The sequence below is a fragment of the Rhinatrema bivittatum genome, chromosome 4 (genome assembly GCF_901001135.1).
Source record: "Rhinatrema bivittatum chromosome 4, aRhiBiv1.1, whole genome shotgun sequence".
Lineage (NCBI taxonomy): Eukaryota > Metazoa > Chordata > Amphibia > Gymnophiona > Rhinatrematidae > Rhinatrema > Rhinatrema bivittatum.
In genome coordinates, this window is record NC_042618.1 from 451,934,742 (window position 1) to 452,192,124 (window position 257,383).

A 257,383-nucleotide genomic window follows, 5' to 3' on the forward strand; every position below is an offset into this window, starting at 1 on the left:
TTAAAGGGTCGGGTGTTTTTTTTTTTGGTTTTTTTTAGCGGTGCAAAAAAAATTTAGCGATGTGAATTGGAATCTGAAACGATTCCAATTCACATATCTTAATGATCAGATTTCCCGCCCCCCCCCCAGCCGAATCTGATCGTTAAAACGATCTGGCACACGATTCACATCTCTACATAGCACCTCCATGGCTGTGCCTTTAATTTGCTGGTAATGCACACCTTAAATCAAAGCATAGTAGTTTCTAATTTCTTTATACAATACTTTTTCATATTTTTCAGTTATTCTTGAGTCTGCTGATCACCAAGTGAATTTTCTAAAGCTTTTGTCGGTTACAGTGAGCCCCCTTGAAAAAGCCTATGTGGTGAAACATGGTCTATGTAGGTGAGCTGTAGGTCAAGAAGGCCTCTCTAAAAGATACGCTGCTGTCACATTTCTTGTGTTATGCATATATTTTAGAAAGCAGATTGGTTTCACTCATTTTCACAAAAAAAAAAAAATGATATGAAAAACGGACAAATTATTATTTTGAAATGTATAGGGGTAAATTTTAAAACTTGCACAAGTGCGTCCATGTGCGCGCGTGTGCTACCCGGCGCACGCATATGGACACATGATTTTATAACATGTGCACGCAGGCGAGCGCATGATATAAAACCGGGGGTTGGGTGCGCAAGGGGGTGCACAGTTGTGCATCTTGGGGAAGATTTTAAAAGGTGCGTGCGGGAGTAGATTTGTTCATGCAACCCAGCGTGAACAAATCTACTCCCGATTTTATAACATGCGCGCTGCTGCGCGCATGTTATAAAATACAGGGTCGGCGCGCGCAAGGCTGCGCAAAATCGGCAGCCTGCGCGCAGCCTCGGAGGGAACTTTCCTTCCGGCCCCCCCACCTTCCCCTCCCTATCTAACCCACCCCAGCCCTAACTAATTCCCCCCCCTACCTTTATTTTACAAGTTACGCCTGCCTGAGGAAGGCGTAACTTGCGGGCACCAGCCAGCTGCCGGCGCACCATGTTCCAGTCCGGGGGCTGGTCCGGAGGCCACGGCCCCATACCCAGAACGCCCCCCGATGATGCGCCGGCCGTGACACGCCCCCGACACAAGCCCCGGGACTTAGGCGCATCCCGGGGCTTGTGCACACTGCCCAGCCTATGCAAGATAGGCTCGGCGCGCGCAGGGGGTGGAAGGGGCAGCTTTTTGGGGGTTACGCGCTAACCCTTTGAAAATCTGCCCCCTTGTGCGCGCTGAGCCCGTGCTGAGTCACACGGCCTTTCCCCGTTTCCTCCCAGGCGCTCTGAAATTGGAGCAGCCTTGGAGGGAACTTCTCTACCCCCCCACCCCACCTTCCCTTATCTCCCTTGCCCTTTCCCCCCTACCTTTTTGCCGAATTTTCTTTTATTTCAAAACTTACTTCAGCCCTGGGGCTGAAGTAAGTTGCGGGTGCCGGCTAAGTGCCGGAGCGTGATCCCTATCACAGCAGCAAATGGCCGCTGTGCCGGGAGCCTCCAGTCCCGCCCCGTCCCAGGACCACCCAGCCCTGCCCCCTCCCCTTTTTGCAAGCCCCGGGACTTACACACGTCCCAGGGCTTTAGGCTGGCATTCGTAACCTTTTGAAAATCTGCCCCATTATTTTTTAGTACTGATAAAAACAAACTATATGCTATAGTATATAATAACAAGCCGTTAAGCCCGTCACAACGGGCTACATTACATTTTTGTTTTCGGTCCATTTTCGAAAACAGCACCCTCCTACACTTTTTCTCCCTCATTCCCCCTTCCCCTCAGTCACTCACCCCCTTCCCACCCCTCAGTCTTACTCACTCTCTGTCTCCCACTGCCTCCTTCCCCTCACTCTCATCTCCCTCCCCTTCCCTCAGTCACTCCCACCTCTCTCCCCTTCCCTCAGTCACTCCCCACCCTGTCTCAATCCCATCCCCTCTCCCTCAGCCCTCCTCCACTCCCTTTTTCTCTGCTCCACAACTTCTTACCCTTCCACTTACTCACATCCCTGTCTCTCACCTCTCCCTCATTCTCCCTCTCCCCTCACTCTTCCCCACCCCCTCCCTCACTCAGTCCCACCCCCCTCCCTCCCTCACTCAGTCCCTCCCCCTCCTCAGTCCCTCCATCCCTCTCACTCAATCCCTCCCTCCCCCTCCCTCAGTCCCTCCCCCTCCCTCCCTCCCTCAGTCCCTCCCCCTCCCTCCCTCAGTCCCTCCCTCCCACTCAGTCCCTCCCTCCCACTCACTCAGTCCCTCCCTCCCCCTCACTCAGTCCGTCCCTCCCTCTCTCTCTCTGCCACCTGACGCCGCCATCGCTGCTGCCGCTGCCACCCGACGCCGCCATGTTTTGGTTTTTTTTACGCTGGCTAAGACCGACGTCCTTGCCCGCACATGCGCAGTAGAGCTGTGCTCTACTGCACATTTGCGGGCCGTTGGTCATGGCCCATTTATAAGGTAGATTGTAAATGAAGACTTGATGGAAAAAAATGGTGGGTTGGAGTTACAGGCGATCTATGAACACACATTTTCACTTGTATTTAATTGTTGATTTTTGAAAGTTTTGATGTATTTTGTATTGTCACAAACTGATGCAATAGTTGCCACAGCAGTTATAAATTTATAATCCAGTGAAGTGCATTAGCTTTTTTTTTACCTCTGGAGGGTGAATAGAGCCACAAACTGTGCCTAGGACTGTTCTACTGGTTTTAGCTGTTCTACCAAAAGAGAAAATTCTCATCAAGACCTGAAAAAATAATCTGGAGCTTTCAGGCAGAGCAGCCATCATGCATGGTCTATTAATATCCTTAATTCAGACCCCAGGCCTGCCTGCAAACATCTATTCACCCAAATGCATCTATGCCTTTTCTTCACCTTCTGGAGCCCTCCAACCTTAGAGATACAAGGCTGGGGTCTCCTTGCACACTGGCTGCAGTGGGGAAAAGAAAGGAATTTCCTGGAGTTCAAAAATGTTGCTGGCCAATGTCCTGGTGTGATCAGCACTCAAGTATATTTACTCATGCTTCAGGTTGACCTAAATTTATATTACTTCATATGTTGTTTTATTTGCTGCACACCACATCACGGTTTTTAATATATGCTGTACACCCCTTTAGGTGACTTTTTTTTCCCAAGAGGGCAAAAGAGAAGCTAACTTAACTAAATAAATAGATAAAGAAGTCCCGGTTCCAATGCTGCTATGATCGCACAACTCCTCTTACTTTCTCTGATGCCTTTAAAATATATTTACTCTTTGTGAAAGACAGGAGACTTGGAATAAACCCTCTTCTGAGCAGCTGAAACAAGATCTGATGAACCGTATATGTTATGGCTAGCATCAGACTCGAGCAAGTACTCGAGGCTTGGTATGCCAAGGCTCTCTAGGTGGAAGAGAAATGAGGTGTGCCCTTGCAGTGGTGAAGATGGTCCAAGTCCCGGCCACTCTACCTACTTACACGCCCCGGGAAACCACACTATTATGGTGGTCTCTGAACAGTCCTCTGACCATTCCGAGCCCTTTCTGACCTGCTGTAGGGAGCAGCAGAGGCGGCAGGCCAGACGGAGGTCAGGTTGGCACAGGACTGAAGCGGAGAAAACAAGGCCTTGGAACTTGGAGTAAAGCACAGAGGAGTTCAGGACGAAGACAGGAAGAAGAGGAATGAGCAGGACCCTCAGGCGCCCTACCAATCCATTGCCAACAGGTGGCCCCAATGGACGGTCGCAGACCACACTGTCTCTTTCGTGCCCTACACAGCCAAGAGGCTGGTTGCGGACCACGAGAAGAGCGGGAGAAGCTCGGGAAGTCACTCAGCACAGGGTAGTGGAAACCCCTCGGGTCCTCCAGAGTTGGAACTAGGAATCAGAAGCAAGAGTCTAGGAACTTGGATCAGAAGCAGGAACTCTCAGAGGCATGGGTCCCACATCCTGGAGCATCAGGACCTGAACATCAGCAGCAACCAGGAACATCAGGACTGGAACATCAGGAGCAAGCAGGAACATCAGGAAGTCCAAGGGAGACACAGCCTAGGTAGACTAGCACCATTGCCGAAGCAAGGACTGAGTGAAGAGGAAGTCCCTTTATAGGATAGAAACAAGCAACTCCCTGGGAGGAGTTCAGATGGGCCACACCTGGCTGGCCCTATAACTGGAGAGAAGAGCTGCAGGCCGACCCCTAGGGAGAAGGGTATGGCCCAAACCAGAAGTCCAGGCGAAGTCTGAAGCAGGCCTCAGGCAGGCCCCAAGGACGACGAAGGCCTCCCAGGCCATGGAGCAAAACCTGGGCAATCAGATCAGGCGAGGCCCCGGCTTCGGAGCGGCCTCCAGAGAAAGGTGAGATGCCTCCCATAGCTCCAACTATGGGAGGAATCGTAACAGTATATGTGCAGTCCTAGTATTATCTGTTTGTTTGGTTTTTTTTTCAAATGCAGGCAGAGTCATCATTTAGAATTTATCTCTTGCTGTTCTTTTAAGAGGTTTTGTGGAAATGTGTTGTGAATTCACCTTGAGCAATTTGAATGTAAAGGCATGTAATAAATAAAACTGAAGATGGATGAGGATGATGACTAACCAGAGATTTTCAATCTGTTAATAAATATTTATTCTTAAATGTTAATTAGCATAGTTGGTTAGCTAATAAAAGTCAGTCATAAATAGTAGAGACATCTGGCTTTAGTTTCTTTGAAACATTTCCTGAAGTTTTGAGTAGAAGAACAAAATGTCTGATTTTTTTTACAAGGCCATTTTTAGCTTATTCTTTTAACTACTTTTGCTTCTAGTGAAAGAAATTAAAATATACTTGTTATAGGCGTGGACCCCTGGACCGAGGTAGAGTTGGTGCACCCTGCAGGGAGGAGCCCTGCTGATTCCTACTATCAGAAGGCAGATCGGGATGGGGCAGAGCCCCAACTGGAGCTTTGCCTTTACCAGCCCTCGCTCCCCTTGGTTGAGCCTTTGGGTGCAGAGGCAGATCTTAGATAATGGAGATTGCAGACTAGGACCAGATGTATCTTCTGTCAGACTGGATCAGAGGCAGGCAGCATACAGAACATCCAGAAATCAGGCAGAAGTCAAATTACCAAGTATCCGACCGTGCGAAAGGTGGGAGAGAGATGCAGGGCAGGAGGACTAGGAGAAGCACAGGAGGCAAGGCACACTGAAGAACTGAAGAGGGACCATAGGAACAGATGGGCAACATGAGGACCACAAGAACTGAAGAACCAAGAACTTGGACTGAAGACAAGAGTGAAGACAAGCTACAACTGAGGAACAAAGACAAGCTGGAACTGAAGAGCGAGACACTGGCAACTCATACTACCAAACGAAGCAGACTGACCTATTGTGGAAGCGAGGACTGTAGGAAAGGACATTTTATAGGCCAGAGCTGTGATGTCATCTTCAGGGGCCATGGGGCTCTCCCCACTGTGGTCCCTTTAAGTTCCAGCATGTTGTGCGTGTGCATGCCTAGTAGCAGCATGGTGAAGTGCGGTAGTGCCCGCAACTGCTGCGTGTTGGCTGCATCTTGCCACGTTACAGAGTGGGACCAGCCTAAAGGAAAGAGCAACGGTCCATGGTTCAACCCACCTATCATAACAATACTGTGAGTCTGAACCCTAACAATATTTTCATACTTATTTTTAAAATAAATATATAGGAATCAGTGTATTGTTGTTGTTAGGGAAAATTGACTATCCCTAAATTTCCACCTGACAATTTTGTTTCAGATCTTTTATTGTAATTAAAATAGAAAGCATAAGGCAAGAAATGAGCATATGGCCATGTGACCGCTACAGGCAACATTCCAGTACAGTAGTTTGGCAGCAAATTCACGCTGCCAGATGAAATAGTATTCAGAACCAGACGTGGGGAAGCATATGTCATGTTCTCAAAGTTCAGAAGATATATTTCAACAGCACACTTCCTGAGGTTTGTATAAATGTTAACACCGTTCTCTGAGTAGTAAGCTATGTATGAGGGCTGTGATAGTGGGATACTGCATGCCTCGTCTTCCTTTTCTGCCCACTTCATGATCATTCTGCATAGTCGACAGATGCTAGCAAGGAAAATATTGTAGAAGCTTGTGGAAATTAATAGTAGAGTTTGATTAAAAAGTTATTTGACTGGAGAGCTGCTTAAGTTTTGCAACTGCAAATTTCCCAGGTGAACTCTGTAAATGATGACTGCCATTGACCTATTAAAATGGTGTGTGTGTGTGTGTGTGTGTGTGTGTGTGGGTGTGTAGGGGGGTTTATTAGCATAGGGTGGCAGTTGCTATCTTTAATAGAGGATGCTGGGGGGGGGAGGAATGGTGATAACCTATCCAAGCAATTTGATGGGCAGACTGGATGGACCATTTGAATCTATATCTTCCATCATTTACTATGTTACAATGAATGCAAAGTGGAAGGAAAATTATTTGTATAACACTGTTGGCTGTCAAATCAAAAAACAACAAAAATAGCATAACTGTGACCTATGCTATATACACTACAGATTTAAATTCTGTATAGGCAATTTGATTTAATGATGGTTGAAACTGCATGGATTGTAGTAACTTTTCTAGCCAATTTAAAGGCAGGCAGAAGTGTTGTGGAAATGGGTGTGATGTGTAGAAATGTTCACCTCCATACCTATCCCCCCCCCCCCTTCCTCCACCACATACTTATGTCTCCAGATGTCAATGGATACTGGTTCAGAAGCAGATGTGTCTGCTCAGAACGCTCAGCTAAAATGGCAGGCATTTAATGGGTAATATTGTATTCCCAAGTGCAGTGCTATTTAAGCTTTGTGAAATTATTGTGGGATACTTCTAAACAAAAGAACATTATTAGGAGCCTGGAAGTCAAAGGGTTATATTGAATGTCCAATGCAGAGTGTATATAATTAATTTCTTTTTATTTATGTATGTTTTTATATTTTCTGATAGGGATGTGAATCGGGCTTCGGACGATTGAAAATAGCGGACGATATTTTCAAAATCGTCAGAAATCGGAGGCTCCCCCAAAACGATAGGAAAACCCCACGATATTGATTGTGGGGGTTCTCTTATCGTTTTGGGGGAGGGCGGGAAAAACGGCACACAAAAATAACCCCTAAACCCACTCTGAACCTTTAAAACTAATCCCTTAGCTTCCCCCACCCTCCCAACCCCCCAAAAAACTTTTTACAGGTACCTGGTGGTCCAGTGGATGTCCCTGGAGCGATCTCCCACTCTCAGGCCGTTGGCTGCCACTAATCAAAATGGCGCCGATGGCCGTTTGCCCTTACCATGTGACAGGGTATCCATGCCATTGGCCAGACCCTGTCACATGGTAGGAGCACTGGATGGCCGGTGCCATCTTGTGCTCCTACCATGTGACAAACGCTGACCAATGGCACTGGTAGCCCCTGTGAAATAGTAAGGGCAAAGGCTATCGGTGCCATTTTGAATACTGGCAGCCGACGGTCCGAGTGCAGGAGATCGCTCCCGGACCCCCGCTGGTCTTTTGGCAAGTCTTGTGGGGGCCAGGAGGGTCCCTCAAGACTTGCCAAAAGCCCCTGGTGGTCCAGTGGGGGTCCGGGAGCGATCTCCTGCACTCGGGCCATCAGCTGCCAGTAATCAAAATGGTGCCGATAGCCTTTGCCCTTACTATGTCACAGGGGCTACCGGTGCCATTGGTCAGTACATGTCACATTTAAGGAGCACAAGATGGCGCGGGCCATCCAGTGCTCCTACCATGTGACAGGGTCCAGCCAATGGCATGGACACCCTGTCACATGGTAAGGGCAAAGGGCCATCGGCACCATTTTGATTAGTGGCAGCTGACGGCCCAGGAGCGGGAGATCTCTCCAGGGACCCCCACTGGACCACCAGGTACCTGTAAAAAGTTTTTTGGGGGGTCAGGAGGGTGGGGGAAGCTAAGGGATTAGTTTTAAAGGGTTGGGTGGGTTTTTTGTTTATCAGCTCGGGCGCAGCCGATAAACAAAACTGCGATCGGGCCTGATGAAAAAAAACCCACATGTGAATTGGAACCGGAATCCGAACCGATTCTGGTTCCAATTCACATCTCTATTTTCTGATTATGTGCATTTTAGTTTGTGAGCCACCTCAGGTTTCCCCCCTGTAGAGTGCGGTATAGAAAAACTTTCAAATAAATAAATATCTATACTGAAAAACCATCAAGAAAATCAAATGAGGAGTAACTTAACGTAATCACTTCTAGGTCCCACCTTTTGGAATAAACTCCCCTGATGGATAGAATGGTAGGTGCTATCTCTCTTTCTACCTTCAGGTCTAAACTTAAAACCTATCTATTTTACCTCACCTATCCTGACTTGTATCACTTTGACTCTGTTTCAGGGTGGTAAATTCATTTTGAAATGACATAAAAAATGCAACAAAACAAGCTGATTGTTCCATGTTGTTTCCATAGGAAACAAAAATAAAGTCAACAACATTAATTGGTTTTCTTTTGTTTTCATATTTTCTGAGCTGTATTCACAAATCACGTGTGTGAAATGCAGAATGTATGCAACATGAATGTTGTGCATGCTGTTTGCAAATTACATGCACAAAAACAGAAAATAAAATGAATGAAATGGGAAAAAAACCCTAGAACCCCTCCAAAATGAAACAATACAAAAATAATTAGTGTGTACACTCCTACTTTATTTTCAAATTAACATATAACTTTGTAGCATTTTATACTTCATGAGGTTCATATTCAGTAAAATGGTGATCAGATAAGTTACCTGGCTAAAGCCAGGTAACTTCTCTTGGATATACATCAGGAGCTCTGTCAATTAAACGTTCCACTGAATCTGCCCAGATGAAGTCCGAGTTTGCTGAACAACTTTACCTGGCTAGTTCTAGGACTGATCTCCCGCAGTCCTAAAGTTAGCTGGATGAATTAGTTGGTTAACTTATTTGACTAGAATACCTTCACACCTAAATGCCTCCAAGTTATTGGGATAAGTTTGACAGCTAACTACTTATTTATTTCTTAGCCAGGTAAACAGGTGAAGTCAAGCATGGGAAATTTGAAAGCCCGCTCTTTGACCAAGTCCCAAACTGAGCCAGATAAATCATTTGAATAGTAACTCCCCCCATGTTGTCAGTAATGTGAGGCACCCTGTATAAAAGCTGAGGGGTAGATTTTGAAACATGCGCACACATGGACACGCCGATTTTATAACAAGTGCACGTCACTGCGCACATGTGCGCCAGATTTTGTATCGGCTAGCACGGTGTGTGTGTGTGTGTAGGTGACCGCTCGCGCACGCAGGGTGGGGAAATTTTTTTTTAAACTTACGCACATTGAAGCGATCGGATCTTTGGCCAGTTCCCTCCCAGTCCACTCCAACTAAGGAGCTGGGAAGGAACTTCCGTATCACCTAACTCACCTTCCTCCCTTTTCCCCTCTCCACCCCGACCCCTAAACCCACCCTAACTATTCTATTTTTTTGTTACAAAACTTACCTGGTCTTTTGGGTAGAAGTAAGTTGCATGCGCTGGCCAGTTGCCAGTACGCACGTCACCAGGACAGCGTAAAACGGTGCTGTCTCAGCTGGCCTCTGCCCCCCCCCCCCCCCCGGGGCTCTTCCCTTTTCAAAACCCCGGATCTTCTGTGCATAATTGCAGATTCGCGCATGGCTGGACCATTTTGAAAATGCGCTTGGCGCCTGCTCATCCTGGCCACATGCATTATCTGCTGCGATTTCCATGCACCGGGCTTTGAAAATCCCCCTGTGAGCAATTTAGGTTACACGGTCTAAGGGAAGGGCAGTTAACCATAGAAGAAAATGCTATGATAAATCCTGGTGAGTTTGCTCACCTTTAAGGGGGTAAAAGTTCATCCCAACCCCAATACCGCATTTGGTGCCCCTTTGGTGCTCCTTCTTGTACCACTGTGTAACATATAAAATTCCCACACAGGTAAGGGGCATACAAATGCTTTACTCCAACTGTAGGCCACTGCTTCCTGTGGAATAATTACTTTTTAAAGCTACCGTAAATCCTTTAACTGAGTGGCATGGCGTATCCTCCAAAGACAAAAAACTGGCATGTTTTTAGAGCTCTTTAGTCCACTCTTCACTTGAGGTTGGTCACATTCGATTGGAAAACAAGCTTCTAATTAAGAAAAACGCACACAATTAGTGCAGCATGTCAGACTGTCTTGTTAGTTTCTGAACATCACTATTTAGATTTCTGGCGATGTTAATAGACCTAGGCAGGGTACATTCATGCTTCCCTGACCCTCTCTCGGAGCAGGGAAATATGAATGTACCCCGCACCGTAAAGTCTCATTTGACCTTCTCCACAAGTGTAAGTGAAGTGTAAGTTTCAAACCTTTCTAAAGTGTATCCATGGTGAAAGGTAATCCATGTTTCATATTTTAAATTAACTTTGATTGTTTATTTCAAATTGAAGGGGGCCTGTGCACTTTTGTGTCTACTTTGGAGTATCAAACATAAAAAAATACTTCTGAGAAGCTTAGAAAATGTACACAACGCCTATTAAATTCCCCAAACAAGTCAATGCTCACCTGCAGATTGCAAATTCTAGATTTCTAGTCCCATAATAATTAGATTACAACATCAGTAGCAGCAAATAAATAGTACCTACTAAAACAGTAACTGAGTGATGACAAAGTCATGGGATACAAGGAGATACATTCCATATTAGTGAAAACTTTATACACTCCAAGCTGTTGTCACAGGATTTGATTCACTCAAACACTTTTAGGCCTCTCTAGGTTAACCAGTGTAAAAAAAAAAAAAAACAAAACAAAACCCAATAACAGCAATCATTAATGTAGTCAAGAAAAGAAAATATGTGTCCTTGAATAAAAAGAAAATCAGGTTTAGTGCAAGCAGAAGGCAGTGAAATCAGAGATGGTAAATTAATGCCCACCATCATGTCCCACAGATGATCCCTTAAATACCCATTCACTCAAATACATATGCACCTTTTATTTGCCTCCAGCAGCATAAAGGCTCAAATATTAGGAGAACCAAGCCCTTAGACCCTCAACATTGCCCGGTTCGAAGCTAACCTGGTGCTGAGTGGGGAGGGGGATTGTCCCAGGTCGTCCCCCCGCCACACTTACCCGAAGTTCAGGGCATGAGGGAAGAGGTCCCCGGTCACGCACGTATTGGTGGCGAACTTCCACATCTCGCGGGAGTTCAGCCGATAAGCTGACCGCGTCACCAATGTGGCCATGCACGCGTCGCACGTGCGACGTGTGCGTCATTAGGAAGGCAACCACGGGTACCTCGATATAATGTACTGGGCCTGATTTGTAGGCCCAGTCGTCATCCGAGGCGCCATTTTCGACGCACAGAGGCACAGCATAGCTCTCAGTGGGCCTGGACATTTGCAAGATCTCGTCGGCCCTGGTCTGCAATTCAGTCCAGCACCAAGGACCGTGGTGATGGAACAATGTGAGTGAAGATTAAAAAAAAAATATATATATGTAAAACAGGCTAAGAATTGGCGAGAGAAGGGGGCAGTGAGGAGAAGCCAAGAAGTAGGCTTATAAAAAACTCACTGTATCTAGTGCACAGACACCCCCCCCCCCTCCTCCCCGAAGACAAGAAAGGACTGATGGGCTAAGCAGCAGGCTGCGATTCAAGACCCTTGTGGCTCCTTTCCAAGGATTTTGTAGCAAGAACAATTGATTGAGAGATTACACCAGGGAGAAGGTGCCACACTATATAAAATGGTCCAGCCAAGTGGAAGATGAGCCGTCCAGGAGTGAATGACCACATCGACTCAGGCAGAGAGTGAAGCTGGACCAGGGAGTCGCAGATCAAAGTAGTTCCATCCAGAAAGGGGGTGAACAGCACCTAGAGATCATCATGGCAGGCCGGCATGAGCACAGCAGACGGACGAAGTTTCACAGCATCGCACATTCAGCGGTCACCCAAATGTCTCCAGAAGATGTTCACCCCCCCAGTAGGAGCCGTGACTGCAGTGGCAGCACAGGAACCCCAAACACCTGAGCAAGATGGTCATTGTCGTACCGCGGCTGCCGGATGCAGCTTTTGGACAGGGCCAGCATACGGAGGAGTGCTTTCCTCCAGCTTCGGAGGACTCATTTGTCCGCCAAGTTTACTGTGGCCCAGTCACCAACAGATGCAGCCATGGACCCAGGGCCAAGTACCCAACCGAGCAGTGCGCAGATAGCTGCTGCGATTCTGGCAGCATAGTGGTCACACGGCCACCCGGGATACCCATGGGCATATCCTTACATGCCACCATTCTGGTCATCGTACCCTAACACAGCTCCGTCAGCAGGATCGACTGAGCAGGTTGCTCTAGTGCCAGTGGGTGGCATAGGACTCGAGGCAACACAGCAAATCCAGAGCGAGGAGATACCGAGGGCCCCAGAGGCACAGCAGCAAGTGGACATGCCCAGAGGAGGATCCGATGCAACAGACAGGCTTCGTGGAGCAGAACGACTGGATGAAGTGGACAGCACATCTTCTCAGACAGCGACCAGCTCAGACCCGCCGAGCGGAGTATCCTCAGCAGTTGGTACAGGTAAAAGCTTACCCAGCGATTGTTCCAGCAGTTCTGTGCCCACGGCTAGCAATTCCCTAGGTGGCGACGTTGGTGAGGCCAGGAAAGGACCTGAAGGTGATGCCAAGCCAGTGACAGAAGCTCAGAACAAGAAGCACAACAAGAAGCGGGCTTCACGAACGTGTCTACTCCAGTGATTCCTCTGATTCATCCAGCACGGAGATACGTCGGACGATGAGGGCACGGCTAGGCCTTCCTCTGACCCAAGCGAAGCGAACAGGGACCCACCTGCCTTTACCACATTATCCCAGTTGTGGAAGAGCATACCTAGGGCGCTGAGAAGAAAGATAAAAAAAGCGCATTTGTGTTGATATTTTTACTGTGTTGGAGGGAAGGAGGAGAAAAAGGCGATAGGCAGAGGGATAAGCGAAAGGATGCTGCAGGTGAGTCCTCTAACAGGGTTCCCAGGAACATTGTTAATTGGACCAGGGCTTTTTTAAGAATGGCTAGCGTAGTGGGACAGAACAATCCGAGTCAGTATGGTCCTATGCTCAGTTATGCAGACACAATACTCAAGGCCTATAGGGAGTGCAAGGGATGGGCATGGTTGAACTATGATGAGCGTTATCGGGACAATATGAAAGAAAATAGGGTCATGACATGGGGCACCCAGGACGTGGGATTTTGGCTCAGGCATATGAATAACAAGGTGCAGGACGCGGGCGTGAGGGGAGCGCCAGCTCAGAGGCACATCAGTCAGAGTGTTCACCCATCGGTGCCTGGCAATAGTAAGGTATGCTAGCGTTTTAACAAGTCTCTTTGCAGCTTGCAGGACTGCAAGCATAAACATGCCTATTCAGTATGCACAGGGTCCCATTTAGCAGTTCGATGTAGCAAGAAGCTCAGTTTCGTAAGTTCTACCAAATCCAAATGAGTGTGGTTTGCACCAGAAGGCAGCAACATGGGTAAAACTCGAAAACATGAGAGCATGGCTCAACATATACCCAAAATGCTGCACAGTGTTTGGATATGGCAGGGATTTCGCTGGAGGTTTAAAATTCCTTTCTGAGGAAGGGTTCCCAAGGTTTCGGCCACCAAAGCAAACTCTACAGCCAGGCACGAGGAAACAGTGCAGCAAAAGATCTGCGATGAGATAGCCCTGGGTAAGATGGCCGGCCCCTTCATGGACCCACCATTCACGGAGATGATCTGTTCTCCCTTGACAGTGGTTCCAAAAAAGGATCCATGGAAATTTAGATTAATATAGAATCTTTCCTACCCTCTTGGGAGGTCCATTAATGATCATTTTCCTCGGGACAAGTGTTCTGTGCAAAACGCATCTTTTGACAGTGCCCTCATTTTGTTGAGGGCATGTGGAAAAGGTGCATTAATGGCCAAAACTGATATTGAATCAGCATTTAGGTTATTACCTGTACATCCAGTTTCCCTCTACTCAGTTTCCATTTCAAAGGGCAGTACTACTACGACCAATGTATGCCAATGGGGTGCGCTTTGTCATGTGCATCTTTTGAAATGTTTAGTTCCTTCCTGCATTGGGTTCTTGAACAGCGGGCTGGCATCCCAAATGTCATGCATTACTTGGACGACTTCCTCTTCGTTGGTCCAGTGGGGTCCATCACTTGTCCAGCATTTCTATGTGAGTTTCAGGACATGGCTGCAGAGTTTGGAGTTCCGATAGCCAGGGATAAGACCGAGGGCCCCACTACGTCACTGTCCTTCTTGGGTACTGAGTTAGATTCCTCAGGGAATGATATCCAGGTTACCCAACAACAAACTAGCAAAGAAGTTAACATTAGCAAGCATGCAGTCACTCATTGGCAGTCTGTTTCGCGTGCCGGGTCATCCCCATGGAAAGGGTATTTATTTGTAGATTATCTTTAGCTACCATGGGAATTAGCAGGCCCCCATCACTTTATTCGGGTGTCCTTGGCCATCAGGAAGGACTTGGATGTATGGACCAACTTTTTAGAGGAATACAATGGGACATCAATATGGCAGGATCCACCCCCCCCCCCCATCTCCAATCGCGATCTGGGCATTTATTCTGATGCTTCAGGCAGTTGGGGATTTGGCTTATACTTCCAGGGTTCATGGTGCGCCGAGCCCTAGCCAATATCCTGGAAGGAAAGGGGCTTGACACAGAACATAACTTTCCTTGAGTTGTTCCCTATACGGTTGGCCCTGGTGATTTGGGGCGAGTAGCTAGATAACAGGAGAATAAGATTTTGCTGCGATAACCGAGCTATAGTCGACGTTCTTAATAGGTATTCAGCAAAATGCTTCCTTGTAGGCGAGTTGTCCAGGGAAATAGCTCTGCAGTGTAAATGGGATTCATTTTGTACGCAGGTTCCAACTGTGGCAAGGAAGCCACAAGATTCCCAGAGTGCCTATGGACCACTGGGACGTGGAAACCAGGGAATTGGTGCACAGTACTGAAGCTCCTGCCACTTGGGCCTCTTGTTCTCGTGGATATGAGAATGTACAAGCATTTTTGAAAGGCTTGGGTTGGGATCCAGGTCCGGCCCCTGCCAGCATGATAGTGCAATACATTGCAAGAGCCAAGAAAGCAGGGGTCTCCAGAGTTATGGTAGCTAGTCACCTCACCAGTTTCACATTTTTCACCAAGGTGCAGGAGTGAGGCGACACAACCAGAGACTTCTTAGTAAAGAAAATGTTGGCTAGGTGGAGTCAGGGGGCAGGGCAAGTGAAAGCTATCAGAAAGCCTATCACACACGAGTTATTCATGCAGTTATGAACATAAGAAAATGCCATACTGGGTCAGACTAAGGGTCCATCAAACCCAGCATCCTGTTTCCAACAGTGGCCAATCCAGGCCATAAGAACCTGGCAAGTACCCAAAAACTATACTTTGCCTGTAGTTTGTAGTTCAGCTTTTGAGATTCGCCTTTTCAGAGCCGCCTTCTCCCTTGCTTTCTTCGGGTTCTTCGGGGCATTCGGGGTCAGTGAATTGGTAGTGGCTTCCAAAGTGGACACAGGGCACAATGGTTTACTAATTGGAAACATTTTTATCAGGCACGGAGCGGTGACAATTGTTTTACCTCGCTTGAAAACCAATTAGGAGAGCAGGGGAGTGGCGCTATGCCTGAGAAGGGTCGAGTCACAGGTCACTTGTCCAGTAAGCAATCTAGAACACTATTTGGCATGCAGAGCGGTGGGCAGGAATCAACTGTTGATAAACGCTGACTGGGCACAGCTCACTAGGTTCCAATTCATGGCAGTGTTCAAAATGTTTTTAACCCATTTAGGTTTAAAGCCATCAGACTTTGGTACTCACTCCTTCTGGATCAGCACAACTACTAGCATGGCAAGGGTGGGCTTAAGCCTGGAGACAATACAGAGGATAGGGAGATGGAAGTCAGCGGCAGTTAACCTATATGTTAGAACTGAGGGTGAAGAAAAATAAACATATCGTTATTTATGTTGCAGGGGAGCCCAACGGGTGAAGGACTGTCTGGATCATCAGGCACTCCGTTCATTGGACAGTCAAGTGGGGCACCATATGGGGAATATATAGAATGGATAGAATGAACACATAGAATGGATCAGTCTTCAGGGTATGGCATGGGAACAATTGATCCCATTAATGCGGAATCGTGCAGTAGCTTTCACTCAGCCACAGGTCATTGTTATTCATTTGGACAGCAATGACTTGGGTAGGGTACCCACCCGGCAACTGTTGAAGGCCATTAGAGAAGACCTCAAGTTATTAGCTGTGCTATTTAGGCATACTTGCTTGGTATGGTCTGATATCATACCGCAGAGAAATGGAGCAATTCTAAACTAAGGAACAGGGGCCTCCGGAAGCTGAATCGGCAGATAGGTGCCTGCGCACAGAGTTTAGGTGGCTGTTAGATACAGCACAAGTGGTCGGATATACAATGCAAAGGGCTGTATCAAGACTATTTCATTCACGTATCTGGTATAAGGCAGGACTTATTTAACAACTCCTACAGGAAGAGTTGGAGGCATGCCTGGGCATCTGAGTCTTCATGGCCACAGCTTTGGTTTTGGAGGGGGCATGAAGCAAGTCAAAGACTGCCTGATGCCGTTGGCGGGGGATACCCACGCCGGGGTGGTATGGCAATTTTATGCCGGAATTGCCAACTAGGAAAACTGTGATTTAAGTCCAGTTAATGACAAATACCAATGGGTCGATGGGGTGCGAAGGCGTCCTGAGGTGCAGTCCCCCTTGCTCGATGTGGTAGTGGTGGTGGTGGTGGTGGTGGGGGCTGAGTGCAGCAAGCTGTCTTGCTTGAATGCGGCGGACGGCCAGTTATGGGTAGCGCGGAGATACCGCATCGTCTACACCCAGCTCGGGTACATTAAATGTTATTATGTTTCGATTAATAAAGCTGCGGCCTTTTGTTACCCACCACGTGAGTCCCTTGTCTTATTAAAGTGGAGAAAAGGAATATTGGGATGTTGGGTGGTAAGGTGGTGAGTGGCAAGCAGGGGATAAGCGAAAGGGGGGAGGGGGGGGAATAGACCATCCAGGCTGCCAGAATTAATTTTCCTTGTGTTTTAGACTAGTACACATCCAAGCTGGAGCACTGCTACAACCACTCCTCTTCTGTTACTTCTATCAGAACAATTTTGACAATTCTTAACTTTTATTTTTTGAAAAATATAAATTTGGTTGAAGCCAACTTCTTTTCACACTTATCAAATAACATCATACATAAAATTATAGCAACCTTTCCTTATGTTAAAAGCATAACTACATTTGATTTCCTGTGGCCACCGCTACTTCTCCTACTAAGATTCCAGTTCCAGGAATACTACAACTGTGCATTACAACACAGAGATAAAAGGATTCCCTCAACCAAATAGTTCAGTTTTCTCTGTTGCTGTTTTTTTTATCCATTTCCCATATTGATTCATATAAAGTTGTGTGTACATTTATTTATACAAATATCTAAAGTGCCTGAGCAAATTTACAATTTTTATTAAATAAATGTGAATAGACACAATTAATCTTTACTATGTCACAATTGTGCACAAGTTTTTTTTAATGTTTTATTGTTTATGTGCATAATTGTGACATAGTAAAGATTAATTGTGTCTATTCACATTTATTTAATAAAAATTGTAAATTTGCTCAGGCACTTTAGATATTTGTATAGTTACATGTTGTTAGTGTCTGCTTATTGAACCTTCCAGATTTAATTACTGTGATGGAGTACATTTTTTTAGCCATTCAAATAAGGAAGTGTGGTGATTGAAGAAAACTAAAATGTGTGAGCAAGAGTTTTTTTTAAAATGCCCTCAGTATGAGCAAAGATCATAGTAAAAGATGCTTGCTTCACTTTCTCTTTCCAATTCGGGATATTAGTGACATCTGGAGAGTGATTCTGTCTATCTTGAAAGGGATAATTTGGTTCTTGCATATAATAATAAAGGTGATAACAAAAAATGGCTTATATAAATCTGGGATGGGACCAGCTGAAAAACCTGTACAAAAGGGAGGTTATTTGGTTTTCCCAAGAGAAACAGAGTTTCCGAGCTGCTTTGGTTGACATCATACTTTCTGTGAGATGTACAAACAGCACAATATACCTTGGTGAAGATTTTACATCATTTGGAGTGAGGAAAGTCTCACAAAGATGAAATTTTGTACTACGTTATCTCACCCTAATAGATGGTACCCTGGCCTGTTATAGAGTCCATCAAGTTAGTGTGAGAGAACATAGTAGAAATGGCATCTTTGTGCAACTTTCCTTACTCTAAATGATGTCAAACCTTCACCAAGGTTTACTGTGCTGTTCATATGTCTCACTCTACATGAGAAACTGGCCTCTAAACCCTAAACCACCACCAACACCTCACCTCGACCTATTAGATGGCCCTCCTAGTGAGATATAATAGTTGCACACCATGAGGGCCCCTCTCTCTCTCAAGCCCAAAAATGGGTGAAATAGAATTCTAAAAATGTATCGCAATACGGCCATTTTGGGCATATCGCACAGCTTAACACCTGGAAAAAAGGTATAGTTATTTCCGGCATTAAAGCTATGTGATATTGCCCATCATTTTCATAAATCCTGCCCAAAATCCTCCCTAATCCTACCCCTTCCAAAAATGTGCATTTGCATCCGCGCCATGTGCCACCATTATCGCAAGCATTAACTCATTTTGATGAATGGCCCTGTAAGTAAGTTAGCTGGATAAGGCTTATCTTGCTAACTTACAAGGGATATTCAGTAGCATGGATGCTGTGCTGCTGAATATCCCTGAAAAAATATTGCTAGTTAGCCAAATAATTCTTGGGATCCTGCTAGATACTTGTGACCTCGATTGGCCACTGTTAGAAACAGGAAACTGGGCTTGGTAGACCTTTGATCTGACCCAGTATGTCAAATGTTATGTTCTTAACTTTAGGCCTATTGAGCAGTTCTACTTTATCCAGTTAACTGAAATGGATAAGTCCAAAATTCAACACTTATCTGGCTAACTTAACCAGATAAATAATTTCTCCTTGAAATTCCCACCATTTAGCCAGATAAGTACTTATCTGATTAAGTACTTATCCAAATAAGTGGTGGCTGCTGAATGCAGTCAGGTATTCAGCCAGATAAATCCTTACTTATCTGGCTAAGTGGTACTGAAAATCAACCTCCTTAGGTTCAATTGCTCTTTGGAATCCGAGTGCCTAGGGTCTTATTTTTACAAAAGGGATAGCAAGAGGATTTGACAGAACTTTAGCAAATATCAAGACAGCAATTGTTAGTTCTTGTATAAAAAGTACACATGATGATCAAGGATTCAGGGTCTATTGATTTTATGGCATGAGTGTATAAAAAGTCAGTACAAACTAGATGAATCATGGATAAAGACTGTGATATTTTGGTCACAAATCCAAAACTGTATAATTATATTTCATAAACATCACAAACATAATCATTAAAAATTACATATCGAAGGTCTAAAACATAAGCAGACAAGACGTGTTTTTCAGCAAAATATCACTGTCTAACATAAGAATTGCCCTGATGGGTCAGATCAAGGTCCATCGAGCCCATCATTCTGTCTCTGAAACTGGCCAGTCTGGGTCACAAGTACCTATCAGATCCCAAAGAGTTGATCTATTTCCTGTATCACATTCCCCAAGTTAAGCACTGGCTTTCACATGGTTACCTGGCTAATAACTGCTTATGGACTTTTCCTTCAGGAACTTATCCAATCCTCATTTCAACCCCACTATGTTAGTTGCCTTGACCATGTCCTCTGGCAACAGATGCCATAGCTTGATTGTGTGCTGAGTGAAAAAAATACTTCTTATGATTTGTTTTACATCTGCCAATTGCTAGTTTCATGAGTGTCTTTTAGTACAGTGGTTTCTACCATATAGGAAATCGGATGATTCTCCGTAACACTGTCCCAGGGCAAGAGATAGCCAGAAACTAAAATACTAATGATAGCATTGGGGAAATGATTGCCCTTGATGACCAACTCCTGCAGATAGTGGAGAATGTGGACTTTAGGCATCTGCCGCATGTGTTAACCCCCCAAATATAAGATCCCCTCCAAGACTACATTCAGTTGGAAGATCATCCCTTGGATAAGGCAGAGGGGAGTAGCAAACTTTTCACCAGTGAGGCATTATGACATTTTCCGTTATATTTGCATGTTATAAAATAGGGGGTCGGCACGCGTACAAGGGGCACCATTGTGCACCTTGCATGCGCCGAGCCACACTGCCTTCCCCCGTTCCCTTCCCCCTAGTCTGACCTTCTCACCCCTTCCCCTAACCTTTCCCCCCCCCCCCCCCCCCAGCTCTACTAACCCCTCCCCTAACCTTTGTCTTACCTTTTGCACCTGCCTCCGGGCACGCAATCTTTCTACACAGCGGCAATGGCCGCTCTGGTCGGAGGCCTCTGGCCCCGCCCCACCCTCGGATTGCCCCTTTAGTAAAGCCCCGGGACTTTTAAAAATAGGCCCGGTGCGTGTAACCCCCTCTACGCGGGTAAATCCGGCCCATATAGTGTATGTGTGCTGTTCTACATCCACGCAGAAAAAAACCTGTTATTCTCTAACAGATAAAAAAAAAGATTGGAAGCATGGTAAGGCTCTTCTCTTTAATGTGTGAGCTCACCTCACTTGTGTCCAGACAAAACGAGATTAAAAAAAAACAAAACCCACTAGCACTAGCCACAACTGCAATCTGTCTCCTACTCTGATCCTCCCCTACTGAAGAGCTAAATCAAAATCAGTAACAGTACACCATAATCTCTTTCTGGCACAATGAGTTTGCAGCACAGAGAAAGTCAGAAATAGCCCTATACAACTACTAAATCCCAAAGTTTGTATGCTTTTTTTTAAAAAAAAACTCTGTGAGAACTTCTAATAGCATGTCCTTCTTCACCATTAGCTAGAAAGAAGCTACAGAGTTTATTGGATATACTCAGATTTTTCACTGAAGGCAGGTCAGCATCACTTCATCCATATATAGTTACTATAGGCTAGTTAAAAAGATGCAGCCCTGTGGTTTTCCTCTGGTTGGTCTCCTTGCCAACTTGTCCTACCATGGCTCTGACAAAGCAATGAGGCCACACAGGCAAGAGCTGATTGCTTTTTTTTTTTTTTTTATCTGCAGAGCACAGCCTTAGATTTCAATAGGCCATAGAAATGAATGGTAACATAAACAAATGGGACAAAGAATATTTGATTCATTTCTGGAACCCTTCCATTCATTTGGGGGTGGGGGGGGTGGGGGGTGAATGAAACAAATATGGGCACATTCATTATATTTTATCCATTTACTTTAAATTTCTAAAACAAAAAATAGGAAAAACAACACAAAGAGGTAGATTTTAATATATGCACGCGTGTGTCCATGTATGCACGCTTCCCGATCCGCGCATGTGCATGCAGCATGCATGGGGGGGGGGTGGAATTAAGCAAAGTTTGCTTGGCGACGCATCCTAGGCTTCCCCAGTTCCCTGCCAGAGTGGGAGGAAACTTCCCTACCCCCTACCCTATCCTCCCTTCCCCTTTCCTCTCTTCCCCACCCCCTAAACCCTTTCTCCTACCTTTATATTTTTTGTTTTGTTGCTTACTGCTCCAACGGAGCAATAGGAACTTGTACGTGCCGGCATTCCCTTCCCCAGTGCAGCGGGAAATGGTCGCTGTACCGACCGTCTCCAGCTCGGCCCCTCCTTGCCCCTCGAATCGCTCCTTTATCTGGGCCCGGCCCTTTGGCACTTAACAGGGGTTGCAAGCGTGGCCGGCTCCCTTTGAAGATGCGCATGGCGTGTGCAAGGCCCGGACACACACGTGGCCTCCATTTTTTTTAACACGTGCAACTTTTTGAAGATCTATCCGAAAATGTTGTGTTTTTTTCCTATCGTTTGTTTTTTTGTTTCGTTTTTTAATTCTGAAAAAACAAAAATTGAAAATATCATTGCTATTACTTATGTCATTTCAAACAACTGCCCACCTCTAATGAGCAGAGTTGCACCACCTTGCTTTGGATTTGCAGTGCACCTCTATCTGTATTAAATAATGAAAGAGTTTAGCCAACAACCTATATCCATATTATATTAATTGATATGATTATGCAAAGCAGTTAGCCACAGATCGACTGGGTTCTACAGTACTTCACTAGAAATGATACTGGACTTACAAAATATGAACTCATGGTCCTTATCTGCCATTATATTCTATGAGGTCCAAATTCAAAAGCATTTAGCCACATAACTCAGTAGTTATCCAGTAATTGAAGATTTAGGATTTATCTGGCTACATTTTAGCAAGATAATAAGTTAGCCAGCTAGAATGTAGCCAGATTAGTTAGGGGTGTTCCGAGGGGTATAACTGGGAGGAGCTGAGTAACCTGGCTAACCTCCCAGTTATACCCTCCTCTCAGTTATCTGGTTAACCAGTAGACCTGTTCTAAAGTCTAAAGTTAGCTGAACCACTGAATATGGACCTCTGTGTTTCTCTTTGTCTATGATTATTGGCTTTTGTTGCATGCTTTAAAAGATAAGGCAGATAATTTAGGTCAGCTAACCCAGGAATCATACATATTGTGAAATCCTTTGATTGCTACTTGCTTGCCAACCATGTGAATACATGAAGTATCACATGTGTTACATAGAAAGTGATTTGCAGCCTCTGGAGATGGCGTGAAGTGGAGAAGTCATATTTTATGGTATGGAGTTCCACTACCATAACCAGACCAAGAAATGTGCCTTTGGTGCCATGCCAAAGAGCCAACATTATTAACCAGCAACTGGGTTAATTCTGTTTACTTATGTATCCAATCACATTAGCCTAAGCTCTTTATTACTGCGCTTACCCTGTCCAACATAACTAATGACTTGTGCCTTACAAAGCTCCTATTTCCTACTGCCTATCATCACATCCTTGAAAATCAGCACTATTCTCCTTTAGATGTATTAGTCATTCATGAATAATGACATTAAAGCTTAGTGATGTTCTCGAAAAAGAGTCTTTTATTATACTTTTCCAGCAACCATTAATATCTGTAGCACTCAGCATTTCTGTAATTTACTTTTATGAAAAGGATGATCTGTAAGTACATGGCAAATAAAAAAAAAAAAAAATGAGCAGGGCTCAGAATTACCACCAGTCTCATTAATGGAAAAATTGAAAGAAGGTGAACAATGCATTTCATTCTTGTCAGGTAAGAATGCTTCTCATATGTCACCTTTGCAAATTATAAATACCAATTAGACAAATTTCTAGTCTGAAAGATCAGGTTTTTCTACACCTACATTTCTTAAGACAATTGTTCCAGGCTAAATCTGAAAATGCATGTTGATTTTTGGCCAGTATTTTCTTATTAACATAGAATCCACAAGCCTTTTAGATAGTACTGATTCCAGAGGATTAGCACCAATTCAAGTAAGATGTTTGTATTGCCCACAATTATCGAATATTTCAGTTTAACAATTGTAGACTATTTGCAAGCAAGTATGTGACTGAAACAAATATGTTGATGCTTCCAGTTAAATGACCTCTGCTCCATGTATGGTCTGGTAATTTGAATGCTTGCTAGAACCATGAGAATAATAAATTCATCCTTTTATTACTTTATTAAAATCTTTTTTTCCTCGATGAGTGGAGTAGCACAGTTGCCGTGTTAGTGTACTTTAATGCATAGAAATAAAGATCAATAACTAAAAAAAAACCCCCAAAAAAAACTACAAGGTAATACCTTTGTATCAAAGTCAGTAAATCAAGGTTAATAAACAAATGTAGTTCTTTTTATAGGACTAACTGAATACATATCTTAACTAACCTTTGAAGGAGGTTAAGACATCTATTCAGTTAGTCTAATACAAATGCATCGTTTATAAGTATTTGTTTATTGACCTTTATTTCTACACATTCTGGATAAATAGGAAATTAGTTCAAAAATTCTTATAAAAGACATATTTCAGTGGAAGGTGCTAGTAGTCAACAACACTTCCTTTAGTAAAAAAAACAAAACAAAAAACCCAAGAAATGAAAATTCTAAGAAAGTTTGATTTTCTACAATTAAGATGTTTATCCTGAAACTGACCTTGATTCCAAGCTTCTTGTTGTCTAATAGCTAAACTCAAGGAAAAACATTAACCTCTTGTAAACTGCAGCTTTCCTAAAAATGGAAACCTTTTCCCAAGCTCAAAGGGTATGTTATGTGGTAGGATGATATTCATTTTGATGCATTAGAAATTATTTTCCACTGGAAATATAGACGGGCAGTGAGGATATAGGGACTGATAATTTCTTACCTCTCAATAATAATGTGACCTTCTCAGTGTCTTCCTCCCACACTCCCACCTCCAATAACATGCAATGCACACAGTAATATCCAGGCTGCAGTTTAATATTAACAACCCGAGCCCAATATACAAAGTCCAACACAATTTCCCCATCTGCCACACCCCATGTATGGGGTATTCTATGAACTCGTTATCGTTACAGCGGTATATCACCAACAACTACCCAGGTGTTTGAATCCATTCCAGCAGTCATTCCCATATGCCAAGCCCAAGGCAGATGTTTGGACAAAAGACTCACTGGTCTAAGCTGATTGCATAAATCGCAAAGTTTGGTGGTAGCATAGAGCAGTAGTTACAATGCAGGAAGGTAACTTTTAAACCAGTGTGCGAGTGCACATGTGAATGCGTTTGTTGGCCTGTACCCAGAGACAAGGACATTTTATAACGTATGCGTGTATATGCGTGCAAATTCTACTTCTACCACAGAACTGAGGAATTTTAAAAGTGACGCGTACCAACGCTACTGATAGTTTTCCAAGTTCATTCCCAGTTCGCTCAGTTAAGGGATAGGACTTCCAAATTCCCCTAGTTTAATAGCCTCCCTTCCCCGCTTTTAGCCCCACTGATCTGTGTAGTCATTTTTTTTTTTATTACTTACATGTCATCCATAGCAGGGGACCCCAGTGCACGTAAGTATGTACGTGCAAATTTCATGGTAAAAGCCCAGAATGTCCATGCCAACCCAGCCCATGCCCACACCCTGCCTCTTTTTGGAAACTTTTTATTTGTGTGTACAGCGGCATTTAAGCGTATATCCCAGCAATTTTTAAAATCCACTCGATGCACGCTGGCTCGACATATTTGTGCAACCAGTAATTGATGTGCACTTTGGACTTTTAAAAATTCACCTTTAACAGTGCTCCATAGGGTTTCCAAAAGGAGATACCATAGTTAAAACACAAACTTTAATGAAAATGGGGAGGTCAGATGTTTTTGTGTGGCCTCATTGATTTTAGTAGTTTTCAGGACTACTATAAAATTTAGTAATAAGACATTTAAGGAGACCTGGGTGCTGGATTAAGTAGTGGTCTTGAAAGAATCATGTTGAAGATGACACATCCTAAAATGGTTTACAATGGAGATGTTGAAGTCCAGCATGTTGAACAGATTTTGGGTATGCTTGGGACAGAAATAAAAAAAGAAGGGAGCGCGCCGCGACCACCACACCGAGCCGGCCACCCAACACGGTAGGCCCAGATGCGACCCGCGCTCCTCCCCGCCATGACCTCACGGTCATGGCGGGGAGGTCATGGCGCCAATGACCGGACCCACCTCCATGGCAGGCCCGGTCTGACCTACCTCCAAGCCAGGCCACACCAGCAAGCCAGCCCCCGGCCTACCGGAGGAAGGCCCAACCCCGCAGATCCCGCCCCTCGATGCACTCTAGGCGGCGCCGAGTGACCAGGATAAAAAAGAAGGGAGCAAGCCTCTGGCGCCGCACGCCTAAGGAGCGCGACAAAGGGGCATGCCCCTTGGCACACCCCTTAGCGCATCCCTTTTGAATCACAATCAAGAAAAGCGGATCCAAACAAATTAAGCCATACACAACTTTCAGAAATAATTCTTCACACCAGATATACCACCACACATCTCAAACCACACAAACAAAACAATTCTTCAAATCAGAGACACGAAGAAAACCTGAACATCCAACTCAAATCCAAAACAAAAATGGCCGTTTTACCCAACACAAATTCTCATGAGAGACACAGACATCTGATAAACATCCTCCTCAACAAATCTTTAAAACACATGATCTTCCTAACATTCTTCCTCATAAATGCCCAATCACTAACCAAAAAATTCATGCTAATCTCTGATATTATTCAAGAATAAAAACCCAGACTTCTTCCCCATAACCGAAACATGGTTCAAAAATACAGATCATATAATCACTAACCAACTAAACACTTCAGACTACGACCTATTCTCAATACCCTGAAAATCACGCAGAGGAGGTGGTTTACTTCTAATCATAAAAAAAGTTCGCAATGAAACCTATCCCACACATACTCCCAAAACAATATGAGGTCAACATCTTTGACTCAGATAACCTTCAAATTTGCTTTGTATACTGCCCACCCAAACTCCTGTACAATGACCTATCCCCCCCTACTAGAATTCCTCATAACAAACATCAGCCTAAAGAAACCAACAATCATACTTGGAGATTTCAACCTCCACCCAGATATCATCCCACATTCCCAAACATGCCAAACCTTGCTCGACGCTCTAGCCTCCCTAAAACTCACTCAACAAGTAACAAAACCAACACACAAAGCTGGTCACACCTTGGATCTGATATTCACCAATGAATTCCTATCAAACACAAAAATATCTTATACACCAGTCCCTTGGTCTGATCACTACCTCCTTCAATGTGAAACTCAAGCTACCGGTACTAACACCAGCAAAACAAAAGAATCATACTACTTTAACTACTGACTCCCCTTCCAACCTGACATCCTTCAACAAGAACTCGGAAAAAACCTATCCACTCTGGATCTATCCAACATAAACAATGCCACTCAATCATGGCACCAACTCACACTGGAAACTGCCAACAACATAAACCCGGAAAGAACAAAACAGATCAACAACAAAAGAGAAAAAACAAACCCATGGTTCAACACCCAATTAAGAAACACCAAATCCACCCTAAGAAAAAAAGAAAAGGAATGGAGAAAAAACAAATGCACACTAACACTCGAAAGGTACCACACACAATATACAAAAAAATGATTACCACCACCAAACGTGACTTCTACAGTAAAAAAAATCAAAAACTCCCCTAACAACGCTAAATCACTCTTCAACATAGTAAGCAATCTGATTGCAAGCAACAACAGCAGTACAACGCCCCAATCCAAAAACCTTAGCCAAGATCTTGCATTGTTCTTCAAAAACAAAATCAACAAAATTACAAGAAACCTCAACAGAACCACAAGCATCGATGACCTACCAACCATCAACAACATCTCACACTAGTCCACCTTCGAACCCATATCAACAACCAAAACTGAAAAACTCCTCAGAAAACTAAACCCAACTCGCCATGAACTTGACACAATCCCAATTAGCACCCTAAAGGAAATAGCTCATATCATCACTCCACCTATCGCTGCAATAATAAATAAATCACTCGAGGAAGGTGAACTCCCTGATAAACTAAAAGTGGCAACAATTAAACCCATATTAAAAAAAAGCCACCTCAGCTCAGACGATCTAAACAACACCTCTCCTCACCAAACTGACAGAGAAAGCCGCACTCAAACAGCTCAACGATCACCTTGAAAGCAACATCCTTCACCCCGCCCAACACGGCTTCAGAAAACATTGTAGCACAGAAACCTTACTCCTCAATCTAACACAATAATAAGAGGTTTCGACAATGGACAAAAATGCATCCTAATCCTCCTCAACCTCTCTGCAGCATTTGACACAGTAGATCACAAAACCCGAATCTCAAGACTAGCTGACATCGGTCTATCCGGTAAAACTCTCGACTGGTTCACATCATTCCTTAAAAATAGATACTTCAAAGTAAACATTAACAACCACTGCTCTGATGCCATACCCCTTGAAACCGGAGTACCGCAAGAATCAGCACTATCTGCCACCTTGTTCAATTTTTTTTCCTTCTCCCAGTTAAAGCAACCTTGTTATAATGTAACTTTTATGCTCCCTCTAAACGTCTCTTGTTGAATTGTTGGTTATAGTTCTGCTTAGTTCGATGTAAACCGAGTTGATTTGATCTGTATCAAGAAAGTCGGTATAAAAAAGCCTTAAATAAATAAATATACCTTATACCACTCTGCATGCTTCTCTCAAGTCTCAGCATTACATACTACATGTATGCCGACGACATCCAACTAATCATACCCATAACTAACACAATCGAAAACGCAATGAAAACCTCAGCCACTTACCTCGACAAAATCAGAAATTTGCTAAACCACATTAAGCTATACCTAAACATGGATAAAATGGAGTGTATACTACTCCAGAAAAAACAAACAATCCAGGATCAACATGAACCACACCGTACAAATCAACAACTCACAGATCAAACTACAGGACAAAGTGAAAGACCTCAGAATATGGATAGACCCAGAACTTAACTTCAAAAAACATCTCCCAGAAAATCAAAGAAGGCTTCCATAAGTTACTAATCCTCAAACACCTTAAACCTCTACTTTATCAACCCGACTTCAGAACCATTCTTCAATCTCTCATATTCACAAGTTTCGAACATTGCAACTCACAGGCCTACCAAAATCCACCATTTGACCTCTCCAACTACTTCAGAATGCAGCAGCCAGAATCCTCACTGGGGGCAAAAGATCATACCACATCACCCCAGTCCTAAAAGAACTACACTGGTTACCCGTGGATAGGAGAATCGAATATAAGACTCTGACCATTATACACAGCGCAATTCACAACATGGAAAACACAGGTCTAAATAACATCATCCAGAGACATATCTCTCAACGTAATACGAGAACAACTAACAAGTTAAAACTCAACATCCCAACAATTTCAATTGCCAAACATACTACTGTCAGAAACAGAGCCATCTCAATAGCAGGCCCTCACATCTGGAACTCACTTCCAGAGCAACTAAGACTACAAAATAACACTAAAACCTTTAAAAAAGAACTCAAGACCTGGCTCTTCAGACAAACTTTCAAAGACGGGATTGGTTAAACCACCCAGCATAACCAACACTCCTTAACCCTACAGACACTTCATACTTTTTTACTTATCACTAAACCATTCCATTACAGTTATTTAATCCATATAATGATATTCCCAATATACCGCTAGGAAACCTGATAACACACATCCTTTCCCATCCGCTTTCACAACCAGATTCACTACTTGCCCCCTGCTATTATTTATTCTAAATTGTGAGCTACCAACTACCTTGTTATAGTATTATATCTCGTTTTACTGTTTTAGCTCGCTCTATCATTTTATCCTAAATGTTATATTACCATTCTTATCGTTAAATGTATTTTTCGATTCGAACAGTTTATTGTAATGACTTTCATGGTTTCTACACATGTATTTCATTGTTTCAAATGTAAACCAGAGTGAAGGCCTCTAGCTAAACTTCGGTATATGAAAACGATTAAATAAAATAAAGAAACAAAATAAAGAAATGGAGGGTAGTGCTAGGGAAAAGGTTGAGTGGGGTATGGGGAGGGAGAGCGAAGTTGATGTTGAGTTGCATTTGGGAATGTATCTGTTCATTTTCCCAAAGTGGAAGAATCCTAATTGAGCAGATTGGATGGACCAATTTGGTATTTATCTTCGTGCATGTACTATGTTAAAATAAATATACCTATTCATCTATATAAAGACCAATCATAAATATATGCATGGACCATAGTGTAAGAAATCACATTGTACCTGATTTTTCAAGGTCCAAACAGTTTTAGAGTCATAGCACGTCATAATATTGTTTGGGAAGAAATTTCTTATGGAAGTAACAATGGCCATGCAACAAAACAACAAAAAAGCTACAGAACTTAATTTACTCTGTGTGAAAAATTCCAAATCCAGACCAAGCAGCGTTTCAACAGTCAGGATCCTGGGGATGTAATGTTTGATTTGGTGAATGCCAGCTTGCTGGAAGACCTTGCACTGTAATGCAAACTAAGACCTTCAGTAGTGGCAACATGTTACTGTACTTCAGTCTGAGATTGGCAGAAGCAAACCGAGAGACTTAATGGTTAGGAAATGAAAGACAACATGATAGAGAAATACAGCAGTCTCTGCAGTGTCATCTCCGAGATGTGAGATAACAGGAATCCAGTTCTGTCTTGAATGGATCCTTTGATGTGAAAAGGATTAATATTGTAGAGACAATCAAGAAAGCAAGGAGACAGTAAAACAATATCACACTGGTATTCCATATTTAAAAGACAGGGTCAGAGCTTGGTCTTTAAGAATGGGCCCTGTCTTTGGCACTTTTGACGTGTAATGTATTTCCCACAGTAGACAATATGTTGTATAGTATTTTGTATCATATTTTTCTTATATTTTAATCATGATATTTGTATTGCCTAGTGCAAGTAACATTACTGGCTATAAAATCATTTTTTTTGTTTATTTTATTGTTGGAATCTAGCACATCGTTATTTTCTCATGAATGTCTTATTGCACAGTTTGTTAAAATATGCAGAAATCATTAAATCGTAGCCTACATTTTATAAGCATTTTCTGGAAAAGGGTTCCTAAATTTTCTCAAGAGCTGAAATGGAATGTCCCTTTAATTTTAAATTCTGTAGGCTTTAACTTTCATGTGTAGGTGCAGGTTTAATGCCTGGGATCAAAAGTGCTGTGTATTCAAAGATTCAATATGGAAGTACTTTTTAATTCAGACAGCTGCTCTCTCCAGGGGTGTAGTTAAAATATACTGTCACCTGCTGATTAACACAAATCGTTCTAACTCATATTTATTATTTATGAGCTGCTAGGAGGCCCATATTCAAACATATGCTGAATGGATAAGTTATTTAGATAATTTATCCGGATATTCAGCGTAACTTAACCATATAAGTGTTCTGCTGAATATCCTGGTAAAATTAGCCGGATCGTTATTGCTGTGGACCAAATATCTACCCAATTTAAACAGAGAGACCTCAATATGGTGCAATCCAGCAAGATATGTTAGCCTGCCCTCATCACTCTTCCAGCCCTGCCCCTTATTGTCAGCTAACTTTGACCACACAAAACTTTTACCTGGACAAAGAAGGGATACATTTAAGCACCAGAAAAATGTGAGTAAATGTTGATTATATCTGCACAAACCTTTTGAATACAGAGCTAACCACATGGCATTTCATGCTACACAGATCGCTTACATCTGTGTTGCATTAGTCTGTGCTAAGTCTCATTTATCATGAAGCAGTTGAATGAATAATACGTTAGAAGGAAAGAAGGAAAAATTTCCAAGTCAAGCTCCAAGACACATTCCCCTTATTCTTCATTAGAAGGCAAATTTTAAAAGCTTGTATTCTTTATTTTATAAATGCTGCAAGTACGCTTGTATATTCATTTTCACACAGGAATATATGCTTGTAAAAAAAAAGGGACTGTCTAGGGGCATTCTGGGTTCGGGCCAATATGTGCGCATGCAAATTGCTATTTTAAAAGACACCTGCGCGCGTACCTTTTCCAAGCCACTCACGTATTTTTACACCTGATAATTATCTGGCATACGTGATAATAAACAAATTTAGGGGCAGATTTTCAAAGGGTTACGCGTGTAAGATACGCATGTAACCCCCGAAAAGCTGCCCCTTTCACCCCCTGAACACGCCAAGCCTATTTTGCATAGGCTCAGCGGCGCGTGTAAGTCCCAGGGCTTTCCTGGGGGGGAGGGGGGGCGTGTCGTGGCCAGCACATCATCGGGGGTGTTCCGGGGCGGGGCCGTGGCCTCCGGACCGGAACATGGGGCGCCGGCAGCTGGCCGGCGCACGCAAGTTACGCTTGCCGAACCTGTATTTTATAACATGCGTGCAGCAGCGAGCGCATGTTATAAAATCGGGAATAGATTTCTTCGCGCCGGGTTGCGCGAACAAATCTACTCCCGTGCGCACCTTTTAAAATCTACCCCTCATTGTGTAGTACTGATTGAGTGGCAGATCAGGCTGAAGAACCAGGAAGGTCTCAATGGCCTGGAGAAGGACTGGGCAACCAGTGTACTAATTGGTAAAACTGGTCATTTCCATGACATGCATGTTATAAAACTGGTCATGTTACATGTGCAAATCGGGACCTACGTAAATCCTCATTTACTTTCACGCTTAAATTATATGTGCATATATGTTTAAAATAGGTGGGTAAAGTATGCTTGTTCAATACATAGTTTCAATGCATTGTACATATTTGCTCGCAGGCCTACAAATGCATGCATGTATGTGAGCAAACATACATGTATTTTATAATATGCACATATATGAAACACACGTTATAAAATACTATAGTAAAATTGTGCATGCCCATTTACATGCATATAAGTATACACGCATGCTTGGTTCCAGTTATCCTCCCAATCAGGACCCAAGGATTTCAAGCATATCACACTCAAAGGTCCAGATTTTAGTACCTACGCGCGGGCGTAGATTTGTGCATGCAACCCGGCGCGCACAAATCTACGCCCGATTTTATAATTACACGTGCATAGCCGTGCGCATGTTATAAATTCCAGGGTTGGCATGCGCAAGGGGTGCACACTTGTGCACCTTGCGCGCGCCAAGCCCTAGGGGAACCCTGATGGCTTTCCCTATTCCCTCCGAGGCCGCTCTGAAATTGGAGTGGCCTCGGAGGGAACTTTCCTTCCATCCCTCCACCTTCCTCTCCCTTCCCCTACCTAACCTGCCCCCCAGCCCTACCCAAAAACCTCCCCATACCTTTGTTATGCAAGTTGCGCCTGCCTCTGGGCAGACGTAGGTTGCACGCGCCAGCCAAGTGCCGGCATGCGATCCCCCGGCCTAGAGGCCTTACGGAGGCCTCTGGCCACACCCCCGCCCTGCCCCAGACCGCCCACGCCCCACCCCTTTTTTCAAGCCCCGGGACATACGCGCGTCCCAGACCTATGCAAAATAGGCTCGGCGCACATAGGGCTTTTAAAATCTGCCCTAAAATGTTCTAGATTTAAGATTAGTTTGTATAGCTTTTCCTTGTTCCCTTCAGACATAGATGTTTACAAATTCAATGCACTAATTATTGAAAATTAGATGGGGGAGTCCTGTTTTTGTATTTCATGTCTTCTTCCACATCTCTGACCTTAAAAATCCAACAAGCTTGATTTAGTTGTCTTTGCCTATTAAAGTGGGTGTTTAACACCTGTATAGGCTACAGCATCGCGAATCACAGTTGTTGCACTGGTCCATTCCTATCTCAGGAACAATATATGGATTGATTAGTTCATACTTCTATTTCCAGGAAATCAGTCTGTTGACATTTCAGTTCTTTGGAACTGAAAAATATTATATTGCCTGCAGTATGTTCACTTGAGTTGCCTGTCATTTATGTGAGCCATAGTGTTTTGTGTAAATTACACATTAAATAACACTTTACATTAAATTATACTACTTATCAGCCTCCCAAACTATTGTTTTGACATATCCATTTTTATGTTGATAGACCATTCAGTCACAGAAGCACAACTGCAAAATATAAAGAAATTGGTTAATGTGGTGACAATCTTGTGGTCTGGCATACTGAGGTGTGTGGGTTTTTCAAAAATCATTAATTTGTTGTTTGTGCTAACATTTGCAATTACTATGATAACTACCATACTATACAGTGCACATGCAATTCTTTAAATATTGATTTAGTCAAGCTTATAAAGAGCCGTTTACTACAGGATTGTTCTCAACAGGAGGAATGCTTTGTAATTTAAAAAAAAAAAAAAATCATTCCCATGAACTGTTTTTGGTTATAAAAATGAATATTATATTAACCATCTTTCATTCATCCTGTTCTCATTGTTAACACATTTAGCAGGAATGCTGCTGAAAGATGCAGTTTTGATTTACAAGTTACATACTAAACAGTAAGTGACCAAACAAAGCATGTGTTTTGCACGCTTATCAGAGTGGGTCTCCTGTTCTGCCAACAAAATAACTACATTTCCCAAACTGGAATGCTGTTAATAATAAAGAAGACCATTTGCTTGTTCCAGAAGCTCTTCCTTTATAGACTAACAAAAACCATGTGTAATAAAGAGGCAGTCATGCAAAATGCATTACATTGTTCCAATGATGGGATCCTTCTACTGAAAAAAAAAACCATTTTTTTTAAATTTAATCTTACATATAACCATCATTAGCATGGAAAATTTCACAAGGCTGGCAAAGCTGAAAATGTTTTGAAGCCCTTGAAAAGGTTATAAATAGCTAGCCATTAAAAGATAATGTGCCTTCACTCCTTAAAACACTGTTAATGGGAAAATGTTCAGTTGTATCATCATTTACATTTGAGCCTCTTATTACCTAGCTTTTTTTGCACATCCATTTGAAAATAGTAGCTGTAAATAGCATAATTCCTTATGCGAAATGCATTTTCAGGTAATCAGCTGAAAACATCTGGCATTCAGTCCTTTACTTAACAAGGAGCCAGCGTCTTTCACCAGCAGACTAAATAGGAGTTTTTTTTATTGTAAATTGTAGTTTTACTGCACATGTGAACTGCATTGCATCTTGGCAGTGTATGCACTCTGTGGTTACTTGACAGGCAGCAGGCTGCTTAAATAAAATGTAAATAATTTAATTTCCTTCAGTTTATTATTTAATATTACACAATTCCTTGTAACATCAAAGTGGTGTATATGGGTTGACCTTGTTGTCTATTGCATTCTGTGGTTCTTAATGGATTATTAAACAATTGTAATGGTGGAACTTGAGACTTTTGCAAACTGGCTCTTAGTTGAACATGAAAAACAAAAAGGGTGAAGTGTTAAAAATTTGCCTTATGGCAGAGGTTTCTTCCTCAGTCTGTTGAAAGCAATCTCTGTTATCATTTTAGTTCAAAATAATATGTCACTAGATGACAAAAGAGACCAATAAGGTTGCTTGTTTCATGGAATCCTTGGGACAATGATTTGGTTAAAATCATTCTCTCATCCAGTAATGGCAGTTTGAGAGCAAAATAGGGAGAAATAAAATAGCTTGTATGGTCCCACACCCTACAGAACTTGTCAGGGAAGGGTAGCCAATAATAAAGCTCCTCTCATCCAACAACTGATTGTCTATGGAATTTGCCAATGAAACTTGTAGGCAGTTCTCCGAGGATGAACCAATGAAAAGTGTTTGTTCATGGAGAAATATTGAAGGCTTTTTCTATGTTCCTGTTAGTTCTTTGACATTTGTGTTTTTGAAATATTGGAATTTAGAAGCTCATGTTTTTGCATTGTGTGTGATATATCTTTCAACTGGATTTAAACTGACAGCACATTGATTATATGTGGACTGGAACTGGGGAGCCTGCAGCAGCATTTCTGAAAGTGACACACACAGTAAAGGTGAAATCTGGGAGAAACAAAGGAATGGTGACTATAAAGACAAATAACCATATGACCCATCTAGTCCTAGCAATTTGCTAGGTTGTCAGATATGCTATGACAACTTTCCAGCCTTTGTAACCTGTTTCTGAATCTTGTATTCAATTTGTGTCAGTGATGAACTCCTCAAACAGGGCCCCCAATCCTCAGATACACAAGCAACCCAGCTGGGGGACCTGACAGTGCTCTACCCAATTTCCTTCCTATTGCAATACTATAGAGGAAGATTGCACTTGGCTGTCCCTTCACTCCTAGCTATCAGGTGGGAACATATGTCAGTCCTGTCTGCTGTAACTAATACTCCTTGCAGAAGCTTGTCTAAACTGGAGGGCATTTTTTTTTTTGTGAGCTAGTAACATGTTTCCACTATTCCCAATCTCTCTTGCATAATACCTTACTTAAAAAACAAACAAACAAAAAACAGCCTGGTTGAAAGTATCAGTAAACCACCGAGATTATATATATATATGTATATATATATGGCAGAGGTAACTCATCGAGATAAGGTAGGGGGGGGGGGATTGTGTGTGTGTGTGTATATATATATATATATTTTTTTTTAAATTTATTTATTTATTTCAAATTTTTATATACCGGCATTCGAGACAGCAGTCACATCATGCTGGTTCACATAAAACAGGGGTGCATAGTAAACATAACTATAACAAAGGTGCTGAAAAGGCAGTTACATATAACAGGGTGATGAGAACTTGGATGAGAAGGAAGAGAAAGGATAGGTTATTAATTTACATATGTAAAACAATAGAATGGATAACCAAGTTGTAGTTGGAGATTAGTTGACTATGTTGGCGTCCGGGAAGGCTTGTAAGAATATCCAGGTCTTTAGTCTTTTTTTGAAGGTTGAGATGCAAGGTTCTGTTCTGAGATTTGAGGGGATGGAGTTCCATATATATATATTAGGGATGTGCAGAGCAAAATTTTATGTTCATATTTTTTATGTCCGAAAGGGGGTCCCACTTGCGGCCAATATGGACATAAAAAAAATCCAATGAGTTGGGTATATGTACATATGTGCAAAAAAAAAAATTAAACCCCCTCACCCTCCTTAATCCCCCCCCCAGACTTACCACAACTCCCTGGTGATCGAGCGAGGAGTGAGGACGTCATTTCTGCAATCCTTGGCGAGAAGCATGTGACGTCGGTGGCACGTCGAGTGACGCGGCGTCACGTGATTCCCGGCTCGTTCGTGCCGGACGGCTCGTTCGGCCCAAAAAGAACTTTTGGCCAGCTTGGGGGGGCCTCCTGACCCCCCCAAGCTGGCCAAAAGTTCTTTTTGGGCCGAACGAGCCGTCCGGTGCGAACGAGCCGGGAATCACGTGGCGCCGCGTCACTCAGACGCGACGTCACGTGATTCCCGGCAAGTTCGCGCCGGACGGCTCGTTCGGCCCAAAAAGAACTTTTGGCCAGCTTGGGGGGGCCTCCTGACCCCCTCAAGCTGGCCAAAAGTTCTTTTTGGGCCGAACGAGCCGTCCGGCGCGAACTTGCCGGGAATCACGTGACGTCGGCGTCACGTGATTCCCGGCTTGTTCGCGCCGAACGAGCCGTCCGGCGCGAACTTGCCGGGAATCACGTGACGTCGCGTCTGAGTGACGCGGCGCCACGTGATTCCCGGCTCGTTCGCGCCGGACGGCTCATTCGGCCCAAAAAGAACTTTTGGCCAGCTTGGGGGGGTCAGGAGGCCCCCCCAAGCTAGCCAAAAGTTCTTTTTGGGCCGAACGAGCCGTCCGGCGCGAACGAGCCGGGAATCACGTGACGCCGCGTCACTCGACGTGCCACCGACGTCACATGCTTCTCGCCAAGGATTGCAGAAATGACGTCCTCACTCCTCGCTCGATCACCAGGGAGTTGTGGTAAGTCGGGGGGGGGGGGGAGTAAGGAGGGTGAGGGGGTTTATATTTTTATTTTGGCTCAACAATCGCGATTTCCCACATATCGAACATATCTATGTTCGATATGTGGGAAATCCGATCGTTTATGTCGAATCAATTTTTTAAGTAAAAAAAAAATATGAGTTGCGTTTTACTAATGCGGTCAATCCGAATGCACATCCCTAATATATATATATACATACATACACACACACACACACTTCCTGACTCTGATCCTCAACCTAACCGCTTGCAGCTTCATGTTATGATCCCCTGTGCTACAGTCGTCGTCCCCCCCCCCCATCAATGAGACGAAACAGTCAAGTGAATAAATAAAATAGTTACTGATAACAATAAAATGCTTCAAAGTATCCCCCTATAAGGACCAGGTTTCACTGGAGCTGCATTTGGAGAGAAAAATGCCTGCAGTTCAATAAATACATCAAAAAATAGGCAGATTTAGCATCTCTAGGGGTATTGATGGGCAGATGTTAAATCTGAATATGTTTTAATGTATTCCTTGTATTGCAGGTATTTGTCCCTCCCGACGCAGCTCTAGCAAAACTCGGTCTGTGTCGGGGGATTCCACAACTTATCAAAGTTTTGAAGCATTTATTGTTATCAGTAAATCTTTAATTTTTCATTTGACTTATACATGGACAGTCTGTTTCTTCTCATCCACACCTCTTCTTTCTTTTAAATTCATTTGACTTGGGGATAGATTTTCAAAGGGTTACGAGTGTAAGATACATGCGTAACCCCCGAAAACCTACCCCTGCATACGCTGAGCCTATTTTGCATAGGCTTGGCGGTGTGCACAAGCCCTGGGACACGCGTATGTCCTGGGGCAGAGCCTAGTGCTCTGACACAACGGCCTGTGTCGGGGCATGGCATGGTGCGCCAGCAGGGTGCCAGAGGCAGGTGTAACTCATCAAGATAAGGTAGGGGGGGATTGTAAAAAAAAAAAAAAAAAAAAAAAAAAAAAAATTCTCTCCAAGGCTGCTCCAATTTCGGAGCGGACTTGGAGGGAACGGGGAAAAGCCATCGGGGCTCCCCTTGGGCTCAGCACGTGCAAGGTGCATAAGTGCACACCCCCTTGCGCACGCTGACCCCAGACGTTTTAACATGCGCGCGGCAGGTGTACATTTGTGCGTGCCGGGTAGTGAGCACAAATGTACCCCGCCCCTTAAATTTTAAAATCAGCCCCTATGTGTGTGCTCCTCCATCCCTAAGTATTGCACCTCGTATTATCCTTAAAGTTATATTTTTATAATAATCCCTTAAATATTAGTACTCGTGCTCACTGAATTATTGCCATCTGATTTAATTTGGGGTTTAATGCAAGGTACCTAGATCATATTAACATAGCCTTTATCTATTTCCCTCTTAAAGGAAAGTGGAATGACAGAATACAATAGATCCTTCAATCAGCTTTGCCAGTTTGTCTTTATCTGTCATGATTCGTCAATGGATAGAGGCGCAGTCTTGGGAGTCTCAATTCAACGCTTAAGAAGCTTCTAAACATTAGGCTCTGAAAAAATGTAGTCCTTTAGAACCTGCAATTAACTCAACAATTGCTTTTAAGGATTAAAGTATAGGAAATGAATTTCAAAATACATAGTTAATATTTTGTTAGAAGACAGACTGCTTTGGAAAATGACTTTAGTAATCCCATAAGCGTGTACCCATCCATATGTCATGTCTAACCAGCTACATTGTTTGGTTTATTTCAATAATGTTATTATATTGTTTCTTTTCCTGATGCTGTCCCTTCTACTGTGAACATTTTGCAGGACTTCAATCATAATATTTCAGATAAAGCCGACATAAATGTCAATCCAATTAGCTTATGGCAAAATTCTATCTTCTATTGATTAAATAAGTAATGGCCCAGATCTCAAATTGATGGATTGGTTATTGCAGGCCATCTAAAAGATGTAAAATGTTACAGTTTGCATGGATAGTAATTTCTGCTAAGATGAATGAAAGATGTATTCACCAAACGAATAAAATGCTAACAGCAGGCTGTGATAGGAAAGAGATGCATGCAAACTAAAAAAAACTGCCATAAAATAACTACAGAGTGAGTGTCACTTCTGACGTGAATAAAAGTCATAGCACCAGGGAAAAATATACTTCAGGCAGACACAGCATCTTACCAGAATAGAGCTCTTTTTCCAAGACCTCCCTCCTTCCAAACACACACTTGTTAAGCATATCTTACCTGGAAGCTTTTAACATTAGTTGTTTAGAACAAAGACACCTGAGGTTAATGTTGAAAGGGAGCTAGCAGAGTAGCTACCAAGTTAACTGGTGAGGGCCTCCGGAGTGAAAAACGTACCCCTCCAAGCAGCTAAACAGACATGTGTACATTCAGGGACGATAACATTCAAAGTGGCAAGCGGGCGCATGTTGGCGTATGTGGATCGGCATGTGCCCAGGGATGTGGTAATTTTATAACCTGTATGTATATTAAAAAATAGCCTCAGAATATGCACGTCTACCTAATTTAAAGGTTGGCACGCACCTAGGTGCATAAATTCTGTTCCTACTAGGGATGTGCATTTGTTTGAGACGAAATAGGAAATAGAGACGATATTTCCTATTTCGTTGCATTTTGGGAGGGCGACTAAATGATAAGAAAACCCATGAAATCTCGTATGGTTTTCTTATCAAATTTAAGGGGGGGGGAGAAAGGGCACATTAAAAAAAAACCCCTAAACCCACCCCAATCCTTAAAATGTAATTAATTGCAAAACACCCCCTCCCCCCAAGACTTACCGAAAGTCCCTGGTGGTCCAGCGGGGTCCTGGGAGCGATCTTGGCTGCCACTAATAAAAATGGTGCTGATGGCCCTTTGCCCTTACCATGTGTCGGGCTATCTGTGCCATTGGTTGGCCCCTGTCACATGGTAGTAGGAATGACAGCAGACAGCGTGAGTGCAGATTTGGCAAGTCTTGGGGGGAGACTCCTGACCTCCCCAAGACTTGCAAAAAGTCTTGGGGAGGTCATGCTCATCTCTTTGCCACATCCCAAAATGCCCATGTCCAAACCCTGCCCACACCATGCCCCTTTTTGAAATCAAGAGAAATGTACACACAGTGGAAGATATGTGCGCATCTGGGCGACTTATAAAATTCAGTGAGTGATGGACGCAGTCAAGATGGCCACGTGAGTGGATGCACTCACCACTGCTCCACGTTCTTTTGTTTCTTTCCTGCTATGCCTTCTAAGAGGAAGGGTCAAATTTTGGATGTCTCTCTCTGAGCCCTCCTCAGCCTTAAGACAGCATATCAACCCGGAGTGCGTCCTTTCATTTCCAGTTAATGAAGTGGATCTAAGCCCTATTATCTATCCGTGTGGAAGCTAGCCCAGTTTGACCAGGGATGAGGCATCTTTGAGTCCATTGGATAGTCGTCTGCTACTGGCTGAACGAGAGTGGGACAATGCTGCAACCGCAGAGATGCAGAGTGTCGATGTCACCAGAGGCGTCTCGATGGAGGGAGCAGTCAACTTCAGCGTTCTGTCCCCGATAGTGATTGAAGCTTCCCAAGGGTCTGTTTTCACAAGCCAGGTCTTTTGGAGGAAGTGATTTCCCCTCCATAAGCTGCATCTGAAGTGACAGTGGAAAATGCGCAGAGGCAGACTTCTGGAGTCCTTGTGGCAGGTGAGTTTGTTGCTCAAAGTGCTTTGCTCTTCCAACGAATCCAGCTGTAGTGACTCTAGACTCACTGTGGGATCTCAGTTCCATCTCCTGATCTTGGTGCATGCCGGGCTTTTAAAATCTACCTGAGTGTGTAGGCCTTTAGTCTCATTAAAAAGAAAAGTGTTTTGTGAGGGGGAGGGGATGGGAAAAGGGAGTGTTTAGGTCAGAGAAATACATGCATATAAAATGTTACTTTTAAACGTAGGCATGTAGGTTTGCCCCCATTTCTCCACCTACACCAGTAGCAGATGCAAAGTGAAAGGGTATTTTTGTACTCATGTAAGCATTAAGTAAATTTTCAAAGAGAAACTACTCAGAGTTTCTTTTTTAAAATTCACTGCAAATTACATGTGGGCCGATACAGTACAGTCCGCTCCGATGGAGCGCTCTGTTAACCCGCCATTGGACGAGCGTTTTCCCTTACCCCTTACTCAGTAAGGGGCCAAAAACGCGCATCCAACCTGCCGAACCTAATAGCGCCCTCAACATGCAAATGCATGTTGATGGCCCTATTAAGTATTCCTGCGCGATTCAGAAAACAAAATGTGCAGCCAAGCCACACATTTTGCTTTCAGAAATTAGTGCCTACACAAAGGTAGGTGCTAATTTCTTCGGGCACCGGGAAAGTGCACAGAAAAGCAGTAAAAACTGCTTTTCTGTGCACCCTCCAACTTAATATCATGGCGATATTAAGTCGGAGGTCCCAAAGGATAAAAAAAGAAAAAAACAATTTGAAGTCAGCCTGCGGCTGTCGGGTCGAAAACCGGACGCTCAATTTTGCCAGCATCCGGTTTCCGAGTCCATGGCTGTCAGCGGGCTCGGGAACAGACGCCGGCAAAATTGAGCGTCGGCTGTCAAACCCGCTGACAGCCGCCGTTCGGGACGCGCTAGTGTCCCTAGCGCCTCCTTTTGCCTGTTTCTACCGCCGGGCCTCATTTAAGTACTGAATCGGCGCACAGGAAAGTGGCCTGTGCGCACGCCGGGAGAGCGGGCATTCGCCCGCTCTCCCGCGGACTTTACTGAATCAGCCCGATGGTTACTGAAAGATAGATAGATATTATTTTTCTCTATAAGGCCAATGCACTAATCTATGCTAACATCAACCATTAATGTGTGTTAAATTAACTCATGTTAATGTCCCATGCAAATGAGTTTTGCATGAATTTGCTATTGTTAAAAGTATCACGTTAACCTGGACATTTTTGCAGAAAACTTAAAAATATACTGTGTCTACCCAACGTGTAGTGTGGGATTTTTGCATTAATGGACCCAAGCTCATGTTTGCGTGTTTTAACACACATTATTTTTCTATGCCGTAATAGCTAATGAGCTGTTTTGCATAGATATTTTTTTTATCTCATTATGTCATTATCATGGGTTTTTGCATTAAAGCTCACATAAGCCATTTAATGCATGTTAAAAGCACCGTGAATGCTCAAAAATTAGAATGCAGGTGCTGAGTGCTTTTATCATGCATTAAGCCTTGCAAAAGCATTAGTGTATTTTAGTACACTGGCCTTTATATTGCTCCATCTCTCTCTGTATATAGCTGTCCTAATGATGGGATAAAATAATGCAAACAAATTATGGATATGTATACGTGTGGGTGTATGTATTTATACATAAAATTTGTTTGCATCTGTCCCACACTTTGGAAAGCTATTGAGTTGAAGGTTCTGGGCTGTAATTTAAGCATTTCTTATCCTCTCAGAAGACAATGAGAAGGCACATATTAACATCTGGCAGAAGAGATGTTGGCATGCATTCTATGAAACAATTGGCAACTCAAATAAATATATGATTTGCATTCTGTAGTGCCATTTCTTAAAATGGAATAGGGCTGAAATACTGCTCTCTTTGCTGTTAAATATGACTACAGGAAAGAATTGCTCTGCCTCATGATGTATTGTATCCGTCAGAGCTTAAAATTAGCTAATCAATCCATCCACTTTTAGAGGGATGGTAATTTTCTGTTTCCCCGTATTTTCAAAGCAGACATGCATTTAAGTGCACTTTGAAAATTCATAGGTACTGCCGGTGTGAGCAGTGCACATAAGCATGGGATATTACACCTGCTCCTGAACAGATGTATCTTACTGCATAAGACATTTGCATGCATGCTTGTGAAAATTGCAAGTATGTGTATAAATTTCCCCATCCTGATTCTGCCTCCCAGAATGACTCTTGCTAGTGTGTGGAAAAGTACATGGGAAATAGTGTTTCATGTGTACTTTTCTCAGATTACTTTCTGAAACAGATTTACCATAATAAACCAGGGTTTACCCATGTAAACTCATTTGAAAATTATACCAGAAAAATATTCTTGGTATACAAATTTATTTTGTTAACTGAAGTTGGGCATCTCAGATCATCATCATGTGGCCTGAGTCCGATCCCCCGGATCTTACCCCAGTCATACGGCTGGGATAAGCTGAGCTTGGCACCATTTTGGAAAATGACACTGACAGGATGCGTGTGAGGGTGACCCTTCCCTGCCGTGGGACCATATAGAAGGTAAGGGGGTCTCTGGGAGGGAGCGGCAGAGGATATGTTGGTGAGACTGCTCTTGGGGGGGGTCAGGAGGGAGAGGGGACTTGGTTATTGTGAATCTGGGGGCAAGGGGTAGGGTCATTGTGTGTTAGGGGTGGGGGGAAAAAAAAAAATCGCTGCACTGTGCACATACTTTTACCTTTATTTGTATTTTTGGGGAGTCAGGGCCATCTTGACTGGTAGCCAGTGATGACCCACGCTCAACCTCCTCATTTGGCTGCAGTTTTTTTTCCCCCTGCCACTTTAAATGTACGACAGGAGCCTCAGGACCCAAGTTAGGCTCCCATTCCCCCCGCCGCACATCTAATGCTTACCAGGGTGTAGTTATTTCATCACAGCTGACCACCTTTTTGGTCAGCTGCAACACATTATTAGCATAAAATTGCCTAGTAATGACTTTCTTTGCATGTATTTGCATTATCAATGCATGCAAATAAGGTCATTGTAATAGGGGAGGATATCTGCGAGGGGACAAGCAACATATCACACATATTGTGCGAAATAATGTGCATTAGAGCCTTTTATCGTGCGTTGACGCATGACCCTGTATGTTAGGGACGTGCAAAGTCAAAAAATGTGTTTTGGATTATCAATTCATTTTGTAGATTACAGTCATCAGGTTCATTTGAAAAGAAAAAAAAAACATTTTCTTTCATTTGTTTTTGTTGTTTTCTATTAAGTCAATCAGGGAAGGCCCCATTGACTTCAATGAAAAATAAAAAATAAGCCAAAGCCACAACCTAACACTGGGCTCAGGCCTGAAGATGGGTCCCATTGCTCAGGCCTAGGCCTTGTCCAGGGCTGCTGCTAGCTTTTTTGCTGCCCAGTGTGAACAAGTAGTGTGCTCACACCCATACACTCCCGCAGTTCATTCATCTCCCTCCAGTAATCTCAACGTTATCATAGGACATTCCTCTTTACCCAGGTATACCCCCCCCCCTCCTCTGGAACTCATGGCCAATGCAAGAGTATTAGATGTCCTAGCACCCCCTCCTCCATTCTTGCGTTCTACAAACACTCAATTACAAATTATGCATTTATAATAACAGAATTTGCATTAAAATAACATTCAGAGTACAGTCTTCTGAGGTGAAAATATCCTTATAACAACCTGTATATTATATTTACATGCACTGCTGTGGTGCCAACCCAGAAAACCAAGTAAAAATACCCATATGTCATTAGACCAATTTAATGCATGTTGAATGTGGGCTTGACCTTCTGAAAGCCATGAGTAAACAATTGCAATATAGCAAACCTTCCATGCCAAAACAGCACTAACTGCCAGCACTCAAACAATAACAATCTTGCCTATGAAAAATTAGTACTGCAAATATAAACACCAGCTCCTAAAATACCAATATACCTCTGATTAGGAAAAACAGAACAAGCCAGGCTGCTATACAAACCTACACAGAAGCTGCACACTAGCAGAATATCTCACATTGGTCACGATGCAGAAGACCGACAGACCCTCACCAAATACAGAATAAAGAGACCATAAAGTAGAAATAGAAATGTGCAGACAAAAACTGAATTGGACATCACAACAAGCCAGACTTTGTTTACAGTGCAAAAACATCACCATTCCTCAAAATATCAAATAATAAAATCAAGAAACATAAATCAAGAATTATAGTAAAAATATATTAATAATGAAAAGAAATATTTCAATAAGGCTGAAGAATATTCAATATTTAAAAACTCATTTATATTGGGTTTTTTTAAATTTCCCCAAACACCAGTAAAATATTTCAAAACAGCAGACACCTCAAACACCCAATAATTAAAACTAATAAGGATTAAAAAAATATATATTCCCACTTTCCATACCTGCAGATTACTGATGGAGGGAGGGCATCAAACTTTCTCCTTTCTCTCCATTATGGTTTTGGGCTGATGCTCGGGGTGGTGAACACCATCTTCAGGAGTGACACAGGACAGAAGGAAGGGAACAATTGCGGGTGATCTGGTGAGGCTGGGTAGAGTCTGTGGAGCTGGGTGCAGGCTAAGAAGGGTAAACTTCAGGAAACACTGGAAGAGAATGTGGGTATGCGTGGATGTGAATGCAGGTAAGAGTGAACTGTTACACTGGAACTGGGTGAAATCAGAATACAGGAACAGCGTGCAGGTAAGCGTGATTCTGGATGCAGGCAAGAGTGAAGTGTTACACTGGAACTGGGTGAAATCAGAATACAGGAACAGCGTGCAGGTAAGCGTGATTCTGGATGCAGGCAAGAGTGAAGTGGAGGAGGGGGAACTAGAGCAAGGAAGACAGACAGACAATGACAGGCCTGGACAAACCAGGAGAAGGACAACACTGAACATGAAATACAGAGGCAGCAAGGCAAAGAAGTCCAAGGAGAAGCAGGGGCAGGCAGAAGAGAAATAGCACAGCTACAAGAGGGTTCAGGGAGAGAGGGGACAAGAAGGCAAGCAAGAACTAGAATGCCTGTAGAGCACAATCAGCAAAGAACCAGGAGGCCCATAGACAAAAGAGCAAGGCAAGGCAGGAAACCAGGGTGCCAGAAGGCAGGCAAGGAACAGATGGCTAAAGCAGGGAGCCCAAAGGAACTCAATGCCAAAGCACAGAGGCATGGACTAGACGAGGTTAAATAGTGAGTTCTGGATATGGGACAGGAAAGTAAGGAAGGCCAGGCCAGCCAGGGGATAGTGCTCATGGGCGGCCTCTGGTGGTGAGGAGGCTGCACATCAGCCAGAATCATAACAGTACCCCCCATTTAAGACCTCCTCCTCCTCCTCCTGGATCCCATCTCTGCAGGGGGTACTGGCTGAAGGAGGATGCTATGGGTTGGCATGGACGGATTTTTTTCGTTAAATAGACTTGTTGGAAGCAGGTGCCTTTTGCAGGTTGAAGTTGTCTAGACTTCCTCTGGGGGTGGTGCAACTGGTTTAAGCCCGTGCTGGGGCCACAGAGTCTGGGTCAAGCCCCTGCTGGAACTGCTGGGGCCGCTAAGAGACAAGCTCAGACCTCTCTTGGGGTAGCGAGGCAAACTCAGACCCCTCCTCTGGGTCGAGCCCCTGCTGGAACTCCTGGGGCCTCTGAAAGGCAAGTTCAGACCCCTCCTGGGGTTAAATGGTGCAACTGGGCAGATGTCCCTTTCAGGACTGGCTGGCAGCAAATGTTGTCTGCTGGAAGAATTTTCTGAATGCAGGTGCCTCCTGCTGGTCATGGTGCCAGTTTGCGGGCATCTCGTGCAAGATCAACTGGCTGGATGTAGGAGCCTGCTGCTAAATGGTCAGAAGGTGTAGGATTTTTCCATGACCGAACTCACCATGCTTGACTGAGAAGAGTGTATAGACCTGGCTCCAGAGCAATTGGTGGGTAGAGGCAAGCTGCCCATCCTCTGATCACTGGTTCTGATGTGTGGGGTTGCAGATTAGTAAAAGCACAGGCAGGTCTGGAACGTCTTGGGAAGCAGCTCGTCAGCCGTGACTGACCTGCAGCTGTGCAAGGCAGAGCTCTGCTTGGCTTAATTAGTGTTCCCAGCCCGAGAGAGCCTCGTTTCTGAGGACAGAGCACAGACGGGTGGTACAGGAACATTACTGACCAGGTGAGGGCCAGCCTTTTCTGAGAGGTTTTCTCTAAGGTGCCATGAGAAAGTGTGCTGGAAGTTTTTACCAAGGCAGTGCCAGCTGTAGTTACATAGTTTGCCTGGCTAGACACAGAATGCAGGTTAATTAAACAGGCTGCTGTTTCTTGTGGTACAGCCGGTCTGGTAGCTGTGCAATGGGGGCAAGCTTTGTCTGGGGGTAGTAGGCTAGGGATACTGGGACATTTCCACCATCCTGGCTTTGGAGTGTTACAGTTCAAGCATTCTTGGTATACTGAAACATGTTTCTTCTCACACCTACTGCATGCCCTGATCTGAAAACTGACAGGCTAGACAGTCTTCATAATGTGGATAATTCAAGCTTTGACAATGAGTACAGGTAAAATATCGCTGAGTATCAGAAATGTTGTGCAGAGCAGAACAAAAAAAAAGTTGACTCACTGAACTGGTGCAGATTCCTGTCCCTACATCTGGAGGTGGATGGCTTCGGCATGGGGTTAAGGTTTTGGGCTGTAGCCTGGTGTGGTGAACACCACCTTCAGGAGGGACCCAGGACAGGAACAATTGCAGGTGATCTGGTGAGGCTGGGTAGAGTCTGTGGAGCTGGGTGTGTGGTGGTAAGGGTGAACTTCAGGAAACACTGGAAGAGAATGTGGGTATGCGTGGATGTGAATGCAGGTAAGCGTGAACTGTTACACTGGAACTGGGTGAAATCAGAATACAGGAACAGCGTGCAGGTAAGCGTGATTCTGGATGCAGGCAAGAGTGAAGTGTTACACTGGAACTGGGTGAAATCAGAATACAGGAACAGCGTGCAGGTACGCATGGACTGGGGGAGGGGAACCAGAGCAAGGAAGACAGACAAAGACAGGACTGTACAAACCAGGACAAGGACTACACTGAACATGAAATACAAAATGCAGCAAGGCAAAGAAGTCCAAGGAGAAGCAGGGGCAGGCAGAAGAGAAATAGCACAGCTACAAGAGGGTTCAGGGAGAGAGGGGACAAGAAGGCAAGCAAGAACTAGAATGCCTGTAGAGCTCAATCAGCAAAGAACCAGGAGGCCCATAGACAAAAGAGCAAGGCAGGGAACCCAAAGTAACTCAATGCCAAAGCACCGAGGCATGGACTAGACGAGGTTAAATAGTGAGTTCTGGATATGGGACAGGAAGGCCGGGCCAGCCAGGGGAGACTGCTCATGGGGGGGCCTCTCTTGAGAGGGCTGCATAGCAACCAGAATCGTAACACTCTCTCTCTCACACACATGCACACACACTTTCTTTCTCTCACACATACCTATGCTCACTCTTGCTTCCTCTCTGATACACATACTCCCTCTCTCCTACATGCACACACACTCCCTCACATGCTGTGTCCACACACACACACACACACACATATACATGTTTTCTCACATACACAGGCTTCACCTTCTTTTCTTCTAATTGCTTCCCTGGGAGCTCCGGGCCTGTCTATTCACTTTGGTCTCTATCAGGTCAGGATCACAAGGTGACCTCAGCTGCTGATGGGATGCGAGCCGCTGGTAGCCCAACGCTTCTTCTCTACTTAGGCCATCGGAGGACAGGATGGGGTCCACCAGGCGGACCGTGGCCTCATTATCTCAGCACTTTCCTTTACTTCTCACCCCCTTACCTCACCACCTCAGCTCTTCCTCCTATTTCCCTCACTATCTTTCCTCTTTCCCCCACTTCCCCCCCCTTCTCTCCCTCCAGAGGCTCTTCCCTCCCTCCCCTTCCCACACTACCTCAAGTTCTTCCCCCATTCCTGTCCCTCTAGAGATTCTTCTCCCTCTTCTCACCCCTTACTATCTCAGCTGATTCCCCTTTCTCAACTTATTTCCTCATTCCTCAGCTTTTTTACCCTTTCCCCCTCTCCCTCCCTCCTTCCATCCCTTGCTCTTTCCTCTCCTTCCGATGCTTTCATCACTTTCTTCCTCCTTCTCCTCCATGCTCTTTCCCCCACCTTCTCACCCAGTCACTCTCAGGCTCTTCCTCCTCTGATTCCAAGTGCAGGGACTCCTTAGTGCAGCTTATTACAGTCAGGCTTCTCCCTTATTGCGCACAACCCGGCAGTAGGAGCAGCATTTGAGCGATGTCCTCTCCTACTGATGCAGAGCCAGCCTCGCGGTAGGTGCTGTGAAATCTCGCTGCTCCTCTCACGAGACTGACCCTGCAGTAACAAAAGGACATCACTCAAATGCTGCTCCTGCTGCTGGCTCAGGCAGGAGATGTGCTTTTTTTTTTTTTTTCCCTTACATCGGATCAGGCAGGGGTTTGCCAAGCCTCCTATGCTGTGTGTGAACCGCAGCTTTTTCTTTACTTTGGCTGCCCACAGCGTAGAGTCCTCTGGGTGGCCCTGCAGCCTCTGCTCCATTTTGGCCACTGCTGGCCCCAGGCCACCACTTCCTCGAAGCTGCAGCCATGTGCAAGTGCACAGGTTGCACAGTGCATTGCAGCAAACTTGTCCTTGTCCAATGCCAGAACCAAGCCCAAGGCTGAGTCCCATTGCCAAGACCCATGTCTAGGCCCAAGGCTTAGGCCCAGGTCTAATAATGGAGCTTACCTGGGCCTGTCCTGAGTCTGGATCCCATCATTGAGGCCCAGACCTAGCTGCAAGGCCTAGGCTTGGGTCCAATACCTCGGCATGGCCTGAATGGATACAATTGCCGAGGCCCTGCCTAATGACACCAGGTCCAGGCCTTTGTGATGAGAATTTGTCTTGGCTGGGCCCCAATATTAGGCCAGGCCTAGATTTGGGTGTTGGCAAAGGGAGTAGGCTAAGGTCGGTTCCTGCCAGAGGCTCTGTTTTTGTTTTTTTTAAATGCACAAATTCAAAAATACCTGAAAATTTTCAGGATATTTTCCTCTAAGGTGAATTTTCAATTCATAACATTTGTGTGAACCAAAAATCACCTCGTTCATTGTTTTTGCCCATTTAAAATGAATGCACATCCCTATTATGCATGGAGATTTCAAAATGAAATCACCATGTGTATTTCCCCCTTCCTTGATCTAATCCTGCCTCATTTTTACTGTGGATAAAAGACCACTGCTTGTAAAACCGAATGCATCCTTTCACACACTCTGAATGTCTGTGTTTGGTGTGGAGGGAGGGTGGTGGCAATTTTCAAAACATTTTTGTCATTAATAACATGATTTTACCCATGTGAAGAAAACTTTGAAAATTGCACTCCTCGTGTTTTCAAAGTAAGGTTTATTTTTAAAAAAGGAACATAATTAGACTTCTAAAATACATTTTTATAAACAGATTTTTGAATAACATGGGCACAGGCATCTCATCCAGCTTCTACCTCCCCCACCAGAACAAGTCCCAGTCACCAAACTAGCAAAGGGGGATCACCCCTTGTCCCCGCACTCCAGTTAGGCACATTTTACAGTCATTGTTGTCACTTCAGTAGGAAACGTTATCCTCTTGGCAGCCTGCCTGTACCTAAACATACTGAAACACATTCCTTTTTAAGTTTTATGCTTAACTTTATTGAAAACACAGGAATAAGCACACAAGAATAGCCACACAAGTATACGAGTAACTAGGACAGTTGTGACACCCTGGTTGGCTGCCTTCCATTTGATACATGTAACAGAAATGAATTGGCCTTTGGGTATTAATGGCCACAGCTATTTAATGAATACCTGACAAGGAAATCTAATTATGGTGCTCATTCCTGACTACATCTATCCTGTAGTCTGGGAGGTACCATTGGATAATTTTGCAGCAGCTTCCTGCCAGTCACCCAAAGCCTCTGCCTTCTACTACCATGGAGCTTTGCCTGATCAATGCTGTCAGGGAGGGTAGCTCAACCGAACAAGCCACCACGCGGCAAGTCGGCTGTCCTCCCCTCCTGTTGATGGTAAGCATACCCATCGAGTGTTTTCTTGACCTCACTCCCTCCAAAGGTAGTATCAATTCATCAATGGAGGACTGTCTACCATGTATTCATCACAGGGCAGTCTAGTTGGTACAGGTCATGGGAAGGTCTGACCAAGTGTACTACTTTCAAGATGAATAAGTCTGGATGATGCATGTATGCCCAATCATGGCAAAGAAGGAGACACCCACCACCCGATGGCATACTACCTTGCCAGCTGTGTGTTCACCCTTACCTAGTACCTCCCCTCCCCTTAATCCCAGCTATCCAAAATGCGATATGCATTAGCCGATGCAAGTAACCGGCCACTTTGTGGATAGCTTTGCATCTAGTCAAATCCTATTATAACTTCAATTCTCACAGAACTCTTATCCAGGTTTGAGAAAAACTTCTCTGTTCCCAAAAATGCATTTCTAGTACAGAAAACCACTTCAGTTCAATGGAAGCAGGAGCACTGGGTCTCCCAGCCAATTCAGAACAAGGTATCTACCTTTATTTATTTATTTATGGTTTTTATATACTGATCTTCTTACATTATATGCAAATCAAATCTGTTTACAGAGAACAGTTGAAAAACTTGCTTGGGGGCAATTACATATAACGAAGAACTTTATAAATAACATTTAACATAAGAAAAATATATATGACAAAAAATGTCTTATATGTCTAAAAGTCTTTCTATCCTCACACAATCTCCTACCAGCTGAGCCCTGTCTCTATCCATTCCAGCCTCCTCTTCATCCTGAAAATGTTTATCAATACTAGAGATGTGAATCGTGTCCTCGATCGTCTTAACGATCGATTTCGGCTGGGAGGGGGAGGGAATCGTATTGTTGCCGTTTGGGGGGGTAAAATATCGTGAAAAATCGAAAAATCGTAAAATCGCAAAACCGGCACATTAAAACCCCCTAAAACCCACCCCGACCCTTTAAATTAAATCTCCCACCCTCCCGAACCCCCCCCCCCAAATGACTTAAATAACCTGGGGGTCCAGCGGCGGTCCGGAACGGCAGCGGTCCGGAACGGGCTCCTGCTACTGAATCTTGTTGTCTTCAGCCGGCGCCATTTTCCAAAATGGCGCCGAAAAATGGCGGTGGCCATAGACGAACACGATTGGACGGCAGGAGGTCCTTCCGGACCCCCGCTGGACTTTTGGCAAGTCTTGTGGGGGTCAGGAGGCCCCCCCCAAGCTGGCCAAAAGTTCCTGGAGGTCCAGCGGGGGTCAGGGAGCGATTTCCCGCCGCAAATCGTTTTCCGTACGGAAAATGGCGCCGGCAGGAGATCGACTGCAGGAGGTCGTTCAGCGAGGCGCCGGAACCCTCGCTGAACGACCTCCTGCAGTCGATCTCCTGCCGGCGCCATTTTCCGTACGGAAAACGATTCGCGGCGGGAAATCGCTCCCTGACCCCCGCTGGACCTCCAGGAACTTTTGGCCAGCTTGGGGGGGGGCCTCCTGACCCCCACAAGACTTGCCAAAAGTCCAGCGGGGGTCCGGAAGGACCTCCTGCCGTCCAATCGTGTTCGTCTATGGCCGCCGCCATTTTTCGGCGCCATTTTGGAAAATGGCACCGGCTGAAGACAACAAGATTCAGTAGCAGGAGCCCGTTCCGGACCGCTGCCGTTCCGGACCGCCGCTGGACCCCCAGGTTATTTAAGTCATTTGGGGGGGGGTTCAGGAGGGTGGGAGATTTAATTTAAAGGGTCGGGGGTGGGTTTTAGGGGGTTTTAGTGTGCCGGCTCACGATTCTAACGATTTATAACGATAAATCGTTAGAATCTCTATTGTATTGTGTTCCATAACGGTTTAAGACGATATTAAAATTATCGGACGATAATTTTAATCATCCTAAAACGATTCACATCCCTAATCAATACGTCTGTACCAAAATTCAAGAGATGAATTTCATTTCTATGGAAGGTTAACTAGTCATGATGCTGTGCCAGTCCCCCATTTTCTGTGATGGACTTCCCAATTTATCTACCTCCTAGTTCTATCTAGGGTTCTGTGATCACATGCATGCCTCCAAACCAGAAAATCATCATAGCCCTTGTGAAAAAGGAATCCCAGTCATTCCATGATTGCAGGTTTCCAGAAGAAGCCCTGGTGCACGGACTCCAGCTAAGAACTGCCTCTGCAATAATTAAGCTAAGGAGTCTATTTTAAAAGGAGAGTTCACGCGTCCATGTGAGCATGGTTCCCGGTGCATGCACATGGACGCACAGACTTGATAACATGTGCGCCCTGGCATGTTATAAAATCTCATGGCCGCGCGTAGATGCGTTCCGGATTTTATAATCCGTGCAGGTGGCATGTGCAGGGGGTCCTAATTTTCCGTAAATATGTGCAACGATGCACTCGGGCCTCCCCCAGTTCCTTCCCAGTTCACTCCAAATAAGGAGCGGGCCAGGAGGGAACTCCCTATCAATCTGCCTAACTTTCCTTCCCTTTCCCCTGTCCCCCTACCTATCTAACCCATTTTTTTAAATTTTTCTATTTATTGCTCCTCTGGAGCATAAGCAAGTTACGCACTCTAGCCGGCTACCGGTGTGTGCTTCCCTGGGACAGCGGCTAATGGCCGCTGTCCCGGCCAGCCTCTGTCCCGCCCTGCTCCACCCCTCCCCGCTGAGACCATGCCCCCCCTAGCCCGCTCCTTTCTCATGGCCCGGCACTCGTGCACATCCTGGGGTTTACACGCGTGGCCGGGCCCATTATAAAATGCGCACTGTGGGGTAGATTTTAAGACCTGCACGCGGGCGTACATGTGCTCGCGCTACCCGGTGCATACACATGTACGCCTGATTTTATAATATGCACGCGCAGGTCAGCGCGAGCATGGGGGTGCACAATTATGCACTTTGCCCGCACCAGGACGCGCTGCCTTTCCCCTCCCTTTCCCCCCACTACCTTTTTTTGTTGTTTCTCTTGTTCTAAAACTTACTTCAGCCCTGGGCCTGAAGTAAGTTGCTCGTGCTGGCCGACTGCCGGCGCGCGATCCCCGGCACAGCTGCAAATGGCCGCTGTGCTGGGAGCCTCTGGCCCTAACCCCTACCCACCCCGGACCACTCCTTTTTGCAAGTCCCGGGACTTACATGCATCCCGGGGCTTTATGTGCGTCGCAGGGCCTTTTGAAAATAGGTCCGGCAGGCGTATGACCGGTTACGCGTGTAACCTTTTGAAAATCCACCCTGCATGCATAAGGCCTGGCCGTACGTGTAAACCCAAGTTTTTACGTGTGTAAGCCTTTGAAAATTTGGCCATTTGTGTGTTGCGAGGGATATCAAATGGGAGAAAAATCCCACAGGAGTTGTGAGTGAAGGCTTTTGGTGCACAAAATGATGGAAGAATCTGCTGGGCAACTCCCCTCCTAAAAAAAATGCACTATTGAATAGTATTAATAAATTAATTTACTTTCATTTTTATTAGTAATCTACATTCTTCTTTTGATGTTTCATTGTACCATTTTGGACATCAATATCAACCCAACAATGACTTTTATTGCCATAGTCTGCAAGGACACTAGGTAGCCTTTCTCTTCTTCCTAAATAGATTGAAGTCTGTAGTACAACATCTAACTCCTTTGGCCCCAGCAAAAAGGCTTAGTTAAAATATTAATTTCCATGATTAGCTGAGTCATTATATCAGTAGAGACATTCATTGTACTAGATGCTCAGTTATATATTATTCTTACCACAGAATGCTAAAGTGGTAGCTTGAACTTGTTGACCTAGCTCCAGAAAGTAACAGACCAGTATTAATCATGGGCCATTCAAATCTTCTAGTGAAAACTGCAAGCTCGCATCTTGTTCTGTTTTTAGCACGGTGCTCATTTTAATAAGAAATGTATCTTAAAAAAAAACAAAGCAAAAAATATGGGGGTGATTTTGAGTAGCGTGCTTAGTTGCAAAGTATGCTCATATTTTAATATGCGTATTTTTTAGATCATTTTTATAGAGAAAGAGGAACCCAAACTGCTGGTAGCCCTTTGAAAATGAGAGATGCACAGGGAAAAAAAAATTGTTTTGGTTTGGTTGTCCTTTCGGAGGTGAGGAGGATTATTCAGGCTTTTGTTTGTTTAAAGTTTATTTCTATTTGATTCATTTACTGAATCAAAAATTAATATTAAATTGAAAGAACAAATCAAAAGAAACTGTCTCCCCAACTTCTCTACCATTTTATACCCCATCCATAGGGATACCTGATGTAGAAAGGAGCAGGAGTGATCCCATCACGCCCATTGTGCCGACTTTGGTTTGAAAATGGCTCTGTTTTGTTGTACGGACATACAGCATATTGCCATATAACAACAGGTCACTGCCTCAGGCCCTTGAGGCCGAAACTATGTTGTTTGTTAAAGTAAATTTATATTTCTATTAGCAAGCTGAAGTCAGAGAGCTACAGTTGCCACATCATCCATAACTCAGCTCCCTCTTGGATTGTCATGTCATCACAGTGACACCCTTATGTGATGTACAGATGGTGGTTGGATAGCTACATTTTCTGACTTTTGTTCACTGTAGCATAATTTTAATGCTGTTTTGCAGCTGAGTATTATCTCACTGTACAATAAATGAAGGAACAGCTGGGTCCCTTGTTTAACTGTGTGTTGACTTTGTCTTACAGTTGCTTCACTATAGAATGTCATCTGAGTGAAGGCAGTTTATCAGTGATGAGCAAGAATGTAAACTGTAGATTTATCATTTAGGATAGAAATACTATGAGAAAAAATTGCTCCCTTAAGGTTGCATTTGTGGATATGGCCGAATTATTAAAAGACACATTTATTTAACTTGTTCAATACTTGAGACAGCTAAAAAGAAAACTACTTTTTAACTCTAACATAAATGCCAGAATAAAGTATGTGTCTAATAAAAATTGCACATTAAAACAATGAATGCATTTAATTAAATCTTTACAGTATAAGAATTTGTAGAGTAGCTATTTTTGATTCTAAACTGGCATGTGGTGTTTATGACCTTTTTTGCAAAAAGATATAGATTTTTCCTTTTCTATACTGCCATCTCCCTAATGGCCATGAGCTATACTTTGGTTCTTTATCCACAGCATCATCGCTAAAAGTTATAGTACTTATATACTGCTTACCTCCAAAAATAGGCACCCAAAGCCATTTACAGCATCAAAATGAATATACAGTACATCCAAACAAACAGGCCGCTACAGTAAGGACGCGTAAGAAAGAGTGCGGTAGTGCCGGGCGCACCCTCGTTTGCCTCGCGCACAGTTTGGATCACATACCGCTCAATCTAGTATTCAAATGAGAAGCAAATGCAAGCCGCGTCCAAAGCGGGTCCATGAAGCGGTAGGCGTGCGCAATCCATTTTAGTGTATAGAGCGCTACACAGCGCCTATACAGTATCCTGGGGGCGCTGGTACTTGTCATTTCAAATGTCATTCCACCAGGAAAGTGGATGGTCTTCCTACAGACCCCACTGCCTTGAGCGCCCGGTGCCAGCAAGCCCCAGCAGCCGGCGATCGGCAGCAGGGAGCGCAACAAAGCACGTGTGCGCGCAGCTCCGATTTTTACGCCTCCTTCGGATGGGCAAGAGAGAGCCGAAATTTCACGGGCAAACTTTCCCCCAGCCCTCACTCACCTGCCCTGGCCGCGGCCACGCAAGCCCCCAGCAGCAGCAGCAGCAGAAGGGCGTCCATGGGTGCCGGTCTCCCACTAAGAGCTCCGGAGCAGCCTCAGTCCTCTCTCCCCTCCTCCCGAGGCGCGCACCGTGGCTCCCCTGCCTCCCGGGGGAAGCCGGCGGCGAGAGCGGCTTCAGCAGTCCGAGGCGGATCGGGCGCTCCCCATGCGAGGTGGCTTCCAGCAGCCTTGCCCACGCGTGGGTACAGGCCCTCGGCCGCCGAGCTGTGCACCTTGGAGATGAAGGCCGACTGGCTGCCTGCGTCCTGTGACGAGGAGGCGGCGGCGGTCACCCCACCGCCTGCTGCGTTGGAGAAGAGGCCGCCGTAGTCGCTGCTGACGTCCAGCTGGGCGCTCAGGTCATGGCGTGCATTCATGCGCCTTTGCTGCCTTGAGCGCCCAAATTTGGGCGCTCCCGCCTGTACGCCCAATTTGTTTTTGGTTTTTTTTTTGCACCTTCACTTTCAGAAGGTACTTTTACTGAAGATGCAAAACTATGGGGTAGATTTTACAAATTTATGCACACGCGTACTTTTGTACGCGTACCAGGCGCAAACAAGACTACGCGGGATTTTAATAGATACGCGCATAGCCGTGCATATCTGTTAAAATCTGGGATCGGCGCACGCAAGGCTGAGCAAAATCTGCAGCGTGCGTGTGCCGAGCCGCGCAGCCGGCCTCGGAGGGAACTTTCTTTTCCGCCTTCCCCTACCTAACCCACCCCCCCTACCTTTATTCCAGAAGTTACGCCTGCTCAAGGCAGGCATAACTTGTGCGCGTGGGCCGGCTGCCGGCGCACCATGTTCCGGTCCGGAGGCCGCGGCCACGCCCCGGGACCTTTGCGCGTCCTGTGGTTTGCATGCACTGCCGAGCCTATGCAAGATAGGCTCGGCGCGCACGCAGGGGGGGATTTGGGGTAGGTTTTCGGGGGTTACGCGCGTAACCCTTTGAAAATCTACCCCTATATGCATTGTTGAATTCCCCATCCTAAACCTGATGCCAGGAATGCCTATACTTACTCGGTGCTGGTTCAGAGTGTCTCCATTGTGGAACAGTGCATGTGCTTTCATCCAGGTAAGGAGTGGACAATTTTCAAACAACCAACTCACCCATGTAAATGGCTTTTGGAAATTGTCCTCTCTGTGAATAGTAATGTGAAGTGACCTTTTTCATTTGCTAACTCACAGAAAAAGCCTTTTATAGATAAATAAGGTACAAAATTAAAGATTTGGACATAGATTTTCTGGAATCTGATTTACTCTCATAGGGTGGTCTTTGAACTGACTGTTCAACTGCTCTTATGGGTTGATTGATTGCATTTGGAGGAACACTTCAGTAATGTAAGTTGGGTTTTACTGCATCAGGTTTGGTGAGGAAAACGCAGAAAAGATCTCAGTTTTCAGGACACAGCTGGGAGAAAGGAGCCAGCTCCACCTAATGTCATATTGTGAGCAATATTCTCACTGCTTAGCTGTCATTATTACAAAGCAAAATGTGACGTTTGGGGGTAATTTTCAAAGGGACCTCTGCACGTAAAGCAGTTTTCCATGCAGAAATGACTTTTTATAAATTACCCTGTCAATATGCAGGTAAACATATATGTTCATGTGCAAATCTACTTGGACTGAGTGTAGGTCCCATTGGGGAGAGGGTTTGGATTTACCCTCATACTTTATAAAATTCATCAGCAGGTGCATACATTTTTAGCAAAAAATTGTACCAGATAGCAGCTATAACTACTAGTACAGGGTGGTTTCCTGGGATAATTTGCAAAACAAACTTATGTGTACAAGCATGCTTTGAAAATTTGTGCAACTCATTTTTGCCATCTTCGTTATGTGGGCTGGTTAAAAATTACCCTCCCTATTATGTTTACTGATTGAGACTTGATATCAGCGTGCTATTTAACCTACCTGAAAACACTATCTGTGAATTTCACGTGCCCCCCATCTAGTAAGGTTAATCCTGCAATCACTAATAATCAAAACTGGATTTACCTTAGTTTCCTGAAATAGTAATTCCCTTTCTTTTTTCTTTTATTAGTCATCAGCTCCTTTTCTGTTGGGTTGCCCCCAATATTTCAGGTGAATTTCGATCCAATCTATGTGTTAAAAATTATTTCCTTATTTTATTGCTTGCAATTTCCGTATTATTGTAACGATCTGTTGTTCTTATTTCAATAAATGTACTTGAATAGTTATTTTTGAAACTATAAAAATAGAGTTTAAAAAAATATTCCCATATCTGTAATCTTGAGTCTATGGACTAGAATGATGTGTTTGCAGGAATTACTGTATGTTCAAAGCCCTAACTTCCTATTTTCAGTACATTTTTCTTGTACTCTAAGAACCTTTTAATTTGGTGCCAAATGTATTACCATTAGACTGATCCATTCTGCATGAAGTCTCTCTCTCTCTCTCCCAGAAGAGAATGAAGCCACTCATGAGACGAATGGCAGCAGCCAAGGTTAAAAGTGCCTTCTCCATCGTATTAGATTCTGCTATTTACATTTCATTGTGGAGTGTTCTCAGAAACTGAATAGGAGATAATCTCCACTGCCTATGAGAATTACTTAAAAGAAGTACAAGCAAAATGATTGTTCTGCTCATATGATTAATAGGCACTTAAGCAACACTGTGCAGTAGCAGCCCATAGCTATCCAAGCAATGCCATAAAACTCTGACTGACAACTTTTATAATAATAATCACCTTCAGTGGAATCCAGCTCAAAACTGATAGCATGCCATACAGTACCTAATAGTACCAATATGCTTTAAACCACAAGCAGCTATCATTATCATTCTATGTGATTGCAGAAGCATTTAATAGATACTTTTTATTCTGCCTGTCTCTTATATTGAATTTAGTTAATGTAGCATGCCTTGATGATTTTAGATTTTTAAAGAATGAAAGCATTGAAAAGTAATTGTGGGTGAATGATTGTAACTACATATGATTAAACTTTTCTGTAAGGTATATTTTTTTTATTGTAAAACTTTCTTTCAGATTTACTTTTCACCAAGAAAATTCAAGTAAATTGTATCTCTGAAGTATGCATCCTTTCTTCCATTTTTCTTCCTTAGAGCCCTATGTCTAAACATTGTCCCCATAAACGTGGGGACTGAAATTTTCAAGCTATTCACATGGGTAAATAGTGACTTACCCAAGTAAAATGGTTTGGATAAAAATGTGTTCAGAGCATTGAAAAGTAAATGTGGATTTTCACAGAATGTATACTTTTAGCCACAAGAAAAAGAGGCATTCCAGTGGGTGTATTTAGATTGGAGGAAGTAAACAGCATGCGTACATTTGATTTTCATATTTAAAAATTGTGTGCATGTGCACATATTTATCAGAGAGGGACTGGTGCCCATTTCTGCTTCTGCGTTGGCCCACGCCCAGGGACGCGGTTATTTTATAACTCGTCATAAAACAGCTTGGCTGCATACACGTGTGCCAAATTTTAAGTTGGTACATGCATGGACGCACAAATCCTGCCTGTACCACGTAAGTCGGGAATTTTAAAAGGAGCCCATGCCGTTCCCAGTTTACTAGTTCATCCACCAGTTTGCCCAGTTAACAGCTAGATCCTCCAACCTCCCCCCCCCTCCCAGTTTGATAGCCTACACTCCCCCAAGTTAGCCCAGACCTTTCAAATCCCTCAGAAATGGCTCGATCCTTTTATTTTATAACTTACACGTAATCCATAGCAGAAGTAAGGTTATGCGGCAGAGGACCTCAGCACGCATTGCGGCGTGTAAGTATTTACATGCACATCTCTTTGCCAGGCCCCAAAATGCTCACATCTCTTGGCCTCCCGGACCACGCCCATGCCCCGCCCTTTCTGGAAACTTTTGCGATATGTGCACCATGGCATATATGGTAAAATATAGTCGGCAATTGCGAGCCTGACTTCTTCACACACCCCCTAATTTCGGCGTGTGCCGGGCTTTTAAAATTTATCTGAGTACAAAAGCATCACTTCATTATGGTGTCTTTACCTTCCTTGAAACATCTAGAATGCAGCTAAATGTATTGCTGTACATTTTGAAAAGGTAAGGAATAATGGAGATGTTGGTTTAACCAGTAAGATCATGTGACTGCTTTGACGGATTTGCTATTCCACAAATACAATACATTTGTATTTAGCAGTCACATATGCCTGTTATACCTTTTAAAGCAATGGTTAAGCAGTAAATAGCGGTCAGAAGTATCTCTTATGATATACATTTCACTTTTATTAAGCAAGTTTCTTAACTAACATATTTTTAGATTTCTGTATTGTTGTTTTAATTTCTTTTATTTTTTGATATTTTTTTGCATTCTTTCAATTGTACACAGTCTAGATTGTCTACAGATTGATGGTATAATAAATAAACATACATTTAAATGGAATATTTTTATTTATTTTGCACATCATTTTCAGTTTTACCCTCCCACTTGCCTGAATAAATATTATGCTTATTTAAGTGTGCATGACCTCTCAATTTATTAGAACACAAATAATTTGAAAATGGCTGAATGTCACATATTTGTTTTCTTTTTCTTATTAGGCTTAAAAGCTAAAATCCTAAACTTTTGTTAGTTCTGAGTGTGATTTCTAAAAGTAAATAACTCTAATTCCCCTTCCTTCTTGGGAAGCCATATTATGCTTCAGTAATAGGCAGCTGCTTGGTGTACCACAGTTACATCTTGGGTTACAACGAAGATCCTGAATCTTAAAAAAGAAGCAGCTCTATTCAGGCAGTAACTGTAGCCCTGAGCAACTGTATACAAACATTTTAATTTTATAGACATGCATATATGATTATGTATGGATATATTTTCTTTATAAAAAGAACAATCCTGCCTCATCCTGTCATTCCAGTTGATTGATCATAGGATATGCACACTATTGTGCCAAACAATTCATGCCATTTCTTCAAACAGTAGGCGCTACTTGGCAAAGCTAAAGGGTGAGGTAAGAGTTTACAGACTTGGATGGCTGTCTTGCCACCTTATTGCCACTAATAAATTATATAAAATTATATAGTAGATATAAAAATACTATTGTTTAAACCATAAAAATGAAATCTTTGAATTGAATAAGAAATTGGCATAAAATACTGGCACTGCTGATCACAACCTAGGGCATTAATTAATAGGGATGTGCAATCATTTGAATGAAATAGACAATGACAGTGTCCATTTCATTTCATCAGGGTTGCAAAACAAAAGAAGAATCACAAATTTTGTGTTTTGAATTTCATGTTATTGCCTACTAATAAAACTGTGTACGCTAGAGATGTGCTTCGTTTTAAGCTTTTGGGCTGGACTTCGGGTTGGCGCTTTGTCATAAAATTCATTTTCCTGCGGGTCATTTTTTTTTTTCGGCACATTTTTCAAACACCCCCCACCACCACCACCACCACCTCAACCCTTCAAATGTACTTAATTACAACTCCCCCCACCATCCTGATTTCCCCCCTCCCCAAAGACTTACTAAAAGCCCTGGTGGGCCAGCGGGGTCCCAGAAGCAATCTCTCCCTCTTGGGCCATCGGCTACCACTAATCAAAATGGTGCCGGTGGCCCTTTGCACTTACCAAGTGACAGGGGCTACCAGTGCCATTGGTCGGCCCCTGTCACATGGAAGGAGCAATGGATGGCCCACACCATTTTCAAAGATGGCACCGGCCGTCCATTGCTCCTACCATGTCACAGGGGCCGACCAATGGCACCGGTAGCCCCTGTCACATGGTAAGTGCAAAGGGCCACCAGCGCCATTTTGATTCCTGGCAAGCCCGACAGCCCGAGAGCGGAAGATCACTGGAGCAGTTCATTAGCTAGAGGTATGGTTTTGTATTCCCATTGGCTGTCTCTTTAGTTACTTGTTTGTGTTGCCAAGATTGCAAGGTGTTATATGTAGGGAAATGGTGCTACCTACCTGGTAACAAGTAATAATAGCATTAAGTTCTAGTCAGCATAAACATGCAATGCAAGTCTATATTTTGAATTGCCAATCAATGTGATTTTTGGGAAAGGGGCCTTGGTATTTTGGGGTATGCACACTGGGGTAGATTTTTAAAAAGTGCGCTTTCGCGTACTTTTGTTCGCACACCAGTCGCAAACAAAAGTACGCTGGATTTTAGTAGATACGCGCCTATCTGCTAAAATCCAGGATCGGCGCGCGCAAGGCTGCCGAATTTGGGCAGCCGGCACGCGCTGAGCCGCGCAGCCTGCCTCCGTTCCCTCCGAGGCCGCTCCGAAATCGGAGCGGCTTCAGAGGGAACCCTCTTTCGCCCTCCCCTCACCTTCCCCTCCCTTCCTCTACCTAACCCCCCCCCCCACCTTTGTCGGGGGATTTACGCCTCCCGGAGGGAGAAGTAAATCCCTGCGCGCCAGCGGGCCGTTAGTGCGCCGAGACGCGACCCGGGGGCGGTTCCGGAGGGCACGGCCACGCCCCTGGACTGCCCCAGGCTGAAACCACGCCCCCGGGCCCACCCCCGAAACGCCGCATCCCGCCCCCGAAACGCTGAGTCGATCGGCCCCGCCCCCGACATGCCCCTGACAAAAAACCCCGGGACTTATGCGAGTCCCGGGGCTCTGCGCGCGCCGGCAGGCCTATGGAAAATAGGCGCGCCGACGCGCAAGGCCCTGCTCGCGTAAATCCGCCCGGATTTACGCGAGCAGGGCTTTTAAAATCCGCCCCACTGTGAATCCCCCAATCATGCTTCATTTTTAAAGAGATACATGGTAATTGTTAAACATGTATTTTGAATCAGCCAATTATGTGGTTGGTTGTTTTTGTTTTTTTTCTTAATTTGACTCAGTAGGAGATATAATAAGGAGGCGGGGGTCCTCTGGTTATCTGCGGCTTTTCTTCTGTGTGGGACTTGAACAAAGAGCTGCTGTCTCCTCATTTGTGAGTGACTTCCTTGAGATGACAAATTAAACCTCCATCATTGTTAGCTGCAAGTGGTGATTGATATTGATTTAGTGTCAGTTTTGGGAGGCAGCAAGGCAGGCATTATAATTGTAAGTTAGGGTCCGTTGTAGGCTCTTTGCTTATGAAACAAAGTAGCAGCTATCAGTGGGATCTTACACTAAGTGACTGACTATTGCTTTATTATCTGTCTCACTGGCTGCTTTGCCCTTAGTGTGAAACTGTAATATATTTTCTGCTTTGAGGTTATTGTGTCTCTGTTTGCTGCCTAGCCTTTTTCCTCTTGCCTCTGTAGCCCCTGGCCCACTGACCTCAGTGCCAATTCTTATTTCTAAATTTATTAAAGAGCAGCACTCCTTGTATATCATACATACAGTGATTGCAGTGGCACACTAGTGGCACTGCCTGGCATACTTGCAGGCAGTCAGTGAGTGCCAATTACACTCACTGTGTGTGCAAGCATTGCCCTTAGTGTCTCTGTACAGTGAACTCTGTGTCCTGCTGACTACCATGAGTAAGTGCTGCAGTTAATATCTAAGTCCATTGTAATGTACAGTGCTGGGAGTATTTCTATAAATTTAACAGCTGAACTCCTTCTGCATACATACAAAAGAAACAACGGTAGCATTGGTGCACTTGTTGCACAAGTACTCAGCCACAGCCAGCAGCCACTTAGTGTGTGTGTGTGTGCGCTGCATTGCCCTTAGTGTCTCTGTGTGCACTGTAGTGCACTGTAAATTAAATTCTGATTTGCTGTCAATCATTGTTTAATTGGAAGGAGTATCAAACCATAGGCTTGATTTACTAAGGCTTTTCTTGCATTCTGAATTGATAGGACACATGCTTAGTAAATGAGGCCCTATATATGTTTGTTAATTAATGTGTGTGTTTGTCCTCTGTTGTGTGGTCTAGCCCCTGCAATCTGGTGAGTGGCCAGGCCCACTGACCTCAGTGAGTGATCCACTTTCTAATATCACAGTTGTAGTGCTAGTGGTGGGTTCACATATAGCTTAGCTCTACACCACACAGATCACCGAGATCAGTGCCAGTTTGCATTTCTAAATTAATACTAAGAGCAGAGCATGAGCAGCATGCTGAGCTGAGAATTCTCCTTACATATACGTAGTGAATAAATGTGCACTGGTGAAAGGCAGTCAGCCACTTACTGCTGCTTTTTTCTTTCTCCTATTATATATACCCATCCAAGAGACAGGTACCAATGGATATCTTACGTCAGAAATCAAATAGTTTATAATGATTCAATTGTTACCGATTTATTAATGGCACATTCTTTGTAAAGTTTTTGCTATTTTTTTAATATTCGTGCCCTATTGTAAACCGTTATGATGGTAAATTGACTTAATGACGGTATAGAAAAATATTTAAATAAAATAAATATATGGTAAAGTAAGTAATACTGGTCTAGCAGTAATGGTGTTGTGAATTTGGTTTTAGTGAAAAAATTATTTTTACTGTCATTGATTGTCTGATTATTGCATTCGTTCTAGTGCTGCTGCTAGATGGTTTAGAGTTACTGGTAGCTAAGGGTGTAACTGTGTATGTGTTTGTTCTTTGTGTGTCCTTTGGCCAGTGACTCACTGATGTGAGTGTGTGCACCAGTTTAAACTTTTATCTCCATTGTACCTCTGGTAGTGTTATTTCATTTTCAATCATTGTCAGACCTTTTGGCTCTGCTGCTGAGTGAGTGCAGGCTCAGTAAAGGTTCTTCACACTATTTCAGAGAGATCCTGTGGGTCTACTTCCTTTTAGGGTTTTTTTTTGTTACAATATTACTCACTTTTCTGTGTTATTCCAAGCCCTGAAGCTTTAGGCTAAACTCCTAGAACTCACCTTAGTGCTGCAATGTACTTATAGTGCTTTTGTTATTATAACTGTGTTCTACAAATCCTTAAAACATAGCAGCTTGTTATTTTGTAGTTGCACACTACTATTTTGGATTTTTCTTTCCATTTTATTTCGTTTAAAAAGTGTTTCCTTTCTTACTCTTCCTGTGTTTGCCCCCTCCTGCATGCCTTGCCTTTGCACACCGTATCAGTAAGTAAGTATAACCAAATCAATACATTGCCATTTGAAAGGAAACATGGTACTGGCTGGCAGGTGTTAAACTATGGTAGCAGCAAGAGTACTGGTACTGGTGGTAGCAGTAGTAAAGCAGCAACTAGCAACAGTGGTATTAGTGGCACCAGGAAGAATGGCCCCCTGGCCCTAGCAAGAAACAGTTATTATTTGGGAAGGGAAAGAGTGATAATCCTAATAGTTCTGGGGATGTCGATCAAGGCTGCTTACAGGCTCAGTTCAGCAGCAAGAAAGGAGGAGAAATGCTTGAACAACATGAGGTGTAGCCAAAGGCCAAAGCTGCACTTTATTCTTTGATCAAAGATCAGTGCTAGATAAGATCTTGCTTGCAGGTTATTGTGATGTTGTCGACTATGTGGATGAAGATATCTAAATCTTGGGTGAATTTTCTGCTGGCAAGGTAACTGAGGAAGGCTTTGAGGGTTTAACTGCTAGTCAGATATCCGAGGAGGAAGAGACCAATGGTAATGTAATTGTAGTTTAAAACCCATGTGCCACACCCCTATACCACATGATCATCAGCTAATAACTACTAGTTCTACAACTGCAACTGCTACTACTACTACTACTACTACTACTACTAGTTAGGGATGTGCATTGGGTGCTCAATCGTTTGGGCTTTCGGGTTCATTTGGCCATGGGGAAAATCTCGTTTTCCCATGGATCATCATTTTTTTTTTTTTTTTAGTAAAAAATCGTTTTTCGGCTTAGTGCACACTAACAGGTGTTAGTGTGCAGTAACAAAAAGTAACAAATAATAAATGGTTTTTTGCATGCTAATGGTTTTCATGAAAATTCAGGGGAAAAAGTGTTCATTTCACGATTTACCCGATTATATAACGAATTAAGAAATATCATATGATATTTCAATTCGTTATAAAAATGATTCACACCCCTACTACTAGTACCACTAATGCTAGCACTAGTAGTAGTTAGTAAAAAGGATAAAGACTCCCCTACAGTAATGAAGCAGTATAGGTGTACTAGAAAGAAATCTCAGATTTGGAGTCACTTTCATGCTCTGGCTGATCAGAAGTTTGTTGAATGTATCCATTGTAAAAAGACTGAGAGCAGGGAAAAGATAATTGAGCACCTGTCTAGCAGCAACATGAATTATCACATGGAACAGCAACCTAGAGCATTGTTGCTTGCAGAACAGGTTGGTACAGTGGCTGCCCATGCATCAACTACAGCAGTAGAAAAGTCACAGGAGCAAAAGGGGAGATTGACTACAATCTTGTTATCCCCCAGCTCTCACCCTCCTCATCCCTGGAAGCAGCAGCAAGCTATCATGGAGCAGATGGAGTGGTGTCCTACTGCACTATCATAGTGCAGGAAGCAGGCAGCATCCAAAGTGATTACATAACATATTGGTGAAATGATTGCTTTGGATGATCAGCCACTGCAGGTGATGGAGAATTTGGGGTTTAAGCAGCTGCTCCACTTCTTTGTCCCTATTGCAAATTTTCTTTCAGAAGTACATTTAGCCATCATGTTATTCCTCTCCTATACACACAGTGCTGTGCTTAAAGGCAGACTTGGCTGGCAAAGGATAGGATTATCCATCTCACCAATGACATTTGGACTATTTTGAATGCAAAGCATGCATAATTGACCCTCACAGCTCACTGGTAGCAGCTAGATGAGGCATTAGCTGAAAGCAGCTCTAAAAGCCAGATACCAGTGGGGTGTGCAACACTCTAAGTGCTAGACAAGAGCCGTACCTCAGAAAATATCTTGTAGATATTCCAAGGGATGATGGAATGATCGCATGGGCTAGTTAGAAGCAATGAAATAGATCTGAATGGATTTTTCATTACTGACAATGGTACCAATATTATTAAAGCACTGGCTGATGGTGGACTCAAGTGCATCCAATGCTTTGCACATACAATGTACCTGGTAGTAAGGGAGGCTTTGGGGTTTGGATGCAAGGAAGGTGGCAGTCAATCCCTGAAGTGCTTGATTGAGAAGTCTCCCAAAATAGCCAGCTATTTCAATTGGAGTGTGAAGAGTGGGGTCTGCTCAAAGAGAAAGAAGTACTAGTCAGGGCAACTTAGCACAAGCTTGTCCAGGATGTAGCTACCAGAAGGAATTCCACTTATCTTATGCTGCAGAGGTTGTCTGAACAGCAGACAACACTTCATGGATTGGAATGTCCTTTTGGATGTCAGGACTGGCCACACATTGCACAGATGGTGCATGTCCTCAAGCCTTTTAAAGAATATACTGATGCACTGAGTTTAGCCATGGACAATGTGGGTGGTGTCATCTCTGTAGTAAACTATTTGGAGTAAGTTCTAGAGGAACTTCTGATTCAGCTAGATTTGATAAAGGAAGTGTTAGTTAAAAAGTTAAAACCTCTACCCAGCTGTGTTGTTATATGTTAGCTCCTATGTGTGACCAATGTGTGAAAGGTAGTATCACACTCAAGTACAAAGCTCTTACATACTGGAAAAATAAGTTGTTTACAGTGATTGAAAGGGTATTGTCAAAGAGTCAGTGGCAGTGAAAAAGAGGTAGGTTCCTCATCCAGCTCTAGACGTATCAGATGCTCCCCATTAGTTGCATCCTCATCCCCTCCCTTGAGACACCAATCTAGTTGAATTGGTTCCCATGTCAAAGGCAAAAGCATCAGCAGTTGAAGGCAGAAGTGTAAGTGAACATCATCCTCAGGAAAAGCTTTCAAAAATGTCAGTCAAATATTACCAGTCTGAGTCAATTGAGAACATGGCCACAGATCCCTTGGTATATTAGGTACATACGGCTTTAGTCTGGCCTGACCTTGCCAAAGTAACATAGCACTTTATTCCCTGCCCACCAACCAGTGTGCCTAGCATAAGGGTATTTTCTATAACAGGTAATGTCATGAGTCCACACTGCTCATGTTTGTCTCCAGAGTTGGTTGACTAATTGGTTTTCACCAAAATAAACCTTTCTTTACTTGGTTCCCAGAAATTCCCTTTGATTGGCAAGAGAATTGAATTTGAGAATAAGTTCACCAAAAGGGGCAGAGGACAGACACAATTCCTGATATTGAAAGACCTCTCCCCTACAGCATGTTTCCTTCCAAGACTTGAATATCTCTACCAAAGTTCCTGGTATAGAAATCTCTGCCTCACATCTGTCCTCTCTGGGTGGAACTCCTACTCTGTGATACCTGAATTGCCTCATCTAAGCTTCTTTGGGGTAGAACTCCCCTCTCTATTACAACTAAAATGCCTTTGAGCTTCTCTATGGTGGAACACCCTGTCTGTGACACCTGAAATGTCTGTGAGACTTTCTATAGTGGAACTCCCTCTCTGTGACAACTGAAATGCTGTTTGATAGTCTCTCTGGGGTGGAACCCCCTCTCTATGGCAACTGATATGCCACATCTATGCACCTGTTGCTTTCTTATGATTTCTATGAGTCTATTGATTATAAGGGCTTATAGAAATTATTCTATTTCAAATGAATGAAACAAATAGGATTAATTTAATTCAGGGTACACTCTTAATTTCTTTTTGGCTCCCTAGAAAGAAACAAATTAGCCCCTATTCATTTCATTTTTTAATTTTGTTTGAAACTAATGCACATGCCTAGTCATAATGCCTCTGTATTGCTCCATGAAGAGGCCCCATCTGAAGTACTGTGTGCAGTTCTGGTCACTACAGCTCAAAAAATATGTAGTTGATTTGGAAAAGTTATAGAGAATGGTGACCAAAATGGTAAAGGGAATGGAATGGCTCCTTTATGAGGAAAGGCTAAAGAGGTTAGGTAGTAGAGATGTGAATCGTGTGATCAATCGTCTTAACGATCGATTTCGGCTGGGAGGGGGAGGGAATCAGATCGTCGCAGTTTGGGTTTTTTAAATATCGTGTAAATCGTGTAAATCGAAAACCGGCACACTAAAACATCCCTAAAACCCACCCCGACCCTTTAAAATAAATCCCCCACCCTCCCAAACCCCCTCAAAATGCCTTAAATTACCTGGGGTCCAGAGGAAGGGTCCCGGTGTGATCTTTTACTCTCGGACCTCCGTTGCATTGTAGAAATGGCGCCGGCGCTACCTTTGCCTTGTCATATGACAGGTCAAAGGTAGCGCCGGCGCCATTTTGTTTTTTGTCTCCCGACGTCAGGAGCGTAGGAGATCGCTCCCAGACCCCCGCTGGACCCCCAGGGACTTTTGGCCAGCTTGGGGGGGCCTCCTGACCCCCACAAGACTTGCCAAAAGTCCAGCGGGGGTATGGGAACGACTTCCTGTACGCAAATCGTTTTTCCGTACGGAAAATGGCGCCGGCCATACGGCGTACGGGCGGCGCCATTTTGCGCAAAATGGGGCCGGCCGTACGGCAACACGATTCGACTGCAGGAGGTCGTTCCAGACCCCTGCTGGACTTTTGGCAAGTCTTGTGGGGGTCAGGAGGCCCCCCCAAGCTGGCCAAAAGTCTCTGGGGGTCCAGCGGAGGTCCGGGAGTGATCTCCTATGCTCCTGACGTTGGGGGACAAAAAACAAAATGGCGCCGGCGCTACCTTTGACCTGTCATATGACAAGGCAAAGGTAGCGCCGGCGCCATTTCTATAACGCAACGGAAGTCCGAGAGTAAAAGATCACACCGGGACCCTTCCTCTGGACCCCAGGTAATTTAAGGCATTTTGGGGGGGTTCGGGAGGGTGGGGGATTTATTTTAAAGGGTCGGGGTGGGTTTTAGGGTTGTTTTAGTGTGCCGGTTTTCCCGCCCTCCCCCTTCCCCTCCCCCCGATTTATGATTTTTTGACGATAAATCGGGGGAATTGTTATTGTATCGCGGCTCTAACTATTTTTGACGATTTAAAATATATCGGATGTTATTTTAAATTGTCAAAAAACGATTCACATCCCTATTAGGTAGGGCTGTTCAGCTTGGAGAAGAGGCAGCCGAGGAGGGGGGGGGGGGGGGGAGAGATATTATAGAGGTCTATAAAATCTTGAGAGAAATAGAACATGAATATATAACTCAGTTAGTTATTTGCTCGTTCAAAAAATGCAAAGACTAGGGGACACTGCATGAAATTACATTCAAAACAAAAGCAGAAAATTATTTTTCATTCAAACAATTAAGCTTTGGAATTCATTACTGGAGAATGTGTAGGGACCTCTATTTTTGTTTGATAAAATTCCGGAGAAAAAAAATAGTGTTTATTACAACAAGAACAAGAATGATGTCTACCTGTAAAAATGAACGTCATTGTTTCCATTCATTTCTCCCAGTTTTGTTCTTGTTTTAATAAATACTGATAAACTCCCAAGTGAAATAAAATAAACACTGAAAATGAAGGTCTCTAAGAATATGGTTAAGGCAGTTAGTGTAGCTAGATTTAAAAAAGGTTAGGACAAGTTCCTGGAGAAGTCCATAAACTGTTATCAACCAAGTATACAGAGACGGTAACTTTTAAACCAGTGCACATGTGCATGCATTTGTCAGCCCATGCCCAGGGATGTGACCATTTCATAACATACGTACACGTATGTGCAAGTTTAAGTAGACGTGCATCTAGGCCAGTGGCGTAGCCAGAATTGATTTTTTGGGTGGGCACAAGGTTAACATGGGTGGGCTGTAGGCATGCAGGTCTACTAGTTGTTTTTTTTTACTGATAAATAATGTCAAATTATGCAGCATAGCATTCACATCTACGCCTTAGTATGAGGTTTACTTAATGATACAAACATAATTCACGGTGATTTGTGGCACTTTAGCCTTCTTATTATTACGATTTTATACACGGCTCCTACCTGTCCATAAATTTTGAGAGAGCGGTTGTGTTGCTTATATTTAAATTGCTAACATCTCAAAATATAGATATATATTTTTACCTTTGTTGTCTGATCTTTGTATTTTTCTAATCAGTTGGTCCTGGTCTCTTTTTTCCCATTTTTTCCCTTATAGCTCATTTCCTAATTCCTTTTCAGTGTCTTTCTTCTATTACTGTCTTCTTCCCTTCCACCCACACACACACACACACACACACGCTTTCTCTCACAGACTCCCTCTCACACACTCAAGCTGTCACTCTCATATGCTCTCCCTCCCCCCCCCCCCCCCACAAGCTCACATTCTCTGCAGACACACATACAAGTTCTCACTTTCTCACCCCTCCCCAGGCTTATATTCTTATGCACACACAGATGCACATCCAGGCACCCATTCTCACCCACACACATAAACCCAGACTCCCATTCTCACCCACAAACCCATGCTCCCAGTCTCACCCACACATATTCAAGCTCCCATTCTCATCCATACATATACACATTCAAGCACCCATTCTTATCCACATATTCAAGCTTCCATTCTCACCCACCCACACAAACCCAGGCTCTCATTCTCACCCATATATACACACATTCAAGCACCCATTCTCACCCACCCACAAACCCAGGCTCCCATTCTCAACCACACATACACACATTCAAGCTCCCATTCACCCACATATTCAAGCTTCCATTCTCACCCACATACACACCCAGGCTCCAGTTTTCACCCACACACACTCCCATTCTCATCCACACATACACATTCAAGCACGTGCACAGCTTCCGCTTTCTCCCCCAGAGCAGGAAGATCAGCTGCCTCTCCTGCTGCCACCGGACTCCTGCTATCTTCGGGCGTCGGGCCGTACAGCCCGCCGAACTTCCTGTCGGGGGGGGGGGGGGGAGCGGAAGCGAAGTGCAGCGCACAACGTCCGCTCCCCCCCCCCCCCCAGCAGGAAGATCAGCCCGACGCCCGAAGATAGCAGGAGAACGGGTGGCAGCAGGCGAGGCAGCTGATCTTCTTGCATTGGGGGGAGAAAGCGGAAGCTGTGCGCGGCACTTCCACTCCCCCCCGCCCCCCAAGCAGGAAGATCGGCGGGCAGTACGGCCCGACGCCCGAAGATAGCAGGAGAACGGGTGGCAGCAGGAGAGGCAGCTGATCTTCCTGCATTGGGGGGAGAAAGCGGAAGCTGTGCGCGGCGCTTCACTCCCCCAAACAGGAAGTTCGGCAGGCCGTTTGGTCCGAAGATAGCAGAACGGGTGGCAGCAGGAGAGGCAGCTGATCTTCCTGCATTGGGGGGGGAGGAAGCTGAAGCTGCGCGCGGCGCTTCCGCTCCCCCCCCCCCTCGAACAGGAAGACCGGTTGGCCATACGGCCGCAGCAGCGCTTCCCCATGTGTGCGGTGATGGCGCGCGAGGCGTGGGTTCTCTTGTTCACTGTCGCGGGATGGGATCCCGCGACAGCCTTGCAGTTCCGGTGCCAGTTGGATGGGCCTGGGTCTAAGTTGGGTGGGCACCTGCCCACCCAGGCCCACCCGTGGCTACGCCACTGATCTAGGCACGCAAATGCTGCTTCTACTGTGTAAGTAGGGAGATTTTAGAAGACAGGCATGCTGACACCATCGCGTTTTCCCAGTTCATTCATATTTCATACAGGTAAGGGATAGGGCTTCCAAAACACCCTAGTTTAATATCCTTCCTTCTGCTGTTAGACCCAACCCTTAAAACCCCATTGATCAGTCTAGAATTTTTTGTTTTATAAGTTACATGTTATCCATAGCTGAAATAAAGTTCATGGCAGAGAACCCCACAAGCGCCAGTACGTGTAAGTATTTACATGCAAATTTCAAGTTTTTAAATCTAGGAACATCCATACCCCACCCAGGCAAGCCCATTCCCCACCCATTTTCTTGAACCTTTCGTTTGTGATTGAAGCAGCAAGTACGCGCATATTATCCGGGCGGCTTTTAAAATGCAGTCAGCATGCTCTGGCCGAATATATTTGTGTATCCCCTAATTTTGGCACACACCAGACTTTTAAAATTCATCCTTTAGAGAATAGCCACTACCCATCACTGTGTGGATAGCAGCATGGGATCTATATACTGTCTGGGATCTTGCCAGGAACTTGTGACCTGGATTGGCCACAGATGGAAACAGGATGCTGGGATTGATGGACTCTCGGTCAGACCCAGCATGGCAATTCTTATGTTCTTATGCTCTTAAGGCCAGATTTTAAGAGGTATGCGCGGGCGTACATTTGTGCGCATAAATGTACGCCCGATTTTATAACATGCGCGTGCAGTCACGCACATGTTTATAAAATCCGGGGTTGGTGCACACAAGGGGGTGCACACTTGTGCATCTTGCGCACACCAAGCCCTAGGGGAGACCCGATGGCCTTCCCCATTCCCTCTGAGGCCACTCAGAAATTGGAGCGGCCTCGAAGGGAACTTTCCCTCTACCCCCCCCCCCCCCCCTCTCACCTTTGTTTTACAAGTTGTGCCTGCCTCCAGGCAGGTGTAGGTTGTGCATGCAGGCCTAGCAGCCCCACAAAGGCCTCTGGCCCCGCCCTGCCCCTTTTTTCAAGCCCCGGGACATACGTGCGTGTTGCCGGGCCTATGCAAAATAGGCTTGGCGCGCGTAGAGCTTTTAAAATCTGCCCCACAATATATTTGAAGGAATATATTGAAATAGTGTCACTGATTAGATGTTAAACGTTTAACAGTGTGGGCAGCAATGTTTTCATAATCTTTGACATTTATTTACCATAGGCATATTTTATGCTGCTTTTTAGGGGAAGGAAGGAAAAGTGGGGGTTGCATATGGCTGGGGTTTAAGGAGGAAATTCATGGACATTGCAGTCTTGAAAATAAAATAAAACAAAACAAAAAAAGGCTGCTACTGTGAAAAGAAAGCTAAGAAGATATTATTGGAAGAGACATTGAATACACACAAATGACAGAAGGTCAAAATTAGCATTTGTTGTCTGGGGAATGGAAAGTTCAGAGTGAGGAAATTTTGAAAGCATAGAAATATCATTTGTAGGTGGGTGAACATGTTATTTTTCTGTTTTGTTTTTTTTTTAATGAAAATAACATTATTGTGAAGAAATTAACAACAATCAGCTGAATAGGGCAGATGAGGGAGAGAAGCTGGAAATCAATGACCATAAATGCCCGCAGTCTGAGCGATAAAATCCCAGACCTGCAGGATCTAATGGTGGAAATAGACGTGGACATTGTTGCTGTTACAGAGACATGGTTTACAGAGTTTCATGATTGGGATATGGACAACCTTGGCTATAACTTATTAAGGAAGGTCAGAGAGGACAGGAAAGGGGGAGGAGTAGTGCTTTATGTCAAAAAGCAGATGAAATGCAAAGGATGTGAGATAGGGAAAAAGCATTATGGCCTGTCTTTAAAAAAAAAAAAAAAAGTGCTTCCATTTACATCGGTATGGACTACAGACCTCCAGTTTAGACAGAAGAGCTAGAAAGAGATCCAATTCAAGAGATCAGATGTGAAAAAGAAAGGAGAAGTGTTGTTCGTTGGAGATTTTAATCTGCTGGATGTAGACTAGAGTACCCCTTTTGCAGAATCTACAAGAACTAGAGATTTACTGGATGCCCTTCAAGGGACTCTGCTCAAACAAATGGTAATGGAACCCACAAGGGAGGGTGTAATACTTGATCTGGTGCTCACAAATGGGGATAATGTCTTTTAAGTGCAAGTAGGTGCCCATCTGAGCACCAGTGACCATCAGACAGTATGGATTGATATAACAAATAATATACAGAGAAGTTGCACAAAGTCCCAAATTTTGAATTTCAGAAATATGGACTTTGTCAAAATGGGGCTATTCCTAGAGGAAGTAATAGAAGACTGAGAGAAAATGGGTGAGGTGGAACAGCAGTGGGCCAAATTAAAGGAAGCTATTTCAAAGGCAACAAATCTACATGCTAGAAAAGTAAACAATTGGCATCTCAGAGACATGGTGGAAGGAGGATAACCAATGGAGAAATTACTTACCTGATAATTTTGTTTTCCTTAGTGTAGACAGATGGACTCAGGACCAATGGGCATAGTATACTCCTGATAGCAGTTGGAGATGGATCAGATTTCAATCTGACGTCAGCCCCTAGTACATATACCCCTGCAGGAAGTGCAGCTCTTCAGTATTCTCCTCGAAGCATTCTGGATATATGTGTGACTGACTAATTTGATTAACTTGAATAACTTCGTAACTTGGTTAAACTTTATAACTTGATTAACTTGAACTGGTTGAGATGACTATAGCTGGAGACTGCCAGTGTACTCAACCGGAAAGCATCGACACCCGGTAGGGTGGGTGCCCTAGGTGAATAAAAACATGGCTTACCCTTGAATCATTCGAAGTTCCATGCGTAACGGCAGGCAAGGGTGGGATGCTAAGGAAATGAAATTATCAGGTAAGTAATTTCTCCATTTCCTAGCATGTAGCAGATAGACTCAGGACCAATGGGATATATAAAAGCTACTCTCAAACTGGGTGGGGGGCTGCCCGTGACCCACTTAGTACTGCCCTTGCAAATGCCGTGTCCTCCCAAGCCTGAACATCCAGACGGTAGAATCTGAAGAAGGTGTGGATGGAGGACCATGTCGCCGCCCTGCAGATCTCAGCGGGTGACAGCATTCTGGTTTCTGCCCAGGATACTGCCTGGGCTCTGGTAGAATGGGCCTTGTCCTGTAGAGGTAGAGGCTTGCCTGCTTCTATGTAGGCCGCCTTGATGACTTCCTTGATCCAGCAGGCTATGGTTGCCCGTGAGACTGCTTCCCCTTGTCTCTTCTCGCTGTGAAGGACAAAAAGGTGGTCTGTTTTTCGTACTGGTTCCGACATTTCCAGGTATCTGGACAGGAGTCTGCCTATATTGAGGTGGCGTAGACTATGAGCTTCTTCCGAATTCTTCAAGTCATCCGGCGATGGTAGCAAGATGGTTTGGTTAAGATGGAAGTGTGATACCACCTTGGGAAGAAACAAAGGGACTGTGCGTAACTGGATGGATCCTGGGGTGAGCCTGAGGAACAGCTCATGGCAGGACAGTGCTTGTAGTTCTGAAATGCGGTGGGCTGAGCAAATTGCCAGCAGAAAGGCTGTCTTTAAAGTTAACAGACAGAGGGACAGACCTCGGAGGGGTCTGAAGGAGGTTCCTGCTAGGAAATCCAGTACCAGGTTGAGATTCCTCAGCGGTACCAGCCACTTTAGTGGTGGGCAGATGTGTTTGACTCCTTTCAGGAAAGGTGACACATCTGGGTGAGAAGCTATGCTGTTGCCCCCGCTCTTGGGGCCGTAGCATGATAATGTGGCCACCTGTACCTTGATAGAGTTGAGGGACAGCCCCTTCTGTAGCCCGTTCTGTAAGAATTCCAGTATTACGGGAACTTTAGTTGAGTGTGGCTTGATGTCGTGGTCTTCGCAGCAGGCTTCAAAAACTCTCCAAATCCTTATGTACGTTACAGATGTGGAGAACTTGCGTGCTCGGAGCAGGGTGTCGATTACAGCCCCCTAGTATCTGCTCTTTCTCAGGCGAGCCCTCTCAATGGCCAGGCCGTAAGAGAAAATGGAGCTGGATCCTCGTGGAGGATCGGTCCTTGTTGGAGCAGATCTCTGTGTGGAGGCAGTGGTAGGGGGTTCCCTGCCAGTAGTCTTCTCATGTCGCTGTACCACGGTCTTCTTGGCCAGTCCAGGGCCACCAGAATAACTAGTCCCCTGTGCAGCTGTATCTTGTGAATGACTGCGCCCAGTAGGGGCCACGGTGGGAAAGTGTATAATAGGGTCCCCTGTGGCCAGGTCTGTACCAGGGCATCGATCCCCTGGGACTGAGGTTCCTGCCTGCGGCTGAAGTACCTGGGTACTTGGGCGGTGGACCGGTTTGCCAGAAGGTCCATGTCTGGTGTCCCCCACCGGTTCACTATCATTTGGAACGCTGCGGAAGACAGCTTCCATTCTCCTGAGTCTAGACTTTCCCTGCTGAGGTAGTCCGCCGTGATGTCTTTCCTGGTGATGTGGACAGCTGAGATCTCTTGGAGGTTTACCTCCGCCCATGTCATTAGGGGGTCTATTTTCAGAGACACCTGTTGGCTTCTGGTTCCTCCCTGAAGGTTGATGTAGATCGCTTTGTCTAGGAGTCTGTGGTGAAAGCGTAGGCAGGCTAGTCTGACTGCCCGCGCTTCTAGGCGGTTGATGTTCCATCCTGCCTCTTCTGCGTTCCACTGCCCTTGGGCGGTTAATTCCTCACAGTGAGCTCCCCATCCTTGTAGACTGGCATCTGTGGTGAGCAGGGTCCAGGTTGGGGAGGATAATCTTGTTCCCTGGATCAGGTGGCTGGCCAGTAGCTACCACTGTTGCTGGGTCCGAACCCTGCCCGGGAGTAATAGACGTACGGCAGAGTTCTGAGACAGTAGATTCCATCATGATAGAAGTGAGCGCTGCAGGGGTCTCATGTGAGCTCGCACCCATGGCACTACTTCCAGTGTGGATGCCATCAGACCGAGGACTTGTAGGTAATCCCATGCTGTTGGTCGAGGTTCGCTCAACAGGCTTTGTAACTGGTTCCACAGTTTTGATCTCCTTGTGGGAGTCAGGCTGACCTTGTCGTCTTTGGTGTCGAATCAGACTCCTAGGTACTCTAGAGACTGTGAGGGCTGCAGACAACTTTTGTTTGTGTTGACCACCCATCCTAGGCTCTCCAGTAGAGTTTTGACTCTGTTGGTTGCTTGGTGGCTTTCCTCTTGGGATTTCGCCCTGATCAGCCAATCGTCTAGGTAAGGATGTATGAGGATTCCTTCCTTCCTCAATGTTGCCGCCGCCACCACCACTATGATCTTGGTGAACGTCCGGGGTGCTGTGGATAACCCTGAAGGGTAGTGCCCGGAACTGGTACTGACGGTCCAGGATTTTGAAGCATAGATAGCGCTGGTGTTCCTGATGAATTGGGATGTGTAGGTAGGCCTCCAAAAGATCCAGGGATGTGAGAAACTCTCCCTTATTACGGAGCGTAGGGTTTCCATGTGGAAGCGGGTAATCCTCAGGTGGCGGTTGATTGACTTGAGGTCCAGGATGGGCCTGAACATCCCCTCTTTCTTGGGGACGATAAAATAAATGGAATAATGCCCAGTATTTATTTCTTGTGGAGGCACTGGGGTTATGGCCTCGAGGGCCAGTAATCTGGTTAGTGTAGCTTCCACTGCTACCCTCTTGGCGAGGTCGTGGCAGGAGGACTCCATGAACTTATCTGGAGGGGTTCATAGAAAATCCAGATAGTACCCCTCCCGAATGATGTCTTTGACCCACTTGTCCGAAGTTATCTCGACCCATCTGTGGTAGAATAGGGCTAGTCTGCCCCCTATGGCTTCTTCCCTTGGACGGGTCGGCTGAATCTCATTGTGGGGTACGGTTGGGGCCTGTACCCGAGCTGGTTCCCATCTTGTTTGCTTGGTCCGAAAGGACTGGTTCTTGCCCGTAGGGCGGGGCGCTTGATAGTTGCTTCTGTATGGACTAGCTGTTAAGCCCGTAACAACGGGCTACATTAATTTTTTGTTCAGTCCATTTTCGAACACAGCACCCTTCTATGCTTTTTCTCCCTCATCCCCCCTTCCCCTCTGTCACTCACCCCCTTCCCTCCCCTCAGTCTTACCCTCTGTCTCCCACTGCCTCCCTCCCCTCACTCTCGTCCCCTCCAATCCCCTTTCAGCTCATCCACAACCCCTTCCCTCTCCCTCATCCCTCCCCCATTCCCTTTTTCTCTGCTCCACAACTTCTTACCCTTCCACTTACTTACATCCCTCTGTCTCTCATTCTCCCACCCTCACTCTCTCCTCCTACTTCCCCTCACTCTCACCTCCTACCTTCCCTCCCTCCCCTCACTCTCACTTCCTCCCTCCCTCACCACCGGGTTCACTGCTCCTCGCCACCACCGCCATGTTTTCAAAGAGCTGACACTCTGCTCTGACCGATGTGCTCGCCCGCACATGCGCAGTAGAGCTACTCTCTACTGCGCATTTGCAGCACTTCGGTCAAGCCTCATTTATCTAGTAGATTGAAGTGCTGTGAACCTCTGCCCCTGGAGGGCCAGGGGAAGAGTCGCTGGTACCTCTTCGTCCTGTCCTCCGGTAGGCACGGCAATGGGGACTCACCCCATTTGTTGGCCAGTTTCTCTAGCTCACTGCCGAACAGGAGGGATCCTTTGAAGGGCATCCTTGTGAGGCGAGTTTTGGAAGATGCATCGGCCAACCAGCTTCGGAGCCAGAGTTGCCTCCTGGCAGCCACCACAGATGACACTCCTCTGGCAGCCGTGCGCACCAGATTGGAAGCAGCGTCCACAAGGAATGACACTGCTGGTTTCATGACCTCCAGGGGTGTTGCTCCTGGTCTGAGATAAGCAGGCACGTGTCACTATGGTGCAGCAGGCCACTATTTGTAGGGACATAGCGGCTACGTCAAAAGACTGTTTAAGGATGGATTCCAGATGCCGGTCATGTGCATCTTTGAGCGCTGCTCCTCCCTCCACTGGGATAGTAGTGCGCTTCGAGACCGCGCAGACCATGGCATCGACTCTTGGGCATGTGAGAAGATCTTTGGTCACTGGGTCCAGGGGGTACATGGCTGCCATAGCTCGTCCCCCTTTGAATGTGGACTCTGGAGCGCTGCATTCCAGGTAAATTAGCTGATGGATGGCTTGTAACAGTGGGAAATGGTGGGAGGTCTGGCGGAGGCCGTCCAGTAGGGGATTCGGCTTGGGGCCCCCCGAAGCATCTGGGTCCGGAATAGCGAGCTCCCTCAGGCTGTGGGTGACCAGGTCAGGGAGCTCTTCCTTGGTGAAAAAGCATCTCATGGTTCGGTGAGGCTCTGTCCCCGGGGGGAATTCCCCCTCTTCTAGGAGCTCTGCTTCCTCTTCAGAGTTGTCCGGGTCCCCATAGATGGGGCTCCTGGGTGGTGGAAACCTTTATCTAGGCCTCGAGGGGCCCATGGCATAAAGGTCCTCTGGCGGAGGATGTGACTGGTCAGCCAGGGGTTCTGTTTGTATATGAACAAAGGTGTGTAGCCCTTTGAAGAACTCACCCATGAGATAGATGCTGGATCCAAGCTGAGGGGCATTGGGTCCCTGGGGGTCCCCGTTTGTGGGGGTGTCCCGCTGGGATTTGCAAGGTCTGGGGTACCCACTGAGGAGCTATTACTTGGCCCTGAGTGGGACTGGCCCTGGGCTGGATCTCCCAGGGCCTCCTCGCACTGAGCGCACAGGGCGTTGGCCTCCTCAATTTGTACGGCTCTGATGTGGCATGCTGGGCAGAGACCTTGAGCCTTTTATCTCCGTTTCTGATGGTGCCATGGTTATCAGCGTGTAAACCTTTATGTGCTCCGGTGCTTCTAGATGAGCGTGTGGGTTGTGCGCACAGTTGTGCACCCAAGTCGTGGTTATGCGCTTAGCCCAGTGGGCGCGCATATATCTTGTGCATGCGGCCCTTGTGCGTGTAACTTTATGCGCACATGTAATTTCTGCGCCTAAGTAAACTTGTGCGCCCGGCCCGAGACTATGAGCGGAGCGGCGAATAGGGCCAAGATGGCAACGGCGACCACGCGGGCAATATGGCGACTACCTCAGAGGGTCTCCACGTGGGTAGACTCTTGGATCTAACTGGGGCCTGGCCCTGCTAGGGCGGATCAACCCGGTGGCAATGGTCCCGGTCGGCGACCTGTGTGACTCCTCGAACCTCGGAGACCGGAGTTGACGCTGAAGATTTCTACCTTACCTCGTCTTCGGCGCTTCCTGGTTTTGTTCCAGGTGGTCTCCGGCTGCGGAGGGAGAGGGCAAATACCTTCACCGCCGCGCTCAAGGGGGCACCCACTGCCTCTCACCTGCACCAGGGATCGGGGTCTAGGTCCTCGCCATGATTCGGCTGCCGGACCGAGGCTCACCTCCGAGGGACCATGGAAATCACCTCGGGAAATCTCAACTGGGGGAAGGACCAGAGGGTATCACTGTAGGAGAGCAGGGCTCGTCTTAAGAGGTAAGTTTTCATCTTCAAATTTGGGTTTTCTTGAATTGGTTCTAACGCTGTGAGAGTGAGCAGATAGTCCCTAACTGCTATGGAGACAGAAAATACTGAAGAGCAGCACTTCCTGCAGGGGTATATGTGCTAGGGGCTGAAGTCAGATTGAAATCTGATCCGTCTCCAACTGCTATCAGGAGTACACTATACCCATTGGTCCTGAGTCCATCTGCTACATGCTAGGAAATGGGACAGTGCTATACCAGAGTACAAATTATATCACAATGACAGAGAGGAGCACCTGAGAAGCGGTGTGGCACTTTATGTCGGGGGTAGCATAGAGTCCAACAGGATAAACACCCTGCATGAGACTAAATGCACAATTGAATCTTTATGGATAGAAATCCCTTGTGTGTCGGGGAAGACTATAGTGATAGGAGAATACTACCGTCCACCTGGTCAAGATGGTGAGACTGACAGTGAAATGCTAAGAGAAATTAGAGAAGCTAACCAAATTGGTAGTGTGGTAATAATGGGAGATTTCAATTACCCCAGTATTGACTGGGTAAATGTATCATCGGTACATGCTAGAGATATAAAGTTCCTAGATGGAATAAATGACTGCTTCATGGAGCAATTGGTTCAGGAACCGACAAGAGAGGGAGAAATTTTAGATCTAATTCTCAGTGGAGCACAGGATTTGGTGAGAGAGGTAATGGTGATGGGGCCGCTTGGCAATAGTGATCATAATATGATCAAATATGAATTAATGACTGGAAGAGGGGCAGCAAACAAATCCACGGCTCTGCTAAACTTTCAAAAGGGAAACTTTGATAAAATGAGAAAAATTGTTAGAAAAAAACTGAAAGGAGCAGCTACAAATGTAAAGTGTGCAAGAGGTGTGGTCATTGTTAAAAAAAAAAAAAAAAAATAGATGCACAGTCCAGATTTATTCCACACATTAAAAAAGATGGAAAGAAGGCAAACGATTACCAGCATGGTTAAAAGGGGAGGTGAAAGAAGCTATTTTAGCCAAAAGATCTTCATTCAAAAATTGGAAGAAGGATCCAACAGAAGAAAATAGGATAATGCATAAGCGTTGGCAAGTTAAATGTAAGACATTGATAAGACAGGCTAAAAGAGAATTTGAAAAGAAGTTGGCCATAGAGGCAAAAACTCACAGTAAAAACGTTTTAAAATATATCCGAAGCCGAAAGCCTGTGAGGAAGTCAGTTGGACAGTTAGATGATTGAGGGGTTAAAGGGGCACTTAGAGAAGATAAGGCCATCGTGGAAAGATTAAATGATTTCTTTGCTTCAGTGTTTACTGAAGAGGATGTTGGGGAGGTACCCATAGTGGAGAAGGTTTTCATGGGTAATGATTCAGATGGACTGAACCAAATCACTGTGAATCTAGAAGATGTGGTAGGCCTGTTCCATTCCCCTTATCATTTTGGTAGCCCTTCGCTGTACCTTCTCCATCTCAATTATATTTTTTTGAGATGCGGTGACCAGAATCGTACACAGTATTCAAGGTGCGGTCTCACCATGGAGCGATACAGAGGCATTATGACATTTTCCGTTTTATTCACCATTCCCTTTCTAATAATTCCCAAGATTCTGTTTGCTTTTTTGACTGCCGCAGCACACTGAACCGACGATGTCAATGTGTTATCCACTATGACACCTAGATATTTCTTGGGTTGTAGCACCTAATATGGAATCCAACATTGTGTAATTATAGCATGGGTTATTTTTCCCTATATGCATCTCCTTGCACTTACCCCTGTCACATGGTAGGAACAATGGATGGCCAACGCCATCTTGTGCTCCTACCATGTGACAGGGGCTAACCAATGGCACTGGTAGCCCCTGTGACATAGTGAGGGCAAAGGCTATCGGCGCCATTTTGAATACCGGCAGCTGAGGGTGGGAGTGCAGGAGATGGCTCCCGGACCCCAAGCTGGACCACCAGGGAGTTTTGGTAAGTCTTGGGGGGGGGCCATCTAAAGGAGCCAATAAATTGGCTCCTTTAGATGGCCGAATAATTTGGCTAAGATTCGTTGTATTCGTGGGGAATCGCGATACGTTTTGCTTCCCCACAAATACAACGAATATGGCCCTATACGTTGCGGATTACGAATACGTAGGAAATGAATGCACATCCCTAGATGCTACTATAGATTGAATTAAAGGTGATTTTTTTCATGAACCATTTAAACATCAAATATAGATCATATGAGTGCTAGATTCTTCTTTCAAATAATATAATATTTTATGAAACTGGAGCCATAGATATCCTTGCCTGTAGACCTGTTGGTTGCACTCTGTCATTAATCTTATTCAGTAATGTGATTAGCATGACGACACTTCTATAATAAATGATTTATAGAACATGATTGTTGTTTAATCCTAAATTGCCAGTGGAAAATATACAGTATGTACAGATGGGATAATTTGGAATTTGTGACATTTTTTCTTGGACCAAAAGACAAAAACGTATTGAGAAATGTTACTGTACCCAAACTTTGTTGCTTTACGTATCCCTAACTAAAATGGTTTATAAGGTTGAGAGAGCATGCAACTGACAAGACAGGTATCCTGCCCTTTTACAGATTTTTTTTTGTCCCTTCATTATTCTAGGACATTAATGGAGTTTTAATTTGCTCTTAAACCAAAGTTTTACACTTCATTATTTTCCTGTGCCAATAATTATGGCCTCTATTGATTTCCTGTCTTTCTAGGTATTGTCAAGACCTCTTTGGAGGTTGTCCTCCCTGGGATTGTTTTTCTCACATTGAGAAGCCTTTGTTAATCTTTCCTAAGAGAAGAATAAATCATTTAAGCTTTCTATTGTTCTTCAACTTCTTCACCGTTTCACAGCTAATTAGGTGAGTTCCCATCAATTTATTTCTAGAGCATGACTGGTGGAGGTATCAAATATATGATTTGGATCTCATGTGTTACATAGGATTAATTGATCTTTCCATTACTTTTGTGTCCAAGATCTATTTAAAAATATATATTTATATTTTATAAGGGTGCACTTTCAGCAAAACTATACAGGTACTTTTAAGCCTGCGCATGACAAGGTGATTTACAAAAATGAGATACACTTGTACATTGTTCCTGTATATAGTATTGTTACAGGCCGATGCAATACCACATGCTCAGGCTAGCGCACCACTTAACAAGCAATTGAATGCGTGTTCTGGATACGTTTAAAATAACTCCCAATGCTATATGGGGATTAGTGTGTCCAAAATGCATGTCCAAACCAGGGTGTAGCTAATAGCGCTCATCACATGTAAATTGTATGTAGATGAGACTATTAGCTGTTACCCTGCAGTTCAAAAAATTCCCGCGTGGCCAACGCATTTATTGCAATGAAGCAAGTTTTAGGTATGCCACACTAAAAGGGCTCAACCACTAAAACAAAAATCCTGCTTTCTGTGGTTTCTCTTAATAGTATCATTGTTATACTGAGTAGAAGAAACTATAGAAAGCATCATCATGCAAAAATAAAAAAGTCTTGGAAAAAAAATTTCTGTGTGTGGTGTCTGGTGGGGTGGGCAGCTCAGTGGCCACCCTGCTGTTCAGATGGAGAGGTGAGCACTATCCTCTGGCTGGCCAAGGTTAATCGGTTGGCGTGGCGCTTGGTGGCTCTGGTGACTCACAGAGGGAAGGTGCCTACACTTAAAAATGAATTTATTCACTCCATTGCAGTGTCGATTGGTCCATTTACTGTCACATGTCGGTGAAAGGACCAATCAGGAACAGCCCTTCCGGGGGTGGGGAGGGAGCTCTGGCCAGGTCAGCTGCTCGCGACCAGTGCTGTTCTGGGCAAAAAGCCACGTCTCCTGGGTGCCTGATGTTTGCACGCTAGAGAGACACAAGTTTTACATAGTGTGTCTGTTCTAGCACAGCAGCTCATTAACATATTGCATTGCATGCCAAGGAGAGTTGGATGTGTATGCATTGAAAAAAATGTGTTTCCAGTTTGGATGCACATTTTTACATGCATGATCTTGCATCGGCCTGCAAATGTGCTAACAATACACATGCACTCTTACACTTTGCAAAATGATGCCATAAAGCATGTATGCTAGCAACATGCCTACAATGTATATGCTTGTTTTGAAAATTAAATGTATGTTTCTGATTTAGAAACATGTCTCTGAAATGGCTGCTCCTCCCTCCCCCAGAGCACTTCTTTTCAATGTGACCAAAAGTACATGCCTATGCTCAGGCAGCCAAAAATCTACTTACTAGGATTTGCCAACTTAGGAGTGTTTGCTCTTTTACCTAAATAAAAATTGGCCAATCCTTTGATAATTTACCCCTAAATTAACCCAGCATTGCTTGAAATTTATGATAAAATCATATGCATAATTTTCAAAAGGACATGCAGGTAAAGCTGTGTTTTACACACAGAAATGGCCTTTTGCAAAACGTCCTCCCTGATATGTGGGTCATGTCATATTCATGCATAAGCTTGCCTAGACTGAGGAGAGATGTAACTGGGGGCAGGGCTGGGAGACGTTTGCACTTACTGTATATGGATACTTAAAACATTTTTGAAAAGTATGTGTGTAAAATTTTTTGAAAATTTCTTGAGCACAATTGTTGGAAGCTTATGAGATGAGACTGAAGGACTTACAGTACATAATAATATATGAATTGACATACTGGATCAGACCAAGCATCCATCAAGCCCAGTATGCTGTTTCCAACATTGGCCAATCTAGGCCATAAGTACTTGGTAAGATCCCAAATAATAGATACATCCAAAACTGCTAATCTCCAGGGATCAGTAGTGGCTTTCCCTAAGTCTACTTGGTTAATAACTGTTTAAGAACTTTTCCTTGAAGAACTTGTCCAAATCTTTTTAAACCCAGCTGTGCTAATTGCCTTTATCACATCCTCTGGTAACGAATTTCAGTGCATAACTGGTGCGATTTTGCCTGGATGTCCAGTCACTGTTTCTACAAAGTGCAATAGAACCAATCACTGTATTCCAACATGGGAAGAACTTCTACTCCAGATATTTCCTCATCCCCAAGAAATCAAGAGGTTTTGAGGCATGGCAATCTCAGACTAGCTCAGGACAGTTTCCTCCTTGATTAGGGGATAAGTCTCATATATGTTTCTCCACCGATACTGCTCATTGTCAGAATAATGCAGAAGCTACTCCAGGATCATGCTCACCAGATCCTCATAGCTCCAGTATGGTCCAGACAAATATGGTTTGCATATCTCATACAGCTATCCAGCTGTTCTCCTGTATATCTAGGGACAGACCCTACATTGTTAACTCAGAATGAAGGATACTTTACCATCCCAACCTTTCTGCCCTCAACCTGAGAGCTTGGATTTTGAGCACTCAGTAATTGTGGCCCTTGATTTGCCTAGAGATATTGTAGGTATAATAATTCTTTCTAGTTGATGGTTTTCTAGAAAAACGATGTCTTCAATGGAACAGATATTTCAAGTGGTGCCAATGGAAAGTGTTCAATGGAAAGGAAGCTGCAAAACTAGAGGTTATGAAATGAAACTCTAAGGGAGAAGACAAACACAATGTCAGGAAATTTTTCTTCATGGAAATAGTGGATGCATGGAATATGCTCCCAGAAGTGGTGGTTAAGACAAGAATTGTAATGGAATTCAAAAGGGCATGAGAAACACAGAGGATCCATGCTGGCTAGATAATGGAAATGAACTAATGGGGTAACGTTAATATTATACCTAAAACTTACTTTTCTGCTTGGGAATAGCCTGCATGGAGTGGCAGTTGCTACTACCCTTAGAAAAAAAAATTTAAATAAAAAAAAATCAATTAAAAAAATAGTTGCTGGGCATACTAATTGCACCATATAGGTCTTTATTTACTATCATTTACTATGTTACTATGGCCTAGATTCATCAAATTGCTATAAATATATCAGAAATAGTGGTCACAACAAAAAAAGTGGACTTGGTTAAGCTAATTTCCTGTGCATCACATCGCATAGGCAATGTTCGGGAAGCACAATACATTATCCCATTGTGCATGGTGTCAGCGTGTTGCACAACATTTTACATGGAGTGGGTTGTTTTATGTGTCACGTTATTTTTGTGGCTTCTGTATCCAGGCTTCCTGCAGCTGCCTCTTTGAGGGTGTGTCAGGCAATTGAAGAGAGGAGAAGAGAGTAGGTAAGTGGTTTAGTGGGAGTAGATTTTTTCTGATTACTGGATTGAATTGTCTTCTTTTGTCCTTTGTTTCCCTTTCCCTTGGTCTTTGGTGTTTTGTTAAAGTGAACGTTTTTGTTAGTTTGTCCTGTTTGTCTTTGTGTTTGCAGCGGAGGAGGAGTGGTGAGGCATGGTGGTGTTAAGGAGTGGAGAGGATGGAGTGTGAGAGGAGTGGGGAGAGAGGAAAGGACAAGCAAAGAGGGAGGAGAATGAGTGCAGGAGAAGGAGTAGGTGTAGGCACTGGTATAGGAGTATAGATAGACAAGAGGAAAGGGATAGGAGGAGGCGGGAGGATGGAGGGAGGAGGCCAGCAGGCTAGGGATGGGCAGAGGGGAAGGGAATTTGTAGGGCAGGGGCAGGAGGGGACAGGAAGGAAAGGGGAGTGGGAGCAAGAATGAGGAAAAGGAGGACACCTCTCCGGAAATGGAAGCGGCACCCCGTTCTGGAAGCCAGGCAGCAGGGCATGCTTGTCTGAGGGCTTAGAAGTTCAGCATGGAGGACAATGAAATGAATATCACTGAGGTCCTCTAACATTACACCATGTTCTTTAGTAACCATGTGTCCAGGAAATCGAGGGCATCCAAGGGCCAGATCTGATGTACCATTGCCCAGACTATATCGGGTGCAGCAGCATGAAGTGGAGTGGGGAGCAGGTGGCCCACAGATACCATGACATGAAAGCCCAATTGAAAGCAACAGTGTCAAACAGGAACAAATACATACAGCAGACTGGAGGAGGAGCCCCTTGTCCGATAGTGATGACACCGCTGGAGGAACATCTCATCCAATGGCTGGGATCAGATATGTTTGAGGGAATGGCTGAGCAGCTGGACACCATGCAAGCTGGAGCCAGTAAGCTCACCTCACCTGTAAATGGCAAGACTACTAAGCTGTCCATATCATTGGCATAAGATGCTTACGTTGATTGAGATGCAAAGTGTGCATCTCATGCTAAACGGTACATGTGTACTTCTTGGCTTTGTTACTTATGTCTTCTTCTTTGGTTCCTCAGCTCTCTCCCAGGAATCTGACAGTACCAGCAATCAAGTCCCAGGGATCAGCAGTGCAGCAGCACTTTTCCATGCCCTCTTGCTGATGGACACACAGACATAGCAGTAGCTCCAGCCTCCTGAGCACAGGCAAATACTGGAACCCCTTTGCTCAGAAAGCCTATTCAATGTGGGCCTAAATATGTCAGCTTTCATGGAGGAACCCAACCTGCAGTGGGAGCCAGCTGAGCCACCACAACCTCTGAGCACACCACGTCACCAACACGAGGCAGCAGGCACACAGCAGGAGAAGCCTATTGGCCCCCTCATGCCACTTTTGGAAGCCAAAACATCAGGTCATGCTATGACCAGCACAGTACTGACAGCAGCACTGCCACCAGCACCAGTACTGCCACCGCCACGAGCACCAATAGAGACCTTAATGTATGAATAGCTGGAACGGCTGGAAAGGATGTATGGGGTACATCTCCACCACATACAGCCACAGCTAGTGCACCTGAGGAGGGCTGTCAACAATCAAACCCAAGCCCTGTGTAATCAGATGGCAGTACACTCGCAAGCTCTGACAATGGTGGCAACATCATTTAACAACATGACCAGTAGAGATGTGAATCGGAACCAGAATCGATTCTGGTTCCGATTCACATCGTGGGTTTTTTTTCGTCTGGCCCGATTGCGGTTTTGTTTATCGGCTGCGCCCGAGCTGATAAACAAAAAACCAACCCCGACCCTTTAAAACTAATCCCTTAGCTTCCCCCCCCCCCCCCCCTCCCTCCAAAAAAACTTTTTACAGGCACCTGGTGGTCCAATGGGGGTCCTGGGAGTGATCTCCCGCTCTCGGGCCGTCGGCTGCCACTAATAAAAATGGCACCGATGGCCCTTTGCCCTTACCATGTGACAGGGTATCCGTGCCATTGGCTGGCCCCTGTCACATGGTAGGAGCACTGGATGGCCCATGCCATTTTTAAAGATGACACCGGCCATCCAGTGCTCCCTCCATACTGCTGGGTCTTTTCCTGTTCCTTGGCCTCCATGCTGCAATCTTTGGTCCTGGTCTTGCTGCCTTCTTGTTGAACTAAGCTGCCTTGGCCCTTAGGCTGTCCTCTTGAGTGCATTCTTTGAACATGGACTATTTGGTAGAGATGTGAATCGTGTCCTCGATCGTCTTAACGATCGATTTCGGCTGGGAGGGGGAGGGAATCGTATTGTTGCCGTTTGGGTGTGTAAACTATCGTGAAAAATCGTTAAAATCGTGAGCCGGCACACTAAACCCCCCTAAAACCCCCCCCAAATGCTTTAAATTACCTGGGGATCCAGCGGTGGTCCAGAACGGCGGCGATCCGGAACGGCCCCCTCAATAGAATCGTGTTGTCTTCAGCCGGCGCCATTTTTCAAAATGGCCGCCGCCATTTTGCGGCGGCCATAGACAAAAACGATTTGACGGAGGAGGTCGTTCCGGACCCCCGCTGGACTTTTGGCAAGTCTTGTGGGGGTCAGGAGTCCCCCCCAAGCTGGCCAAAAGTTTCCTGGGAGTCCAGCGGGGTTCCGGGAGCGATTTCTCGCCGCGAATCGTTTTCGTATGGAAAATGGCGCCGGCAGGAGATCGACTGCAGGAGGTCGTTCAGCGGGGGTTCCGGACCGCCGCTGAACGACCTCCTGCACTCGATCTCCTGCCGGCGCCATTTTCCATACGAAAACGATTCGCTGCGAGAAATCGCTCCCGGAACCCCGCTGGACTCCCAGGAAACTTTTGACCAGCTTGGGGGTGCCTCCTGACCCCCACAAGACTTGCCAAAAGTCCAGCGGGGGTCCGGAACGACCTCCTCCGTCGAATCATTTTTGTCTATGGCTGCCGCCATTTTGCGGCGGCCATTTTGAAAAATGGCGCTGGCTGAAGACAACACGATTCTATTGAGGGGGCCGTTCCGGACCGCCGCCGTTCTGGACCACCGCCGGATCCCCAGGTAATTTAAAGCATTGGGGGGGGTTCGGGAGGGTGGGGGATTTAATTTAAAGGGTCGGGGGTGGGTTTTAGGGGGTTTTAGTGTGCCGGTTTTCCTGTCCTCCCCCTTCCCCCGATTTACGATTTTTTAACGATAAATCGGGGGAATTGGTATTGTATCGTGGCCCTAACGATTTTTTGACGATTTAAAATATATCGGACGATATTTTAAATCGTCAAAAAACGATTCACATCCCTACTATTTGGAGCCTTCTTTTTAACATCACATAGTTGTGCTGCTATCAGCTCTAACATTAGATCTGTACTGTAGATATTGGGTTGCCACTTCTGCTTCCTATGTTCTTTGCCTTAATCATGATTGTGCTCTGATGTACTGCATCAGGGTTTGATGACTGGTATGAATGAGTAGCCTTAGCTTGGTTGTAAGGGGGCTGCCACACATTTGGTGGAATCCCCTGATGCAGTTTCTTAGTCTGGAAGATCTGACACATATTAAGCTCATGCTCTAGTGTTTATATAGTGTCACAGAAATTGATGGCATGAACTTAGGGTAGGGAAATATGCTTTAAAGGTTCATGCTAAGTTAGAGGTTAGCTTTTACTGTCTTATAACTTTCTGTGGGTTGCCAGCCATATCTCAAAGTGATGGTGGTGAGAATGATGCACCCATACTGTCTTTGACACAGGAGATTTGGGATATGGTTGCAGGACCTGGCTTCTAACCCCCCTGTTGCTATTTCCAAAATGCCAGTGGAGATGAGGTACAATGAGATCTTATGTTCTACCCGCTGTGTCCTAGAATGCACCTTCGGAATTGTCAAAAGTAGATTTTGCTGTTGGACAAAACTGGTGAAGCATTAATATACAGAGTAGAGATGTGAATCAGAACCGGAATCTGATCGGTTCCGGTTCCGATCCAAATCTTAAAATTGTTATCGCCCAGCCCGATTTGAGTTCTGATTATCGGCTGCGCCCAATCCGATAATCAAAACACCTCCCGAACCCCCAAAAAAGGTTTTAAAATTACCTGGTGGTCCAGCGGAAGCGTGGGGAGCGATCAACTGTTCTCAGGCCATCGGCTGCATTAATAAAAATGGTGCCGATGGCCCTTTGCCCTTACCCTGTGACAGGGCAAAGGTAGCACCGGCGCCATTTTGAATATTGGCAATACGGCCTGAGTGCAGTAGATCGCTCCTGGACCCCCGCTGGACTCCCAGAGACTTTTGGCCAGCTTGGGGGAGGCCTCCTGACCCCCCCCCACAAGACTTGCCAAAAGACCAGCGGGGGTCCGGGAGCGACCACCTGCACTCGGGCTGTATTGCCAGTATTCAAAATGGCGCCGACACTACCTTTGCCCTCACTATGTCATAGGGGCCGACGGTTGGCCCCTATGACATTGTTGTCAAAGTAAAGATTGTTGTCAAAGTAAAAAGAGCACCAAATACATGTGGCTGGTCTAATTTTTTCTGACTGATAGTGAGTCTAAAAGAGGCATATATCACAAAAGTGTTCATGTAGGCCTTCCAACACAGTGTATATAGCTTGGCCTAGCTTGTGACATTGTGCTTGGTGGGTCTACCCCTTGAGCCCTGTTCTTGCCTTTACATGTGGATGAGATAGTACCATAGGTCTTATGAAACTCCAGCAGGTCCTTGAACATGGAGACCAAGTACTTCAGAAATTCTATTAATCATAAGAAGTTCTGAAGCTTAAAGGCACAGCCTAAAGCTACAGGTTGACTATAAAAAGTATAAATCACAAAGTGGTCATTTTACAGCCTCATCCCATAGCTGACATCTGTGTGCATCTGTAGTAATGCACCTGTACTTGTAATGCTTTGGGTCACATGGGCTTGGAAAGACACTGCTGACAGCATGGCCTCAGCTGTTTCAGAGCCAGTGCTGACTAGGGATGTGAATCGTGTCCTCGATCGTCTTAACGATCGATTTCGGCTGGGAGGGGGAGGGAATCGTATTGTTGCCGTTTGGGGGGGTAAAATATCGTGAACAATCGTTAAAAATCGTTAAAAATCGAAAAACCGGCACATTAAAACCCCCTAAAACCCCCCCCCAAATAACTTAAATAACCTGCGGGTCCAGCGGCGGTCCGGAACGGCAGCGGTCCGGAACGGGCTCCTGCTCCTGAATCTTGTCGTCTTCAGCCGGCGCCATTTTCCAAAATGGCGCCGAAAAATGGCGGCGGCCATAGACGAAAAAGATTGGACGGCAGGAGGTCCTTCCGGACCCCCGCTGGACTTTTGGCAAGTCTCGTGGGGGTCAGGAGGCCCCCCACAAGCTGGCCAAAAGTTCCTGGAGGTCCAGCGGGGGTCAGGGAGCGATTTCCCGCCGCGAATCGTTTTCGTACGGAAAATGGCGCCGGCAGGAGATCGACTGCAGGAGGTCGTTCAGCGAGGCGCCGGAACCCTCGCTGAACGACCTCCTGCAGTCGATCTCCTGCCGGCGCCATTTTCCGTACGAAAACGATTCGCGGCGGGAAATCGCTCCCTGACCCCCGCTGGACCTCCAGGAACTTTTGGCCAGCTTGTGGGGGGCCTCCTGACCCCCACGAGACTTGCCAAAAGTCCAGCGGGGGTCCGGAAGGACCTCCTGCCGTCCAATCTTTTTCGTCTATGGCCGCCGCCATTTTTCGGCGCCATTTTGGAAAATGGCGCCGGCTGAAGACGACAAGATTCAGGAGCAGGAGCCCGTTCCGGACCGCTGCCGTTCCGGACCGCCGCTGGACCCGCAGGTTATTTAATTTATTGGGGGGGTGTTCGGGAGGGTGGGGGATTTAATTTAAAGGGTCGGGGGTGGGTTTTAGGGGGTTTTAGTGTGCCGGCTCACGATTCTAACGATTTATAACGATAAATCGTTAGAATCTGTATTGTATTGTGTTCCATAACGGTTTAAGACGATATTAAAATTATCGGACGATAATTTTAATCGTCCTAAAACGATTCACATCCCTAGTGCTGACATCACAGTGTTCACCTAGCAGACCTTCAGCTACAGGCATTAGTAAAGCACCTGTCAAAGATTGTGGCATTCCTAAATTCTCACAGGTTGTTAGAAACTAGCATTCCTTTTTGTGGTTGCATGCAGCCATACACAAATGCACCCTGCTATACCTACCTAGGCAATATGTCAACTGTCATGTACAGATGGTGAGGGCCTTTGCCATTGGGCAAAGGCCCTACACCATCTGTACAAGCCTCCCCGAGAAGCAAACATAGCCAACATAGTCATGTTGGCTATGTTTGCTTCTCGGGGAGGCTAGATAAAGATGCTGCTCAGACCATGGCAAAACTCAATCGTGTCAAGGTACTGAAAAAACTTTGAAATTAGAACTTTTGTGACAAACATCTAGAATAAACGACTGTGTTGAAATCTGACAATTATCCTCTGTTATTTTTGCACAGTGAACAGTGAAAATTCAAATTACATTCTTCTATTATGTATTATATTTATGACATTGTAGCTGGAAAAGCAATGCTATAGACAGCTAACAGTATCTTTTTATTATCTCCCTGATCTTGAAAAATTGTGGTTTCATTTCTGAGAAATAATGGACCTCAAATTAACCACTGACGTTAAGAGCATGTTTTTGAATCATGATGTACTATGTCTCCCTTTAAAGTCCTTCGGGGGATATAGAACACTTAAACCAAAGGGGTTATTTTCCAACTCGCGTTATGGCATTTTCACATGTGTTAAGATAATGCACATTGTGATAAACAGGCTATTACCATAAACATGCCCGCCTTCCTATCAAATACTATAGTTTAATGCATCTAGCCCCAGGTTTAATATGCCATTGTCAATCTGCTTTTACCACAACCATGTCTTCCAAGGCAAAATAAGTTGCTGTCACAATGTTTTAAGGCCATACTTGAAATGCACAATAAGGGGGGTGGGGGAAATATTTTCATTTGTTTTAAATGGAGATTTTCAAAATCTCCATGTCATAACAATATTCAATGGCCATAAAAAACGTGTGTTGCCAAAATATGTAGATGGCCATTGCTTCAAAAAATGTTTTAACACTATCTTCAGTGAGCGGTTGACATTAACAGTTCAACATTGTATATTTTAATGAAACTGTAAATGAGCACTGGTTATAAGGCAATTTCAGTCCCCCGACGGCTTTAAACCAGACCAAAGTATTTTCATATACAGTGTAAAGAAAAGAAATAGGAAAACTTAAAAATAAATCCTTCAAAGAGGCTCAAAACTATTAAAATAACAGCTCCAAAGAATAGGCAAGGCAGAGGATATTAAAGCAAAAATTACATACCATTCAGTGTAAGATACCTTCATATGTTTAAAACGGTTTTGAAAGGCAAAGATCTGTCAAGTAGCTAAGCATTTTTAAAGGAAAAAAGCATGCCGAAAAGGGGGAGGAGTCAAAATGAGAAGATAGGAACATTACAAAAAGACCGACCACTCAATGTCTTTGTTTAAACCATCCAGAATTAGTGTTGCATCTCAAAAATCCAACATTGAAATATATAATATTGAATTGTTAATGTCAACCACTCACTGAAGATAGTGAATAAAAACATGTTTTGATGTTTTGAAGTAAGATTGTCTGGTCTCCTGCTCACTGCCAACGTGATTATTTACTAATAACAGCCCATCTACATGTTTTGGCAACACACATTTTTTATGGGTATAGCGTGTTTGTTGTTTGCATTATTCTCCACATGTTTTTGTAGTTTTTACCATTTGATCATGGATATTTTCATGGTAGCACCAACAGAGGATAATTTTAGTTACTCAGATAAAGACTTCAGAGCTGTTATCTCCGACACTCCATTCTTTGCTGACTCCGGTGCCTGTTCCGACAATATTTCCTGGTCAGAGGCTATTATATCTCAGAAAAGAGCTACTCACACTGAACTTCATGTAACCACTTTAACTGAATATTCCCAAGTCCGCTGGATCCCTATAGACTATGCATCCTGAAAGAACCCCATCTCCACACTGATAATGCTGAATTTATCACAAGGTGCAATTAAATCCTCAACAAGTGTTCTTTCGATTTGATGGTCCTTGTCATTGAAACCACTAAGAAATCAGCTACCATCTTTCAGGAGCAAGTTACTACTCATACTGACTCCCTTAAGACACTTACTTCTCTGGATCTGTTTGCTTCACAACTGTTAATGTCAATCACTCACTGAAGATAGTGAATACAAACATTTTTCGAAGTAAGGCCATTTGGTCTCCTGTTCACTGCCAATAGGATTATTTACTAACAACGGCCCATCTACATATTTTGGCAACACACATTTTTTATGGACATAGCTTGTTTATGTTTGCATTATTCTCCACTTGTTTTTGTGGTATATACCAATATTCAATACATGCAAAACCTGAACGAATGCACACTGGGGATTGTCAGCAGGTTTTTAGCAGTAATATATAGGCAAACAATAGAATTATTGAAAAAACTCAAATTGGCTATACTGGTTATTGCTAATTTTGCTTTCAAGAAAGACATCAAGGGAAAACTTTCAGCAGAGATCAGATTATTTGAGCAAAAATGCAGCAATTTTGTCCATCCCTAAAACAAACACTCACTAGTACTAAATGTCTTTCTTTTTCATTTTGATGGAGATAGTCAAAGAAATTTAGCTAGCTAAGAAGTGAATTTTCCAATGAGTTATGTATGTAAAAGTAGCATATATTGTAACAATTTCCATTTATGTGTATAAAATCTTTTGAAAATTCAGCCTATGAAGTAAATTTTCAAAGGAGTTATGCACATTGAGAGCTGGATTTTAAAAGGGTTATGTGCGCCGGGCCTATTTTAAAAATGCCCAGTGACTCACGTAAAGCCCCAGAACGTGTGTAAGTCCTGGGTCTTGCAAAAAGGGGGGGAGGGGGGGAGCGCGATGGGGGTGGGGTCAGGCTCCCGGCACAGCGTCCATATTTGCTGCAGTGCCGGGGATTGCGCGCTGGCAGTTGGCCGGCACATGCAGCTTACTGCAGCCCCTGACTCTACTTATTAGTCAGGGTGAGAATATGTTTGCTTCCTAGGACTGTGTTTTTTCACTACATTTCTCTCATAAATTGCTCTCTCATTCAAAATTTTCCAATGTAGAACTTTTGCAGTCATAGTTCTGTAATTTAGGATTTTGCTATCCTTTGATTTAAAGTGATATTTCACTGCAAGTTACCAACAGCAATCCAGGGGGCTGTGACATTCATATCCCCTACCTGAGTCTCTGACTTATGAATTCATTGGTCATTTAAGCACCTTCACATAAGGAGTCTGGCAACCTTTTCAATCTCATTCTGGGTTTTTTGGGCTGCAGCTCATGTTACATAGCTTCATTGTCCTCCCCCCCCCCCCCCTTTTCTCTATGCTGCAGTTAACTTAAATGGTAGCTTGCTGTTAAACCTCCATCTCCCTTGGGAGGTGGGTTTCATTTACCTCTGCCTCACTGGCACCAGTTTTCAAAATTACCGCAACTGATCCCAGGTGCTCCTTTGCCTTCTCACATAAGCAAGTAGAAAAGTATTCATATACTTTGCTACTAGACATCTTAGTGAACAATAGAATCTATGGAAAAAGTGCTTATTATATCTGGCCCAGATTCTAAAATCCCTAATGCTGTCTCTATAAATCTCTACATGTTTTAGTTTCATCTCTAGGCACATTTTCAATGAACCAAAGTCACAGAAAATCACCCTGTTCCATCAGAGGAGAGAGATTGTAGAAAAGGGTTAATTTAAAAAAACTTTTTTTCAACATTACAGTGGGAAATACTAAAAGGAATGAAATGTGCCTCATCCAGAGAATCAATTCAGCTTTAAAAGTCAGCTTGGTTGTTTTGGAAAGGTTATATGCAGCTGTAAAGGGAAGTGAGCAAAGGCAGATAGGAAGAGTCTACGGCTATGGGAGCATTCCGATTCCCAGGGCTTTCAATATTAATGTTTTATGAGGGAAAATGCTCTCTACAATGTTCCTTATGGAGCATTTTAGTGAAAGCAAAAGGGGGGGGGGGGGTAGAAGTTGTACACTGTATGAAAGGTGCTGACTCAAACCAATTTTTGAAAACTTTTCTTGCTTTATAACTCTGCAAAATGTTTTACCAAGAATATTGTTTTTTCTAATCATTATCTTGTGATTGTTTCTGATATTAATCCTATTCCGCTCCCACTCTCCCAAAATTAAAATCCGTAACTTGCTTTGTCTTTTACACTATATGATGTATTAAAACAATCGAGAGTGCATGCATTAAAATGCATAAACATAGAGGAAAACTTCAAACAAGTGCTATTGATCTGAAACAAATTTAAATGTGTGCATTTAGTTTTGCTTTCAGAAAATGTTCTGCAATAGTTTAAATCTATCAAAGCTACATCCAGTATGGGTGATATCTACTGGCATTTAGAACAAATATGGCAGATAAGGATGATTAGTGATTACTAATTAAGAAAACATATAAACCAATGCAGTGACATGTATTATGGCACTTAATCTGAAATATGAATTTACAAAAGGTGACTAATTCAGGAATGGTATTCTCTTTCCATTAGCTTTTTCAGAAGCTTCTTGTGTATGCAGAGCTTAGCTGAATCTATACTTTTAAGCCAAGAAATAAACAGTTCTATTTGTATTTCTAGGGTTTTTCCTTTGTAGTGAACTTCCATTTCATCTGTTCCAAAAGATCGGAATAATGTGCTGTTGATGCAATTCTCTACCATCCATTTTTGTATTGCAGTAACCTGTGACTTGGGATCTAAAGCTGTGGGCTGTCCCATTGTTTCTTTAGAAACACTGATAAGTCTGTCCATGCCATAATTTCCTTTACCTCTTTATCATTTTTGAACAAGGCACTCTATTTGGAGCAGAGGTTCTCAACCCAGCCGGAACTTTCATCCTCACAAATGGTCCCTAGATCCCACTGTAGCAAACCAAATATTTCACCAGTGGAGCCGCCCATACATAGACCTCTTTGCGTCAATTCACAACCACAAAGTGGACAATTTCTGCTCTCTACACCGCAGCCACGACACACCGCCAAGAGATGCCTTCGCCCACTCATGGGCAACGGGTGTTTTATATGCCTACCCTCCAATTCCACTCGTCAGCAAGACTCTCATGAAGTTACGGCAGGACGGGGGCACAATGATCCTCATAGCCCCTCATTGGCCATGTCAGGCTTGGTTTCCCATCCTCCATGACCTCTCAGTCCAGCAACAAATTCACCTGGGCACAGATCCAACTCTGATAATGCAGAACTGCCTGTTGCTTCACTCACTGTCTCTGACAGCTTGGATGTTGAAAGGCTAATACTACAATCTCTTAATCTCTCTGACAGTGTATCCCAGGTCCTCGTAGCTTCATGAAAGCCTTCTACTAGGAGATCTTATCATTCCAAATGGAAAAGATTTGCCTTGTGGTGCACCACTAAAGAAATAGATCCCTTTTCATGCCCCACAACAAGGTTCCTGGACTACCTCTGGCACCTTTCGGAGTCTCTGGCCTACAAACTTCCTCCATCCAAGTGCATGTCAGTGCCATAGCCGCTTACCACAAAGGTATATGTGATGCTCCGATCTCTGCACAACCTCTGGTAGGGCACTTTAAGAGAGGCTTGCTCTAGCTAAAGCCTCTACTATGTCCTCCGGTTCCATCATGGGACCTCAAAGTTGTGCTAGCGTGACTCATGTGACCTCCGTTTGAGCCTCTGCACTCCTGCAAGCTTCAACAACTCACTTGGAAAGTGATCTTTCTAGTTTCCATAACATCAGCTCGCAGAATCAGTGAGCTACAGGCAGTGGTAACATACCCACTGTATAACAAATTTCTTCACGATCGTGTGGTACTCCACACTCACCCTAAATTCTTGCCAAAGGTAGTTTCTGATTTCCACTTAAATCAGTCCATAATACTTCCCACCTTTTTTCCAAGGCCTCACTCACAACCAGGTGAGCTGATTCTGCATTCCTTGGACTGTAAACATGCGCTTGCCTTTTATCTGGACCGCACTGCAACCCATAGGAAGTCCACCCAAATGTTTGTCTCCTTCAATAAAACCAAATTGGGAGTTTTAGTGGGCAAGCAGACCCTGTCCACCTGGCTGGCGGACTGCATTTCCTTCTGCTACCAACAAGCAGGCATTCCGCTACAGGGACGCATGAAAGTGCATTCAGTAAGAGCCATGGCAACGTCAGTAGCTCACCTCCGTTCTATACCTCTTGCTGACATCTGCAGAGCTGCCACATGGAGCTCTCTCCACACATTTGCAGCTCATTATTGTCTCAACAAGGCCGGCTGCCAAGATTCCATCTTTGGCCAATCTGTCCTACATAATTTATTTCCAGTTTAATAACCCAACTTCCTGCCTACGACCCTCTGAGAAACTCAAGCTGACCTCCTACCCAAAACCACCCCAGTTGTTGTGCCTGTTGCATGTCGTTGGGTGTTTTTTATTCATTCTATTCAGGTATCCTGTAGCTTTCTATTCACCCACATGTGAGGGCTACCATCCTGCTTGTCCTGGGAAAAAACAGAGTTGCTTACCTTGAACAGGTGTTGTCCCAGGACAGCAGGATGTTAGTCCTCACTAGGGATGTGAATCGTTTTAGGACGATTAAAATTATCGTCCGATAATTTTAATATCGTCTTAAACCGTTATGGAACACAATACAATAGAGATTCTAACGATTTATCGTTATAAATCGTTAGAATCGTGAGCCGGCACACTAAAACCCCCTAAAACCCACCCCCAACCCTTTAAATTAAATCCCCCACCCTCCCGAACCCCCCCCCCAAATGACTTAAATAACCTGCGGGTCCAGCGGCGGTCCGGAACGGCAGCGGTCCGGAACGGGCTCCTGCTACTGAATCTTGTTGTCTATGGCCGGCCCCATTTTCCGTACGAAAACGATTCGCGGCGGGAAATCGCTCCCTGACCCCCGCTGGACCTCCAGGAACTTTTGGCCAGCTTGGGGGGGCCTCCTGACCCCCACAAGACTTGCCAAAAGTCCAGCGGGGGTCCGGAAGGACCTCCTGCCATCCAATCGTGTTCGTCTATGGCCGCCGCCATTTTTCGGCGCCATTTTGGAAAATGGCGCTGGCCGAAGACAACAAGATTCAGTAGCAGGAGCCCGTTCCGGACCGCTGCCGTTCCGGACCGCCGCTGGACCCGCAGGTTATTTAAGTCATTTGGGGGGGGGGTTCGGGAGGGTGGGGGATTTAATTTAAAGGGTCGGGGGTGGGTTTTAGGGGGTTTTAATGTGCCGGTTTTGCGATTTTACGTTTTTTCGATTTTTTACGATTTTTCACGATTTTTCACGATATTTTACCCCCCCAAACGGCAACAATACGATTCCCTCCCCCTCCCAGCCGAAATCGATCGTTAAGACGATCGAGGACACGATTCACATCTCTAGTCCTCACGAAACCCACCTGCCACCCCGTGGAGTTGGGTTCGCTTACGTTTTTATTATTTTATTTTTCACTCATACTTTTTGCTACAAACGAGACTGAAGGGGGACCCCTGCTGGATGCAGGGTTGGTGGCATGCTGGGCTTGCTCAGTGTGCCAGTCAAAGTTCTAGAAACTTTGACAAAAGTGTTCTGTGATCGGGCTCCATCCGATGATGTCACCCACATGTGAGGACTAACATCCTGCTATCCTGGGAGAGCACCTGTTACAGGTAAGCAACTCTGCTTTACTATGACGCGAGAGTATGTCCCAAGCCCGGCATGGCCCACTGTGCATAAGAACATAACATAAGATATGCCATACTGGATCAGACCAAGGGTTCATTAAGCCCAGTATCCTGTGTCCAACAGTGGCCAACCAACTCACAAGTAAGTGGAAAGTACCCAAACATTAAATTTATTTATTTATTTATCGAGTTTTATATACCGTCATTTGGTTAAGCAATCACAACTGTTTACAAAATTTTGAGGGAAGGATAGTTTAGATGGATAGTACAAAGGTGATCATCATTGACAGGAGATTATACAGGGGGGAAGGGTACAAGTACAATAGGGTAAGAGTACAGTAGTTACAGTCAGGTAAGAGTAACAGCAATGATGTGATAAGGTGTCAGTTAACAATGGGAACGGTTAAGTTCTCAGCTGTAGATGACAGTGTTTTGTTGTCTTTGGGAGCTGATCATGTTTGTGTCCGTTTGGGTGTTCTGTTGCAGGTGGGTTGTTGGGTGATCTTGGGTGTCTTTGTAAGCTTTGAAGAAGCCAAGTTTTCAAGTCTTTTTTTTGAATGTTTTTAATTTGGGTTGCATTCTTAGTTCCAAAGAGAATGTTCCATAATTTGGGACTGGTAATGGAGAATGTTCTTTCTCGAGTTTTTGTTAGTTGTGCTGTTCGAACGGGGGGGAATTTTCAGAAGGCCCTTGTTGCTTGATTGTAAGTTTCGTTGAGGCATGTAAGGAATGAGATTTGTGTTTGATCCGTTTGATTGGTCTTTATGTATTATTTTGTCCGTGATGGTCAGTGTCTTGTATTCTATTTGGTATTTGATTGGTAGCCAGTGAAGGGATATAAGGATGTGTTCTGGTTTTTTTGTGTCTGTTAGGACTCTGGCCACTGTGTTTTGCATGATTTGGAGTGGTCTGATGCTGGAAGCTGGGAGACCTAGTAGTAGGGAGTTGCAATAGTCAATCTTGGAGAAAATGAGTAGTTGCAGTACCGTTCTGAAATCCACTTGGGTTAGAAATGGTTTTAGGCATCTTAGGATTGTTTGTGATATCAGTCTTTAATTTTGGTCGTGATGTGGTTTTTGAGTGATAGTTCGTTGTCAATGATTACTCCAAGGTTGCATGCATAAGTGACTTGGGGATATTGGTGCTTTTTGGTTCTCGATTGTGAGGGGAGGTGGTGGTGAGGGGCTGGGTTTCCATTCCATGATTATTATTTCATTTTTTTTTATGTTTATTATGAGTTTCATGGAGGTTAGCAGTTGTTTGATTGTGGATAGGTATGTGGCTGTTTTCTTGTAGGTTTCTTCCAGTGAGTTATGAATTGGGATTAGTATTTGTATGTCGTTGGGTTGAATAGATCCCATGCTACTAATCTTTATTAATTAATAGTTTATGGACTTCTGCTCTAGGAACTTATCCAAACCTTTTTTTAAACTCAGCCAACACAACTGCCATAACCCCATCCTCTGGCAATGAATTTCAGAGCTTAATTATGCATTGAGTGAAAAAACATTTTCTCTGATTTTGTTTTATATGAGCTACTTGCTAACTTCATGGAGTGCCCCCTGGTCCTCCTATTCTCTGAGAGAGTAAATAGCTGATTCACATTTACCCATTCAAGTCATATCAAGATTTTGTAGACATCTATCATATCCTACCTCAGCCGTCTTTTCTCCAAGCTGAACAGCCCTAACCTCTTTAGCCTTTTCTCATAGGGGAGCTGTTCCATCCCCTTTATCATTTTGGTCACCCTTCTCTGTACTTTATCCAGTGCAACTACATCATTTTTCAGATGTGACGACCAGAACCGCACACAATATTCAAGGTGTGGTCTCACCATGGAGCGATACAGAGGCAATATGACATCCACTATTTTATTCGCCATTCCCTTCCTAATAGTTCTTAATATTCTGTTTGCTTTTTCAACTGCCACAGCACACTGAGCTGATGAATTCAATGCATTATCTATTATGATGCCTAGATTTTTTTCCTGGATGTTAACTTATAATGTGGAACCTAACATTGTGTAACCACTGCAAGGGTTATTTTTCCCTATATGCACTACCTTGCACTTGTCCACATTAAATTTCATCTGCCATTTGAACACCTAATCTTCCAGTCTCACAAGGTCCTCCTACAATTTATCACAATCCACTTGAGATTTAACTAATCTGCATAATTGTGTCATCCGCAAATTTAAGCACCTCACCCTTTGTGCCCCTTCCCAGATCATTTATAAATATATTAAAAAGAACCAGTACTAGTTCAGATCCCTTAGGCACTCCAGTTAACTTTTTTCCACTGTGAAAACAGACCATTAAATCCTATTCTCTTCCTGTCTTCAGTTTGAAATCCACAAATGGATATTGCCTCCTATCCCCTGAATTTTTAGTTTTCTTAGATGCCTCTTATGAGGGACTTTGTCGAATGCCTTCTGAAAATCCAAATATACCACATCTACTGGTTCACCTTTGTCCTCATGCTTAATTACCCTTTCATAAAAATGTAGGAAGTTTGTGAGGCAAAACCTCCCTTGGGCAAATCCATGCTGTATGTGTCCCATTAAACCATGTCTATCTAAATATTCTGTGATTTTATTCTTTATAACAGTTTCCATGATTTTTCCCAGCACTGAAGTCAGGCTCACTGATCTATAGTTTCCTGGATCTCCCCTGGAGCCCTTTTAAAATATCAGGGTTACATTGGCTACCCTCCTGTCTTCAGACACAATGAACAATTTTAATAATAGGTTATACATTTTTACTTATAGGTCTGAAATTTCATTTTTTAGTTCTTTCAGAACCCTGGGGTATATACCATCCAGGCCAGGATATTTACTACTCTTCACTTTATCAGTCTGGCCTACTACATCTTCCAGATTCACCATAATTTGGTTCAGTTCATTTGAATCTTCATCCTTGAAATCCGTCTTCAGAATGGATATCACCCCAACATTCTCTTCAGTAAATATCAAAGCAAAGAATTTGTTTAGTCTTTCCACAATGACCTTTAGGGATGTGAATCGTTTTCCATATCGTCTTAACGATAGAAATCGTGTGGCAGGGCAAGAAAATCGTCTTAGGCACGATTTTTTAGTTAAAAAATCGTTTAAAATCGTTTTTTCCGATTAGTGCGCACTAACGGGAGTTAGTGCGCACTAACTGGGAGTTAGTGCGCACTAACTGAAAATGATACAATTTGACACTTTTCAGGTCAGTTAAGGTCAGTTTAGGAATGAATATGTATTCCTATTGGCTGCCCTCTTATTTATTCATGTTACCAAGTTTCCTACTGACAGTATATGGGGGATGGGAAATGGAAACAGTTGGTAGCTTGACAAAACAAGTAATGTGATCAGTCAATGTGACTAGAACTTGTGCCCTAACCCTGATACCAGGGGTATTGTGATCTTCCTGCACACAGTGCCCTATCCCTATTAATACCAGGAGTGTTGTGATCTTCCTGCACACAGTGCCCTATCCCTAATACCAGGGGTGTTGTGATCTTCCTGCACACAGTGCCCTATTCCTGATACTGGGGGTGTTGTGATCTTCCTGCACACAGTGCCCTATTCCTGATACCGGGGGTGTTGTGATCTTCTTGCACACATCCCGATATCAGGGATAGGGCACTGCATGCAGGAAGATCACAACACTCCTGGTATTAATAGGGATAGGGCACTGCATGCAGGAAGATCACAACACTCCTGGTATTAATAGGGATAGGGCACTGCATGCAGGAAGATCACAACACCCCTGGTATCAGGGATAGGGCACTGTGTGCAGGAAGATCACAATACCCCGGAGGAGTGAGGGTCAGGCAGCTCCCCCCTGTCTGTGAAGCCAGCCTCTCACTAGTAATGCAGGGAGGGAGCTGTCTCAGACTTCACCATCCACCCCCCCCCCCTCACCCACACACCATTCACTAGCTGGGACATGGGGGAAGTCAGGAGTGAGGGTCAGGCAGCTCCCCCCTGTCTGTGAAGCCAGCCTCTCACTAGTAATGCAGGGAGGGAGCTGTCTCAGACTTCACCAGCCCCCCCCCCCCCCCCTCACCCACACACCATTCACTAGCTGGGACATGGGGGAAGTCAGGAGTGAGGGTCAGGCAGCTCCCCCCTGTCTGTGAAGCCAGCCTCTCACTAGTAATGCAGGGAGGGAGCTGTCTCAGACTGGTATCAGGGTTAGGGCACTGTGTGCAGGAAGATCACAACACTCCTGGTATTAATAGGGATAGGGCACTGTAAGAGATGACTGTAGTAGATTGAATAAAGATCTGATGTTTCTGCTCTCCTCACACCAAACAAAAACAACACACAAGCAGAGAAGCCCTTCTTACAAAGCTGAGCTAGTGAGTTAAGTAGGAGGAAAAGTAAACATACTGGTGCCAGTGTGGCTACTTAAAAAATACACTTACCAACAATCAATTACATATATTTGAACTGTGTACAGTTCCAGCCAGGACCACCTTTCTAAAATGCACAGTGATTGGCAAATTCAACATGCACTAGCATTTCAGGTGCCTGCTAACAAAAATAATAAACAAACAAGTTCTAGTCAGGTGAGTGCTGATCATTACATTACTTTTTTTGTCAAGCTTCCAACTGTTTCCATTTCACATCCCCCCAACCATATTGGTAACATCAATAGATAAGAGCACAGCCAGCCAATAGGAATACATACATACATATTCATTCCTAAGTGACCTTTACTGACCTGGGAAGTGTGAACACTTTGTTTCATTTTCTGTTGGTGTTCGTTAGTTTCCAGTTCCATTTCCCATCCCCCCAACCATCACCTCAGTGGTAACCTTGGTAATATCAATAGATAAGAGGGCAGCCAGCCAATAGGAACACATATTCATTCCTAACTGACCTTCAGTGACCTGGAAAGTGTTTATTTGTATCATTTTCAGTTAGTGCGCACTAAATCGAGTTAGTGCGCACTAACGGGGAGTTAGTGCGCACTAACTCGAGTTAGTGCGCACTAACACGATTTAACGATTTTTAACGATAAATCGTTAGAATTTCTATTGTATCGTGTTCTATAACGATTTAAGACGATATAAACATTATCGGACGATAATTTTAATCGTTGAAAAACGATTCACATCCCTAATGACCTTATCTTCCCTAAGTGTCCCTTTAACCCCTCGATTATCTAATAGTCCAACTGACTCCCTCACAGGCTTTCTGCTTAGACTATATTTAAAAACATTTTTATTATGAACTTTTGCCTCTACCGCCAACTTGTTTTCAAATTCTCTCTTGGCCTGTCTTATCAATGTCTCACACTTAACTTGCCAATGCTTATGTTTATCCTATTTTCCTCTGGCTCCTTCTTCCATTTTTTGAATGAAGATCTTTTGGCTAAAATAGCCTCTTTCACCTCACTTTTTAACCATGCCTGCAGTCGTTTTGCCTTCTTTCACATCTGGACTGCACTTCTAAGATGGTATTTTTAAACAATGTCCACACCTGTTGCATACTGAACTCCTTACCTTTGTAGTTGCACCTTTCAGGTTTTTTTAAAAACTATTTTCCTCATTTTGTCAGTTTCCCCTTTTGAAAGTTTAGTGCTAGAGCCATGGATTTACTTACTGTCCCCTTTCCTGTTATTAATTCATATTTGATCTTGTTATGATCATTATTGTCAAGCAGCCCACCACCATTACCTCTCTCACCAGATCCTGGCTTCCACTGAGAATTAGATCTAAATTATACCCTCTCTTCTCAGTTCCTGATACAATTGCTACATAAAACTGTCATTTATTCAATCCAGGAACTTTATCTCTCTAGCATGTCCTGATGTTACATTTACCTAGTCAATATTGGAGTAATTGAAATCTCCCATTATTACTCCACTACTAATTTGGTTCCTAATTTCTCTTAGCATTTCATTGTCTGTCTCATCATTTTGGCCAAGTGAGCGGTAGTATACTCCTATCGTTACAATCTTTCCCAACACAAGGGATTTTTACTAGAGATGTGAATCTGAATCGGTTCTGATTCCGGTTCCGATTCACATGTGGGGGTTTTTTTTCATCGGGCCCGATCGCGGTTTTATCGGCTGCGCCCGAGCCGATAAACAAAAAACCCACCCCGACCCTTTAAAACTAATACCTTAGCTTCCCCCCCCCCCCAAAAAAAAAAAAAAACTTTTTACAGGTACCTGGTGGTCCAGTGGGGGTCCCTGGAGTGATCTTCTGCTCCCGGGCCATCGGCTGCCACTAAACAAAATGGCGCCGATGGCCCTTTGCCCTTACCATGTGACAGGGTATCCGTGCCATTGGCCGGATCCTGTCACATGGTAGGAGCACTGGATGGCCCATGCCATCTTGTGCTCCTACCATGTGACAGGGGCTGACTAATGGCACCGGTAGCCCCTGTGACATAGTAAGGGCAAAGGGCCAACTGACATGCACTTGAACAGGATAGAGGCCCTGAGGGATAGCAGCCTGGAACCATTGCCCAAACCTATCACACCGGAGGCTGAAACATCTTAAGATGGAACCCATGGCCCAGCTAGGGGTGTGCATTCGGATTGACCGCATTAGTAAAACGCAACTCATTTTTTTTTTTTACTTAAAAAATTGATTCGACATAAACGATCGGATTTCCCACATATCGAACATAGATATGTTCGATATGTGGGAAATCGCGATTGTTGAGCCAAAATAAAAATATAAACCCCCTCACCCTCCTTAATCCCCCCCCCCCCCCGACTTACCACAACTCCCTGGTGATGGAGCGAGGAGTGAGGACGCCATTTCTGCAATCCTTGGCGAGAAGCATGTGACGTCGGCGGCACGTCGAGTGACGCCGGCGTCACGTGATTCCCGGCTCGTTCGTGCCGGACGGCTCGTTCGGCCCAAAAAGAACTTTTGGCCAGCTTGGGGGGGTCAGGAGGCCCCCCCAAGCTGGCCAAAAGTTCTTTTTGGGCCGAACAAGCCGTCCGGCGCGAACGAGCCGGGAATCACGTGACGCCGCGTCACTCGACGTGCCACCGACGTCACATGCTTCTCGCCAAGGATTGCAGAAATGATGTCCTCACTCCTCGCTCGATCACCAGGGAGTTGTGGTAAGTCTGGGGGGGGGATTAAGGAGGGTGAGGGGGTTTAATTTTTTTTTTTGCACATATGTACATATACCCAACTCATTGGATTTTTTTTATGTCCATATTGGCCGCAAGTGGGACCCCCTTTCGGACATAAAAAATATGAACATAAAATTTTGCTCTGCACATCCCTAGGCCCAGCTAAAGAGGAGGCCCTGCGGCCACTGAGATCCCATACTGCTCTGCAATCCAACTAAAGGAGACTCCACAGCAGCCTGGTGATAATGTCCTGTTGTGGCCAATGGGAGATCCATCCCACCCAGCAACCCAACCAAAGGAGGCCCTGCTGTAACAGGAGGATTATGTACTTCCCACCTGCTACTGTGTGTGGGTAAGAAATGGACAGAGTAAGTGTGGGTTTTTGTGTGGGTGTGTAAATGTGTACCTGAGACACAGGGAAATATGGAGAAAAAAGGCTGATCTTAGCTAGGATGACCAAAATAAAAGAATGAAGTAAACATGAAAATAATGTATAAATTATTTGATATACTTATTTATTCAAACCAGAAAATATTTATTTTCAATCAATTGACTTAAATTACTATAGTGGCATGTCATGAAGAAACGGAGCATTTGAAGTTTGTAATTTCTTTTGTTAGACCAATATAACAATTATCCAAAGATGCTGTAGGACACCAATTTTCAAATCTATATAGGTCATGTATTCTAGATTTCTCTTATGTTGCCTTAATAAAATGTATGTATAAGAATATCTATTTGTAACACTGAAATCTATTTCATAGTACAGTTGAACGTATAACATTTTCAGTCTCTCTTGCCCATTCATGTGCAAATTCAGGATAGTTTTATTTTTCATTATTATTCTGAAGAATAATTGTGTGGGAAGTTATCCTTAAGGAATTAGTTCCTATATATAAAAACAAAAAAAAGCAGAAAATATAACGCATTCATTAAAAATAATATCTGAATCTTGAGTTAGATGAGTGCAATTATCGCATTTTCCATAGGGACTGAAAAGCTTATGTGCTATTCAAGTAGTCATTGCTTGACTTCCAAACTAATTCTAATTAGATTCTCAGGAAAGTGTTGGGCAATAACCTGCCATTCAGCAGCCATCCTACTGGAAGAAACGTCTGCATAAAATGTGAGATTCTCAAGAATGTCCATCCTTTCAGAAGCGATCAGAAGGACAAAGCAGCTGTGGGTGCTCTCTCTGCCATGCTTCCATGGGGGATAAGGAAGGAGAGAAAGAAAGTAAATTCTCTGCCACCAGTAGATATTGTATGTCCCTGGGATCTTAAAATCAGTTAACTACTGAGGAGAATCTCTTGGAATTCAAGACATGCAAATCCAGCAAGTTGACAGTTACATATGCAGACAAAACAAATTAGTGAAGATGCAACAACTAGACTTCTTGGCCCTTTAAGAGCTTATTCATATTTGAATTCTTAATTTACCTTTTTTTCCCCCATGATTTTTACTATCAGCACACTGATCTCCAGCAGTTTTTTTTTTGTTTCTTTTTGGGTTTTTTTTTAACATTTTATGGGGTTTAGTAGCAATAGTGTCCGCAATAGGACTGCTCATTCAGAAAGTCTGTAAGCTAATCTAGTCATTGAGATGCTTGCATATTAAAACTCACACGTACCTTTTACCCAAATAAGTGCATACAGAGGAAAAAATAGGAAGTAAAATGCAAGAAACTACATGGAAGAAAACGAGAATTAATTCTTAGCACAGCTGAGTTGGCAAGCATGAAGGGTAACTAAGTGCGTGCAGTTTCCCAAGATGTTGTATAATTAAAATAATAAAAACATTTTTCACATAAGAAATTGTCTTCATAATTCCATACTGAAAATGAAATCTTCTGTCTCTTCTTATGCATATGTACTGCATAATACTGTTGTAGCTCTTGCAGGAGATATAATACACCCTCAGAGGGCATTATATATTGCACTTATCCTTCTGTGCATGAAAGGAATACTACATGTCAATTAGTGTCTCGAATGGACCTCTATCCTAGGGAAACTGCAGTGCAATAGGCTGCTATTTCTAGACTGTTGCTGAAAAACAGCAGCAACTTATCCATAGATGCCAGAATTTTAACACGGCTCTGGCCAATTCCATAACCTGAGGGGGAAGTGACCACATCTTTGTCCTTCTTGGTCTCTCTCTTATGACGCCTGCCTGGCTATGCTTACTTCCAGCTCCCTGGTTGGCTGTGCTACTAGTGACCTGGCCCTTCATTTCCTGGCAGTCACTAGTTTAAACTCCCCAATAACAAAAAAAAAAAATCCAACAGGCAAATTTAAGTACTAAATTCAAACAGAAATTTTAAATTAATTTTAATCCACTATTAAAGAGGGACAGTCATATATGGATAAATATGACCACATCCCTCCTCCTCAGACCTCTAACACTGAGTGTTCAAATTTCTGATCCTCACATTCAAGGCATAGTGTGATTATAAATAAACAATAATGACGATGGTGAAGAACTCGGAGGGCAATAATTTTCAGAGAAAACCACTTTACTTTAGAAACATAGTCTGGTATTTTAAAGACTTCAATTGCTGTATCAACCTCAAGTGTTCAAAAAACATTATCTGATTTTTATCTGAGGATTTGATATTTATAACACACTCTTAAATTGTCACTTCCTTTATTTGAAAGAATCCCAGAAGGTTCGCTAATAGTGAATTAAATTTAATTACAAATTTTTCCGTAGGAGTTATCATTCCGCTATTAATATAGCAGAATGATGAGCCAGGGGCAGGAGGGGCTGATGGTGTTCAACCGGCCCCATCGTGGCAGCGCATTTTCGCCAGCCGCGGTCGTAGCCACGCCACATGCTATCACCCCCATGGCGCAACTGCCAAAGGTGGTGTTATTTCCGGCGGTACTGCAGACGATAATGTGGAAAACATTATCGCCCGCAGCGGTACCTTGCATAAACATTTTTTTTACGCCACCCTAACCCTGCCCTTTCCCTCATTTAAATGTTAAGTCGCGATGCGGTCTTTATCGCATGCGTTAGTGTTATTGCGCCCTAACGCACGCAATAATGGCTCATTGCGATTTGAAAAATGACCCCCCCGTTTTTGGTGCTGGTTCGTTACTAGTTTAAACCCCACCAGTGCCTTCTCCTGATAAGGTTTAAGGTTTATTATTGCTTATATACCATTGTCTCAGCATAGCCTTCACAGCGGTTAACATAACATTAACATACAATAAAAGAAATTACAATCAGTTATAATAATAAAAGAAATAAAGAGTTTTATAAAAGATATAAAAGTAAATTAATGAAGAATAATATCTGAAGCCATTAATATTAAACCAATAAAATACTAAAAGCATAAAACATACTTCCAGTATTTTAGGTACAGCCACCTGTGATTGTACAGTTACATGCTTGCTTACCTGTTTCTCATCTTCATTATAAGCCACATGGAATAACCAAGTTTTTAAGTTCTGCTTTAAATTTATTTTTTTCCTGCTGCATCCTTAGTTGAACTGGTAATGTGTTCCACAACTTTGATCCTGCAATAGACAATGCCCTTTCTCGTATCTAAGATGATTTAATGGTAGGGATTGATAAAAGACCTTTTATTAGCAGATCTAAGGCTTCTCTGTGGGACATGTAATCGCAAAGCAGCATTAAGCCATTCTGTTCTTTCTCCATAAATTATAGTATGTATTATACATGCCGCCTTAAATGTACTAGGGATGTGAATCGTTTTTCGACGATTAAAATTATCGTCCGATAATTTTAATATCGTCTTAAACCGTTATGGAACACAATACAATAGAGATTCTAACGATTTATCGTTATAAATCGTTAGAATCGTGAGCCGGCACACTAAAACCCCCTAAAACCCACCCCCGACCCTTTAAATTAAATCCCCCACCCTCCCGAACCCCCCCCAAATGACTTAAATAACCTGGGTGTCCAGCGGCGGTCCGGAACGGGCTCCTGCTATTGAATCTTGTTGTCTTCAGCCGGCGCCATTTTCCAAAATGGCGCCGAAAAATGGCGGCGGCCATAGACCAACACGATTCCACGGCAGGAGGTCCTTCCGGACCCCCGCTGGACTTTTGGCAAGTCTTGTGGGGGTCAGGAGGCCCCCCCCCAAGCTGGCCAAAAGTTCCTGGAGGTCCAGCGGGGGTCAGGGAGCGATTTCCCGCCGCGAATCGTTTTCCGTACGGAAAATGGCGCCGGCAGGAGATCGACTGCAGGAGGTCGTTCAGCGAGGGTTCCGGCGCCTCGCTGAACGACCTCCTGCAGTCGATCTCCTGCCGGCGCCATTTTCCGTACGGAAAACGATTCGCGGCGAGAAATCGCTCCCTGACCCCCGCTGGACCTCCAGGAACTTTTGGCCAGCTTGGGGGGGGCCTCCTGACCCCCACAAGACTTGCCAAAAGTCCAGCGGGGGTCCGGAAGGACCTCCTGCCGTGGAATCGTGTTGGTCTATGGCCGCCGCCATTTTTCGGCGCCATTTTGGAAAATGGCGCCGGCTGAAGACAACAAGATTCAATAGCAGGAGCCCGTTCCGGACCGCTGCCGTTCCGGACCGCCGCTGGACACCCAGGTTATTTAAGTCATTTGGGGGGGGTTCGGGAGGGTGGGAGATTTAATTTAAAGGGTCGGGGTGGGTTTTAGGGGGTTTTAATGTGCCGGCTCACGATTTTACGATTTTTCACGATATTTTACCCCCCCAAACGGCAACAATACGATTCCCTCCCCCTCCCAGCCGAAATCGATCGTTAAGACGATCGAGGACACGATTCACATCTCTAAAATGTACAGGCAACCAGTGTAATGCTATCAAAGTTGGCTTAATGTGCTCAAACTTCCTTTGTCCTTTTTCAGTATATTTTTGTTCTTTAGGTATAACTTATTTACCACAAAATGTGACCCTGTTGGTACAGGGACAGGGGTCTTGTTGTAAAGAACATGCAGGAAGACTGGAAGTATTGGAAAAGGGAGTTAAGGGAAACAGGACTGTGGATTCTTCTTTAATCCAAGATAGGGAGCCAAACTTTCAAACCTATTTGTGGTTCTGCATTTGCGCATGTCAGAATTATCCTAGTATATTTGATAAACTATGCAATGGGTTGCTGCACGGTTTATAAAATACAATATAGATCTAGTCTGAAAGTGCATGCCTATGATTCAATAGGCGAATAATTCCAATCCAAGAAAGCACTTACTTTCTCTACCAATATTATAAATAAATATACACGCATTTTAAGCACAAAAGAAAAATAACATGAATGTGTAAAACCTATGAATTATATGTGAGACAGATATTTTCTAAAGCATGATGTTTTGAAAATACAAGTGCGTGTACTTGAAATCATCAGTTTGCTGATACCTCCACAAGTTCACCCAGTCCATCTCTGGTTCCAAAAGACCCTCTAGCACTTCACCCTGAACTCTCCACAGTTGCTCCTGCCCCACTGGTGCCATATTTCAAAATGGCTCCAGCTGACTCACCCCCAGCATCATTTTAGAGTATAGCCTCGGGTCAGCCACTGCCATTTTGCAGAATAGCAGGACAGGAGCAACTGAGGGATAGCTCCTGCCACCTTTTGAATGGGTAAGAAAGAGGGGGTAGAGGGATCTGAGGGGATGGGGGAGGCATTTGTAAAAGTTGGGGGGGAGGGCGGAGATTCATTCGTTTTGTTTCAGTTCTAAAAAAAAAAAAAAAAAATTGTTTTTGTGCCTTTTCATTTAAGTAACATCATAAAACTGCTTAAGAAATATATTTCTTATATCATTTTAAATGACTGCATGTCTCTAGTAACTTCCTGACGTATATATAAGCAGCCTCATTCCTTACTGACCCTGTTCCACTGTTTCTTTGCTGACCTGATGAAGAGAGAAGAGCTGTCCAGAGCTGGTCACAGATGCTTTAGTCTAGTGAAAAGGTGTAACTTATAACTTGTTTGCTGATCCTTCTTCTCCACAGACACCAGAAATAATGTTTCACTCAAAGCACAATTAAGCTGTAGAATTCAATACTGGAGGATGTGGTAAAGGTTACTGGGGTTGGTGGACCCTCGGTCTGACCCAGTATGGCAAGTCTTATGATCTTATGTACTGAGATCCCATCTCAGTACATAAGATCCCTTTAAAGGGATCTTTAATTGTGCTTTGAGTAAAAGGAATCTCAGAACATAAGACTTTGCCATACTGGGTCAGACCGAGGGTCCATCAACCCCTGTAACCTGTTTCCAAAAAGGGGCCAATCCAGGTCAGAAGCACCTCGCACGATCCCAAACAGAACAAAGATCCCATGCTGCTATCTCCCAGGGATAATTGATGGCTTTTCCCAAGTCTATCTGGTTAATAACAGTTTATGGACTTCACTTCTCCAGGAACTTGCCCAAACCATTTTTAAACCCAGTTATGCAAGCTGCCTTTACCGCATCCTCCAGTATTGAATTCTACAGCTTAATTGTGCTTTGAGTGAAAAATAATTGTCTCTGATTTGTTTTAAATATGCTACTTTCTAACTTCATGGAGTGTCCCCTAGTTTTTGTAGATTTTGAAAGAGTAAATAACCGATTCACATTTACCCATTCTATTCCAATCAAGAATTTTTGGGCCCCCTTCATATCCCTCCTCGGCTGCCTTTTCTCCAAGCTGAACAGCCTTAACCTCTTTAGCCTTTCCTCATGGGGGAGCCATTTTATCCCCTGTATCATTTTGGTTGCCCTTCTCTGTACCTTTTTCAGTTCAGCTATATCATTTTTGAGATGCATGGACCAGAATTGCACACAGTACTGTCTCATCATGGAGCGATACAGAGGAATTATGACATTCTCTACTTTATCCTCCATTCCTTTATAATAATTCCTGACACTAGCATGTACTCTTCCTGGGCCAAAACTGAACTGTTTAAAAGTATTGCTTAAGCTTTATCCTTGGTTCAAATCAGAAGGAAATATAGAATGGCAGAATATGAGAGCAGGTAGTGGACTAATTTCCCTTTCCTGTTTTAGTAACTTAAATCCTTTTTTATCTCCAGCTATACTAGCTTCCCTGCAGCTAAGGATACCAACTACTTACCCTAAGCTTTCTTGAATTCCAGTGTTGCTTTTGTCAGCACTCCTTCTATCAAGAGTCTGTTCCATGCATCTAGCACCCTTTCTGGGAAGAAATATTTCCTTATCTTACTCCTGAGTCTCTCCCCTCTTCCACATCCTATCATGATGCCTCGTTCTAAGAACTTCCTTTCCATTTACAAAACAAATGTGTGCATCCTGTACATTATTGATGTCTAGGGCCTCTGAACCTAGGGATTTATACATTGCAATTTTAAGTACTTATTTTTCAGAAAATTTGGTACATTTGCTGGGTACTAAAAATAGATGTTTATCTGTATTTTCATGAGAGAAATTAGAATTTTTAGCACATTTTCATATGTATTCAATATAAGGTAAATCAATTTATCTTCAATTTTTTAACATAAAATTGTAAAATGCAACATCACAATGATATTTTGCAGGATGTATGTGCCTAGGGTGGGTTTGGCAGGGTGTATGGGGATGTTAGGGTCTGTATGGTTGGAGACAGTGGGGTGAGGGTGGGGATGTAGGAATGTGGCTATGGGGTCAGCAGGGAGCTATGCATTACTGTGTGTTGCGTCCGGTCGCAGACAGCTGCGACCACTCTGCTTCACCTCTCTTCTACCCTTTTCCTCCTGCCTTGGAAGGATGGCTGCCTCCGCTGCTGTTTGCCAAAACCCTCAGCGTCTCCGAGCCAGCATGGGCGTCCCCGTCCACCATGCTTCTTCCTGAGGTCTCCTAGGGCATGCGCACGCACGCTGCCTCTGTTTATGAATACGTCATGGCGGAAACCTTGGGGGTGGCCCCACCGCATGACATCAGTACCTCCGGGTATTTAAACCTCCACTCCAATTCAACGAGTTAGCAAGGACTTTGGTTTTGCTACTCTGACCGCTTCTAAGCTGCTCGCTTGGATTACTCACTACCCTCTGGAGTATCTCGCTCCTATGGAAGTTCTGGGTACCCGCTCCTCGGGGCCCTCTCGCTTCTACTCACCCTTCGGAGTTTATCTGCCTAACCTTAAGGACACTCTCAGGGGTCCTGTCTGCCTTCTTTCAGGAACCCTCAACTCTCCTAGGTACTCACTCCTCGAGCGCCTAACCTGCTCAGGGTATCCTGCACCTCAGGTCCCTTTCCTCATTCAACTACCAAAGGAAGTTATCAGCACTGCTACTCTGTGAGTATCACTACGCTCCAGCTCTCCTCATTCCACCCTTCAGGTTCACGGCCCATCCCGCGCTGTGGAACACTATTGGACCTTTGCTACATCTGGGTGAGACAATCTTCTACAGTGATTGTCTGAGCTTACTGTGTTATCGCTGGACTACAGTACTGTCTGTTCCTTGTGCAAGATTCTACTCTTCATCAGCAGTATAATAACTTTCTTTCCTCAGTGTCTGCTTACTAGAGTCTAGCCAATCATTGTGGTTCTCCATGGGGCACCTCCCTGTGGGAGGAGTCATTGCCACTTCGACCAAGAGTCCACAATATGCCACAAACCCATCAGTGTGGCTATGGGAGTAGCAGAAGTGTCTCTGTCAGGAGCAGGCGTATATGTGGCTAAATGAATAGGTGATGTGTGTCTAAGTGGACCCCCTCCCCTTCCTGTCCCATTGCATTTTCCTTGCCACTTCCTATTGTATTCTTCTTCTCCTCTCCACTCCCCTTTCACTCCCCCTCCCTTATCACTTTACACTTCCCTTTTCCCTTCCTTCCCATTGAAATCCCCTCCTCCTTCTCTGTTGATATCTCCTGTTGGCTCCTCCCATGTCTCTTCATCTTCAGCCACTAGGGCTTGTGCTCCCTGCTTCTTCACTCTTCTCAAACCAACTTTTCTTTTTTTGTGGCTGGCTCACCCCAATGACATCTTCTGGCCACTGCTCAAGTGCCTCTTCTTGCCTTGCAGTGCCAGAGGACATCATTGGAGCACCTTCAAGTTAAGCCTATTTTTTTTCCCCCGCCAGGTGTGTTTTATCAAGGGTTTCCGTTTTTAGCTGGAAATCAGAAGCTCTATATCTTTGAAGTGCTGATGAGGGAGGTGGACCTTGGGCTGAGGTGGGGTTGATGTAATCCGTAGGCAGGGACCTACGGGTCCCCACCTTCAGCAGATGGAGTGGGCTGAAGCTAGAGGCCACTGGAGCTTCACCTATTCAGCCCTCATTCCCCTCTGGTTGAGGCTTTGGGGGCCGGGGCCAGCAGGACTTAGGTGGGCCTCAGAGTTAGCTAGGGATGGAAGGTGGTTCAGTCCAGAGACAGCAACCAGTAGATGGCATAGTCCTATCCTGGACATGATTCGGAATTTGGGCACCAAAGGAACAATAGGTAGCTGGAGGCGCTCAAGCAAAGGAAGGCCTAAGCCTTGTAAGTCCACTTCCAGAGCATAGGCAAGGAGAGGTGTTACTGACAGGCAAGGATCAGAGCTGGTGGCAGGTAGAAGTTGTGGCAAGCGGTGTAGACTCTGGACACAGGAGAGTCTGTAGAGTAGTCGTTCAAAGCAGTGATCAGGGCACGGAGAAGGCAGGCGTGGTCAGGCGTAGCAGAGGTCCGGGGCTGGAGAGAAGCTGAAGAGTAGTCAGGCATAGCGCTGGTCAAATCCAAGAGTCAGTCCAACACATAGACTAACAGGAACACCACGAAGGCACAGTTCTGGTATCAACAACAAGTACTCGGAATACGAGGAGACCTGTTGCAAAGGCAACGCTATGGAGCAAGGCCTGAGCTTTTATACGCTGAAGAGTCTGACATCAGCATCCGGGTCCGCGGCCAGGTTCCCGCCGCGAGCCCTTTAAAAGAACTAGAGATGCGCACGCGCCTAGGAAGGGGTGCAGCGCTGATGGTGGCATCTCTCCGCGGGCCATGCGGAGAGGCCGACTAGCAGGGACATCTTGGTTGGCAACACTGGGTAGTGAGGCAGGACCGGAGGCACTGAGGAAACCAGAGGTCGGAGCTGGCGGCCCACCACCGCCAGAGAAGAGGAGCCAGGACCTGGAGTCCATCTGAGAAGGTGAGAGGGCCGTGCTGCGGGGCAGCCACAGGCGGTGCGCATAACATGAAGTCTCTCTATCAGGCGCTGAACCATTTTGGTAGCCCTCATTTAGCCTGTGTCTGCTTTGTATCTTTTTGGAGATTAAGTCTACAGAAAGAACCAGCAAATAGCTTGACTCCTGATAAGCTGTCATATTCTCTGTTTCCATGCCTACTGCAAGTCAGCACTAAAATTTCCCATTTTGTAGATTGTTGTCACTCAGTCATTTATTCCCTAATGCAACTTACTGCAATTAAACAAGAAAATGGTTTGCATACCCCTGACATAATTAGCTACTTTTTCTGTTTATACTTTGGCTTGATTGCCTTCACCTTTGATATTTTGTGTTCACTAACACAACTTTATAATAACGCTTACACCAAGCAACTTACAGCAGCCTCCAGAGGGAGGGGGTGTGGAGGGGGAAGTAGCCAGCAGACAGTATAAACAATGTAATATTTCCAATTAGTGGTCGTTTGCTTGGGAGTGCTGTTTGTACCTGAAAAAATTGGATTTTAATTATGTAAATAAATGCTTGTTAAGGGTCTGTACTGCATCAGGCTAAAGATAATTTTTACAAGATTGCTGTGCAAAGTATAGTATAATAAATTGTGAAGGATAATGAAGTAAAGAAATCAAAGCATTGACAGTTAATCTTTGTTTTCACAGGACTGGAAATAGGCACTTTACAGTATGCAGAAAGCATGATAACTTAGGCATGAAGAATTCATTGTATATGTTAGATTCTGTTCCACGGATACTAATTTATTTATAATTATTTAGAGGTAGATATTCAAATATATCCTGCTAAGTAAGTTAGCCGGTTAAGACCTATCTGGCTAACTTACAATAGATATACAGCAGCAAAGCTGTGCTGCTGATTATCCCCAAATAAGTCACTAGTTAGCTGGATAAGTTTGAGTATTGCTACTTAGCCAGCTAACTGGGACATTTTTCATTTCATGTTAGAGCCTTAATGTGGTACATAGCACAAGGTGCATTAGTTTGCAAATGTGACATTTGCTGTGCAAGTGGGAGGAGTTTGGGCGGGGTGAGGTTTGGGATTTCAGTTTTACATACACAGTCAGAGGTACAAACAGCAAAGTTGACATCAGTGAAGATTTTCTGTCTTTCTGAGTGATGAAAGGCAAAAGAGGAGTTGATTTGTACAATGTACTCTCTACCTAGCTGCAATCAAGCAGAAATTATCTATGCAATTCAGGAGCAGGGAAAATGGCCTAACCACATGCCCTTTTTACTATTTCCGCTCTATTTATAGCATTTTGATGAATCTAGGTCTAAGTTAGCTAGATAAGTAGCTCCTCCCCAATGATGGTGTTTGTGAAACACAACCACTAAGGAATGAGTCCACAGACTTCCTCTGGCTGCTTTGCCAGAAAACTGACACCACTGCTGAGGCTTAACTCCATTGAATTTCCATCTCTGCTTCACCCAAAACATTGTTGAGGTGGAGCAGGCAGGGGAGATCAGTAGCGTTATGCCCCAGTGGTGGTGGTGGTGGTGCTTGGAATATGGCAGGCAGAATCTGGATGTGAAAAATCCCATGTGGTGTATTTGGAGTATGAAAAGTTACTGCTGTATGTGCTGCCAGACTCTTGTGTTGCTGGAGTTGGGATATGGAAGTGGAAGGCTGTTGCTGGATGTGGGGCTATAGTCCTGTAGTGTCACAGTCTAGTCTTTTTGACGTAGACTTGTAAGGAGGAAGCAGAAGGAGTGAAGCCCCACTGTTCTTACTGGGATCATATAAGGAGGAAGCAGGTTGAGTCAGGCCCAGTGTTGTTGATGGGATGTTTAAGGAGGAAGCAAATGGAATGAAGCCCAAGTGTTGTCACTGTGTCCAGTCGGGTGGAGAGGATGGCTCGGTGCACTGCATGGTGGGAGTGCTTCACTTTTCCCTTGCATATCCTTAAAAAGACGTGCACCACTGCCTTGAAATCATAGACTTAGGTGACTCTTCCTCTAGATGAATAGGACCAAGGAAGACTGAGGTGTGAGGCCTACCGAGCAGAGCACATTATTGATCATACACTTCCACCTGAACTCGGCAATGGTGGATGCTGCGTGCTGAAACTCTGCCTGTAGTTTAGACCGCACCGATGCTCAGAAAAGAATCCCGCAATCTCCTGGGCTGCCACCATCCAGCTTCTCATTCCTGGTTGTATGGATAAGCTTCGTGGTGGCTAGTAAGAAATTCACCCGAAGGGTGCGCTTCTTCTCCTCATACTCTATCTGCAGCTGGTGCTCAGCAACAGGGAGCTCCGCCTCAAGAGTGAGCAGCTCCCCCTTAAGCCACTCCATCTGGAGATGCCACTATCTGTTGACGTCTCTAGCATATTGCCAGCAGAGAAGCCTGAGGTGGACCTTCCCCACATTCCACCAGATGGCGAGCAAGGGGAAGTCCGGCTCTAGCTCGTGCCAGTTTCCCCAAAACTCATGGACCACGGTCATGAGCCATTTCTCCTCTAAAAGTGAGTTATTAAAGTGGCAATAGACAGCCCGAGGCCCAACGGAGTCGAACCTCACCTTCACGACCACCGCATGGTGGTCCGTGAAGGCTGCTACCTTATTTGTACTAGAAAGGGCTCGTGACATCATCCCAAAGGAGAAATAAAAACGGTCGATCCTAGAGCGAGACACCTCTCCGAACCGCACCCTGATAAAGGTGTGGCAGTCATTTGCCCTGTGGTTATGTTGTCACCAGATGTCAGCCAGGGAGAGGTGGGGAGCCATCTCCCTCAGGACTGCCGATAAGGAGGGATACCAGTCACTCCCTAATTGGTCACTGCGCTCTACGGTGCAGTTAAAGTCACCCCCGAGCATGACCTCCTCGTCTGCATCCATGGTGTCCAAATAGGCTGACATCGGGTGAAAGTGCCTCGCGTTCAGACCTGGCGCTCGGGGCATACACATTAACCAGGTTAACCGTGCAGCACTCAATCCACGTCTGAAGGTGAAGCATCCGACCTGGTACGACGGATTTGACATCCAGCACTTCAGCCTGCAGGGGTTCCGCTAGCAGGATGGCCTGTCCAACGGAGTGATTCAACTCCACCATGCCGCGCCACCCCAGGAGCCAAGCTGCCTCGGAACCAGGGTGGAATGGGTCTCCTGTAAGAAGGACACCGGGTGCCCTACCGCCGTGAGGAAGGAGAGCACTCAGTGCCTCCGGAGACCTCCCCTGCATCCGTTGACATTCAAAGTGCCAAATGTCAAAGCCATTCTCTGGCACATGGGGTGGTAACTTACAAGGGATCGCCTACCCCATGTTGGTCCTCCTTCTCCAGCCTCTCAGGCTGGTCGATTACCTCCTCAGTAGGTAGGAGGAGGGTCGGCTCAGCCAAGGGAATGAGGGATCCCGGGAGGCCAAGGGACTCTGCACAATCCGCTGGCCCTCCCTCACTGGGGTAGCCCTCATTCCCTACCTCCCTGTGTGGGGAAATGGACCTCCCCCTGGGGACTGAGGTGAGAAACATCGGATCGTCAGACTCTGCGATGCACGGAGGAGGAGCTCTAACATCCCCCTCCATCGGAAGCTCTGCTCAGTGGCGGGAGGGAGAGGAGTCTGACTCTGCTCCCCCACCTATGCACCGCTCCATCTGCTGATGCCTAGTCAGGGTGCTCAATGCTTCTGCGCACTGCTTTTCTCCTGGCTTTGACTTCGGAGGCCTGCCTCTCCTCACCAAGACTTCTCCGATCAGCGGGTTCGTCTCCATAGAAGGGGGGGGGGGGGGGGAAAACAGATGTTCCTACCTTCGCCTCCTCAGGGCTAAATAGGGGAAGGTCCAGGATGGGATTGAACTGGAAGGGGGATTCCAGAGCACCTCTGCATATGAGCTCCATAAAGCTGTCTGCGTCTCAGCCTTGTAGTGGTGCCCCTGATTCATCCAGGACAGGTAGCCCAGATATAGGCGCTGGGGCCTTCTTTTTCGGGCTGGGAGGTCAAGCCTCTAAGGCAAAGGTCCAGCTCAGTTGTTCCCTGATGCTCCCGCCGTTGTGCTCCAGAAATCCCCTCTTCCTGTCATTTCTGCTGTTTGAGGTGATGGAGGGGGAGGGGGCCTTGTGTGGGAAGGGCAGTCTCACACTCTGCCAGGACCGAAAGTGATGGGCAACTAAGCGCTTCCCCACCCTCATCCTCTCTCTCACCCCTCTCCCCACCTAGCATCACCATCTCATCCTTCCCCGCCATTGAGTCCTCAGAGGGGTCCTGCAGATGGTGTCCTTGGTTTGGGGCTGAGCCCGAGTGATGGCCAGCTGTTTCTCCCATGGGGAGGGCACGAGCTTTGCTCCCCTTCTTAAGTGGGGCTCGGTTGCCTCTGGCATGCCTTCGGGGGGGGGGGGGGGGGGTGGAGAAGAGCGTCCACTCTTTCAGCTGAAGGCAGCTTGGTCCTCTTTTCCTTCAGTTTTCCAACTTGTTTTCCTTGTTCAACTCTCTAGGAGGGGGTGATACCCTCTGATCACATTGCGCCTCTGGGGAGGGTGAGGGGGGTGACTGGTTTCCGGAGGCTTACAGAGACGTTGCAGCCTGCTGATCCGGCTTGGCTGGTGAGTCACCGCCTTGACTGGCCCCTCCAGGGGCGAGGGGGTCCTGGCATCTGGGGTATCGCTCCTGAGCTTGGTGGCTCCGGGAGGACCAGTTGCGGGGCTGGTTTCCTGCTCCTTCTGATGTGCCCCGCTTCTCAGCACGAGTAGCACCGTCCTCCAAGGTGGTATAGTAGATCTTATACGAGCGGTCCCCACAGGGAACCATCCCTCTATTTCCTCTTTTCCCCTGTGGAACACAATCCAGGTTTGTCACCTATGGGACTCCACAAGCTTCATTGCCCTGCTTTTAAACCCTAGAGGAAGGCTAGTGATGGAAGATCTCACTTCCCCTAGGAAGCTAAACTGCTGTCTCAGCACGGCCTCAGTTAGGAATGGGGGAACATTGGAAAGAACCACCCGCACCTCTTGCTCATCGAGGGGCTCTAGAGAGAGTGAAAAGTATTCTCTAGTACAAACCTGGTGATCAGGGCTTTGTGTACGGATGCCAAGGAGCAAAAATAAATAACCGCTTTGCCGCTCTCCTTGCTGGTAGAGTGGATGCTCTGCCCCCACAATCTGTGCTGCTGCCAGGACATATGCGTGAATATCTCCTGATGCCAGCATCTCACAACGAATAGCGTGTTTTCGACTCAGGCCGCAATCCCCTCCTGTGGAGGTACTGCAGGCCTGGTTCTGCCATTTCCGATGGGTAAGGGGGAGAGTGTTCCAGTCACAATGGCCGCGTAAGACCTCACAGCTGGGGTTGGTGTGCTTGGGCCCAGCTCCTCCCCTTTTGTCGTCTTCAGCTTTTTCTCCCCCCCCCGGGACCCCTGATGTCTTGATTATCCCCTCCCTGGAGTTTGGGGGTGGATGGGGTAGGCCTATTTCCCACCTGGGACTCACCTTTCGGTGGGTTGGCACTACCTGTGTTCTTACGTTATGAGGGTTGGGGACTCCTGCGGTGAACTCGCCCTTGGAGCCGCCCACTGGATTCCTTCTTGTGTTAGCTGGAGAGTGTCCACCCCGGGAGCTACCCACGAGTTTCCCACCTTTATAACTCATGCCATCCAGGGGTTGCTCACCCTGAGGCATCCATGGGGTTTCCAACCTTGGGAGCTCAAGATGCCTGGGGAGTTCCCATTCTGGAGGTTGGTAGCGTCTGTTGCATGTCTTCCCTGGGGCCTGACCTCATCCAGCAGGGCCTCCTCCAAAGGAGGGGTATCTGTTATCAGATGTCTTGTCCAGTTGTGGAGTGGAGAGAGCTCCCGCCATTCCAGCTTGTCCTCTTCGATTGGTCCACTGTACTCTGTGGACCAATTGAGCGATTCCAACTTCTGGTGGACGCCGAAATCCTCCAGGCTCCAGCTCTTGATAAGTTAAGGGGGCAGGTTTCAGTTCTTGCTTTCCTGCAGGTTTTTCCTGCATGTTGGAGTTCCTGCGCCTCCACCTTGCTGGGCCCTTCCGGGACATGATGGCCTGCAGGACAGGAAGGGCTTCTCTGTGTGATGTGGGCCTTACATTTTATTCTGTATCAGTAATGCCTCTCTTTGATTTCCAACCTCCTTGGTTTCTAGTGTGCTTGTATAATGGGATATAAGAAAAATAAAGGATGGGAAGGGGGGGTTAGGGGGGGGGATAGGGCTGAGCGGGCCTAGGTCAGTGGAGAGGAGGGGAGGGGAGGGGAGGGGGGGGTAAGGGTTCCAACGGTGAGGGGGGAGCAAGCTCAGGAGATCGAGGATGGTGGAGGGGGCTTGGCCAATCAGAGATCTAAGGAAAAAGGCTGTGCACAGGCCACACTGGCGCTCTGCACGATGGTGGTGCCTCTGGAAACTAAACAAAATACCAAACGGGGAAGGAAAACTTAACAAACAAAAGAAAGCAGATAACTCAAGCAAAAATCTAAACAAATAAATCCAACAAAACTACTAACTCAAATAACTACATAAGGGACAAAACAAGTTCTTTAACCAAACACAAACTTTAAACACAACTACCGAAGGAACAAACCAAACTCACAAGCAAAACCAAACTCTAAAGAAATACAACTAACGAAAATAGGGGAGGGGAGAGGGAAAACCGAAGCTACTGCCACACTCCTAGGTGCTGAGCCTAGGAAAAATTTCCTTAGCAGAAAGTTTGAAAAATGGCTTCCCTTACCTTGGGTGAGGCAGTAGCAGCAGCAAGTCCCTCTCCAACTCCTCTGAAAAAGAAAACAAAGGGAACAAAGTGATTTTCCCCTTCCTGGGGGGGGGGGAAGCCAGGAGAAAGGAAACTTTCCCCTGAAAAGAAACACAAAACATTCAGCTCCCTACTCCAACAGAGAGAGCTCAGAAACAGCAGCCTCCTCCTAACAGAGACTACAGGGGAAGACTACATTCCCAAGGTTCTTTGGGCCAAGGATAAGCCAATGAGAGAAAGGCGAGTTCAGGGAACGCATACACCTGAACACATGATGACGGAGGAGGAAAGCAATGGGGATAGGTTGGAGTTTAAAGGGAAGCTCAGCTCCTCTGAGGAGGAGGAAGTGAAGGTCTCTGCAGTGGAAACTACTGGCACGGGCATGGAAACAGAGTAAGTGGGGATTACTCTAAGTTTTGTTTGATTCTTTTTGCCTGGTTTGTGTCTTTTTAAGGACTGGGAGGACTGTGGCCTGCACCACAACTGAGGGGAGAAGGGGGAGTATTGTGCTGCAGCCTAGCAGGGTGGTTTGCTGGCCGGAAGGCTAAGCTCATTTGTCTCCCCCAATGAACTGAGGGGCTCTGGAAACTTGTGTAGTTTTTTTGTTTTTTTTCATTTTTGAACTATAAAGGTATGGTGGACACAAACTTCTTTTCTTTTTGTTCTTGCATTGCTGTGGGACAGAGCTAGAGAACCTTAATGTGGTGCATGGAGTCCTGCAGGGTGAAACTGCCTGGGGGAGTCTGACCTGCGGACAGCTGAGCTGGGGACACACACACTCACTCACTCACTCACTCACACACTTTTTCTTTATGATTGAACCATATTTCAAACCTTCTATTTTCTACCAGGTGTGTTCACAGATGTATTCCCGAGGTTCAAGTTTGACCTTGTGCAAAAGATAAACCTGGACAGTTCTCAGAGTGGTGGGCTCTTTTGAGAAACAATAAAGTTCGTAATGATTTTAGGGTGGATTTGTATGTTACAGCAATAAGGTATAAAAATGTGTGCAAAAATATAAAGAAATAAAAAGTTTAAAAATTAAGTGGGATGTAGTGGATGTATCCTCATTCATGATTGTATATTTAATTAAGGTGAGGATTCGCTATTGAATTAAGTGATCTGTCTCTTTGAGTACTATATATGATGTAACCCAACTTTGGTGGGTGGGGGCCCAAAAAATTGTATGTATGAAAGGGGGGGGGGGGGTTAGCATATCCCTGGCTTAGAGTATGAACGTGCTGAATCTGTCACTTCTTCTAAATAGAACAACTGAAACTGCACAACCTGGAATAGAGCCAGAAATTAGGATTGAAGAGAAGAGCAAAGAACAGTCTCTGGAGGATCATCAGAGGGAGTGTGCCTCTGCCATTTCTTGGTGTGTTTTCAGGCCTGTCTCTTTCCTGATCTTTCCAGATACATTTACTCACAAGAGGGGGGACTGTGAGGGAATTATCTTTGTACAAGTCTTTATGCATAGCTTTATTATTGCAATATTATTTACCTTTACTGATTTATGCAATATTTGCTGCAATACTGTTTTGCCTTTGCTGAAATTTACAATATTTACATATTTAGCAAACCAAGTATTTGCTTTTGCAAGTTGAGGTTTGTGTATTCTATGACATAATACACCACCACTCGTTCCACCGTTAACAATTGTGCGCACACAATTTATCCAGATTAAAAGAGCAGCACTGAAGGCATTCTATGAGAGGGGAAAACTTTTAGCCAGCTGAAGTTATGCACATAATGCTAGTCCTAATGTTATCTGGTATAGTTATCCAGGTAAGCCCCACTGAATTTTCAGATAAAGTTACACACATAACTTCACCTGGATAACTTGCCCACTCACCGGATCTCTGAATATTTACCTCTTAGTAGGCCCCATGGTAACCATATGATAGTCTAATATCTTTGTTCGGGTTGATTTCTCTTACTGGATTCACAAGGCAATGGCAAACAGATTTTAAAGATGGACACATGAATTTTCTTAGAGATAATATTGTCAAATACAATTCAAAGTAAACATTCAAATTGTTTCTATCTACTCATCTTTATTTTTATCTAGTTAAGCTTTTTTTTTTTTTAAAGCAAATGAAGAGAGACAGATACTTCAATTATTCATGGAGAACATGACTGACTTGTTGGCTCTTTTACCTTCATGAAATTATGGATAAGGTATCTGGAAGGTTTTGACTAGACAGAACCCTTGCTGATTTCCTTCTTTGTGCAATACATCAGGTGCAGTCTTTTATTTTGTTGACTTTTTTTCCTTTTATTCTTCTTAGCTAGCCATAGTGTATCTTGACTGCTAAAGATCCATATCCTTATTTTCAATATAAGTGAGAGCATCTTTTCTCCATGCCACTTAAAATAGCCTAAAGCATTCTTTGCTTCAAAAGAGATTTTTTTTTTTTTTTTTTTGCTTTGTTATATATACCGAGGAGAGAATCTGGATATAAATGTCCTATTAACTTGTGAAAATTGTGCTCAGCCTTGGCAAAGGAATGACTTTAGAGAATTCAACTTTTAAAAGATTTTGTTTTCTAAAAGTGGCTGCCTTTTCAAAGTTGATGATCAAGGCACTCATGCATTTGGAATCTTAATCACATTTTTTAAAAGCCCAACATATATTAAATGCTGATACTTTTGCTAAGATGTGCATTACATTTACAAACATACCGGGTCATTCATCAAATTGTTAGAGCCTGAATGCGCATTAAATGGAGTCTAACACGCATTGCACATGCGATAAATAGAGCAATGCAAGCTAGCATGCAAATTTTAATTTTAGTATGCAAGTGGGAGGTGTTAATGCAAATCAAGGTGTCCTGTCACATTTTGAGATAGAATAACATACACTAACATGGGATTTCATGTCAGAAATAGCTACATCTTTTTTTTTTTTTTTTTTGCAATATCAGAGGAAAATACTTTTTATTGTGAATCATGGCTATTATTATTGCAATTATGGCAGGCGATAAAAAGAGGTATTTTTATCAGACACACCTCTCAGGTCCTCCAGGGCCAATAAAAACACCTGTTCTTACCTGGCCTGTTTTCCTAAGCCTGTAATGTAGGTGTCCCTCCTCTCTCGTGGCTCACCATAGAAAGCAACAAGAAGAACAACAAACACACAAGAACAGGCAAGGGAAGTTCCTCCACTGGACCCCTCACCACAGCCCCGCAGAGAGAGGGTCATGGGCCACAACAGTGCCTGGCACACAGGTGGGCATGGCGGAGGAGATATAGGGAGCACATCTTTACTTCACGAGCCTCATTGCTGGGCATGCCAGAGGATTATGTGGTTAGCAGGTACTGCCTCAGCTCTTGAGCTATTCTGGAATTATATGAAGAAATCAGAGGAGATCTGGATCCACTCACAGAAAAATCCCGTGCAATTGCGGGCTTCACCAAACTATTGGCCACCCTGCATTTCATGGCAAGCGGCTCCTTCCAAATGACAGTAGGGGGTCATGGAGAGAATGTCTCAAACCACTTTTTTCCACTATCTAGACCAAGTCAAAACAGCTATATCTGACCACATGAATCACTACATAGCATTTCCTTGGGACATGCAGGACTTGATGGAACTGAAGGGAGGCTTTTATGCTATTGCAAACTTTCCCAGTGTTCTGGGACCTATCGACTGCACTCACATAGCCATCATCCCACCCCATGACAGGGAGATCTTCTGCAACAGAAAGCTCTTCCACTCCATCAACATGCAAGTGGTCTGTGATGCTTGAATATGCATCCTCGATGGGGTGGCCAGGTACCTGGGAGCCGTGATTGATTTTTTTATGCTTATGCAATCGGGCCTCTTTGAAAATTTTGAGGATGTCCTCTATGGTGATGGTTGACTCTTAGGTAAGACAGATGCTTCTTTCTCTATTCCATCTCTGGCTATGTGTTTGCAGCAAATGGCACGGACATGGAGGGGGGTGGGGGCGGGGACGATAGGAGATGTAACAGTATCACTTACATGACAAGTGACTTGTACAGTTAGGTATGCAGGCTCTTTCGCCAAGACCTGATTTTCTCTCCCCATGCTCAAGATGCCTACTAATTTTGTGAGGCCAAAAAATATACTTGCCAAAAAGCTTGGTGTGTGAGCAGCCACTACACGTTTCTATGGGTTCACTATAAAAAGTGCCCTATTCTAATCCCCCCATTTGGACCAGTAGAAGTCTGATAGGTGAATCACAATCTTTGTGTTCACAAGTGCTGGTACTTGCAGATTAGGTGTGGGCTGTTAGTGATGGATCAGCCAGGATGTCAGGCACAGTTTGTCATGCCCATCACACAGATAAATCAGAAGCAGCAGCCAGTACATTTTTGGGCTTAGCATATTCCCTGTGTCTGGGCAGAACATTTTTTTTATCTCTTTAGGACATACTGCAGAGCAGCCAGGGATGTGTACATTCAGACCACAAGGTAGAGGTTTTTCTGCTAGGACAAGTGTGGCATGTCTGATGTACTGCTTTAGGGTTTGATGACTGCTACAAATGATTAACCTTAGCTTGGTTGTGAGGGGCTGGCACACATTTGGTGGAATCCCCAGATGCAGTTTATTAGTCTGGAAGATGTGACCTAGATTCAGCTAATGTTGTACTGGTCATTTAGTGTTCCAGAAAAAGGTTGCATGCACCTAGGGTACGTAAATAGGCTTTTAAGATTAAGCTGAGCTACAGGCTAGCTTTTAATGTTTTACAGCATGCTATGTTCTGGCAGAAAGATATCAAAGTACTGTGGTCTGGTTGAAGCCCCCATTCCGTCTTTGTCGCAGGAGATTCAGGACCTGGCTTCTCACCCCCATTGCTATTCCCAACACACCAGCAGAGATAAAGTACAACAAGGCCTTATGTTCTACCTGCTGTGTCAAAGAATGCACCTTTTGGAGTTCTCAAAAGTAGATTTTGCTCTTTGTACAAAATGGGAGGAGCTCTAATGTATGCTCTATCCAAAGTAGGAGACATAGTGCTGCTCTACTGTGTATGTCATAATCTTGCTCTACACCATAGCATACCAATGGAGATACTTCCAGATCTCCCACGTATACCTGCACAAGCCAAAGACACCCCGCTGAGTGGCAGCCATCTTCGGCAAAGCCTCACAGAATGCTACTTTGCCTGTTAAGCCTCAACTACCCTTTCCCCTTCCATGGAAGGGAAACCAGTAGAGTGTTTGCAGCTGCTTTCCTCTCTAACATCTTTCTTTCAGCCACTGTTCCTCTGTCTGGCTCATTGTATAACAGAAAACACGTATGCCTACTTAGGCTTCATCTCCACAATGGAGCAGTAGATTGTACCTGAAAGATTGTAGTCAAATTAAAGATAACACCAAATATATGTGGCTAGCCTAATGTTTTCTGACCTATGAAGTCTAAAAGAGGCATGTGTCGCAAGACAGTTCATGTAAGACTGCCAACACAGTGTACATAGCTTGGTCTAGCTTGCGGTATTTGGCTTGGTGGGCCTCCCCCTAGGATCCTAGGGGGAGGCCCACCGAAATCGGAGCGACCTTGGAGGGGGAACTTTTTTCAATTTCCCCACCACTACCACCTTTCCCCCCCCCCTACTTTATTTGACGGAGTTACGACTGCCGGCGCACCATCCCCCAGCACAGCCACTGTGCCGGAGGACTTTGGCCCGCCCAAGGACCGACCCCAGATCGTCCCTTTTTCGAAGCCCAGGGACATGCGAGCGTCACGGGGCTTGCGCGTGCCGCCGAGCCTATGCCAAATAGGCTCGGCGTGTGCAGGGGTAGATTTTTGAAAATCTACCCCTATGTTTATGCAGATGATATTCAACTATTAATACCCATCAAGAATACAATTGAAGACACCCTAAAAGAAGTAGCTATGTACGTGTCAATGATCAAACAACTTTTAGCACAAATGAAACTGGTTTTTAACTTTGGTAAAACAGAGAAATTATCTTAATAAACAGAAAAAATATTGACAATAACCTTCCTATTTAAACTAACTACCGATGAAAGAGACTTAGGAATTATTATTGACAGCGAGCTAAATCTAAAAAAACACGTTAATACAAAATTAAGATAAGGATATTTTAAATTACTTACCCTATGGCGACTGAAACCAAATTTTAAATCAAAATGATTTTCGTACAGTACTGCAGCTTTTAATTTGTTCTAATATTGACTACTATAGTACAATTCATTATTACTTGGACTTCCAAATAATACACTCCGACCATTACAAATTCTCCAAAACGTGGCCACAGGAATACTAACAGGGGCAAATGTGACCATATTACACCAATCTTAATCTCACTGCATTGGTTACCTGTTAAATATCGAATCACTTGCAAAGCAATATTCGGAGAGTAGACAGAATAGTTGAATGTGGCAATTCATTTACATATGCCCCAAAGTAACCTTACATCCTCAAACAAGGGATTACTATCTGTCTTATCAATACATACTACACATTTGAGCAATGTGAGGTCCAGAGCAATATCGATCACGGGCCCTAAAATATGGATTTATTTATTGAGTTTTATATACCGTCATTCGGTTTCACCATCACAACGGTTTACAATTAAACTCTGGAATGCTTGTTAGTCATCATAACAGTTTGGTTGTAAATTGTACAGGTTGTACAGGTTAAATTACGTGCTTTGGATGGGTTCTGCATGTTCATATGGGCCGATAGGGATGGAAGTTGTAGCATAGATTCATAGGGTGTTTTGGTAGGCTTTGGTGAACATCCAAGTTTTTAGTTCTTTTTTGAAGGTTTTTAAATTTTGTTGTGTTCTCAGTTCGGTTGGGAGGGAGTTCCATAATTCGGGGCTTCCTAGGGATATGGCTCTCTTCCGAGTTGAGGTAAGTTTGTGTCGCGCAGGTAGAAGTTTTAGTAGACCTTTGTTAGCTGAATGGAGATTTCTGTTTAGTGAGTGGAGTTTTATGGATGCACTTAGCCAATTTGTTTGATTTTCATATATTATTTTGTGTATTATGGATAGTATTTTGCAGTCTATCCTGTATTTTATTGGGAGCCAGTGTAGTGAAATGAGAGTTGGAGTAAATGTGATCATATTTTTTTGTTCCTGTGAGTATTCTGCCGGCTGTATTTTGAAGGATTTGGAGAGGTCAGATGGTGGTGAGAGGTAAGTTGATTACCAGGAAGTTGCAGTAATCCAGGTTGGAGAAGATGAGTAGTTAGAGGACTGTTCTGAAGTCGATGGGGGAAAGGAAAGGTTTTAGGTGTTGCAGGGTTAGCAGTTTGTGATATCCGTCTTTGATTTTTGTGGAGATGTGGTTCTTGAAGGATAGTTCCTTGTCAATTATGACTCCTAAGTTGCGGGCATGGGTGACAGGGGAGATTGCTGCCTGTTGATTCATTATGTTGAGTGGTGGTATGTGCGAAGGGTTGTTTGAAATTTAATGTGGATAAGTGCAAGGTGATGCATATAGGGAAAAATAAGCCATGCTATAATTACACAATGTTGGGTTCCATATTAGGTGCTACAACCCAAGAAAGAGATCTAGGCGTCATAGTGGATAACACATTGAAATCGTCGGTTCAGTATGTTGCAGCAGTCAAAAAAGCAAACAGAATGTTGGGAATTATTAGAAAGGGAATGGTGAATAAAACGGAAAATGTCATAATGTCTCTGTATCGCTCCATGGTGAGACCCCCACCTTGAATACTGTGTACAATTCTGGTCGCTGCATCTCAAAAAAGATATAATTGCAATGGAGAAGGTACAGAGAAGGGCTACCAAAATGATAAGGGGAATGGAACAGCTCCCCTATGAGGAAAGACTAAAGAGGTTAGGACTTTTCAGCTTGGAGAAGAGACAGCTGAGGGGGGATATGATAGAGATGTTTAAAATCATGAGAGGTCTAGAATGGGTAGATGTGAATCGGTTATTTACTCTTTCTGATACTAGAAAGACTAGGGGGCACTCCATGAAGTTAGCATGGGGCACACTTAAAACTAATCGGAGAAAGTTCTTTTTTACTCAACGCACAATTAAACTCTGGAATTTGTTGCCAGAGGATGTGGTTAGTGTAGTTAGTATAGCTGTGTTTAAAAAAGGATTGGATAAGTTCTTGGAGGAGAAGTCCATTATCTGCTATTAAGTTCTCTTAGAGAATAGCCACTGCCATTAGCAAAGGTAACATGGAATAGACTTAGTTTCTGGGTACTTGCCAGGTTCTTATGGCCTGGATTGGCCACTCTTGGAAACAGGATGCTGGGCTTGATGGACCCTTGGTCTGACCAGTGTGGCATGTTCTTATGTTCTTTCTATCCAGCATGATTATTTCTGTCTTATCTATGTTTAGGATAAGTCTCATGTTGGTTAGTAGTTGCTTTATTTTGGTGAGGTAGTTGGCTATTTTTTTGTAGGTGTCTTCAAGAGAGTTGTGTATTGGGATAAGTATTTGGATGTCATCAGCATATATGAAATGAGTCAGTTTAAGGTTTGAGAGGAAGTGGCATATCGGGAGAAGATAAATGTTGAAGAGTGTCGCTGATAGTGCGAAGCCTTGGGGAACTCCAGTGTCAAGGTTTATTTTTTTTTGAGAGGGTGTCATTGATTGACACCTGTTAGGTCCTTTGTGAAAGATAGGATGAGAACCATTGTAGGGTTTATTTCTTTTACACCGATTTCAGAGAGACGGTCAATCAGTATTGAACGGTTTACCGTGTCGAATGCTGCAGATAGGTATAGTAGGACTAGAAGGTAGCTGTGGCCGTTGACAAAGCATTTGAGCACGGTGTTGTTTAATGATAGGAGTAGTGATTCTGTGTTTAGTTGTTTCCTGAAGTCGAATTGTGTGGGAAGTAGGATGTTCTTTTCCAGGTGGTCACTGAGTTGGGAGAGGATGATTTTTTTCAATAACTTTGACAATGAATAGTAAGTTTGATATGGGTCGGTAGTTTATGGGGTTTTCTGGATCAAGGTTGGTCTTTTTCAGTATGGGCTTGATAATTGCTGGTTTTAGGCAGTCTGGGTAGTTTCCTTCTGTGAGGGATAGGTTCATGATGTCAGTTAATGTTTTGGTTATTGATGGTTCGATGGCTTTGATCATCTGTATGGGTATGCTATCGATAGGATGTTTAGCTGGGTTCATTTTTTTATGATATTTTGGATTTCCAGTGATGCTGAATCAAAGTTGGAGCAGCTTGGAATTTGATTGATTGGTATTTTTGGGTCTTGCGTGGTGGTATTGAGGTTGTTGATTATGAGGTTTTTGATTTTTTCGTTAAAGAAGTCTGCAAAGTCGTTGCTTGGAGATTGGTGATGTCTGGTCATTGGAGGATTTGGTTAGGCAATGTACAATATTGAAGAGCACACCCCTGCTCCTCCTTTCCTCCAGGGTATACATATTTAGAGAGATTGAAGAATCTAAATATGTACACCCTGGAGGAAAGGAGGAGCAGGGGTGATATGATTCAACTTTCAGATACTTGAAAGGTTTTATTGATCCAAAGACAATGACAAACCTTTTCCGTTGCAAAAAAAAATCAGCAGAACCAGGGGTCACAATTTAAAACTCCAGTGAGGAAGACTCAGAAACAATGTCAGGAAGTATTTCTTCACGGAGAGGGTGGTAGATGCCTGGAATGCCCTTCCGGAGGAAGTGGTGAAGATCAAAACTGTGAAAGATTTCAAAGGGGTGTGGGATAAACACAGTGGATCCATAAAGTCTAGAGGATGCTAGGAGTTAGCAATCTGATGTCAATCTGTTTGCTAACTCTCTACAGAGCTTTATCTGTTGTATGCTCTGCTGGGAGTTAGCAATCTGTCAGAGAGCTCTGTTGATAAAGCTGGTAGTTAGCAATCTGTTGTTTAGAATAGTTGTGGGTGGATCCTTGGACCAATGGCAGGTGACCACGCCCTCGGGGAAATCCCGAGAGGGACCACTGGTCAGGCTTAGTGTAGGAGACAGACACACAAGGTCTTTATTTAGACAATATAGTAAACCACCAGAGGTGGCAGTAGAGAGCTGGAAGCGCCCGGCTGGGCTGTAGTCCTTCAGGTACTGGAACAGCGATCCAGTGCCTGAGGGACTACAGCAAAACTAAGAAAGTGAGTAGGCAAAGCATGTGGCGTACAGGAACAAGTTCTTGATGGTAACACTCACACAATAGTCTCTTGAGGCAGCCCAGGAGATGGTATGCATTAGGCCCTCGAGGAGGGAGTACCTGGACACAGGGAGAGCTCTGAGAGATAGATGGAAACTCACTAATGTTGCAAGCAGCGATGACTTCTTAGCAGAAGTGGTATTCAGGAGCAAGTCCAGGACGTGGGCCATCGAGGAGCGAGTACCTGTTCCGGACTGCGACCTGAAAAGAAAAAGAGAGAGCGAGACCCCCGAGGAGCGGGTACCTCTAGTGAAGTCCGAGGAGGAGGTCAAAAAATGACCCGGTAGAAAAAAACGAAACTCATCTCTACTTGGGAACAGCTAAGGGCATGAGATCTATTTAATATTTAGGTACATGCCAGGCACTTGTGACTTGGATTGGCCACTGTTGGAAACAGGATGCTGGGCTTGATGGACCCTTGGTCTGACCCAGTATGGCATATCTTATGTTCAGGGTCATGTGGATCCCAGATCTTTCACCTAGTGTGAACCCTTAAGAGAAAAAGCACAACATAAAAAAGACAAGCAAAAAGTGTTCTTTCAAACCTGTGACCACTTTATTACGCAACAAATGTCAACAGATTGAAAGCAAGTCAATATCTTTGGTAATCACATTCTGCAGGGACAAGATATATAATTGCACATGACATTTTAACTAAAATGAACAGCAGATTGAATGCAGACCTCTGCAAACATTGTTTGTTACAAATGGCAACATTACATATACAGTATTAACATCTTATCCTTTTGCACATCATGCTTACAGCAAAAAATATAGGAAGCAGAACTGGCACCCTAATAGCTACAGTACAGCTCTATTGTTAGAGCTGATAACAGTACAACTCTGTGATCTGAACCAAAAGGCACCCAGACAGTCCATGTTAAAAGAGCGCACTCAAAGGGGGGACAGCCTAAGGACCAAGGCAGCAAAGGTTAAGTAGCAGGCAGCATGACCAGAACTGGAGAGTACAGTATGGAGGCAGGAACACCAGGAGAAGAGATTGTAGCATGGAGGTAGCAGCAGCATGAGATGTGATGAGACAACAGAATGGAGGCAGCAGCAGGATTATATGAGATGAGTCAAGACTGACACCTGCATCAGAAGCAGGAGATGAGACATGATGCGAAGATGCAGCAGCTGGACCATGACTGGAGACCACATCAAGGAAGCTGGAATATAGGCAGAGCATTGAGGAGGGCTTTAGAACCAGGCAGCAAGACATCAGTTGCATCCCCTTCAAAAAGCTGGCACAGGAACTCTACAGTGAAGACAGGTCCAGCATGCTTCTTCCATCTAACCGGATGAGGATGAGCCCAGCAGTCGTCTTCCATCTAGCCGGCACAGAAGCTCTGTAGTGAGGAGGGGCCCAGCAGACTTTTTCCATCTAGCTGGGATAGGAACTCTTTCCAGAGGCCTGGCCAGGCTTTTTCAATTAGTCTTGTTTCTAGGCATTACAGGGCATTAGTTGTGAATGTTCATGGCCCTTTGCCATGTCGTGGCTTGCCACTTGAGGGTGGCATGTCTTTGGGGCACCTACCCCAGGTCATCTGTTGGGCCAAGGACTGCTATATGGCATAGAATCTTGGGATGCTGGGGAAGGTACTGGTGGAGTCTCCAGCATTCTTTATAGAATCTGGGTGAAGACGCTGGTGAGGTTATTTATAGGCATTTCCACCATTGTGAGTACTTGTGTGTGGGTTGCCGTCTGGTCACACATGACCTGGGTCTGCCCATTGACAGTCATCCTGAGGCATACTAGCTATGTCTGTATATGGGGCAGGTGGACACCATGACTCCTTTACAGCCAGTCCAGCTGCTTGTACATTAAGGGCTCACTTGGTGCCAATGGTGGTACCAGAGCTGGTGCCGGAGCTGATACTGTGCTGGTCATGGGCAGAGTGGAGGTTTGAGCCTCTAGAAGTGGCATAAGGGTGTTGGTCGGCTGCACTGATTTGGTGTGTGCTGCCTTGTGCTGTCCATGTGGTGTCCTGGAGCAAGGTTGCTCTACCTCTATTCTGTGCTACTGCAGGCTGGGTTCCTCCGTGAAGCTGGAAAGATTTAGGCTCACATTGAGCGGGCTTGCTGAGCCAAGGGATTGCAGGATCTGGCTGTGCTCAGGACCCTGCAGCTGTTGCTCCTCTGCTCCTCCTCATCACTGAACTGTGTCTGAGTGTCCATAAGCAAGAGGGTATGGAAAGGTGTTGCTTTATGGCTGGTCCCTAGGGCTTCACTGCTGGTCCCTGAGGCTGCATGGCTAGGACCGTCAGTTTCCTGGGCGAGAACTATGGAAACAAAGAAGAAGTCATAAGTACCAAAGCCAAGAGGTACACACGGACCATTTGGCATGAGTTTCGCACTTTGCATGTCAATCAATGTGAGCATCTTATGCCAAATAATGTGTACAACTGTAGCAGCCTTGACAATTACAAGTGAGATGAACTTACCAGCTCTGGCTTGTGTGGTTTCCAGCTGCTCAGCCATGCCCTCGAACACATCCAGTCCCAGCCGTTGCATGGGGTGCTCCTCCATGGGCACCAGCACAATCAGACAAGTGACTCCTCCGCCAGTCAGTTGGATGTACCTTTTTGCGGTTTGCCACCTTGGTCTTTAACAGTTCCTTTATGTCCCGGTATCTGTTGGCCACCTCCTCCCCATTGCATCTCATGCTGCTGTGCCTTGAGATTGCCTGGGTGATGGTGTGCCAGATCTGGTCTTGGCTGCATGGTTGCCAAACAACATGGCATAATTTCCAGGACCCCAGCAATGATCATTTTGTTGTCCTTTGGGCTGAACTTCAAAGCCCTGAGACAAACATGCCTGGCTGCCTGAAGGGGGTGTCACTTCTGCCTCTGGAGAGGTGTGCTCCCTTTCCTCATTCCCATGCCTTCCTACGCCCCTCCTACACCTGCCCTACTGACTCCCCTCCCCTCTGCTCTTTGTCTATCCTTAGCCTGTCATCTTCCATCAGATTTGCCTGCCTATCTTATTCCCCCTCCTATCCCTTGCCTCCTCCCTATCTCTACTCTTGTCCCTGTCCAAACTCCTACTCCTTCCCCTATCACTCCTGCCTTCATCCTCCCTCTTCCTATCCTCCCTCATGTCTCTACTCTATCTCCCCTGCCTCTCATGGTCCATCCTCTCCACTCCTGTACACCACCATGCTTCACCACTACAACTCACTTCCTCCTCCACCCCTCATCCAAACACAAAGATAGATAGACAGACAGACAAACAGGACAAACTAACAAAAACTTACACATACATAGATCTAGACAATAGACCAAGGGAAAGGAAAACATGAGAAACAAGTCATAGGACACCACACTCTGAAATCGCTAACTACCTCCAACCAACTACCACCAACCTACCTACTCAACCCTGTTATGTTTTGAGGTGCTGGAGTGGATTCTTGGGTACTGCGGTGATGGCCACTCCCACAGGGAGGAGCCCCATGAGGAACTGCAGTACTAGGCTAGACTCTATACACGCAGACACAGAGAAGTTGTATTTATTGTACAGCTCGATGGTACTGCCCGGGGAACGGGCAGCAATGAAGACACCCAGTGAAGTAGTCCAGGGGTCCTCAGCAGAGGAGACCAGTCTCACACTTGATAGGAAGCGCGGCAAGGCAGGGTCAGATCCCAGATGTAGACACAGCGCTGAAGCTGGAGATGAGACAGACTGAAATGGTTAGTACTCATTGAAGTAGAAGCTGTATCGTTGAAGGTCCTGGCAGACAGTTGTTCAGTAGCAGGCACCAGATTAGGGATAGCAGGCCCTCGAGGAGCGAGTACCTGGTATCCTAAGATAGGTACCTGAAATAGAGTAGAAGGGCCCCGAGGAGTGGGTACCCAGGTTAGTGAAGAATTACCCCAAAGGGCAGAGAGAGCTTCCTGCGGCAGCTGAGAAGCGGCAGAGCAGCTTAGACCTGAGGCAATCCAATCCTTGCTAACTCAGTTTGTTAGCAAACGAAGGGCAGGCTAAATACCAGGATGTGATGATGTCACTCAGAGGGGATGCCCCCGAGGTTCCCACCATGAATGGATAAAGATGTCTGTGGCGTGCGCACACGCACCCTAGGAGGCCCTCAAGAAAATCATGGCGAACACCGTTGCCATTCCGGGGACGCAAGAGAGAGTGGCATGAAGATGCGGTAGCAGCCATCTTCCCAAGGCTTGGGGAGAGAGAAGGAAGAAAGGTGAGGCACAGAGATTGAAGCCGTCTGAGATCGGACGCAACAAACCCAACCTACCTACTCAACTTACTATCAAATGTAAATTAATAACTGGAAGGGGGACAATAAGTAAATCTACAGCTCTAAAGCTAAACTTTCAAAAGGGAAACTTGATAAAATGAGGAAAATAGAAAAAAATGAAAGGTGCAGATGCAAAGGTTAAGTGTTCAACAGGCATGGACATTGTTTAAAAATACAATCCTAGAGGCAGAGTCCAGATGTATTCCACTCATTAAGAAAGGTGGAAGGAAGGCAAAATGTTTATCATCATGGTTAAAAGGTGAGGTTAAAGAGGCGATTTTAGCCAAGAAAACATCCTTCAAAAATTGGAAGAAGGATCCATTTGAAGAAAATAGGATAAAACTTAAGCATTGTCAAGTTAAATGTAAAACATTGATAAGACAGGCGGAGAAATAATTTGAAATGAAGTTGGCCACAGAGGTAAGAAATCATAATAAAAACTTTTAAAAATATATATCCGAAGCAAAAAACCTGTGAGGGAGTCAGTTGGACCATTAGATGACCGAGGGGTTAAAGAGGCTCTTAGGGAAGATAAGGCGATTGCAGAAAGATTAATTGAATTCTTTGCTTCCGTGTTTACTAATGAGGATGTTGGGGAAATACCAATTCAGGAGATGGTTTTCAAGGGTGATGAGTCAGATGAACTGAACCAAATCACTGTGAACCGGGAAGATGTATTAGGCCAGATTGACAAACTAAAGAGTAGCAAATCACCTGGACCAGATGGTATGCATCCTAGGGTACTAAAGGAACTAAAAAATGAAATTTCTGATCTATTAGTTAAAATTTGTAACCTATCATTAAAATCATCCATTGTACCTGAAGCCTGGAGGGTGGCCAATGTAACACCAATATTTAAAAAGGGCTCCAGGGGCGATCCAGGTAACTGTAGACCAGTGAGCCTGACTTCAGTCCAGGAAAAATAGTGGAAACTATTCTAAAGATCAAAATCGTAGAGCATATAGAAAGACATGGTTTAATGGAACACAGTCAACATGAATTTACCCAAGGGAAGTCTTGCCTAATAAATCTGCTTCATTTTTTTGAAGGGTCAATAAACATGTGGATAAAGGTGAACCGGTAGATGTAGTTTATTTGGATTTTCAGAAGGCATTTGACAAAGTACCTTATGAGAGGCTTCTAAAAAAAAACCCTAAAAAGTCATGGGATAGAAGGTGATGTCCTTTCGTGGATTACAAACTGGTTAAAAGACAGGAAACAGAGAGTAGGATTAAATGGTCAATTTTCTCAGTAAACAGTGGAGTGCCACACTTGGACCGGTGCTTTTCAATATATAGATAAATGATCTGGAAAGGAATAAGACAAGTGAGGTTATCAAATTTGCGGATGATACAAAATTATGCAGAGTAGTTAAATCACAAGAGGATTGTGTTAAATTACAGGAGGACCTTGCAAGACTGGAAAATTGGGCATCCAAATGGCAGATGAAATTTAATGTGGACAAGTACAAGGTGTTGCATATAGGGAAAAATAACCCTTGCGGTAGTTACATGCTGTTAGGTTCCATATTAGGAGCTAACACCCAGGAAAAAGATCTAGGCATCATGGTGGATAATACTTTAAAATCGTCGGCTCAGTGTGCTGCAGTAGTCAAAAAAGCAAACAGAATATTAGGAAAGAAATGGTTAATAAAACAGAAAATGTCATAATGCCTTTGTATTGCTTCATGGTGAGGCTGCACCTTGAATACTATGTACAATTCTGGTCGCCGCATCTTAAAAAAGATATTGTGATTGAGAAGGTACAGAGAAGGGCAACCAAAATGATAAAGGGATGGAACTGCTCCCCTATGAGGAAAGGCTGAAGAGGTAACTTAGGGCTGTTCAGCTTGGAGAAGAGACGGCTGAGGGGGGATATGATAGAGGTCTTTAAGATCATGAGAGATCTTGAACGAGTAGATATGAATTGGTTATTTACACTTTTGGATAATAGAAGGAATAGGGGCCATTCCATGAAGTTAGCAAAAAGCACATTTAAGACAAATTGGAGAAAATTATTTTTCACTCAACGTACAATTAAGCTCTGGAATTTGTTGCCAGAGGATGTGGTTAGTGCAGTTAGTGTAGCTGGGTTCAAAAAAGGTTTGGATAAGTTCTTGGAGGAGAAGTCCATTAACTGCTATTAATCAAGTTTACTTAGGGAATAGCTACTGCTATTAATTGCATCAGTAGCATGGGATGATCTTGGTTTTTGGGTAATTGCCAGGTTCTTGTGGCCTGGTTTGGCCTCTGTTGGAAACAGGATGCTGGGCTTGATGGAACCTTGGTCTGACCCAGCATGGCAATTTCTTATGTTCTTACTCTCCTCTCTCCAAACACCTGACACACTCTCAGAGGCAGCTACAGGAACCCAGTACATATAAACTAGAAAAATAACACGCCACGCACTAATCTATACACGGTGTGCAAAATGATGCACGCCGTGTTGACACAACTCGCCATGTGATAACACAATGCACCATGTATATATTGCCTATGCAATGCAGTAGACAGGAAATTCGCCTAACCACACGCTTTTTTTTTTTTATCGCCGGTGCTAATTCTACTATATTTTTATAACAATTTGATGAATCTAGACCTTAGAGCCTAGGTCTAGATTCATAAATACTGAATGGGAGAAAAGCCTTAGTGAATCAGGCTCTGAGATTATAATTTGTCTGGGGACAAGGAAATATCTACTGTATCTGAATGAAATCCGCTTTGAAGTGCTGAAAAGTGGAATATAAATAAAAATACAAAATAATGGTGGAGGCTAAGCTATTCTGATATTTCAGTGCCGAATCAGATCATGTAAAAATGGCTTCTGAAAATTTACAACCCCTAATATATGGGTAAACATATGCGTGTTGTACGTACATGTACTTTTAGCCACAGCAAACAAAAAAAAGTGGAGAGGAAAATGGGTGACCAATGTATGTGTGCTGGGAACTCAAAAACCAGGTGTGTATACCCTTCATCTGGCCTTCCCCACCCCCCAGGAGCTGTCTGTGCTGCCTCTGCAGCAACCCCTGCTGGTCTAAGTAGAGGACAAGCCGGCGAGCCAGCACTTCTGCTCTACTCTTCTCTCTTTTTGTGGTTAGTATCTTTTACGTTTCATTGCTTAGAAAATTTGGTTCACTCTTCATGGTCCGAATGCCGTGCAAAGATTCCGAATGAAACACAGACAATTCACGGGGTAGCTACTGTACAACTTGTTTGTGGGCAGATCTTCTGCGTGGTATAGTGGCTGCCCGGTATCTAATTGCGTTTCACATCTCCTGTCTTAACAAATGAGGGAAAACGCCAGAACTTTGCTGAACATTACATTACATTGATTACACAGTGCTGTACTCAGTTTTACTACATGAATGTCCTTCACAATAAGCTTCCAGTTTCTTTTTTTTTTTTTTTTAAATAAATTACTTTCCTTTCAGTGTAATACTTGCTATCAATTTGAGTAATGGACACTCTATTTAAATTTAATGCTGACGGACTCGAGTGCTTTAGATATAAAATTACATTGCTCTCTGACAAACTGCAAATAATTATTAACCCTACTGGCTAGTTTCTGGACTATTTCTAGGTAATTTAGCAGTGCTTCTGTAGTCTGCTATTGCCTTGACTTTTTTTTATAACTGCAGCATAAATGTGCAATTTTAGCAGAGAAATAAGAAAATAGCAGATTCTTCCAGTTCATAAAGCATTTATGTTTGATATGTCCTCTGAATGTTTCTTCTCCCAGCAATATTGCTGTCATTTGACTAACATTCTTCCTTATTGTTTTATTTTTGACAACTTTTTCATTTTGATCATACTTTATAACCTATCCACTGTGCTGTATCAGGACAGAAATTGAGAATACTCTATATTAAAATATGTGTAAAATCATTTGCACAGTACTATTAAAGGGTATTCTGCAGTCTAGAATATAATATGAACATTTCAATGATATGTTTGTCCAGTCTTAAATTTTGTAACAACCAGCACAACTTGTAGCTTTCCAAAACACATGTTAAGTTACGCCAATTTTCAAAGCAAAATTATATGCATAATTTTGCTTTGAAAATGATCCAAACTAGCATGCACAAACTCGCCCACATGTTACAGCTGCTCGTTGTAGCACATAATTTGTGCAGGTTAATTTAAGTAAAAAATATACATGTAAAGTGCAATCCTGCCCTAGAATGCCTGTTTTCATGTGTGCATAAATATGTATGAAATAGTCATGCATGCACTTTTATATGCACAACCCCCCGCACAATTTTATAACAAGCTTTTTATACACATAAATCCATGTTTTATCTGCATAAATGGCTTTGAACATTACCCTCATAATGCACAGCTCCACAAGGTCATCCAGATCAGCAAGCATGTCTTCCCTTCTCCTGGCTATAGTCTATTCCTGGAAATCTGTATTTGCATCATTGTTTTGTATTCAGATTCCATAATGTCAGTTTTTCCATATTTGTCGCTTTGTTGATGTTAGTAAATCAGTGCTTAAAGGTTTATAGGGGTAAGATTTTTAAATCCCAAGATTAGAATTTCCCATCCTTCTCACTGGTAAAATTTTATCCAAGTGATCCGTTTCCTGACTAAAATTTAACCAGATAGGCTAGGCGAGGGGCATTCCATGGGAAGGTCTAAGTTTACCTGTGTAACTTTTAGTCAGGTGTATTCAGCAGAATGCTTATCTGGTAGGGATGTGCCACCCAAAGATTTTTATTTCAGGTGTTTTGTTTTGCTTTTTATTTTTTTCATTTTTTTGTTTTGTTGAATACCAAAAAAATAACCATTACACCCCCCCCCCCCCCAAAAAAAAAAAAAAAACCCAAACAAAAAAAAATTAAAATTTGCCTTCCACCATTACTCCAAGCTACACTCTTCTCAAAAATCAACTACTGCAACTCTCTGCTCCTAGGCCTCACTATGACCACCATATTAAATCTCTCCAAATGCTCCAAAACTCAGCAGCCAGAATCCTCACTAACACCTGCAGAAAAGAGCACATTACCCCTATCCTCAAAGCTCTCCACTGGCTCCCTGTCCATTTCAGAATAATCCACAAGAGCCTCACGATCATCCACAAGTCTCTACACAACCAACACTCTCACTGGCTAAGTGACGCTTTACAATATTATACATCCAATACACCTTTTAGATCTGCCTACAAGGGATTTCTCCTCACACAATCTCCCAAGCAGTTCCATCTCACCTCCACCAAGTAGCTGGCCGTTTCCTTAGCAGGTCCTAAGTTATGGAACTCCACGCCTCCAGATCTACGCCTGGAACACTGTACCCAAACCTTTAAAAGAAAACTAAAAACATGGCTGTTTAAACAAGCCTCCTATTAGCCAACCCCCTCAAGATGAAACCTTCCCCCCCCCCCTTCTTTTCATTATGATATCCCTCCGCCTTTCCATTCTTCCTTCCCCCCCCCCATTTAAATTCCCCCTCCTCGCCTTCTTAAGTAACCCTTCCCCTGTTACTTATTCATATTCCTCCCTGCCCTGCGCCTTAATACTCCTTTTCCCTGAATTCATAGACAAAACTGTTGATTATAAAACTAAAGGATTATATACTTATATACTGTATATAAACATTGTATATAATCCTTGTTATATAGCCTGTTGTACATTAAACCATCGTATCCTTCCACTGTATACTTCCATTAGACTAAGGGGTAGATTTTTAAAAAGTGCGCGATCGCGTACTTTTGTTCGCGCACCAGGCGCGAACAAAAGTGCGCTGGATTTTATAAGATAAAATCCGGGGTCGGCGCGCGCAAGGGGGTGCACATTTGTGCAACCTGCATGCGCCGAGCCCAGCGCACGCTGCCTGTTCCCTCCGAGGCCGCTCCGATTTCGGAGCGGCCTCTGAGGGAACTTTCCTTCGCCCTCCCTTCCCCTACCCTAACCCACCCCCCCTTCCTTACCTTTGTTGGCAGATTTGCGCCTGCTAAAAGCAGACGTAAATCTGCGCGCCAGCGGGCTGCTGGCGCGCCGTCTCCCGACCCGGGGCCTGGTCTGGAGGCTGGCGCCACGCCCCGGGCCCGCCCCCGAAACGCCGCGGCATGCCCCCGAAACACCGTGTCGTTTCGGGAACGCCTCCGACATGCCCCCTCCCCGCCCCTTTTACAAAGCCCCGGGACTTACGCGCATCCCGGGGCTCTATGCGCGCCAGCGGCCTATGCAAAATAGGCGCGCCGGCACGCGAGGGCCCTGCACGCGTAAATCCGGCCGGATTTACGCGCGCAGGGCGTTTAAAATCCGCCCCTAACAGTGTAAATGTGGATAAGTCTATCAGTTTAACAGTTGATCCGCTTCCATCCACTGTTTATTTCTAATAGGCCAATACTGGAACTGTATATAACCTCGTATATAACCCTTTAATATATTCTCACTGTATAGGAACCTCCGTTTCTTTCCACTATATATATATATTAGACCATTAGACCATCAATTGAACTGTCTCCCTCAGTCCAGTAGCTGAACCTTCCCCCCTCAGCCCCCTTGCAATCGTTTTATGTACCAGCTAGGCATCCACACCCCCTTAATCTATTTCCGATTCCTTCTGTATCCAAGTTACTCCCCCTGTTTGTTGTAACTTTGCCTCTTTTCTGTGTTAATTTAAGTTGTTACCCAAGTTCCATATAAACCAATGTGATATTTTATATGAATGTCTGTATAAAAAAAGTTTTAAATAAATAAATTACTCCACCTCAAGACAAGCCTCTGAGCCTGAGGTGGGCTCAGCTTGGGGTCTCGCTGGGCCCCTCAACTTCCTACTACCAGCAAAATTGAGTGGAGCTTGCGTCTACCAGACTGGGCTTCAAATTCACCCCCACTCACTTTAAAAATTGCCAGAGCTGAAGACCTCCCCAGCCCCCACGTACCCCTTTCTGGAAGTCTGGCAGAAGTGTTGAAAAGGGAAGAAGTGATGCTCACCCACTCCTGCCCTTTCTTCTCCTTTTAAAAATGGCATCACCAGCCCTTCTGCATGGTGCTGAATTAATATCACTTAGGCTTCTCTCTCAGATGTGGTAAGAATCATGTTATATGGCTATACTTATTTTTATGGCCATATGACTTTGTGCCACCCGTACCTGAGACAGGTGCAAAAATAATGCCCAATCACTGCCACTCAGAAGGATTGGTGTTGCCTCTTTTAAAGGAAGAAGAGAGATTAGGAGTGAGTGGGAAACACTCCTGCTCATTTCAACATCGCTGCTGTTGCCAACCCCCAGAAAGAGCTAAGTCAGGAACAGGGAGAAATCCAGCCCTAGAAATGTTTGAAGGATTAGAAGGTGGTTTAGAAGGGCCTGGCTTAGCCTCAGATAAGTCTGTGGAAACCCCCTCCCAAGAGAGAGAGAGTATATAGCATGCTACCATTTAAGTGAACTGCAGCAGAGAAAAAAGAGGACAATGCAGCTATGTAACATGAGCCACCAGCCCAGGAAACCCAGAATGAGATAGAAAAGGTTGCTAGACCCCTTACTGTGAAGGTGCTTAAATGACCATTGAAAAGATGAGGCAGAGACTCAGGGGTTTGCATGTCACAGCCCCCTGGACTAATGTTGGTAACTGCAGTGAAATATCACTTTATTAAAGAACTATGACTGGAAAAGTCCTACATTGGAGAATTATAAATGAGATAGAGATTTATGAGAAAAATGTACTGAAAAACAGTCCTAGGAAGCAAACAGATTTTCACCCTGACTAACAAAGGAAGTCAGACCCTTGGGTACCTAGTTCCCAGGCAGAATAGAAGAGTGTATACATAATCTCTTTCCATGGTCCTGCCTGGGTCCTTGCCTTTTGGCAGAGAGAAGGTGACCCTGGGTCTCTCTTAAGCAAGGAGACATTAGCAGCAGATCGAGCAGTCCCCCAGGAGGAAGGGAACCCTAGAGTAAGATCTGGAGGTGACCTGGGTCCCCCTTGAGGAAGAGGACCCCACTGGCAGATCAAGCAGTTCCGCAGGAGGGTGTGGACTCCAGAAGAATATCAAACAGCTCCCCAAGAGGGCATGGACCGCAGTTGCAGATTAAGGGGACCCTCAGCAGCAGGTCAGGAGTTGACTCTGGGTCTCCCTTGAGCATGGGGACCCCGGTGGCATATCAACTGGTCCCCCAGGAGGGTGTGGACCTCAGAAGCAGATTGAGTGATTCCCCAGGAAGGTGTGGATGCCAGTGGCAGATTGAGCAGTCCACCAGGAAGAAGGGGACCCCAACAGCAGGTCCAGAGGCACAGTTGTGTTTCCCTAGGAGGGCATAGACCTCAGTAGCATTCCAGGAAGCATAGGCAGGTCCCTCAGAAGGTTATGGACCCCAGCAACAGACCAAGAGGTGGAGTCAGGTTTCCAGGAGGGTGAAGACCCCAGCATTGGCACGGACCTTTCAATGGAGCACAAGCAGCACTGAGGAGATGGCAGCGGTTTAGATACAATGGACTGCCCAGGCCAAAACTGTCCACCAGCCCAGTTACATGTTTTCAAATGGGTGAGGCTTGGGAAAAAAAAAGGGGGATGGCAATAACACTTGATTAAGTGGGAACTCAAGAGGGTCCTTCTATTCCATATGGTGGTATACTGTGGGGGCCAACAAACCCAAACTGCCAAATATTAAATGTTCTTGCTACCTTATAGAAATATATATAGTTGTGTGGCCTGAGACTATTAACCATGAGTAGATAAGTGTGCTGTTTGACATCCTATTAGCGATGTACATAGTCATGTATAAATGTATATACTTATATAGTTTAATATGCCTGTATATATTTGTACTTACTGCCAGTCTTGTTCTCAGTCCCATTAATTTTTCTGTGGTGAAGTGAGGGAAATCCCACCCACTAACACAGTCTACTCCAGTTGGAAGTGCCAAGTGTGAAGACTGGTGGAGTCTGCTCTGGGGGGGGGGGGTCCCACCAGGTCCGTCCCATACCCAGCAATGCTCCACGAGGTAAGCGGTCAAGGGGGCATTACACCTGGATTAGCTGAGCTCTATTTTGCCAGCTGAAGGAAGCACAATGGGCCCTGGGAAGCCTAGCCTAAGCCCCAAGGCTTGTCTTGGGGTGAAAGGGGCAGGAGGCCTTTTTTCCCTTCTCTTCTCCCCCTTTTTTTGAACCCCAGAAATAAACATAGCTACAAATTTTCAGGTATTTTTGTGAAAAGATATGTTCTGCTTGCTCCATTTGGAGCAAACCAAAAATGGCCTCATTCATTTGATTTTTTAGCATTTGTTTGAAATGCATGCTCAGCCCGATTATGTTCTGCTGATTATCAGGGTGAAGTTACCTGGGTAACTTTCCCACTCACTGGCTTACTTAATACTGACCTCTTAGTGCTATTCTTTTGCCCTTTTACATTTCATCATACATGTATACCCAAGCTGTTAGTACAATAACCTGGCATTACAAAAGAATGTTCTAGCATGTGTTCTGTTTACTATTACAATGTCAGGAGGTTGTTAACCACTGGCTGCAGTATAAGTATTTTATATCAGGGGGAAAAAAAATCCATATACAGAGTTGGAAGTTTGACATAAAGCAACTACTAGGGTCATGAGATTCTTTTACTTTAATTGATTATTTACTCAGGCCCATGTGTCTGTGAAATGCTGGGTACCTCTGGGAAATAATGTAAAATAGATTCTGAGATTTAAAGTGGGAAAATTGCTTTTCACTGGCTATAATATTAATCTCTTTTGAAAATGAGTTTTTCATCAAAGCTTGCTACTGAATGCTCAGTGTAGCGCCCTGATCAATAATAGAATTCAATCCCCAAAATAAATAAATAAATATGACTGGGAAAGTGATGTGCAGGGGAATTGACAATGGTCTAGAATTATTGTTTACAATTGTAAATGTAATTTATTTTCTCTACTGCACTAGGCAGTTAGCTTTGATAAATCTTGCATTATAAAAACAGAGTTACAATTGGGAGGAGCATGGGGGTAGGCAGTGATCCGTGCTGGTGAGAGTATTAAGGCAGTTGTTGCTCTGAGTTCCATCCACGTTCTTGTTTGGCTGTCTAACTTTTAACTTTTTCCAACAACAGTGAACTACATGGAAAAGGTTAAAGCTTACCTTTCATAGCCTGCTCTCCCTCGCGTCTTTATACACACTGATGGGTTGCTTCTTGACACAGAATGCTGGAAATGTTGCTGGTGATAAAATCTATACTACCAGGATATGCCAGTTAGTGAAAGTCGGAAATCCCCCTGGAACAAGCCCCCCCCCCCCCTTCTCTAGGACAAGAGTGATGCAGAGAGAGCAGGCAGGTGTGTTGATGCATTTGGAAGGTGTCAGAATCAGGAAAGGCCGTTGGCAGAGTTACAGATCTGCAATCTCAAACACCTCCATTGCTGACTGGGGGAGGCGGAAACTGCGAGCTGCTGCTTCCCAAGTGGAGAAATTGGGAAAGGAGCCTGGAAGGTTTGAGCTGCTGGAGAAACATGTACCCGAAAGAGTTCCACTCCAGCAGGAAGTACACTGCCAGCCCCCCCCCCCCCCTCTGCCCTCACTACTGCCGACTGTGGTGCAGGAGATGAGAAGTCAATTGTCAAACCTTTGTGACCTTGCTGGGTTCAATATTGCCTGCTCCAGTCGGATTGGAATCTTTGGTGGTTAAATGTTCTTCTGATATTATTTTCCTGACTGGTAAGGTGCAGTAACTGGCACAGAAACAGGAGACTCAAAACCAAAAGAGAAGACAGAGGCAATAAAGCCACTGCCACTGTCCAGGTTATAAGATTCCAATCCATCATAAATTAGAGTATCTTGAAAATCAGACCAGGCACTTGAACTTCCCCAGCATTGCTACAGTGACCCCAGTGGAGATGCCAAAAAAATATTTGGATATTTTATAATTCTTCCCTGAACTTTGTACCTTCAGTAAACAGAGCTTTTTATTGACTTAACAACTAACACCCTAATTTTAAGAGCCCCACGCGGGTAAAATCCGGGGGTTACATGCAGAAGTGCCAGGCCTTGGAAAGGGGGCGGGCAGGGTCTGGGTGGGGAGTGGTAGGGAGGGGGGCCAGCCCGGACAGCGACCATTAGGCCCTGTCCCGGGGAAGCACGTGCCGGCAGCCGGCCGGCACACGGAGCTTACTTCATCTATTCGGAAGAAGTAAGTTCTGAAATTTAAAAGGTAGGGAAAGGGGTTTTAGGGATAGGAGAGGGGGAAAAGGGAGGCAGAGTAGGAAGGGGGATAGGAGCAGTCTGGGAGAAAACTGGGGAAGGCCTACTTGCGTCCCCGAGCATTGTTTTTTGAAACTCCCCCCCCCCGTGCGTGTGAGTCTCTACCCACCCGCCCTTAATATGCGCACGCGGATATTAAAATCCTGCGCACGTGTGCGTGCAGGAACTGTATTTTATAGCATGCGTGTGCTGGAAGCTTTGCGCACATGCATGCATGTGCGCTTGTTTGAAAATCAGCACCTAAGTGTTGCAATAACCAGATGGACGAGAGGGGAAACTCAATTGACCATGGACAGTCTTGTCTTGATCTTACTGGCTTCTTGGAGAGATATTTACAAGAGAACTGTTTGATTTGACCAAGAACTCAGTTTCTAGGCCCTTTTTGTTTTTCTATATTTTATTTCAACACTCTCAGCTTAACATTTTTCCTAGATGCTAAGAAGATGATTTTTAGGTTTGCTATTTATGAAAAAAAAACTGAAAATAGACATCAGAAAATATCCCAATATGTAAAGATATTTTCTGGTCATTATAAGAAAAACAAATGGAGCTTTCCCATGCTCCCTACCCCCACTACTAGAGCTAAAACATGGCCTCCCTGGCATGCACTTACCCCTTCTGAAGGTTTTCAATGTAAATCTTTATTTCTGGGCTTACTTTCATGGATCCCTCCATTTATGTGTCCTAAATAGGAAGAGGCCGCTATTCAGTGCTACTTAGCTAGACTTATATGGCTAAATGGTGGTGGCTAAATATCCAGGCCCATTCGGAGGCTGCCACTTGGGCAGATAGATACTTATGTAGTGCATGCTACCTTCTAGCTGAAATTTCCATGCTAACCAAGCCAAAGTGAATAGACTGGTATCAAAGGAGATTTCTTCTCCTTCTACATCCCACTGAATTGAAAGTGCTCCCACCTCTGAGAGCCATTCCCCCACCCTATCACAGCAGGATAGGGATGTGCATTTGTTTTCAATGAATGTGTAATTCACAACAAATAGGGACCTATTTGTTTCATTTGTGGGTCTGCAAAATGAATCCCACAAATGAAACATATATATGAGAGAGAGAGAGAGCGTGCCTGGCCATAATGCCTTCATACTAGGTAGGTATTTATACCCCTATATGAGACCCACCTAGTTTCAAGGTGATGTGTAAGTATTAGTGTAGGGGTTAGGGGCCACTTTGACATGCAGAGTGTGATGTAAGAACCGAACAGTGCACTCTTGTGAAGATCTGATGACCTTCGGGTGAGGAAACTCACACAAAGATGAAATTTGTGCAATGTTCTCTCAACCTAGCTTGATGTTACCCGGATAGAGTCCATATGCAGATACCCAGGTAGAGAGTCCATATGCAGAGTGGAGGAGTAGCCTAGTGGTTAGAGCATTGGGCTATAAACCAGAAGACCAGGGTTTGAGTCCTGCTATTCCTTGTGATCTTAGGCAAGTCAGTTTACTCTCCAGTGCCTCAGGTACAAACTTAGGGGGTCATTTATCAAAATGCATTAAGGCATTTTTGCATGCATTAAGGGCTTATCGCATGCGATAAACACATTTTCACATGTGGTAAGGGCCTAACACATGCGATAGCACCATATTGTATGGTGCGATGCAAATTTGGAAAATAGGAGGAGTTGGGGCGGGGAGTGGGCTGGGTTTGCCTGTCTGCGAAGAGCTATCGCACAGACTTCTGATTTTAACTACACCTTTTTGAATTGTTAGGCTGTGCGATAGCTGCGGTGACCGGGCGGTAAGGATTTATCACCTTTCGTGATGTCTCCCGCAAGGCCTATTTTAGGTGATTGGAAGCTCCCAGAGCATCAGCTGAGCTCTCTGGGGGGGGGGTGTAAGCGAGAGGGAAAGAGAGCGAGCAAGCCTGGCCATAATGTCATCTCCCTAGATAGGTATTTGTATCCCTATGGGAGGCCCACCTAGTAACTCAAGGTGAGGTTTAGGTATTAGAGTAGGGGGGTTAGGGGCCACTTTGACATTCAAAGTGAGACGTACGAACAGAACAGTGGTCTCTTGTGAAGATTTGATGACCTTCAGAGTGAGGAAACTCACTCCAAGATCACTAGCTTGATGTTACCCAGCTGGATGTTACCCAGGTAGAGGGTCCATCAAGCTAGGTGGAGAGAACATTGCCCAAATCTCAGCTTGGAGTGAGTTTCCTCACTCCGAAGGTCATCAAATCTTCACAAGAGTGCACTGCTCTGTCCTTACATCTCACTTTGAATGGAGAAGGTACAAAGAAGGGAAACCAAAATGATAAGGGGAATGGAACACCTCCCCTATGAAGAAAGACTAAAGAGGTTAGGACTTTTCAGCTTGGAGAAGAGACGACTGAGGGGGGATATGATAGAGGTGTTTAAAATCATGAGAGGTCTAGAACGGGTAGATGTGAATCTGTTATTTACTCTTTCGGATAGTAGAAAGACTAGGGGGCACTCCATGAAGTTAGCATGGGGCACATTTAAAACTAATCGGAGAAAGTTCTTTTTTACTCAACGCACAATTAAACTCTGGAATTTGTTGCCAGAGAATGTGGTTCATGCAGTTAGTATAGCTGTGTTTAAAAAAGGATTGGATAAGTTCTTGGAGGAGAAGTCCATTACCTGCTATTAAGTTCACTTAGAGAATAGCCACTGCCATTAGCAATGGTTACATGGAATAGACTTAGTTTTTGGGTACTTGCCAGGTTCTTATGGCCTGGATTGGCCACTGTTAGAAACAGGATGCTGGGCTTGATGGACCCTTGATCTGACCCAGTATGGCATTTTCTTATGTTCTTCTGTCAAAGTGGCCCCTAACCTCTACACTAATACCTAAACTTCACCTTGAGTTACTAGGTGGGCCTCCTATAGAGATACAAATACCTATCTAGGGAGATGGCATTATGGTCTCTCTCTCTCCCTCCCCCCTCCAGTTGCCACAGTCTAAGTACCTTGGACCTCTTTCTTGTTCTGATGATTGCTCCCCAGAAGTTTCATCAGAATTGATAAGAAAACCCCAATTCTGCAGTCAAAAATAGGCTGCAAATACTTCCCCCCCCCTCCCCCCCATTGACATTAATGGCAAAATGCAAAACTAATAAATGAATTGGTTTTCCCTCCTATGAAATTAATTTGGGTCCCAGCAAAACGAAAAACAAAACAAAATGTTTCCTTCTGCACCTCCCTACAGCAGGAACCCTCCTCCCCTCCTAAGAAAGACATCACTAGTCTTGCCCATCCCAAGAGGCTTCCACCCAAGCTACAGCGCACTTTATCCCTGACCGACATTGTTTCCTAGCTCATAGCAGCAAACGTCTCCTTGAGAGACTTCTCCCACATACACATAGCTGAACTACCCGCCCCTCCAGAATCCAATATTTACCAATCTGGAGCATTTGCCTGCATTGCAGCAGCTACAGCCAAATGATTCCACTAGAAGCTGTTGCATCACATATGGTGAACCACACACATATCTCAATATATGCTGAAGCATTGCCATGTCACACTGTTCACAGTGGCAACTGCAGTGCAGATGGCAGACTGGAGGGCTCCCGTGACATTCCTGCCTGTGAAGATCCTGCCCCTTAGGACCCTTAAGGATCTGCTTCCGGAGGGCTGGCAGAGGGTGGGGGGGTTCTGCTATATGGGAGGTGGGTTTCTGAGACACTGCCTCTGGCAGGAAAAGCCTCTTAAGTTTTCTGCTATGCATCAGGGGGCGTACGCCTTTCAGGGGCAGGGAAGGAGATGCCTCTTGGCAGGGGAGGGGCAGTTCCTTCTATTTTTGAGGGGGTTTTGAGAGAGGGTCACTTTCAATTTGGTGGGTTAGAGTAATGGGAAATCCCTCCTGATAATCTGTCAAAAGTGAAAGGGCCAGTTAGCATGGCAAGCTTTGGGTAATTGAAGAGCTCTACAATAGTATTTTATAACCCGTGCATATAAGATATGCACGTATTATAAAATATTTTTCCAAACTGATTATTATCCGAATCAATACTGGCTTACACCCCTCATATCATTAACAATAACCCCTCAACTCATGAGGTAAATCTTCACAACAGTTTTTTTTTATTTTATTTCTCAGGGAATTAGTATCAGATACTAAGGTGCAGATTTTTAAAGTGCCGCTTTCGTTCTCCGTGATCCAATCACACAACTCACACACCTTTCAACCTATCTACTTAAAATTATCTTCCATCAAATAAATTAGGGTATGCAAGATGGTGTCCATGTAAATTAGGGGTAGATTTTAAAAAAGTGTGCCTTCGCGTACTTTTGTTGGCGCATCAGGCGCAAACAAACGTATGCTGGATTTTAGTAGATACGCGCGTAGCCGCTAAAATCCTGGATCGGCGCGCGCAAGGCTGCCGATTTCGTGTAGCCGGCACGCGCCGAGCCGCGCAGCCTACCTCCGTTCCCTCCGAGGCCGCTCCGAAATCGGAGCGGCCTCAGAGGGAATTCTCTTTCGCCCTCCCTCACCTTCCCCTCCCTTCCTCTACCTAACCCTCCCCCCTACCTTTGTCGGGGGATTTACACCTCCCGGAGGGAGAAGTAAATCCCCGCGCGCCAGCGGGCCGCTAGCACGCTGAGACGTGACCCGGGGGCGGTTCCGGAGGGCGCGGCCTGCCCCCAAAACACCGCGCCGATCGGCCCCGCCCCCAACACGCCCCCCCTCGAAAAACCCCGGGGCTCTGCGTGCGCCGGCAGGCCTATGGAACATAGGCGCACCGGCGCCCAAGGCCCTGCTCGCGTAAATCCGGGCGGATTTACGCGAGCAGGGCTTTTAAAATCCGCCCCTTACTGTATATTGGTAAAACCATGAGGAAATTAAAGACGCGGTTGATTTAGCACAAGAGCGCCTTGAAGTGTAATAAAGTGGAGGCACCCTTAGTGCAACGCTGCCTGGAGGCAGGACATCAGTTTGAGGAGGAGTTGTGCACCGTATTGGAAGTAATGAGCTGGACTGAGAGAGGCGGTGATGTTAACCTACAATTGTTAAAGTGAGCAAGGTGTTGGATCTTTAACTTAAGTATGGTCTATCCCGAAGGGCTGAATAAGGAAGTGGACTGGTCGGTGTTCATGTAGTGATATAGAAGGGGTGTGTCTCATGGAAGATCATTTTAAGTGGATGGGTTGAAAGGTGTGTGAGTTGTGCGATTGGATCACGGAGAATGAAAGCGGCACTTTAAAAATCTGCACTTCCCATCTGAATAAGTAAGCGTTTTGTCGCCATGCTGTGAGTTGTGATGCAAAACCAAAGCAGTCTGATATAAGGTAGGCACCACTTCAGTAGTTTATAATTCAAAATAAGCGAAAGGATTGTTTAATAATGTGAATAATGGTGCATTTTTGAGTAGAGAGATTCTAGACCTCTGAAGGAGGCATATACTGATGCCGAAACATTGTCAATGTCGGGCGTGTGAAAAGTGAACCAGCGGTATCACAGTAGGTTAAAGAAGAGTTGGAAGAGCACGTGTGTTACAAAATCATGTGACCGTGTGTGAACACCGGGTAACGGGCGCACATGGACGCATGCATGTAAGTTTTGAATATCTACTAGGGGTGTGAATCGTGTGATCGATCGTCTTAACGATCGATTTTGGCTGGGGGGAGGGAAATCTTATCGTCGTGTTTTGTTTTTTTAAAAATCGTTAAAAATCTTAAATCGGGGGAGGGTGGGAAAACCAGCACACCAAAAAAACCCTAAAACCCACCCCGAACCTTTAGAACAAATCCCCCACCCTCCCGAACCCCCCCAAAATGTTTTAAATTACCTGGGGTCCAGTGGGGGGGTCCCGATGCGATCTCCCTCTCTCTGGCCACAACTGCGTTGAGAGAAATGGCACCGGTGGCCCTTTGCCCTTATCATGTGACAGGGCAAAGGTAGCGCCGGCGCCATTTTGGTTCCTGGGTCCCGACGTAACGCGTGCAGGAGATCGCCCCCGGACCCCCAGGGACTTTTGGCCAGCTTGGGGGGGGCCTCCTGGCCCCCACAAGACTTGCCAAAAGTCCAGCGGGGGTCCAGGAGCGACCTCCTGCGCACGGGTCGTATTGCCAATCTTCAAAATGGCGCCGGTGCTACCTTTGCCCTCACTATGTCATACGGGCGACCCCCCCCCCCCCCCCAAGCTGGCCAAAACCCCAAGCTGGCCAAAACCCAAAACCCCCCAACCCTCACCATGTCATACGGAGGCCCCCCCCCCAAGCTGGCCAAAAGTCCCTGGGGGTCCGGGGGCGATCTCCTGCACGCGTGATGTCGGGACCCAGGAACCAAAATGGCGCCGGCGCTACCTTTGCCCTGTCACATGATAAGGGCAAAGGGCCACCGGCGCCATTTCTCTCAACGCAGTCGTGGCCAGAGAGAGGGAGATCGCGTCGGGACCCCCCACTGGACCCCAGGTAATTTAAAACATTTTGGGGGGGGGGTTCGGGAGGGTGGATTTGTTCTAAAGGTTCGGGGTGGGTTTTAGGGTTTTTTTGGTGTGCCGGTTTTCCCGCGCCCTATTTAACGATACAATACAAATGCCCCTGACGATAAATCGGGGGCATTTGTATTGTATCGTGCACTCTAACGATTTTGGATGATTTTAAAATTATCTGACGATAATTTTAATCGTTCAAAAATGATTCACATCCCTAATATCTACCCCTTAATCACTAAGCCTGATGCTTTTGGTGCAACTCTAACCTTGCTCTCTGCTTTCACGGCAACGGTTAAGGAAAATTGGATTCAAACAGCATCTGAGGGCCCTGACTTTTACGGTCTGGTAAACTGATAAGCATTGGGGTAATCCGCATAGTGCAGCAGATACTGCATAAGCTTGCTGGGTAGACTGGGTGGATCATTTGGGCCTTTTCTGCCATCATTTCTATGTTTCTATATAATGAATGAAATGTATAACTAGAGGAGTAGATTTGTGTGGTACAAATCAGTGTCAGACTGACTCTATGCAGTCTCTCTCTCTCTTCCCCCTCTCCCCCATAAAAATATTTTTGCCGTAACATAAGACTATCACAAGCACAATGTACTGAAAAATATGTATAGTTATTTCCGGCGATAAATCCTACATTGCTGTATCACATTACTAAGGACTCTCATTTCCATTAACTCTGCATTTGTGTTGCATTATTTATTGTGCACATTAGGGCATTAATGCGTGTGTGAAAGCCCTATTGTGAAATGATAAATGACCCTGTTGGATAGGTGGATTAGTGTTAACATGGTAGTTATCCAGCTATGTTTAACAAAACATATTGTTGGGTACAGCTGTGCATATTTTAAATCTTATGAGTGCAAGTGCGCACATGATATAAAATACATGTGTGTGCGTGCACACATCCACGTATCCGTGTATGTGGGTATGTATGTGCATGTTTTAAAGTTACTATTTTTAGTGAGCATTAAAACAACACAAACTGAATAAAATTAGCATGCACAGTGATTTAATATGTACTAAATTGGTTTTGAAATGCACTTCAAAAATTTTGTATATGTTAAAATGAATTGACATAAAACAAATAAAACAGAATTAAACAAATGAATAATTTTTTTTGGCTGCAAACTGCTAGGAAATCATGGCAGATCCCACCAACTGTGGAAATCCCTAATAGAATGCACTCTGATTACTAATCACCACGTTCACCACAAGTGGGCAGAGAAAATTGATAGACCCATATCAGTATGACCATGAGCTCTGGAGATCCTGGCAGACTAAGATACTCTGCAGCGGAAAGCACTCTAAAGCCATGGTCACCAATCAGGAAATATGGGGTTTTATTTTTCATTTTGTATAAGCTCTGGAGCAGGGACTGCCTCTTCTGTGTATCTGTACAGTGCTGTGTATATCTAGTAGTGCTTTAGAAATGATAAATAGTTTAGATTTGGGACTTTTGTTTTTCAGATATTTATTAGTATTTGTTTATTTTTGTATCCCACCACCCCTTAAAGTAAAACTCAGCAGATCCCAGTAATTATAATATAATATTATATATATATATATATATATATATACACAAAAACACAGTGAGTCAAACAAGATACCCAGTAAAACAAAATCAAACATAGCAAACAATCAAACCACATAATCTGTTGTTGGATTGTATCCCGCTTTGATGTTATTTCAAGTTAATAAATCAAACTCTAGTTATATGTCCTGTAACTGGGTAGAGACATCCATTCCTCCCTACTTCTAGCCATTATAGAAAGTCTCTTCCATGTCGGTGTTGGGCTAAGTTTCAAGCCTTTTATAAGACAGGAAATGGAATTATTAAAAGGCCATGGAAACCTGATAGAATAACCTATGTGTTTGTTTGCTAGTTTACTACTTGCTATAGCTGCAAATATAGTAATATAGAATGTATGATGACATTTGAAGACTGGATTAAACATGACAGTCACTGACAAAGATATCATAGCCCTCATGTAAAATGTATGTGGAGGTATGTAAAAATGTCCTTTACATTTTTCATGCTTTTAAACCTGTAGACTATTAGGTACTACTCTCAGGGCATCTTATGCCTTTCAGAAAGGAAAACAAATTGGACAAGCACTAAAGAAGTACAAGCGAAGGAAGTCAAATAATACCCTCATGCATGGTAGAAGGATGCCATGAAAGGCTGATGAGCAAATCCTTCTACATAGATTTTCAATCAAAAGTGCAACCACTGTATATAATAACATTGTGTTCTTGATTTTAATTTGTTTTGTGGGTTCAACAAATGGGTCATGCAGATGGTGAAGTAGACCTGGATAAAGGTAATGAGGTGGGTAGCAATTCTCTCTTTCTCTCTTGATCTGGTGAGGGAGAGATAAACCCCTCTCCCCCCCTCCCCCCCATGAGCTCTGCCTCTGCAGGATAGCTTCCCTTTGCTGTCCCCCCTGGAGACCTGGAAAAACAAAGACTGCTCAAGAATATCTTCAAATACTTGACATTTGACCAACATAATGATACATTGTATCCCAGAGCTTGGAATACTACTTTCCACCTTAAACTATGTTCTTCCTTCCATTATTCTCATAACTTTCCCCAAACACTACTTTCATGGCTTACATTCTTGGATACTGTAGTACCTGAAACTCAGGTAACCTTCTTTCTACCTATAATCTCACCCCATCATAAAGGGACTAGGAGATCATACTCGTCACACTCATCTTCCTTTTAAACATCAACCCTCCTATGTGGGACATGGGGTTCACATCCCTCATTCTCCGGGACCTCTCACTCCATACCCAATTTCTCTATGGAATTCACCCTTCACCTCTGTCCTCCCAGCAGCGTGTAGGTCTCCTCCATGTTCTGGCCATCCTTGGGCGTACTCTTTTTGTTTTGGAACCATCCAATTCTCCTAGCTCCCGGCCATTTCCTCAGAGGGAGGAAGCACTTCTTTTCCCTTGTGGGGGAAAGCCCTTGCAGGGCCCCGCTCCATACTGTAAGGTCCCTGAGCCCACCTGGCTAGTCCAGGCTCTCTACATTCTGGAGATCCCTCTCTTCCTCCACTCCATACTCAGAAAGGCAATTCCGGCTGAACTGACCCAGAATGTATACCTTCCCCGGTCTGACCCCAACCAGTCATCTCCACCCATCTCTCCTAAGAGGATAACCCAGCATACCCCTTTATACATAGACAGGGGAACACAACTGAATAAAACATAAAAATTCAGTTGCTCAGTATCACACTAACCAAAAACATTTTCCTAAACTCTTCCCAACAAAGACAACCTTTGGGCTCTCCCACCAAAAATATTTTGTATTAACAGGGATCGGAGAAGAAAATGATGATACCCCCCCCCCCCCCCCCCCCCCCCACACACACACACAAACTCTCTCACACTCTCTCTCTCTCACTCTAGATAAATTGACCTAGCATTCTATTAAAACCTTCACTTAGGCTAGAGGGGCATAAAACTGGTTCATGAAGATATCATACAGGCCTTTTCAGGATGTTTGCAATGCATATTCCTCAGGTGCATTTGTAAATGCCTTTAGTCTGAAAACCAGTTAAAGCTGCATAGCTTGCTTACCCAGAAAACCAGACCTATTTGTGGCTTTCAAGGACCAGGGTTATGTAATTCTGAATTAGGCAGTTTAGATTCTGTGACAGTATACTAAGTGATGTGAGAGGAACAAAGAACTGGGATCTTGATCAGAGAATGGGAATCAACTGAAAGACAATCCACTCTTTATTTAAGGTACAATAAATAGAGTACATAATGGGGGGGGGGGGGGGGACCCGGAATACAGGGAGCCCATTTATACATGCAGAGCTTTGTCTGAACGACTTTCGTAATTAATCTGACTGACAGAAAATGAGTTTTGAAAAATTTCCCCTGCTCCCTGGCTACATTTTGTGTGGGTAACTCGCCCCCCCCAAAAAATGTAGTCTCGTAGAAAGAAGCAGCCCTGTGAGCATTCCAGGAGTGGGGCTGAAATTTATCTGGCGGGCGCTGATATTCCGTGCCACCTGGCTAAAGGTAGTCGGGTAGCACAGAACATAAGATACAAATACTGTTAGCCGGGTAAGTCTGGGAACTTTAAATGGCTTATTCAGCAGTACACTTACCGAGCTAAGTCCTACTGAATATCAGTGTAAAGCATGGGGCCGGGCTCAGGGCCGGCTGGCACCGTTTTGTAAAACGACCTGGGGAAGGGAGAGGCAGGAGAAATTGGCGGATCGCTCCTGCCCAGTTTGAACATTGGATGGCGTAAGAGTTATCTGGGGAGGACAGGGACATAGGGAAAGGCCTGGAAGTTCATTTTCAATTTTTAAATATAGGTGATGCTAGGATTTTTGTTGTTGCCAAAACAAAAAATAATCTCTTGACTTTAGCCCATCAAATTATTTAGGGCAATATTGAATGCTTTTTCTGGCTTAGTTGGTCAGATAACCTTCGACTGCCCTCAGGCATCTGGCTAACTTTCAGACAGGTGGTTATATTCAGAAGTGCAGCCATGCGGCTGAATATCCCAAACAAGTTAGATACGTTTATTTGACTAACTTAGCTGGATGTCCAGTGGCTGAATGTTAACCCTATGTTAGAGTAGGGGTAAGCAACGCCTATGCTAAGTGCTGCAAACAGGTCTGATTTTCAGGTCATCTTGAACGAATAAACATGCGATATATGTAAATACTTGCACATAGAATGGGGGCAGTTGGAGCTCATATATATTCATTGTGGAATCTCTGAAAAACCATAACTAGTTGCAGAACTTGAAGACTAAAATAGCCGCCTTCTGCTCTAGCGTATACTGTCAATCTCGTGCTGACATTGCTGACTATTAAATTCTGAATGTTGGAAATTATGACAAATAATTAGCAAACTCCACAGTAACCTTCAGACCATGATGTCCTAGTAGCTGTCAGTTCGGCTGTGCAGGAGCATTTACATATTTCTAGGTTCCATCTCACAGTTTAAATATACAAAACCTTGCAAAGTACAGTTGGTTTACAAGTGTTACGTAAGAAAGCCAGTGTTTAGTGAAGAGATATGTATATGTATGAGAGCATTCTGGCAAAATCACCTTTTACTGAGCAGTATCAAGCAATGAACCTCCTGCACCTTAGTTTTATTGTGCAGTATGTTAGTGCAAGGGTTACCATCCTTTGCACTAACATCCTGTGGACTACTGGTAATAACAAACTGAATTCTGAAAACCCAGGTTAAAATCCCAATTCTACTGTTCTCGCTTGCATTTGTCTTGTCCCTAACTTACTTATGTGCAGGGGCATATTTTGCATTAGACATAGTAGGCACATGCCAGAAGTGCCTGCACTGCTCAGGATGCTGTACACTCTCCACAATGACATCAGTGAGGTCCAGACCAAGCATGCTGCCATTTGTATGGAAGAAGCTAACAATGGCATTTGCCTCTGTGTCTGCTGGTGCCATTTCTAAGCTTACCATTGGCTGGGTAGGAACAACAGGGATCGATTCTGCCCCATGGAGCATGGCTTTGGGTTGGAAGATTGGGGGGGGGGGGGGGTGCCTGGGGAGGGGTACGGTCAGCCGTAGTGATTTTTTTTTTTTTTAATGAAATCAAGGAAAACAAATTATTTTAAAAATAAGTTGAAATGAAGTATGAAATTTTGTTAACATGTCCCATTTTGTTTCAAATGAATGCACATCCCTTCTGCATGGAGCAGCAGTTACAATCCTATCAGTAGTGGTACGACTTACATTGGGCTTCTATGAAGTAGGAGTGTACATGGGGGAAATTTTATTTGGGTCATGTATTTGTTTTTCATTTGAAAAAATATATATATTTTAAATTGAGTTGATTTCGCGTTTTATTCTCTCTTTAAGGTGAATTTTAAAAACTCTACGCTCACCAAAGCCAAGAGAGTCGCGCACAAGTGGGGCTGGTACGCACCATGTAAATTTTAAAAGGCGTCCATGCACACGAGTATCGCCCAGTTCACGCACAAGTCATAAGTTCAGAAAAAGAGGTGGGGAGCGGACGTGGTCTGGGCGGGTCATGGACTTGTCGGGGGAAGGCCAAGAGATGTTCCGTGGAAATACTTACATGCATAGGCGCGCGAGGGGGTCGCCTACCGCGTAAATGTACTTATGCCCTGGAGGACATGTAAGTAGTAAATTTAGGCCAGGCAGCGAGGTTTTAACAGTCGGGGCTAACAGGGGGAAGGGTGGCTCTAAAATTAGGGGGGTTTGCAGGTCCTCTCCTTAAACAGGGTGAACTGGGAACAAACTGGGAAAACAGAGTATGGTGTTGGCGCGCGTCCCTTGTAGGATTTCCCCAACTTATGTGGTAGAGGAGGTATTTGCGCACACATGCGCACATACATTTAAAACTGTGCGCACATGTACGTGCATTCAGCTTATTTTGTAGCGTGCGCATATACACGTATGTGTAAAATGGACGCGTCTTTGAATGCAAGATGGCATATGAGTGTAGCGTGGCTGTTTAAAAGTTAGTCTTTTTTTGTGGTCACATTCTTGATTTTGTTATGCTTTGTTTCATTACTTACACAAATAAAATTGATTTTATGCATGTATTTATGATTTAATGTGTGTAATAAGATTATGTGAATAAAGTAACAAAATTAAACATTTTTAAAAACACATGGCCTACTGAGAAGGCTGGAGTAAGCTGCATGGCTAAAATCCATATTTCAATGAGTATGGCAAGTCTAGATGTAATGGACAATAACCTTACTGATTCTGATATTTGTGTGGATTGTTTGAAAGCTCTGTGCTAACACAAGGACGAGAGAATCTGTTTGTCAGATTATGTGTTTGTCTTGTAAGAATGAAAGAGGAAGATAAGAAGGTCTGAAATGTCCTAGCAAGGGAAGTGGTGGAGGCCAGTACCCGAACAGATTCTGGGCATGCTGGGGACTAATATGGAGGGTAGTGGTAGAAAAAGGGATGAACGATCAGGTAAAAGATATTATGGTGATGTTAGAGGCACTGGTGTTGGATTGCATATGGGCGCTATGTGCATATGTAACCAGAATGGAAAAATCTCAACTGTAAATATTGGATGGTTAATCTGATCTTTTTCTGTTGTCTTTTACTGTCACTATTCCCTAGAATTATCAAAATGCTATAAATAAAGTGGAAATAGCACCTGCGATAAAAAGGGGGTGTGGTTAAGTTAATTTCCCTGCTCCCACATCACATAGGTAATTTCCACAAGGCACAAAACATTTATCACACCTGCCATTTCAATTGATAAAGGTACAAGAGGAGTTGATTTGTACAATGCACTCTCTACCTAGCTTGTTGCACTCAATACCTAGCTTGTTTGAAACTAGGCAGAGAGAGCATTGAACAAATCAACTCCTCTTGTACCTTTCATTAGAGATGTGATTCGGCCAAACCTTTTGGTTCAGCCTTTGTTATTGGTTCGGAACAATTTTTTTTTGGCTGTCCCAAACCGAAAAAAAAAACCACTCCAACCCTTCAGAATTAATTAATTACAATTCCACCCTCCCGCCCCCTTCCAAAAAAAAAAAAACAAAAACTTGCCTAAAGTCCCTGGTGGTCCAGCGGGGGTCCCGGGAGCGATCTTCCGCTCTCGGGCCGTCAGCTGCCAATAAACAAAATGGCACCAGTGGACCTGTGCCCTTACCATGTGACAGGGGCTATCAGTGCTATTAGCCAGCCTCTGTCACATGGTAGGAGCAATGGACGGCCGGCGCCATCTTAAAAAATGGCATTGGCCATCCATTGCTCCTACCATGTGACAGGGGCCCGGTCAATGTCACCGTAGCCCCAGTCACATGGTAAGGGCAAAGGGCCATAGGCGCCATTTTGATTAGTGGCAGCCAACGGCCCGAGAGGGGGTGATCACTCCCGCTGGGCCACCAGGGACTTTAGGCACGTTTTGGGGGGAGGGGAGGGTAGGGAATTGTAATTAATTAAATCTGAAGGGTTGGGGTAAGTTTGGGGGGGGGGGGTTATATGCCCTTTCTAAACCCCCCCCCCCCCAATGATAGGAAAACCCATTAAATTTTGTGTGGTTTTCTTATCATTTCGGGCCCCCCCCGAAATATGACGAAATAGGAATTATCGTCTATATTTCCTATTTCATAAGAACATAAGAAGAAATTGCCATGCTGGGTCAGACCAAGGGTCCATCAAGCCCAGCATCCGGTTTCCAACAGAGGCCAAACCAGGCAACAAGAACCTGGCAATTACCCAAACACCAAGAAGATCCCATGCTACTGATGCAATTAATAGCAGTGGCTATTCCCTAAGTAAACTTGATTAATAGCCGTTAATGGACTTCTTCTCCAAGAGCTTATCCAAACCTTTTTTTGAACCCAGCTACCTAACTGCACTAACCACATCCTCTAGCAACAAATTCCAGAGCTTAATTGTGCTTTGAGAGAAAAAGAATGTTTCATTGTAAACAAATGCACATCCCTACCTTTCAGCAAATGAAATGGCAGGAAATCTTCAGTGATGTGTACTTTCCTGTTCATACCGCCTACTGTGTATGTAAAACCACCCCCAAAACTACCCCACACCTACTCAAGAGTTAAACGTGCCCCTTCTTACAGTGGTATAAATAGAGAGTGCCAAAGTAATGCCAATGCAAAGGCTCTCTCTTTTTCTCTCGCTCGCACTCTCTCTTTCTCTCTTACTACCAGTTTCAGAGTTCAAACTAAAAATGTTTTCAAGTGGATTTGTACTCACCTAACTTCTCTGGAAGGGAAGGTATCTTCACTACATAAGCAAAATGCTTCTTACCTTCCACTGCTTAAGCAGAGGAAGACCAGTTGTCTTTTGATGGATTGATTGATATCACCAGAGCCCTGGATCTGTCACAGGATGGAGGAAGAGGTTTCACACTGATGATCTCTTTTACTCTAGAGATGGACAAAAATTGGTCTCATTAGAGTTGCTTTCATCCTTGGTTATATAGTGGATCACAAACTGGTTAAACAGAGAGTAGGATTAAATGGTTTGTTTTCCCAGTGGAAAAAGGTAAACAGTGGAGGGCCTCAGGGATCTGTACTTGGACCAGTGCTTTTTAATATTTATTTTTATTTATTTATTTAATTCTTTTATATGATTTGTATCATATCAGATCGGTTTACAAGGAACCTGGGGGTTAACATTCATTAACAACCGATTAACAAGGTTTTGAGTGGCTTTTCCGCCAAGTTTTGAGTGGCTTTTCCGCCAAGTTTTGAGTGGCTTTTCCGCCAAGTTTTGAGTGGCTTGTCGTACCCTTTCCAGATCATTTCTAAACGATCTGGAAAGGGTACGACAAATGAGGTGATCAAATTTGCAGATAACACAATTATTCAGAGTAGATAAATCACAAGCAGATTGTGATACATTGCAGGAGGACCTTTCGAGACTGGAAGATTGGGCATCTATATGGCAGATGAAATATATATGGGGTAGATTTTTTAAAAAAGCGCGATCGCATACTTTTGTTTGCACAGCAGGCGCAAACAAAAGTACGCTGGATTTTATAAGATACGCGCATAGCCGCGCGTATCCTCTAAAATCCTGGCTCAGCACGCGCAGGCTGCCTCTGTTCCCTCCGAAGCTGCTCTGAAATCGGAGCGGCCTCGGAGGGAACTTCCTTTCGCCCTCCCCTCACCTTCCCCTCCCTTTCTCTACCTAACCCACCCCCCCCCCCCCCCGGCCCTATCTAGCCCCCCCTTACCTTTGTCCATAGATTTACGCCTGAGAAAAGCCGTCTTCTGACCCGGGGGCTGATCCGGAGGCCTGGACCACGCCCCCGGGCTGGCGCCACGCCCCTGAAACGCCGCGTCATCCGGTCCCGCCCCCTCGACACGCCCCCTTCGAAAAAGCCCAGGACCTACGTGCGCCGGCAGCCTATGGAAAATAGGCGCGCCGGCATGCAAGGCCCTGCTCGCATAAATCTCAGTGGAAGGGGGTGGGCAGTGGAGTACCTCAGGGATCTGTATGGGGACCCTTACTTTTCAATATATTTATAAATGATCTGGAAAGGAATATGACAAGTGAGGTAATCAAATTTGCAGATGATACAAAATTATTCAGAGTAGTTATATTGCAGGAGGACCTTGTGAGACTAGAAAATTGGGCATCCAAATGGCAGATGAAATTTTATGTGGATAAGTGCAAGGTGATGCATATAGGGAAAATAATACATGCTATAGTTTAGGGATGTGAATCGTGTCCTCAATCGTCTTAACGATCGATTTCGGCTGGGAGGGGGAGGGAATCGTATTGTTGCCGTTTGGGGGGGTAAAATATCGTGAAAAAATCGTTAAAAATCGTGAAAAAATCGAAAAAATCGAAAAACCGGCACATTAAAACCCCTAAAACCCACCCCCGACCCTTTAAATTAAATCCCCCACCCTCCCGAACCCCCCCCCCCCAAATAACTTAAATAACCTGCGGGTCCAGCGGCGGTCCGGAACGGCAGCGGTCCGGAACGGGCTCCTGCTCCTGAATCTTGTTGTCTTCAGCCGGCGCCATTTTCCAAAATGGCGCCGAAAAATGGCGGCGGCCATAGACGAAAAAGATTGGACGGCAGGAGGTCCTTCCGGACCCCCGCTGGACTTTTGGCAAGTCTCGTGGGGGTCAGGAGGCCCCCCACAAGCTGGCCAAAAGTTCCTGGAGGTCCAGCGGGGGTCAGGGAGCGATTTCCCGCCGCGAATCGTTTTCGTACGGAAAATGGCGCCGGCAGGAGATCGACTGCAGGAGGTCGTTCAGCGAGGCGCCGGAACCCTCGCTGAACGACCTCCTGCAGTCGATCTCCTGCCGGCGCCATTTTCCGTACGAAAACGATTCGCGGCGGGAAATCGCTCCCTGACCCCCGCTGGACCTCCAGGAACTTTTGGCCAGCTTGTGGGGGGCCTCCTGACCCCCACGAGACTTGCCAAAAGTCCAGCGGGGGTCCGGAAGGATCTCCTGCCGTCCAATCTTTTTCGTCTATGGCCGCCGCCATTTTTCGGCGCCATTTTGGAAAATGGCGCCAGCTGAAGACGACAAGATTCAGGAGCAGGAGCCCGTTCCGGACCGCTGCCGTTCCGGACCGCCGCTGGACCCGCAGGTTATTTAAGTTATTGGGGGGGGGGGGTTCGGGAGGGGGGGGGATTTAATTTAAAGGGTCGGGGGTGGGTTTTAGGGGGTTTTAGTGTGCCGGCTCACGATTCTAACGATTTATAACGATAAATCGTTAGAATCTGTATTGTATTGTGTTCCATAACGGTTTAAGACGATATTAAAATTATCGGACGATAATTTTAATCGTCCTAAAACGATTCACATCCCTACTATAGTTACACGATGTTAGGTTCCATGTTAGGAGCTACCACCCAGGAAAGAGATCTAGGTGTCATGGTGGACAATACATTGAAATCGTCTGCTCAGTGTGCTGTGGCAGTCAAAAAAGCAAACAGAATGTTAGGAATTATTAGGAATGGAATTTTGAATAAAATGTAAATTGTCATAATGCCTCTGTATTACTCCATGGTGAGACCACACCTTGAATACTGTGTAAAGTTCTGGTCACCGTATCTCAAAAAAGATATAGTTGCAATGGAGAAGGTACAGAGAAAGGCGATCAAAATGATAAAGAGGATGGAATAGCTCCCCTATGAGGATAGATTAAAGAGGTTAGGACTGTTCAGCTTGGAGAAGAGGCGGCTGAGGGGGGATATGATAGTGGTCTTTAAAGTCATGAGAGGTCTAGAACGTGTTAAGTGTGAATAGGTTATTTACTCTTTCGGATAATAGAAGGACTAGGGGGCACTCCATGAAGTTAGCATGTAGCACATTTAAAACTAATCAGAGAAAGTTCTTTTTCACTCAACGCACAATTAAACTCTGGAATTTGTTGCCAGGGGATGTGGTGAGTGCAGCTAGTGTAGCTGTGTTTAAAAAAGGATTGGATAAGTTCTTGGAGAAGTCCATTACCTGCTATTAATCAAGTTGACTTAGAAAATACCCACTGCTATTACTGGCATCAGTAGCATGGGATAGACTTAGTTTTTGGGTACTTGCCATGTACTTATAGCCTGGATTGGCCACTGTTGGAAACAGGATGCTGGACTTGATGGACCCTTGGTCTGACCCAGTATGGCATGTTCAATATAGAGGCTACTACAAACACAGTTGTGTTTTTCAGGCTGCTATGTGCCATTTATATCATGCTTTGCTTATGTTCTATTTCCTTTGATTTCTGTATTTCCCCTCTCCTTTTTTGAGGGCTTGAACTGAGGTAGGACAACCTTTTAAATGTTCTTAATATTGTGTTGATGTTGGAGGTGAGCGGTTTCTACAGTTAAATGATTGCTTGTTGTCACTGATTTTTAAATTTCCTATGAAAGATTTTTTTCTTGTATATTTTGTTTAAAAATCATAAATAAATTTAAACCCTAGATACAAATTAGCCCAATCCATAGGGTAAATGTATACAAATAGATCTCATGGATATCATGTAAAGCAAACTTGTGAGGTGGGAAGAGACCTGTAGTGATCGAGGCTCTGCATTAGATGTCTTTGTCCTCATAGCCACAAATGTGAAGGCCTTTAGAAAGAAAGGGTTTTAATTTCAATTGAATAACAGTAGGGATACGAAAGAAATTAAAATTCGCAGGTACTGTAGAAAAAGCATTCGTTGTGAATGGGAAAATGTAGTCTCTTTTTGTATAGCCAGCAGTATAAATTATTGATTAGATAACATCAAGCAACCACAAAGAATAATGCATGTATTACAATTTATTTAGTTCTGTCACAGGAATATAACACAACTTGGCTGAGTTATCTGACAAATTATTTTTGTAGTATGTTGCAATGAATTCATCCACTTTGAGAAGGAAAATAACAACGTCCCTTCTTTGCGAAGCTAAAATGTTGTCACCTTCAGGATTACTGTAAATCTTTATTTGAAAGCATTTTACTTCCAAAAGACGAAATGACTGCAAAAGTCATGTTCTTCAAAATATGGGATCTCATTATTCTTTTGACCACCAAATAACATGAGAAACACTTACAAATGTGCATACATTGGGTCTTGTTCATTATGTATGTTTTCCATAATGGGGAAAAGTCCTTTCCTGAGCAAGGCCCAAGATGTTGAAATTTAATAGAATCCTTTCTGGTATGCAGTAGCATAATATCACAAAAAGGAAATACTGTGTCGATTAAAAGAGAGTGCAAGAAAGCATTTCCAGACACCATATCAAATGCCTAAAAAGCTGCAAATTAATATATAATACACAGTAAGAAGTGTATAAAATGAAGTTACTCCTGTAGACATTTTACTGTGAAATATGTGTCTACACTGACCTCTACTGTTCAGTAATATGGATGCAAGTTACAATTTAGGCACATTGAATACAAATATGACAGCAGATAAAAAAGAACACAAAGCCCATGTAATATGCTCATTTATTTTTAAAATTGCTCCAGTTTTTGTCCTGGATTTTATCTCCGAGAAAATACTGGGATGTTTTGATTGATAAAAATATAGCAGTTTTTGCATGAGAGAAAAATGTGGTGGTGTCATTAGCTTTACTTTTGCCTTTTTTTTCATCTCTTTAAACTTTAGTTCAGGTGGCAACTAATACCAGACTTGTAAACTCAAGTGTTTCTCTAATGTCGCAGGGAAATTAACATTGAATAAATGTATAATTTTATATATGTAAGGGAAAATGAGACATAATGCTATTCTAGCTCCTAGGTGAACATTCACTTTCTAAAACAGCAACACGTATGATGCATGCTAGTTTTAATGTGAACCAGCATGATGGGACTGCGTTCTCGAATGCCGGTATATAAAAACCCTAAATAAATAAAAATAAATGTATCACAAGTGTCTTAAAAAAAAAAGATATTAGGCTAGATGACACCCAAGCTGCACTCAGTAAGATTCAGCCATATAACTTGAGTAAATAATTGTAGGACAATTAATAATTATGTAATGTTATGATCCAAGCAAGCTGGTAACATTTTTCCAAATTAGTGAAATTCAACCTACCAATTAGATAACTGTTGAAAGAGGATCAGATATTATGGGGAAGAGATAACTAAGCAATAGTTGAATATGCTGGGGATGACACAGTTGCTGAACCAGAAGCAATACGATATAGTTAAGATTAGTGTTGTGGAAGAAATTGTCAAAATTGTAGGGATAAGAAATTTGGATTCTACAAGGAGGAGGTGGATCAAAAAAAAAAACCCCCAAAATAAAATTTTCCGCAGTTGGCATGCCAGAGTCTGCTTACGTGATAGCTGAATGGAAACTCTAGCTGCAAATCCTAGGAAAAGTGAGAGGTAAGAAAATACACTGGCACCCGCCTCCAGCACAGATGAATTGTTCATGCTGTCTGGTCAACTTTGCCATGGATACACTAAGGAAAGATTTCATTGCTGTATAGTTCTATCATGAAAGAAATATTGTATCTTACTACTTTTGAAAAAGAATTTATCGTACACTTTCTCCTTAAAAAGTGACAGGGGTATTACAAGCAACATGTAGCGCAACATGTGCTGGTTTTTATGTTCAGTTTCCGATCATTTTTTTTAGTATTTTTAAATCAAAATCACTGGTGAAAGTTTTTTTTTGTTTTGTTTTTTTTAAAGAAAACAGACATTTTTGTTCGTTTTGAAAAAATACTCAGAAAGCAAGATATTCATCTTTCACACATCCTTAGGATTAATTTTTGAAACTACAGATGGGTTATCTGGTTAAAATCAGTTGCTATCTCCTTCCCCATCCTCCTCCTTGTCTGTAGCTAGATCTGCTTTACATAAAAACAAAAGAATTCTTACAGATAAAGCTGCTACTACACACCTTCCCTCCCATTCTGCAGCCTGTGCTGTCTCTCTCCATTACTAGATTACTGTAACTCCCTTCTCATTGGACTGCCTAATAACACTTTCAGAGTTTACAAATCCTTCAGAACTCTGCCACCCATATTTTGACTGGAGTAATCCCATATACTCAAATTACACCCTTCTTTAAGGCTCTATATTGGCTGCCTGTTTACTGGCACATAAGATTACAAGATGGCTTTTTTGATTATATATGTAACCCCACCCCAGTGTTTGTGATCTGAATAAACTCTTTGGGGCAGGAACCCTGACTAGCTCTGTTCAGTGCCCCTTTCTCCAGGGTGTGAATCATTTGGCGTGAGGGGAAAGGGTTCCTTTTGGGTCCCAGTGCAGGAGTGGCTGGCATCCTTCTAGGTACCCCTGGGAGAGGGGTATTTTCTGTTCACTGTGCGCTGACTTCCTAAATAAACATGCTGGAGCCACTGGATTATTTATTTATTTATTTAAAGGCTTTTATATACCGATGTTCATGTACTGGTACATATCACGTCGGTTTACATAAAACAAAGTTGGAAATTACATCGAACAGGTAGGAAGGTACAAATAACGGGGCTAACTTTGAAGAACTTATAGATAAGCTAAGAAAGACTTAAATTAAAATTAAAATTAGTTTGGATTAGTGTCCAAATGTAAAGTCTTTACTGTAAACACTGACTGAATAATGGCACAATAAATTTGCTTCCAGCACCACAGTCTTCCTGACTCTTTTTTACAATCCCATGTCCTCTATCTTGCAGGAGTCTTTTAATTAGGCGAGGGAACCATCCAGCCTCCTGGATTTGGAAAATGGTGGTCCCAGTGGGCAGTGCGCACCCCTTAGATGGTTGGGAAAACCCCTTCCAAGATGGCCAAAAATCCTGTCTTTTCACAGAGAGCAAACCCTCTCTCTCCGCAGGGGCATAAAGACTCTGGATGAGTGTCCTCTAAAATGCAAATAGGTTCTTACTCAGTTAGTAGTTCTCTCTCTCTCTCTCGTTCTGAAGACTGGAGGGTGGCCAATGTAATCCCAATATTTACAAAGGGCTCCAGGGGTGATCCGGGTAACTATAGACCAGTGAGCCTGACTTCAGTCCTGGGAAAAATAGAATAAATTATTCTAAAGATCAAAATCACAGAGCATATAGAAAGACATTGTTTGATGGAACACAATCAGCATGGATTTACCCCAAGGCAAGTCTTGCCTCACAAATCTGCATCATTTTTTTGAAGGGGTTAATAAACATGTGGATAAAGGTGAACCAGTAGATGTAGTGTATTTGGATTTTCAGAAGGCGTTTGACAAAGTCCCTCATGAGAGGCTTCTAAGAAAACTAAAAAGTCAAGGGATAGGAGGTGATGTCCTTTCATGGATTACAAACTCGTTAAAAGACAGGAAACAGAGTAGGATTAAATGGACAATTTCTCACTGGAAAAGTCTTAACAGTGGAGTGCCTCAGGGATCTGTACTTGGACTGGTGCTTTTCAATATATTTATAAATGATCTGAAAAGGAATACGACAAGTGAGGTAATTAAATTTGCAGATGTTACAAAATTATTCAGAGTAATTAAATCACAAGCGGATTGTAATAATTTGCAGGAGGCCCCTGCAAAACTGGAAGATTGGGCACCCAAATGGCAGATGAAATTTAATGTGAACAAGAGAAAGGTGATGCATATAGGGGAAAAATAACCCTTGCTATAGTTACACGATGTTAAGTTCCATTTTAGGAGCTACAACCCAGGAAAAAAGATCTAGGCATCATAGTGGATAATATTTTCAAATCATTGGCTCAGTGTGCTGCAGCAGTCAAAAAAAGCAAACAGAATGTTAGGAATTAAGAAGGGAAGGTTAATGTATCGGATAGAGAGAGATAAGGGTTCACTGGGATAATAAGCCGTAAAACAGGACAAGAACTGCCATGGTTTAGGCCTGGTTAATGATAGAGGGGTAGCTAGAAGGGCTTAAATGGGAATATGTAGGTTTTAAGACTTTTATTTTGTTTTTTGTTTTAAGTTTTAATCTAATGGATTTTATTTATTTTTAGCTTATTACTATATTGGAATCAACTATGTAACTTTTAGTGAGTTTTTAGTAAGTTACCTGTTTTACGAGTTCTTGGTTTTTATGAATTTTGCTACTGCAAGTTCTAATCATTGTTAACCGCCTTGATATTATTTTGAAAGTCGGTATATAAAGCTAAATAAATAAATAAATAAATAAATAAGGTTAACAAAACAAAAAATGTCATATCGCCTCTGTATCACTCCATGTTGAGACTGCACCTTGAATGAATACTGTGTACAATTCTGGTCGCCGCATCTCATGAAAGATATAGTAGCAATGGAGAAGGTACAGAGAAGGGCAACTAAAATGATAAAGGGAATGGAACGATTCCCCATGAGGAAAGGCTGAAGAGGTTAGGGCTGTTCAGTTGGAGAAGAGACGGCTGAGGGGGGATATGATAGAGGTCTTTAAAATAATGAGAGGTCTTGAAAGAGTAGATGTGAATTGGTTATTTACACTTTCTGATAATAAAAGGAGTAGGGGGTACTCCATGAAGTTAGCAAGTAGCACATTTAAGACTAATCGGAGAAAATTATTTTTCACTTTGTGTACAATTAAGCTCTGGAATTTGTTGCCAGAGGATGTGGTCAGTGCAGTTAGTGTAGCTGGGTTTAAAAAAGGTTTGGATAATTTCTTGGGGGAGAAGTCCATTAACTGTTATTAATCAAGTTGACTTAAGAAATGGCCTCTGCTATTACTGGTAGCAGTAGCATGGGATCTTCTTAATGTTTGGGTACTTGCCAGGTTCTTGTGGCCTGGTTTGGCCTCTTTTGGAAACAGGATGCTGGGCTTGATGAACCCTTGGTCTGACCCAGCATGGCAGTTTCTTATGTTCTTTTCTTTCACTTGATGGGAATCCCTATTGGGAGGGATCATGGCTGGAACTGTAGCTTGCAGGTCCACAGATGGGTAGGAAGAGGGGACTTAAACACTTCCTCTCAGATCCTCAAAAATAACTTCTTCTGGTTCCCAAAAAGGGAATAACACAGGAGTTGCCCCTTGCAACAGGTCACTACCACTTCAAGGGGAGGTCTTCCCTATCCCTGGGCATCCCAGACACAGGATTCCCTGTGCCCTGGATCCAGGAAAGGCTCAGGTGTCCAGCAAGGCTCCTACTATTTAAAAGTTCAAAAGCCAAAATATTCCCAGGACAACCACTCTGGGAGAAGAGTACAGCAGTGGTGCCCTCAACAACATCCCAAAAGATCCCAGGCAGGATGGAGCCCAGGCCATCAGGTAGGCCAAAAATACAACTGAGGAAAAATCAACAACCTTCCTCCTGAACTGCAAACTTAGACTGCCCTCAAAGCCCTTGGTAACGCGCTGCTATAAAACCTCTGAGTGGGACGTCCATTCCAGCATGCTCAAGGGGAGGGGCTGCACACGGATGGATCCTCCCCTAATTATTACTATCACTAACTGCATTTGTACTATTTCCCAGGGCTTACTGGTAACTAAAGAATGGCTCTCGAGTTCATATACTATGAGGTCTATTTTCCTCCGCTATGCGGCTTGGCTAGTTAGTTGGATAAACACATTCAGCTAACTAGCAGGGTATATTCAGGGCGTGGCTGCATGACTGAACATACGCTGCTATCCTAAAGATAGCCAGCTATGTCTAACCGGCTAACTTTAGGACAGTCCTATGGGATGATCAGACTTAGCCACAAAACTGATGCCGCTAACTCTGGGCTACCCCGAAAAACCTCCCGCCCCTTACCCCGCTAGAATTTAGATGCATAAGGGCTAAATATAGCCGGTAAGGCATTTAGATGGATTATTATGGTATCTGTCTAAATGGCTTTTGAATATCGCCCTCTATATTGAAGAATCCATGAAAGTTGTGGCTGCTCTGTTCTACACGTCTATCAAGCTGCATGTTATTTACGCTCAGCTGACTTTTTTTTCAGGGAGTGAGTTCCACAAAAGTGGACTTGCTACTGAGAAAACGCGTTCCTTTATTGTAGAAGATGAGCAGGCCTCAGTGAGGGGAGTCTCCAATAGGCATAGCTAACTGGGGCCTGTTGGAGACTCCCTCACTGAAGCTTGCTCATCTTCTACAACAAGGGAACGGGCTTTATAAGGAGCAAGTCCACTTTTGTGGAACTCACTCCCTGAAAAAATCAGACTCATAAGTGCCAAAGCCACTTTAAGACAGCTCTAAAGACCCACATGTTTAAAGAAGTCTTTAGCGTTGAGCATAAATAACTTTAAGTAGCTCTGTGTGTTTTGCCCTGCTTAGATAGAAATTTTTATGAATATCTGAGCAATTTGTCTTTGATTATTGTTCATTTTTGTTCTGTTCTTCCTGCTTTTATGACGGTTTATGCTTTGTAGACCGCTTTGAACTTCGAGAAAAAGCAGGATATAAATCTTTTTAAATAAATAATCTAAATATGGTTGGGAAGGAGGAGAACAGGGTACTCATGTCTTCCTATTTGAAAGCACTTCCTTGTGATTTGGAGTAAATCTGAATATGAGGGACTAGGTTCTCCCTCATATTCAGATTGTGACTCATATCTGAAGATAGCTCTGTGCTCTTGTGATAATAAAAATAGGTAAGGAAGTTGCTTAGACCATTGTAGTTCTTGACCTGTTGAAGGAGGAAAATGCACACAACATTTTGTATAAAAATGTTACCTGCCTCATACTGACTTAAAAACTGAGGCTACATATCAGGAACAGCAGGCACTGAAATGATAGCTGTAGGTGGGCAAGGCTAGGAGACATGGCAGTAAGCCACAGGGTCTCTAGTATTTAAGGAATTGTGAAAGCAGTTAGCAAGTGACTCAGAGTAAGGAAGACACTTCTGAAAGCTCCCTACTGGACTAGCATTGGGTGTGCCACAGATTGAGGGCTGGATATAAGGAGCACTAGCCTGACCCACTTTTGCTGGTCCAACAGTCTTCATGGAGTTCACACTGGGAACCTGTTTGTTCCACCTGGTTTCTGCTCTGCATACCTGGGAACCTCTGGGTTCTGCTCACTCTGAGATTAGCCAGGGGAGGAAGGTCAGACGGGCTGTGCAGACTTTCTCTCTTCCTCCCAATCCCAGGGAACTGTTTTCGTCTTAATTTATTTTCTCTATCAGATAATACAAGTGTTTCCAACCTTTGGTGTCTTTAATTTTCTAGTTCAGCACCTTTTTTTTTCTCATTATCTACCCTTATCTCTATTCCTTTCTTTGTTTTCTGTCTGTTTGATTGTCTGTATGTCTGTCTCTCTATTTTTCTCTCTGGTGTCCTCATTCATCTTTTCTGTTTTATGTTCTCTCTCCTTTCCTTCTTTATCTCTTTCCTTCAGCATTGGATAAGAACATAAGAAAATGCCATGCTGGGTCAGACCAAGGGTCCATCAAGCCCAGCATCCTGTTTCCAACAGAGGCCAAACCAGGCCACAAGAACCTGGCAATTATCCAAACACTAAGAAGATCCCATGTTACTGATGCAATTAATAGCAGTGGCTATTCCCTAAGTAAACTTGATTAATAGCAGTTAATGGACTTCTCCTCCATGAACTTATCCAAACCTTTTTTAAACCCAGCTACACTAACTGCACTGACCACATCCTCTGGCAACAAATTCCAGAGCTTAATTGTGCGTTGAGTGAAAAAGAACTTTCTCTGATTAGTTTTAAATGTGCCACATGCTAACTTCATGGAGTGCTCCCTAGTCTTTCTACTATCCGAAAGAGTAAATAACTGATTCACATCTACCCGTTCTAGACCTCTCATGATTTTAAACACCTCTATCATATCCCCCCTCAGCCGTCTCTTCTCCAAACTGAAAAGTCCTAACTTCTTTAGACTTTCCTCATAGGGGAGCTGTTCCATTCCCCTTATCATTTTGGTCGCCCTTCTCTGTACCTTCTCCATTGCAATTATAACTTTTTTGAGATGCGGCGACCAGAACTGTACACAGTATTCAAGGTGCAGTCTCACCATGGAGCGATACAGAGGCATTATGACATTTTCCGTTTTATTCACCATTCCCTTTCTAATAATTCACAACATTCTGTTTGCTTTTTTGACTGCCACAGCACACTGAACCGACGATTTCAATGTGTTATCCACTATGACACCTAGATCTCTTTCTTGGGTTGTAGCACCTAATATGGAACCTAACATTGTATAATTATAGCATGGGTTATTTTTCCCTATATGCATCACCTTGCACTTATCCATATTAAATTTCATCTGCCATTTGGATCCCCAATTTTCCAATTTCACAAGGTCTTCCTGCAATTTATCACAATCTGCTTGTGATTTAACTACTCTGAACAATTTTGTGTCATCTGCAAATCTGATAACCTCACTCGTTGTATTTCTTTCCAGATCATTTATAAATATATTGAAAAGTAAGGGTCCGAATACAGATCCCTGAGGCACTCCACTGTCCACTCCCTTCCACTGAGAAAATTGTCCATTTAATCCTACTCTGTTTCCTGTCTATTATCCAGTTTGTAATACTTTCTTTTCCATCGTTTTCTCTTCCCTTCTCCTGCTTTTTTTCCTATTCATCCTACCTGCTCTGCTTTCACTGTTTTTCCTCAAGTTTCTCCTGTGCTCACTCCATTCCTTATCCCTTCCTTCTACACCCTGAATTCCTTTCCCCAACCTAGGTTCCTCTTTCTCCTTCTCTGGTTAATCCCTGGTCCTCACACATTTTCTCTTCTTCCTACTCATGCCCCACCTTGTCTCCTGTCTCCCTTTGCACTCATTTTCCCCTAATTCGACTCTCTCTCCTCTTTGCTTTCTCCCTCTCCCATCTTGCTCTCCACTTTCCTTCCCTCCCTCAATTCTTGCTGTCTCCTCTCACTACCCCTCCTCCTCCACATTCTGGTCCCTCCCTTGCTTGTCCTTTCCCCATACTTTTTAATTCTGGCTCTCCCCACATTCTTGCTCCTCCAATACTCCACTCCTCTCTCAACTCCCCCCAAACATTATCTTGCTCTCTCCTCTCACTTTTTGTCATCACCCCAAAACACAGGAAGGTTCTCCTGTTCTCTCCTTTCTCTGCACCCCCCAACCCATACACAGATTTTCTCCTTCCCACCTCCTTGGATCTCTCACTCTTTCACACCGCATGCTCACTTTCTCTTGCCATCTGTCTGTTTAGCCTGATCCATGCAGGGCTAGCAGTGTTTCCCCCTGCCTCTCACTGCTAATTGGTTTATTGTGATAGCTAGAACCAATCAGCAGCCAAAGGGAGAAAATTGGCAGGAGAGCTTCCTCCTGCCTCGGACTTCATCCTATTCCCTCCCCCCATCTCCTCAGCACAGACATAGGAAAAAGACTGCAGCTGAGAGAAGTGGTGATTTCTAGGACCCAGAAATCCTGAGTGTACTCCCACAGATCGGGAGTTGGGTCTTTAAACCTTGAAATTCCAGGTCAGATCCAGAGAATTCCCAGCTATGCTGCTCTGTTTGATTCCTGATTCCTGCCTGGTTCCTGCTCTGTGGTTGCCTCCTTTTTTTCTGCCTAGTAAGCCTTGGTAGGTTGTCTGCACCCAAGGATTCAACATGTGGTGAACTGCGGCTGCTACAAGTCGATCACTATGTGCTCCAGCTTTAGGAACATCTGGCATGTTTGAGCCATTCTCTTGTCCAAGTGTGAGATATCCTAGCCTCACCAGAGCTATTACAGAAACAACATCACATATTTTACCAAAGCTTTTCAATTTAGGAAAAATTCCTGCTTATCTGCAAAAGCTATCCACATAATTTGCACCTGCAAGAGTTCAGTTCAAAACATTTATCAGAAATATTTGTATTACAACATTTTAGCCACAGCTATCATTAGCATTAATGGATATAGAATTACAGGCTATTGTTAAGCATTATTTTGTGTGCATTAGAAGTACAATTTTCAAAGCCATTTACATGGTTAAATAGTGATTCATGCACATGGACTAGTTTTCTAAAAATTACCCTTCTTCAGTCTGACTAGAAGTATATGCATTGTGGAACAACACACATACTTTTATCTACAGTTAGGCGAGGCATACCCAGTGGCATGCTATGGGCGGGACGAGAAAATAATGCACAAAGATTGTATTGTGAAGCCTTCCTTAGAAAAAGAGGTTCAAAAGATCTGTGGGTACTGGGCACCTACAGCAAGTTTCAAAGGAAAAATACATGCATCCTTCTCATTGAACCTTGTTGCAAAGTACTAAGTTCCAATGGTTAGTCTGAAAATTCTCCCATACAGTACTATGTGTTTTTACACTGTATTATGAATTAAGACTAGTTCATAAACTTTTTTAAGCAAGATTATTGATGTATCAGATTGCTTGCTTTTCTTTCTAATAGGCTACACTTTTTTTTACACAGTATTTTGTCTTCACGTGAGGCCCATTTGGAAGTATTTGGATAAAATGAGATGTTTCCGGAAACGTTCAGCAATACCAGTCCTGGGAGTCCTGATCTCCTGCCTGCTATTTATGAACTTGTACATTGAGGATGGGTACATCTTGGTAAGTTTTGTTTTTGGTTTTTTTCATTCGGTTTGAATCCTTTGAAATAGAAAAATAAAATGAAAATGAATAGGCTAAAGAATAGTCTATGCATGCTAAACTATTCTGCCGTCAATCATAGACAAACTAAACAATTTTATTTATTGATTGATTGATTTTTATATACCAGTTTTGATTTATTTTACATGCATGTCGGAGAATTTGCCATTCTCTTGTTTCTCCCTCTTTCCTAAATGGGATGGCAATTTTCAGAACCCAGGCAAATACCAATTTACTCGGGTAAACTGACTATCTGAAAATTGCCCAGGCCAAACCCAACTAATAATTCTTATGGGCTCAACAACATACATAATTTTAGCCAAGTTAAAAAGTGCCAGGTTGGGGAGGGTAATGGCTCATAAGGAATGCATTTTCAAATCTTCTTGCACTATTTTGTATACATCGTTTGGAATAGCCCTCAAAAGATTAGACTCATAAAAGAGTCACTGCTTATCCACAAGTTCTTAAACCCTTCATCAAACTAGTCCTGCTGATTGAGTTTGGGACCTATTGATCATGAAGTAAATATTCAAAAGCCATTTAAATAGAAAAGTGGTCTGTCAAAAAAGCAAGATTTGGTATATTCAGCCCCTTATCCAGCTAAATTTTAGTCAGAGGCATTCCAGGGTTGTTTTGGGGAAGAGTTAGGTTATCTAATTTAGCTACTTTTAAATAACTGGCTAGTTTAGCTGGATAACTTTAGACCTGCTTCAAGCAGACCTTGTGTGGCCAGATAACTCCCAACTTCCACCCTCCCCAATTTTCATATAATGCTCTGTTGGTCATGCACCCTGTACCTCACAAACTCCCCCTAAAAATGCTAAACTATGGCCGTTGGCAGGTTTCTGGCCCTCCCCCAACCCACTCTCCTTTAACAAACATAAATAAATCCTTCTCCTACCCCTGATCCCTTCCACCCACCCGCAATCTCCATAGGCCAACCTTACCCCTGATACCCTCATCCCACCCCCTGATACTAAAAATGAACCCCTGTGAGTAGTTTACGATTCCAGAGCATACGGAGTGCTGTATCACTGGGAATCAGTGAGCTAAGATCGTGTTCCCGGCAGGGATGGATTTTTAGTATCAGGGGTGGGGGGCTGTGGCTGACCTATGGAGACTGTGGGCAGGTGGGCAAGCAGGATTAAAATGTTCGTTACACAGGAATTGGTTGTGCCTTTGACAGCTGCTTCACTGGATATCTTTTAAAGATTTCCAGGTTAAGCAGGAAGTTATCCGGCTACACAAGGCCAGATAACTTTAAACCTAACCAGCCATATTCAAAAGCTGGTGGGTTAGATTTAAAGGTATCCTGCCAACATTAGCCAGATAACTTGCCCACTAAATGGCCTACTGGATATTGATCTCCATACTTCTATTTATGTCCTAGAATATGTGTCAGTGACCATAGAAACATAGAAGTGATGGCAGAAAAAGACCAATGGTCCAGTTAGTCTGCCCAGCAAGCTTAAGGTAGCATCTGCCGTGCCATACAGGTCACCTCCATACTTATCAGTTTCCCAGATCATCAAAGTCAAGGCCCTTGGTTGTTGTCTGAGTCCAATTCCCAGTTACCTCTTGCTGTTGAAGCAGAGAGCAATCTTGGATTTCATCAAACGTATCAGGCTTATTGGTTAAGGGTAGTAACATTCACATGAGCAAGTTATCCCCATGCTTCTTTGTTTTCCCAGACCAAAAAATTCAATGTTCTTGTTGGTTGCTGTCTGAATCTAATTCCCCTTTTCCTCTTTTCCCCCTGCCATTGAAGCAAAGAGCAATAATGGAGTTGATGGGATAAATGAAGGGAGTGTAACCACTATTTCCAATTATTTAAACCTGGGCACAGAATGCTCCATTTTGTATTTTAGTTTGTTTAGTTTTGATTAGGTCATTTTTATAAGGGAGGGATGAATATTTTATGAGGGAAGAATGTTTATTAATACTGTACATATTAAGGCCAGTATTGAGACAGTTTTGGACTTATCCAAACTGGTGAATTTCAAATACAGCCCTGCTCAACAGGTCCAATTTATCTGGGTAAGTTTTTAACCAGATAAATTGATGCATTCTGGAGGTTTTTCATGATGGGCAAACTTGGGGAATGGTCATTTACTATACCATGATAGTTTATCATAGGAGGGGCAAAATATCATGGAAGAGTATTCCTGCGAAATTATTCCCTTCCAATGAAAAAATATTGTGGTGGTTCCCTACAATATTTTTCTCATGGAAAAACTCTGCAAGAGAAAATATTGTTGGGAACCTGTGAAAAATGTGTGATGACTCCCTTCGCAAGGAGCTGCCATTGTCTTAAAGGGCCAACAGCTGCCCAAGATGACCGCCCTCCCATCATGACAAATCCCCCAAGGATCAGTCATTCATCTAAATGGCTTTTGAAAATCGACCTCATTGTGTTTAAATGACTGATTTAATTTTTTGCAGTAAATCAGTTTTTATTTACTTTTCAATTTTTTTTCTATACCACTTTATCAACCCAACAGAGTTGCCCAGAGCAGTGTACAATAAAAATAAAGCAATCTCATATCCATCGCACCCAACCCGCTTCCAAAATAATTTATTTATTTATTTTATTATTTATTTTGCCATTTTAGATACCTTTGTTCCAAATGAAGATCACAATGGTTTATATCATGACATACATAATATGAATTGACAAATACAATCACTTAATGTGTTCATATAACAAACAGTTTAAAGATAGACACATACGATGACTAAAGTTCTCGGGGTACATACGTTGACTAGAGTTAAAGGGTCGAGAAGATTTGCAAGGATGAGCTAGCATTTTTAACTCAAGGTATTGGAGGGATGTGAGGGGGTGGAAAAGAAAAAGTTTTCAGTTTCAGGTTTATTTATTGGGGAGGGCTTGGGAAGTGATGTGATAACGAGGATTGAAAAATTCTGTGGTACTGAGTTCACTAGTCAAGATAGTAATGACTTTACCTATGTTGTGGAAAGCACTGAGATCAGAAAAGTTTAAGCTGGGTTATAGGCATTTTGAAATAACCATGTTTTTATGTCTTGTTTGAATTTCTTCAGGTAGAGAGTTCCATAGACTCAGGCCTGCAATGGAGAACATACGGTCTCTTATTTTTGATAGATGCAAATTCTGTAATGATGGGACAGTCAGTAATCCTTTGTTTTGAGATCTTAATGGTCTCTGAGGCTTATATGGTTGTAACACTACCCAACCAGACTAGAGTTGTTAGAGTGGAAGGCGGAATGTATTCATGTTAGGACATTGTAATGGATTTGGGAATCTAAAATTTAAAAAGAAAACAAAAATAAAACAATTGACACTTTATTTTGCTATTCATTGTTGGATGCTATATAACTTATAACTGCTTTTTTAAAATATATTTTTAGATTACACATCAGTCAGGGAAATTTTTTCATATGTTGAGTCGTTAAATCTTCTAAATCAATAAATATAAATAAATATTTTGACTGGAAAAAGTACCCACAGAAAGAAAACAGGCACAGATCTCTGCAGGTACTATTTTGATTGGGTGACTAAAGAATTGGATCAAGGAAGAGCGCTCGATGTGATCTACTTGGATTTCAGCAAACATTTTGATACAGTCCCACATAGGAGGCTTATTAATGAAATGAGAAGCTTGGAATTGAGTGCCAAGGTGGTGGCATGGATTACAAACTGGTTGGTGGATAGAAGACAGCCTACTCTGAAGTGAGAACAGTGTTAAGCAGAGTGCCACAAGGATTGGTGTGGGACCGGTTCTGCTCAATATCTTTGTGAGTGACATTATGGAAGGAATAGAAGGTAAAGTTTGTCTATTTGCGGATGATTCTAAGACCTGCAACAGAGTGGACATGCCGGAAGGAAGCTTGAACAATAGTTGAAGATATGGCAGCTAGGATTCAATGCCAGAAATGGAGAGTACTATATCTGGGGTGTGGTAATCCAAAAGAGCTATTTGTGATGGGGGGAAAGGTTGTTGTGCACGAACCAAGAGAGGTACCTTGGGGTGATAGTGTGCAGCGATCTGAAGATGGCAAAGCCATGTGACAAAGCAATAACTAAAGCCAGAAGATGGCTGGGCTACATAAGAGGAATAACCAGTAAGAAAAAGGAGGTGATAATCCCCTTTTACAGATCCTTAGTGTGGCCTCACCTGGAGTACTGTGTTCAGTTCTGGAGATTGTATCTCAAAAGAATAGAGACAGGATGGACGTGGTCAAGAGAAAGGTGACCAAAATGGTGGTGGGTCTCCATCAAATGATTTATGAGGAGAGGTTTAAGGACCTTAATATGTATACCCTGGAGGAGAGGAGGTACAGGGGAGATACGATACAAACCTTCAGATACCTGAAAGGTTTTAATGATGCACAATTGACAAACCTTTTCTGTTGGAAAGAAATCAGTAGAACTAGGAGTAACGAAATTAAACTCCAGGGAGTACGACTCAGAACCAACGTCAGGAAATATTTCTTCACAGAGAAGGGTGGTAGATGCCTGGAATGCCTTTCCAGAGGAGGTGGTGAAGATAAAAGCTGTGAAAGAATTCAAAGCATGGGATAAACATTGTGGATCCTCAAAGGCTACAGGATGGAAATGAATTAAAAAATGCATGGGGGTAACTTGCTGGTATGGCCGTTACTAGTTACTACCCTTAACCAATAAGCCTTTATACTGTTGATGCAACTCTATCATTGGTCTCTGTTTCAACGGCAGGGGGGAAAGGGGAAAAGAGGAATTGGATTCAGACAGCAACCAACAAGGACTTTGACTTTTACAGTCTGGGGAAACAAATAAGCATGGGGGTAACTTGCTGATGCGACTGTTACTACCTTTAACCAATAAAGCCTGATACTTTGGATGCAACTCCAACATTGCTTCAACAGCAAGAGATAACAGGGAATTGGACTCAGACAGCAATTAACAAGGGCCCTGACTTTTATGGTCTAGGAAACTGATAAGTATGGGGGTGACCATACTTTAAATACTACCTTAAGTTTGCAGGCAAGACTGGATGGACCATTTGGTCCCTTTCTGCCATCATTTTTAATGTTTCTTCTTGGGGCAATTTTCTAAAAGAAAGTATGCTCATACCTTTCCTTCATGAATTGGTGCAAAGCCCACAGGTACAGGTAGCCACAGACTTTGCATCTATATGGGCAGTTCTCAAAATTGCTTCCCATCAGATACATACATAGTGTGCTGCTTAGGGATGTGCATTCATTAGAAACACATGGGTAAAATGCAACAAATAAATACATTTTTATTTCATTCATGGATCCCCAAATCAAATCGAGGGTGCCCACAAATGAAACAAATTTATCTCATTCGTTTCCCATTCAAGTCTATGGCTGTGCTGAGTAAACAGCAGGTGAACATAAGAACATGCCACACTGGGTCAGACCAAGGGTCCATCAAGCCCAGCATTCTGTTTCCCCAAAAACTAAGTCTATTCCATGTTACTGTTGCTAGCAATAGCAGTGACTATTTTCTAAGTCAACTTAATTAATAGCAGGTAATGGACTTCTCCTCCAAGAACTTATCCAATCCTTTTTTAAACACAGCTATACTAACTGCACTCACCACATCCTCTGGCAACAAATTCCAGAGTTTAATTGTGCGTTGAGTGAAAAAGAACTTTCTCCGATTAGTTTTAAATGTGCCCCATGCTAACTTCATGGAGTGCCCCGTAGTCTTTCTATTATCCGAAAGAGTAAATAACCGATTCACATCTACCCGTTCTAGACCCTGCAGGCAGGGTTTAACTGGTAACTATAGCTACCACTCTGCCTAACTGCCATGCCCCAGATGAATCACTTTGGGGGTCTTGCTGCCACTCTGCCTAGCTGTCATGCCTCTGATATATCACCTTGGAGGTCTTTCTTACATTCTATCTGTCATATTCTAGAATGTACCACCTTAGTGGTCTTATTTATTTATTTATTTATTTATTTATTTATTTATAGATTTTTCTATACCGGGGTACATAAATAACATCACCTCGGTTTACATTAAAACAGTAATTCAGCATTGCGCTTTACAATATAACAAGGTAACTAAACGAAAACAATACAGTATATAACTTTGTATTAATAGAATATAAGCAATATATGAGAGATTGCGGCAGTTAGGAAGAGTAGTCTTGTTTCACCATGCAGCCCTCAGCCATCTCACTGCCTAAACACTGGGCCTTTCCCAGCATCCCCTTTAGAGCATTCCAAGGACTAACCCAAATACTTGAGGGCATGTTCCAGACTAACAGCTGATCCGAAGCTGCCCATTTTAAACCATTCTGTGGTCTTATCAACTGGGTACCATCTCTTGAGAAATCTGATATTGAAGCAGACAATATACATATATAGACTATAGCAAAACCCTTAGTCAGAAGGAAGAAGTGCAGGCACAACAGAAAACTTGCACAGGAGAGACCTTTTTCATGTTCTATCAAACTGAAGGACCCATGAAAGCTATGATTATTACTCAGTTATGTAACTTGTTTTGATTAATATATTAACCAATTTCATAAATATCTTCTATGTTAGCAACCTTTTTGAACCATTTTGAAACAATGTTAAATACTGTAACTTTGTAAACCGTTGTGAAGGCGAAACCAAACAATGGTGTATAAAACTAGATAAATGTTCTGAATGTGGGAAAGGTTTCAATGGGAAGATAAAATTAATGCAAAACCTGAAAATTAACAAAGGAATGAGACTATGGTCAGCTACAGAAAATGGAAAACTTTTTTGTCAATAAAGCAAATCTCAGAAATTATCAGGAAAGCCACACTGATGAGAGACCATTGTCATGTTCTGATTGTGACAAAAGTTTTAATATGAAAGCAAATTTCATATTCAAATTCCACCCAAAAGCAAGATATATTTCAAGTAGGTAATGTAATAAAATATTGTCACAAAAATGATACTGATGACATATCATCATCTTATATGAAATCTGACAAGTGAAATCTGGCAAGTGCTCCAACAGGAAGACAAACATCTCCAACATTGCTCTAAGCTTCAAAGGCAAGAGGAAATGTGGAAAAAAGGATTTGCATTCACAAAAAAGTGGAGAGTAGCTTGCTTGTTACGGCGGTTACTACCCCAAGCCAAATAAGCCTACTTAACTTTCAATGCATATCCAGCATAGCTCTCTGCTTCAACAGCAGGGGAGAAAGACCGATACTTCACGAATATCCAGCATAGCTCTCTGCTTCAACAGCAGGGGAGAAACTCTGATACTTTACGCATATCCAGCATAACTCTCTGCTTCAACGGCAGGGGGAATGAAGAACAACCAACAAGGACTGAATTACAGTCTGGGTAAACAAATAAGCATGGGTGTAGCTTGCTTATTGCGGCGGTTACTACCCCTAACTAATTAAGCTAGATATTTCACTTAGATGCAGCTCCATCACTGCTCTCTACATTAATGGTGGGTGTGGAAGGGAAATAGAATCAAAAGGTTACTAAGAGCCAAGAGTAACAGATAAGTATAAGTATGAGAAAAAAAAAACGTGTGAAACTTGCTGGGCAGACTGGATGGGCCGTTTGGTCTTCTTCTGCCGTCATTTCTATGTTTCCCTTGCTTCTTTGTCTTGCTGCTATACCTCTTATGTTACACCTTAGGGGTGTTTTTTAGATTCATATTGCTGCCGTATCTAGTCTTTGCACCTTGAGGGTCTTCCTATCACTCTTTCTTGCAGCCAATCCACTGATAAATCACCTATGGGGTCTTTCTACCACCCAGCCTTGCTGACATTCTCCAGATTCTACTGCTTGGGATGCTCTTTCTACTATGGATGATTGCTTTGTACCTCTCATGATGTCTTGTAGTAGATCTTCCATGCAACTTAGCTGGATAGGTTTTGACTTATCCATGTAAGAGGCAGTGGCTGAATATTTGTCTAGGATCAGATAACTACTATCCGGCTAAGTAGTTAACCAGTTAAGTGATAGAAGAATAGAGATGTAATGGGAAGGAGTTGAGTTAGCTGGATAAGTTATATGGATAACTCTGTATGGGCTATAAAACTGTCCTGAAGTTAGCGAGATATACTTATCTAACTAACTTTTAGATGTATAGGTATATTCAGTGGTGCAGCTGCTGCGCCATTGGCTAAGTTAGCCAGATAGGTTTATCCAGCTTAACCAGCTCAACCACAAAGCTGCTGAATATGAATCTTATGGTATTATTCATGCCACTCTCAGTCCTGCTTTGTCCTTCTATCACTGCCTGAGTTTTTTTCTTCTTGCCACTTTATCCCTCTTGTGCTCTCTCTGAGGATTCATTCCACTGTTATCTGTGCCCTCTTTTGAAGCCTTGGGGGTGTTTGTGATACTCTTAATACTGCTTTTCTCTTCTGATGGTGCCTTGGTGACCTCCTGCCACTGCTGGCACCCTTTTGCCCCTTTACAGTGCCTTAGGCTATTCATGCCACTTTTGGTCACACTTTGCCTCAGTCTTGGTGCCTTGGCGTACTCTTCCCCCTTAAGATTTAGTCTAAAGAAACTTATGGGTAGAATTGACTAAAAAATCCCAGTTTTGAAGCCCAAGATAGGCTGTATTGCTTCCCCCATTGACTTTAATGAGAAATTAAATTAAATGAAACAAATGTTTTTCTTTTGAAACAAATGGAGGAGACCTATGAAATGAATAAACAAACCAAACTGAAAATGTTGCCTCTGCACATCCTGATATATATAAAATTGTGAGCTGTGTGACAGGGTGCAAAACTTAAATGATTGTTTTAAATACTTTGGCTCCTTTACAGAAGCAACTGGGATGATTCCACCATGTGCCCCTCCTCACTCCAAAACTCCCACCCCAAATAAGCACATGCACAAACTTTTTTGGAAACTTATAGACCTCAGCAGTAGTAATGTACAACATACAATTAACTACTTGTGTTAAGCCAAGTCAAAATGCCCACTAGATGGTCAGGTTACCCAGCCATATTACTAGCTGAGTAGCCCTCCCATAAGCCATTCAGCCAGTCCTCAGTCAATCAGGGGCTAGGAGTGTAATCTGAATCCCAGCCATATTGCTAGCTGGGATGTCCATCTCTTGCTGGGTTACTCAGTCCCTTCCATGAGGTACCAATTTTCCCATCATGTCCTTGCCCTGCCAGTTAGGTGTTTCTGGGAATTCCATATGGTACAATAGCATTTCAGTTTCAGCAAATTAACAGTTCATCTCAGAAGATCCAGCGAAGCAATGCAAATTACCACCGTGACAACCAGCACTTCGACTTAACTATTGCGTAATTTAAGCCCAGAAGAGATGGGAGAGAGTGTGCTTTGGTTCTCAAGGCGTGTAAAGCAGAGAGATCAACCAAAAGCTGCCTCCTTTTCTCTCACTGCACCCATTCTCCCTCCCACCCTTAAGGGATCCCGGGGTGACCGACCAAAGGGTACACACTGCACAATCTAGTAAACTACAAATTAAAACAAAGTGGCTCCTCTGGAAAGTTTTCATTTCCCTCCCTCTAACCTCCTTCCTCCCCTTTCCACATACCCCCAAGCACTCCACGAGCACATGCATGACTAGGATTTTGTCCAGCCACCTTCTCATGTCTTGCAAAATTCTTGTATATCGTCCAAAAAAAAAAAAGTGTGCAGGGCTAAATCCCAGTCATATGGGGTAGATATCCCTCAAGTGGACACAAATATATTTGGTGATAGAGGAAAAATGTCACGGACCCAGATATTCAGCTCATAAACTTTGCCCTTGTTCTTCAGTTAGTTTATAAATCACTTTTTCCATTCATTTCCATTCATAAAACACACTTTCCCCTTCTATTTTTTCTCATTACTGCTATGTAGGAAGGAGACAAACAACTCATCAGAGATGCGTCCACACATGCACTGAATTCAGAACACTATGTTCACACATTTAGAGATTTATCTAACTTCTCTGTATCCATAAATGTAACCTACCGATACCTAGCTGGAATGCCTTTGCCAAGAAAAAGTAAGTAACCTGTTCATTTTATGTATGAGTTAGGCTGGGATATTATATGGTGAAAATATGGCTATAATAATGTTAAAAGAATATTATGTATATATTCCTAAGAAGAGAGCTGGTTATATAGTAAAGGGGTTATAGCACAAAGCTACAAATATGGAGAGCTCCATTTAAATCGATATTCCATGTGACAGTAATCACATTATTTGTTACTTTCCCAGTTGCTCAGACTTACAGGCCAATGTGCTATACTACGAAAGGCTTTGCAAACATGAAAATGTATGGAAAAGTGGCAAATAGCATGTGTAATCATATTGCACATCTTTCCCATGTGCTTCTTATTGTTTTTCCATGTATAATTTTGCATTTGTAAAGTCAATCAAAAATCAATGTAAAATCTCCAATAGGCTAAAGAATAAGGCAAATTAATTCATTAGTGATTTTATCATGGCAAAATAAGTACTCAAATTGGTGCACAAATGGTACTTTTTTGCAAATCTCAGAGAGGTGTTGTAAAGGTTTTTTTGTGATAAAGTGCAATTTTGTGCAGACTTTACAGCAAAAGAAATTCACATAACGTCATTTGCTTATTATGTGAATGGCTAGTATTGTGAAAAAAAACCCCCACCTTTTTATGGCACTGGGCCATTCCTATGAAACTGATCACCGTATAATATATTGGCCTCAGACTAAAACTTCTTTGGGAGGAAGGCATTATAAGTTATATAAATTCATATTTTAGACCGCATTTCTATAATGAGGCTACAAAGCAGTGAACAATAATTTTAAATAGTCACCAATGCAATTGTTTTGTAGCACACTCTGTGCACTTGTGCTGTACAAATACAATGATAAATAATGAGACATAATGTGAATGCATTTCCCTGGACATAATATAGTATAGATGTCCATATTCAGCTTGAGGGTACTGGATAAAATTAACCAGACACATTTTGTCTGATTACCTTTATCCAGATATTCAACCCAAGTCTGTGTTGGCTGAATATCTGGTATAAATTTATCAGGACAAAGTTGATGGCTATTTACCAAGACAGTGTTACTCTGGAAATTTTTGTCCAGACAATGATGAATATCAATGCTACTTGGACAAAGTTAAGCAGCGCCCCAAGAATGCCCCCCACTGCTGCTGCTTTCTGTACAGGTAAATTTACTCTGGGTAATGATTTATTTTCCAGGCCAAATTCAGCCAGTGAGCAAACGAAAATGTAAAATATCATCATTTGTCTTCCTAACTTGGAAGGTTAGCCAGACAAACCCTTTGAATCTGGACCTTCTAGTGCCCAAAGACAAGTTACTGAAATGGAATATGATATTTTCAATAACTCTTCACAAATAGACAATAAAAATAATGTACATGTGGCTCTATAAAAATATATAAATGTGACATTTATGCTTTGGACAAAAATGACCATTTATACAAGATATCTTAATCTGATAACTGATTTTGATCTTAAGAAATTTACCATTGTGTTTGATTTTATGATGGATTTTCCCCAGTACAGATTGAAATGCTGATATTCAGTACCAGGCTGAATGACACTGGAATAGCCAATAGTGGGTTATCTGGCAAAAAAGCTATCTGACCAGATAAATAAATGCCAATTTTAAGCATTATCCAGCTATCATGACCAGATAACTTTAGGTCTGCTGAAGAGCAGCTCTGATATTAGCCAGATAAACTTATCTGGCTAACATTAGGATAGCTGGGGATATTCTGTGGGACAGGCACACTGCTAAATATCCTGACAAAATTAGCTGATAGGGAAGTGCATTACTTTTAAATGAATGCGTAAAACATGATGAATGAGGTATTTTTGTTTCATTATGAATGAAACAAAGTGAAAATGGTCTCTGATGAAAATATCCAAAAATGTTTGGGTATTTTTAGGAAATTAAAAAAAAAAAAAGCCATTGCCGAGTCCCATCACCGAGACCTGGGACCAGGCCATCCACCTTCTTCTTTCTTCTGCTGTTACCTGAAAATGACACCATCTGCCCAAAGGATGAGCCACGTTGACACCACTGTGGCACCATCCTCCATAGTGAACAGCACCATTTTGATGTACGGCCATACGCCAAGAGGAAGGTGCCGCAGTGGTCTTCAGTGCTATGTGTCTTTCAGGCAAACAGCATCATTTTTAGTCAAAGGAAGGAGGATGAAAATGGTGGAAAGCCTAGTCCTGGGCCTCTGGGTTCGGGCGTCAGCAATGGGGTCCATCCACAGCAACAGACTTCGGCAATGGGCCTAGGCCATGGGTCCATATCAGGTTGTTCTCCTTCATTAATTTTCACTGAATTTCAATTGCAAATTAAAATATATATAAATCCCAAAAAAGCAACATATGTACCTAACTCGTGCTTATTGTATTACACAAAATTACCCCCAAAAATTGGAGAATGGAAAAAAGCACTTTAGTATGTCTCTTAGTAAACACCATACATCAAAACATTTTTTATTATATATTAAAACAATTTTTATTTCAAATATAAATTTTATAAAAACATTTTTATTCCCAGTATCACCTTCTGAATATAATCCAGTTATTCTTTTAAGTAAAACACTTAAACATACATTAAATCATGTGCAAAACTGCATATAATCACTATTCACAGCCCTTACCTCTATACTATTACTAAACTCAAGCTAACCCTCAATGATAGTATGTCTCCTTTTAAACCATACAAGGATATAATATAATCAGGAACACCACAGATGAGAGTTGAACTAGGTGTTACATCTTAAATATTCACATGTTAATTTATAGAGTATAAAATGGGGGGTACAATGTTTCAAAAAAAAAATTTCAATGAATGTTGAATGTTAACAATGTTATCGTGGATATGATGAATGAGGAATTCTACTCAGCTAATATTTATCAACAGTGACCAATATTGTATGGTTTAAAAGGAGACCTACTAGCATTGATGGTTAGCTCGAATAGTATAGAGGTAAGGGCTATGAATAGTGATATATGCAGTTTTGCACATGATTTAATGTATGCTTAAGTGTTGTTTTACTTAAAAGAATAGCTGGATTATATTCAGAAGGTGATATTGTAAATGAAAATGTTTTTATAAAATTTATATTTGAAATAAAAATTGTTTTAATTTATTTATTTGCAGTTTTTATATACCGACATTTGTTTAGTAACTTCACATCGGTTTACAATCAACAGAAACATTGCAGCCGTGCTAAATAAACAGGAGGTTAGCAACAGCGCATTACAAGTAATGGACGAACTGAGGAGGGGTATAGGGGAACAAGGGAGAATAAATAAAATATGACTAACAAAGTAGCATACATATGATTGAAGAATTACAGAACTTAGATAAAATTTATATAAAATATAAATAAAAGTAATTGGTATATAGATACTAGAAAACTGTTAGGTAAGGCTAAATAATTGGCATAGTGATTATTGTGAAACTGTTAGGTAAGGCTAAAAATACTGGGGAAGATATTACATGTAGTTGCATGGAAGCAAAAATTGCAGGGTGGGGCATATGAACGTGAAAGAAATTGCAGGGTAGGGCATATGAACGTGAAAGGGTATATATTAATATATAATCAAAAATGTTTTGATGTATGGTATTTACTAAGAGACATACTAAAGTGCTTTTTTCCTTTCTCCACTTTTTGGGGGTAATTTTGTATATATAAGAATTTTTCTGAATTAAAAATTTCAAGGTCTATGATTATAACAGGCATTTAAATGAACAACTGTGGTTGTTTAATGAAGTCAAAGTGACAACAGCCCTGTTTATGAGTGTCCTTTATACATTTTTCTTAAAGTTGTATTGAAAGTAAATAAGGATTATATGAGGATATGTACAAGTTTGATTTTATATATATGATTTCTCAAGTTAGTTATGGACTGATGCATTTATGTGTTTGCTTTTTTGAATGGCCATGAATGTACCTCAGGCAGCAGGAGAAGGCATACTCTGCATGAAATGTTAATCTACTTCTCGCCTTCCTCCAGTCACCCAGTGCAAAATGCCACCACTGAAAATGCAGCATAAACTCATGTCTCTGCCAACAGTGGTGCAGCTGAGTTTCCCCCAGTCACCCCTCTCCTCCCACACTCTGCCTGATGAAGAACAATGATGTTGGTGTAAGGGGCAGGCCTCTAGGTTGGGCTGTATGGGGCCAGAACAGTGACAGGTCACATCAGTGGGAAGTACACAGGTTTGAAACCATGGGGATTTTGGTGTAGGCCGCGCAGGGACAGGGCCAGCTTTGGGTGGGGGACTCAGGCTGTGCTGGTGGTTTTCAATGCCAGTAGTAGTAGTAGTGGGCTACGGTGGGGGAGATAGGTTGTATGCAGCAGCAGCAGGGGCCTTATATCTAAGAGCAGTGATGGATGGGAGAGTGAGCTATGCAGGAGGGATGAGAGAGGGAGCAGTGGAGGCTGAGGTTAATAGAGTGAAAAATGAGGACAAAGGCTAGAAGGTGAGTACTGGGGCTGTGAGAGAGTAAGATATTTGAGACAGAGAGGAATGGGACTGGGAGCGGAGAGAAGGAATGATTGGGGTTGTATGAGAGAGGGAGAAATGGGGGCTGGGGTGAAAGAAAAAGGGGAAGAGTGTGAAAGTGTGAGCAACTAGGGGTGTAGGAGAGAGGGAGATGTGGGCACTGGGGGTGAGAACCTGTTAGGTGCAGCTTGGGGGTGGGGGGTGGGGACCATGGCAGTGCCACATGCACCGCAAATTGGCAATAGTAGCAGGCAGCTGAGGAGGTTCACATATTAGTCTCCCTATTTCATGCATTTACTCTCACGCATACATACACACACTAATTATATGCACTGCAGGTGGGCATTAGGAGCAGGCAGCTGAGTGGATCCACTCATGCAATCTCCCTCTTTCGCTCTTGGTCATTCTCATACACACACATGCAAACAGCATTCTAATTTATTTATCTATATAGCATTTGAATATTCACTCTTAATCTTGAAACATTCTATCTTGCCTTCCACATAAACCCCCACACATATTCTCTCTTACACACACACACACACACACACACACACACACACGCACAATGAATCTCCCTCTATACCTACCCACACATATGCACAAATCTTACAAATTCACAAACCCGTGAGAAGAATGGGCATTTCTATTAGACAGAGAAAGAGGGAAGTGAAATAGAGGATTGTTAGGGGGAGGTAATGGACTGAATATGTCTTATATCATGAAATATCTGAGCAGTCAAATCCTCTCATTTGTGCTAGTACACACAGGTATGCTCGCAAATCTTTGATAAATCAAGTCTATTTTAATATATTTTCTGTAGTCCTCAATCAACTATTCTATGTATTTGCCAATCATACCGTTGTACTTTACAAAATAAATTCTGTAATTTCTAATGAAATATATTCGATTCTGTACCGAGAACATTTTTACGATTACAGAGAAGCTAGTTTTAGGTTGCAAGGATTACATTTCTTAGCCTTTTCTTTTCAAAATAGTTTGATTGCATAGCCAGACTACAACCTGTATTTTCTTGTGGTTTCCAAGACACTTAGTCATCATTATTGTATTTTATTTTACTTTACCTAGAGTATCTTACGATTGGACTGTCTTCAGTAAAGCGGAAAAAAGGAAACTATTTGCTGGAAACAATTAAGTCTATATTTGAGCAATCGAGTTATGAAGAGCTAAAGGAGATTTCTGTGGTGGTACACTTAGCAGATTTCGACCTATCCTGGTGTGAAAGCATAGTTCTGGATATTTCACGGAAATTTGCCCATCACATCATTTCTGGCAGACTGATTGTTATTCATGCCCCTGAGGAATACTATCCAGTTCTGGATGGCCTGAAGAGAAATTATAATGATCCAGAAGACCGTGTGAAATTCCGTTCAAAACAAAATATTGATTATGCTTTCCTGTTAAACTTTTGTGCCAATCTTTCAGATTATTATGTGATGCTGGAAGATGATGTGCGATGCTCCAAAAACTTCCTGACCACCATTAAAAAAGTTATTAATTCACGAGAAGGGTCCTACTGGGTGACTTTGGAGTTTTCTAAACTGGGATATATTGGAAAACTCTACCACTCTCGAGATCTCCCACGACTAGCACATTTTTTGTTAATGTTTTACCAGGAAATGCCTTGTGATTGGTTACTGATTCATTTCCAAGGTTTGTTAGCACAAAAAGATGTCATACGCTTTAAGCCCTCTCTTTTTCAGCATATGGGATATTATTCCTCTTACAAAGGAGCAGAGAATAAATTAAAGGATGATGATTTTGAAGAAGACTCCTTTGATATCCCTGACAACCCACCTGCAAGCTTGCATACCAATATGAACGTATTTGAAAACTATGCGGCAAGTAAAGCTTATAGCAGTATAGATGAATATTTTTGGAGCAAAGCTCCTTCTTCTGGGGAGTTTTATGAGATTGTATTTGAAAAGCCTGTTAAAATTAGCAAAATTAAAGTGAGTACTGGGACAGAAGATAGGCAAAATGATATCATGCATCATGGAATCTTGGAAGTGGGGGAAAGGGTCATAGGCACCAAAACAAGAAGACATTGTTCTACTTACCTCAGACTGGGTGAATTCAGACAAGGGAACTTTGAAATTTCAGATGTGCATCTCAAAGTTTTGTTTGATATTGACTGCATGAGAATACTTGTGACCAAAAGTCAAAAGGAATGGCTTATCATTAGAAGCATTAGCATTTGGACTTCTCCGTCGCCAAACCAGTAGCAGACACCAATTGGAATAGGTCTACTTTCTTAACTAGGGACATTATAAAACTATTGCCTATTGTGCTCCTTTTGGGGTGACACTCAAGGGATTCTTATTTCACTTCTGTTGAGGGATGACATACAGAGCTGTACTTCAACTCCACTCAGTACCGGAACTGGAAAACTTAAGAAAACAAAGCAATTTATTTTTTACTAGTTCTGCTAGGCAATATACAAATATTTCTTTGTTTCTTGGAATGTTATCATCTTTCTTTTAATATCCAGTATTCTTTCTTTCAAATATTTTATATTTTTATCATTATTGTTGTTGCTCTTTTTCCACTTTGTCTGAAAGACGTGTTAAAACTAATTGTTCCAATACAATGTTATATTAATAGATACTTTAAATCCAAATGTGCATCAGATCAATATGTCCAACATTGAACTGTGATTCAACCCTTCTGCAAGGCAGTCATTTAACAGGAAAGTATTTTGAATTATGTTTAATTTCAACATCAGATATTTTTGTAAACATTTAATTAAATACTCTCACATTTGAACACCTGATTCTATTAAGAATCTGTCATCCTATGTATTAACAGTAATATACTGCTAGTGATCTTCTTTAGCACAAAACAGTAATATATTTTCTTTGTTTCGATAAATATATGATAAAGTTAAGGAACCTGACCCTCCTATGCCGTGTTTTGCTGAGACCTATATGCTGTCGGGCTTCCTCGTTTGGGTCCAGTAACATTCCGCACGCAGTTCAGGCTTCTGCTGCCAATTCTCCGCTGTAGTAAGTGTTCATCTTAGTCCCCAGAGTGGTGGTTTTCGGGTGGGGAGAGCCTGGCCTCTGCCGGTCTTTCTGGGCCTTTCAGCGCTGCCTTGACTTCCAAGGAGGGGTCACTCTCAGTATGGTTGGTTCCCCATCCAGTGAGCCCCAGGACACAACTAGGGAGCAAGCTTGCTTTCTGAAAAGGCAAGCTTGGTGTACAGAGGAAAAAAAAAAACCCTTAATACAGGAACAGTCTCAATCTCTAAAAAGGAAGGCAAAAAAAAAATAAATTAAACCAAGCAAAGCTCCCTCTTATTACTGTACATTCAACACAAGAGCTCCAGCCGGTTGAGGCGCAGACTCTCTCCTTCACCCAACTGTTGGTGCCAAACCTGCAGTTCCGTCCCTTGCCTGCAGGTGAAAGAAACATCCCAGCAACAAACATTCAGAAAAAAAAGAACAAAATAATACTGCTAGCCTTGCCCCAGATTCAGGGGCCCTCTGCAAACTCAGCTCAAAACAATCCTCATATATCCCCTTAGGAGGGTTTCAAATGCAGCCCCTTCGGTTGGCGTCCAAGTGCAGGAGCTCCGCCGAGTCTGGCCTCTCCACTTCCATCTCCTTCTCTTCTGCAATCTCAGGCTGTGTTTTTAAATTTCCCACTGAGAGAGCGCGGCCTTTCTGGCTCTGCTCTGACATTGCTCCTGCCTCCCGCTCAGGTGGGTTCAATAGGCCCTGCCAGCTCTTGTTTTCCCTATACTTAGAAAATCTCTCCCCCCCCCCAAGTTTCTCTGGGCTTTTCCTGGCTCTGGTACTCTGGGAACTGTAGTCTCTTCCCTATCCTAGGAGCTCTGAGCCTGCACCGGGCTGTATTATCTATCTGTTTGTTTATTTATTTTTATATTGCGCTTTTGTGGTACTTCAAAGCGGATGATATTTAGGTACTGTAGGTATTTCCCTTTCCCCAGAGGGCTCAGTCTTTAAGGTGAATTTCAAAAGCCCAGTATCGGCATCAACCAGGGGATGCGTGAATATGTCAGGGTGGCGCGCGCTGAGCAGATTTTAAAAACCGCCCGGATATGCACGTATCTCCCAGTATGTGCACAAATGAAGTTTTCAAAAAGGGGCAGGGTGTGGGCTTGGTCTGGGCAGGGCATGGGTCTTCTGGGATTTTAACCTGAAATTTGCAAGTAAATACTTACATGCACTGGCCTGCTCCGAGGTTCCCTGCCTCGCATCTTTTTTTTCTGCTTTGGATAATGTGTATGTGATAAAACAAACAAACAAAAAAAACTAAGCAAATCAGTGGGGTTTTAAAAGTTGGGACTAACAGGGATGAAGGAAGGCTATTAAATTAGGGGGATTTGGAAGGCCTATCCCTTAACTTGGCTAACTGGGGACAAACTGGTTTTAGTGGCAATGGCGATTTGTGTGCACAGGTGCACGCCGAATTAAAATTGAGCGTGCATGTGGCACGGCAGGCTATTTTATAACAAGCGCACATATACGCATGCGTGTTATAAAACAACTGTGACCCTGGGCAGGGGCCCATGAACCTGCACGCTGGTAAGAAAGTTACCAGCGCATGCGATACCTAGATCGGGGCGGGTTCTGGGTGGCGTCCGCACCGGAAGGGGCGGAGTCGGGGCGGCACTGGGGCAGACGACGCGAAGACATCACTGACGGAGAAAAGGTAAAAGAAGCCTTATCGCCATCAGTAAACGTGGCCAACAGCATCACCTTTCACAGAGGCGCTATTGGTTTGCGAAAGCCGGCAGCGATCGCACTGTGGTGGTGCGATCGCTGCCAGTTTTCGCAGGCCCGCCCCCCTCGCTTGGCCCCCCTTGCCCCCCGTTACCGCCGGATTTTCTAAGTTCTGCAAACTTAGAAAATCCAGGCCTAAGTTTCTTCCTGAGGCAATGGAGGACTCTACCCTGGCTTACAGGTTTCTTGTTTAATAGGCGAGGTAAAGGGCTTTTACTTGCTTCTTCCTTACACACTACATAATGCAGTGCAATTTATACTAATGTAAATTATTGAGGGAATATGTTATCCACTGTTATGTTATTGTTATAGATCTGCTCCCCCAGAGGGGAGGAGTTAGCAATCTGGTATCGATCTGGCTGCTGGATACTCCTGTAGAAAGAGGAGCTAGCATGTTATGGATAACCCCACCAGGAGGGCGGAGTTAGTAATCTGTTCGCCCTCCTGGCGGGGTGAGTGCTAAGTTAGCAATACGTATTAGGGATGTGAATCGTTTTAGGACGATTAAAATTATCGTCCGATAATTTTAATATCGTCTTAAACCGTTATGGAACACAATACAATAGAGATTCTAACGATTTATCGTTATAAATCGTTAGAATCGTGAGCCGGCACACTAAAACCCCCTAAAACCCACCCCCGACCCTTTAAATTAAATCCCCCACCCTCCCGAACCCCCCCCAAATGAGTTAAATAACCTGCGGGTCCAGCGGCGGTCCGGATCGGCAGCGGTCCGGAACGGGCTCCTGCTCCTCAATCTTGTTGTCTTCAGCCGGCGCCATTTTCCAAAATGGCGGCGAAAAATGGCGGCGGCCATAGACGAACACGATTGGACGGCAGGAGGTCCTTCCGGACCCCTGCTGGACTTTTGGCAAGTCTCGTGGGGGTCAGGAGGCCCCCCACAAGCTGGCCAAAAGTTCCTGGAGGTCCAGCGGGGGTCAGGGAGCGATTTCCCGTCACAAATCGTTTTCGTACGGAAAATGGCGCCGGCAGGAGATCGACTGCAGGAGGTCGTTCAGCGAGGGTTCCGGTGCCTCGCTGAACGACCTCCTGCAGTCGATCTCCTGCCGGCGCCATTTTCCGTACGAAAACGATTCGCGGCGGGAAATCGCTCCCTGACCCCCGCTGGACCTCCAGGAACTTTTGGCCAGCTTGTGGGGGGCCTCCTGACCCCCACGAGACTTGCCAAAAGTCCAGCGGGGGTCCGGAAGGACCTCCTGCCGTCCAATCGTGTTCGTCTATGGCCGCCGCCATTTTTCGCCGCCATTTTGGAAAATGGCGCCGGCTGAAGACAACAAGATTGAGGAGCAGGAGCCCGTTCCGGACCGCTGCCGTTCCGGACCGCCGCTGGACCCGCAGGTTATTTAAGTCATTTGGGGGGGGTTCGGGAGGGTGGGGGATTTAATTTAAAGGGTCGGGGGTGGGTTTTAGGAGGTTTTAATGTGCCGGTTTTTCGATTTTTCGATTTTTCACGATTTTTCACGATTTTTCACGATATTTTACCCCCCCAAACGGCAACAATACGATTCCCTCCCCCTCCCAGCCGAAATCGATCGTTAAGACGATCGAGGACACGATTCACATCCCTAATACGTATGGCTTAGCTCCTTCAGAGGGAAGGCGTAGCAATCTGTTGTAGATCTCTCCTCTAGAAGAGAGGGGTAGCAATCTGTTAGTGATGTTGACCGTCAGGGAGGCAGAGTAGTCTTCTGTAGAATGCTGTTTCCCCAAAGAGAGGAGCTAGCGATATGTAATACTCCATAGGCGGAGTTAGCGATCTGATGTGGATGGCTCCCACAGAGTGGCAATTGGTATGATACCACTCTAGTAGTGTAAGGAATAAACACTTAGTAGAAATGGTGAATCCTTGAGCATCTGTCCGTCAGACCCAAAGGGAGTCGCCACAAAGGTAGAGAGGGTGGAGCGAGGGAGAGAACAGGCACGAATACAACAGTTATTCAATGGTGTAAATTAGCATAAAGGAATCTATATACTAAGAGGATAACTTTCAAATAACTGAGCATGACAGCAGATCCTCGTGTATGTGTCTGCGTCTGCGCGCACATTTACTATAGTATGTTATAAAATGTGCATATGATACATGCAAGTTTTATGAAATACACATATATTTACCCCACAATATACACATTTGTAGGCTCAGGTGCAAATACATGCAATGCATTGAACACATGCACATTACCCACCTATTTTAAAAATATACTACATGTGAAAATAAAGTAGGACTTATGCACAGAAGTCAGCTTTTATACGCACAAGTCGGTGTATTTTAAAACATCCACACGAGTGACTTTACCAGCCTTACCAATTAGTCCACCAGTTCACCCAGTCCTTCTGCAGCTCATCAAGACCCTCCTGCTTTTATGTGCCTGAAACAGCCCCCCCCAGTTCATCCAGACCTTGCACCAAGCCAGTAGCACACAATTAACACATTTTACCTACATGAGAAAATTTGCAGGCATTAATTTACCCAAGTGAGTTTTCAAATGTGCACAGGTGTCTTTTAAAATATCAACTTTTACATGCAGGTGTTGGCCCTGCCCCCAGAATGCCCTATCCCATCCATTTTTTGCATATTCTTATGTGTGCACAAAAGCTGAGTTGCATGTGTTTGTTTGATGTTTGTTTATAGAATACTGAATGCATGTTAGAGGCCACTTATGCACGTGTATGCTCATATTTTCATACATTTTAATAATTCACCCTTAAGTGCTTTCTCCCATGTTATATCTATGGGAATAATGCTTGAGTGCATGGGCCAACAATCACAAGCAGAAATGCCTGGTTTGGCTAAGTTCACATTCCTCCATGTAAAATGCAAGGCACTAGTATTATAAGAACATATGAACATGCCATACTGGGACAGACCATGGGTCCATCAAGTCCAGCATCCTGTTTCCAACAGTGGCCAATCCAGGCCATAAGAACCTGGCAAGTACCCAAAAACTGGACTTTAGGAGGATATCTTTCTAGTACAGTTCAAAGGTATCAATCCTTTATACAAACTGCTTCATTAAAATGGTAGCCCACAAACTGTAGTTTGTTGCCAATGAACAACTAAAAGGAGGGTTTCTGTCCTTAGGCCACCATCTTATAAATCCCTCTAGTTAGGATTATGGATATATTTACAAGCATACTGGGGAACTCTTCGGATTTGACCTGGAAACTCGGAATTCTAATGGAATTGCCGGGTCTAAATGCCAACAGCTGTAATCTCTGGGTGCCCTGCTGCTGCTTCACTAGTGAAGCAGCCCTATTTGAACGTAGAGGCACCAGTGCAGGGCGCCGAAGGTGCCCTGCACTGATCAGAAAACACAAATGCTACCGTATAGCCTACATCCCATGGATGGTGTACGGCGAAAAAGAAAACAGAATCCAGCCTCATGATCAACAGAATGCCTCAGGTCTCATAGAGGCAACCAATCAGCAGGCCTCCCGACCATACCCTAGACAGGAAGAAACAGTAGAAGGGGTCATAGTACCAGTGTAATCAGTCCACTCAGCCAAAACACACTGCCCGAAGGCAGAAAGCAATCAGTGGCGTAGCCAGTGGCCTTTAGCTCATCATCACAGAACCGAGTCACCGAGAAATGGAGAAAAGAGAGAAGAATGCAGGACCCAAAAGAACAGCTGGCACCTACACAAATAGGTGCAAAGCATAGGTGGGAAGAAAGAGAGGCGGGCAGAGGACGCAGCTGACAGTCCAGGTGGCAATAAATAGCGGAATGGTGTTTCTCTGGACTGCCACTGCATGCTCCGCTCGCAGGTGAGACCGCATTAGGGACCTAAAATAAGTCTCACATGCGGCTGATTGCTCGCCAGCTATCCTCGCCTCTTGAGTGCTCTGGATAGTGTGCTTGGCCTCAGCCACAAGGTAGTTCAGTAGGCAGGCTCGGCAGTGCGCCACCGGGTGCTTCAGTGCTGTATGACCATACCCATAAATGAGGAGATGGGGGGGAAAAGGGCAACCAAAACTTCAAAAATAAATCTTTTAGAAAGGCAAGGAAAGGGGTGAGACTGGGACAAAACCAATAAATATGGTGGACCGACTCAAGCACTTGGCAGAAGGAGCAGGCTGCGGAGCCGGTGATGGCTTCCATCATGCCTCCGGTGAAAATAGCCCCACGTGCGATCCTCCACGCCAGGTCCGTGCTCTTTCTAGGGATGGGAGAGGTATAATATGTGTGCCATCTTGGTCCTCTAGCTCCCCCTATCACGGCCCTCCACACGATATTGGGACGGGCAACCAATGCCAGAAAATGAACAGTGTGAATGAAAAGCTGGTACATTGACTTCCTGCCAAACTCCTCAAAAGAGGCCGTGGAAAAAGGTTCAGCCTATTGAGGGATCTGGCGGGAAGGGGGCCACCAGAAAGGGGGGGGAACTCTCCGAATGGGGCCTATACTCAGGTCCGGAGGAGGGAAGATGAAAACACGACGGGGACCTCCAGCTTGTAGACCCCCCCTGGATTGAGTGGACAGTGGCTCTTAAGACACAGAAAACCCTGTCCACCCTCTTCCAAAGGAAGAGACAGGGTGCCTGCGGAGTAGGGATGTGAATCGTTTTTTGACGATTTAAAAAAAATTGCCAGATATTTTTTAAATCGTCAAAAATCGTTAGTGCTCGAAACAATAGAAATTCCCCCGATTTATCGTGAAAAATCGTTAATGGGGTTAGTGTCCACTAACAGGAGTTATTTGGGGGGAGGGCGGGAAAACCGGCACACCAAAACTCCTCCTAAACCCACCCCGACCCTTTAAAACTAATCCCTTACCTTCCCCCACCCTCCCAAATCCCCCAAAACCTTTTAGAAATACCTGGTGATCTACTGGGAGTCCCGGGAGCGATCTCCCGCTCTCGGGCCGTCGGCTGCCATTAATAAAAATGGCGCCGATGGCCCGATAAAAAAAAAAAAAAACCCACCCCGACCCTTTACAAATGACCCCTTTGCTTTCCCCACCCCCCAAAACCTTTTACATGTACCTGATGGTCTAGCGGGGGGTCCGGGATCCATCCCCTCCATACCCTCTGTGCTGGACTGGTTTCAAAATGGCGCCGATCGCTTTTGCCCTCACTATGTCACAGGGACCAATGGTCGGCCCCTGTGACATAGTGAGGGCAAAGGTGATCGGCGCCATTTTGAGTACTGGCATCCGACAGCCGGAGTGCAGGAGGTCACTCCTGGACCCCAGCTGGACTTTTGGCAAGTCTTGTGGGGGTCAGGAGGGTCCCCCAAGACTTGCCAAAAGTCCCTGGGGGTCCAGCGGGGGTCAGGGAGCGATCTCCTTCACTCGAGCCGTCGGCTGCCAGTAAGCAAAATGGTGCCGATCGCCTTTGCCCTTACTATGTCACAGGGGCTACCGGTGCCATTGGTCAGCCCCTGTCACATGGTAGGAGCACAAGATGGCGCTGATGGCCATGTGACAGGGGCTGACCAATGGCACCGGAAGCCCCTGTGACATAGTAGGTCAGAAGCTATCGGCGCCATTTGATACCAGCACGGAGGGTATGAGTGCAGGGGATGGCTCCCGCCCCCCCCCCCCCCCCGCTAGACCACCAGGTAGATTTAAAAGGTTTTGGGGGGGTTCGGGAGGGTGGGGGGGAAGCTAAAGGGTCAATTTTAAAGGGTCGGGGTGGGTTTTTTTTTTATCTGCTCGGGCCTCACTAAAAAATAATTAGCGATGTGAATTGGAATCGGAACAGATTCCGATTCACATCTCTACCGATCAGATTTTATTTTCCCTCCAGCCGAACCCGATCGTTAAAACGATCGGGCACACGATTCACATCCCTACTGCGGAAACCCAGTGCTTCTTGCCGGCCCAGAAGAAATCCAGCAGCTTTCTCTGGGTCTGGACATGAAACTCCGCGGGGGGCGTCAGGGCTGTCAGCTTGTGCCACAGCATGCCGGACACAAGCTGATTCGCCACCAAAACCCTTTTGCGGAATGACACTAGTCGCAGCAACCGCACCCACGACCTCAGGCGAGCGTCTACTTTCTCGTCTAGCTCCTTCCAGTTAATGGGGGCTGTGGTTTACGCCGTGGAGAGGTGAACACCCAGATATTTCAGGGTCCCCCGGCTCCAAGAAAAATGAATAAACTTGCTCGGGAGCACGTCCCTCTGCTATAGTCCTATCACAAGCCCCGAGCATTTGGACCAGTTGCTCTTGGCAGAGGATGAGGATGAAAACACCCACTGGCAGGAGTGCATCCTTGCCATATCAAGTGGGTCAGAGAGCATGAGGAGCACGTCATTGGCATAAGCGGACAGGATAAGGTGAAGCCCGGGGTCCTGCAGCGCTACACCAGTGAGCTTCCTGCGCAATAAGCACAGGAAGGGTTCAATGGCGAGCGCCTACAGTTGCCTGGACAAGGGACAACCCTGATGTACCCCTCTTCTAAACGCCAGAGGCACTGTAAAGGACCAATTCACCTTAAATAGGCAATCTGTGGATGCATACAGGAGGCAGAGAGGACCAACGAAACGGGGACCGAAGCCGAATTCCTGCAGGGTCTGCATGAGATAACTGTGATCCACCCTCTCGAAGGCCTTCTCCTGGTCTAGAAACAAAAAGGCCACCGACAGGTCCATCCTATGACAATAATGGATAAGATCCTGGACGAAAAAGATATTATCAAAAATTGAGCGGCCCGGGATCATTTAGGTCTGGTCCGGGTGGATCACCAGAGCAAGCACGGGCCCTAGCCACAGCGAGAGTGCTTTGCCTAGGATTTTATAGTCCGTGCACAATAGAGAGACGGGGCGCCAATTCCGCAAGTCGTGAGCATCCCCTTTCTTGGGGAGCAGCATTAGTACTGCACGGCGACACAACTGCGGTAATTCCCCGGTCTCCAGGGCTTCTGCCAGGACCCGCAGGAGATCAGGTCCCAGCAGATCAAAAAAATGGCGAAAAAATTAAACCGTCAGACCATCCATGCCCGGCGTTTTGATGTTGGGCATCTGGCTCAGGGCCTCAGAAAGGTTCGCCAGACTCAAGGGTTCATCCAGCACATTTCTGCTGCTCTGCCTGACGGAGGGAAGCCCTTCCCACAAGATCCTGCAGGCGTCCGGGTCTATGGGAGCCGGGGAGGAGGGTCGAGTAAAAGTCCAGGACCTCCGCCCGCATCCTCTCTGGATCACTGAAGGGGGGGCCCCATCGGCAGCCACCAGGGCTGTGATCTGCTTCTGGGCGCCCCTCCTCTTCTCCAGCCCAAAGCAGAAGTGTGAGCTGCAATCCATCTCCCGAAGGAAACGGATCGCGATCTTACGAACGCCCCCTGGCCTTGCCGCTCCTCGAGGTGACGGAGGGCGCACTTCTTCTCCATGTATTCATCTCGCAGAGCTTGGTCCGCAACATCAGAGAGGTCCGCTTCGAGACCTAACACCTCCCCCAGTAAGCGCCAGATCTCTCCGCGTCACTCCCTGTTAACGCCCCTTGTGTAATCCTGACAGAGCCGTTTGAGGTGGATTTTCCCCACATCCCACCACAGGCACCGTGAGGCAAAGTCCCCCTCAAAGGTGCGCCATTCCACCCAGAACTCCCAGACCGCCGCCACGAGGCCCTCCTCCTCCAATAAGAAGTTGTTGATATGCCAGTGGGTGGCTCGAGGCCTGGCCGAGTCGAGCCTCATCTCCACGTACACCAGATGATGGTCCGTGAAGGCTGCCACCTCAATGGCACTCGAAAGGGTCCGTGACTTTAAGTAGCCCGTGACGTAGAGCCGGTCGATCCGAGAGCGGCTGATTTGGCCCTCCAGCACTCGCACATAGGTGGAGGAGGGGGAGCCAGCCGGGTGATATAGCTGTCAGACATCGACCAGGGAGAAGCGACGAATCATCTCCCCCAAGCATGCGGCGGAGGCGTGGTGCGGCTTCAGACCAATACGGTCGGTTGCCTCAAGGGTGCAATTAAAATCACCCCCGAGTACCACCACCTCCGTCGCATCCAAGGTCTGCAATAGGGTCGACAAACGGCGAAAGAACACCAACCTGGCGGGCCTGTCGTTCGGGGCATACAAGTTGATCAAATGGATCATGCAGCCCTCGACGCGGATCCGCAAGTGTAGCATCTGGCCTGGCACAACGGATCAGACTCCCAGCACGTCTGCCTGCAGAGACTCCACGAGCAGGACGGCCACTCCCCCAGCACGTCCGGAGTGGCTAAAAAACGCCCTGCCACGCCACTCCAGAAGCCAGGCGGCCTCGCCCTCTGGAGTGGAATGGGTCTCCTGCAGGAGACTTACAGAGTACCCTCCTCTCCGAAGATAGGAGGGTACCCAGCTTCTGCGGAGGCTGCCCCTGCAGCCGTTGACATTCAGAGTGCTAAAAGTCAGAGCCATCCTCTGTCAGAATTAAATGCACCCGAACCGAATGCCCCTCAGAGAGCTACTTCGGTACAAAACCTCCGGGTCCTCTTGATATCTTGGCCCCCGGAGGCTTACTGCCCTCGAGGTGGCCCACGAGAGCCCCTGCTATTTTACGGAGCCACTCCATGTTAGGCCAGCACTCAAGGGCCTTATCAACCTGGTACTTCCAACTGCGGTTGACGCAGAGGAACCGGTCAAGTTCAGTGACTGCTCCCCGTAGGGATTGGTTGGACTGGGCCCCTCCCGTCCCCAGATGAAAAAGCACCGAGGCATCCTCCGGCGCACTCGAGGAGAGCTTCGGCACACAGGAGGATGTAGTGACTCCACCCAACTCGCCGTCGCTGACTGCAAGCTCCCCCCCGGGGTCAGGATGCAACGAGGGTGATGGAACCTCTATGGGTGGCGTCGGGTCACTTTGCTCACCCTGAGAAGGCGGCCGCACCATCGGGTCAGGGGCAGCAGGCTCGATCACCGTCATGTCACAATCGCCCACGTCGACGGGCCGGGTCAGACCTCCCTCCCCCCTACCATGGCCGGGAACCTCAGGGATAAGCCCCGGGGCGCAGCCTGGCTCCCCGTCTTTACCAGGTACCTCTCCCGAGGGGGTCCCCCTCTCCTCTCCAGATGCCGCACTAAGACAGTGCCCGCATCAGGTGGTGATGAGCGGAGAGGGGGAAGGGGATCCCTCGGGAGGACGGGGCAGGGACCAAAAAGGAAGGGGCTGTCGCCGTCAACTGCGTCCGGATCCAGGACAGAGTGGAATGTCAAATCAATCAGGGGCAGGGCATCCCTAGGCAAGGAAGCCGTAGAGGGTGAATCAGGCTCCCAAAGGTCGGTGCCCAGGGGGTCACCCAGAATGGGCTGCAGCGCTCGCCGCTCGGCTTTCATGCGAGCCTTGGCGTGGTTATTGCCCCTACAGGTTTTCACGACCCGGGCTGCAGGCCCACCTAGGGGGTCCCTACGCCTCTTGCCTAGGCCCAACAGCGAGATGAGAAAAATCGCTGCCAGGAACGGGTGATGAGTCCACCCTGCCCTGAGATCCTGGTGGTGTCACTGGTGGATCCAGCTTACATTTCACGGTAAGTCAGCATTCAGTATGTGTTCGTCCCCACAACTCTCATGCTCACCCGGGGCAGATGGAAGCTTGCTAGGAACGGGAACCATCTCCACAGCTAAACTTTGTAGGTCGGGTGGGGGAGGGGTCGTGGGGTCAGTCACCCCACCAACAGGTTGTTCAACAGAAGGGGAGGCACTGGCGGGAAGAGGCCGAAGTCCCTCCCCGGGCCGAGTGCCTACTGCCGCCGAAGAGACAGCAGGCGGGCCTTCAGCGGGGGAGGGGGTCCCAGCAGACATTCCTACCCTCGAGCCGTCGACACCACAGTCCAAATCCTCCCGCAAAGGCAGCTGTAGAGGAGGGGCAGGTTCCCTTCGGACATCAACCTCGGCGATAGCAGGGGGGCGGGGACTTCGTCCGCTTCCTGCGGGGCTGGGCACTCGTGGACGGCACTGGTGGGGCCGGTGGGGTGGTTACATCGGGGGAGCAGGGTTCCTCTCAGGCCGTAGAGACGCTGGCCACATGACCGTGCCCTGAGGGGTCCTGGGCATTCTGCAGAGGGGCCAGGCGGGCTATCGTGGCTAAGGTAGGCGGCTCTGTGGCCGCTGAGGAGGCGGCCTTAGCAGAGGGTCTAGCCATGGGGCACGCCTTGCGGGTGTGCCCCACCCCCTTGCAGGAGTAACACCTCGCCTCCCTTGCCGCATAGTAGCCTTTATAGGGGATGATAAAAACCCCCTCAGCCTCCTCCTGCCCTGCCCGCAACTTCAGCACGGCCTCTCGCCTGTAGGACTCTACGTGCTTATGGGCACGGCCGGACTGACCCATTGGAATGGTGGAGACCTGGGACTTCAATTCACCGAGGGCGCCGAGGTGCGCCACCAGCGTCTCATTGGGCAGGAAGGGTGGAACATTAGAAAGGAACACCTTAATCCCGACCCTGTCCAGGGGCTCCAAAAAGTGAAAAACCCCTTTAACCACCAGCCCTTCAACCAGTGCCTTATGAATAGCGGCAAGGTTGGCCAAAAAAAGTACCACCTTGCCGTACATCTTGCCACACGAAATGATGTTCCTGGGGCCCACCAGCTTGGCCTTTGCCGAGGCATAGTCCTGGGGTTCCTCACCCGGGAGGATCGGACACCGGACTCCATGTCGACGTCCGATGCCAGCTCTAGGCACAGGGGTGGCTCTTGATGGCGGGGCGTTCCCCGCAGGGGGATGGGAGGGGGAAGCCGAATTCGAAGCGCTCCCCACCATTACCGTCTCATAAGACGGCCTGGCGGTCGGAGCGGGACGCGTCAGCGACGCAATGTCTCCCACGGAGCAAGGCTCTACGTGGATCCTGGATTTTAATTTACTCTCGCTCCCGGGTTTCAGGGGTCCGCCCCCCCCGACGGCGGAGACTCAAGCTGCGGGGATGGTCCCGGCCACCGACAGGACGGGCGGGGCAGCGGGAGCAATGGTGATCGCTGTAGATATGGATCCCTTGGGGGTAGGGACAGCAAGCGGAAGTGGGGCGGGACACCCACCCGGGTTGGAGCGGACCGTCTAATCCCTTCCCAAGCCGTCAACATTAACACCCTCTAGGGTAGTCCCTGCAGGGGGAGCAGCTACTGGTGCCTGAGCACTCGATACTCCCTCTGCCGTCTCATCCTGTGCCTCTCCCCCGAACGGGGAAAAAAAGCACTGCGGAATAATGCTGTCCTTAGCGCGATGCGGCACTAATACAAGCGCCGCCTCGCAAGGCGTGGTAGGAACTTGGAGACCTGGCGTGGAGCAAGGAGCTAGAAACTGGGAGACCGGCACTTTAGTAACCAGGTCAGCCGTAGTGGTAGAAGCGGCGGGAAAAAGGCCAGGTGGACATGGGCCAACGGATGTTACCTGCAATACTGGAGAGGCGGAGTCTGTTGTCCCAGGCCCAGCATGCCCACAACCCGGGGTCCCCAAGGAGGGCGGGGGTTGGGGAGCAGGGGGACAAAATGGAGGGTGGGAGGTGCTGCCGGCATCGTATCGATGGGCACGGTTGGAGGTAGGTGCCCTGACCTAACAAGCACCTCGTGCATGGGGAGGGAATGTGGAAAGGTCATCACCGTCTGCTGGACACTTCCTCGGGGCCCTCCGAGGCACATTGCAGAGAAGTAAAAGGGAATGCAGGTGAAGCTGCGTTGTAGCCAAAGCAGGTGGGGGGACTAAGGAAGCCGGGTAGGAAGCCGGCAAAAAAGGCAGGCAGAAAAAAACCAAAGCAAGCCAAGGAGAAAAGCAGCCAAGGAGAAAAAACAAAAAAAAGCTAATGAGGGCAGACAAGAGGAAAGGGAAGAAAAGAAAAAAAGGAAAACGGCTGTAGAATTAGTGTTGTTAAAGCACACTATTCAACAGGCAGCCCAAAACGTACACGTCCAACCCCTGCAAGCCCTACTGGGGAGGGGGAGGGCAAGAGCAAGGGAAAGGGGAAAAAGTAAACCAGAAGGTGACTCTCCATCACTTGATGAAGGCAAGGGAGGGGCACGCACACACACACACACTCACACTCACACTCCTGGAGAGAGGTAAGGCAAACTACTGGGCCAAAAACCTCCAGTGGGGGAGGGGAGAGGGTGTGCAAAGGAACAGCTCCCTCCCAGAGGGAAGGGAAGGGCTGACACACTCCTGACCCTTGCTGCTTATCTCCCCAGGCGAAAACCAGACCCACAGTCTGCCCTGTTCCAAAGAAGGTAAGGATAAGAAAAGCAAGAATAAACCAAGAGAAAAAAAACTTCTCTTACCTGCTAAGGTGGTCTGCAACAGCAAGAAATGGAAGTAGGTTAAACAAGAATCACCTGGGGAGGGAAGCAGCAAGACCAGGGAGGCTCAGAAGGGGCAACAAGGGGGAAGGAAGGGGAGGGAGAAGGGGCAGCCTAAGCTGCTTCAGCAGGGCAGTTAGCACTCCTCAGAAGGGGAAACAAAGGGAAAGTGGGGACTCTGGTAGACTAGGGGGGAGACAATGAACTCCCCCCCCCCCCACCCTGAGGAGTTCTACCAAGGGAAAAATAGGGAGGGAGAGGAGGCTCCGCTAGGGCAGGGAAGCAAGGAGAAAAACAGCCTCCAGCAGAGCACAGCCAGCAGACGTTCTCCTCCTGCTGCGATTAGGGAAGCAGCCACTATTTAATCAAGAGGCACCAGTGGAGGGCGCCAAAGGCACCCTGCTCTGGTCAAAAACCAAACTCACCGCCGCACTGTCCACATCCACTGGATGGAGTACGGAGAAAAAGAAATTAACAGAGATCAAACCTCATGATCAACAAAATGCCTCGGAGTAGAAAAGAGGCAAGCAGTGCACAAATCCTCCCCCACCCATACTTAGGGGAATGGGCAGATAACCGGCATGAGACAGTCCTCAGCCAAAACACACTGCCCGAAGGCAGAAAGGAATCACATTGGCAAGGCCAGTGTCCTTTAGCGCATCATCGTGAGTCACGACACCAGTTACCGGGAAAGGGATGCTGGAATTCAGCATCTACACACAAAGGTATAAGTTATAAACAGGGGGAGGGGAGGCTGGGCTGCAATGCAGGAGAGAAGTTTAGAAAAACTCTTCTGCTCTGCAAGTGGGAGCAGGGACAGGAAGGGAAAAGTGGTGCCTCCGGGTAGACTAAGGTGTGCAACAGCACTTCCTCGGAGCTCCAACGAGGGGGAGTAGGAAGGGAGCTTGGAGCCTTGGCCGGTCAAGGAGGGAAGCAAAAGCCCGCGGAGCTCAGCCACAGATGTCGTCGTCCTGCTGCGATTAGGGAAGCAGCCTATTTGAAACCAAGGGCTCCAGTGCAGGTCGCCGCAGGCACCCTGCTCTGGCCAAGAAAGACAAATCCACCCCCGCGCTGTCCACATCCCGTGGAGGGAGCGCTGGGAAAGAGGAAAGCGAGAGAACAAGCCTTGGATCAACAAATTGCCTAGAACAACAAAGGCAAGCAGCACACACACATGCGTCCCACCCAAACGCAGGGGAGCCGGAAGAGAACCAGTGTGAGACAGTCCTCAGCCAAAACACACTGCGCAAGGCAGAAAGGAATCGCAATGGCAAGGCCCGTGACCTTTAGCACATCATCGGAAGTCACAACACCAGTAGAGGAGAAAAGGGGGGGGGGGGGGGGGGCGCTGGAACGCAGCGCTTACACGAAAAGGTGCAGGTCATAGGCAGGAGGGAGGGGAGGCGGGCAGAGAACGCAGCTGACAGCCCAAGTGGCAGTAAGCTGCGGGATGGCACGCCGGTGGACTGCCACTGCGTGCTCCGCCCGCAGCCTGGACCGCACTAAGGCCCGAAAATGGACCTCACAGTTGGCCGGTTGCTCCCCGTTCAACTGGGCTTCCCTCGTGCATCTTATGGATCGCTTGGCCTTCGCCAGGAGAAAATTGACCAGCCGAGCCCGGCAGCGAGCCTCTGGGTTCCCAGATGCAGTATGCCCATAGATGAGGAGGTGGGGGGAAAAAGACAACCAGAACTTCAGCTTCAAATCCCGTAAAAAGCTTAAGAATGGGGTAAGGCGGGGGCAGAACCAGAAGATGTGCGGGACTGATTCTGGCGCCTGACAGAAGGAGCAGGCCCTGGTACCGAGGACAGCCTCCATGACCCGCCATGCCAGGTCTCCGCTCCACCGCGGGATCGGAGGGGCATAGAAAGTTCGCCACCGGGGTCCCCTATCCCCCCACCTATCACTGCCCTCCAGATCTTGTCGGGGCGGGTGACTAGCGCAAGGTAGTGGATGGTGTGTACGAACAGCCGGTACATGGCCATCTGTCCGAAGTCCGCGAGAGGGGTCGCGGGAAGCAGGTTCAACCTGCTGAGGGATCGCGGAGGAAGGGGCCGGGCTGAGAAGGGGGGGTCTTGATGAATGGGGCCTATACTCAGGTCCGGAGGAGGGGGGTCGGGAGCACCACGGGGACTTCCGGCCTGCAGACCACCCCGGGGCTGAGAAAGACGCAGACACATAGATGCCTGAGCTTGCAAAACCCCTAGCGCTGCGATGGCGGGGGCAGAGTGGTAAAGGCCCATCCGCTGCGCCAAGACAAATGGGTGCATCCACGTCGATCGGTCACGAGACAAAAGGTGACCGACCTTAGTGGTTCCGGTCGAGGCCAACCGACAGCATACCACCGAGGACTTCAGAATCCCCACACCCAGAGCAGGGTTGTGGAGAAGGGGTTCTTCCAAGAAGTCCTCCTGGGGACCGCCGGCCGCCTCGACACTGAAACCATGCTCCAGGACTTAAAAAGCTCTAGGTAGAGACGGCAGCGACGAGAGGCTGTGGTCGTACCCTCTCGCCCTTATCACAAACAGCTGCCAGTCATACTGCAAACCCGCCCACCTGGCGAAAGAAAAAAGCCGCCAGGAGGCGCCACAGCGGTAGCGGGTCCGCAAACAGAAACCTCCGCAGGGCCTGGAGGCAGAAGGCGTGCTTCTAGCTCTGAAGGCACATGAGTCCCTGTCCGCCCTCCTCCAACGGAAGAGCCAGGGCACCCGCGGAGACCCGGTGCTTCTTGCCAGCCCAGAAGAAATCCAGCAACTTTCTCTGGGTCCGGACGAGAAACCCCACGGGGGGAGTCAGGGCGGTCAGCTTGTGCCACAGCATGCTGGACACAAGCTGATTTGCCAACAAAACCTGCCCACGGTACGACACCAGCCGCAGCAACCTCGCCCATGACCTCAGGCGAGCATCAACTTTCTCATCGAGCTCCTGCCAGTTGATAGGGGCCATGGTTTCCGCCGTGGAGAGGTGGAGACCCAGATATTTCAGGGTCTCCCGGCTCCAAGAAAAATTAGCAAACTCGCTCGGGAGCGCGTCCCTCTGCTGCAGTCCTATCACGAGCCCCGATCATTTGGCCCAGTTGATCTTGGCGGAGGATGTGGATGAAAAAACCTGCTGGCAGGCTCGCATCCTTGCCATATCAAGCGGGCCACGGATCATGAGCAGCACGTCATCGGCGTAAGCGGATAGGTTAAGGTGAAGTCCAGGGTCCTGCAATGCCAAACCAGTGAGCTTCCTGCACAGGAAGGGTTCATTGGCCAGCGCATACAGTTGCCCGGACAAGGGAGAGCCCTGACATACTCCTCTTCTAAACGCCAGGGGCGCTGTTAAGGACCAATTTACCTTAAGTAGGCACTCTGCGGATGCGTACAGGAGATGGAGAAGACCCACGAAACAGGGGCCGAAGCCGAATTCCTGCAGGGTCTGCATGAGATAGCGGTGATCCACCCTGTCAAAGGCCTGGGACCATGTAGGACTGGTCCAGGTGGATCCCCTGAGCTAGCACGGGGGAATTTTGTAGTCCCTGCACAATAAGGACATGGGGCGCCAGTTCCGCAAGATGCGAGCATCCCCTTTCTTGGGGGGCAGCATAAGTACTGCACGGCGCCACTACAGCGGCAACTCCCTGGTCTCTAGGGCTTCCGCCAGGACCCGCAGAAGATCAGGTCCCAGCAGGTCAAAAAGTGGCGAAAAAATTCTACCAGCGTTTTGTTGTCGGACATCTGGTTCAGAGCCTCAGAAAGATTTGCTAGACATAAGAGGAGGTCCAGCTTGTCTCTGCTGCTCTGCCTGATGGTGGGAAGCCCCTCCCACAAGATCCTGCAGGCGTTCGGGTCGATAGGTTCCGGAGAGAAGAGGGTCGAGTAAAAGTCCCGGACCTCCGCCCGAATCCTTTCCGGATCACTGAAGGGGGCCCTGTCGTCAGCCACCAGGGCCGTGATCTGTTTCTGGGCGCCCCTCCTCTTCTCCAGCCCAAAGAAGAAGTGCGAGCTGCAATCCATCTCCCGAAGGAAACGGATGCGCGATCGTACAAACGCCCCCTGGCCCCACCGCTCCTCGAGGTGACGGAGGGTGCGCTTCTTCTCCATGTACTCATTTCATAGAGCTTGGTCCGCAACATCAGAGAGGACTGCTTCAAGATCCAACACCTCCCCCTGTAGGCGCCAGATCTCTCCGCATCGCTGTTAACGCCCCTGGTGTAATCCTGACAGAGCCGTTTGAAGTGGATTTTCCCCACATCCCACCACAGGCTCTGTGAGGAAAAGCCGACTTCAAAGGTACGCCATTCCACCCACAACTCCCGGACCACCGCCATCAAGGCCCTCCTCCTCCAACAAGGAGTTGTTGATATGCCAGTGGGTGGCTCGAGGCCCGGCCGAGTCGAGCCTCACCTTTACGTACACCAGATGGTGGTCCATGAAGGCCGCCACCTCAATGGCACTCGAAAGGGTCCATGACTTTAAGAAGCCCGTGACGTAGAGCCGGTCAATCCGAGAGTGGATGACTCATTTCCCCCACACCTGGACGAAAGTGTAGGAGGGGGAGTCAACCAGCTGATGCAGCTGCCAGACATCAACCAGGGAGAAGTAGCGTAACATCTTCCCCAAGTATGCGGCGAAGGAGGGGTGTTGCTATCGACCGGAATGATCGAACTTCGCAAGGGTGCAATTAAAGTCACCCCCCGAGCACCACCTCCTCCGCCGCATCCAAGGTCTGCAATAGGGTTGACAACTGGTGAAAGAACTCCAAACTGGCAGACCTGGATGTCGGGGTGTACACGTTGATCAAATTGATCGTGCAGCCCTTGACATGGATCCGCGAGCGTAGCATCTGGCCTGGCATGACAAATCGGACTTCCAGCACCTCTGCCTGCAGGGATTCCGCGAGCAGGACGGCCACTCGCTCGCACTGCAATTTCTCCCTGTTTGTGGTCACAAGCGGTGTGAAAAAACACTGCGGGATGATGGTGTCGTTGTCTTTGCTTGGCACTAGATTCAGTGTCGTGCCTCTCGGTGTTGTGTAAATAAGGGGACCTGGCTTGGTGTAGGTGGCAGCTAGCCTGGAGGCTGGCACCTTGGTTACCAGGTTTGCCATCGTGGTGATGGGGATCAAAAAAGGCCCAGGTGTTTGGGGGGGCCGTGGGTTGCACCGATACAGCAGTCTGTGCAGGGGCAGGAGTGGTTGTCCTTTCTCCCAATCCCCCATCCCATTGAAAGAGGGCTCCCTGCAATGGAGTTTTCGGGAGCAGAGGGACAGAGGTGGGAGTAGGAGTCCCTACCCTTTCTGGAAGGGCGCTGGGCACAGTTTGTGGTACGTGACCCGTAGCCCTTAGAACATCCATAACTGGGGGAAAGGTGGAAGGGTCCTGTCCCCCTGTTCTATTTTTAGGAACGCCTCTTGGCATTTCTTTTGCCGAGAGGACCAGAAGAAAATACAAGGAGAAAAAAAAAAAAGATACAAAAAAACTAAGGCATGAGCGCCGAAATCGCACGGGCATTCATTCACTGCCGGCGGGGGCCGTGCATTCATCCAGGCAGAGGGAGCCGGAGGCCGCTTTCGCCGCCGGCTCCCTCTGCCTGGATGAATGCACGGCCGCCTTGAGCGCCGAAATCGGGAGGAGAGGAGAAGGGAGAAGGGACTACCGTAGCAGGCCCGAGCCTTGCTACTTTTTCGGGTTTTTTTTTTTTTTTTTGCTTCGGGAGGAGGGGACAGGACTGGGGCTGCACCGGAGACCGGACGGGGCCTTGAGGGCCGAAATCGCACGGGCATTCATTCACTGCCGGCGGGGGCCGTGCATTCATCCAGGCAGAGGGGGCCGCCGGCTCCCTCTGCCTGGATGAATGCACGCCCACCCGGCCGCCTTGAGCGCCGAAATCGGGAGGAGAGGAGAAGGGACTACCGTAGCAGGCCCGAGCCTTGCTACTTTTTCGGTTTTTTGTTTTTTTTTTGCTTCGGGAGGAGGGCACAGGACTGGGGCTGCACCGGAGACCGGACAGGGCCTTGAGCGCCGAAATCGCCCCCATTTTTTACACTTTATTCTCGTTTTAATTTTCGAACACCACACTAACACCACACTAACACCAAGTAGAGGGTAGGCGGTAAACTAACAGGTTAAGGACGCGGCAAAATAGCGGGTTACAAAGGAGATAATCTGAGCGCGCGTCACAGTATCGGAGGGGAATAGCTAATTCCTTCATTATACAGCTAATTCGTTCATTTACATATCATATACATGCTGTTTTATGCGTCTGTTTTAAGAAGCACTAAGGACGCATGAAACTGGAGACTGTATCGCTGGATCGCCTTACGCGTCCGAATTGTGCGCTCCCAGCACGTTACAGTATCGACCTGTAAGTAAGAAAGGGAGCGTGGGGGGATGGGTGTGTGAAAAGTTGAGGAAAAAGAAAACTGGAAAGTGGCTTTTCAATTCAGCAAAGGAAGAGAAGGGTAGGAGAAAGCAGGTCTCTGTGTTAGCTTCACACAGACTTTGCCTCTGGAGTAAGCTTGCTCAGCCTTTGCAAGCCTGGGTTGGGGATATGTGGGGGGGAGGAGTTTCAAACAACTATTAGGTGGCTTACCTCAACCTAATTGGGATGGGGGAGGAGAAATCATACACACACTCACAGGCTGGGGTAGTGCAGTAATTAGGAAACAAACAGGAGAAATGCTGGAGAAACTAAAACAGGCAGTAAAGGGAACATGGGAGGGGGAGGGAGTACAAACAAAAGCTGAAAAATAAAGCAAACAAATGAAACCTAGCTAATTAGGGGACAACAAGGAAATGCTGGAGGAATTATAGCAGGCAGTAAACGGACCACAAAGGTGGGAGGGAGTACAAACAAAAGCTGAATAAAACAGACAAAAACTCAGCAGGGGTTTTCAAGTTGGCTCCTGACTTTCTGCCCCTTCTCTCCCCAGGCTGAGCCCTACCCGCAGCCTGCCCTGTTCCAGAAGGTAAGGGGAAAAGAAAAAGTAAATTCAAACCCTTACCTTCAGTTGGAAGGGCAGGAACCTTGCAGGTGAAAAAGAGCTTCCTGGAGAGAGCAGAAGCAGGGAAGGCAAGGAAGGGAGGGAGTTTGTGGTGGAGGGGAAGGCCTTGCAGGGAGGAGAGCCCAGCAAAAACTCTCTCCTGCAGGTCCTCAGCAGGAGGAGGCCAATAGCAGCAGCAGCTGGAAGAAGGAGTCTTCCTATCAACCCCGGGAGGAGTTGCCGCTTTGGGGTGGGGAGAGGTTGTCTGTGAGGGGGATATTTGTGTGTGTGTGTGTGTGTGTGTGTGTGTGTGTGTGTATGTGAATGGGTGTGTGCATGGGGAGGGAGTATATCAAGGGGAAGGGAAAGGACATGTCTGTGAGAGCGTGTGTGTAGGAGGAAGAGAAGTGAAAGTGTGAATGAACATAGGTGTGAGGGTGAGTGGACGTGTGTGTGTGTGGAAGATGGAGAGAAGTGAGTGAGAAAGCATGTGTGTGAGAGGAGTGTGCATGTGGGAAAATGAGAGGAATAAAGCTGTAAGTCAGCATGTGAGAATGTAGAATACAAAAGGGAACAGCTCGTATCCAATTTTAATCATACACAAGACTAACTGTGATAACCTGTCATAAGTTACCCCGTATTATTAATCACTGTTAAGTTATACTTAATTATAAAATATTGTTGAAATTAATTAATAAAGAGACAAAGACCTCAGAATTGACAAAAGGAGGTCTAAATGTCCGCTGATTTTAAGGCCAGTAAGTTCAATCATTGGTCTTTATTGTCTCCTTTTTTTTCTTTTTTTTGTAAAAACATAATTGTTTCCCATTTCTTTCAGGAAATCAATGTCAATTATTTTTTTGTTGCAGTAAATCCCGTCTTAGCAAAAAACCGTGGCATTAAAGCTGTGATACAATACTAATGCCATTATAATCTGGCCAGAAAGCAGCATTTTCAAGTTTTCACCTATTGCCGTGATATCGGCAGAGCTTTTTTGCTAAGACAGTATTTACTGCAACAAAAAAATAATTGACATTGATTTCCTGAAAGAAATGGGAAACAATTATGTTTTTACAAAAAAAGGAGACAATAAAGAGCAGCGATTGAACTTACTGGCCATTTTTATTTATTTATTTTATTTATTTAAAAATGTTTGTATAGTGCTTTTACAATTCAAAGAATTAATCAAAACGGTTCACAATAAAAACATACATAAAATTCAAGGCATCAGATAATACACAACATAACATAAATAAAATATAAAAGCCCATCTGAACAAACAAAACAAAAAAAAAAAAGGAAAACAAAACAAAAAACCTGAACGTAGTGTATGGGAAATTAAGAAGTAGTCAGTGAACTAAAGGCTTGCTGAAATAGATAAGTTTTTAACATTTTTTTGAATTGTTGTGAAGAAGAATTAAGCTGAAGAGAGTCAGGGAGTGAATTCCAAAGAATAGGGCCAGCTACTGAAAACACCCTTTTTCTAGTTGTTTCCAGTCTGGCCAGCTTAACAGAGGGTATATCTAGAAGGTTCTTGGAGAGTGATCTGAGTTGTCTTGGTGGTTTGGAAATACGAAGGTTAGAACAGAGCCAGGTTGAAGTTGTATTATAGATAAGTGCGTGAATGATAGTACGTTGTAATGGATTCTGTATTTAACTGGTAACCAGTGAAAAGAGAAAAGAACAGGAGTAATATGTGATCTGCGAGTAGAACCTGATAAAATCCGCGCTGCAGAGTTCTGTATTAGTTGTAATGGAAAAATAGTTGAATCTGGTAGCCCTAAGAATAGAGCATTGCAGTAATCTAATCCGGAGAATATCAGGGATTGTAGCACTGTGCAAAAATCTTGGAGAAAGAGAAATGGACGAATTCATTTAGACCTCCTTTTGCCAATTCTGAGGTCTTTGTCTCTTAATTATAAAATATTGTTGAAATGAATTAATAAAGTATAACTTTTAACAGTGATTAATATTACAGAGTAACTTATGACAGGTTATCACAGTTAGTCTTGTGTATGATTAGCATGTAAGAATGTGTCAGCATGTAAGAATGTGTGTGTGGAAAGTGATCGTGAACATATGAGTGTTAGTGTGTGTGTGTGTGTGTGAGAGTAAGTTTGTACACATCTGGTCCCTCGCTCCTGCCCTCCCCCTCCTTCCCTACATTCACGTTAATCTCAGGGTGACTGGAAATAAAACGTTCCCAGGTATGTTTATAAGACTGAGGGACATCACTATTTGAATATGAAATAACACAAAGAAAAATAAAAATAAAAATGGTATTTGAGTCAATAAGGCTATTACCCATTCATGGAGTAGCCTCGTGAGCAATACCGGACATCTGTGTACATAGAAAAATAAAGTGTCTTCTGTTTGTTGGTATTTTGATGATTTAAGAGAGGACCTCTTTTGGGCATTGTAATTTTTGGTTTATGTTTATAAGACTAACAGGAAATGATACTACAGTGCTATGAGAGATGTGTGAGGGAACAACACCCTCTAGAATTGTGTGCACTGACAGAGAGCTCTTAGAAATCACATTAGATTCTTGGCATCAAATAAGTCTAAAGGTGCTAGATACTTATTCAGTCTTGATCAAGATTTGTGAAAGATCCACATATAGTATTTCTAAACTAGCACATATAATCTCATTAAGAGAAGTATCTGTTAATTTTATTTTAAAGTTCAGCAGAAGATCAATCTACAGGTGATCACTATATTTTGTTTCTTTTTCAAACTTCTTTGGTACTTGTTCTAGAAAAATGTTATTTCAAAATAGAATGTCCCATTGTGCCTGTGAGGGATGGTCACACTTTCTATTTATGCTTCCATCTGAAGCAGGGAACAAGTATTGATAGGGATGTACATTCGGATGATGCAAATGTGAAAATCACAACAAAAGTGTCCATTTTTGGTTCATTTTGTTGCAATGGACTGATCTGGAAAATGTCAGAAAATTTTCAGATCATTCATTTTTTTGCTATTTGCTGAAAAAATGATCTGTAAAATCTAAAAAAACAAAACCAGTTCCCCCAAAACCAGGCCAAAAATGAAACAGCCCCAACCAAATCATTTTTTTCCCTGCACACCTCTGTTAATTTGCTAATTATATTTCATATATACAGACAAGAATGCTTCCTATGGGGCGGATTTTAAAAGGCCCGCGCGCGTAAATCCTTCTGGATTTACGCGCGCAGGGCCCTCGCAAGCCGGTGCGCCTAAGTCCCGGGGCTTTCAAAAAGGGAAGGGAGGGGGCGTGTCCGGGGCGTGACGCGGCGTTTCGGGGGCAGGCCCGGGGGCGTGATCGAGGCCTCCGGACCAGCCCCCGGGACCAGAGAACGGAGCGGGGCTGCCGGCCGACACGCGCAAAGTTAAGCCTGCTGAAAGCAGGCGTAACTTTGCCAACAAAGGTGGGGGGGGTTTAGATAGGGCTGGGGGGTGGGTTAGGTAGGGGAAGGGAGGGGAAGGTGAGGGGAAGGTGGGGGGGGAGGGTGAAGAAAAGTTCCCTCCGAGGCCGCTCCGAAATCGGAGCGGCCTCGGAGGGAACAGGCAGGCCGCGCTGGGCTCGGCGCGCGCAGGTTGCACAAATGTGCACCCCCTTGCGCGCACCGACCCCGGATTTTATAAGATACGCGCGGCTACGCGCGTATCTTATAAAATCCAGCGTACTTTTGTTCGCGCCTACTGCGCAAACAAAAGTACACGCTCGCGCAAGTATTTAAAATCTGCCCCTATGTGAACAAAGGACTAGATTTCAATCTCCACCAAAAAGGTTGACCTATAGTGCTAAAGTCAAGTTTACACAATTTTAAAACCGCACACCTTTTGATCCAAGGATTTGATTTTCTATGAGCTTCTAGAAGGGAAAAGCAGCCCCAGAAAAAAAATCATGCAAAGAAAAGTCATATAAATAAAAAATAGTTTTGACTTGACTTTTTTTTTTTTGTTTGTTTTGGTTTTCCCTTCTTGAAGCAATGGTGCCAGCATATTTGCTAAAAGTCTCCCAGACACTGTTTTTATATCTATTTAAAGATGTCTTTTTATCATATTCAATCATGAAAGGATGTTCAGGACTATGTGAACTTTCTCAAGCTTAAGGTGAATCATGTGTAGTTGCAATAGATTGCCCTGGGAATCCAAGGTGGATCTGCTGATTTGCACAAATAGGTTTGTCAAACCAAATTGTTCTGCAAACTGCTTTTAAAGAAGTTTTCATATCCCTAAAAGGGAATTTCCACTGGATTCTAGAAAATTTAAGCCAGCCGTCTCCCTCGGTTTTTTTTTTTCTTACAGCATTTCTCTTTGAGGACTATACTCAGTATCTTTCCTTGAAAACCAAATACAGAATTATATTCCAGATTTAATGCATAGTATTTAATATATAGTTTCCTATAAAGCAATAGAGTTTGATTTGCTGATAATACTGCTGCTTTTGTTTCTTGGCCCAGCAGTCTTTTGTTTCTTTGGACTTCTAGCTCAACTGAAATCGTTTGTTGGGGGGGGGGTTGTTTTTTTTACTGGTGCTATGGCACCGTTAGCCTTCACTCCAGACTACCATGCCTCTTCCCCCCCTCCCCCCCCCCCCCCCATTTTAAATCATATCCCCACTCCTGACTAGCTCAGCCATCACAGTGACTGTCCTCAGCCACAGGCCATAGCTCGCACTCAGACTAGGATCTGCTTTATCTGTGTTCCGAGCATGTCCACTAGGTAACGCCATCACAAAATGGTGGCACCCACCTTCCTGCACCCCTCTTCGGGGGGGCTATGATGATTCTGCTGCTGCTGAAAAATGATGGTGACAGAGAAGGCGTTGGCCTATAGACAAAAACTGGCAGAGTGCCAAGGTCATAACCCTGACAGGACAGTGGCATAAATAGAACTGTCAAAAAGAAAACACATTTGATTGTTCTTTTGTAGTCGCATGCTGCTGAGCTATTATTGTTAAGATTTTGCTTATTTCCCTGAAAAAAAGGTACTTTTCATGGAGCAGACTGTCAAATTATATGACCCTTTTTCAAATTATCTGTATTAAATTGCAGATTGTACATAAAAGCTTAAGGTTTTTGCCATACTGGGTCAGACCCAAAGGTTCAAGTCCAGTACCCTGTTTCCAACAGTGGCCAATCCAGGACACAAGTACCTGGCAGGTTCCCAACAGTTTGATAGATTCCATGCTGATTATTCCATCTGCATTTGAATACATACAGTTTTTTTAAGTATATTAAGAGAAATGGAATCCATCAACATCCAACTTATGGGGTTATTTACTAAAGGCTTATTGCACGCGAAAAGGCCCTTTTCGTGTACTATAGCATGCTAATTCGAGTTGGGGGCAGAGTCGGGGTAGTGATGGGGCGGACTCGACGGTGTCTTCGCTAACAGTGATAAGGTTAGTAACGTTATCGTCGCCAGTAGCGATGAATGATGAATCCAGGCCTTAGTTTGGTTTTGGAATCCTCTTGTTTTACATAAGTTAGCATCTCATTTTCCTTACAGAAAAATATAAACCAAAGCAAAGTATTAAACACAATAATGTACAAACAGAAGCAGCAGATCAAGAATGAACATAGATACATTTTAATTTAATCACTAGAAACATTAAAACTGCATCATTTACTGTGATCCCTAAGATACAAGTGGTGTATGGACTCAAGTTACATTATATCATTGTCATGGTGACAGCCACATATTCTAGTTATTAGCTTTAATGGTTTGGACAATTCAGTCAAATATTTTATCTTTGTAGTTGTGAGAATAATTGGGGTTTTTTGTTTGTTTCAGTATTGACCTGAAGAAAGTAAGAAAAGCCTATTTTCTAAACAAAAACTTGCCTAATGAGCCAAATTACATACTTCTCTTGGCCAATTATGAACATTTTAAAACAAGTTTAGAATTATTTTAATTTCATTCAGTTCAAACTAAAGGCACAAGGCCTATCCCAGGAAGAAGGGAAACAGTGGAGCTTTGAAATGTTTAATGTGCCCCTGCAGAATCATTGTATCCTGCCAAAATAAATTCATTAATCTGGCTTGCAATAGTTTTGGAACAGCTTGTTAAGAGCAGGCCAATAGGCTACATGATTGATTGTGTTTTCATCTTTGTGCGTGAACTGAAAATCCATATTTAGTAATGAAATAAATGCAACCGAACGATTATTGTCTATAAGAGCTGTTATATTGCTGATATGCAAATAATTAGGAAATCTGTTTAATGGCAAATTGATATTTAGCAATTTGCCACTGTTATTTTCAGTATTTTTGGGGGGGCTGTCTAAAATGCTTGATGAATACGAAGTAGTGACCTACCAAGATGTTTATACACCCTTAGGGGCCAATGCAATACACTACGCTCAGCCAAGTGCACTGTATAACCCGCACTTGGACATGGATTAAATAGGCGCTAATCCACCCCCTAATGCAATAGGGGGATTAGCGCCTATTAAACGCATATCCGACGTGGAGTGAATGCGATAGCGCTCATCACATACAAATGCACGTGAATGAGGCTATTACTCATTCACTCCGCATTCCAAAAAAAAAAAAAAAATGTGAGTCTCAGATGTACATTTAGCTCTCAGATATTAACGCCTGCCTGGAGCAGGCGTGAATAGCTGAGCGCATGTAAAAGAAGTACAGAAAAGCATCAGGCCGATGAAATAAATCAGTGAGGAAAACAGGCACTCAGTGTTGAACGCCCACGTTCCTAACACGAGCTCAACCACCTCTCCTGAGCACGTGTTTGAATATTTAAATGAGGGGTCGCACTGCCAAGGAGGCGCTAGGAACAAACGTGCACCTCCTTGGCAGTGTGACCCATCATTTGAGCGTCACTTTTCCTAACCTCACCACCCGCACACTTTTTTATGTCTTTTTTTTATGTTTTCGTCCTTTTCGTTCCTCTGACTTAATATCGCCACAATATTTATTTATTTATTTATTTATTTATTTAAATCTTTTTCTATACCGTCGTTAAGGTGGGTACCGTCACAACGGTTTACAATAAGGCACAAAAAAGTCATGCTATTAACCTCTATCAGTTTACACAGGTGCCATAATGTTCGGTAACATAGTTTTAATCAAAATTAGTTAAATGCGTGTGAACACTATCATTTCCTGGTCGATTCTACAGCAGTTTGAGTCGAGGACTCATTCTATAAGTAACTTATCCTTTATTGATGAATTCTATTAAAACAAAAAACATACACCCTTAGTGATTTCTGTTTGCGTGGGTGTTTTGTCCCTTGCACTTACCTGGTTGAACCTTGCATTTCCCTGGATTCTGTTCTATTCTCCCTTCTCTTTTGAAAGGCTTGGTTGAAGTCAGAGGAAGTACAGAAAAGCAGTACACTTTTTGGGCTGCTTAGAAATTAATGCCTGCTTTAGGCACTTTTTTTTTTTAATCGAGGGAGAATGGCTAATGGCCTTATCAACATAGCATTTGCATGTGATGAGCACTATTGGTTTCGTGGGAGGTTGGATGCACGTTTTGGATATGCTAATCCCCTTATAGAATAAGGGATTGTGGACGCGTGTCCAAAACCCGCGTCCAACCACGGGTTAAGCAGGGTGCTCGGCTGAGCGCACTGTATTGCATCTGTCTGACTGAAACGAAGCCTAATGCACCATTAAAGTGCTGAAAACAAAATGTGTCACTTATTTTTTTCATGACAAGAGATTCATATGGCAATGTCTTTGTGATCCATGGAAAGAAATACATTGTTTGTTAGTATCTCTGAGCACAAGTCAGGATTCCTATGTTATTTTACTGCTTCAGTGTATTAGATTTGTTTAATCGAAAGTGTTTACAATGTTGTTATTTACCTGAGCAAAACGACTGAAAATTGCCACCCTCAAATGTGGCTCAACATACACGTGTCCCATAGCACTGGCTCTTTTAGAATTGACATTCCTGAGAGCATGTTAGGTGTGGAGGGAGGGAGGTATAATAGCTAGAGATGTGCATTCGTTTTTGCCGAATTGGAAAATTGCAACGAAATTGTCCAATTCGGCATGTTTCAGGGAGCCCGAAAAAAATCTGGATTTTCCCATTTTTCGCAAAAATTCGTTTTTTCCGATTAGTGCGCACTAACGGGAGTCAGTGCGCGCTAACTCCCCGTTAGTGCGCGCTAACTCCCGTTAGCGTGCACTAACAAAAACTAACAAAAAGTAACAAAAAATAACAAAATCTAACGGTTTTTGTTAGCGCGCACTAACGGGGAGTTAGCGCGCACTAACGGGGAGTTAGCGCACACTAACTAAAAATCGATTTTTCGCGAAAAAAATGACCCGAACCGAAAAAAAACGACATTTTCCATGGCGGCCGAAAAACGAAGAATGACACGAACACAAAAAACGATGCACATCTCTAATAATAGCGCACACACTTGGCTGTTTGAACTGTATGTGCGCTGATTTGCCACTGCTCAGCCACTTGCACGAACAGAAGACTCAAAGTACACTGATGCTTGCAGCGTGCCTGCTTTCCACTTGCCAGTTTTCAAAGAGAAACAACAGAGTTGGGGTATTGAAAATGTGCCTAAAGTAAAAGTGCCCGCCTAGTTTGGAATCTGTGGCCTATTTTAAAATTGCTCCCTACCTACTTACTATCGATTCCTGCTAATTTGTGGCCATGAAATAAAGGAAATGTTATTACAAAGTAGTAAAAACCAACAAAATACAATGTCAGGGGTATAAAACTGTAGATGCTGAGCTGTTGGCATATATAAACAGGCAAAAAGAAACCTGTGGCTGAGCCACTCCTATTTCTATTCCCTGCACAACTGGAATTGTAGTCCTGATTCCAGAAATCTAATCAGCACTACAAATGAATGCCTGCTGTCATGGGCTCAGCATATCCCTTAAGAAACTGGGCTATGTAATTTCATATAATTGTTGGTGTGGCTTCCTATTTTAGAGTGCAGACTTAATGGTGTCCCGGAGCACATGGAAGGATACAGCATTCTTATTATTCAATGATCCATAATGCTTTGGCAGCTCATCAGTCATTAAAGCACAGTCTAATCATTCCTGTCTAGGTCTCAGTCTCTTTCCATTGTAAACTGTCCATGTGTCTGAGCTGATGAATTGTATAAAACAAATCACTCCAGTCTCTAATCGTTTGGATCCTGTAAGTGATACTTGCATCTTTCACACCTATTTAGGTGGAAATATGATTTGCTGTGGATCTCAACAAATTCTGCCCCAGTTAGGCTATTTCTTAAATACATAAGATCAATGCTAAAATTATCAGTACATTTATGAAAGTTTTAAAGGTTTCACAAAATTGGATGATGATTCTGTGGTAGAAGTGGTCAAAACTGGGGCTGGTCTGGTGGCTTGGTGACAGTGCAGAGCTACCATTCAGAGGAGCTGGATTTGAAATGATTTCTGGCTCTTCTCTCCGGGTTGGCCAGGGCTGGGAATGCGCTGAAAGCACCGGTCACAGCCCCTGACAGGAAAGGAGTCCCGGTCATTGCACAACAGCAACACTCAGTGGTCAGATTTGAGTAAGGCCCATAATTGCAAGATTTTAAAAGAGTGCAGATGCCGAGCCAAGGACCAGTGATGGTTATTGGCTCGGCGTCCAGCCAAGGACCATCACTGCAAAAGCAGAATTAGGTGAGTTGGCAAGGAGGAGAAAATAGAGGAAAAACCGATATGTAGGTTCTTGGTTCCATAGCATAATGAAACCTGGAAAAAAAGAGGTCAGAACTGAAAGCTGAAGCTGAAGGATCAAAGGGGGATAATTCACTAAGCTGCGGTAAGAATTTATCACACACAGTAAACATATTACTGCTCAGATAACGAGATCCCACATTTAAAAAAGTGTGCTAAATTGCAAATTTATGTGGTAGCTGTAGCTGAAAAATTGGGTGCAATATAGGTATGTAAATGTGCTGATTTGCAAGTATTTGCACTTACAAATGCATTCAAATTAGCTCTTTCATTTATTAACACGGCTTGCGGTAAAGTAGGCAACCCCCATTATTGAAATGGGTGGGTTCTCCCACTTTACTTTTGTTGGTGGCTCCCAAAATAGTTGAGAACACTGTGTTGCCCATAACGACTGAGGTGAAGAACCTGCGGGTTTTACTGGATTCCGAACTTACTATGTGTAGCCAAGTCCACTGAATGGCCCAAATGTCTTTTCATAAGTTGAAGTTAATAAAGCCTCTCAAATACATTCTGTCAAAGGAAATTTATTTATTTATTTATTTATTTTGAATTCTTATATACCGACATTCCTGAATGATATACAGATCACACCGGTTTACAGTACAACAGAACAGTCGCGGGTGGGCATTACATTAAAACATTAAGTCTGAGAGAATACGAACATAAGAAACATTCAATGGAAATGATTGGGAGAACCATTAAACATTAGGGCATTAAACATTAGAACATTAAAACTTTAGAGCATTAATCATTAAACCTTAGAAACATTAGCTTAACGGCAAAAAGAACCGTTTGGGAAGACCAAAAGAACCATTGTAGACCAGTAGAAGCTTAAAGTAGGATGACTGTGAATAACAGAGCAGAGTAACTAAAGCGGAAGAAATGCAGACTTCAGAAACGAGTTAAGGAATGAAAACATTAGATGTGAAACGTGGGGTGAAAACAGGGGGTCGGGGGAAAAAGAGGTATTAATAAGAGAGGAATGAAGAGGGGGAGGCATGGGCAGGAGGTCATGAGATAATGGGTGAAAAGAGCGGGCGGAAGTAACTGAGGAGGAAGACCTCCTCGAGCCTTGGTTATGTCCTTTGAACGGTGTCAGAGTGATCTAAGAATTCAGGGAAAGCTTGTCTGAAGAGCCACGTTTTTAGATGTTTCTTAAAGGTTTGATAGCAGAGTTCTTGACGTAGATCCGGTGGCAGAGTGTTCCAAAGAGTAGGCCCTGCTGTCGATAATGCTCGCTTTTTTTAGAGTGGATTTGGCCGGAGGGGCATACAGGGAACCTTTGTACGCTCTTCTGACTGGTCTGTCTGAAGTATGTGGACGGAATTGAGAACTAAGTTTAAGTGGGGCAATGTTATGTATATCCTTGTGGATCATCATAAGAACTTTAAAAGAAATCCTAAATTTGACGGGTAGCCAGTGAAAGGAGTGAAGGATGGGAGTAATATGGTCTCTTTTATTTGAGTTGGTAAGTATCCTAGCAGCGGCATTCTGGACCATCTGTAAGGGTTTGATAGTTATCGCAGGGAGACCTAGTAGGAGCGAATTGCAGTAGTCTAATTTAGAGAGGATAATAGACTGAAGTACCAAACGGAAGTCTCTAAACTGCAGGAGAGGTTTCAGTTTTTTAAGTACTTGTAATTTAAAAAACATTCTTTAGTAGTGTTGTTGACAAATGATTTTAAGTTGAATCGGTTGTCGAGCCGAACCCCTAAGTCTCTGACAGAAGGGGAATGGTTGATAACTGTTTTATCGAATTGAGAAGCGCCTGGAAAGTTGAGGAGAACTTGGTTTTCATCTGGCGAAATGATGAGGATCTCGGTCTTATTTGGATTGAGGATGAGGTTTAGGCTAGTCAGAAGACTATTGATTGATCGTAGACAACTGTTCCAGTAGGCCCGTTTTTTGAAGAGAATCTGTGATTGGGAGAAGAATCTGGACTTCATCAGTGTATAGGTAAAACGTTAATTTTAGGTTGGAAAGTAATTGGCAAAGTGGAAGCAGATAAATGTTAAAAAGTGTGGGAGAGAGGGATGATCCTTGCGGGACTCCCAGGTTAGATCTGATGGAGTATGATTCCTTATTATTGATCCTGACCTTGTACAATCTATTCTCAAGGAACGATTTGAACCAGCTGTGTGCCACTCCTTGGATACCAATGTTTGATAGACGCTCCAGAAGGATAGAGTGATTCACAGTATCGAATGCCGCCGATGAGTCGAGTAATGCAAGGAGGTAAGGTTGTTTTCTTTCCAGATTAAGAAGGATGGTGTCCGATAGCGAGGTTAAAAGGGCTTCGGTGTTTTGAGTTTTTCGGAATCCAAACTGGAAAGGGGAGAGAATGTTGTTCTCCTCCAGGTATTCTGACAGTTGTTTGTTTACGATTCTTTCCATGATTTTGGAGATCAGAGGTAGATTCGCTATAGGACGGAAATTTGCAGGGTCAGAAGTCGGAAGGTTGGGTTTTTTTTAGTAGGGGTTTGAAATGCTCATAACGGTACTTCAGACACTGTTTTTGGGTCAGTTGTACTATTTAATGTAGTTCACTATCAAGTAAATTTTAAGTGGGCTACATGCGTAAATTTTGGGGTTTACGTGCGTGGCCAGGCCTTGCGCGCGCTGCGCACATTTTACAACAGACCTGGACATGCGCATAAACCCCGGTACGCACCGAAGTGCCTGGCCTCTCCAAAGAGGCGGGGGGATGTGCTGGGGCAGCGCACACCAACCGGCGATTACTTCTGCAAGGCATTGGATTTTATAACATTCGCCGACCCCTTTATGTGGGATTGCCCTGCAGACTGTGCTGCTGCAGTTGATTCAGCATGCAGCAGCTCAGGTTTTATTTGGATTGCATTGGAGTGATTTCATTCAACCAGTTTTAAGGGAATTGCACTGGTTACCGGTGGGTTTGAGATCAAAATGTAAGCGCCTTACTTTGGTCCAAAAGCTTTTAGTATTGGGAAGAAGTGTGTGTTATGGAAGAAGCTAGAGTGGTATAATAAATAGAGATGTGAATCGGAACTGGTATCGGTTCGGATTCCGGTTCTGATTCACATCGTGAAATTTTTATCTTGCAGTCCGATCGGGGTTTTTTTTATCGGCTGCGCCCGAGCCGATAACCAAAAAATACAGCCAACTCTTTAAAATGAGTTTGTTAGTATCCCCCCACCCTCTGGACCACCCAAAATTTTTTTTAAAATACCGGGTGGTCCAGCGGGGGTCCCGGGAGCATTCTCCCGTGCTTGGGCGTCGGCTGCCAGTAAACAAAATGGCACCGATGGCCCTTTGCCCTTAGCATGTGACAGGGTATCCGTGCCATTGGCCAGTCCCTGTCACATGGTAGGAGCAATGGTCGGCTGGCGCCATCTTTAAAAATGTCGCAGGCCATTCAGTGCACCTACCATGTGACAGGGGCCGACCAATGGTACTGATAGCCCCTGTCACATGGTAAGAGCAAAGGGCCATCGGCGCCATTTTGATTATGGCAGCCGACAGCCTGAGTGCGGGAGAATGCTCACGGGACCCCGCTGGACCACCAGGTATTTAAAAATTTTGGGGGGAGGATCCGGAGGGTGGGGGGATACTAACAAACTAATTTTAAAGGGTCAGGTTGTGTTTTTAGGTTGTGTCCTTTCTTCCCGCCCCCCCCCCCCCCATAATGATAAGAAAACCCACTAAATTAATCGTAGGGTTTCCTATTGCTATCGGGGACCTCCCCGATACCTGACAATATTGAAAATATCGGACGATATTTTCAGTCGTCAGATAAACGATTCACATCCCTAATAATAAATCAACATTTACATTGCAGCAAATTTGAGACCAGTTTCGGATCTTAGATACATGATTCACTTTACCATGTTTCCAGCTGCCGGGCACTGATGCCAGAGCCTGGCCCCCATTGATCAGCATGGAGTAGGAGCCAGGTGCTAATGTGAATAATACCACACCTAGCAGGGCAAGCAACATGCAACTCTACTCTACTCTCAGCAGCAGGAGGACAGCCAGACATGGTGCTGAGATTCTTCCAACAGCAGGGAAATGCAATGCTCTGCAGCAGTGCTTTTAGTGAAACCCCGAAGGGTAATGGAAGCTCTCATGAAGATGCACTGAGGTAGTGAACAGCGGCAGATAGGGGCAGTCAGCAGTACCACATGAGGGAGAAAATGTGTTTGCATTTTGGGGATGGGTAACGTCAGTCCATGTTTTGAGTATGTGGGATTGGGGAGATGAAAGGAGTTAATGTAGCTTGTGTGTCTCAGGGTAATGACAAACAACATACCCAAATACTCACATCAGCAAAATCCTTACAGTCAGCTCTCAGTCCTAAAGCACATTTGGATGCTGTAATAAATTACAGGTTATTTTGGTGAAAATAGGGTACTGGGCCTTGGTACTAGAACCAATCCCCCATATATAACATTGTTTCCTATGGGAAAAGTGGTTTTGACTTATAAATGTATTGACTTAAGACACAATTTTCAGGAACCAATTGTGACTTAAGTCCAAAGACTTCCTGTGTTTGTTAACTTAAGTTCTTCTTTTTCTGAAGAAATATGATCTCTTGGAAATTTAATGTATTCTGCGGAATAACTACAATCTGTAAAATGTTGACCCTGTCTATTTGAAAGTAATGTTAAATGTAGGTAACACTCATAATCTTCATTTGCCTTATCCGAAGTGAAGCAAAATAATTTGATATTGTACAATGTTGCAAAATTTAACATGAATAATTATACTGTTTAATGCATATGGTGTTTGTACATTGAGTTCTTTTTGGTTCTAAAAGGTCAACAATCCTAGGCCTAATGCTGCTATTTCAAAATGATAATATTACATCTCAACAAACTGAAATGTAAATTATGTTTAAAAATATCTTCTTGTGGGTGCTCAGTCTGTATTGAATTTTGGAAAAAAAGTGATTTTGAAATGTTTTCCCTGTTTTTTTTTCTGTTGAATTAAATGCAATTTTTCATCATAATTGTATATCGCATTAAAGAAATTCCAACAGAATTTGAAATTCATGCATGGTATTTTAATGACTGAAGAAATGCAACACTCTACTTCTATTGAAAGGCTCCAAATTATTTCTTTGATGCAAAAAGAAAGAAAGCCAATGTGTTAAACCAACATTTTCTACAGCTGTTATGTCCTGCTGGTTTCTAATGTTCCCTGCTGGTGTCATCTGGTGATAATGCTGCATGGTCTATCTAGTCCTTTAATTTTCGTCCTCCCATGTACACAAAACATGATAGTTCCTGAAAGACCTCACACATTGACAAAATCCACCAGTGTTTGCGAATGATGGAAGGAAACATTAGCTGCTGACATTGGAATACTTATGAATGGATTTAACACCATTATGGTCTTGCAATTGTTCGTCTGCCAAAATGGCAAGTCCCTTTTCAGAAGCATAGATGTATTAATAGATCTTACAGGATAGCCACAGTCTGTAAATCTTTGTGCTCAAATCATAACTTGTTTTTTTAAATTCTGAAGTATTCAAACATGTAAGCTCCATGTGTAAAAACTAGCTAATGTGTAAGCCAGTCTGGAGTTCATAGGGATGGAAACTCTCAAATATAAGGAGGTTGTTCCTGTCTATAGACTTTCTGCATTTGCAAATATGATAATGTGCACAAAAATAACACTCATAATCATATTTTTATTTATTTAAAAGACATTTATGAATTGCTCTTCCTGATTAAGAATCACTCAAAGCGATGTACAATCAATATCATAATACACATCAGTTAAAACAAAAACAGAACAAAAATCTGCACAGATGATTAAAATGCTTACAATAATTAAAATATCTGCTGTGTACCTTGTGTTACAAATTTTAACACAGGCTATTTGATTGTTTTATGTGCATTATTTTGCTCATTAAAATAAATGTGAAACAGGCAAAATTGCCATTGAGTAGAAAACTTATGCAAATGATTAGTGACAGGCAAATAGTAAAATTACATTCAGAAAATCATGCAAATTGGTGATTTTCCACAAAACTACATCTCCGGGAGGTGTAATTTACATTTTTTGTGATAAAGTTCATGCTTTCATGAGGATTTCAAATCAAGAAAATTTCTGCAAAATGTATTTACATATTATATAAATGGATTTGTATTGCAAGAAACATTTTTTGCTGTACTGGTCTGTGCTTGAGTTTGTTGCCGGTTTAGTTCATTTGCTTTGTAATTTCTTTATCGATGTGGTTTATACATCTTTCCTTTGCATTCAGCCTGATTATAATGCTTTAAATGAGTCCCACCTTGTGTTTGCAAAAGAACCTAAGCCTACAAGAATCTGAAAGCTGTGAAAAAAAAAAACAAACTCAAAAAGTGTCTGATGAGCTAAAGGGTTTTTCTTATAGTATGACTAGTGAATCAGGTTCAACATGTCTGTGAAAAAATGCTTAATACAACTGAACCAAAGAGGTTTTATCATATAGTCAAGGAATACTGTATATATTTACAGAGGCGAATTGGCCTAGCGGGGCTTCGGGCATGCCCTGGTGGGCCGGTCCAGTGAATCACATGGTTGGTGTTGGTCGCAGCAGCCCCTCCATGCCTGCAAGGCTGCTGTGACTAACACTGGGTCCCCAGTCACCTTTCTTTTACAAGAGTTTCCCTCAGGGGCATCGTTAGCCCCATCGGTGCCCCGAGTCTCAGCATTAGGAGGCGGCGCAATGCTGCTGTGTCGGCGGGGGGCTTTCACGGCACAAGGGAGAAGAGGCCGTAGCTGCGTCGGCGGGGTTGTGCAACCCAAGGTCGAGGAAGAAGCTGCAAGGTCTGAGGAGGCAGGGTTTGCAGCTATGTCGGCTAGGCCCGCCCCCCCCCCCCCCCCCCCCCCCCCCCCCCCCCCCCCATCTTCACCATGGAGGCCTGAAACTATGTAGGCACTCCCCTCGTCGGCTCGGGTTGTCTCTCTCCTTTCGGGAGGCGGGCAGTAGGCCTCCCACTGCTGGCTTACAGCTGGCTCCATGCTGCAAGAGCTTCTGATCCTCTGCTGCGGGTCTCCCTACTCCTTGGGCCACGACAAAAAAACCAGTATGGAGGCTTACAGCCTGCCTCCTCCCGCAACAACAGGCAGTCAGCTCACCAGGAACCTGTTAATCCAGGGCTTTGTTTGTATCCTCCTAACCACCAATATGAGTAAAAAAAAAAACAAACCCCAGTTTTTAAAGTTAATAGGCTGCTGCTCTTGCTTCTGCATTTTTGGGGGGATGGAGGAGAGACAGTATGTGAGTGTATGTGACTGTGTGAATAAGCACGTGTGACACTGAGAAAATGTGTGCGAGACTGAATATTTGTGTGTTAGCATGTGAGAAAGTGTCAGTCAGTGTGCATATGTGACTGCCTGTGCGTACGAGTCAGTGAGTGTGTGTGAGACTGTGTGTGTGTGTGTGTGTGTGTGTGAACATGTGTGTGTCAGTGAGTTCCGGAGACAGTGTGGATGTGTTAAGTGTGGGTATATGAGAACAAGAGGTGAAAGTCTGTGCACATCCCTCACTCCTGACCATCTCTGAGCTTTTGGAATCAAAAGAAAATGTTCTGAAACTTGTTATTTATTTAAGAATGGGGGCTTTTTAAATCTTTATTGGTTTTAATTGTTGGGTATTGTCTGCTGTTTTGAAGTATTTTATTGGTGTTTGGGAAAATTTTTTATACTAGCCTTAACTAGGAGTGCTAGAGGTCTGGGTGGAGTCCAGATAGGGAGGAAGAATAATCCATAGCTCTTAGATGCGTAAATGCACTGAAAGTGCATAAATGAACTTTTGAAAATTGCTGAATTAGTATGTTACATATACACATGTAACTCCTTTGAAAATTACCTCCTAAGTGAGCACATAAGCAGCAGCACAACAGGTTTCTTGTTGAATGAAAGTATGTACTGAAATATTTTATAAATGATATATGTGGGCACGGCCCATAGATTTTATGGCATGTGCATGCCAGGTAGCTTTTTTTTAATGTTTTAAGGGGTGTGTGCATATATATGTAAATTATCTTGTATGTGTAATAGGTTACCCATGGGCCAGTATGGTGAAAAATCCCCCCCGGGCCACTATTTCCCCACAATCCGCACCTGTATACTTATGATGCTGTTCACATCTTCCATAAAAAAAAAAAAAAAGGTAGATGTAGCATAGGTTTCACTGATATTTCTAGTGACTCTATGGTGTTTTATAATCTTCTCTCTCTTCAACAGTTTAGGTAATTGCTAAATTTAATAGAAAAGTTATGATTGGGCTGCTCATAGTCAAGGGGTCCCCAGACTATGACCTGAGGGACGGATTCAGCCCTTGGCTGAATTTCATCTGACCCTTAGAAGCAATGACAGAGAGAGATTGATCTGGTAAACAGATGTGATGACAGGAGTTTGATCTGGTGTACAGTGGCAGTGGTGGGTGTATATTCTGCCGCTACCGCCAGCTCAGAAACTTGAAGGTGGAAGTACAAGTGGCAGTATGTCAGAGCAACATAGGTGGGGCATGCCAGTGCAAGACCATCACTGATTGGCTGTATTATGCATTTTTGGTATTATTGCTAGGGGTGTGAATCGTGTGATCGATTGTCTTAACGATCGATTTTGGCTGGGGGGGAGGGAAATCTGATCGTCGTGGTTTTGTTTTTTTTAAATCGTAAATCGGGGGAGGGCGGGAAAACCAGCACACCAAAAAAACCCTAAAACCCAGCCCGAACCTTTAAAACAAATCCCCCACCCTCCCGAACCCCCCCCCTCAAAATGTTTTAGATTACCTGGGGTCCAGTGGGGGGGGTCCCGGCGCGATCTCCCTCTCTCTGGCCAGGACTGCGTTAAGAGAAATGGTGCCGGTGGCCCTTTGCCCTTATCATGTGACAGGGCAAAGGTAGCGCCAGCGCCATATTGCCAATCTTCAAAATGGTCGCTCATATGACATATTGAGGGCAAAGGTAGCGCCGGCGCCATTTTGAAGATTGGCAATACGGCCCGCATGCAGGAGGTCGCTCCCGGACCCCCGCTGGACTTTTGGCAAGTCTTGTGGGGGTCAGGAGGCCCCCCCAAGCTGGCCAAAAGTCCCTGGGGGTCCAGCTTCGGGACACCCCCCCCCCACACTGAACCCCAGGTAATTTAAAACATTTTGGGGGGGTTCGGGAGGGTGGGGGATTTGTTTTAAAGGTTCGGGGTGGGTTTTAGGGGTTTTTTGGTGTGCCGGTTTTCCCGTGCCCTATTTAACAATACAATACAAATGCCCCTGACGATAACTCGGGGGCATTTGTATTGTATCATGCACTCTAACGATTTTGGACGATTTTAAAATTATCTGACAAAAATGATAAAGGGCTTGGAACTGCTCCCCTATGAGGAAAGACTAAAGAGGTTAGGGCTGTTCAGCTTGGAGAAGAGACGGCTGAGAGGGGATATGATAGAGGTCTTTAAAATCATGAGAGGTCTAGAACGGGTAGATGTGAATCGGTTATTTACTCTTTCGGATAATAGAAGGACCAGGGGGCACTCCATGAAGTTAGCATGTAGCACATTTAAAACTATTGGAGAAAATTCTTTTACACTCAGCGCACAATTAAACTCTGGAATTTGTTGCCAGAGGATGTGGTTAGTGCAGTTAGTGTAGCTGGGTTTAAAAAAGATTTGGATAAGTTCTTGGAGGAGAAGTCCATTACCTGCTATTAATCAAGCTGACAGAAAATAGCCACTGCTATTACTAGCATCAGCAATGTGGATTATACTTAATTTTTGGGTATTTGTCAGGTACTTGTAGCCTGGATTGGCCACTGTTGGAAACAGGATGCTGGGCTTGATGGGCCCTTGCTCTGACCCAGTAAGGCAATTTCTTATGTTTCCTTTAAAAATATTTAATGTGACTATGATGAAATATTATATACTCATCCGTAGTTGTACTACTCCCATTGATTTAAATTCTGCTGTCCCAGAAATATATTTTCTCTGCCTTTAGATATTGTGATAATAGTCTTATAAATAAATTCTATTAAAAAAAAAATCATTCACTAACTGAGCTTGCACCACTATGAGCTGCAAAAACCTAACCAGATGGTTGGATAATAAAGTAAAGTTATAAATAGATACAAAATTAAAACCTTTAGTTTAAATAGAGAGAAGAAAAAGGATGCCACTACTGGGAACAAAATACTCATGTTAATACCTAAAAAAAATCAATAAAAAAAAAAAACCCCTTCATTAGTCTTATGTAGTTATGTTGACACAATATTAACTGTCAGTTTTGAATGCTGTGATTGGCAGTACTTATTATTTTATTTGACTTCTTGCCACAATTTGAAACTTGATTAAGTGTATCTTTGACATTTCTGTGCAGAAAACAAAATGTTTACATCATGGCTTATTGATTTAGAGGCCTATGCAATGAAGCTTGCCGTCCCTCTAAGGGCCTTTAGTGCTATGCTAAAAATAGCAGCCCGTGCAATAAGGCCTTCACACATGCACATTACGACAGTCTTCCCACACATTAATGTCTATCTGGTTAAAGTAGGACACACCCAAATGTAAATGATGAAGTTATATGCCAATGAGGTTGCAACATGTGCACAGTAAATATAACATGGCGTGCTCGTCTCATATACTGTAGACTTGTAAATGCCAAAAAATGTAACACCTGCCTAGGACCAAGTGATACATTTTCTGCACGTACTCTGCGTATTCAAATCCTCCATGCAAACTGTACAGAAGTGAAAGGTCCATTTCGCAAGGTGTGATTTCCCTTCCCGTAAGAATTGGCCAGAAGTCTCCCTCCCTCTGGTCCTCCCACGGCAATGACAGTAAACCCTATGGAAACTCCCCCACCACATATCAATGCCAGACCCCCTAGTCCACCCCCTGCAGAATGGGCATTTAGCATTCCTTCATCAGCAGGAGGGTTTGCAGAGTGGGTTTATGATCATAGCAATCAATGGGACTGCTCTGAACCTCTCCATTCCTGGAGGCTCTGAGCGAGCTGAGTTTAGGCTCCTAGTTATATATATATATAGCTGCCAATTCTCCCTGTATTGCTTTTGCCTGTGTCACTGTTTTGCTGCTAATTCTTTCATGCAGAGCTCAGAAAATGGTCGCTCTGCAGCAGGAATGAAACAGCAGGGTGCAGAAGCTGTCCCATGAGAATAGCTGATGTGGATTGCAAGGTGAGGGAATTTTCTATTTGTTTTGACAAAAAAGGGATAAGAAGAAAGTTTTGTAGCCAGGTGTGGGATATAATTATACATTTCATTGCCAACAAATGTTTGTGTGTGCTGGGAAGCAGGTAGGAACCTCCAAATGTGGTGTTCCTTTTGAGCACCAAAATGTCTTAAACTGGGCCTGCTCCTGCATTCATAGATTTTTATTTATTTATTTATTTATTTATTTAAAGATTTTATATACCGACAACCGTTTGCACATCGTATCGGTTTACAGATAACTTAGAACATTAAAATCGAATAGGCATGGCCTTTACAAGGAACAAGAAACAACAAATGTATAACAGGATATCGAAGTATGAATGATACCGTCTTGGCATAAGAAGACAAGAATTGCCACGCCGGGTCCATCAAGCTCTGCAACCTGTCTCTGACAATGGCCAAATCAGGTTGCACGTATTTGGCAGATCCCATAAAATAGATCTAATTCCTGTTACTCACATCCAAAGATAACAATAGCTTTCTTTATTTTACCTGGTTAATAATGTGCTATGGAATTTTCCTCTAGGAATTTGTCCAAACCTTTTTTAAAACCCTGCTATACTAGTTGCTTTCATCATGTCCTCTGGCAACAGATTCCACAGCTTGATAGTGAGCTAAGGGAAAAAATGCATTCAAAGATTTTTGTTTTAATCTGCTGGTTGTGAGTTTCATGGAGCATCCCCTGTTTTAGTATTATTTGAAAGGGTAAATAACCTTCCTTTATTTACCCATCCACTCCTCTCATGATTTTACAAATTTCTATCATGTCCCCCATCAGCCTTCTCTTTTCCAGTCTGAAGTCATTTCTTTTCCAAGCCTTGAGGATCTTCATTATAGATCAAGCGGAGTTATGCTTGATACACAGAGAATCACAACTGGGCAGCATCATTGGGACTTAAGTGGGCAAGGCACCAAGAGGGAGTCACAGTCTCTACTGTCAGTGGGTGGGGAGACTTGGGCAGCACCCAGATGCCAAGAAAGAAAAGAGCTGTTAGCGCATTCTTTGTGGGCGCATGGGTTGAGAGGCTTAAAATGCCCGCTGATAACTAGACCTTTTACTTCATAAGAACATAAGAAATTGCCATGCTGGGTCAGACCAAGGGTCCATCAAGCCCAGCATCCTGTTTCCAACAGAGGCCAATCCAGGCCATAAGAACCTGGCAATTACCCAAACACCAAGAAGATCCCATGCTACTGATGCAATTAATAGCAGTGGCTATTCCCTAAGTCAGTTTGATTCATAGCAGTTAATAGACTTCTCCTCCATGAACTTATCCAAACCTTTTTTAAACCCAACTACACTAACTGCACTAATCACATCCTCTGGAAACAAATTCCAGAGCTTAATTGTGCGTTAAGTGAAAAATAATTTTCTCTGATTAGTTTTAAATGTGCTTCTTGCTAACTTTATGGAATGCCCCCTAGTCCTTCTATTATCCAAAAGAGTAAATAACCGATTCACATTTACCCATTCTAGACCTCTCATGATCTTAAAGACCTCTCTCATATCCCCCCTCAGCCGTCTCTTCTCCATGCTGAAAAGTCCTAACCTCTTTAGCCTTTCCTCATAGGGGAGCTGTTCCATTCCCTTTATCATTTTGGTTGCCCTCCTCTGTACTTTCTCCATCACAACTATATCTTTTTTGAGATGCGGTGACTAGAATTGTACACAGTATTCAAGGTGTGGTCTCACCATGGAGCGATACAGAGACATTATGACATTTTCCTTTTTTATTCACCATTCCCTTCCTAATAATTCCTAACACTCTGTTTGCTTTTTTGTCTGCCTAGCACACTGATGATGTCCATGTATTATCCACTATGACGCTTAGATTCCTGGGTGGTAGCTCCTAATATGGAACCTAACATTATGTAACTATAGCAGGGGTTATTTTTCCCTATATGCATCACCTTGCACTTGTCCACATTAAATTTCATCTGCCATTTGGATGCCCAATCTTCCAGCCTCGCAAGGTCTTCAGGTACAATGGATGATTTTAATGACAGGTTACAAATTTAGTTTTAGGCTGGTTATCACAGTGGATTTTATGTCAGCTGGCATAAACTTTACATTTTCTGTCTTAACGTTCACATTGGTACTAAAGCCAAGATATTGAGGGAATGTTTTAGCATGCCCTTAGGAAAATTTATTGCATTGCACATTAAGTCCAGTTTTAACGTGCATGTAAAAACGTTACTGAGTTGCATGCTAAAACTTTTTATCACGAGTTTTATAGTAAAGGCCCATTAATCTTCTAACACCATTCCAGGATGTGTAAAATAGAGCCAGGGGCAGAGGAATGCATATTTCATTGGGGAAGCCAAGCTAACCAAGTTGCAGCCCCTCACCTTGCTTGGCCTGATTGTCCAGTTATGACCTCTGCCTTGGATTCTGACTTCTCTCTTGATCTGGACCCGGCCATTGTCTATTCACTGTCTGTCTCAATCCTTGGCCTAGACCTGGATATTGTTTGCTCATTGTCTGCCATGACCATTGCCCATAGCAGGAATCTCTCTCTAAATGCTCTTTAAGGGACATTCTCCTAAGACCTGCCAGCCCCCAGAACCAAAAGGCTCAACCCATGAGGAATGGGGCTAGTACAGATGAAGCTCCAGTTCCAGTCCCAGTAAAGGTGAGTACACCAGTTGTCAGCATGTACCTAGTAGGTTCGCCTATTAGGCTGTGGTCAACCATGCCATACCCTAAGGGGCTACATCTAATATCTATGACAGCAAGGCAGATGAAGGTATTCTTTTCTATATTTCTTTAATGCCTCTTTTGTTACCTATTGCATTGTCTAGCCTTGTATCTTATCTCATAATCCTTTGTCCTCTTTCAACTTGTCTAATATATTCTTTCTCTTTATATTTTGTTGTCTTCCAGTCTTTCCAGTTTTAACTACTTTAGGCCTAGATTTTCTAAAATCGCAGGCCTTTGAGAATCTCGCGGTACCAGGAGGCAGGGGGGCGAAGTGGGGGGGGGGGGTGGGCCTGCGAAAGCCGGCAGTGATCGCACCACCGCGGTGTTTTCGCTGCCAGTTTTCGCAAACCAATAGTGCCACCGTGAATGGTGGTGCTATTGGACGCATTACTGGCAGCGATAAGGGTTGTTACCTTTTCACCACCAGCGATGTCTTCGCTGCATCCGCCCCAGTGCCGACCCGACTCCTCCCCTTCTGGTGCCGACTTCACCCCAACTCCACCCCGATCTAGCTATCGCGTGCGAAAGCTATAGAAAATGACCCCCTTAGTGACCAGACTTCTTCTCTTTGAGACATTCACAACTAAAAATGTAATTTTAATTTTTAAAAGAATTATTAAACATGTAGCCCCCATGTCCTAACTGGGTAGGAGGGTATGTGGTGGGGCTAGCAGAGTCCTGATATAACTGACGGCAAACTGACTGAAACCCAGGTTCTGTTCCAAACAGTTGGGAAGCTTAATTTCAGGACCTTTAGGCTATAGGAATGTCTCTCACTCCAGGGGTGCTCCAACTAAAATAAATCTTTTCTGCTTCAATAAAAATGACTTGACTTCTGGTACTAGGGATGTGCATTTATTTGAAGAGAATAAGTAAAATGTAATGAGAGAGACCATTTCTGTTATATTTATGGATCTCCATAATGGATGGAGGATACCCACACATTTAAATAAACATTTTCATTTCATTTGTTTATGTTTCCCATTCAAATCTATGGCCCATTGAAAAGAGCTGCATTGAGACTAAGCAGAGCAGCCAAGAAATTTCTGAGTGAGTTAGTAGCCAATATGGAGCTGCTACACCTTGGGGTCTTGCTGCCATTCTGGCTTACTGCCATAACTCTAATGTGTACCTTAGGGATCTTGCTACTATTCAGTCTTGCTGGCAATACCTTTGCTGACCCTTATGCTACATCTTGGGGGTTTTGCTGCCACTAATCCTTACTCCAATACCCCAGACTTTACATCTTTAGGGTGTTGCGGTCACAGTTTCTTGCTGTTTTACCCCCTTATGCTATATCATGAGGGTCTTCTTGCCACTCTTCCTTGCTGTTATACCCCTGATACACCACATTGGGGGTCATAGGAACATAAGACTTGCCATACTGGGTCAGACCAAAGGTCCATCAAGTCTAGTATCCTGTTTCCAACAGTGGCCAAGCCAGATCACACATACCAGGCAGAATCCCAAGAGGGTAGCAGCTCACACTGCATTTTGGGCAACTTGAGGAAACAGGCTCCCAAGTTTGAAAATCAAGCTAAGCTGGCATACTCGCGGTTGGAACTTTCTCAGTCAACTATCTATCCTGTCCTGTAAGGTTGTATAGAAAACCAGGTTTTGAACCAGAATTTTCTGGACAGTAGACCCCAACTCGTGGAATAATTTATCATTTGTTATTGGAGTTGAGCTAGAATTATTTGAGCTTTCCCAAGAAACTGAATCACTGGTTATTCCCCATGGATGAATAATTGTAATCTAGTAGTAAAAGTTGTTATGATCAATGAGTTATATCTTTTAGTCTGCAGTGCATATTTGGTAGTTATTGATTATTAGGGAAGTGCAGACCAAAGTTTTTCGTTTTGATTACTTTTTTCATTGCAGGGGAGAGGTTGTATTTTTGGTTCATTTTAATCTTTATTCCATTTTAGATTGTTTGCCAATCAGAAATAAACATATGGGGAAAAAAATGAAATAAGGCCTCCAGAGGCCCCACTGCTACTTCCTGGAGCTTCCTGATGCCATACAAACCTTTGGCCAGCCTTGACATCATTTTGATGTCACTTTGGTGCCAATCTCAGAGCTGGGTGCCATTTTTAAAAAGACTTGGTGGGGCAGGAATGAGTGAAGATCACGTCTGCCCCTTTCATCTGGCAAGAACCCCAAATAAAAAGTAGGTCAGGGTTGGGGAACTCCATGCCCTGGCTAATTTCTAGAGGTCAGAAGGTGGGGTCAGAGGGGCCAAGGAAGTCCCCATCTAGGCTTGGCTCAGCCCAGCCAGTCAGGATCAGGCTTTGGCATATTGGTGGAGGAGGTATGGAGACCAGAAGGACACAGAGATGTCCCAAAGAGGCTTGAGAGGCACCAAGATGTGTCTGCAAAGGCCTGGAGAAATCACTTTGAGTTTTTTAAAAAGTACTTGAAAATTTTCAGATATTTTCAGGCAAGCCAATTTTCAGTTCATTCCATTTTCAACGAACCCAAAATCTCCTTTTTTGATTCGGATGTGCCATTCATTTGAAACAAATTCACATCCCTATTGATTATTATTTTTAAATGTTTAACTTTGCATACCACGTTGGGAGGTGTACAGACTGGGAAAGTGGTTTAGAAAGTTTTTGCTCATTTGGTTTAGTTCTAAACTAGTTTTCTGTGAAATTCATTTTCTAAAATACATTCCTCTAGTTGAGCTGCCTATTAGTGCCACATTTATTATAAACTATATATGCTCACCGCCAAAGTTTTGTTTCTTTACTTTTTTAATGTTCTTTTTAAAATGAATAGAAATATTTTAGATCTTTAATTTTGCTTTCGATTTTTGTGACTCACATAGATTGCCTATCATTCTTCTCCTTGAGTGTAGCTGCAGTATATTTCCTGCTCTGATTCTGAGCAGTTGCATTTTGCTGCCTTCTCCTGTCCTTTTCTGGTTTCTGCAGTTTCTTTGACCATCTGTGTAAAGATAATCTGTGACTCTGTGCTATCCTTTGCCTGATCCAAATTATTGAGACTTGAGCACTCTTTTAATTGCTGCTTCAACTGAGCATAATGTCATGGTTATTTTTCTTTCATACATCATTGTTGACTAGGACTGTGTGTAATAAAAAACAAAGCACATGCCCTCTCACTACTACAAGTAGAAACAATTATATATGAGAATTAACCAAATAAACCCCTTTTCTATTGTATGCTTCTCTGTTCTATGGAGCAGAGGCTTTAATTCCAGTTGAGTGAATCAAAATCTGTGAAAAACAATCATACCACAGTTGGTTTCTAAAACCTCCCTTGAGCAAAGTGAATAGTTTAGAAAATCAAAACCTTGTAAATAAAGCTGAAGAAAGCAAAAAAAAGTATATGTAACTAGGCAAACAAGTCAATAGGTGTTGCTATCCCGGTCGCCAGACTAGCGACCGGGCACTTACCTCCGTGCCGAGGCCCCCGCTCGTGTCGCGCTCCGCCGGGGTTTCAGGCCTGTGCAGCCGCATGGCAGCGGCATCTCCCTCGTGGAGACGCCGTCGAGGCCGATTCTAACTCCTCCCCCCTGCCGAGGTACGCGCGCGCGCGCGGGGACAGCATTTGTAGGTCCAGCACCCGGAAGTGCTGAACCGCCCCTTTCCTGACGTCAGAGGCTGGCTGGCTATATAAACCAGCTTCAGTCTCTCTTACCTTGCCTTGCAACGAGGTCGCTCCTGTGAGTACTTAGTTGCTTCCCTGGATCCTGCCGTGCTCCGTTCCTGCTTGTTCCAGTCCTTGTTCCTGTGGTTCCTGCCGTGCTCCGTTCCTGCTTGTTCCAGTCCTTGTTCCTGAGAATCCGTTCCTGTTTGCTCCTGTCCTTGTTCCCGTGGTTCCGCTCCAGGTTTTCCAGCTTTTCGTCTTCAGCCAGCCTTGACCTTCGGACTTCTGCTTGACCCATCTTGTCTTCAGCCAGCCCTGATCTTCGGACTTCTGCTTGACCCTTCTCGTCTTCAGCCAGCCCTGACCTTCGGACTTCTGCTTGACCCTTCTCGTCTTCAGCCGGCCTTGACCGTCGGACTTCTGCTTGACCTTTCTCGTCTTCAGCCAGCCCTGACTACCGGACCTCCTAAGTCCCAGCGACCCGGACCCCTACGGGCTTCTCCTGGGGGGGTCTCGGGTTTCCAGGGCGAACACTTGCTCCTACCCGCCAGATCCGTACCGCCTCCCGGCTCCTTTTCCATCGTCTGGTTTCCACTATCCAGACAGCCGGGCCAAGGGTTTACTAAACAGACTTTTCATAACAATAGGAAGATACATAAAAATTGTAACTTTCAATGATTTTCCTATGAAAAGTCAGAGGTAGATATTCAAAAGCCATTTAGGGGGTCATTTATCAAAATGTGATAAGCCCTTAACGCATGCGATCGCACCATATTGTATGGTGCGATGCAAATTCAGAAAATAGGAGGAGTTAGGGACGGAGAGTGGGCTGGGTTAGCCTGTCTGCAAAGAGCTATCACACAGCCATAATGCTGATTTTAACTACACCTCTTTGGATTGTGTTAGGCTGTGTGATAGCTGCCGTGACCTGACCATGCAGTAAGCTTTCATTACCATTTGCACATTACCATTTGCGAGAGAGCCTGGCCATAATATCATGGCCCATAGGTAGGTATTTGTATCCCTATGATAGGCCCGGCTAGTAACTCGAGGTGGGGTTTAGGTAAGAGTGGATAAATCATTATCCAACTAAAATCTAGCTGGATAAAAAACAGGTGCTCCGAGGTATAACAGGGAGGAACTACTTGTCTGCTAACTTAGCTGAAGATGTAGTGATATTTAAACTTATCGGCTACTGAGCAGGTCTAAAGTTAGCTGTTTATATTATTCAACTGACTTTAAACTTATTCAGATATATTCAATGGCACAGCCGCACTACTGAATACCCTGGCTAAGAACTAGAGTCAACAAAATGCGATGTGTTTTCACAGGAGGGGTTCCACGATAGCAGGGGGGGGGGGAGGGGGGGGTGCGCCGCCACAATAGTGGAGCCCCATCCCCCAAAAACACATCGTGGCTCCACGACGCGTTCTTTTGTGTTGTGTCCAAACACTATGATACAAAAGATTGCGGCGAGCGGCCCTTTAACATGATGGCGGCCCCCACCCTCATGGGACTGCTGACAGACAAAAAAAAAAAAGGCCAAATGGGGAGATTGAGTGGGGATCATTGCTGACCTCCGTTTCAACTCAGAGCCACCAGGCAAGGCAGCCTTGACGCCCCGAAAAGAAAAATAAACGTGACAGCGGGTGGTGATGGCCCCCTTCCCTGGCCCCCATGCTATGCTCAGCTCCCCTCCCCATCCCCCGCACCCCCCAAATTTCCAGAGCCCCCCTCCCCCGACTCCCCAATAGCCTTATTCTCTTTCCCCCTACCCCCTGACCTCCCAATTGCCAAAAAGGAGGAGATCGCTGGGCAGGACCAGACACAGTGATATAAGGCTCAAGTTTCATTTTGGCACCTGCCACAATATGGAATCTGATAGCTTGCTTTATGGACTTGCCCTGGGCACAAATATATACACTGCATCAATTTAAAATTCTCTGTTATATGTTTAGATCTATTATGGCTATTCTGAAATGATTCTATTCTAAGGCCTTGTATCCCCTCAACTTTCTATTTTGCATGAGGGTTTTGCTAATGCCTAGATAAGGAAAGGGGGAAAAGGGACTATTGATGGGAGGGAAGGGAGGGAAACGAGGGAGCTGGTTATGGTTAATGTTTGATGAGCTTAAATCCTTAGTATAAATATGTCTACAGTTTTTATGATTTTATCTTGCATTTAAAAATGTGAATGTGCATTATAATGGTAATTTATTTTTCCAAAATGTAATAAAAAATAATTACATTAAAAAATACTGTGACAGAATAAAAGTGAGATGAGTTCTTAACTACAAATCCAGGCATGGGTGAAAAAATAGGAGAGGTTCAGCTTGTGCCTTATGATCTAGAGCTGTAATTGTCATTTTAACTTTACAGATCCAGAACAGTAAACAGAGGAAAACAGAGCAAGATGACTGATACAAACTGCAAAGCACACTAACATCCAGTTGGAGGATGCTAGTTCAGATCTTGATCAAGGATTCTCACATTCTTACCTGTCCCCAAGTACCACAGCTTACAATGATTTTCTAGCATGCCTCCAAGCTATGTCCTACCAACACTGAAAGGGTGGTTTTGTCATTTAGGTATGTGCAGTCATTTCCGATGACTTGGAAAACACCAAGAACATTTGGTTGTTTCATTCTGTGTCAATTCTCATCTGCAACACCACCAAGAAAAGAATGACGTTGTGTGTTATTTCATTAGCATATGATAAAATGATTAAGCAAATGTCAAAATAAAGAAATAAAATGAAATAAAATTAAAAAAAAAAATTAAATATAAAACAAAATGAATTTTTTTCACATGAACAACCTTTTAGCAGTACCTGAACTATATGTATCTAAAGTATAGAAAAATGAATTAATATTGTTTTATGCAAAAGCCAGAATTTAGGGCCTTATTTACCAAGGCTATTGCAGGCTTGCGCTGTTAGCTACCTAAATCGGGGCGGAGTTGGCCCCGGAAGAAGAGGAGTCGGGGCGTCACCGGGGCCGACTCCGCAAAGACGCCGCGGACGGCGAAAAGGTAAGAGCCTTTTTGCGTCCTACTTTGCGCCCAAAAGCTACACCTTCTATGGTGGCGCTATTGGGTGCGAAACCGGCAGCGATCGCACCTCGGCGGTGCGATCGCTGCCGGCTAGCACAGGACCGCCCCCCTGCTTCGACCCCCGCCCCCCATTAGTGCAGTTTTCTAAAGTATCGCAGGCCTGCGATACTTTAGAAAATCAGGCCTTTAGTGACAGGGTAACTGGGCATCCAGATTTATTTATTTATTTTTTTTTAGAAAATGTGAAAGCAAACACTAAATTTCCTTTATTCTAGAACAACGTAATTTAATGTTCATTACTAGTCTCAAATTCTGTAGAGAATCTTTTCACGTATCCTAAAAGAAGGCGGCAAAACACAGGGATGATAACTTTTAAAGTGGGACATTGAGCACACATGTTCGTGTGCTTGTTGGTCAGCACCCAGGGACATGGCAATTTTATAACATATGTACGTGTATGCGTGCATTTTATAAAATAGCCTGACTGCGCGCACAGGCGCGTGCAATTTTAAGTGGCATGCGCCTAAGCCGCTTCTACCATGGCATAGGCCCGGGGGGGGGGGGGGGGGGAAGGATTTTAAAAGCCATGCATTCCCACACTATTATCAGTTTTCCCAGTTTGTTCCCATTTCACCCAGGTAAGGAATAGAATTTCCAACCCCCCCCCCCCCTCCCAGTTTACTAGCCTTCCTTCTCGCCTGTTAACCCCGACCTTTAAAACCCCGCTGATCTGCCTAGAATATTTTGTTTTACAACCTCTGCTTCATCCATAGCAGAAGTAAAGTTACGCTGCAGAGGACCCCATTGCGTGCCTGTGCATGTAAGTATTTATGCGTTAATTTCAGGTTAAAATCCAGGAACACCCACCCAGAACACACCAACACCCACCCCTTTTTTTTCCAAGCTGTTCATTTGTGTAGGCAATGGTGAGTACGCCTGTATGCAGCCGGCTTTTAAAATCCGCTCACTGCGCACAGGCATGACTTGTGCTCGTATCTCCCACTTTTGGGTCTCACTGGGCATTTAAAATTCAGTTTGAAGGAAGGGTTATTTTTTAAGACGAGAAAGTCTGCAGGTATTTTTTCTGGTAGACTTTCTCCAAATTTTCAAAGCAAAGGTATGCTAGGGATGCTACCCGGCTCCAGATGTTCAGGATCGGTTTGTCCAGCCGTAGGTTTACCCCCTTGCCTAACATACATAGAATTTTAGTCTTTGATTTTCTATGGAAATCAATAGGGATAAAAGAACAACAAGTTTGTGCAGGCAGTGGGGTAACATGAGGAACGGGTCAGTGAGGCTACCCTGAAAATCTGGACCCAGCTGGCAACCCTAAAGTAGGCATATACCTTCGATTTGCAGATTCTCATAAAATGCGTTCATAAACTCCCCCGCACAAAGTTACCCCTGTTTCTGACAAGGCATAACATGCGCAAGTGGAATCTGATCACTGGACTTGAAGAATTGAAGCATCATGATAATAAGAAGCTTTCGGGACGTGTTGTGTAGGACTATATTGTGCACATGGTGTGCTGTGCAATGATCTGCACCTAGCAAAGTATAGACCATATGTTTGGATTGAAGGACATTAAGCAGTGATAAAAATACTGCAGTACAAGTCTATGTCCTATTATGATGGTTTATGATGGGTTGTGATTAAGAACTGGGTGGAATTTTTTATATGAATTGTGATTATTTCTTTTTTTCTACTTTCATGTGTTTATTTTGTTATAGTTTGTTCTGCTGGTGCCATTTGCATTAGCATCAGCAGACTGGGGATCACTCCTACCACGTGATGAAATTTTCATTAAGAGGGTAAGAGCCCAGGAAGGCATTGGGAAGATTCAGGATAAGGCCCAGGGGGAGGGGGCTGATGCTGACCGGAGACCCATTTTATTTTCTTTTTCCTTTCTTTTTTTTTTCTTTTAAATTAAAAGAAATGAAAAAAACAACAAATGAACTGAAAAAAAAAAGAAACAAAAAAAAAATCTAAGAAAATGTCTCAGGCTTAGGGCCTGAGTTTCAAAAGCATTTAAAGGCTTATAATTGGGTTTTATACTTGTATTTTCTCTGTAAACCAATGTGATATGTCAGATCAAATGTCGGTATATAAAAATAAATAAATAAACGCATGTTTTCTATGTAAGTGGGCTTTTAAAAATTGCAGTATATGCCTATTGAATTGTCCGTAGGATATTAATGTGTGTGTACTTTATACAAATAAATGGCTTTTGAAAATTGCTACAGTTGTATGTTACATTTATATGTGTAAATTGTTTGAAAATTCAGCTGTTATTTTCTTAGGGAACCCTCCCGGCTTTGCATCTGCTCTAAGTGAATGTACATTCTCTCCCTCCACTTCCCTTGCTAACTCTTAGGAACACGCCCATTTTCCCACAGCTACCTTGGGCCTAGATGTAGCCACTCAGGGAAGGGCAATTTTCACTTTATTGTCCAGGTAAATTCCTTTCCACGGTGTCCTTACTATGCAGCCTTGCACATTCAATAGATGTTTTTTTTTATGGTCCTAGGAATTTGTTAGTAAAACCTTAACATGGAAAATGTTCAGAAACATTTTCCTAGCTCTCTCTATTTCCGCAAATGATAGCATTTTCTTACATTATTTCTTGTAGTTCTGAATAATTGCCAGCAGATGTTGCTACAAACCCAAGCATTTTATAAAAAAATTAATTGCAGCCTTTCAAGTTGTTTGATTTCTTCTGTGTTTATCTACTTAAATACTTGAAAATAATGGTCATTCAACAAGTTTTAGATGAAACCTTTCTAATAGATTAACTTAATCCATTTGTAAAGAGTAAGGGTGTACCAGCCAGATTTTAGCCTAGTTTGAGCTGGACAAAATCCACAGGAAAAAGTGAACTTCCCTGTGTATCTCAGCAATATGCAAGGAAATCCACAGCAGATCTGAGAAAATCTGCCACTCTGAAGAAATTCAAAGCAGATTTTGAATGCATCTTCTAGCAGACTCCTAATTTTAACAGCAACTGGCTTATCTTTAAAAGAAGGTTTGCATTCAATAAACCTACAGATTTTGCACAGATTCATTGCCTTAGATCTCACTAAGAATTTCACACATCCCAAGTGAAGGTTTTCCAGAATTGTTGTTTCTTCATCAGATCAGCATGGAATGCAGATGATGTCTGAATATATAAATTCATTTTTGATTGGATTACAATAGTCCTACTATGGCAGGTCAACAGCTTTTCCACAGGTTTACTAAGCGATACAGGATTCACTCCCAAAGAGGATACTTTTCAAGCAACTCCACGTGACCCCCATATATATGTGTATATGGCCATGCAGAGATTTACTACAGTATTTTATAACCTGCACGCATCAGGTACATGCAAATTATAAAATACACATATGGGTACATGTTTAAAGCCGGGCGATATGTGCATGGTGTGTGTGCACCAAGCACATTTTCAAAATAGCCCGGCCACTCGTGTATCTCCCAGTATGCACAGAAGTGCCGGGGTTTATAAAAGGGGCGGGCCGGAGGTGGGGGCTGGGCAGGGAGGGGGCTGGCCAGGATAGCGGACATTAGGCCTTGTCCCAGGAAAGTGCGAGCCGGCAGCTGGCCGGTGCATGGAATTTACTACAGCTAAAGAGAGCGAGTAAGTTCAAAAACAAAAAAAAAAAAATAGATTAGTTGGTGGGGTTAGGGGTCAAGGAAGAGAGGGGAAAAGGGAGACATGGTAGGTAGGGGGATAGGAAAGTTCCCTCCCAATCCGCTCTTCAATTGGAGCGGACTGGAAGGGAACTGGAATGGCCTGATTGTGTAGCCGTGCGTTTTTTTAGAAAATCACCTCCCTTGCGAACACGTGTCATGACCCGCCCACACCGATATAAAATCAGGTACGCATGTGCGTACGGGTATTGTAGTTAATAACGTGTGCAGTGACGCGCACATGTTATAAAATCAGCGCATCCACATGGAACTGCGTGTCCACATGGACGCATGTGTGCGTGTTTGAAAATCTTCCCCATATTGTCTACCTCCCTAACATACACACAAATGTCTGCTTTGCATTAAAAGTGCATTCTTTTCCTACCTATTTAAAAAAACATACTCATGTATATTTTACATGGAAAAAAAATGACTTGCCCTGTTTAAACATGGAGATCGGCGTATTTTAAAACATGAAATCATCAGTTTGCTGAAACCTCCGCCAGTTCGCTCAGCCCTTCTCCATGTCGAGACCCTTCTAATTCTTTACTCTGAACTCCCCCAGTTCGACCAGACTTCCCACCCAAACAGTAGTAAACAAAAGACGAGTCGGATATCAACTGTGCGAGATAATTTGCAGTTGTAAAATTATGTAAGTTGACAAATATTTCAGGTGAACGTTCAAAAAGATTTGCACGTGTAAGTGTAACTCCTATCATAGCAATTTTCAAAATCCATTTACACGTGCAAAGTGCACTTAATGCAAGGAAATCCCATGAACAATTCAATGGCATATATTGTAGCAATTTTCAAAAGCCCGTTTACTCGAGTAAAGTGGGTTTACTTGAGTAAAATCCAGTTTTATGCAAGTAAATGCTTTTTAAAATCAGATCCTGGGATGGTAACCTTTAAAGCAGCATGAGGCATCCATGTATGTGCGGTTTCCCGTCGCGCGCAGTTAGACGCACCGATTTTATAACATGCACACATCGACGCACTTTATAAAATCCATTATCCATGCACATGTGTGCACAATTTTATATTGGCGCGTACATGTGCACATGAATGCAAAATCACGGAGAGGATTTCTCAACCTGCGTGCAGCGATGCGATAGGTCCTATTCCCCGTTCCCTCCCAGTCCGCTCCAGTAAAGGAGCGGACTGGGAGGGAACTTCCTAAACCTCCTACCTAACCTGCCTCCCTTTTCCCCTACTAATCCCGACCCCTAAAACCCCACTAACTTTTTTATTTTTTGCTTTATAACTTACCTGCTCTCTGGAGCAGTAGCAGCTGGCGCGGGCCTGTCGGCTGCCGGCACATGCTTCAGCGGGAGTGCCTAATGGGGTTTTCCCGGCCTGCCCACGCCCCACCCAGACCCCCACCCCTTGCCCGTCCCTTTTTCCAAAACCTGTTCTTCTCCGTGTGCTGGCAGATATGTGCATGGTTGCAGGCATTTAGCAATCCCTGCAGTGTGCGCGGCATTTTTCATGCGCACTGGGTTTTATAAATCCTGCCTTAAGTGCGTAAGTCTCTTACAAAATAGCAACGTGGCCCTATCCCAGACCTCCCTTTCTTGCATGTAAATGTGTGTGCGAGACTGAACATTTGATGCTTATAAACTAGCGCAGGGGAGGGCAGTTCCGGTCCTCGAGGGCCACAAACCAGTCTGGTTTTCAGGATATCCCTAATGAATATGCATGAGAGAGGTTTGCATGCACTCTGCCTCAGTTGTATGCAAATCTATGTCATGCATATTCATTAGGATATCCTAAAACCTCGACAGGTTTGTGGCCCTCGAGGACTGGAATTGCCCACCCCTGAACTAGCGTGTGTGTGAGTGCAAGCTACTTATGTGCTTATATGAGAATTTTACGCACATAAATGTTTTGAAAATTCACCCCTAATTGTATGGCTGATGGGGCGAGTGGTTTTCTTTAATTGTCCACCGCCTTTATTAGAAAAGGGGCTATATGGACAGATTGTCAGTCACTCTGCTCAGTTCCCTTTTCTGCCTTATTTTCTTACCTTTATCGTGAACAGAGATGAAGGTTAACAAACAAACAAAAATAAGATCTTTAAACTGGGCCACCATAATCTATTTCTAGACTAATATTTTTTACCTTTATGACCACTCCTCTGGAAATGCACAGGAGGTCAGGCACCAAGAGAGGGGGACAACAACCTAGAAGAAAACATTGAGATCCCCAGTGACTGTAATGGGGAAGAGAGGGTCAGCGTGCAGGGCAGGCTGACTCTCTGGGTGGGGAGGAAGACAAGATCTCCAGTAGTAATGTGCATTCATTTTAAGTAAATGGCACATCTGAACCAAAAATGACCTTGCACGAAAATAGCCAAAAATTATCAGGTACTTTTGTTTCCTTACAAATAAAAGGCCTTGCAGGCCCCAGCCACTGATTCCTGGGGTTTATCTGGCTCCTCCCTGGGCCCTTCCGAACCCCCAAAACACAGTGGGGTTTAGGGTTACCTGGCAATTATGTGAAGGAGTGTGTGTGTGTGTGTATAGCAGCTTATACATATGCTTAATAATTGACTATTTTTGGTAGTGTTACATAGCGGTATGAGTAGTGTAGGTGAATCCAGTATTTTATGTGTTTTTTTTATTATCCATGCAGTTGCATGGATCCAAAGTCCAATGGATGTGTCTGAATATTTGAAAGGTATATGTGTATAAGGCTACTTACGTGCATATATGCTCATTTTTATATGCACAAAAAAGTTTTGAATTTTCACCTCTAAGCATGTTATCTCACAACTCATCCCAAACATGTCCTCAGGGATGCCCTCCTTAAACATAGCTCATGGCACAAGCATTGTGAAACAATTGTGCATACATTTTGTGGCTTAATTTTTTTTTAATGCACCTAGATTGCTTTGAAATTTGTTGTCCCCAAACTTTGCTCAAAAGATGCATTATTACAAACCTGGGCAATCCAACTGCTTTGCAGGATTTTGATGTATTTTTTTTGCCCTAATTTTAATTTTTCTGGCAGAAAGGGTTAGTTATTTTTTTTTAACAAGCTGTGCTTTCTCTTAATATTCAACTTTTATGTTATGTTTCTTTTAGAACATTCCAAAAATGAAGGCCATCATTTCGCTGGATAATTAGGAGTGCTCCAACTGGTACTTAGGCCTCCTCCAGCCAGTCGGGTTTTCCGGATATCCCTAATGAATATGCATGAGAAATATTTGCATACGCAGGAGGTAGTGCATGTAAATAAATTTCATGCATATTCATTAGATATCCTGACTGGCTGGAGTGGCCCACGGACCAGTTTGAGCACCCCTAGGTTAAAGCATGCTATTTGTATTTTTTTTCTAGACAATCACTAATGGCCTTCCACTTTCACCCGGCCTTTAGACACTTATCTCCATGAACTATGGACTCTGGCTCCTCCAGGTTAAAGCACCTTCAAGCTTTAACCGTTCTCACTATCGTATTCATTTATTATTATTACTTACCTTCGTCTTCCTTCCAGCTTATTATAAGCTTCCAAGTTCTCGATTCCAGTTGATTGTAACTTTGACTTATTCATATCTATTGTTATCTATTGTTTTACCTGAATTGTTTCCTTCAGTTATACCCCCTGTTTAAATGTAAACCGATCCGATATGGTTACTTACTATGAAGGTCGGTATAAAAAACTGTTAAATAAATAAATAAATAAATAAATAAATAAATAATTAAAGTGATTATAGAAATTTTGTATATGGCTCTATTTTTTATTTTGCCATCATCAACTAGAGATGACACTGCACTTATTTTTCAACACTTGAGTTCTCTTTTAGCTCTTCGATATGCACAAAAGCACATTTTCATGTTTATTTAGGCTTTAATGGACTATTTTTACACTGATTTGTTTCCTCTTGCCTTTTCAGTTAGCAGATGTGCTGCGATTCCAAAATTAAAGGATGCATTTCTGTGGAAGAAGCAAAATGAACTTTCAAGGGTGTCATTATTTCAAGCTAAAACTAACAGAATTGCTTACAACATGGATTTGATCAGCTGAGCTTACAAACTGTTTTTTGTATAGTACTATCTGTTCTCAAATTGTAATTGTATACCGAAAATAGCACAATATTAGTACTTCAAAAGCTCTATCTTAAACGTCTAGGTTTGGTCAAGATAACAATTTTGCATGGTCAAAATATGTCTTTAAGGCCAGCTGTTAAATGTACATGTAAGTTCTTGTTCAAATCTTCCTGATAATCCTGGTTAATTCGAATAGCGAATTTTTTATAAAGTGCAATGTTTTTTGTATATTTTTGTATATTTTTCAAGCTCAGTTGCAAAACTTGTATGATA

General features: G+C 44.3%; 1 protein-coding gene across 6 annotated transcripts; it reads left to right on the plus strand.

The window, feature by feature from the left end:
• The first annotated feature begins 46,998 nt into the window (after nucleotides 1-46,998).
• MGAT4C (MGAT4 family member C) lies at nucleotides 46,999-197,976 on the plus strand. 6 transcript variants are annotated; one of them, XM_029597071.1, is made up of 7 exons: nucleotides 46,999-47,129; nucleotides 84,251-84,397; nucleotides 126,555-126,665; nucleotides 127,382-127,468; nucleotides 180,540-180,682; nucleotides 190,544-190,691; nucleotides 196,272-197,976. In XM_029597071.1, the coding sequence occupies exons 5-7, from the start codon at nucleotides 180,584-180,586 to the stop codon at nucleotides 197,426-197,428; spliced, it is 1,404 nt and encodes a 467-aa protein (XP_029452931.1). In that variant the 5' UTR covers nucleotides 46,999-47,129; nucleotides 84,251-84,397; nucleotides 126,555-126,665; nucleotides 127,382-127,468; nucleotides 180,540-180,583; the 3' UTR covers nucleotides 197,429-197,976. The 6 variants fall into 6 exon arrangements, with proteins under 6 accessions (XP_029452931.1, XP_029452930.1, XP_029452929.1 ...); XM_029597070.1 differs by lacking the exon at nucleotides 127,382-127,468; XM_029597069.1 differs by lacking the exons at nucleotides 126,555-126,665; nucleotides 127,382-127,468.
• The last annotated feature ends 59,407 nt before the right edge of the window (nucleotides 197,977-257,383 follow it).

Excerpts from the sequence above, each read along its gene's own strand:
- MGAT4C (XM_029597071.1), top strand. The coding sequence starts at position 180,584 with ATGAGATGTTTCCGGAAACGTTCAGCAATACCAGTCCTGGGAGTCCTG. Across the intron at positions 180,683-190,543 it reads TTGAGGATGGGTACATCTTG|GAAGGAGACAAACAACTCAT; the intron begins GTAAGTTTTGTT and ends ACTGCTATGTAG. Across the intron at positions 190,692-196,271 it reads AATGCCTTTGCCAAGAAAAA|AGTATCTTACGATTGGACTG; the intron begins GTAAGTAACCTG and ends TACTTTACCTAG.